At 37.7% G+C, this 288,358-nt stretch overlaps 1 protein-coding gene, 1 long non-coding RNA gene and 2 pseudogenes across 9 annotated transcripts; 3 read left to right on the top strand and 1 right to left on the bottom strand.

Annotated features, from left to right (window-relative positions):
• The first annotated feature begins 7,900 nt into the window (after positions 1–7,900).
• On the top strand, positions 7,901–135,373 carry HACE1 (HECT domain and ankyrin repeat containing E3 ubiquitin protein ligase 1). 8 transcript variants are annotated; one of them, XM_032338946.1, is made up of 24 exons: positions 7,901–7,923; positions 23,593–23,647; positions 24,865–24,954; positions 25,716–25,820; positions 31,183–31,258; positions 43,078–43,209; positions 53,670–53,752; positions 62,994–63,090; positions 64,081–64,182; positions 65,247–65,353; positions 70,473–70,623; positions 78,726–79,060; positions 79,789–79,857; positions 80,097–80,184; positions 102,324–102,435; positions 102,528–102,625; positions 102,806–102,893; positions 106,648–106,797; positions 107,317–107,513; positions 116,279–116,410; positions 124,364–124,462; positions 124,741–124,811; positions 133,570–133,683; positions 134,232–135,373. In XM_032338946.1, the coding sequence occupies exons 2-24, from the start codon at positions 23,619–23,621 to the stop codon at positions 134,332–134,334; spliced, it is 2,628 nt and encodes an 875-aa protein (XP_032194837.1). In that variant the 5' UTR covers positions 7,901–7,923; positions 23,593–23,618; the 3' UTR covers positions 134,335–135,373. The 8 variants fall into 8 exon arrangements, with proteins under 8 accessions (XP_032194837.1, XP_032194841.1, XP_032194840.1 ...); XM_032338950.1 differs by lacking the exons at positions 7,901–7,923; positions 134,232–135,373 and adding exons at positions 17,110–17,383; positions 126,044–126,107 and having other exon boundaries at positions 133,570–133,655; XM_032338945.1 differs by lacking the exon at positions 7,901–7,923 and adding an exon at positions 17,111–17,383.
• On the top strand, positions 86,837–100,729 carry LOC116588182. The gene is made up of 3 exons (XR_004284829.1): positions 86,837–87,696; positions 99,335–99,337; positions 100,718–100,729. It is a non-coding gene; the product is annotated as an uncharacterized LOC116588182 (long non-coding RNA).
• A 479-nt stretch (positions 135,374–135,852) lies between the features above and the next one.
• On the top strand, positions 135,853–138,589 carry LOC116588180 (annotated as a pseudogene).
• A 14,045-nt stretch (positions 138,590–152,634) lies between these two features.
• On the bottom strand, positions 152,635–155,529 carry LOC116589306 (annotated as a pseudogene).
• Positions 155,530–288,358: the final 132,829 nt, after the last annotated feature.

The raw sequence follows: 288,358 nt of genomic DNA on the forward strand, positions 1-288,358 counted from the left end.
TAGAAGAGTGTTGGGGGTCCCTGGGTGGCTCAGTGGGTTAAGCCTCTGCCTTCACTCAGGTCATGATCTCAGGGTCCTGGGATCAAGCCCCATGTCAGGCTCTCTGCTCAGCAGGGAGCCTGCTTCCCCCTTCTCTCTATGCCTGTCTGTCTGCCTATCTATGATCTCTGTCTGTCAAATAAACAAAAATATTAACAAAAAAAAAAAAAAAAGAAAGAAAGAAAGTAGAAGAGTGTTGCCAGGGGCCAGAGATAAGGGGGATGGGGAATTACTGTTTAATGGGTACTGAGTTTCAGTTTTGTAAGATGAAAAATGTTCTGGAAATGGACGGTGGTGATGGTTGCACAACAAGGTGGATATACTTAATTGCACTGAACCATTCACTTAAACATGGTTAGGGTGGTAAATTTTGTTACATAAATGTTACCATAATCATTAAAAACTACCTTTACATATCTACAGGATTAATTCCAAGTTGAATTGCTAGGTCAAAGACATGTGCATTTAAATTTGGCTAGCTATTGCCACACTGTCCTTTAAATGACTTATATGAACACCATCTTCAGCAATATATAGGACAGATGTTCTAGTTTTCATTAAACCCATTCCAGTCAGGTTTCCCACTAGTCACTCCAGGGAAACTACACTTACCGAGAACACAAACAACTTCTCTGCTGCCTCATTCAGTGGTCAATTTTCAGACGTTTTTCTCTCTGAGGTTGACTTGAAATACTTTCTTCATTTTGACTTCTAGTCTACCAACTCTCACTGCTGCTTCTTAGACTGCTTTGTTAGATCTATCTATACCTTCCTATCTGTACATGTTGTGTAGTTTATTACCTTAAATTTCTCTATCTACAGTCATTTCCTTTAGGGTCTCATTCAGTTCTGTGGTTTTGATACTACAATGCTGATGAGATAGGTAATATAAATATGGTAAAAAAAATGGAATGTATCTAGTATTGACCTCTTTCCTCAAGGTCAGACTCATTTTCTTTCTTTCCTTCTTTTTAATTTATTTGACAGAGAGAGATCACAGGTAGGCAGAAAGGCAGGCATAGAGAGAGAAGGAAGCAGGCTCCCTGCTGAGAAGAGAGCCTGATGCAGGGCTTGATCCCAGGACCCTGAGATTATGACCTGAGCCGAAGGCAGAGGCTTTAACCCACTAAGCCACCCACATGCCCCATGTCAGACTCATCTATTTAGCCTTCTACCTGACATTTCCTCTTAGATGTCTAATAACCATCTCAAACATAAAGGACTCTTGATTCTTCTCCACCACAACTAGCTCCTTCTCTAGTGTCCTCCATATCAATAAATAGCAGTTTCAGTCACCCAGTAACTTGGGCCAAAGTCCTTGGACTCAAATATTAGACTCTGAACTTCATTCTTTGTCTTAAACCTCTCATTCTATGCACCAGCAAAATCTCAAAAAAACATATATCTCACCACTTTCACCAAAATACTCTTGGTTCAAGCCACCACTGTTCCTCTGCTGAGTTGTTACAACAGTCTCCTAACTGACCTCCTAGCCTGTGGTCTTGCATTTCTACACTTTGCTCTCTATTCAGTAGCTAGGCAAATATTTTAAAAATATACATGAGATTTTACCACTTCATTTGTTCAAACCATTTGGTTCATCAGACTATGTCTACCTACCCCAATACCTCTTTGACCTTATTTCCTGCACTTTCTCCTAAACCCACTATATTCTAGTTAAACTGGGCTTTGTGCTATTCCTCAAACATCCCAAGCTCTTTTCCACTTAATGACTTTTTTACTTCTTCCTTCTGCCTTTTTCCCACAGAACTTTTATAGAGCAAATATCATACTATTTATATTTATTTTCATATTTTAAGTTTCTTCTACTATAGTACTATAGTGTAAACCCAAAAGGATAGGATTATTATCTGTCTTGTTTATTGCTATATCCCCACTACCTTGAGCAGCACCTGAAATGGAACTGATACACAATAAAAATGTGTTCAGTGAATTAAAATGTGTATATCTTAATCTGTTTTCTGCCATGTATCTGACTTCTCTCCTATATCCACCACCAGTTCTCACTTGTTATTCTTTTTTATAGATTAGGACAACACTTGTATTTATCATGATTTCTTTTAGTGTGAAACACAAGGCTCTGTACGCTGTTCATCTGTTGAACACATGATGAAATAGGGATTTGGAGAAATAAGGAGGTGTCAAAAGGATGAAAGGCTATATCTTTTAGCCTTACAGTCTGATGATATCTTCCAAAAATGTTTGAAGTTATAATCAACCCAATTATAAAAAGCTATTCAGAATAGACTAGCTACAGCATGGAGATTCCTCAAAATGTTGAAAATAGAACTGCCCTATGACCCAGCAATTGCACTACTGGGTATTTACCCTAAAGATACAAACGTAGTGATCCGAAGGGGCACGTGCACCCGAATGTTTATAGCAGCAATGTCCACAATAGCCAAACTATGGAAAGAACCTAGATGTCCATCAACAGATGAATGGATCAAGAAGATGTGGTATATATACACAATGGAATACTATGCAGCCATCAAAAGAAATGAAATCTTGCCATTTGCGATGACATGGATGGAACTAGAGGGTATTATGTTTAGCGAAATAAGTCAAGCGGAGAAAGACAACTATCATATGATCTCCCTGATATGAGGAAGTGGTGATGCAACATGGGGGCTTAAGTGGGTAAGAGAAGAATAAATGAAACAAGATGGGATTGGGAGGGAGACAAACCATAAGTGACTCTTAATCTCACAAAACAAACTGAGGGTTGCTGGGGGGAGGGGGTTTGGGAGAAGCGGGTGGGATTATGGACACTGGGGAGGGTATGTGCTTTGGTGAGTGCTGTGAAGTGTGTAAACCTGGCGATTCACAGACCTGTACCCCTGGGGATAAAAATATATGTTTATAAAAAATAAAAAATTATTAAAAAAATAAAAGAATAGACTAGCTACTATACTATTGCTACTATACTAACTATAGTATTATAGTATATAGTAGCTATAGTATTATATATTATAGTAGCTATTTTAACAGCTATAACAGAATAGTGCCTGCCCAGTGGCACTTATCTGAGTATCACTGTAAGTAGCACATGGCCATGTAGGTCCCTCAGTGAGAATCAGACCTAGTTCCACCTTCAATGATCTTGGGACAACTCCTTCCCAGAATGAGGGAGTCGGGACCATGTAATCCTCTAACAGGAAGCTCTTCCAAGTATCACTGCGTCTGACCATAGGAATACAGATGATCTCCCGCTCCCCCCTCCCCGCCACTATTTCTCAGGTACCTGGTCTAGAGTACCCACTTCCCCCCTTTACCTGCCTTCTGCCCCCATCCTACCAAACCTTCCTCTGTAATGACCCAGGAACTATAACTGGATCTAGTGTATTGAAATTCTGAAAGACTAAAGATTCTTCATAGATTTCTTTAGGAAGATGAAAAAAAATCATCCCTCTCCAACTGATATAGTGATCAGCTAAGAAAGTACCATTAAGCATCAAAGATTTGCTACATTCTATTTCTACAGGTATCCACATTTTAGGCAATTATGAAGAAAAGATAGATCCAATTATCTTCATTGTTTTTCTGCCAGGATTTCCATATGAAGCCATGCCCTGCCTTTGTGAATGCTATAGGCATACTAAGTTATAGATATAATTTGAAGAACCAGTGCCTAAAATGTTGAAATGTAGGGGTTAAGGGACGCCTGGATGGCTCAGTCGTTAAGTGTCTACCTTCAGCTTAGATCATGATCCCAGGGTCCTGGGATTGAGCCCTGCGTCATGCTCCCTGTTTGGCAGGAAGCCTGCTTCTCCTGCTCCCACTCCCCTTGCTTGTGTTCCCTCTCTTGCTGTCTCTCTCTCTCTGTCAAATGAATAAAAATCTAAAAAAAAAAAAAAAGAAGAAGAAGAAGAAATGTAGGGGTTAAACTGTAATTATGAGATTAGGTAGGAAGCAGGTTGGGACACAGAAGTCAGTGGTTAATTAGGTAGAGCTGAGGTTAGATAAGGACTTTGGAGCTGTGATATGTGTCCAGGTAAAGTAAAGCTATAAATTCAAGTTTGTTCTTCCCTTAATAACATGAAATCTATCACCTCCAGGGCTCAGAGTGGAAAGGCGGATCGAGTATTCTTGACCCTGTCCCAAATGGCCAGTTGGTCAAGAGAATGATGACAGGGCACAGTCTTCCACAGTGGCTATTGTGAAGAAGAGATCTGTTAGATCAGTTTAGTGTATCTGTTTTCCTAAAGGCAACAAGTGCTAAGATACTAAATGAATCGAGAATTCCTGGGGGCATGGTAATGCCAAAAATGAAGAAGCATTCAAGAGATAAATGCAAGGCTAGAAGTACCAAAAAAAAAAAAAAAAGCAAAACATTTACAGAATAGATGGAGAATAGATGTCAAGGATGTGCCAAAAAATGTCCTTAGACACTGACTTTTAGAGTTGAATAAATAAATCCACATCCTCTGTCTTGGCCAAATTGTCTTGCATCTCTCTACTCCTATTTTGGGGGGAACTATATCTTCCATGCATATGGTTCCTAAGAGAGTAGCCTATTAAAATAGCTTGACCCTGCACTCTGGTCTGAGAATGGGCCATCAAGGAAAGCTTTAAGATGTAAAACTATGTTTCCTACTATGAAATACAGAATGAAGTGAGTGAAATAAGACAGATACTGTAATAATTCCCATCTTGCAAATCATGAAAACGAAGTCTTCCCGGGGTTAGAGATGTTTTTTCCAAGACACACAGTTAGTAGGGATTGGCCCATGAATTCTTATCCCAGCTCGTTTCCCCTCTAGGACAAATCCTGGTTGCAATAAGTGCTCAATAAATGCAGACAAATACTAAAAGAAGACTGAAAAGGTGGTTTGAAAATAGATTGTGTCAGGTTTGCATAGCATGTTTAGGAGTTTAGACTTTAAATTATGGAGAATGGGGGAAACTGCATAGATTCTGAGGCAGAAAGCGAAATGTTTCAAGTTGTTCTCTAGAAAGATAAACCTGACAGAGACCAGAGAGAGTTCTAATGGTACTTTCTCCCTTAAGCCATCCTATTGTATTTATAAATTCCTTATTTAACATAAACTGTCTGAAGTCATATTTCTGTCACTTGCAATTGAACAAGTCCTGATTAAGAAATCTCAGCTTGCAGATGAAGAAACTGGAACCCGGACAGTTTGAAGGAATCACCATGTTCTGGTGTCCGTGTCAGCACTAGAATGCCCACATCTCCCACCCCAGTCCTAAACCACTGTACTCTGGCAAATTCGACCACTTACTTTTTCATGCCACGATGTGGCTTGAAGAAAAAGGGAACAAATCCAATTCTTATTCATGGTGATTTAAGATGATTTTATGTAAATTAAACACAACTGACATGTGGATGTGGAAAACCAGTACTCAGATCACAGATGCACTTATTAAATGTGTTTTTAGAGCATCCTGTACTCAGACTCAGCCTTGAAAAGGCTCTTCAGAGTCTGCAATCTAATGATTTAGAGCTAGAGATACAGCATGTGCACATGAATAGTAAGAAACATGGTAACATGTGTTTGTCAATAAGTCCACTGCACCAAGTGGAATGGAGCCAGAACTGAACATACCTAATACTAACTTAGAATGCCAGAGAGCTAGCTTTATGAGAAATGGATGACTGGAATTTAAAATAATTGTCACCTTTCATGAAAATCGGTTTAAAAGTTTTTAACAACTTTTTTTAAAAAAAAGATTTTATTTTTAAGTAATCTCTACACCCAATGTGGAGCTTAAATTTACAACCTGGAGATCAAGAGTTGCACCCATTACCGTCTGAGCCCTACAGGTGCCCTAGTTTTAACTTTTGAACAAGCTTTGCTCCCTCAGAAAGACTTACTCCTGATTCCCACTCACTTTGAAGTCATCTTTAACTCTTCCCCATCTAGTCTGCTGCCCCTCTACATTCTAGATTCTGCCTCCTGTCAAGCCTCTGTATCCACATCCATCTTTTTTCCTTACCTAATAGTGTTTTATTTCCACTCACCTGTGTAATTAGGGGCTGTTAACTCAGTCACTTGTTGCCACTCTCTTCAAATACTAATTACGTTGCTCCTCACTTGCCGAACTGGCCTCAAGCTCATACACACAGCATCAAGGCTAACTAAACTCTAACACAGGTTAACCTTCATTCTCCAACTGCCTGTAAGCTTCAGCTAAATCAGCTATTAATGCTCAACAATTATCAGCTGTTATTATTTGTTAATCAGATTGTCCGGCTTGTTTTTATTCCCCATATGTTAATGTGACCTCCTTTGGGGCATGAAATTTTCCTTGATTCCATTCCCTCCCTGCTGTGAAGTGATCATTGCCTCCTCACATCTCCAGGGTTTTTGGCACAACTTGAAGGACTCTCCACAGTTTGTCATGTATTACCAATGTATTTGTACATGTCAGAACTTTGTTGAAGTTGAACTCCTTGCATAAAATAAAAAAGGTTTATTCTTTATTGCATGTCCACCTTCATCTTGCATATAAATTTTTGTTTGCATCGAATTTGTGACTAAGTTGCTGATGATGACACGAACTCACCAACATCTTTTATCTAACCCAAACTGCATGTTTAAAAAAGGCAGAATTTTACTGAAATGGGAAAAAGCAATACGTATAAAATTATATAAATATACTCAAATTCAATGATACTAGTTTTCTCGACACTATTATTTTTTGGTAGGAAACATGATCTTTCACACTCAAGTGATCATTAATGTCATTAAACTTACTACAAAATTCATAAAATTCTTTCATAGGACTAATTACTGATTTCATTTATTTATGAAATTCAGAGACTTCTAAAAATGCTTTGAAATTTTAAAATTCTCAGAATGAGTCTCATTTTGGAGGTTGCTTAATCTCTATTTACATTCTAATGCCCCACTTTGGAAGACATAAGACTGCTTTTAATATTAGCATAAACCACGACATTTTTGCTTTTAATATTAGCATAAACCATGAAATTTTACAACAGTTATATGAAGCTTTTAAACATCAAAATTATTTTTGCCATAGCCAAGAGCTTCTACTTTACACAGCCACAATTTATTTTGGGGCTTTGTGGAAATCCCATGATTTACATCTCTCCCAAGAGTGAATACATTTCTTTAGGGGCGCTTGGGTGGCTCAGTGGGTTAAAGCCTCTGCCTTTGGCTCAGGTCAAGCCCCACATCAGGCTCTCTGCTCTGGAGGAAGCCTGCTTCCTCCTCCCTCTTCCTACCTCTCTGCCTACTTGTGATCTCCGTCTGTCAAATAAATAAAATCTTAAAAAAAAAAAATGAATACATTTTTTAATCTTAAATTTCATGTAGGCTTCTAATAATCTACTCCTGAGAAAGTACTAGTGTTTTGCAATTTGTATCCAGGAGGAATTGCTATTGTTGGCATGTACTTAACATGTTTGATATGTGGAGAAGAGAATTGGTATCTATAGTGCTTTGAATTAATAGAATTAGGTATAGATTTTTAATATATATGTCCTCAATATTTGTAGTGTGTTATCTTAGAACTAAAAAAAATTTTTTTACTACATAGATTTTTACTAATTCTTTCCCACATATTAAGCACGAATATTGTCTGGAAAGGAGAACATCTTCTACCCTATTCCTGTATTATTTCATTTTAGTCTTAGAGAAGAAGCCTCCTACTTTATTAGAATGAATACTAACTTTGTATGTCATAAAAGTATTTTTTTTTAAAGATTTTATTTATTTGACAGAGAGAGATCACAAGTAGGCAGAGAGGCAGGCAGAGAGAGAGAGAGGAGGAAACAGGCTCCCTGCTGAGCAGAGAGCCCAATGCGGGACTCGATCCCAGGACCCCGAGATCACGACCTGCGCCGAAAGCAGCGGCTTAACCCACTGAGCCACCCAGGCGCCCATGTCATAAAAGTATTAAACTGTCTTTCTATCTCAGGGGTGACATATTTTCTGGAAATTCTATAGCCCAAATATCTCCAATTTATTAGGTCATTTTTATTTCTTGATTAAAAAAAAAAAACATTTCTTTTAAGCAAACTCTATGCCCAAAATAGGGCTTGAACTCACCATCTGAGATCAGAAATCTTATGTTCTACTGCCTGAGCCAGGCAGGCATCCCTATTGGGTTGTCTTTTAAATGGTAGAAGTTTTTCAAATAGAAAAAAAATTTTTAATGCTTTTATTTATTTATTTGTGAGAGAGAGAAAGAGCATGGACGGCGTGGAGGGGCAGAGGGAGAGGAAGAAGCAGACTCCCTGCTGAGCTAGGAGCCCGACATGGGGCTTGATCCAGGACCTGGATATCATGATCTGAGCTGAGGCAGACATTTAACCATCTGAGCCACCCCAAGGGCCATGAAAAATATTATTTAAGATATATGGTACAATGCTTGGATCATGGGACGTACTCAATACATACCTCTGAATGAATAAATGAATATATTTATTTTTAATTTAAAAAAAATTTTCAAAAGACTATTTATTTGAGAGAGAGACAGAGAGAAAGCAGGAGCAGAAGGAGGGACAGAGGCAGAGGGAGAGAGACAAGCAGACTCCCTGTTGCATGCAGAGCCCAGGGCTCAGTTCAAGGACCCTGAGAGATCAGGACCTGAGCTAAAGGCAGACACTTAACTGACTGAGCCACCCAGACACCCCTGAATATATTTACTTTTACATCTTTGTCTTTACTTCAGGTAATTTCTTGAGCTATATTCCCAGAGGTGAAATGAATAGATTAAAATGTGCACAACCTTTTTTTTTTTTTTTTAATTGACTTAAAACAACATTTATTATCTCAGTTTCTCTAGGCTGGGAGTCAGGGTGCAACTTAAATGAGTCCTCTGCTTCAGTGTCTTTCACAAACCTGCAAAGTATCAACCAGGGCAGTGGTCAACGGAAAGCTTGACTGGAGAAGCATCTGCTCTTGAGCTCACTCAAGGGGTTGTTGGCAGGATTTTCCGTTCCTTGCTGGCCTGAAGCTGGCCTCAGTTCCTTACCACACTGACCTCTTCATAGGGCTAAAACTATGCACAACCATTTTTACGTGGTTTTTAATAGATGGACAATCAGATGTATTCATAAATGATGAAACCTTCTCCCCAAAAGAGCCCATTAATGAATCACAGAGAATCTAGGAGAAGTTTTAAGTGGCAATTCTAAGTACGTTTTTCTTCAACCGCCTCGTGTTTTTGCACTTCTTTTAACTTAAATCTCTGTAGAGGCAAGTTCGTCAAATCTGCACAGGATATACATCACGGAAGGATATTAAACACCTGTGTAGTAGATGCAGGATCCAAAAAGATCTTTGCAGGTATAATATGGCTTCAGTATTCCAAGATGAAATCCAATAAGGCAAGTGCAGGATCTTAAAGTTTTTTTTCTGTTTGTTTGTTTGTTTTAAGATTTTTCATTTATTCATTGAGAGAGAGAGAAAGACAGAGTGAGAGCACAAGCAATGGGAAGGCCAGAGGGAGAGGGAGAAGCGGACTCCCGGCTAAGCAGGGAGCCTGACTCAGGGCTTGACCCCAGGACCCTGAGATCATGACCTGAGCCGAAGGCAGACACTTCACTGATGAGCCACCCAGATGCCCCAGATCCCAAAATTTAAAAATTCTGGGGGTGCCTGGGTGGCTCAGATGGTTAGCCAGATTGTAAGTCAATCTTAAAAATAATAATATAAATAATAATAAGATAAAATAAAAATTCTGTGCCTCTAGGGGGTGACTCTTTTCCCTCTCTCAGATAGATAGAATCTTTAAAAAAATAAATAAAAATAAAAATGTGCTGCTTGTACACTGAATGAGAGAGTGGTTTAATGAGACCTGTAGCTGCGTCTTTCGGTTAAGCTCCAGTTAGTTCTTCTGGTTCCTATGTCCCCTGCCCTCTTTGACTTGCAGCCTTCTTTGTTTTCCTTTGATAGCTGCCTCTGTCCACTCCATTCCTTGGGGTTACCATCCTACCCTAGCCTCGCTTCTCTCATGGTCTCCTTAGTTGCCCGAGTCATACTGCTTGGAAGACGAGTACTACTGCCCTTTGTGCTTTTGTAGATGTAACAGGTACTGTAAAAGAATGTGTACTCCTTCTCTGTTAGGGGAGTGAGTGTTTCACACATGCCCTTGATGAGGCTTGTATTTCAATTTTCTAAATCTTTATTCTCCTTACCTTTTTCTTCTAGCTCTATCAGTTTCAGAGTGAAGGGTATTAAAAATCTACTGTTTGGGGAGTCTGCTTGGGATTCTCTCTCCCTCTCCCCCCATTAAAATAAAGAAATAAATCTTTAAAAAATCGTTTGTGGTGGGGAGGTGACTGGGTGGCTCAGTTGAGTGTCTGACTCTTGATTTCAGCTCCAGTCATGATCTCAGGGTCATGGGATGGAGCCTTGTGTTGGGCTCTGAGCTTGGCAGGGAGTCTGCTTGGGATTCTCTCTCTCCCTTTCCCTCTGCCCTTCCTTCCTCTCAAATAAATAAATAAGTCTTTTTTTTTTTTTAGACTTTTTATTTATTTATTTGAGAGAGAGAGAGAGAGAAAAGCACATGAGCAGGGCAGAGGGAGAATCAGCTTTCCTGCTGAGCAGGGAGCCCAATTCGGGGCTTAAGTCCCAGGACCTCAGGATCATGACCTGAGCTGAAACCAGACGCTTAGCCAACTGAGCCACCCAGGTGCCCCAATAAATAAATCTTTAAAAAAATCTACTCTTGGTGGTAGAACTTATTTTTGTGATTCTGTCAAGTGTAGATATATTTTTAGTCTGTGTTTTCAGGTATAGATTCAGGGCTATTACAAACTTCTTGGTGACTCTCTTTGACTCTAATAATGTTTTTTGCTCTAAAGTTTATTTTGCCAATATTAATAGTGTTTGTAATGGTTCACTTTATGTGTCCATTTGGAGGATCTTTTTGGATGAGATTAACATTTAAATCAGTGAACTCTGAGTAAAGCAGGCTACCCTTCATAATTTTTTTTGTATTTTAATATGTATTTTTAATTTTTTATAAACGTATAATATATTTTTAACACCCAGGGTACAGGTATGTGAATTGCCAGGTTTACACACTTCACAGCACTCACCATAGCACATACCCTTCCCAAAGTCCATAACCCCACCCCCCTTCTCCCACTCCCCCTCCCCCCAGCAACCCTCAGTTTGTTTTGTGAGATTAAGAGTCACTTATGGTTTGTCTCCCTCCCAATCCCATCTTGTTTCATTTATTCTTCTCTTACCCACTTAAGCCCCCATGTTGCATCACCACTTCCTCATATCAGGGAGATCATATGATAGTTGTCTTTCTCCGCTTGACTTATTTTGCTAAACATAATACCCTCTAGTTCCATCCATGTCATCGCAAATGGCAAGATTTCATTTCTTTTGATGGCTGCATAGTATTCCATTGTGTAGATATACCACATCTTCTTGATCCATTCATCTGTTGATGGACATCTAGGTTCTTTCCATAGTTTGGCTATTGTGGACATTGCTGCTATAAACATTCAGGTGCACATGCCCCTTCGGATCACTACGTTTTTGTATCTTTAGGGTAAATACCCAGTAGTGCAATTGCTGGGTCATAGGGTAGTTCTATTTTCAACATTTTGAGGAACCTCCATGCTGTTTTCCAGAGTGGTTGCACCAGCTTGCATTCCCATCAACAGTGTAGGAGGGTTCCCCTTTCTCTGCATCCTCGCCAGCATCTGTCATTTCCTGACTTGTTAATTTTAGCCATTCTGACTGGTGTGAGGTGGTATCTCATTGTGGTTTTGATTTGTATTTCCCTGATGCCAAGTGATATGAGCACTTTTTCATGTGTCTGTTGGCCATCTGGATGTCTTCTTTGCAGAAATGTCTGTTCATGTCCTCTGCCCATTTCTTGATCGGATTATTTGTTCGTTGGGTGTTGAGTTTGCTAAGTTCTTTATAGATTTTGGACACTAGCCCTTTATCTGATATGTCGTTTGCAAATATCTTCTCCCATTCTGTCAGTTGTCTTTTGGTTTTGTTAACTGTTTCCTTTGCTATGCAAAAGCTTTTGATCTTGATAAAATCCCAATAGTTCATTTTTGCCCTTGCTTCCCTTGCCTTTGGCGATGTTCCTAGGAAGATGTTGCTGCGGCTGAGGTCGAAGAGGTTGCTGCCTGTGTTCTCCTCAAGGATTTTGATGGATTCCTTTCTCACATTGAGGTCCTTCATCCATTTTGAGTCTATTTTTGGGTGTGGTGTAAGGAAATGGTCCAATTTCATTTTTCTGCATGTGGCTGTCCAATTTTCCCAATACCATTTATTGAAGAGGCTGTCTTTTTTCCATTGGACATTCTTTCCTGCTTTGTCGAAGATGAGTTGACCATAGAGTTGAGGGTCTATTTCTGGGCTCTTATTCTGTTCCATTGATCTATGTGTCTGTTTTTGTGCCAGTACCATGCTGTCTTGATGATGACAGCTTTGTAATAGAGCTTGAAGTCTGGAATTGTGATGCCACCAATTTTGGCTTTCTTTTTCGATATTCCTTTGGCTGTTTGTTGGCGTAAAGTTGCTCATAGTATGTTCTTATAATGGTCCTTATTTCTTTGGTGTTAGTTGTGATCTCTCCTTTTTCATTCATGATTTTATTTATTTGGGTCCATTCTCTTTTCTTTTTGATAAGTCTGGCCAGGGGTTTAGCAATCTTATTAATTCTTTCAAAGAACCAGCTCCTAGTTTCGTTGATTTGTTCTATTTACCCTTCATAATTTGAGTGGACTTCATCCAGTCTCTTGAAAGCCTGAATAGAATGAAAAGACTGGCAAGAGGGAATTCTTTGGCAGACTCCCTTTAGATTTGATTTGTACCATCTGGTCTGTTGGGTCTCCAGCCTCCCTGCCCACACTGCAGATTTTCAGTTGGACAGCTTCCATGATCACATGTGCCAATACATTATAATAGATCTCTTTCTATATATGTGTACACATCCTATGGGTTCTGTTTCTCTGGAGAACCTGGACTAATACATAACAATACCAGTTCTTTAAAACTTATTAGGTATATCTTTTTTCCCATTTACTCTTGGAAATGGTGGTCTCCTACAAATGGTGGGCTTTTGTTTTTTATTTTTATTTTTTAAAGATTTTATTTATTTGAGAGAGAAAGAGAGATTGAGAGCATGAGCGGGGTGGAGAGGGGGAGGGTAGAAGGAGAGGGAGATGTAGACTTCCTTCTGAGCAGGGAGACCAATGTGAGGCTCAGAGGCTCAATCTCAGGACCCTGAGATCATGACCTGAGCCAAAGGCAGATGCTTAACTGACTGAGCTACCTGGGCACCCCAAATGGCCGTCTTTTAGAAATAGCAAATGTGTATTTTGTGTTACATTTTCATGCTATCCAAGACTTCTGTCTTTTAACCATTAAATTTCCTCTGTTTATAGTTTCTGTGACTATGGCCATGGATATATTTCGACGGATTTCTACCGTCTTATTTTTGTGTTTTGTTTTTATAATGATGTTCCTTGTTCTTTTTTTTTTTTTTTTTTCCCGTTCCCCCTGCTCTCTGCTTTTTGTCAAATTGATTGTTTTCTTATTTCAAATGGAGAAACTTAAGCTTCGGTATCTCCAATAAAGCCAATTTCCAAGGAGAAAAAAATATTCAGAAATAGAAAAAAGAAAGTTAAAATGGGGCCATAGAATATTCTGGCATTTTTTTTTCTTTTTTCTTTTTAAGAGAGAGTGTGGGGAGAAGAGAGGGGCAGAGGGAGAGGAAAAGAGAGAATCTTAAGCAGGCTCCGGATCCTTTGCGAAGCCTGATGCAGGATTCGATCCCACATGCCTGAGATCATGACCTGAGCCAAAATCTGATACCATGCTGACCAACTGAACCACCCAGTACCCCCCAAAATCTGGATTCTTTTTTAATTTTTTATTTTTTTTGCCTCAAAAAAAAAAAACTGGACTCTTATAAGTGGAAAAACTCTATGCTTTAATAATAGAACTTTTGATAAAAATTACCTTTTAAACTTTTTCATTTATTATTCTTGGTATTGACTTCCACAGGACAAGTAAGAAAATTTTCAGTTCTTCAGCTAATTTGATTTTTCTGTTGTTGTTATCCTTCTTGGTCCTGGTGTGATAGCTGCCCTATTCAATATGGTAGCCACAAGGCAGATGTGGCTATTTAATTTCAATTAATTTAATTAATTACATTTAAATACATTTTTAAACAATTTTATTTATTTATTTGAGAGAGAGAGAGAGAGAGAGAGAGAACATGCACAAGAGCAGGTAGAGGTAAGGGGCAGAGGGGTAGGAAGAAGTAGACTCCCTGCTGAGCAGGGAGTCCCATGCAGGGCTCAACCCCAGGACTCCGGGATCATGACCTGAGCTGAAAGCAAATGCTTTTACCAGCTGGGTCACCCAGGTGCCCCTTAAATATGTATTTAAAATTCACTTGCACTAGCCGTATTGCATGCATTCAGTACCTCCACTTGGTTAGTGGCTACTATTTGACCCTGCCAGGAATGGCCAGCAATCCCTGTACTGATGGATGAAAGATTAGTCCAAACTTTGCTGTGAAAGACAGAAGGCAAGGGGGTCATTGCTCAGTGATGAAGACCCTTTGCTCCTCTTTGCTTCTGCTTTTATCGGTCCTTCAGGATAATCACAGAACCTGATCGCCGTTTCCCAAGCATGCTATGTGTGACAAGGGGTCTTTCTGGAACTAGGAGAATCTGTTTAATGGGGAAAAAGACGATATGCTAATCTCCATCATCTATGAGTTCAGCTAAACACAGCCTGAGGAACAATGCACAGGTCTCAGATCACAGGGTGGCTGTTTGGGCTAAGAAAGCTTTAGGGAAGGCAATTTCCCGAGGCATTCCAACTGCAGAGTGGTCAAGCAGGCCTCAGCATTCCAAAGGCCTATGTCCTCTGAAACCTTCCGTCGCCCCCAGTGGCCTCTGTGTTACATTTTTGAACAAGCCAGGGATTGTGGCTGATTTCATGCTCTACATTAACTCCAACATTAGACAATGCAGATTATAGAACATTTCAATCTTTGCTTTTTAAATTTATTTTTTTGGGGGAGGGGCAAAGGGATGGAGGAGAGAGAGAATCTTAAGCAGGATTCACACCCAGCGTGGAATAACAACCCTGAGATCATGACCTGAGCCCAAGTCAAGAGTCAAATGCATAACTGACTGAGCCCCCCAAGCACCCTGAACATTTCTATCTCTGTAGAATGTTCTGTTGGATAGGAGGTGATAAGCCTGTGATAGTACTATAGCTTCGTACCCCTTGGAGCTATTTAGGAGACTGCATCACATTGCAGAATTTAGACCTGACAATCTATAGCAGCATTCTTCCAGCATCTTCTGCTCCTATGTAGAGCAGTGACCGACATGGGGAGCAATGCTCCCTATGGAGACTACTGAGTAATCCTGCCCCTGTACTCAGACTTTCAGGCTTGATGCCCACAGGACACTGGAAATAATTTATATGGAGTAACAGCTTAGGGAGTGGTACTGATAACAGGGGCTGAGCTATTAACTTCTGTACAGTAGTGGTCTTGATCTAAATGGTAATGGGAAGGCCAAGAAAGGCTGAAGCATTTCTAGTTGAAACCAATTTGCAAAGGGTGGGGCATGACCCAGACTGGGCTGTAGCATTTGGGTTTCCTTTGAAGCTTTGACTTCCCAATCCTGTTAGACTGGTTTAGGTCTCATCTGAACCAACTAGTTAGGAGGTCTGCCTTGAGCCTATTGCATCATTGACAAAAGTGATCAAGAGTTGCAGGTTTTTTTTGTTTTATTTATTTAGATTTTATTTATTTACTTGAGAGAGAACAAGAGAGCGAGAGACAGAGAGAGAGAGCACGAGAGGGGAGAGGGTAGAGGGAGAAGCAGACTCCCTGCTGAGAAGGGAGCCCGATGTGAGACTCCATCCTGGATCATGACCTGAGCTGAAGGCAGTCACTTAACCAACTGAGCCACCCGGGTGCCCCCAACAGTTGCAGTTTGAAACTGATTTAGGCTGGCATTGGTAGGGAACACCACGCCTGCTACCATCTACCCCTGCATATCCTGGATGGGCAGGTGAGACTCTGTTGGTCAGCCAACATACATCATCAACACACATGTGCCCCATTCATTGCAGGAACAGCTTTGCTGCCTTTTTTGGGGGAACAGCTTTGCTTCTTTGAAGGAGAAGTTGAGAAAGTCCAAGCTCTTTACTTCTTTATTACTTTAGCATCCAAGAAAATTCCTCCCATAACTTTTCATTGTCAGTTGTGTAGCCAGGTTTGTATTTACCTGGATTGGATTCTTTCAAGTTTCAGTGCTCAAATTCCTGTTTTTACCTTGGCTTGCGCTCAGCTTCTGGGCAGAGCTGACAAGTATGATTTTTCCCTGCTGGTTTCCTCATAATTCATTTCTTCCACACTTTGTTCGTATTGTCAAATTTTTTTGCAACTCACAAAATCAAAGTCTGGATTCCCCACTGGGATTTGCCATCACCTTGACGCTTCAGCACTGTACCAAAGAAACGAAAATTTTCTTTCAGAATGTCATCATCGAGATTTTCCTTAAAGTTCCTTCTTTCTGTCAGGTGGTAAGTATGGGAGTATAAGACACAAGATAGAGTGGTGTTTCGCCCTCATGAAGTCGCCCAAAAGGGGAGACAAATAATTAAGCTATCTGCAGTGATAGAAAACGTGTATTCTGTTTTGCATTTGAGTTTATTCTAAGTTTGACACATAAAAATATACTATTTCAGCAGTTCATGCATCTGCAAAACAAACGTACCAAAACTAAAATGAGGAGGAGGATGGACTTAAGAACTGTGCAAAACTCCAATCTGCCATATAGGAGAGTGACAGAAATGAAAGAAGCCGCTGCTCTCCCGTACAACTTTGGCCGGCCGGAGAGGGCGTGGGGCCACAGAGCAAGTCTCTCCAGGAACTTCGGGGTGCGCCCAGGGCCGGCCTCGCCTCCCGCACTCACCCCTCTACCATGGCGTCTGCGTAGTCTGGGCGTGGAGTCACCCGCGCACCCAGCGTGGCTCCGCCTCAGGCGCGCGAGGCGGTCGGCTCGGAACTACTGTTCCCAGAAGGCTGTGCGAAACCGGGAGGGAAGCGGCGGCCGTGGCAGGAAGGGCGCGAGCGGCAGCCTCGGGTGTCCCGTCAGTGGCGGGTCCGGCAGTCCACGGGCCCCCGGCGGAGGAGGCGGCCTCTAGCGGCCCTGCAAACGGGCACCGGGGCGGGATGTAGGGCGCTGGGTGCGGAGGCCGCCGGCGCGGCGGGGTGGGCGCGGAGGGCGCGCCGAGGATGGAGAGAGCGATGGAGCAGCTCAACCGCCTGACGCGCTCGCTGCGCCGCGCGCGCACCGTCGAGCTACCCGACGGTGAGCGGGGCAGGGGGTTCGGGGTGTCTAGGGCAGCCGTGTGGTGGCGGGGGCGGGGCTCGGGCTGAGGCGAGGTCGGGTGGATAAACTAACCCAAAGCGGAGAAAACGCCCACATTTACTTTCCTTAGCTGGGAGGGGCCGGGCTGGAACCCCCGACTCCCCCTCGACCGCTGCTCCCACCCAGGCAGGGGGGAGTTTGGGGGAGGGTCTGGGCTCTGTGGGCACTGGTGCTGGAAGAAGCAAGACAGAAGTCTCCCGGCCGTCGATTTGGGGTTTTGGCAAAGGGGCAAAAATATCAGTCGGATGGCGGAGACCCGGATTCAGAAAACATTACAGTTGTGGGTCATTTTAGTGTCGTTGCTAGCTGGGGGTAGAGAGATGCACCAAAATAGTTTTTGTTTTGTTTTGTTGTTTTTTGTTTTTTTATTTTACTTTAAGCTGCAGAGCGGGAATTAAGTAGCCTTTCTTTTCTTTTCGGAAATGGAGAGTACTGTATTTTGATCTTTTGGCAGACAAAAGCGTGTTAAATATCAAATATGTACCCGTAAAGTACTGTGCGTGTGTGTGTACACACTTTGAAACGATGCCTGCCTGTCTTCATTCTTCATTTATTCATCAGATGTTAAGTGTGTGTTGGGGACCTTTTACAAAGAGGAATAAGGCACGATCCTCGTAGTTGAGGAATTTTAGTTCATCGTGCCAGGGTTTCTTTAGGTAAAGAAAGCACTAGCAATAAGGAACGTGAGGAATGAGTTGTTGTGTTTGCAGCCTCACGAATTCCTACGTTTCAGTGGCAGAGGGAGGTGGCAGTGCTGCCTCTGTGGCCCAGGGAGAGACGGGTTAGGAGGCAGGGGCTGGTGATTTTTTTTTTTTTTTAATGTATTAGTGTATCTTTCATTTTTCAAAACTTTCTTTGAATTGCTGCTGGAGAGGTGGATTTGTAGGTTATAGGAGACATCGGGAGGGAGTCATGTAATAATAAATGTGGGACTGGGAACTTTGGGAATAATTTTCATGAAAAAAATCCCCCCCTGGGCTCTGTTTAAGATTAAGAATAGGGTTGATTTGTTTGACTTTCTGAAAAATAATTTTCTGCTTGGTGCTTTGCTAGTATGAAGTATTTGACTGAAAATAATTATGATTTTAGTAACTGGACTTCCAGCTTGAGCTCCTACTTTCCATGTTTTCTTTCCAACTTTTACCTTTGAATCCATTTCTTAAGTGCTGTCCTCATTCATTTCCCACAAATTACTGGTATAGGTTAGTGAAAAACATAGCATGCACAGTTTCACTGACTTGGCAATTCTGTTGCTTAGTTTATATCCAACTATATTTTACACAAATATGATTTAGAAGACTTTGATAATGTTTCCTGGTCTTAAAACTAAGTAATATATTTCCGTTGTAGAACATCTCAAGAAAGAAAAATTCAAAAATTTGTTGTTCTGCCATTCAGTAATTAACAGTATTTTCTTTATTTCCTTCTATTATTTTTTCTGTCATTCTCTACCAAATTAAGATCATACTGTATATAGTCTTTTATTTTGCTTTTAGAAAACATCACTTTTTAAAATATCTTTAAATATGCCTAGTGACCTTGCAGCTTTTCATAGGATACATGTAACAAATACTGAATTTAATTTTTGTTTTGATAATAGCATTTATGAGGAGTAGCTTTGTAGTTTTTAAGTCTTAGTCTTCTTTTAAGTCTTTCCTTATGATTAGAAGTAGAAGAAGATTTATAGATCTAATTAAATCAACATTTTTAAAGCTCTGAGTATCAGCCTCTGAGCTTACTTTTTAGAATGTTCCACCAACAGTCTTGAGAGCCCCTGGAAACTAGAGTAGTAGTAAAAATGAAACATTTTCCCGTGTTGCTAGGCAAAAGTGAAGTCTTGGCTTTCATTTTTTTTTTCATTATGATGAATGGTGCTCATCTTGTTCCTTTAATTTGTCTTTGTCCTTAAGTTCTGATGGATCTTTCTTTTTGAATTCTCTGAGATTGGCTCTTTCAAGTACGTATGTATATGTGTTATAAAAATCTAGTTATAAAAATCCAGATTGTTGTGTTCACATTGTAAAGACTGGACAGAAGTTCTGAGATCGCTCTGAATTTGGAAAATATTCAGATACTTATTTTGCCTTGTTAGAATTCAATGATTAATAAGCACCTAATTGGAACACATTATTAAGGTTAGAAAGTTTTTAATCAACTTTTATTCTGAAATTAACTTTGTTGCATAGGATTAAACTGCAGATTTGATTTACTGAACTGGATTCTGGTAGAGCACTTTTATTGTTTCTTTGGGATGATGAAAACCTGAGTATTACCTCTAAGTATTATCACTAAATAATGGAGTGCAGGTTGTTGAGTCATCCTGGACAGGGCTAACATAAGAATATTCTTGCGAGAGGGGAAATGAAGAATAAGCTATTACTCTAGGGATATAAATTCTCGGTGGACTTTAAAAAATTGGGATATAGTGTTTGATTCTGTGGAAAAAATAGTCTTTACTGAATTTACAGTGAATATAGCTTGTTTCGTAAAATAATGGAACATGAGCCCATATTAGCATATATTTGAATGATGATTAGGGTGATAATCAATATTTTATAGAATTTTATTATTTTTTTTTAAAGATTTTATTTATTTATTTAAAAGACAGAGATCACAAGTAGGCAGAAAGGCAGGCAGAGAGAGAGGAAGGGAAGCAGGTTCCCTTCTGAGCAGAGAGCCCGATGCGGGGCTTGATCCCAGGACCCTGGGATCATGACCTGAGCTGAAGGCAGAGGCTTTAACCCACTGAGCCACCCAGGCGCCCCCAATATTTTAAAAAAACCCATTTGGGCTGCCTGGGTAGCTCAGTCCTTAAACGTCTGCCTTTGGCTCAGGTTATGGTCCTGGGGTCCTGGGATGGAGCCCCGCAGCCGGCTCCCTGCTCAGCGGGGAGCCTGCTTCTCCCTCTCCCCCTCCCCCTTCTTGTGTTTCCTCTCTCACTGTCTCTCTCTCTGTCAAATAAATAAATGAAATCTAATAAATAAATAAATAAATAAATAAAAATTACTCCGATTTGATAGTTTAAAGAGAAATAGTGTATAATGAATCTGAGCTCCCCGTTCATTAAGGTTTTCCTTTTGGTTGTGGAGTTCTGGAACTGTATCAGCTAATCAGAATGGCCAACATATCTGAAAAAGTGAGAGATTTTTTTTTTTAATCAATCTGAAAACTTTAATTATATACCTAGTTCTTAAGGTGTCTTCCTGAGTGTGGAGAAAGAAGCACGTGAGAACAAATTTTATTGTTCTTCCATAGTGTAGTATTTCCCGGGTAGGCTCCTTCTAGCATCATAGTTGTGGTTATATTTATTTCCTCATACCATTTAGTGTATGTGAGCTGTACTTTTATAAGGTTATATGTGAATTAAAAAGTGAGATCTATATATAAATTTTGTCTAAACAAACACCCTATTAAATAAAATCCATGTGAACCTTATGAAGCTTATGCTTACTTAAAATTAGGTATGAACTTGATTTATAAGTTTAAACACGAGGGTACTTCCTGTTTATGACTGTGCTTATTATGGAGAGACTTAATGAAATTGTCATGGTTTGGAAGTTCAGATGTTTATTGGGGTGTGTCACATATGAGAGTTAAAGAATGTTGTCACGCCCAGGGAGGCTTAATGCAGTATTTTTCAGCTGCTGGTGGTGACTCACTAGTAGTTAATGAGAACAGTGTATTGCAGTCAGCATTTTAAAAAATGAAATAGAAGAGAATAAAACAAATTAGAATGTATTGCACATAAACAACTAAGTATTGTATGGTAGACCTTTTGGTTACTGTATGTATACGGTGTAAGAGAATGGTCGAGTTTCATTCTTCTACATATAGCTGCCCAGTTTTCCCAGCACCATTTATTGAAGAGACTGTATACTGGGTGTACTGTAAGCTTTTTATTGTGTGGCCTCTGCAATCAGGCAGGTTTGAATTCAAGCTTAATAACCTAATGTCATCATCACATAGCTTATTACTTAATTTGGTGCTTAGTTTTTTTGTTTGTAAAATGGGGATAGTAATAGTACCTACTTCATAAAAGTGGTTGTGAGGATAAGAGAGATGATGTATGTAAAGTGTTTAGAACAGTGCCTTTAAGATAATGGTTTAAAACATGTGGGCTGTTAGGACTAGGATTTTTGGTATTATTATTTTTTTGTAGTGAAAGAATTGTTGCATTTTCATGCTGAGCTTGTGAATAGTCCTGACTAGGACCAAATTGCTTTTCATGGATATACTTAAAATTAGTGAAATAATGAACGAAGATGTGAAGAAATGGTGATAATTTTTTTCCTTCTCTGTGGTATACATTTCTTCAGTATATATTTCTAAATATGTAAACAGCTTTATTTAAACATAATCACAATACTGTTGATAGAGCCAACACAAATGACAATAATTTTTCTTACCATCAAGTCCCTATTAAGTTTTTTTCTCTCAGAAACATCCTCTTAGGGGCGCCTGGGTGGCTCAGTGGGTTAAAGCCTCTGCCTTCGGCTCAGGTCGTGATCCCAGAGTCCTGGGATCGAGCCCTGCATCGGGCTCTCTGTTCAGCGGGGAGCCTGCTTCCTTTCCTCTCTCTCTGCCTGCTTCTCTGCCTATTTGTAATCTCTGTCTGTCAAATAAATAAGTAAAATCTTTAAAAAAAAAAAAAGAGCATCCTCTTAACAGTTGGTTTTTTGAATCAATATCCAGAGTCCACATATTATATTTGGTTGATCATCTCTTAAGACTTTCAATGATAACAATTCTACTTTTTCCTTCTTTTGTTAAAACTTTTTAAGTAATTTAAGACTTACAGAAAAGTTGCATAAATAGTACAGGTTCCCCTTCTCCCAATTTCCCATAATGTTCACATCTTGTTACAACCATAGTACACTTATCAAAACTAAGGAATTAACATTGGCATAATACGGTTAACGGCATTACAGACTTTATTAGAATTTCGTGAGTTTTATCAATATCAATGTCTTTTTTCTCACTTAGCATCCAATCAAAGATACTACCTTGCATTAGGTTGTCCATGTTTCCTTAGCCTTCCCAAACTGTAATAGCCTTCAAACTTCTCTTGTATTTAATGGCCTTGAGACTTTTTAAGAGGACTGCTTGGGTATTTTGTGGAATTCCCCTTAATTTGGGCTTGTCTGATCTTTATTTATACTGTGTTGTTTTTAGTGGATCATCATATCAGAGGCTACATATCAATATTTATTATATCTGGTGATACTACCCTTTATCAGTTGATCAAGGTGGTGTCTGCTGGGCTCTCCAATGTAAATTTTCCTTCATAATTAGTCAGTATTTTGGGGAGATACTCTGATACTTTGCAAAAACCCCTTTTCCTTCTGAAAATTTAACTCTTTAATTTTAGTATTGGCATTAATGTTTTAAGAGTTGTCAGGATTACTTCTCTGTAAATAACTTAGAAAAAACCATAAACCTCCAAAATGCATTGAATTGAGATGACCATTGGTAATATATAAAAATAAATCCAAACAAGGCTGAAATTTACATGAGTATAGTCTAATATCATAAATATTGTTGACTTTTAACCTTTTCTTTTGGATCTTATCTCTTTGAACTTATTCTATAAAAGATATAAATGAAAATGTGAAAAATAAGATTTTTAATGCTGTTTTGTAAAAGCTTCTAAAATAATTTCCTTTGTTATAATATTGACAAGAAGCAAGTACTATGTATATTTAATGTTTAAAAATTATTTTAGCATTTATATCTATAATGCCCATGTATCTATAATACCCATATATGCTTAAAATTCCCCCAACCTACATGTAAGTTTGATAAAACATGAAGTTGGTAAACACTTCTTTGGAAGTAAAAGAAATTTGTGTTGTTAAAGCTACAGAAAATATTAGGTCTTATTTTCCCCCTCAAATCCAGAAGCTAACACTTTGGTGGTGATGTAAAGAGGCGTAACATTAAGATAAGAAATTTTGCATTGTTGCAAATTTTGAAATGCCTCTGGTATTCTACACTATCTTTAATCTTCTTTCCTGTCTTCTCACTTTTTATATAGAATTAGGAAAACTCTGAGGCAGTTTTAAGGATCACCCTTTGGAAAAAAATAGGACAAAAATTAATTCTTTCTCTGTTTTTTGTTTAGTTTTTGTTTTGTTTTGTTTTTTACTCAGATAATGAAACTGCTGTTTATACATTAATGCCAATGGTTATGGCTGATCAGCACAGGTGAGTGCCTATTTCAAATTTAATCTTTTTTGTATAAATATGCAAAAGAAGGGTGCCTGGGTGGCTCAGTTGATTAAGTGTCTGACTTTGATCTCAGCTCAGAACTTGGTCTCAGGATCCTGAGTTCAAGACCTGTATTGGACTCCACACTGCACGTGGAGCCTACTTTAAAAAAGAAAGAAAGAAACAAAACCCTCCCAAAATTAAAAAATATAAATTCATCTGTGTTGTATACACATACATGCATGCACACACAGTTTGGACATAGATGTTGTCTTGGGACGTGTTACTTAACCTCTGTTATAGGTTATTGTCTGTGAAATAAAAACCAAGATTTTCCAAGGTGCATCCCCGCTATAAAATTGTATATAAGAGATGTTCTGAATGAATTATCAAATATTAAGTCAGTTATTTATTTGGCTGGTCACTGACAATTAGAAAAACATTGTGATGGTTTCAGCTAGAGATCACTTCTGATCTTCATTGCAAAAGGTTAGGGTTGATGGACAACTTAACTTTCTAATGTTCTCCTTTCATGTTCTTTTTATTGATGTGTTGTGGACACTTTTTACAGGAGGCAGATGAGATCTAGTTATCTGCCGGGGTGATAAGATGTTTATATTTGTAGCAGGCAGCTCTGCTGTGCTTAGCCATATGGTAGTTGATGTATAAAGGTGACAAGGAAACTATTTTGAAACAAACTTAAAATATAAATAATTTTTTGCTTTAAACTTCTTTTGTGCTACAACTAAAACATACTTAAATCCGATTTTCTTATTTGGCCAAAATTAATATAGATAGGCTGTACCTTTTTTAGATGAGCAGATGAGGAAACCTTCAACACTAGTTTTTAGGTCAGTGCAGTTGCTTTTTTTTTTTTTTTTTTTAAGATTTTATTTATTTAAGAGACACAAGCTGGGGGAGAGGGAGAAGTAAACCCTCCACTGAGCAGGGATTTTTTTCCCAGTGTGGGGGCTCCATTCCAGGATTCTGGGATCATGACCTGAGCCACCCAGGTGCCCCAGTGCAGTTGTGTTTTGGATGAAACTGCTGGCTACCATGTTATGCTTAGAGGATGGTGCTTTGTATTTTGGTTGATGTGGGACAGAACTTCTTGGATAATTGGTTAGAGTAACTAAAGGACTATTAACTTGCATTACTATGTTTTTAAACACTTTTATTTTCAGCATCGACTCCTTTATTTTCTTTTGGCTTAGGTCTGTTTCTGAGCTACTATCAAATTCAAAGTTTGATGTCAATTACGCATTTGGACGTGTGAAAAGAAGCTTGCTTCACATTGCGGCAAAGTAAGAAGGATATTTTGGATTAAAGTCTGTTCTAGCACAGTGATCAGTAAGCTTTGGATCAGTGTTGTCCCACAGTAGTTATGGGAAGAGATGAGAACAGACTGCTGAATGGTTCCTTATTGTGTTGAAAGCATCGTGTGCTGTGTTTTTCATTCTTTTTCTTGATAAGTTAACCTTGAGATCAGACTCAAGTCTCCCATATACTGTCTTAGCTTGTTCTAGATCAGATAAGTAGGTTGTCTTTCCTGGATATACTTGAGAGGGTATATTCACTGAAATTTTTCTCTCATCCTACCAGTATGAAATTTTATTTGTTAACTGCACATGAAGCCATTGGCTTTATGTTTTTTTACTGAGGTGTGCAAATGATTTTTATCCATAATTTTCAAGTATGTAATCAATCAGTTATCAGTTAGTTGATATCTAACTTCCTTTCAGTACTTAGATATGTTAAAATTAGTTTTTCATAATAAATTTGGCTTCTAGAAGGTCAAAGCATTGAGAGTACTATGTGGTTTCTTTTATGTATTAATACTTTATTTTGCTTTATTTGAGTATCTCAAATACTTCATAGCTTTCATAGTAGAATGTACTTTCTTGAAAGTAATGGATATTTACCATTTGTGATGGAAGTTAAATTGTAGGTTATTAATGGACCTCAAAAATAATGTGTTTAATAGGGCTGTTTGTTTTTTTAATTGAGGTATGTCAGCTGTGACTGTTTGTTGAATGTATCTGAACTGTTTTTAATATTGTTTTAGTTGTGGATCGGTGGAATGCTTGGTCCTGCTATTAAAGAAAGGAGCAAATCCTAACTATCAAGATATTTCAGGCTGTACACCCCTTCATTTGGCAGCTAGAAATGGGTAAATATTTTGTCTCCTTGAGTAGCTTAAGCTGTACTATCTGTTAGGACTGACAGTATTCAGGGCACTCTTTGGTGATTTTTTTTGTTCAGTATTTGCCTTGGGAAGAGGATCGTGGGTCATTATATTCAGTATTTAAATAACTGTCATATTTAACAATTTATTAAATTGTTTACTATTATTTTTTCTTGAGAATATACTTGAAGTTTATTTTTATTTGTATTATAATGATATTTTATTTTATTTTTTAAAAAGATTATTTATTTATTTATTTGACAGAGAGAGAGGTCACAAGTAGGCAGAGAGGCAGGCAGAGAAAGAGGAGGAAGCGGGCTCTCCGCACAGAGAGCCCGATGCAGGTCTTGATCCCAGGACCCTAAGATCACAACCTCAGCCAAAGGCAGAGGCTTAACCCACTGAGCCACCCAGGGGCCCCTGATACTTTATTTTTTAAAAGGCATCATTGTCACCTTTTTGTTTTGGTGTCCTTTTTCCTCCTGATTCTTTTCCACATCTATTTCCATACCTTATTGTCCAAATCGCTTGTTCAGTTAATTTTATTAATGGTTTTAAAGACAGAGTAAATAAACCCAGCTTATTTATATCTTTTTGAGAATGGGCTATACTGTAGTAAGCTTTCTAAATTAGGGTAGCTTACTCCTCTCAGTGCCAAAACTTACTTTTCCTTTCCAAATGAATAATGTCTTTACTACCCTTCCTTTTGAAATTTTTTATTAAATAATTTTTCCCCTTATAAAAAGAGTATTTCCAAAATGTAAATTTATTTTTTCCTTTTCTTAATAACTCTGGTCTTCATTATGAACATGTTTATGTTATTGTGTGCTGTTTTATTCTTTTAAAGATTTATTTGAGAGAGAGAGAAAGAGAGGTGCTTGAGAGGTAGAGTGGGGGCAGGGGCAGAGAGAGAGAATATCAAGCAGACTCCCTGTTGAGCATGGGGCCCTACAACATGGGGCTCCATCTCAGGACTCTGAGATCATGACCTGAGTCAGAACCAAGAATCAGACACTTAACCAGCTGAGCCTCCCAGGTGCCCCCATTGTGTGCTATTTTAAACCCTACTATACTTTTTATGGCTTTCTTTCTCCCTTTTCTGTGGAGAATTTCAGATGTCATATATCTGTATCTGCCTCTGCTTACCACTGTTTTTTATGTCTTAAAATTTGTTGGACTGAGGGGTGCCTGGGTACCCAGGCTTAGTTGGTTAAGCATCTGATTCTTGATTTTGGCTCAGATCATGATCTCAGAGTCCTGTGATTGAGCCTCACATTGGGTTCCACACTCATCAGGGAGCCTGCTTGAGATTATCTCTCTGTCTCCCCTCACCCCCTGTTAGCCCTCTCCTCCCCTGGACCCCCGCTCTTGTGCAGGAATGTGTATGTGCATGCACACTGTCCCTAAAATAAGTAGATCTTTTAAAAAAATTCTGTTGGACTGAGAAGCCATACCAAATGGCTGGAATTATGTTTTTTTTTTTTTTAAGATTTTATTTATTTATTTGACAGAGAGAAATTACAAGTACACTGAGAGGCAGGCAGAGAGAGAGAGAGAAGGAAGCAGGCTCCCTGCTGAGCAGAGAGCCCGATGCGGGACTCGATCCCAGGACCCTGAGATCATGACCTGAGCCGAAGGCAGCGGCTTAACCCACTGAGCCACCCAGGCGCCCTGGAATTATGTTTAAAATTTAAAAAAAAAGCAGTTTTGACTCAGGGCATGAAGAACTATGTTTATAAACATGCTCCAAATGATATAAAATTTCTGTATAAAAGTATATTCTTGGGGCACTGGAGTGGCTCAGTCGGTTACGCTTCAAACTCTTGATCTCAGCTCAGGTCATAGTCTCAGGGTCATGAGATCCGGCTCTGTGTTGCGCTCTGTGCTGGACATGGAACCTGCTTAAGATTCGCTCTCTCCATCTCCCTTTGCCTCTACCCCTGTCTTTCCTCCTCACCCCCCAAAAGAATAAAAGGTATATTCCTATGCGTCCTTTTTTTGTTCTTTTTTTTTTTAAGATTTTATTTGTTTGTTTACTTGTTTGAGAGAGAGAGAGTGAGCATGAGTGGCAGGGAAAGAGGGGCTGAGGGAGAGGGAGAAGCAGACTCTCTGCTGAGCAGGGAGCCTGATGGGACTCAATCCCCGGACCCCAGGATCATGGCCTGACCTGAAGGAAGATGCTTAACTGAATGAGCCACCCAGACGTCCCTCTTTTTTTGATTACTCTTAAAATTATTTTTGTTTCCTGTTTTGACCTGGGATTCTAGGTAGTTGCGGCAGACGCCTAGCTGAGATACAGGGCTAAAATTGTGTACTGCATCATTCTGAGACCAAATTTTTGTATACAGGGATTAAAGTGGAACCAAAAATGTAAGAATTATAGTGATATCTAGGTTGGACAATGGAAAGGCATACTCCTTTGACCCTGTTTGGTCTGATCCAGTTCTTGATTTAGCATGTGAACCAGTTGTCCACTGTTGCGATACGTAAAAAGGTAAAAATGTTCTGATTACCAACCATTTTTATAGTAATTAGTAACACTGGTTATATTTGTAGTTTGTCACACCTAAGTTCATACATCTTGCTGAATTCACTCCTTGCTGAATTGTTCTCAGGTTAGGTACATTATCGGATAGTGACAAAGCTCTTTAAAAAAATTACACATAGGGACGCCTGGGTGGCTCAGTTGGTTGGACGACTACCTTCGGCTCAGGTCATGATCCTGGAGTCCCAGGATCGAGTCCCACATCGGGCTCCCAGCTCCACGGGGAGTCTGCTTCTCTCTCTCTGACCTTCTCCTCACTCATGCTCTCTCTCACTGTCTCTCTCTCAAATAAATAAATAAAATCTTTAAAAAAAAAATTACACATAGAAAAATATCTCAGTACTCTAGATCAACAACTGTAAGTGAAAGGAGAGATTGGCGCACAGTGGGGTTAAAATGTCTATTGCCCTTATAATCAGAGACTTAAGTCATTTAGGAGATCATTACCTTTTTTTTTCCCCCTAGCTTTGTTGAAGGTATAACCAACAAAATTGTAAGATTTTTAAAGTGTACATCATTATGATTTGATAGACATATACACTGTGAAAGAATTCCTTTCATTTAGCTAGTAAACACATCCATCACTATCACCTTACATGTTTATCTTTTTTGGTTGGGGGTGTGAGAACATTTAAGTTGGAGACTGTTACATTTAAAGGTGATGAAATATGACAGAACCCACTTGATTCACATGGCAAGTCAGTGAAGAGAGAAGGAGTAAGAATAGTTTATAACCCTACCATAACATCTATTTTGGATACCCTTTCTGTTTCTATAAAGATTAATTTTGATATCTGAAACTAGTTTTTGTTACTTAATGGCTTGTACAACTTAAAGTTGCTCCATAACTATTTGCTGAGTGGTTTGAGTGCATGTTATTTTTGATGTTTTCAGAAATAGCTTTTTAGGGACACCTGAGTGGCTCTGCCTGCTGCTTTCCCTGCTTGTGCATGTACTCTCTCTCTCTGACAAATAAAAAAAGAAAGAAAGAAAGAAAGAAATAGCTTTTTATTATAATATCTTTATGAGTTTATATTTGTCTAGACTGAAGCAGAAGTCAGGGGGACTTCTGCCCCTTTTCCTTGTCCATCAGTTTTTGGGAGTTTATTTTTTGTTTTGTTCCCATAGTTATTGTTAGATGAGTATTATAATTCTTCTGGACTGCTCTACATTTCTCTCATTAACCGTTAGTGCTGGGTACGTTGGTACTGAATTGCCCTCCTTTCCAGTAGAAGGCCTGTTAAGCTACCACAGAGCAGCACTAGGATGATTTGCCCTTGTGTCATTTAGGTTACCATAAGCTTCCCATAATTGTTGCAATATCTGAGCAGGAAAATAGTTACTTCCTGTACAGGAGGATCCAGTGTTCTTCATGATTATATGAGATTTAAAAAAAAAAAAAAAAAGACTTCAAAATTGTTGTGTGTTCTTAGGTTGCTTGTTGGTCACATTTGAAACATGATTTTTTTTCTTAATTTTTTTGGGCGAAGTTTTGACTTTGTAAAGGGAACAGCCCATATGTTAATTAATATTTTAGTTCTAATTCCTGGCAAAATAAGTGCTCATTTAGTGGATTGTTTTGACCTACTGAGATTCTATAAAGTATTAATAATGCTTTTTAAATGAGAGAAAAAGGATACATTTCTCTAATATTGCTGTCTTTTACAATTCATTATTTGTTTGGGGAGCATTATGGATTTCTACTTTTTTTTTTAAGATTTTATTTATTTATGACAGAGAGATTACAAGTAGGCAGAGAGGCAGGCGTAGAGGGCGGAGATGGGGTTGGGGCAGGGTGGGGGGTAAGCAGGCACCCCACTGAGCAGAGAGCCCGATGTGGGGCCCGATCCCAGGACCCTGAGATCATGACCCGAGCTGAAGGCAGAGGTTTAATCCACTGAGCCACCCAGGTGCCCCAATTTCTGCTTTTCTTCAGCCACTCCCTAAACACCTCCTTAGGACTATTTTCCTGGCCCATTCCACCTAAGTGTTTATTTTGGCAATAGGCCAGTGGTCTAAAACAGGCTTTTGAAGATCTTTTCAAAATCCAGCAATATGGGTATAGGCACACATACACATGTTTTAAACAATGTATTCATTTTTTAATAGGGCTGTCTGTTCTATTGTCTCAGGATTATTGAAGATTTATTTCCTATGGTTTTCAGAACAGTGTATTAGATGAGCTTTGTAAATGTTGAACTTACAAGTTTACTCATAACTTTTTCTTTCTTTTCTTTGATTATAATGCCAATTTTAAGTATTAAATTTCATTTCAGGTACAAAAACCAAAGGTAGAAAAGTAATTTGTTTCCTTTTAAAAAGATTTTTTCAGTTAATAAAAATTTTAGCTGTAAGTTAGAAGATTGAATAATTAATAATCAGTCAATAAAGTTTTATTGAGTTTCCCTGAGAGTACCTAACTATGCTTAATACTAAGTTTATTAAAGAAATATACAGTTCATGGCATGAAGAAATTTAGGATCTGATTGAGTAAATGGTAACATGTACACATGTATACTATTTTTATTCTGTAGATTGCATATATAGTACTATATATGTATATCCATGTTAATACTGTATATGTTACATGGTACATAATATGGTATTATATATACACTGTTACATATTTTTATATGTCACAATTTTTCGATTTATTTCAAATGTTATAATGTTTGTTTAAAAAAACCTATAGATTGATATTTGCCATCAGCTAATGTTGAGTGTAGTCAATATTTCAGTAAAATAATTGTCATTTGCCTATTTTTCTCATACCAGTTATCTGTGTCTCTTTTTTCTCTTCAGGCAGAAGAAATGCATGAGTAAATTATTAGAATATAGTGCTGATGTCAACATTTGTAATAATGAAGGCCTTACAGCAGTAAGTGCTAAGAATTCTATGTGAGTTTTAAAATACTTTTTTGAAAATCATATTGAAGGTGATAGTAATGCAAAGTGCAGTGCAAGTGTTTCTGCAGGTTACTTCTTTGTGTAGTTAAGAAGATGCAGAAAGATCTAGTTCTAGTTTTGTACTGTATTTACTAAGAGAAGTTATGGGTTCACTTATGTTTCTCCTTTCTGCTTTTTGTTTGTGACCTTTCATTTATTTTGAAGGCTTATTCCTCTAGCTTTGTCATTGAATTTCAGGGGATGTTTTAGGAGCATGTCTGCTGTATTATGAGTTCATTATAGGAGAGCTATTTTTTTTATTATGTTCTTTAAAACTATTTTAATACGTACATTTCAGAAAAATTGAATGGCTAGGCGGAAAGGAAAAAAGTAATGGAATGATCACTCACTGTATCCTCTGCACTCAGAGATAATCACTGTTAATATTTTGGTCTGTATCCTTCAGACTTGTTATATCTTACCTAAACTAGTATTTTTATCCATTTTGCTATGTCAGTTTCTTTCAAAAATAAGTTAATATATTTTTGATCCATATTGATGTTATTTGTAGGTAGTGTGGGATATTTCTGAAAAGATTGTTGAAGTCCAAAGATTTTTTAAAATTTATTTTTAATTCTAATAAAGTTAATATACAGTGTTACATTAGTTTCAGATGTACAATATATGATTCAACAGTTCTGTACATGAAATCTAAAAATTTTAATCGTTGTCACTATTTAATGGAACATTATTCACCTTAGAAGTAGAGATAAAATAGAATTATGTGATTATGGAGAAATTATTTAGAAGTTGGGACAGAAGATGTTAAATTTTATATATTAAATTTTATCTTCCCATATGTGAAATTATGCATGTATGAATTAAGTGGATGGTGAGGATCCTTTCAGATGTCTGTCAAATCAATATTGTATACTTTAAATATCCTACAGTTTTATTTGTCAATTATACCTCAATAAAGCTGAAAAAATTTATTAAAATTTTTAATCCTAATTCCAGTATAGTTAACATACAGTGTTTTATTAGTTTCAAGTGTATACTATAGTGATTCAATGATTCTATAAATTGTTCAGTATTCATCATGATAAGTATACTCTTAATCCCCTACACCTATTTCACCCATCCCCCAACCGCCTTCCCTCTTATAACTGTTAGTTTGTCCTCTCTAGTTAAGATTCTTTTTCTAGGTCTGAAAAAATTTTTTTTTTTTTTACCTTTCTTGGTAGTATTTGTAGATTCTGAATCTTTTAACTTGTGGATAAAGAATATTATTTACTTACCATGCCAGTTTTCAAGACTTTCTGAATAAAAAATTTTTTGAAGGTGGGGGTGCTGAGCATTAAAAAACAGCTTACCTAAGATTTGCTTTATTCTGTGTGAATGACTTATTAAAGATAAAGAATAAGCTCCATCATGATTATTATATGGAACCTACAACTCCTGTGATAATCTAGATTTTGTTTATATATATGTATATTACATAGGCACACATAATATATTTTTTTGAAGATTTTATTTATTTATTTGAGACGCTGAGAGAGAGCAAGAGCCAGGGTGCAGAGAGAGGGAGAAGCAGACTCCCTGCTGAGCAGGGAGCCGGGAGTCTCACTCGGGGCTCAATCCCAACACCTTAGGATCATGATTTGAGCTGAAAGCAGACGCTTAACCAACTAAGCCACCCAGGCTTCCCAATTTTCTCCTATATGTATATATTTTAAAAGACTTTACTTATTTGACACAGAGAAATAGCACAAGCAGGGGGAGCAGCAAGTAAAGGGAGAAGGAGAGGCAGGCTTCCTGCCAAGCAGGGAGCGAGATGTGGGGCTCAATCCCAGGACCCTGAGATCATGACCTGAGCCCACGGCAGATGTTTAACTGACTGAGCCACCCAGGCGCCCGATTTTGTCCTGTATTAACAGCATACTGCTATCTACTCTATAAAGAAAAACTGTGGAATGAATATCTGCAAGATGCCCAATTATGCTCTACTACTGATGATTATAAAACTGTGCAACCCTATCTTTTGAACACTATCTAGTGTAGGCAAGATAAGATGTTCAGTATTAACATAAATTTTTACTGCTGATTATTCCCGTTCACTTCTGAACTTTAGGGGAAGTAGAGAAAAGTTTTAAAAATAAAATTTGTACTTAAAATGTTATTAATGCATCTATTTAAAGAGTCAGATGATTCTACAAAACTTATTATAGAAAAACAGTCTATGCACTCTTTATGCTTGACCAACCTTGGTGTTTTTCTCCTTTGGCCTGAATGGTATAATGTGCCTCCTCCTCTTAGAAACTATTCTGGCAACCAACATGATTCTTCCTAGTCCCAGACCACCATGAAGGAATTAATTCAACAGCTGGGCCATTGACCCCATCAGCTGAAGGAAGCTGGGATTGTGAAAATGTGTTGCTGCAGAACTGAATAGTTGTCACCAAACATGTGGGACAGTAAAGCCAATGGCTCCTGAGTTGGAAGAAGCCTTCATTGAGGAGCCAAGAGTCCCAGGATTTTTCTTACAAAAAGAGAGAACTGTTGACTGCATGCTTTCTAGGCTGGTTATTCTCCCAAAGGACTCCTCGTATTTCTTCCTTCATTTGTTTCAACAGGAATTTCTTGTATACTTACTATGTGCTAGGCACTTTGCTGTTGTGGGATAGAGCCATGAATATGGTCCTTGTTGTGCCCAAACATAAAAGGAAGACAGGAAAGTTTTTTTTTTCTTCCAAGTCTTTATTAAAGTTCAAGTTAGTTAACTTTTAGTGCATTATTGGTTTCAGGAGTAGAATTTAGTGATTCATCACTTACATAAAACATCCAGTGTTCATCACAAGTGCTCTCCTTAAAGCCCATCACCCATTTAGCATCTCCTCCCCACTCGCCCCCCTAGTTTGTTCTCTGTAGTTAAGAGTCTTTTCGATTTGCCTCCCTCCATGTTTTTATCTTACTTTTCCTTACAGGAAGACTGGGGTGGTTAATAGGCAGTAGTAACATGGTGTAATGAATGTCAGTATAGGAGGAGAGTCTGTGAAAGTCTAGCAGGGGACCCGTCCTCACCTAGGGCATTAGAAGAAGTATCCCAGGGACATAGCACATGGGCTGAGGCCAGAAGGACAAATGGAAGTTAGACTGGTGGGGCGCCTGGGTGGCTCAGTGGGTTAAAGCCTCTGCTTTTGGCTTAGGTCGTGATCCCAGGGTCCTTGGGATTACGCCCCACATCTGGCTCTCTGCTCAGCGAGGAGCCTGCTTCCCTTCCTCTCTCTGCCTGCCTCTCTGCCTGCTTGTGATCCCTGTCTATCAAATAAATTAAAAAAAAAAAAAAAGGGAAGTTTGACCTGTGAAAGTGGTGGTTGTATGGTTGGGAGAGGGGTGGGGAACAGTTTTGGTTTTACGGAATAGATTTGTGAAGGCATAGAGGGGAAAGAGAGCATTTAACTGCTGTTCAGGTATCTCGGGGGTTCATGGAGACTTCCCAAAAGTCTTTGGCATGGATAGTTATGGGGATCACTTTCCAGATCTTTAGCTTCTGGATGTGCATTTTTTCTTCAAAATGATTCATGTGGTAGAGAGCCTGCCCTTCACACTTTCACCTTCAAAATCACTCTCCTCCCACTTTTTTTTCCTTAAAGATTTTTTTAATTTGATGAGAGAGTGAGAAAGCACAAGCAGGGGGAGCAGCAGAAGGAGAGGGAGAAGCAGGCTCTCATTTGGGCAGGGAGTCTGACGTGGTGCTCCATCCCAGGACCCTGGGATTACAACCTGAGCCAAAGGCAGACGCTTAACCAACTGAACCACCCAGGTGCCTTCTCCTACTACTTTTTGAATGAAGTACATTTTATGCTCACCCATCCTGAGTATTACTAAGTAAAGGATGGCCTGGAGATAGTGACAAGCAGAAGAACAATTCAAAGTATTGGTGTCTGCAAAGGCTGTCATTTAGCATCATAAACCACAAAATCATGGTAGGATTTCATAGACTTTTCCCTGCCTTATACATACTGCTATCAAGGGTGAGATAATTAAACTTAAATTGGTTTGTTCTAAACTGAGCAAAATTATAAAAGTGAAGCAATAGGAGCGATGGAATATTTGTTTGATGATGCTGCCTATATCATTCCCCAACGACTGTTCGGAGAATTCATTGCCTCTAACAGAGATCTGTGAGAACAAAGAAAAAGAACATCAGTAATAAATACTGAAGGCAATGTTGACTTACATTATGCAGGTGTAAAATTAGGGTGAGACATGTGTCTTACCTATCCATCTCAGGACAAGGGAGAAAATAGGCAGTGACTGCTAATGGTACTGGGTTTCTTTTTGGGGAAATGAAAATGTTTTAAAATTGATTGTGGTGATGATTGCACAACTGTAACTATACCAAAAGCCCTAAGGTGTCTACTTCAAATAGATGGATAGTAGCATGCTACTATTGCTCTTTTTTTGATTTTTTAGTTTTAGGCATCATCAATTGACTTTATGGAAGATATGGCTGTTTGCTCTCTTTTTCAGCCCCACCTCCAGGTACAAGCACATTTCTCTCACACCTTTTCTTTTTCTTTCTTTCTTTCTTTCTTTTTTTTTTTTTTAACATTTTATTTATTTATTTGACAGACAGAGATCACAAGTAGGCAGAGCAGCAGGCGGCGGGGGTGGGGTGGAGGGAGGTGAAGCAGGCTCCCTGCTGAGCACAGAGCCCAGTGTGGGGCTCTATCCCAGGACCCTGAGATATTACCTGAGCCGAAGGCAGAGGCTTTAACCCACTGAGCCACCCAGGCACCCCACACCTTTTCAATATAGTTTTGATTTTAATTAGATCATTTTTTTCAGTATTTTGATTTTTAAAAATTATATACATACTATTCATATTTAGACCAAATAGTTTGCTGTAGTTATTTTTATTACATACCATTTTGATTTTCATAGAGTTATAATCACATTCTAAAAGAATTGCGATAATTGTACATTCATATATACTTGTAAGAAATAATACAGAAGAATGCTCTCTATATATTGCCCAGTTTCCTTCAGTGGTAACATTTTACAAAATGGTAGTATAATATCATCACTAGGATGTTTATACTGATAAAATTTTTCTTGTTGCTATTGCCCCAGTTTTACTTGTTTATTTGTACTCAGTTTTATCAGTGTGCGTGTGTATTTATAGTAAGTTCTATACATTTTTATTACCTGTGTAGGTCCATTTGTTCATTACTAAAGTTAATATTCTGAACATTTCCAAGTCTACAAAGATGTTTTATGTTGCTCTTTTGTAACTACACCTTTCCTCCCCTTCATCCCATGCCTGACCCTTGGCAACCACTAATCTGTTCTCCATTTCTAAAATTAGGTCTTTCTGAGAATGTTACATAATTGGAATCATATTGTATTGAACCTTTTACGATTGGCTTTTGTAAGTTCATCATATTCTGTGGAGATTGACCTAGGTTGTTGTATTTATCAGTAGTTTGTTCTTTTATGTTGCTGACTGATTTTCCTTGGTGTAGATGTACCATTGTTTGTTCAACCATATGCCTGTTGAAGGACATCTGGATCATTTCCTATTTGAGGCTATCTTGAATAAAGCTGCTATAAACATAAACATTAATGTACAAAAGTTTTGTGTGGACATAAAACTTTTCATTTCTCTAGAATAAATGTCCAAGAATGCAATTGCTGGGTTGTATGGTAGTTTCATGTTTAGTTTTTTTTTCTTTCTTTAAGATACTTTATTCATTTATTTGATAGAAATCACAAGTAGGCAGAGAGGTAGGCAGAGAGAGAGAGGGGGAAGCAGGCTCCCTGCTGAGCAGAGAGCCCAATGTGGGGCTCGATCCCAGGACCCTGGGATCATGACCTGAGCCGAAGGCAGAGGCTTTAACCCACTGAGCCACCCAGGCACCCCTCATGTTTAGTTTTTTTTTTTTTTTAAGATTTTATTTATTTATTTGATAGAGAGAGATCACAAGTAGGCAGAGAGGCAGTCAGAGAGAGAGAGGAGGAAGCAGGCTCCCCGCTGAGCAGAGAGCCCGATGCGGGACTCGATCCTAGGACCCTGAGATCACGACCTGAGCTGAAGGCAGCGGCTTAACCCACTGAGCCACCCAAGTGCCCCCCTCATGTTTAGTTTTAAAATGCACTGCCTAACTTTTCCAGAGTGCCTGGAACATTTTGTACCCTCAGCTGCAATATATGAGTCATCTAGTTTTTCAGCATCCTCACCAGCATTTGATGTTGTCACTCTTTTTAATTTTAGCTATAATAATACATGTATAGTTGCTAACTCATTGTGGTTTTAATTTGCGTTTGCCTAAGTGACATCTTTTCATGTGTTTTTTTGCTATCTGTATATATTTTTTTCTTTTTTAAAGTTTTTATTTAAATTTCAGTTAGTTAATCTACAGTTTTATATTAGTTTCAGGTGTACAATGTAGTGATTCATTGCTCATTGCAACAAGTGCACTCCTTAATCCCCATCACCTGTTTAACTCATTCCCTTAGCCACCTCCCCTCTGGTTAACTTTCAGTTTGTTTCTGAGTCTGTTTCTTGGTTTGCCTCTCCCCTCTCCCTCCTCACCTTCCCCCCTTTATTTTTGTTTCTTAAATTCCACATATAAGTGAAATCATAAATATTTGTCTTTCTCTGAATGATTTATTTCACTTAGCATTGTACTTTCTAGTTCCATCTATGTCATTGCATATGGCAAGATTTCATTCTTTCTGGCTGAATAATATTCTCTCGTGTATATATATCACATCTTCATCCATTCATCAGTCGATGGACACTTAGGCTGTTTCCATAGTTTGGCTGTTGTAGATAAGGCTGCTATAAATATTGTGGAGCATGTATCCCTTTGAATTAATATTTTTGTATTCTTCGAGTAATTTTGCTGTCTCTATATCTTTCTATGTGAAATGTTGTCGATTCATGTCATTTGCCCATTTTTAAATTGGATTACTTTTAAACCTTGAGCTGTGAGAGTGCTTTATAAACGAAGATACTGGTCCTTTACCAGGTATGTGATGTGTAAATATTTTCTCCTAATCTCTAGTTTGCCGTTTTAATTCTTAAAAAAAAAAAAAAAAAGATTTTATTTATTTGAGATAGAGAGAGAGTGAGCGAGTGCAGAAGCATGGGGAGCAGCAGGCAGAGGGAGAAGCAGACTCCCTGCTGAGCAGGGAGCCCAGTGTGTTGCTCAATCCCAGTACTCTGGGATCATGACCTGAGCTGAAGGCAGACACTCAACCGACTGAGCCATTCAGGCGCCCTTACTGTTTTAATTCTTAACAGATCTTTTATATACAAGTTTGCAGTTTTGATGAAGGCCACTCTCAGTTTTTCCTTTTATGGGTTATGCTTTTGTTACCAAGTTTAAGAACTCTCCCTAACTCCAGATCTTCAAGACTTCTTAGATCTTTTTTCTAAATTTTTATTATTTTATATTTTACATCTAAATCGGTGATATATTTTGAGCTAATATTTGTGTAAGATGTAATGCTTAAGTTGGGGTTCATTTTTTTTTAAAGATTTTATTTATTTTTTTGTCAGAGTGAAATGGAGAGAGCACAAACAGTGGGAGTGGCAGGCAGTGGCAGGCACAGACTCCTCAGCAAGGAGCCTGGTACAGCACTCAATCCCAGGACCATGGGATCATGACCTGAGCCAGAGGCAGACGCTTAACCAGCTGAGTCACCCAAGCATCCTTTTTTTTTGCTCAAGTCCAATTACTTGAGCACTGTTTGTTGAAAAACTATTCTTCCTGCGTGAATTTCATTTTGCATCTTTCTCAAAATCTATGGGACATAATTATATGGACTTTTTTCTGGGTTTCATGGATCTATGTGGTTGTCCCTTTGCCAATACCACACTGTCTTGATTACTGTAGATACATACTAAATAGTAAGCCTTAATATCTGGTTGAGTAATGCCTCCCATTTTATTTTTCTATGTTAGGATTGTCTTAGTTATTCTGGTCTCTTTGCCAGAAATTTATAGATAGAATAAATGTATTTATATAATAAGCTTGACTATGACAAAAAAACCTTGCTGGGATATTTAATGAGATTATATTAAATGTATAGATCTGTTTGAGAATTGTTACCTTTATTGTAAACATGGTATGTTTCCTCATTTATTTAGGTCTTTGATTTCTTTTTGTAAATGAAATTTTACCTCTTGTACTGTTTACCATACAGATCTCGTGCATGTTTTAAGTATATATGTGTAGCTAAGTTTCATTTTCTTTCAAGCAATACTAAATGGTATTGTTTTTAATATCAGTTTCTGCATGTTCACTGATAGTATGTAGAAATACAATTCCTTTTTTGTGTGTTGATATTGTATTCTTGTGACCTTGTTGAACTCACTTATTAGTTCTAGGAGTTTTTGGTAGATTCCTTGGGGTTGTCTATGTAGATGGTCATGTCATCTGCAAGTAGAGACAATTTTATCTTTTCCTTTCCAATCTCTCTGTCTTTGTTTTTTGTCTTATTGCAGCTTAAGATTAAAACACACGCGCACACACACACACACACACTTTTCTGAGTACTTATTAATTTGTTGTGAAGCTTTTCCTCAGTTTTGTAAATATCCTCATGATAAGTATTCAGTGTCTTTCATCTTCTTGATTAACTTTAAAGGAGTCTTTTATGGAGACTTCTGTCCTCTCTAAGCTGGTTTGGAAGATTTCTAGGCTTCCTTCACAGTTGTTTGGAATGTCTCTTCACCATCATTCTGGAGATTCCTTTTGCCTTTCTCTTGTTTCAGATTCTTTTTTATATGGATTCTCTGTCTTTGCAGATAACTATTCTGTCACTTTGCTGAAACACATTTTCTAGTAGTTAACTGAGAAATAGTTAATGGAAAATAAATTTGTTGATACTTTGCATTACTTTAATTTTGAGTCTGATTAATATTAATCATTAATAATTAGTAATTGAGCTGGCATTAAAATTCTGGGCTGGACATTGTTTTCCCTTAGAATTTTGAAAGCACTGCTTCATTGTCTTTTAGCTTTCAGTTTTGAAGTTTGATGCTGTTTGCTGTTTAGATTCTCTCTCTTTTTTTTTTTTTAAGATTTATGAGAGAAAGAGTTTGCATGGGATGGGAGAAGGGCAGAGGAGTAGGGAGAGAGAGCCTTTTTTTTTTTTTTTTTTTTAAGATTTTATTTATTTGACAGGGAGAGAGCATTAGCGGGACTGGGGAAGCAGGCAGAGGGAGAGGGGGAAGCAGGATCCTAGATGAGCAGGGAGCCCAATGCCCAATGCAGGGCTCCATCTGAGGACCCTTGGGGTTATGACCTGGGCCACACAGGCGCCTGAAGGAGAGAGACTCTTATACGGACTCCTCACTGAGCACAGAGAGTGATGTGGGGCTGGATCTCTCAACTCTGAGATCAGGACCCAAGCCAAAACCAAGAGTCAGACGTTTAACCAACTGTACCACCCAGGCACCCCACCATTTAAATTCTTGACTCTAGAAACTTAGTGAACCACTTTGTCTTTAGAGTTTTAGAATTTCAGGATTATAGGTCTGGGTTTGGTTTAATTATATCCGTTTGGCTGGGTCATACTGAGGCATTATCATCCTGGAAACTCATGTAATGGGAACTCAGGAAAATTTTCATAAAATACTTTGATAATTTCACTCCTCTATTTTCCCTGTTCTCTCCTTTTTGGGTTCCTGTTATTTGAATATTGGACCTCTTGGGCTAATCTTTTAATTTTCTTATCTTTCTTGTTTTTCTACTTTTGTCTTTTTGTGCTTCTTGGGAGGCTTCCTCTATGTTATCTTCTAAGTCTGTTGAGTTTGCATGTTTCTATCACAATATTAATTTCCAGAAGTTTGTTTTTCATTGTCCTTTAAAAAAATATCCTGTTCTTGTTTGAAGGATGCAGTCAGTATGTTTTCTTTCTGAGAATATTAAATACAGCTACTTTTTTTTTTTTTTTTTTTTTTTAGATTTTATTTATTTATTTGACAGAGACAAAGCAAGAGGGGAGGTAGCAGGAAGGGAGAAACAGGTTTCCCGCCGAGGAGGGAGCCCAATGTGGAGCTCTATGTGGGGCTTGATCCAAGGACCCTGGGATCATGACTGGAGCCTAAGGCAGATGCTTAATGACTAAGTCACCCAGGCGCCCTAGCTTTTTTTTTTTTGGAAGGTTTTTTTGTTTGTTTTGTTTTGTTTTTTAAAATATTAATGGTTCTTTGTCTGCTCTTTGTATGGTTTTGTTTTGTTTTGTTTTTTTGTATTTTTGTCTTTCAAACCCCCATTTGAATGAATGAGGTTTATTCACCATGGACTTAAGCATAGGGTAATCTCTTGGGCATTTGCCTTTAGGATCCTTCCTGATAGCAATTTCTTTTTTTTTTTTTTTTTTTTAAGATTTTATTTATTTATTTGACAGAGATCACAAGTAGGCAGAGAGGTAGGCAGAGAGAAGGGGGAAGTGGGGAGCAGGCTCCATGCTCTATGACCTGAGCGGAAGGCAGAGGCTTTAACCCACTGAACCACCCAGGCGCCCCATGATAGCAATTTCTTTAGGCATTTATTCTCAAACTGGTTAGATTCTTCAGGGTAAACTCTAACAATTGCCCGGAGGGAGTTAGCATTCTGGATCTTAGGTAGAGGAGAATTCTTTGGGATTTCAGTATTTGGTATATAAAATTGACCTGTCTCCCTTTTTCAATGTGATATTCTTGCTTCATTGTGCTTGGTGTCACCTGTGTAGAGATTGTTTTCAAGTCTCTTGGGTTCTCTTAGATTGGGAAGGGGCAGTTATTGGCCTGGAAGAGTTGGGGAGGGTTGGGGGTATAAGGGTCTAAATCCACCAGTTCATCCCTACTTAAAGAGATGCGAGGTGCTTACCTCCAATTCTTGAGCCTTTTGGGATTTCAGTGATCTGAATCATCTTCCTTGGCTTTTTCTATTACTGGTTTAGGATTCAGCTTTTTGTTCTGACCAATCAGAACTTGGTCAGTTCTTTTACTGACTTTTAACTTGCAAAACTTTTTGCTAGTTTTTTAGCAAAAGCTTTTAACTTGCAAAACTTGTTGCTTTTGCAAGTTAAAGCTTTTAACTTGCAAAACTTGTTGCTATTATAATCTTGTTTTTCTTTATTGTAATGGGTCTGTCTTTGAAGAAAAGGTATTCTTTATTGTCCTTTCGGTGGTGTTTGGAGAAGAAATAGAAGTCGATGCATGTGTTTAAGCTGCCATTTTAAAACAAGTTTCATGACATATTTTTTAACAGAAAACAATCAATTGAAAAATGCATGGGTAGCATAGTCCAAAGTTTTAACATTGATTATCTTTGAGTGGTAGAGTTTTAAGTATTTTATCCTCCCTATGTATTATTATTTATGTATGATAATGAGTTACTTGGAAAATGCAAGAAGAAGAGAATATGATGTCTATTGTGTTAATTACCTCTTTACTAATACTTGCTTCTGGGGAAGGAAAGGTATCCAGTACCTTTTCTTTAGAGACAAGCTGTGCTTAGAGTCCAGGATCATCTAGGAAGCAGGGTATTTGGTGATCCTAAGTATAGGATATTTAACTGTTGTGATCCATGAAATGCTTGCTTTTGAAGTACATGGTGGTGTAACCTACATGTTGATGCATGTTTTTCCCCATATAAAAAATAGGAAAAATATAGGAAAATATATGGGCTTTTATTTTAATCTTTAGTTTGTGTATCATGCTCACATTTGAGAAATAATGACATTATTTATCTGCTGTTTTTATGAAAAACTCCATGCATAAATGTTAAGTAACTAAATGCTGTACAGATACACTGGCTGGCTGTGAATGGACGAACAGAACTACTCCATGACCTTGTACAACACGTCAGTGACGTCGATGTTGAGGATGCGATGGGACAGACAGCACTGCATGTGGCCTGCCAGAATGGTCACAAGACGGTAAATTCAGCCATGAGGACTTTCAATTGCATGTATTTGTTTTTGAAAATTTTGAATTCGTGAAAAGATTTTCACTGTGCGTAATTGGGAACATGAAGCATCGCAGCAAAATCTTAAAACATTTTCTGTATCATATGGACTTATTAAATATATATTCTTTGTGGATAAAAGGAATAGAAAATAGTGCTTTTAAATCTGTTTAAAGTATTTGGATTTCCAATTTATTTGTAATTCATAGATTTTGATAGCTGAATATACTAAAATTTTTTTTTTTTTTTTAAGATTTTATTTATTTATTTGAGAGGGAGAAGCAGACTCCCCGTGGAGCTGGGAGCCTGATGCGGGACCTGATCCCGGGACTCCGGGATCATGACCCGAGCCGAAAGCAGTTGTCCAACCAACTGAGCCACCCAGGCGTCCCTGAATATACTAAAATTTTAAATGTATGTTCACATGTAATTCTAACTAGCAATGTTCTTTTTTTTTTTTTTTTTTAAAGATTTTATTTATTTATTTGACAGACAGAGATCACAAGCAGGTAGAGAGGCAGGCAGAGAGAGAGAGGAGGAAGCAGGCTCCCTGCCGAGCAGAGAGCCTGATGTGGGACTCCATCTCAGGACCCTGAGATCATGACCTGAGCCGAAGGCAGAGGCTTAACCCTCTGAGCCACCCAGGCGCCCCTAAGTAGCAGTGTTCTTATTCTCAATCTTATTGTCACATAACTTTTTTGTATTTTATTTTTTACCATTAAGCCTCAATTACTGGGATTAGATAGTAAGAAAGTGAGCACTGACATTGCTTAAATATTTCAGCTTGGATTATCATATTTTTCTTTTGTCTTAGAATATGATGCAAGACTAGAGTGATGGGTTTTTTCTTCCTTACTTAGATATCTAAAATCATGCATTTGTTTTATGTTAGTACTTTCCTGTTACTTCCATGTACAAACATTTAACTTTAAAAGTTGCTAATAGTTTTTCTTTTATTAGGAGACTGCTGTCTTATATAAAAATTGTTAGATTAAAATTTAAAATCTGCTTTGTTATAGTTTCCTATCCTGGTTACTTTTGAATTTTTTTTTCACATTTAACATTGTTGATAAGAGAAATTTATTTACTTGTTAACCATAACGGTAACAACAAAAAACAGCCAAAAACAAAAAATCATCACCAATAACTGCAAAGATAAAAAAATTTGTATTTAATATGTTTTTTTTTTTTAAAGATTTTATTTATTTGACAGAGAGAGGGAGAGCACAAGCAGTTGGAGCAGCAGGCAAAGGGAGAGGGAAAACAGGCTCTCCACTGAGCAGGGAGCACCAGGCAATGTCAAGGCTCAATGTAGGCCTTGAGCCTAGGACCTTGGGATCATGACCTGAACCAAAGGCAGAGCTTAACCTACTGAGCCATCCAGGCACTCAATATGTATTATTTGGACACACTCTCTCTGAGTCTTATCTTCCTGTTGTGAGAATTCCTACTGCAGTCTTGATTTTCATTTCTGCAAATACTTTTTTCCTAATCTGGGTTTAGGATGTAAGATGCTAGATGTTTAGTTGGCTTTATGTATGGCTATAATTCACAGAGTATTGCACTTCTTTAGGATAGTGAGGCCAAGAGTAACATTGTCTTATGTTTAATGTGTTGGATAAGAGGAGGGATATAGATTTTTTTTCCTTTCCTGGAATTTCTTCTGAATACTAGTTCATTTTTATTTTTATTTTTATTTTTGTCTTTCATCATCTGAAAAGTAACCCAGTGTTTTGAAGGAGTATTTCCTTCTCACTAGTTTTTACTTTCTGAGAGTCAGCACTATTAATTTAAAAAGTATTCTGTGTGAAAAAAAATTTATCTGAAATGTCTTAATCTTGAATGGCCCAGGCTTTAAACAATGGTTTCGTATTAGCAATACTAATAACAATACTGCTTGTAGTTGTTATAGGACAGAAAAGCACACACTTCAGTATAGAAGAGTAGAGTGTCCTATACTAAGATTATAAACCCTACTTGTTGCTAAAGAGCTATTGTACAAAAAGCTGGGATACAGATCAGAAGTGATCTACAAAAGCTATTTTTAGCTGCCTTGAGCCAATGAAGAAACAAGAATTACTAAGAAAACCCTGTTTCAAAACATGTGCATTACAGGCTGCATTAAAAATTTAGAATTGCCTTCTGAAGTTATTGAAGAATAGTTAGTATGAGTATAATATAGTCCATATGGTTTACAACCCAAAGCAGGTGTGGTGAAGTAAGGGAGAATTCCTCATACTCAAATGCCTTTGAAGAATTATATTCTCAGAAGATTTATAAGGGGGCCTGACTTCACTGTGATGATGAGTTTCACAGAGATTTTGCAGATATAGTAGAGGAGGAAGGGTACTAAAAGCCATGTTGACTTGTGGTTGATTGTATTGGTGAGTGGGATTCCATTCTATTATAGTTGGTCAATTTTAGTTATCTGCAAGGATCATGAACAGATAAAGAGTATGTTTAGTGTTTTATGAATCATTTTATGCATCTTTAATTCTTCCTCAAGGCAAGAAGGAATCTTGAAAAATTAGTCTTTTAGCTTCCAGGCTGAATTATACCCCTAAAAATCTTTGTTCGTAGTTGTGTTAATATCACCCATGTCTTACAATTACTTCTGTATTTCTGGGACATGTTCAAAACTCAGTGGATGAGCATATGATATAAATTATTACAGGGTAGGGATTATTGATTTTTGTTAACTCTTTGTATATCTTTCCATAAGTTGAACACTGAGTTCAAAATGCTTTGTCAGTTATCCTGCTGACTTAACTTTAGCAGCAAGTAAAAACGGCCTTTTCATAGTCTCAAAGTAGTCAGTTCATGTATAAATTCATTAAAAGGTGTTTAAAACTTGGCTCCATGTAGATATATAGCAGTGCATATAGGCTTCAAGGTTTATTTTTAAGCTTAAATCTTGCATATTGATTATATATTTTTTACAAAATAAAATAGGAAACTTTCAGGGGAGAAAAAAACTCCATTTAAAAAATATTTTTAAATGAGGAGCGTGTGGGTGGCAGTCGGTTAAGCATCTGACTTTAGCTCAGGTCATGATCTCACCGTCCTGGGATTAAGCCCAGTGTATTTGGGCTCCCTGAACAGGAGGGAGTCTGCTTGTCCCTCTCCTCCCTCTGCTCCTGCCCTGCCCTTGTTCTTTCTGTCTCTCTGAAATAAATAAAAAATCTTAAAATATTTTTAAAAGGTATTAGTAGCACTTTTCAAATTAAAGAAATACGATAAATCCTCTGAAATTTACTTTCTAATCTCACTTCATAGTAAATCTAAGGACTGCATGAAAAGATTTTTGATCAACTGGCTAAGACCCCTAAAGCTTTGTAGAATTTGTAATTGAATTTTTGCTTTGATAGCAAGAGTGCTGTTCAGATTTACATTATTTTTTTAAAAGGCAAAGATTTAGAAGACAAATTCCATTTTGTTGTAACTAAGAAATTGAATAATCTTTGCTGATTTCATATAGATGTTCTCATATAGATTTCATATAGATGCATTGGTTTTATTAGAGGTAAACCAAGATAAAGGCCTTATTTAAAGGAATTGGTTTGGGTTGTTGAGAATGAATTTTGACCATTTCTTGTCCTTGCAATATAATAGTACTAGGGGTTTTTTGGCTTTTGTTGGGAGTGGGGAGAGAGTTGGGAGGGGCAGAGGGAGAAGAGAGAGAATCTTGAGCAGCCTGCATGCCTAGTACAGAGCCCAACACTGGCTGGATCTAACAACCCTGAGATCATGACCTGAACCAAAGTTAAGAGTTGGACCCTTAACCAACTGGGCCATCCAGGTGCCCCAGTAGATTTTAAACTACTCTGTTCCTATTTAAAAATGATCAGATGAAAGAAATGAGCTTAAGAACTTCTCAGTAATTTAATTTTTTGTAATTTTCCTTAGGTCAGCTCTTATTAGCTTTCAATAGCAAAATAATGGTTTGTCTTGGGATATTGATTTTAAAAATCATTTCAGAGTTTGGTTATTCAGCTGGGCTATTATACAGTCTTTGGCAAATTTTTTTCCCTCTGCCCTTACCTCCCCCCTTTGGTATATTCTGTTCACTGTTTATGTAATTAAAGTGTTGTGAACACTCTGGAAGATACTTAAGAGCAATAATCATATTGGTACCCTTCCTTCCTTCCTTCCTTCTATCATTATTAAGGTGTATGATGTAATTCTGCAAGGAAAGTACAGAGAGCACTATCCTGGACCCTTAATTTGTTTAGCCTGTGCAGTGAACTAGGACCAGTGTGTTACTTGATTTTTTTTTTTTAATAAAAATTTGATTTATTAGCATATTTGCAATTTTTGTGTTACTTGATTTTTGATCTCATTTTTAGAAAGTATGGTAAAACCTAATATTATTCTACTTGGATATAATTGACTCCAGTTTTTTTGAGTTACTTTTTGGTGACTTTTTAATTTTTTATTCGTTCTTTAAGATTTGTTATTGTGTTAAATTGCCACAGACAGTTGATTATTGTTTTTGTAGAATAACTTGGATTAAAAACCCTAGTGACTGTCAAATGGTTTTGTCACAATTTATATTTATGAGAGTACACAGCGGAATTAGTTTATGAACTAATTTCACTTCACTTAAAAAATAAATTTTATTTTTATCAGAATAAACTTTATGTTGCTGAATTTATATAGCTAACTATGAAGCTTCACAAACAATATAAAATGACAGTTGAATCCTGGTTAGAATAGATTTAAGCTTCTGAAACTTAAAAGCGTTGTTTGACACTGGTATTATATAGACTGTCTTTGATAGAACTGACTGCATGTTTTACTGAAGTTGTAGGCTTGGTAAGGAATAGTGCTTACCTACGTTCCGTCAGCTCTCCCTGGTACCTTTTAGCTAGCTTTCAAGCTTTTCATTCAGAGAATTACGGGAGAACCATGCAAACTTAATTGAAAGCTTTTGCAAAAACATTCATTGGATTCAGCCTTGAGGCACAAAGGTAGATAGACTAACATTTTGGATTGTATTTTTAGGTTCAGAGTAATATTATTTATTCTAATGTTGGAATTCTTCTTTAATCACTTCTGGGAAATGTGACCTAAAATAGTTCTGTTACTACAATTTTCAAACACAATTGGATAATCATTTTTACTACATGTTACATAATCAAAGTTTTGAAAGGTTTAGGTGGACAGGTTTCTATTGAAAAATCTATATAAACCTGTCATTGGTTAGTGAGTTGGCCATTTTTCTTAGTGGATAAGTAATTTGTGCATTGCTGTCAAGTTGTATCATCAGAATTATTCTTACTAAGAGGTAAAGATGCTGTTTTGGTTGTTTTGTCTTTTAGGAAATAGAAATATCACAGCTCAGATTTTTACTTACAATTTTAATATTGAACATCTTATTCCTTTTTACTTTGATCAGTATTATTTAGAGTTGACATTGATAAAGTAGAGCTGCCTTGGATTTCTTGCTTTGTAATTTTTCAGTGTATTGGGCACAGGTGGTCTTGGTTAGTCACTGCCTTCAATTAAATGACTTTTGAGATTGACCCGAACATTAGCTTTGTGCATTAGTTTTCCACTCAGAATATTGTTTTATCACTTGAAAGGTCATGAAGTCTGTTGAAAGTGTGTTGTTTCTTCTCAAGGATTTCTTGAAGCCTTATGAAAATCTCCGTTCAATGCTTTTCTTTCAGGAATCTTTACTAGCAGTTTCTTATACTGTAAGAAGGAAGGAGCCTCCCCCCACTTGTAGATTATCTAGGAATAAGAGAATAGTTTATTTTTGTTGTTTTTGTTTTTTGCTGGGGGAGTATTGGACAGTTTCCTACTTTAAAAGTAGAATATCAGTTGCCTCCCAGGATTTATTAAATTTACTAGCATAGTGTCCAGGTACATGTTAAGGTTACTCATATTATTATATCATTATGTATTTTAAACAACTATATAATATTTGTAAATGCATAGTATGTTTTGTTAATAATTTATTTCTGCTTCTGGGACAACTGGCTGGCTCGATCAGTGAAGTATGCTACTCTTTTTTTTTTTAATTTTTATTTTTTAAATAAGATTTTTATATATTTCACAGAGAGAGAAACACAGCAAGAGAGGGAACACAAGCAGGGAGAGTGGGAGAGAGAGAAGCAGGCTTCCAGTTGAGCAGGGAGCCCGATGCGGGGCTCAATCCCAGGACCCTAGGATCATGACTGAATGGAAGTCAGACACTTAACGACTGAGCCACCCAGGCACCCCAGTATGCAACTCTTGATCTAGCTGTTGTGAGTTCAAGGCCCATGTTGTGTGTAGAGATTACTTAAAAAAACTAAAGTCTTTAAGATAATAATAGCAACAATAATAATAATTTATTTTGCTTCTTTGTGAATTGCTTGGTTTTAGTTGCATATTAATATATATTTTCAATATATATATTGCTTTCATCTCTCCTGAGCCTTTTGAATTGTGGCTTTTTGTCTAATTTCTACAATAACTAATGAACGTTATTGCTGCTGTCCATCTCATTCTTGTTTTGGGCCATATAGACACAGCTTTTTTTTTTTTTTTAAAGATTTTATTTATTTATTTGACAGAGACAGTGAGAGAGGGAACAAGGAGTAGGAGAATTAGGAGAGGGAGAAGCAGGCTTCCCACTGAGCAGGGACCTGATGTGGGGTTTGATCCTGAACTGAAGGCAGATGCTTAACAACTGAGCCACCCAGGCAACTGTAAACACAGCTTCTAGGTCAAAACTCGGAAAGAAGATGAAAGAAAGAAAGAAGCCATGATCAAAAGGCTTAAGTAGGCCTTGTCTTATAAAATAATGACCTAAATGCTTATTTTTCTTATATTTGAAAGATGTGCTTGACCACTTGTTCCTCAGTTTAAAGGAGTTCTATAGCTGATAAAATTTTATGTAAATGTTTCTATTCCTCTTGGATTAGAAGTGAATTCCAATAGTAATGCATAAATACTCTATCTTAAAATATTTTACTTTTATCAGAATCTTTGCAATAAACATGGTAGCCCCTTAAACGACCTTTTTTTGTCCAGTCATGAACACCGGGCAACAATTTTCAGCTCTTAGTTTTCCTTCTGGTATCTATTTCCAAATAATATGCTTTTGTTGCTCTTCCTCAACTTTCAGATGACACTGAATCATTTCTTGTCCTGCTGAGTGAGGACTTAACTCATTTAAATCCTCTTCCCATGCCTTCTTCCCCATTTCTAAAATTAAATTGTAAATTTTGACAGAAAAGATTAGGTGTATATATAGTTAGGTAATTATTGTTTAATTATTGTTTACTGAGTCAAGTAATGAATTATAATAACATTTTCTGTCTAGGGTGACTATTTTTCTTAAAGTTAATAATTGGCTGTGTTCCATTTTCTTTTTATGAATTAGTAATTCTTCCTATATGCTCCTACAGAATCAGAATATCACGGGACTATTTTCTACAAAGACAAATTGATTAGATAGTATCAGGTCCAATTTTTTTTAACTTAGGAATTTCTTAGTTTCTCCTGTGTTCAATGCCCAATAATCTGGGTTCCATATCGTCTATATGTTGATGTATTCCTTTGTTTAGTAGCTTCTTGAGAAAAGCTACACTGGATGTAATTTTTTTTTTTTTAGATTATTTATTTATTTATTTGACAGAGATCACAAGCAGTCAGAGAGGCAGGCAGAGAGAGGAAGGGAAGCAGGCTCCCCGCTGAGCAGAAAGCCCAATGCAGGGATCGATCCCAGGACCCCGGGTTCATGACCTGAGCAGAGGCTTCAATCCACTGAGCCACACAGGCGCCCCTAATTTTTTTTTTAATATTACATAGCTAAGCATGTTTTTAATTTAAAACCATGTATTTGAATGATAGTGTGGTTGGCTATAGTTTTACATTGGAAATCATTTACCTTACAATTTTGAAGGCATTTAATATTTTAAATTTCACTGTGGTGTTGAGAAGTTTTGTGCTAATCCCATATATGTTTATCTGGAATCTTCTATTCCCAGTATTATGAAATTTCACTTCGATGTGCCTTGTTCAAAGCCTTTTAATTTATTATACCAGACAGTTTTTGAGCCTTTTCAGTCTGGCACTGCATGTCTTTCAGTTACAGAAATTTTTTGGTATTATTTCTTGATTACTTCCCTTTGGTCTACCACCCCCTTCATTTTCTTTGTTCTTGATTTCTACAGTGTCTCCCTGGATTGATCTACTAACTTCCTGTTCTTCCTGTTTTCTTTGTCTCTTTGTTTTAGTTTCTTTCTTGTGGAGTTTTCAACATTGTCTTTCTAAACTTCTGTTGAATTTGTGGAGTGCCTGCCTGGCTCAGAAAGATACATGTGACTCTTTTTCTTGGGGTTGTGAGTTGAAGCCTCATGTTGGTTGTGGAGATTATTTAAATAAATAAATAAAAATAAACTTAAAAATATTTTTAAACTCCTATTGAATTTTTGCTTCTTCTATCACATTTTTGATTTCTTATTCTTTGAATATTTTTCTCCCAGCATCTTATTCTTGTCCTATGGATATAATATCTTCTGTTTCAGGGTAATGTCTTTTCTAAATTTTGTTGTTTTTTCTTTGGTTCCCTTTATTATCTTTATTTTTCTGACTTCCATTTTCTTCTTGTTCTGGCTTTTGTTTTTCAGGTTAGAGACCTGCTTTTAGTCAAGTTAGTTGTCTCTTAAATATTGTCTGTCCATTTGTAATATAGTGATGAGGCACTAAAATGTTGGCTGAAAGTATCATGTACATGGGCTGGGTTTGTCTGACATCACAGAATGCTATGGTTTCTCAGTCTTGCCACTATTGATGTTTTGGAACTGAAAATTCTTTCTTATGGGGGCTCTCTGTAGATTGTAGGATGTTTAGACCTATCCCTGACCTCTGCCCATTAGCTGCCAGTTGCACATGCTTCCCCAGTCATGGAAAAGAAAATCTCCCAGCATTGCCAGGTGTCCCCTAGGGGTGACTGGGCTATTTCATGGCCACTCTGTAATGCCAGTATTTGTAGGTATCTTCTCTGGTGCCAGTCTGCAGAGGAGGCTTTCAGTCTAGCCTGACTACTGGATTTCTGGGAGTCTAGTGGAATGTAGGGGCTGGAAGTTTTTACTTAATTGTGTTCTTCATGGCTCCTGTTCTCTGCTCTATGTATCTTGCCTGTCAGTCTTGAGCCTCCCTATTCACTTTGTCCAGACAATAAATCTCTCTATTTTGAGACCGTGTAGGGAGAGATAGTGGCTAACTGTATGTATGGGGAGGAAGGGTCCTGTGGTAAGGCCCAGGTGTTTCTTTTGTAGGATTTTGCTACAATTCCTGTTTAGAACTCTGTGTAACTGTACCTATCTTCCAAGGTACTTGGTACTCCCAACTCCTGTGTTTTGTATGTGTGTTCGACAGGGAGAATTTGGTGGTTTGTTGGAATCCACGTTTGCAGGTGCTTAGACTTAAGCTGCCTTTGATCTGCTAAGTCGGCTTCTATTCCTCCACTTGCTTGCCACTTTCCCGAAACTTACTGACTTGTGTAGCATGCTGTTGTGTTCTTCCCTATTCTTCCTTGGGAGTTTATAGTCTTACTATTTTACTGACCTTGTACTAGGTCTTAGAGCATTAATAATGAACGTGTGTGTTCAGTCTAAAGGTAATATTAAATAAACAGTGTAATTCCAAAAACTTTTAGGTTTTTACATGTTTTCTTCCTTTTGGCAGGAGAAACCAAAATGAAGATCAAAAGAATAAAACCAGAAGAGTTTCTTTTTTTTTTTCTTTTTAAGTTTTCAGGCGATCCACATTCTATATCTAGTTACCGAATTATGTGTTTTTAAGATTTTACATTAACTTGCTCTTTCTTAGTATGACTCAGATGATTGCAGAAGTAGAGCTTAACAGAGTATGTATGAATGAGACTGGCAGAGAAAGAGTATTGGTTACTGTTAATAGCAAAAGGACTTCTTAGCTTTTTAACATTTTGAACTTTAATAATTATGTTTAGTAATTATGTTTGAGTTTAAGAAAGTGATAATTCTGGTACCTACTTTTTGTTTTTAGAGGCAAAAATTCTGGTTTCTAAAACAAATATCTAGAGTAGCACTGTCAATTTCACTAACCATATGTGGCTATTTAAACTTAATTATTATAAAAAAAATAAAAAATTCAGTTCCTCAGTTATTCTAGCCATTTTTCAAGTCTTTGGTAGCTACATGTGTCAGCAATGTTCTAGAGCCTTTCTGGGTTAACATAGGTTATATTGCATTGGTAATTCCACATATATTGTTTCAAAAGGACTAACCAAAAAGTTGAGGTAGTTAAGCTATCATAATTATCATGTTCCGACTTATTCTACTTTAAAATTTCAGGTAGTGGCAAGAGCATTTCTTATATCTGTTTAAATTGTGATAATTGTGTCTTTGTTTGACTTCTCTGGCTTTACTTTTTAATTGTTTCTTTTCCCTCCAGACAGTGCAGTGCTTGCTAGACAGTGGTGCTGATATTAACAGACCAAATGTATCTGGAGCTACTCCATTGTATTTTGCTTGCAGGTAGGATATTTTATATTTGCCGATGCTCTCATTAATGTACTTACTACATTTCCAAAGACAAGCATTACTGTATATTTTCTGAAGTTCTCGTTTTCCCACAAATGCTGTGCTTACTGAACTGCACAAGTAAAAGCGTCTTCTATTATATTGCCAGTGTTTTTATGTGGTGTAGGTGGGAGCTTTTGATTTACTTGATTATTTAAATTTTAGACTAATTACTTAATAAATAATGAAAAAAGATTCCTCTATAATTCAGTAATTTCCATAGTTTCTTTGTTAAGTACTAGATCTATTCCAGAGGGATGAGCTATTAAAGTATGTGTTGGATCAGAGAGCCATGTCTTTGCTTTCTTTGGAGTTGTAACTTAAAAAAAAAAAATCTTTGGGGCGCCTGGGTGGCTCAGTGGGTTAAGCCGCTGCCTTCGGCTCAGGTCATGATCTCAGGGTCCTGGGATCGAGTCCCGCATCGGGCTCTCTGCTCAGCAGAGAGCCTGCTTCCTTCTCTCTCTCTCTCTCTGCCTGCCTCTCAGTGTACTTGTAATTTCTCTCTGTCAAATAAATAAATAAAATCTTTAAAAAAAAAAAAAATCTTTGAATTTGTCTTGTTAGATATTAAATTGTGCATTAAGTTATTTTTGTACTTCTATTTTGGTTCATTTTCTTGAAGCGTACATTTTGTTCATTTGTTCATTCATGTAATAAGCAAATGTTTAGTTAGCGCTCATTGTGTGCCATATATTAGAGTATTAGTGATATAGTAATAAATCTAAGTCCTTAAGGAGCTAACAACATAACAATTACACACATATTCCACCCTGTACCTACATACCCACATACATACATACTATGTTATAAAAATGTAGTTTCTTTTTTTTTTTTTTTTAAGATTTTATTATTATTTGTTTGACAGAGAGAGACACAGGGAGAGAAGGAACACAAGCAGGGGGAGTGAGAGAGGGAGAACCAGGCCTCCTGCCGACCAGGGAGCCTGATGCGGGGCTTGATCCCAGGACCATGGGATCATGACCTGAGCCAAAGGCAGATGCTTAACGACTGAGCCACTCAGGCCCCCTAAATGTAGTTTCCAATTAGAACCAGTTTACAGGAAACCAGTGTTTCTGGTCTTTGGTTTATTTAGATTATATGAAGTACAGTATTTATTTAGGCTCTTAAATGCAGATATGGAGTTATCCAGAAAGTTCCTCTTTTCTTATCCTTTTTTCTGTTACATGTCATTTTACTGGATGTTTGTTTTATTTAATAATTATTTATTTATTTAAGTATTTATTTAATAATTTTTAAAATTATTATTATTATTTTTTTAAAGATTTTATTTATTTATTTGACAGACAGAGTTTACATGTAGACAGAGAGAGAGAGAGAGTGGGAAGCAGGCTCACTGCTGAGCAGAGAGCCCGATGCGGGACTTGATCCCAGGACCCTGAGCCGTAGGCAGAGGCTTTAACCCACTGAGCCACCCAGGGCGCCCCTGGATGTTTGTTTTAGACTGAAAGACCTACTTTTGTTCTTGTTTAGCTTTTCTTTAGAGTCTCTGATGTTGCTTTTATCAGACTGAATCAAATCATCATTGATGACCTTGAGTTAGAATATAAGGACTTTCAAATCTCTGGACTTCTATATGCTATCTGAATCCAGCCATTTTCTTAAAGTATATTTATGTTTTGGTTGCTTGGCTAGAAAACCAGTTCTTTCCATGGCATCCTGAATTTATGAACAATGTCATTGTTTGATTCCCTGAAATTATATCCTATCTTGAGGCGTTACCTCTAATCAGTCCTTTCTTTGAAGCTTCAGATTTGATGGCCACCTGCCTGATTTACATCATCACTCGCAAGTCATACAAAATCTCAGATGTCAACATGTCCAAAACAAAGCTTCTGATTTTCCTTCTCAAATCTTTCGTTTGCCTTTTCTCATCTCAGTCATTGGAACTGTTGTCCTTTTCAGTTGTTTAAACAGAAACTAGATCATTATTTTTTATTACTCTCTCTCTCTCTCTCTCTGTCTTTGACCCTGAACTTGGAATTTATTAGTTAGTTCTATAAATTCTACCTTCAGAATATATTCTGAATCTCTTCTCCAGCTCACTGAAATGACTTTAGTTAATGTTGTTAGCGCTTGCCTAGACTGCTGTAGTCGTCTCTTAACTGGTCTGTCTGATTTCTCTGTTGTTTCCTTCCCATCTGTTTTTTCCTCAGCAGCCAGAGGGATCTATTAAAAAAAAAAAAAAAAAAAAAAGGAATCGGCTTGGGGTGCTTGAGTGACTCAGCCAGTTGATTTGACTCTTGATTTCGGCTCAGGTCATGGTCCCATGGTTGTGGGAAGGAGTCCTGAGCCAGGCTCTGTGCTCAGCAGGGAGTCTGCATAGGATTCTTTCTTTCTCTCCATTTGCCTCCCCACCCTTTTCAAGATAAATCTTTAAAAAAAAGATCAGCTTTTGTCACTGTGTTTAAACTTTGTCTTTAAAACTTCTCAGTGTCGGGGCGCCTGGGTGGCTCAGTGGGTTAAAGCCTCTGCCTTCAGCTCAGGTCATGATCCCAGGGTCCTGGGATCGAACCCCGCATCGGGCTCTCTGTTCAAGCAGGGAGACCCCGCATCCGGCTCTCTGCTCAAGCAGGGAGCCTGCTTTCCTCCTCTCTCTCTGCCTGCCTCTCTGCCTACTTGTGATCTCTGTCTGTCAAATAAATAAATAAAATCTTTAAAAAAAAAAAAAAAAACTTCTCAGTGTCTGTGCATCATTTCAAATAAACTACAGGCTCTTCCTTTGCCTATGAGACCTGCATGGTCTGACCCCAGCTTAGGTCACTGTGCTTCTGTCACATTGGCTCTCTCTGAGTTCACCAACTGCAAGGGACTCTTTCCAGCCGGCTTTCTGCATACTGTTTTCCCTGAAATGCTCTTAACTTGGCTTTTTATGTGGCTGACTCTTTATGTTGCTGCTTAACTGTTACTTTTTAGGAAGGTAGTTCTTAACCAGTCTGAGTAGGCCTCCCCCCAAATTTTCTTTCACAGAAGCATCACTGTCTTTTTTTTTTTTGAAGTAGTCTCACACCCATCCTGGAGCCAGCACAGGGTTTGACCTTACGACCCTGAAATCAAGACCTGAGCTTAAGATAAAGAGTCCCACATTTAAGCTTAATGGACTGAGCCACCCAGGTGCACAAGCACTTGTATTTTGTAATTGTTATTTACTTGTTTATAGTGTATCTCTCCTACTAGACTGAAAGCTCAATAAAAGCAAGAATTTTATTCACCACTTTGTATTCAATGTGTGGTTACAGTGCTTTGCATTTAGATGCTTAGTAAATGTTTTTGAATGAATTAATTGCTATAATTACATGTTTGAGAAAAACCTTCTATAACAATGGCATGTTAAATATAGGTATATTAGTGTTATGCAGAACGTGGATAGTCTTATAGTTATGGCATAGAGGTATGATAAAGAGTCTTTTAGAAGTACTTTCTGTTAGTATATGCCCATCATTAACTTTTTTTCTTTAATTTTTAAAAAAATTTATTTATTTGATAGAGATCATAAGTAGGCAGAGATGTAGAGAGAGAGGGAGAAGCAGGCTCCCTACTGGGGAGAGCCTGATGTGGGGCTTGGTCCCAGGACCTTGAGATCATGACCTGAGCTGAAGGCAGAGTAACCCCCTGAGCCACCCAGGTGCCCATCTTTAATTTTTTTTAAGATTCTATTTTTAAGTGCTCTCTACACCCAACAGGGGACTCAAATTCACAGCCTCAAGATCAAGTTGCTTGCTCTACCCACTTAGCCAGCCAAGTGCTCCTCCCATCATTAACTTTTATTCTAGCAAGTACTAGACCATCTAGCCCATCTCCTACCCACCTCCCTCTGTGCACCCTGTTTGTTCTCCATCTTTACGTCTCTTATGGTTTGTTTTCCTCTCTCACTTCCCTCCACCATATGTTCATCTATATTGTTTCTTAAATTCCACGTATGAGTGAAATCATAAGGTGCTTGTAGGCATACTTTTAAATTTTTTTTTTTGCGATATCTAGATATAGGTATACATTAAACATATAAATTATTCCAGTGTATCCTCTGATAAATGAAAAGGGAAAGGAATGTGGGAAACAGAACAAGTGGACCCTTTAGACAAACTAAGTTAAAAAAAAATTAATGCAAGTTTTTATTGGTTGAGAGGTATTACTAGGTATATCATCATATGCTTTTTAAAATTTTGAATTACATTTGAGAAGTATTGAGATATACAGGAGAAGGATCCGTGGAAGCAGGGTTCAAATCTTAGCCTCAAAACTGTGCAACTTCAGTCAGGTTTCTTGACCTCTGAAGCTTTTTGTCTCTTTGTTTAGGAAATGGAAATGTTCTATCTGGCTTGTGGGACTATAGTGAGAATTAAATGAGATGGCATATAGAAAGTGTTTGCCAGTGTATTTTGTACTTAGTAGTTAGTAAGTGCCTACTAAACTAGCACACTTCTCCACTCCTCAGCACAAAGTAGGGTTGTCCTCAATCGGTTTTATTGCTGTATAAGATTTTCATTCTGAGAAATAGGATTCTTCTTTCACCATAAAGACCTTTTCTTTTTTTTTTTTTTTTCTTTGTTATAATTAGGTTCTCATTCTGACCCATATTTAATTATGTAGTGCTTCTGTGAGTGAGTCATTTTCAGACTGATTTTGACCAAAATTATGACAGGCACTATTTCCCAGCCATTTTTTTCCTCTAGTTATTTGCACAAGACATAATTCATTACCTTTCTTTCATGTGTACTGTAGGCACACAATGATTCCTCCCCCATTCCACCCACAGTTTTAGATAACTTTGTTTTTAGGACTTTTTTTTAAGGGGGGCAGAGGGAGAGGGGGAGACAGTCTTTTTTTTTTTTTTAAGATTTTTAATTATTTGACAGTGAGAGAGAGCATGAGCAGAGAGAGGGAGAAGGAGAAACAGACTCCCCACTGAGGAGAGAGCCTGAAGCTAGGCTTGATCCTAGGATGCTGGGATCATGACCAGACCCTAAGGCAGAAGCTTAATGCTTAACCGACTGAGCCACCCAGGTGCCCTGAGGAAGAAAGAGTCTTAATTAAGCAGACCCCGCACTCAGTGCAGAGCTGGATTCAGTACTTGATCCCTCAACCCTGAGATCAGGACCTGAGCCAAACCAAGAGTTGGTTGTGCAACCAGCTGTACCACCCAGCCATCCCTAGTACTTACATGTAGTACTTACAAGTGCCTCAAGTCCTTCAATTGCTAGATTGGTTTTATTTTCAGTTGTATGCTTCCCATTCCCTTAACTGAGTTCTTTAAATAAAGCTTTGGATGTGTATTTTCTGTATCTGGGATAACTTTTTTCTATTAGGAAAAGTGAGGCTTAGCTGGGGTTGTATAGATAAATTAGTGAGATGTTTATGTAATTATAGATGTGTGCAATAGAGAAATAGAAAAAGGTGTGATTCTGAACATGGATTTGTAGCTACTACCAAGCGACTCTTTTTACTTCACAATCACAGCCATATAAAATAGGCCAAAGACTCAAAATTGTAAACTTTAGAAAGACCTTTAGAAACTATGGTCTCTTTGTTTTATAAGTTATTCCAAAAAATACTGGAATATATGTACTATATGCACTTTAGCCAAGTTTTCAGATCAATTGCTTGAAAGCCTAAAATCAGGAGACTGAAAGTGCTTGAAAAAATCAATTCTAAGTATGTTAGAAGTACTGTAGCTTGTTTTCTTTTTCTTTCTTTCTCTTTTTTTTTTTGAAGATTTTATTTATTACAGAGAGACCGAGAGAGAGGGAACACAAGCAGTGGGGAGTGTGAGAGGGAGAAACGGGCTTCTTGCTGAGAGGGAGCCCATGGAGGGCTCGCTCCCAGGACCCTGGGATCATGACTTGAGCTGAAGGCAGGTGCTTAATGACTCAGCCACCAAGGAGCCCCAGTACTAGCACTTCCTTATTAAACCTTTGCCAACTTAGTTTCCAGAAAATGCATTGGCATTTCCTTGAAGGGGCTATTATCTCAATCAATATTTAAAAAAAAATAGTTGAATTGTAAAGAATACTTGTTCATTGAGCACATTTTTGCAGTTATTTGAACTGAAAAATCTTTTATGCAACACTCTGAGGAGTTTGTTATAGGTTAGTCTTAATGTCGTACAATATTGTAGGTGAGGTACTTGAAGCCCTAATCGGGTAAGGCAGATTTTGTATATTATTAGCTCTTGTTTTTTTCTTTTTTCTTTTTTTTTTTTTTTTTTAAGATTTTATTTATTCATTTGACACAGAGAGATCACAAGTAGGCAGAGAGGCAGGCAGAGAGAGAGAGAGGAGGAAGCAGGCTCCCTGCGGAGCAGAGAACCCGATGCGGGACTCGATCCCAGGACCCTGAGATCATGACCTGAGCCGAAGGCAGCGGCTTAACCCACTGAGCCACCCAGGCGCCCTAGCTCTTGTTTCTTGCTTTCATTTTTGAAATGAAATGTTACGTGATTGTTGATGAGATTTTAATGTAGTTTTAGAAATTACTCCAGTTTTCTAAAAATGCCAAAATGGTATTTTTTTCTCCATGCTAATTATCCTTTTTGCTATATATGATGAATAAAATTATTTGGAGACTTTCAAAACCACATATATTCAACAGTGTTGCATTTGTACATGCTGATCTTGTCTGTCCATCGTGTGAGATCCCCATTGTATTTTTCTCATAGCATATATCCCCTTGCACCTTGTACCATACTCCCTTGAGTACTAAATTGTTTACTCTTAAAACTTACTCTTAAAACTCTTTAAACTTTGTTTATTCATCTTGGTGGAATAAAATATAGATGGAAGATTTTGGAATCAGACTGATCTAGATTCAGATTCTCTATGATGTAATTGTGATCTTGAGTAACTCCAGGGTTTTCTCAAGTCATGGTTTTTTTCAATTGAAAAATGGAATGAATTCTCTTTTTATGTTAGTGTCAGGATTAAGTCAGACTTTGTAAAAAGACCTGAGCATTATGCTTGTCACTTAGTAGAACCTAAATAAACTGTGATTTGGTTCTTTTTTTTGTTACTTTCTATAGTACACTACCTTATATAATACTTATTTGTCAAATGAGTGGTACCTGAAGTTAAAAACTATAATACAATTCAAGGGGCGCCTGGGTGGCTCAGTGGGTTAAGGCCTCTGCCTTCAGCTCAGGTCATGATCCCAGGGTCCTGGGATCGAGCCCCACTTTGGGCTCTCTGCTTGGTGGGGAGCCTGCTTCTCCCTCTCTCTCTTTGCCTGGCTCTCTGCCTGTCGAATAAATAAATAAAATCCTTAAAAAAAAACTATAACACAATTCAGCGTATGTATTGATACATATTATGTAAGCTAACTACCATGCTTGGTGCTCTGGAACAAATATATTGTGAAGAAGTTTATAGTTTAATTGGAGTGATTGGACACATGAATATTAAATAATTATAGAAGAAATGTCATTAAAGTTGAACTTACTAGCATTGCAAAATTAGGTTTTTCAGAACCAAGGGTAGTAGCAAAGATACCACTATCTCTCTAAATAAATTAATGTTGAGTTAGTTTCTTTTCACTTAGCTTTCATTTTTAGGTATTACAAAGAACAGAACAGTGTCAATTGTAACCTCTTTGCTATTAGCTGTAATATATAATGTGTTGGCTAGTATACCCAGCTAAATGACAAATGATGCTTGATGAAGACTTTTCTTGATGTACAATAGTAAAACACGTATTGTTGCTTTTGGAGAGATTGCTGATTTACCTGGTTTCTTGGTTTTCTGGAATAAATTAGATATTGTTTTTTTTTTTTTCCCTAGATTTTATTTATTTGACAGACAGAGATCACAGGTAGGCAGAGAGACAGGCAGAGAGAGGCGGGGCTCAGTCCCAGGACCCTGGGATCATGACCTGAGCCAGAGGCAGAGGCTTTAATCCATTGAGCCACTCAGGCGCCCCTAGATATTCAGTCATTTTTGACCTCCTGATACTTTTCTTAAGCTAAGTAATCAGTATTACAATAAAGTATTGAGAGAGTGATATATCTGTAGTATCTGCCATCAAATTCATAGTAGGGTTTATTAAATTTTAAAAATTTTAAATTTTTTAATGCCATTTGATTATAAAGTATACTTATGTGGTGTCATTTTGTGGAAAAGAATGAGTAGGGGTTTTTTGTTGTTATTGTTGTTTGTTTTTTGTTTTTTGTTTTTTTAACTTTCTGAGAAGTCTGTGTGTCTTTCTCTTTGGGAAATGACATACTGGTTTGGGTGTGATGGTATCATAGAAAGAGTCTTGTTTTGGAAGACAGGGTTCTGAGTTCTAGTGTCACCTATGCTTGAGTTAGTAGCTTTTGTCGTCTACAAAATAGAAATTTTTGATCAGATACTCTTCCAAACCAGATGACTTCCTTGGGCATTTTATAAAATTATCTTTAAACTTTAATGTCTGTGAATTATAAATTTATTTTTTATTATCTTGAGTATCTTGGATCAGATTAGCTCACTAAATAATGAGACTTGGAGTCTAGTGGTTGCTGTCCCCAAATTAGCTTCTTCCTAGCTGAAAGAATGGTGGTTGCTAATTTTACTCCTACTGGAAAAGAGAACAAATAGAATAGGCATGTGGATAAGAGTGTTGTTCATTTTAGATCATATTAAAGAGGTGTCAGCAGAAGCCAAACTGAGTGGGTTGATAAAATGAAGGTTGAAAGCTAGATAGTATTTTGGGGTAGTTAAATCCTGCCCTTCTCCCATTCTCTTATTTTGATATTTGTATTTTCGTCTTCCTTTCTTTTTATTTATTTATTTTTTTACCAAATATAAAGTGCCATAAAATGTAATCTTGTTTTGAATATTGAGGTTTTTTGACTTAAGAAGTCTCTAGACTTGGATGGGTGAGGTAGGAAGAGGGTTGGAAATGACTGAAAGAAAAAAATGGAGCATAAGCCTGAGTAGTAGCTGCTTACACCAAAATATTATTATTTATTGTAGGTAATGTTTCCTAATTTAATTCTAAGATTTAATAGGTCAGTTTCTTATCTATGTGGTAAAGGTATGATTTAATACTGAGAAATGTTTTCCTGGATGTTGAGGATGTAATTCAGATCTTCCTCTTAGTTTTTAAAAATTGTTAGTCTTTTGTTGTTTCATATTGACTGTCCATAACTCATAGAGAAAGACTTTAAATTAAAAAGATTATTTTTTAACATGATTTTACTTCTGTACAGTCATGGTCAGAGAGACACAGCACAGATTCTTCTGTTACGAGGAGCTAAGTATCTGTCAGATAAAAATGGAGTAACACCTCTGGATTTATGTGTACAGGTATGTTGTTAATATATATTCCTAGCCCTTTACTTTATAATAGAAATTGAGACTGGTAAAATCACCTTTTTTTCCTCAAACGAGAGGCTGAATGCAAAAATTTTATTCTTTAAAGGATATGATTTTTTTTTTTAAAGAATATGCTCATTAGAAGGAATTGTGGTATTGTAAGAAATGTATATTGGTCTTCATCTCAGTTCCTGACACAAGAGCTTCTCAGGCACTTGGAATCTCCAGAGTGATAAGAATGTCTTTTTGTACATTAATGAGATGGCTGGTGGCTTAAAGCCTCTGATAGCTTCTGGATGGGTGCTGATTGCCTGGAAAACTGAACATGTGACTCCTGGGGACGTGAGAGGGACTGGAGACTGAGTTCTGTCATCAATGACCAATAATTTAATCAATCATGCCTATGTAATGGAACTTCCATAAAAACCCTGTAAACAGTGGGGTTCTCAGGGAGCTTCTGGGTTGGTGAACACATCAAAGTTGTGAGACGGTAGCATGCCCAGAGAGGGCATGCAAGCTCTGTGTCCCTTCCCACATACCTTACCCTGTGCATCTCTTCCATTTGGCTGTTCCTGAGTTGTATCCTTTATAATAAAAGTTTTCCTGAATTCTGTGAGCTGTTATCAAACAGCAAATAGCAGATTATCAAATCTGAAGGGGGGTTTATGGGAACTCCTGACTTATAGCTGGATAGTTGGAAGTATGGGTGGCCTGGACTTGTGAATGGTTTCTAAAGTGGGGGCACTTTCATGAGGCTGAGCTTCTAACCTGTGTAGTCTGTGTTAACTCTGGGTAGTTAGTGTCGGAATTGAATTAAATTGTATTACACTTAAGTTGGTGTCCACAGAGAGCTGGAGAATTGCTTGTGTGGAAAATCCACACATTTAGTGTCAGACTGGTATGTAGAGGAAATAAGTTTTTCATTAGGAACATATTTTTAAACCTAGATAATTTTAGTTTTTTTCCTATTTTTTTTTAAAGGGTGGCTATGGAGAGACTTGTGAAGTATTAATTCAGTATCACCCTAGGCTTTTCCAGACAATTATTCAAATGACACAGAATGAAGATCTCCGAGAAAACATGGTAATGTAGTTGTGCTAGTCGCTTGTAAATGAACAAGATTTGTTCATGTTTAGCATATGTGGCATTTTAAAATGTGCTTAGTGATTTTAGTATTACAGATATTTTAATGATTCAAATTTGCTTATTTGCATTATAGGAAAGTATGAATTATATATATAAACTTTGTGCTAATATTTAACCCTATGAGTCTTCTGCCCTCTGGGTCTTTGTTTTATTTTGTTTTTGAAGATTTTATTTATTTGGGGCACCTGGGTGACTCAGGCATTAAGCATCTGCCTTCAGGTCAGGTCATGATCCCAGGGTTCTGGGATCAAGCCCCGAGCTGGGCTTCCCGCTCTACAAGAAGCCTGCTTCTTCCTCTCTCACTGCCCCTGCTTGTGTTCCCTCTCTTGCTGTGTCTCTCTCTGTCAAATAAATAAATAAAATCTTAAAAAAAAAAAAAAGATTGTTATTTATTTATGTATTTGAGAGTATACATATGCATGGTGGGGGCAGGGGGGGAGGGTAAGGGAAAGAATCTCAAGCAGAGTCCACACTGAGCCCAGAGCCAACCTGGGGCTTAATCCCACAACCCTGAGATCATGATCTGAGCCGAAACCAAGGGTCAGATGCTTAACCAACTGAACCACTCAGGTGGCCCTGGGTCTTTGGTTTTTGCTTAAAATAATTTGAATTTTTCACATAGGTAGGGGAAAATAATCTAAGGAGGAGTATCCTATCATTGGTAATCACTGGTTTATTGAGCTCTATTTTGTAATAGCTTTACTCTGAAAAATTACGGAGTTTAAACTTCTCATATTTTATAAATTTGGAATTAAGTTTTTGTAAATGAACTTGGTGATTTCTATTTGCATTTTTTTATTGCTTTTTTACTGCGTGATTTTGAAAAGATTTTATGTCATCTCTATAGTAGCTTTTGAATTTATGCAAGGCAAAATAACTGTAAAGGACTTGATTTCAGCTCATTGGCTTTGGGATACTTTTTAAACTAATAGGTATGTAATTTCTTGATAAAGTTTAATGGATTATTGTATAATCACATTTTTTATTTGTAATAAATTTAGTTACGGCAAGTTCTGGAACATTTGTCTCAGCAAAGTGAAAGCCAGTACCTAAAGATTCTAACAAGCCTTGCTGAAGTTGCCACAACAAATGGGCATAAACTGCTTAGGTAGGTGTTTCAAAGTATAAGTGAATCAATAGGTAACAGTATCTGTCAGCTTTGTCCTCTTTCAGGCTTTTCTGGGAATAGTTTATTCTGTTGGATGTTTTTGTCAGTGCTAAGATGTCCTAAAAATTTGCTGACTTACTATTGTTTCATTTTAAAGGACCAGGGCAATCAGCTATTACTGGGAGATTTTAGTCTCTCTAGAGAGACTGAAAATAGAGACTTACTTAAGTGGATTTGGACAGGTGTCTAAAATTTTATAAAATGATAGCTTAGATTAGTCATCGAAGTAATACGTACATGAAGAATAATCAAGAAAGTTTAGGAGGGGTTTTTTTTTGTTTTGTTTTTATCCTTCCCCCAAGAAAATAGTTTAGGAGTGTTGATTACTAATTTATAGAACTCTGTATATGGGCTGCTGTTCAGCCTCATGTCCCTTATAAAATTTTTGCCCTAAACTGTCCCCTTCCATTCAGTTCTTTATTCTTTCCAGAAGATGCTATGGTTTTAATGGTTCATTGCTATATCCATGGAGATCATGCCTTTATATTACTTGCGTTTATATGTATTGTATTTTCCTGCAACTATACTTCACTGTATATGGTTAGCTACCCCAATTAGGAATAAATAGTCCGAATTAGGAATAAACAGCCATTTAAGGGCACCTGGGTGGCTCAGTTGGTTAAGCATCTGACTTTTGATTTCAGCTCAGGTTGTGATATCAGCATTGTGAGATTGAGCCCTGTGTCAGTCCCCATGCTCTGTGTGTAGTCCACTTCAGATTCCCACTCTTCCTCTCCGTCTGCTTTTCACCCCCACTTGTGTGCACACACACATATTCTCTCTCTAATAAATCTTTAAAAAGGAGTAAAAATAAACAAAATCTAAAAAAAAATCATTTAGAAATAGTAAATGTATTTTTTCTTAGCTTATAAATTTGGCCCACTTCTATTCGGATGCTTTCCCCTTAGCAGTTTTCTTTTCACTTCTCTTAATACACTGACAATCTTAGAATAGGTTTTGGTCTTCTCTCATCTCTGTGGTTGCAACTGGAGTTTCTTCCTTCCAACTCCATGCTCTTTCTAGAAATTGGCTACATTGTTGACTCCATTATGATAGCTGTTTGTTTCTGTCTTCCTTTGGGCTTCAGACCTACTTCAGACCAGAATCACACTCTGTACTGTTTATTTAGAAGGATCTTTGCTAGGCCCCTTACCCTTCATGATACCAAGGTCACCCCCTTGTGTTCTTTTATCCATTAAGTCTTTCTTCAGCATTTCTAGTACTGTACAATTTACTAATTTTTTAAATTCAGTTTCTACCTCTGAGACTGCTTAGGTTCTGTTTATGGAATTCATTGAATTTCAGCTTTACATAATGTTCTTATTTAGTCAGTTCTATTAATCCATTTATTTGATGAGGACTTTCTACAGTTCAGACATACTAAATAAAGACTTGGCTTGGGATTTAAGGTTGGTTTAGGTTTAAATCCAGATATCACTATTTACTGTGTGATCTCAGCAAGTAACAGTTTTGAGTTTCCCTTTTTCATCTACCCATATATCTAATACATGTTTCTGAGTGCCTACTATTCACCAGACCATCTGGTAGGTGATTGTAAATAAAACAGATAAGATCTCTCCCTAAATTTAATTTACAATCAGTCAGGATTTTGTTTCCTTGTTGGAAAATGGTATTAAATATCTTCTTAATGAATTGTTGTAAAAATACAATGTTAAGGTACTATAAAGTGCCAGGCATATTGTCTGGTATATAATAGAAATGATGATGATGATTATATAAATGGAAAATTGCCAGAGATAATAATTATGGTTATTATAAATACTCTACATTTCTTTCTTTTTTTCCCCCCCTAAGATTTTATTTATTTATTTGAGAGACACAGAGAGAACACAAGTGGGGGAAAGGGACAGAGGGAGAAGACAGCTCCCCACTGAGCAGGGAGCCTGACGCAGTGCTCGATCCCAGGACCTAAAGGCAGATGCTTAAACAACTGAGTCTCCCAGGCGCCCCCAGTATTCTACATTTCTTACATTAGAAAACTTAACCTGTTTTTTTCTTTTTAAATCTTTGTCCTACTTTTTGCTTTTCTACAGTAATGAGAAAGCCCATATTTTTCTGTATTTATGTTTTTAAGTTTACCTTTAACACTTATTAACCAGGTAGTAAGCTAAGGAACATTCAAATATATTATTTCATTTAAACCTCACAGTAAGTTATTTCCATTTGACATAGAAGAAAGCTTAAGTTTAACCATTTACCAAGCTAATACATAGAAGAGCCAGGATTCCTGGTCTCACTAATAGAGGGTAGATTATTGGTTACAATCTAGCTCTTAAAAGTAACAGGGAGATTAGTGGAATGGAAGTAGAGTGAAAAAGGGAGCCATGATCATAACAGGTTTTAAAACTGTTTTGCCAACCTGTACTGCCTCACCACTTACAGTGCTACTTTTCATATGCTTTATGAAATCTGTTAATTACGGCCATTTTGGGGGCTCTGAGTATCTTTTTCTTGAGGTTGATAGTGAGTATTGTTTATTAGTATTTTATTAGAATTTATTGTATTATTTACTATTTTGGGAAATCCTGTGTTTCTCCTTCACTCTCAGACTTCTACCCTGCTGACCAGATATGTGGGTTTTTTTATTCCCCACACCAAGAAATTTTTTTAGACATCAGCTACTGTACAGTTTAACTCAGCTTTGACAATTGTCCATCCAGAGATACATTAGATCTCACAGGTTAAGAGTTCATTCCTACAAGACTGTTCCCACTTTCAGATGCCAGTTGCAAGTAGTAGGTCTTCAGGTTACCCACACCTGTCTGACTTCACTTCGTTTCAGAGGTTCTCATGACCTCCTTCCTCTTAGATTCGGAAGCTCCCTGAACCCCAGTTTTTTTGGCTTTTTGTGGAGGCTTTATCTTGTAGGCATGTTGGTCATTAACTGCGTTTTCAGGCCCTCTCCCCTTTTTGGAGAATGTGGGGTGATGCTGGAAATTCCAAGCTTCTAATCATGGCTTCATCTTTCTCATGACCAGCCTTCATTCAGGAGCCCGCTAAGAGTCACCTCAGTAGAACAAAAGACACTGCTGTCACCCAGGAAATTATAAGGGATTTAGGAACTCTATGTCAGGAAATGGGTCGAAGACCAAATATTAGAACAAAAGATGCTCCTAGTGCTCTTATCACTTAGGAAATTATGCGGGTTTTAGGAACTCTGCCAGCAACCAGGAACAGAGACCAATATATATATTTTCTATTATCTCACAACTGCCAGTATAGAGTCTTAAGAGGATCTCAAATACGAATTACTCCCCTCTGCCAGGTTATGTTTCATGGCACTTTTGCAGAATTGTCTCCCTTTTGTTTACTCATTTGTGAGTCATTTTATGTTTCTTAACCCACAATGTGATATAATTTTGGCTACGTACTTTAATAGAAATTTTAATTAAGGAAACTGATTCAAATATGTATTTAGTGACAACTGAGATGTTATTTAGCTTACTTTTGAGAAAATTGATAGCCTTTTGTCTAAATGATTCTAGGAATATTTACTAAAGATAAATACTGAAGGCCCTTTTGCATATAATGTGTTTCACTAATTAAGTGAGTTATCTTGCGTTCAGTGTACTTATGATTAAAGATAAAGATAGTTATCAGTGTGCAAATGAAGAGAGAAATTATAGCTCTTTGCTTAGTGAAACACTGAATGAAAGTATACTCATATAAACCAAAGGTATTGATAGGGCTTTGCATTAGGAAACTAATGTTAAAACTTTTATATTAAGATACCACATGGCTTGGGAAGAAATTATCATTTTATGATCAAATGGAGAAGGATATGATGAAGTTTGGATTTTATGATCTTTTTATTTAATACTAAAGAGATATTTCACGGTTGTAGAGTGAAAAATAACATTTTTTAGATCCGGTGAATCAGCTTGGAAAGAAGTTTAAACTGGGTACAGTAGATAAAATTATTAGACTATTAATAGTATACTCAGATTCCACTGTGTAAGAAAATACTTCTTTTTTTTTTTTTTAAGATTTTATTTATTTATTTGACAGAGAGAGATCACAGGTAGGCAGAGAGGCAGGCAGAGAGATGGGGAAAGCAGGCTCCCCGCTGAGCCGAGAGCCCAGGGTGGGGCTCTGTCACAGGACCCTGAGATCATGACCTGAGCTGAAGGCAGAGGCTTAACCCACTAAGCCACCCAGGAGCCCCAAGAAAATACTTCTTAAGATAACTCATGATGTATTTCCTAGATCGGATACTTAAATCTTTATATATATGATAATTTTGCAGAGGAAAGTCAGATTCACCTCTTTCTCATGGAAGAATTTGAGAGTCATCATAGTTAACTTTTCCGAAGTCACGACACAAAGAAGGAGATAGTTTCAGCCAAACTACATTTCTATTTTGTCAGTCTCAACAGTCTTAGGATATAAAATTAGAACACTTCAATATTGTGTTAATTGGTTTTGAGGTTTTTTTTCAGGGATGTATATCCTGTATTTATGTAGAGTCCTAACACTACCCATTATGTAGAGAACCATGCTTGCTGATAATAACTTTAAGATTATTCAATTTGTAAATTTTCTACTGTATGTGAACAATTGGTTACTATTCTGGGGAGAGATGTGAAAATCCTGTTATGGATAGAAGAGTAGAAGGTTCAGCTTCTGCAGCTGATTTATGGGTTGACTTAAGAGTATAACATTTCTATCATTGTTTCTCTGTGAAATGTTCTCAGAGTTCTAAGACTCAGTGTAATTTACATATATATTTTGAAAGTGAGAGTTTGAGATTGCCTTAAGTTGGTGCCCCAAGAAATTGTTTTACAGTGGTGCTTTTTTTCATATTTTTATGCTTTGATAATTAGTTATATTCTTGTTGCTTAAACATTAATAATTCATTCATATGCAATTCAAATAATGTGTAGCAACTTCCTATTAAAACATTCCAACCCTATCATGATAGGAATTTTGCTAGTTGTATTAGGAAACCATGGTCAATGTGATAAAAAGGTCTTAAGTAATTTAAAATGTAATTTTTATTGTCCACCTAACCTGTTCATATTTTAATTTTTATTTTCAGCCTATCTAGTAATTATGATGCTCAAATGAAGAGCCTTTTAAGGATTGTGAGGATATTTTGTCATGTCTTTCGAATTGGTCCATCCTCTCCCAGTAATGGAATCGATTTGGGCTACAATGGGAATAAAACTCCAAGAAGCCAGGTGTTCAAGGTCAGAAAAGTACATGATATTGTTAGGAGATAATTGAAAAAGAGATGAATTTGATAAAGCTTGCAGTCATTAGTCGGAAATATCACAAACTAAGTTTATTTATTTTTTACCACTTTCTAAGTTAGGCACACCTTTCTCCTTTAATTTCTGTCTAATCAACAGCAATCTTAAGTGGTGAGTTTCTGTATTTTTCTTACAAATAACATTTTAATTCCATTAGTGTTGTATTCTAAAGGGTAAAGATATTTATTATTTAAATCTACATTTTTATTGGATTACAGGTTTTTTTTTTTTAATATTTTATTTACTTATTTATTTGACAGACAGAGATCACAAGTAGGCAGAGAGGCAGGCAGAGAGAGAGAGGAGGAGGAAGGCTCCCTGCTGAGCAGAGAGCCCAACGTGGGGCTCGATCCCAGAACCCTGAGATCATGACCTGAGCTGAAGGCAGAGGCTTTAACCCACTGAGCCACCCAGGCGCCCCATGGATTACAGGTTTTAAATGTGACAATATGCAACCATCATGCTTTTTTTAAAAAAAATTCTTACTCAGAAGGAAAGAAAATATCTAGTTTTCTTTTTTTCTTGTGTCCTTTTTTTTTTTTTTAAGTTTTTATTTATTTTATTTATTTATTCCAGTTAGTTAACATATAGCGTTAGTGTTAGTTTCAGGTATGCAGTATAGTGATTCAGCAATTCCATACATTACCCGGTGCTCCTCATGACAAGTGCACTCCTTAATTACCATCACCTGTTTAACCCATCCCCTCACCCACCTCCCCTCTGAAAGTATCTAGTTTCTGTTTAGAGGTTATTATCATGTGTATGTCTGTGTATGTGTTTTTGAAGTAAGATTACTTTCATTTCCTGCGTTTACTGCCAATTCTTGAGATCATGTCAAGGAAAAATCATTGAGATATTTTCTCTCTTCCTTTCTCTTTCTCTCTCTCTCTCTCTCCCTCTCTCTCTCTCTCTTTTTCTTTCTTTAGATTTTATTAATTTGAGAGGCAGCTGGGTGGTTCAGTGGGTTAAAGCCTCTGCCTTCTGCTCAGGTCATGATCCCAGGGTCCTGGGATAGAGCCCCGCATTGGGCTCTCTTCTCAGCAGGAAGCCTGCTTCCCCCCCTTCTCTCTGTCTGCCTCTCTGCCTACCTGTGATCTCTGTCTGTCAAATAAATAAATAAAATCTTTAAAAAAAAAAGATTTTATTAATTTGAGAGAGAAAGAGAGCATAGGTGGCGGGTGGTAGTGGTGAGAGGACAAAGGGAGAGGGGGAAGCAGGCTTCCCATTGAGCAGAGAGCCCGATGCGGGACTCCATCCCAGGACCCTGAGATCATGACCAGAGCCAAAGGCAGTTGCTTAACCGAGACACCCAGGCATCCCATATTTTCTTAAAATATTTTGTATTGCTTCAGCTGCTTCCTGTAAGACCCAAGACCATGTTGCTACCCAAATTAAATTACAATTTTATGAATTAAGCAAAATGAACATGGCTGTAATTCTCTTGGTGGGGCTTTTTTGTGGCATTATATTTTTAAATAACTCAGATGTTGGACAAATGTGTAACTTTATAACTGTTTTCATGTTATTTTTTTAAAGGCAATTTTCTTAAGAGATTTTCATAGTATAAAATTTGCTTTTTGGTTCACCAAGGCTTATATTTCTTTAGTCTTTTGAGTACAAATATAGGTTATCAATCTAAAAAGTGATATAAATATTTTAAAGTGTCAGTTCCTCAAAAACTAGTTATGATTGACAGCTTTACTGTCTGTAAAATCTGAAGTAAAACTAATGACTTATGCTAAATGATTTTTTTCTTACATAGAAATTTTTTTTACAGACATTTAATAACTGCTTTGTTAGCATTGTGACACTAGTAGGCTCTTTAATAACCTAAAATGGGTATGATAGGCTGCTTCACTGTTTTTTAAAGAATTAATGTTGGAAAGAATTTTTAGCTGTGTGTGTGTTCATGTATGTGAGAGAGAGAGTATTTCTTATTTTCCCCTTTTTTTTTTTTTCCCTATTGTGCCACCTCCTGGAAGGAGTCAGTTATACATCTTCTTGTAGTTCAGATTTTGGCTTTTCACATACTACTTCTTCAACAGTAGTTTGGAGTGATAACTTACTGTTTTTGCAAAATTTGAATCTAATCATTGAGCCACTGTTTTGTCATTGTTGTTTTAAGTGAGCTTTATTGCTTAAACATTCTCATTATATGCAGTTGTTCTTAATGTATTCTGGTATGGCCAGTGCTGTTAGTTCCTGAATCTAGGCTTGATTTGATTTTCTGTTTATTATTTCTGCTTACCTATAATGATGAATAGAAAATCAATTGAGGTGTAGATAGTCACTATTATCCAAATCGCATGTGGATTATATTCACTATTGTCTGATTTTTTTGTTGTTGTTAAATTTTAAGTGAGCCATGTGTTTGCTAATGATATCAGAAAATAAGTAGTGTGTTAATTCATAGCCTCTGTATAGGAATTAAATGCTTGATTTAAAATAGATAGTTTATAGATAGATAGTTTTCTATCTATCCCATCAGTACAGGTATAACAGAGTAGAAAAGGGTGTCACTGGTTTTCTTTGAACTTTTCTTTAATGAAATCTAAACTCTGTTTTGATTGTCATATACCAGTGAAGTATATAATAAAAAAGTTCTTTTTTTCTATTTTATTTCTCTTGTTAGTGTCTTCTTTTTTCTTAAGTTACTGTTTTCTGCATCATTGATAACTGCTTTGCCTCTGACCACTTTTTCTCTTAAATTTTGACCTTTCACTTTGTAAAATGTTTTTATTACAAAACTCACCTATTTTTTTAAACATTAGGTGTTACTATTAAAAACTTATAGTCTCTTTCATATAATTTTATGAATTAAATGTAGACTGAAGGATGAGAAAATGATGTCTTCCAACTTACAAGGATAAAAAATAGAAACTATATTGTCATCTATTTATATAAAGTCTTCTGTTCATTGTGGGGTGATTTACAGTTGTAAAGATCATAACCATTTCCTGAGTTCCTGCAGTGCTAGACTGGATATACCATTTTAATTTTTACCACATTTTTGTCTAAGGTAGCAATTGATCTTTACTTTCCATTTCATTAACTAGGTATCCTAACATGTCACTTTATTGTTAGGATTAACTAATGGGTTTTCCATTAAGAATGAGTGGGTTTATAGGCCATTTGGTTTTAGGAGGTGAAATTGTTTAACATCCTGTTATTAGTTTTCTGATTTATCTTAGAAATCCTTTAAGTTAATCTTAACACTTAGCTATTTTTTTTTCAGTGTGAAGAGATTTTTATCTAGTGCCTTGGAAACTTTGGGGTATCTGAATGAGAAGGTAGTTATGAATATTGAAGCAGTGTGAGCATGGAGTAGACAATTTAGGCTTCCTGAATCTTAATATGCGGGGTGATGTGTGTGTGTGTGTGTGTGTAGTAAGATGTGACTATTAATGCTTTGTAGAGTTATAATTGGTAAAATTTGGAAGCCAGGAAAGATTGAGAAACTTCTAAATTTAAAATCTTAATCTTTTGAGTTATAACATTTGACATTATCAAATTGAGACTAGTTAGACTAACAGAAAACTTCAAGATACTATTAAAGAACGTAAGTTACTAATACTTTCCTGTCAAAATTTGTGTCTCACTTTGGCAGATGGATATTAAATTTTTAAAAATTGTCCAACAAGTCTGAGATTATATGTTATGGTTTTGAAATAGATCTTAAAATGTTTTGAGAACTATGTGTGGTTATCATAACATTGTTACTATGTGTATAATATATTTCTGTAGTGAAGACCATTCAGTAATGTGAAATGAAGCACTATATCACAATGCCAAGATGCCTACTAATGGCTTCTATAGTCATTGACTCGTTTCTTTCTTTTTTTTTTTTTCTTAAGATTTTATTTATTTATTTGACAGAGAGAGATCACAAGTAGACGGAGAGGCAGGCAGAGAGAGAGAGGGAAGCAGGCTCCCTGCTGAGCAGAGAGCCCGATGCGGGACTTGATCCTAGGGACCTGAGATCAAGACCTGAGCCGAAGGCAGTGGCTTAACCAACTGAGCCACCCAGGCGCCCAATTGACTCATTTTCTATAGTCATTGTTTTCCGTAGTCATTGACTTATGTTTCAGAAATAGGTGATATATATGTAGCTTTGTATCTTATCTACAGTTTTCTATCATTATTATTTATGGATATAGAAAGCATCATAGATAAGCTTTGCAGTGGTTTATTTTTAATTTTAAAAATTTACTTTAACCCCTTTTTTAATTTGTGGCTGCTACCACAGTTAGAAATTAAAATTATTTTCACAGTATTTTGGTTATTGAGGCATGAACTTTCTGAACAAACCTTCAAAGGGACACCTCTTTAGGTAAAAATACCGTGAGGTTGAAATTTAGTTTTAATGCATGTGTGAATGAAGAAAGAAAAGAGGAAAAAGCCCAAGATGACCGACTAGTTCTTTTTTTCCCCTCATTCTCTTTTTAATTTTTGCTGTGTTCCTTTACTGACAAGTCTTTCTCGAACTATCATTTTTACACAGATCTGGGTTTAAAAAGTTATTTCTGGATTACTCAAAATTTGCCTTTAATTTTTACACATTGTCAGTATTTAAAGATAGGATTGCTGTTGGTTCAGGCTCAGTGCTCTCATCTGTGTGAGCAGCAGGTTATCATTTCTTGCCTTAGGCTTCATCTCTATTCAGTGTGCTGATTTTCTAGGCTTTAGCCCTTCTCATTTGGAGGCCAATTATTCCTTTTGTCTTTTGTTTCAAGAAGTTTTAAATTACCACCCATTCTTTCTATTTTGGAAGTTCATTTTGTGATGTTAAACTGAAAGTTTCACTGACATAAGAAGTGCTTTTTCATCTTTTACAGCGTGTTTAATGTTTTGCTCATGAGAAGAATTAAGACATTTTTGGTGCACCTCAGTGTTTATGGCAGCTGGCGCTTCTTGCCCTTCCTTTAAGCAGCTCAGGGATCCTGAATCTTCCAACTGCTGTGCCTAACCATGGAAAAGCCCTCTTTGTAGGGGGCAGGAATGCTTATTTCAACCTCAGAGAGAGTATAATTAGTTTCTCACTCTGCTTACCTGTTACCTAGTCTGTACTAATTAAATATTTGTTGAATGAAGGAAGTGGGTTTTTGTTGGTGATAGCATGACTTTTTGCTTTTTCTGCTTTTTGGTTTAATATTACAATGAAGACTTAGGGTTAATTTAACTATTTTCAAGTTCAGTAAGTCAAATATTTCCAAAAAGTGGATGTTCTGGAAACTTGAAGAAAGACTGAACATATAGCAGAGGAATTTGTTAGAAAATAATTATAAAGAATTTCCTGGAAGAATAGGTTATTTAAATATTTCCTAAACTTTCAAATGTAGTTGATGAATCTGTTTCCACTAAGTAAGATTTTAGTATTTTAATTATTATTATTTTTTTGGTTGAAATATTGTAGGCATGGCTCTTTCTGAAGCACATGGTCTAATTTGTAGCATTCTGTGATCCTAAAAGAAACAAAAAGTAAGAGTAACTTTTACATTCATTTGTAGGAAGGCAATTTATATTCTCAATAGGAATATTTCATACCTTGTGGCTCAGCTGGTGAAGCTTCTGCCTTTGGCTCAGGTTATGATCCTGGTGTTAATAGGAATATTTAAAATAGTGTAGAAATGAAGGAGCGTTTAACTGCTATCCTTGGCTGTCCTCCCGCCCTCTACTGATAACTGTTAATTTTTATTTGGGATTAAAAATGTTCTAGCAGGTCTCTCCCCCCCGCCCAGTTTTATTGAGATATAACTGACCTGTAACATTGCATAAGCTTAAGGTGTACAGTGTGATAATTTGATACATGTGTGTTTTGCAAAATGTTTGTCACAATAAGGTCAGTTAGCATATCCTTCACTGACATTATTTCCATTTTCCTTTGTTACGGTGAGGACATCAAAGCTTTACTCACATAGCATCTTTCAAGTAAACAGTATAGGATTGATAATTGGTCATGGTATTGTATATTGGAGCCCTGGTAACATGTCTTTTATGGTATTTCTCCTTGTTAAAAATTACTAATTATTAGGGATGATACATATATTTCTTCTTCTTTAGTACTTAGTCATTTTGTAGCTTTTGTGATTACATAATATTTTGAAAGGGAAACTTTCATTTGCTGTTAATTTACAGAAGACATTTCATTATTCTTAAGAGGCATATTTTAAATAGTATAGAAATAAGAAGTAGTTTACTCTCTCCCTCCCTTTTTCTTTTGCTAGTCAGGGGCACCTGGGTGGCTCAATCAGTTAAGCATCTGCCTTTGGCTCAGGTCATGATCCCAGCGTTCCCGTCCGGCTCCCTGCTCCTTGGGGAGCCTGCTTCTCTTCCTCCTAGTCCTCTGCCTCTGCTTGTGTGCTCTCTCTCTTGTCACTCTCTCTCTCTCTCTTGCTCTTGCTCTTGCTCTGCTCTCTTAAAAAAAGAAAACTTGGGACGCCTGGGTGGCTCAGTTGGTTAAGCAGCTGCCTTCGGCTCAGGTCGTGATCCCAGCGTCCTGGGATCGAGTCCTACATCGGGCTCCTTGCTCGGCAGGGAGCCTGCTTCTCCCTCTGCCTCTGCCTGCCATTCTGTCTGCCTGTGCTCGCTCGCTCTCCCTTTCTCTCTCTGACAAATAAATAAAATCTTTAAAAAAAAAAAAAAGATTAAAAAAAAAAGAAAACTTAAAAAAATATTTGCTAGTTGGTATTTGATAGTTACTAGTTATTAGAGATGGATTTTGTGTTTTATGTGCGTGAAAACTTATGCATGTTTTATGTGTGTGTGTGTATATATATATATGCATTTCTTACCATAAATTTTCAAAATCTGTGAATTGCATGTAAAGAAAAGAGCACAGTAAACTTTTTCAAAAGTTTATTTTTTTTAATAATCTCTTCATCTGGGTGCCTGGGTGGCTCAGTGGATTAAAGTCTCTGCCTTCGGCTCAGGTCATGATCCCAGGGTCCTGCATTTGAGGCCCTTGTCATTGGGCTCTCTGCTCAGAGGGGAGCCTCCTTCCCCCTCTCTCTCTCTGCCTGGCTTTCTGCCTACTTGTGATCTCTGCCTGTCAAATAAATGAAGAAAATCTTAAAAAAAAAAAAAAAAATCTCTACACCTAGTGTTGGACTCCAAACTCACAGCCCTGAGATCAAATTGCATGTACCACTGACTGAGCCAGGCAGGCACCCCAAAACTATGCTGTTTATTATGCTTTTTAGGAATTCTCTCTTTCTTTTTAAAAAGATTTATTTATTTGACAGACAGAGATTACAAGTAGGCAGATAGACAGGCAGAGAGAGAGGAGGAAGCAGACTCTCCGCTGAGCAGAGAGCCCAATGCGGGGCCCCATCCCAGGACCCTGGAATCACAACCCGAGCTAAAGACTGAGGCTTTAACTCACTGGGCCACCAGGGTCCCCTAGGAATTCTCATTTTTTAAATTGTGAAAAGATTTATAATTGAAAATTGTTAACACATGAATATAGTAAATGTTGGGGAATTGCATATGTAAAAGTAGTATATGTTTGTTTTGTTTTATTTTTTAAAGGTCATTTATTTATTTATTTGACAGAAAGAGATCACAAGTAGGCAGAGGCAGGCAGAGGGAGAGGGGGAAGCAGACTCCCTGCTGAGCAGAGACCCCGATGCAGGGCTTGATCCCAGGACCCTGAGACCATGACCTGAGCTGAAGGCAGAGGCTTAACTCACTATGCCACCCAACTGCCCCATAAAAGTAGTATGTTTTTAAATCTAAATATTTGAAAAATTTTAAAAGATGAAAGATTGCTTATAAATTTTTTGTTAGACTTTAGTTTTACCTTTTTTTATTCCAAGGAATAAATACATGCAAATTAAACTTTGCTATAAACAAAGAAATTGTTATTTATGTGGCATTCTTATGATTTTGTTATTACCTTTAGGCATTGCTATCACATTAATTTAGGAAAATAGAAGTATTTAGAATAAATTTTCTCTTTTATGTTATTTGTTTGTCTGTGTGAGTTTTTTTCCCCAGAATTTAAGAATAATGTTTAAAAAACACTTCTGTTTTTCTCCTAGCCTCTTGAATTGCTTTGGCACTCCTTAGATGAATGGCTAGTTTTAATAGCTACAGAATTGATGAAAAACAAAAAGGACTCAACGGATATTGCTTCTATTTTACTGAAACAAAAAGGCCAAGATCAAGATGGTACTTCCATTCCTCCATTTGAACCTCCAGGACCTGGGAGCTATGAAAATCTATCCACTGGCACAGGGGAATCTAAACCAGATGCTTTTGGAGGAAAACAGGAAGCCAGTGCAGACTGTCAGGATGTTATTTCTATGACAGCTAACCGGCTAAGTGCTGTCATTCAAGCTTTTTACATGTGCTGTTCTTGTCAGATGCCTCCAGGGTAAGAAGGTTTCTGCTTATTACTTCCTTTTCTGATAGATGAAGAAAAACTATGATTTTTTTGTAATTTCAGTAACAACAAATAATAATTTGTTAATTTTAGGTTCTGTTTTAATTTTGCTTTAGGATACTTACTGTACTAATCTTAAAATACTTGAGTTTTAAGCAATATATAAGTTATTAACATGTAGAATGGTGAATGTCACTTTGTATAAGATTATTTAATTATGTATTATTTAAAATGTGTAGAGCAGAGACATTTAAAATTTCAAGGTTTTAAAAAATTCTCTGAGCATATCCTCAGTTAATGAAAAGCCATATATATACACACACACACACACACACACACACACACACACACATATATATTTTAAATTTAAAATTTCAAGGTTTTAAAAAATTCTCTGGGCATATCCTCAGTTAATGAAAAGCTATATATATATATATATATATATATATATATATATGCACACACACACACACATATTCTAATCTCATGTATTGACTGGGCATGCCTCAGTTTCTCAGTTTTTCAAGATTTTAAAACTTCTCTGGGCATATCCTCTGTTAATGAAAAGTTATATATATATGTATTCTAATCTTATGTATTGACTGGGCATGCTTCAGTTTCTCAAATTTAGTGCAAACCCAAATCTTGTTTTTTTTTTAATAGTTATTACTGTATCACCAATTTCTATGTGTTCTCATTGTTTTTTTTAATCCCCACAGAATGACTTCACCTCGTTTCATTGAATTTGTCTGCAAACATGATGAAGTTTTAAAATGCTTTGTTAATAGGTAAAGTTTTCTCAGATTCATATATTGTCCTCATAGACTTTTCTTTCTTACGGTTTTTATCTCAACAAAAATAATGTTATTTTCGTTACTATTCAAAAAATGCTACATGACAAGTAAAAGTATAGTAGGTGTGGATTAATATTTTTCTTTTGTTTCAGTATCTGTATATCTGAATTTGCTTTTCACTTAGTACAACTCATTCTTCCTGTCCATTTAAACAAATTATATTTTTCTTTCAGAAATCCCAAAATTATATTTGACCACTTTCACTTTCTCCTTGAATGTCCTGAGTTGATGTCAAGATTCATGCATATCATAAAAGCACAGGTAGAGATTTCTTTTAACCTTGTTTTTATTCTGTCTAATGAAAATTAAGTCTTTTAGTTTGAATACAATTTAGTGAAGTAATTATTATACTTGAGAGCTCCTGCTGTAAGAGGAGTGAAGTTACTTTATTCTTTACTTTAGTTTGTGGAATTACATTAGTATGTGACTTTAATATGAAGAGCATTTTTTTTTTTTTTTGGAAGAGCATTTTTTTTAAATTTTAAAGGAAGTATGTATCAAGTGCCCACTGTGTGCAAAGACAACAGAATACATTGACACATTTTCTGAAATGAGTTTACTGGAGCGTTGGTGCTATAAGGCTGATGGTCCTTGAGAAAAGCATTTTATCCCCAAATGCATTTAGAAAATATAATATCCCTGTTGGAGATTTATAATGCATATCAACAGCTTGTTAAAAGGCATTGAGAAACCCTCTGCTAAAAATAGTGATTTAACTTTGTTAATCCTTCAAATTTATTTGACCTGAGAGCCTTTTCCCCAGTAAGGTTCATTCTTCATATCTCATGTTTCATGAAATGTGCTAGGGGAAAGCTTGTTTTGCTACGTACAATCTATGTAATTTGGGGCACATTTCCAACATCCTTAAGCCTTGGTTTCTTCATCTATAAAATAGGGATAATGACACCAATCTCACAAAACTACTGTGAAGAATAAATTTTAATTGTAACTGATGTATATGTTCAATAGATGGTAGTTATTTGAAGATAGAAAGCATATGTCTTCTCTCTGAAAAGATGTTGATTCATTCTAGCAGGGGAGATCATAAGTGTACCTATAAAATAGTAGTTACATTATTACGTGATTGTTTAGGAGTTTAAGGGAGGAAGACCTTGCTCCTGCCTGCTGTAGTCAAGAAGATTTTGAAGGGGAAGTAGAGTTTATGCTGGACATTGAAAAGCATTGCAACATTTTGCTGGAAGTGAATGGGGAAGATGAACATTCTAGCCAAGATACGGGCCAGGGCTTATAAATGGAAAAGTGTGTAAAATTACAGTGGTTGAAGCAGAAATTTTGTGTAGGTGAGGAATGAGATATAATTCTGGAAAGGTAGGTTGGGGTCACACTGTGTTAAGCCTTGATTGCCAGATTGAAGAATCTTCTTTGTTTTTTTGACTATCAGCAACCCCTGGTAACTTGGGACAATGATAGGACCTTGGCAAAAATTTTAGGGAATAATTTGTCAAAAGTGCAGGATAGACTGGAGGTTCTGGTTTGGTTAGTAGTCATAAGATAGATACTATAGGTGTTTTTAAAATGTCTTTAGGGACACTGACCCTTTTGGAAGTTAAAGAAGCTAAGAACTAATTTTTATAAAATTCTGCACACATACATTATATGTATGTTAAAAAATAATGTAAAAGAGAAGATAATAATAGTAACTTACATTTATTGAATGCTAACTTTAGGTCAGTTACCATATAGATGCTTGGATTATTTCCACAACAATCTTGTGAGATAGGTACTCTTTAACTGAGGAGATTAAGCAACTTGTCATTTAGGTACTAAGTGGGAGAACCAGAATTTAAGATCTTATTTATTTATTTGACACACAGAGAGAGAGAGATCACAAGTGGGCAGAGAAGCAGGCAGAGAGAGAGGGGGAAGCAGGTCCCCCCGCCGAGCAGAGAGCCCGATGCGGGGCTCGATCCCAGAACCCCAGGATCATGACCCGAGCCGAAGGCAGAGACTTTAACCCTCTGAGCCACCCAGGTGCCCCGAGTGTGTCTGTTTTTTAAATTCATTTTCTTAATCTAAACTATTTGACTCCATTCTAGGGCAAATAAGATTATATGTGAAAGAAGCTCTTAGATTTTGAAAGAGTTTGTTATTCTTAATATTATCTCTGCTTTTCACTTGTTTTCCTCTTCCATTCCTGAACAGTTAGTCAAAAGCAATTGCATTAAGCTACCCACCCTTTTTTACCCACAGAGGAGGTTTTGTTGCCTGACCCAGGTGAGGAAGTGTTCACATGTGTAGTGGTGGCATAATGGGGAGTTTGGAGCTTCGGTATGGTAAGGGGTTGCCCTTCGAGGGGGGCCCAGCATAGAGTATGTGAGTTGGAGCAGCATATGGAGGATGTCCAGTATAGAGGATGGTGACAGTTGCTCAGAGTCGACAGCCCAAGTAGGATAGAGGGCATCCATGCAGTAATGTGTCCATGTCAGTGACAGGAGATTGGTTATATACAATGTAGGGTAGTTCATCAAATAATTAAATGTACTTATTATGGGAGCCTATTTTCTCACTATTGGAGGAAGGAGTTACTAAATGGAAGAGAATAGATTGACACATGTGCTGTTGGATTGGAATTGGAGATAGCAGTGTGAACTTAAATTTTCAGGGTAGATCAATAGATAAAGCAAACCTGGCACCCAGTTCTCAGCCCCTACACACTGTTCTCAATTAACCGGGGCTCTTTGGAGAAATGGCTAATTTCAGGGCTCTGTCAGGGAAAGTACAAATGAGCCTAGAACTTCTTATATGCAAGAAAGTTGTTCAAAGAGTGACAGGATTATGTCAGAATGACACAGAATCAGTTTGAATGAACTCTGCTGGCCAACGCTGAATAATTTGAACATTCAAATAAATTATGATGGCAGAATACTATAAATAAAATTGGAACTCATAAGCCTATACTGAAAAAATTAATAAATGTGAAGTTTGATGAAGGGTGGGGTGTGTTTATAGTCTTAAAGTATCTACTCACAGAATACTTAAGAATTACAAAGATTAAAAACTACAGTGGAAAACTTGGCAGTGATCAAAACAGATGTATCAGCATACTAGCTGATAGGACGTACTGAGGAGAATGTGGGCATCACTTCTAAGATATTCCTGCTAAAGATGTACACCCTGAATTTAATCATGAGAAAAACATCAGACTAACTTCAGTGGAGGGACATTCTCCACAATAACTGACATACAGGTTTTAAAAGTATCAATCAAGGTCATGAAAATTAAGAACTCACTGAAGAACTGTACCAGAGTGAGAGAGACAGGACAGCTAAGTGCCATTCTCACACTGTGAAGGATAATATTAGGACATGGGCAGAGCTTGACATGAGGGTCTAAGAATTAGCTGTAGTAATGTATCAAGGTTAGTTTCTTGATTTTGATGGTTGTTATCTAGTTATGTAGAATTCTCTTGATTATAAGAAATATACACTGAAGTATTTAAGGGTGACTAGACATCACGTTGGCAGCTTACTCTCATATCAAGGAAAATATACTTAATTCTCTATTATACTTAGAAATTTTCTGTAACTTGGAAGCATTTTGCAAAAAATCAAGTAGAAGGTGTAAAAGAACAAAAACAATTACCTGTGGTAAGGGATTGACTTCTTCTATTGGTGGCTTTCAGAAGTGGCCTGTAGTTAAAGGGAGAGTCATTTTGCATTGCTGTGCAAATGCTATTAAGAGGAGCCTCTGATCAGTCTTGTTTTGTGAATTATTTAATGGAAATGCGGTACTCAGAAAGTTTACATACAAAAACATGCCCTTTGGCTTTTTAGGTGTATGTAAATATGTGTGGATGTTTTGATCTTACACATCTCTTACTGGCTTCTGAAGGTAACATTGTATATAGTTTAATGTTCCACTTGAATTACTTTAAAAATGCCATTTGCTTTTATTTATTGGTTCACATTTTATAGATAAAGGATATAGTTTAATATCTTAAAATGGTGAATAAGTTTTCTATCACTTTCTGTCATGTCAAACAATTTTAACTTTGTTCTGAGTGACAATAAGAAAACTTACTTATTGAGCATTCTGGGTATTGCTATTTCTGCATGTTACTTAACCTCTTGGTACTGTTCTTCTCTTCTGTGAAGTAGGGATGATACGAGGCCCTTTTTCTCATAGTGTTTTGAGGATTACATGTGAAAATGCATGTAAAGTGCTGAAAAGAGCACCTGGCATATTTAGGTGCTTTAATAATTGTTAGCTAATTAATTATTATAATTATGATTATTATGTTCTGGATTTGCATTATTTTATTTAATTCTCACAGTTAGCCCTTGAAATATTTCCCCTGTTTTACAGGTAGGAAAACTGAAGTTCTGCAAGGTTAAGTAATTTCCCCAAAATCACAAACCTAGTAGTGACAGAGCCAGGATTCCAAACCATGTTGATCGAACTTCAAAGCCCCTACTTAAATGTATTACTTCTTTTTTTTTTTTTTAAGATTTTATTTATTTATTTGATAGAGATGGCAAGAGAGGGAATACAAGTAGGGGGGAATGGCAGAGGGAGAAGCAGGCTTCCCGTTGAGCAGGGTGCCCAGTGCAGAGCTTAATTCCAGGACCCTGGGATCATGCATGACCTGAGCCGAAGGCAGATGCTTAACAACTGAGCCACCCAGGCACCCCAAAGGCATTACTTCTGCGTAATGTTTTTTTTTTTTCCCTCCTGTACCAAAGTTTTAGAAATAATCAGCGTTAAAACTGTAAGCACTTTATATTCTAGTTCACTTATTAGAGTTTATATGCCCAGTAGTTATAACAGAAGTGCTTTACTCAGAACGCAAAAGACTATTAGAAGTATGGATAAAATTAGACACTTTTATTTTATTTTTAATTTTTTTTTAAAGTTTATTCAGGTCATCTCTACACCCAACTGGGGCTCTAACTCATTGCCTCAAGATCAAGAATTACATGCCTCTCTGACTGAGCCAGCCAGACACTCCAATACATTGAACTTTTAAAAAAGAGAACATTTACTCTTTTCTTAACTGAAAGAGAAGATACTAAAAGACATAATTTAATCTCTCACAAGTTACTTTCAATAATAATAGTATTTTTATTAAGAACTAATAAAAAGTGATGTTTAAGCCGTTTGAAGCAAAACTAATATTTAACTCAGATGAATAAATTTACTGGTGTCCTACAAGCTGTCTGAAAGATAACCTCTTTGTGGTCTTGGATATTGATCCTATTTATTTCTTGAAATTCCTGGCTTTGTGGAATTACACCATCCTGGTCCTTTGACTTTTATAGCTATGTGTATCATTTGCTAAGCAGATTCTCAGTCCTGACCTGTGATCATAAACTCTGTTCTACGTGTTGTTCCCTGTATCTTTAATCTCTTGATCTTACCTTGTGTCCAACTTCAGCTTTGTTCATGACTATATTTCCAGTGCTTCACCTGTGGCACTTTCTAATATTTATTTCCAAGTTCTTAGTAGTTGCATGCCAGGTAAGCTGAAATTCAGAATATATAAAACCTCATTCAGTATCTTTGGACCTCTGCCTTCTAGGACTCTGGGGGTAGGTTTTGAGGGGAGGTTTTCTCCCTCTAAGCTGTTTCATTAAATTCTATCCCTAGAGATCTTCTCTTACTTTTCATCTTTGTCAATCTGTCTTTCAGATTTCCTTCTTTTTCCTCTTCATCCTGTGACCAACTCCTTATCATCCAGTACTTAATATTTTAACTGGTGCTTACATCGTCTCGCTTTATACTGGTCCTACTCTCATTTTAATTACCCCGTTTATTATGTTATCCCTCTGACCAAACACCCACAATGGTCCCTGTATCCCTCACTTGATTCTCAGGATCCATAATTATGTTCTCAGTATACTTATACAAACTTATTCCTTTGTTCTATGTAGGGATGGACTCTGATTATGGTGGTTACCTTCCCTGCATCTTCCACGGAGACACAGTATTACCTCCTCTGCCTTTTTCCTTGACTCCCTTACTGTAGTATGCTCTCTTCTCTACATGCTTGAGCAGGTCTTACCCAGCTTAATGTGACCGCCCTGAAAGCTTTGTACTCTCCTCATCTGCACAGTCTCTAAATTCTTAATGTGCTATACTTGCAGCCCAGTCTGAGCCATCAGAGTGAATGGTGAGGACCTTAGCTGCCTGGGTAGCTGATCTGATAAAGTCCGTTGCAGGGCATGTTGTAACCCATTTACATCTAAATGGAATTATAATAGCAAAACTTAATAATTATTTAGGGAGTAGTATGAAATCTGGTCTGTAGCCATTGTCCCAAACTTGAAAGATCCAGCCATGAAAATAGGTCAGTTAAACAGTTATGTCTCATTTCAGGAGACGGTCTTGCAAGTAGATTTCCAAAGTTAGGACTGTATTTGCGAGAAATGAGGTATTTAATAAGAAGTATTTCTGTGGTAACAAAGGAAAAATAAAGGCTAATGGTCAGAATAAATTATAAATCAAATCTGAATCCTGAGGGCAGGATTTCTAGGTGATAGGCTCAAAGCAGCTTTGTAGCTTGAATTTTTCTAATGATGCTATCAGGTGTTAGGTGAACTTGCTATTGCCCATTCAGCAATAGGCACAAAGATGATCTGTATGTGAGATGTTGTAATGATTTTTCTGAAGCTGGTTATACCAAGTTGTTCTGTCCTACATCTCATGGCTTTAGGAAAATGGCACTTTTAAGTTCTCAGTGATTCCAAGTCAGAAGGGTGAGAGAAAAAATGGAAGTGTTGGGCGCCTGGGTGGCTCAGTGGGTTAAGCCGCTGCCTTCGGCTCAGGTTGTGATCTCAGGGTCCTGGGATCGAGTCCCACATCGGGCTCTCTGCTCAGCGGGGAGCCTGCTTCCTCCTCTCTCTCTCTGCCTGCCTCTCTGTCTACTTGTAATCTCTCTCTGTCAAATAAATAAAATCTTTAAAAAAAAAAAAGAAGTGTTAGTTAGGGGAGTTGTAACCAGATACTGGAAGAAACTAATAGAATTCATGATATGGTTCAGTTTATAGGTAAAAAACAAAACCTCAACAACAATTAAAAGCGCTAAAATCTGATACCCACAAAGGTGTATTACTGAAACATAATTTGTTCTCTATACAGTCATCCTCATTTCTATCAGAGATAAGGAAAATAAGGCTGAAGTGTTTGTAAAGTCCACTGTCTTTAAATTTGGCCTGCAGCATGAATAGTGATTGATCATGTAGAATCTTATAAGTCAGCTTTGCTGGAATTTTTCTTAAGGAGTTTCAGATTGAACTTTTGAAAGCTGCTCAAGGCTAGGAAGCCAAGCCAAAGACTTGATGTCAGACTTCATCTATAATACCTATACATATGGGTGAATTCCTCATTTTTTGAGGTTCTTGATATATTCTGATATTCCTGGGCCTGTCAGGCAGTGACCTTCCTTACTCATCTTGTAAGACTACTGGGAATCCTATAAGGTACCAGACTGATTTTACTCAAGGGGCTTAATTGGTTACATAAAGTCAGCCTTGTTTTTTTTAAAATTGTCTTGGCATATCTGAATCTATGCATATCTCTCCCAAATATTAATGATATTCCACTCAAAGCCTTGGTAATGTAACCAGTGTTTCCAGTTGTGTCCTGGTACAAGGAGAACAGATTCACAATTGAAATTACATAAATAACTATACTGCTGCAAAAATATAAGAATACTCACTGAGAGTTCCCAAATTCTGGAGGGATCAGATGGGGGAAATAAGTCATTGTGTTTCATCTTCATTCAGAAAGATATGCTTAACCAAAATGCTGTAAGTCATAGCTATCTTAACAGAAAAAAGTTTCCTTAAATCTGAAAAACAAAAAATTAAAGAACCAGCAATGTTTCAAACAAAACTCATAAAAAATTAAAATCATTCTCATCAGTTCATCCAGTCCTTGTGATACTTGATCTTGATCTTCTGTTAGTTTTGTGAATCTAGTTTTTCCTGAGAGTTCTGTCATTTCTTACTCAGTTCAGTATTTGATCTGAAAGTTATCAGAAACCTAGGCTTGTCAGAGTCCTTCCCAGGAATCTCCTTGAAGATGAAGCATTTGTGCAAAAGTGTAAGAGTGAAACACTGTCTCTAAATGATGAAAAACTTTTTGCCCATGTTTTAAATTATAACACAACTCAGAAGGAAATTTGACTATTTCTGTGACACACTTTTTTAAAAATTTAATTTTTTTTTCAGTGTTCCAAGATTCATTGTTTATGCATCACACTCAGTGCTCCATGTTTGACACACTTTTTTTTTTTTAAGATTTTATTTATTTATTTGACAGACAGATCACAAGTAGGTGGAGAGGCAGGCAGAGAGAGAGGAGGAAGCAGCCTCCCCGCTGAGCAGAGAGCCCGATAAGGGGCTCCATCCTAGGACCCTGGGATCATGACCTAAGCCAAAGGCAGAGGCTTTAACCCACTGAGCCACCCAGGTGCCCCTGATGTACATTTTAAGATGATAACTGGAATGATGATTGGTAATATTCTGTATCAGATTTAGGAATTTGATAGAATTTCTAGAATGCTTATATTAATAGCATATATCCATACAAGGATATTCATAAGGAAGGTTTAGCATTATTTCTTATTTGACAGTACTTCTCATAAAACTTTACCTATCAAATAAGCCTTATTAATTCAATGTTTCTCTTTTTATAAGGAGAGTGAGCACATCTTTTGAGATGTTCCAGGGTTCTCTAGAAAATCCTAAAATTATTTACAGGTCAAAAAGACTTTATTTAGAATTTGATTTGGGGAACTTAGTCAAAAACATCAAAAGGTTTTGGACACTTGACTAAGTAGGATCACAGATAATTATGAAACAATACTTAATTATCTACTTAGCTAGAATGACAAAAGATTTTAAAGGCATATACAGAAAATTACATAGTTCTGAGCAAAATTCAGCTCCTTTAATATTGAGAAGACTCAGTTTGCTTAAGTAATCAAAGACCTGATTAAAACCATATGAAACACAGGTTATTTTGATAAAACAGAGAATCTTTTCCTTCTAGCTAGATTACTTAAAAGGTAAAGCAAAACCTTCCATAATCTAGTATCAAGAATTGACCAATACGCCCAAGAAAACTTTGTCCTTTTAGCAGATAAAAGAAAATTATATAAGCATAGTATTGATATTAAACTTTATAAACAAACAGACAACAAATCCTTATAAGTTTTAGCCAACTCAGCCACACAAGGTAAAATTCTTTCTCTTTCTTCTCAACTTTGTATACCATTTTGTTCTTTATTTTCCTCTTTCCCATTCTGAAATGGCCAGTTTTACTTTAGGACAAATTTACTTTCTTTTCTATTAACAAAAATACATCTTCATTCCTTATACCTTCTCTTAGCTAAAGACACACCTACTTTCCTTGCATGCAGAAATGTTTCCTATGTTATTTGTAGTAGTTATAATTACATATATTATTTAGAATTCTTAGCCCTTAGAAACCTTTTCTAACAAAAAGCAAGAAGTAAAACTTTGAAATGTTAAACCAACATTCTTCACACTGGCAAATTTATGAGTGTATTTCATAATTTCTATCAATATACATTTCCTCATAGTACAGTTTTTCACAAGACATGATTACTACAGACCCAAATATCTTTAGTTCCTTTGTAACAAGAGGTCAAAAGTAAGGTAAACTTCAACTTGTTTTGCAATTACTGTTTCAGTATTTTATCTTATTTGGAAATGGTTTAGACATTTGGTGAATTTCCTTCATTTAACTTAGCAAAATTCTAGGGCTGGAAATTAACAAAAATTTTAGAAACTAGTTTTAACTAGATACATCATAACATATTTATTGCTGAAAAGTTCACCTAGAAACTCTTATCCCATTTAACATTTATCTAAATCTCTTGATCACAGCAATTATGTTTGGATGACCCATGAAAAACTTTATTAGGTAGCATCATCCCAAGTTATTTTTCTTACTGACAGATTTTATAATAGAGGTAACATGAACTTGTTTGACTAATAAATGCTGGTAGAATATGTTTTTTAATCTGCATTTTATTTAACATAATTAGTTATATTAATATGATCTGTTATATTTAGTATATAATATGTATTATATGTGTATAATATAATTATGTTAGTTATAGGTTATTACATATATATTAATTACATATAATCTGATATATATCTATATCTATATTTCTGAAGACATACTTTTTAAAATTATACCAGATTTAAACAAGCTTTTACTTCCTAAAGATTATCCCAGATCATGTGAATTTGTAAATATTTGGGTTAGTTTTGGGGGCCCCTGGGGGTACCTAGATGGCCCAGTTGGTTAAACATTTGCCTTTGGCTCAGGTCATGATCCCAGGCCCTGCATCGGGCTTCCTGCTCAGTGGGGAGTCAGCCTCTCCTTCTGTCTACTGCTCCCCCTGCTTGTGCTTTCTCTATCAAATAAATAAATAAAATCTTTAAAAAAAATTTAGGTTAGTTTCAATATTTTTGAGTTTTAGGAATACTTAATTCATAAGTGCTTATTATTAAGCCAATTAAATAGAGTTCTTTTACAAATTTTGGCAGTACCATCTGGAGTTTGAGAGAAGAAAATCACATATATTAACATATCCATAGACATACATAAACATGCAGACAGACACAAAGGCCTATAGCTTCAATTCCAGCATCCTCGTCATGAATCAGGTAAAATATAAAACTTACTAGTGTATAAATATCAGCTGAATCCATATTGGCAGACAGAATAAGCTAAGGTTGCCTGCTCCAGTGGCTAAAAGCTTTTTACTAGTATCTGTGGAGAAGACTTTTAAGATTTGTATTTATCCTTAACAAATAATTCTTAAGGAGGCTGTGGACTAGAGTTTGGGCAAAAGAGCTGTTATATCATTTTTTGTATTTTAAATGGCCTCTTTACCCCTCTTTTTTTTCCCCTTTAGTCTCAGGCAATCATGGGTAGAGTTTTAGTTACCTCTTGGGGTGTTTATCTTTCAAAGACATTGAGGATTAACATCTTCAGGGGGCAGAGAAAGGATGTAAGTTTTCTCCTAGGAGTTCTGGTGCTTTTTTCATGGTTTCCGAGGTCATAATAAAATGTAGTAGTGCCATTCTGTAATTATGGGGAGTGCCTTGTAAAAGTAATTCACTAGACTCAAGACCAAATGAGACCTCTTCAGGTTGGAAACGAAGAAGGGTTTATTTGGATTACTGTAGTCATGGAAATGATGAATCCAATGGACTGTGGGAATTTTGAGCAGGAGGATATAGGCTTACTCTGTGAGCCTTAGCAGTGATCACTGTTGGAAGGATGGGTACAGTGCTAGGCAGCATATATGCAAGTGAGGAAGGGGAGGGACTCCCCATGAGTATCAGTGGCTCTGGGGGCCTTTGTCTTCACAATTCCCTCTTCCTCCTCAGGAGAGGCCTGAATAACCCCCTCAGCTTTTCCCTTGGCAGTAGGAACACCTTGTGAGGTGTGCTTGTAGTTATGCCCCCATTCAGCAGAAAGCTTAGGGGGCTCAGAAAATGTGCTATCTCAGAAGGAATGAGCATTATGGTCCAGATGGATCTTTAAGAAAGTTATGGATTTGGCTGGAGAGAGGCAAGATGGCAGTAGAGTAGCAGACTGGTGTGATGGTTCCCAGGAGTTCAGCTAGATAATTATCAAACCATTCCAAACACCTACAGACTCAACAGAAGATAGAAGAGAAGAGCAGGAATTCTAGGAACAGAAAATTGACCACTTTCTGAAAGTTAGGACGTGCAGTGAAGTGAATCTGAAGGGACGGGAAGATAACCTGCTGGGGCAGGGGCCAGCTCCCAGCAAGTGGTGAAGCAGTGTAACACAAAATCACAACTTTTAGAAGTCTGCTCCACTGAGGGACATTGCTCCAGAGGCTAAGCAGGGGTGGAACCCTCATGCAGACAGTGCGGTCTCAGGTACTGTGGGGTCACAGAGAGATTGGGGGTGTCTGAGTGTGGCAGAACTCCCAGGTATCGGAGCAGGGAAGCCGATTACAGAGACAGAGCTGAGGAGTGAGCTTTCAGATCGGGGTTACTTAAACTGTGATCCAAGGCACAGTCGGACCACTGCTGTTCAAGCAGGGACCCCACAAGTAACAGATCCAGGGAGACTCACCTTCCTCCTCTGGGAGGAGCAGTACGGCAGGAATCTCCTGGGTTTGGAGACTCCAAATGGGGCTGTGCACCAGAGATAAAAACACTTGGTCACAGACTGGGTGAGTACAAAGCATGGCCGGAGACCAGGGAGACAGAAGTGATCGACTGCTTATCTCTGAGGGCACACTGATGAGAGGGGCCCTGAGCTCTCGGCTCCTCTGGGCTGGAGATTGGGAGGCTGCCATTTTCATTCCCATCCTGTAGGGCTCTATGGAAAACGTTCAGTGAACAAAAGCTCCTGAGAGCGAACTGGAGCAGATTTCTTAGCCTGACCCCTGGCAAGAGCGGTGCAGTTCTGCCTTGGGCAAAGACATTTGAGACTCACTGCAATAGGCCTCTCCCCAAGAAGATCCGTGAGAACATCCAGCCAAGACCAAACTCACCAATCAAGGAGAACATTGGAACTCCAGAGACAGGGAAAAGCAATGCAAAGAACTCATGGCTTTTTCCCTAGGATCCTTTAGTCTTGCAAAGTTAAATTTTTTAAAATTTTATTATTTTTCTTATTCTGTTTTTTTAACTTTTCCTCTTTCCTGTCTTAACGTTTTTAAACTAGTTTATCTTAACAGTACATTTCTAAAAAAAAAAAATATTTTTCAAGCTTCATTTTTATAGTCATATTTTATCCTTCATTGTATTTAACCTTACTTTTTGTATACATATAGGTATTTTTTTTTTCTAAAAAATTTTGGGATACAGTTTCTTCTAATAGATCAAAATATACCCTAAATCTAGTGCATGGCTTTGTTCTAGTCTCCAGCCTGAGTACATTCTCTCCTTTTTTTTTTCCTTTTTCCAACCAACTTATCAATTCCTTTTTTAGAATTAAAAAAAATTTTTTATCTTTACAGTCATATTCCATCCCTTCATTGTGTTTACCCTTATTTTTTGTGTATGTGTGTGTGTGTGTGTGTGTGTGTGTGTGTGTGTTTGTGTGTATATATATGTTTTTCTTTAAAATTTTGGGAGGTAGTTTCTTCTAAGAGACCAAAATATACCCAAAATCAAGTGGGTGGCTTTGTTCTGTTCACCAGTCTAATATATATACACATTTCTTTTTTCTTTTTATTTCCCCCCCACCCCCAGTTTTGGGTCTCTTCTGATTTAGTTAGTGTACATTTTTTCTGAGGTCTTTGCCACCCTTTTAGTATTTTATTCTTTTGTTCATATATTCTTATCTGGATAAAAATGACAAGGTGGAAAAACTCACCACAAAAAAACAAAAACAAGAGACAATAATGACGGCTAGGGACCTAATCAATATGGACATTGGTAAGATGTCAGAACTAGAGTTCAGAATGATGATTATCAGGATGCTAGCTAGGCTCAAAAAAGGCATGGAAGATAATAGAGAAACCTTTCTGGAGAAATAAAATCCCTTTCTGGAGAAATAAAAGAACTAAAATCTAACCAAGTTGAAATCAAAAAAGGTATTAATGAAGTGCAATAAAAAATGGAGGCTCTTACTGCCAGGATAAATGAGGCAGAAGAGAGAATTAGTGTATAGAAGACCAAATGATGGAGAATAAAGAAGTTGAGCAAAAGAGAGACAAACAACTACTAGACTATGAGAGGAGAATTAGATAAGTGATACCATAAGATGAAACAATATTAGAATAATTGGGATTCCAGAAGAAGAAGAAAGAGAGGGGCAGAAGGTATATTGAAGCGAAATTTAGTGGAGAATTTCCCTAATATGGCAAAGGGAAGAAGCATCAAAATCTAGGAGGTACAGAGAAACCCCTCTCAAAATCAATAAAAATAGGTCCACACCCCGTCATCTAATAGTAAAATTTACAATCTTAGGGACAAAGAGAAAATTCTGAAAGCAACTCGGGACAAAAGATCTGTAACATACAATGGTAGAAATATTAGATTGGCAGAAGACTTATCCACAGAGACCTGGCAGGCCAGAAAAGACTGGCATGATATATTCAGAGCACTAAATGATAAAAATATGCAGCCAAGAATACTTATCCAGCTAGACTATTATTGAAAATAGAAGGAGAGATAAAAAGTGTCCAGGAAAAACAAAAATTGAAATAATTTGCAAACACCCAACTAGCCCTATAGGAAATATTAAAAGGGGTCCTCTAAGCAAAGAGAGCCTAGAAATGGTACACCAGAAAGGAACAGAGACAATATACAGTAACAGTCACCTTACAGGCAATACAATGGTACTAAATTCATATCTTTCAATACTTACCCTGGGGGCACCTGGGTGGCTCAGTGGGTTAAGCCGCTGCCTTCGGCTCAGGTCATGATCTCAGGGTCCTGGGATCGAGTCCCGCATCGGGCTCTCTGCTCGGCAGGGAGCCTGCTTCCCTCTCTCTCTCTCTCTGCCTGCCTCTGCATCTACTTGTGATTTCTCTCTGTCAAATAAATAAATAAAATCTTAAAAAAAAAAATACTTACCCTGAATATAAATGGGCTAAATGCCCTAATCAAAAGACACAGGGTATCAGAATGGATAAAAACCAAAACCCATCAATATGCTGTCTACAAGAAACTCATTTTAGACCCAAAGACACCTCCAGATTTAAAGTGAGGGGTGGAAAACAATTTACCATGCTAATGGGCATCAAAAGAAAGCTGGGATGCCAATCCTCCTATCATATAAATTAGATTTTAAGCCAAAGACTCTAATAAGAGATGAGGAAGTGCCATCTTCTGACGGCACATGGGAGAAGAATGAGGCACAAACAAGTCAGCTACAAGAGAATGGGAGTAGGGGGCGAGAATAGAAAAGACTGTTGCTCCGAACAACTCCTCAGTCATATTTATTAGAAAGTGCGTAACAACCAATGAAGAAGCCGGAGTAGATTACACAGTTATCATGAGTTTTGTAGATACATAAGAAGAAAGGCAAAGTATGTCTGGTCACATAGTACACGACCCATAGTGAGCAAGCCCAAACGAAAGGATTGTCTGACTAACTGCTTATGCTCTCCAGGAAAGGGGAGATAATGGAAAAATGAAGTAGGTGGCATTCTGCCCTAAGCAAGCCAGGCATCCCCAGCTGCTCGACTTCAAGGATGTATGTCGTCCTTGCCCCAAAAGGCCTGTTGCCAGTACATGTTTTTCTTAAAGCTATATCTAAGCATGCTTGGTAAATAATATAATTTCTCAAAGTTTATATTTTAAGCAGTACATTGTTCTGAGGGACAGTTATAAGGAAGGAACTATCATACTTAAAGGGTCGGTCCAACAAGAAGATCTAACAATTTAAATACCTATACCTTTAACATGGGGGCAGCCAACTATATAAACCAATTAACAAAATCAAAGAAACACATTGACAATAATACAATAATAGTAGGGAACTTTAACACCCCCCTCATTGAAATAGATCATCCAAGCAAAAGATCAACAAGGAAATAAAGGCCTTAAATGACACACTGGACCAGATGGACATCACAGATATATTATTACGCAGTACATTCCATCCCCAGCAGAATACACATTCTTCTCTAGTGCACATGGAACATTCTCCAGAATAATCACAGTCTGGGTCACAAATCAGGTCTCAACCGGTACCAAAGATTGGGATCATTCCTTGCATATTTTCAGACCACAATGTTCTGAAGCTAAAACTCAATTACAAGAGGAAAGTTGGAAAGAACTTAAATACATGGAGGCTAAAGAGCATCCTACTAAAGAATGAATGGGTCAACCAGGAAATTAAAGAAGAATTGAAAAAATTCATGGGAACAAATGAAAATGAAAACACAACTATTCAAAATCTGTGGGACACAGCAAAGTTGGTCCTGAGAGGAAAGTATATAGTCATCCAACCTTTCTTAAGAAACAAGAAAGGTCTCAAATACACAACCTAACCTTATACCTAAAGGAGCTGGAGAAAGAACAGCAAAGAAAGCCTAAACCCAACAGATGAGAAATCATAAAGATCAGAGCAGAAATCAATGAAATAGAAAGCAAAAGAATGGTAGAACAAGTCAATGAAACTAGGAACTGTTGGTTCTTTGAAAGAATTAGTAAGATTGATAAACCCCTGGCCAGACTTATCAAAAAGAAAAGAGAAAGGACTGAAATTAATAAAATCATGAATGAAAGAGGGGAGATCACAACCAATACCAAAGAAATACAAACACCAGGTTCATATATAATAAGAATATATTATGAGCAACCATACACCAGCAAATTTGACAATCTGGAAGAAATGGATGCATTCCTAGAGACATATAAACTGCCAAAATTGAACCAGGAAGAAAGAGAAAACCTGAACAGACCCATAACCAGTAAGGAAATTGAAGTAGTCATCAAAAATCTCCCAACAAACAAGAGCCCAGGGCCAGATGGCTCCCCAGGGGAATTCTACCAAACATTTAAAGAAGAATTAATAGCTATACTCCTAAAACTGTTCCAAAAAATACAAATGGAAGGAAGACTTCCAAAATCATTTTATGAGGCCAACATTACCTTGGTTCCAAAATCAGACAAAGATCCCACCAAATAGGAGATTTACAGGCCAATATCCTTGATGACCACAGATGCAAAAATTCTCACCCAAATAGTAGCCATTAGGCTCCAACAGTACATTAAAAGGATTATTTACCACGACCAAGTGGGATTTATTCCTGTGCTACCAGGTTGGTTCAGCATCCACAAATCAATCAATGTGATACAATACATTAATAAAAGGAAGAACAAGAATCATGATACTCTAAATAGATGTTGAAAAAGCATTTGACAAAGTACAGCATCCTTTCTTGATGAAAACTCTTCAAAGTGTAAGGGTAGAGGGTACATACCTCAATGTCATCAAAGCCATCTATGAAAAACCCACAGTGACTATCATTCTCAATGGGGAAAAACTGAGAGCTTTTCCCTTAAGGTCAGAAACACAGTTAGGATGTCCACTATCACCACTGCTATTAAACATAGTACTAGAAGTCCTAGCCTCGGCAATCAGACAACAAAAAGAAATAAAAGGCATCTGAATTGGCAAAGAAGTCAAACTCTCACTCTTTGCAGGTGATACAGTACTTTATATTGAAAACCCAAAAGACTCCACTCCAAAACTGCTAGAACTTATACAGGAATTCAGTAACATGTCAGGATATAAAATCAATGCAGGGAAATCAGTTGCATTTCTATACAGCAACAGCAAAACAGAAAAAAGAGAAATTAAGGAGTCAGTCCCATTTACAGTTGCATCCAAAACCATAAGATACCTAGGAATAAATCTAACCAAAGAGGCATAGAATTTGTGCTCAGAAAACTATAAAGTACTCATGAAAGAAATTGAGGAAAACACAAAGAAGTGGAAAAACGTTCCATGCTAATGGATTAGAAGAATAAATATTGTGAACATGTCTATACTACCTAAAGCAGTCTACACATTTAATGCAATCCCTATCAAAATACCATCAATTTTTTTTTCAAAGCATAGAACAAATAATCCTGAAATTTATATGGAACCAGAAAAGACCCTGAATAGCCAGAGGAATGTTGAAAAAGAAAGCCAGAGTTGGTTGCATGACAATTCCAGACTTAAAGGTCTTTTACAAAGCTGTAACCATCAAGACAATATGGTACTGGCACAAAAACAGACACAGATCAATGAAACAGAATAGAGAGACCAGAAATAGATCATCAACTCTATGGTGAACTAAACTTTGACAAAGCAGGAAAGAATGTCCAATGGAAAACAGACAGTCTTTTCAACAATGGTGTTGGGAAAATTGGACAGCCACATGCAGAAGAATGAAACTGGACCATGTCCTTACACCACACATGAACATAGACTCAAATGGAAGAAAGACCTCATTGTGAGATAAGAATCCATCAAAATCCTTGAGGAGAACACAGGCAGCAACCTCTTCAACCTCAGCCACAGCAACTTCTTCCTAGAAACATCGCCAAAGGCAAGGGAAGCAAGGGCAAAAGTGAACTATTGGGACTTCATCAAGATCAAAAGCTTTTACACAGCAAAGGAAATGGTCAATAAAACCAAAAGACAATTGACAGAATGGGAGAAGATATTTGCAAATGAATTATCAGATAAAGGACTAATATCTAAAATCTATAAAGAACTTAACACCCAAAGAACAAATAATCTAATTGATAAATGGGCAAATGATATCAACAGACATTTTTGCAAAGAAGGCATCCAGATGGCCAACAACACATGAAAAAGTGCTCAACATCACTCGGCATCAGGGAAATACAAATCATAACCACAGTGAGATACCACCTCACACCAATCAGAATGGCTAAAATTAACAAGACGGGAAGCGACAGATGTTGGAGAGGATGCGGAGAAAGGGGAACCGTCCTGCGCTGTTGGTGGGAATGTAAGCTGGGGCAGCCACCCTGGAAAATAGCATGGAGGTTCCTCAGAAAGTTGAAAATAGAGCTAACCTACCACCCAGCAATCACACTACTGGGTATTTACCCTAAAGATACAAATATAGTGATCCGAAGGGGCATGTGCACCTGAATGTTTATAGTAGCAATGTCCACAATAGCCAAACTGGATAGAACCTAGATATCCATAAACAGATGAATAGATAAAGAAGATTTGGTATATATATACAATGGAGTAGAATGCAGCCATGAAAAGAAATGAAATCTTGCCATTTGCAATGACATGGATGGAACTAGAGGGTATTATGCTGAGCAAAATAAGTCAATCAGAGAAAGACAATTATCATATGATCTCCCTGAGATGAGGAATTTTAGAGACAGAGTAGGGGGTTTGCAGTATAGGGAAGGAAAAAATGAAACAAGTTGGGATCAGGAGGGAGACAAACCATAAGAGACCCTTAATCTCATGAAACAAACTGAGGGTTGCTGAGGTGTGGGGGAGTTAGGGATAGGGTGACTGAGTTATGAACATTGGGGAGGGTATGAGATATGGTGAGTGCTGTGCAGTGTGTAAGTCTGACGATTCATAGACCTGTACCCCTGGGGCAAACAATACATTATATGTTAAAAAAAAATTTAAGGACACCTGGGTGGCTCAGTGGGTAAAGCCGCTGCCTTCTGCTCAGGTCATGATCTCAGGGTCCTGGGATCGAGTCCCGCATCGGGCTCTCTGCTCAGCAGGGAGCCTGCTTCCTTCTCTCTCTCTCTCTCTCTGCCTGCCTCTATGCCTACTTGTGATCTCTCTCTGTCACATAAATAAATAAAATCTTAAAAAAAAACCACTTTAAAAAAATTTAAAAAAATAAGTAATAAATAAATAACACAGCTATTTAAAAAGAAAAAAAGGAAGTTATGGATTGCAGGGTGTTTAGAGGTAGCAGCCAGTATAGCCACTATGAGTAATAGTTAAGAGCCAGTTCCAAACAAGAAAACCTGCAATAACCAATTAGTCCCCCTCTCTCCTTCTTGCTGCATAAAATACTTAAGAAACATTTGAATTTTAGGTAAGGAATGATTTTTAACCTCAATTTCTACTTCTTGTTTTTATCCTGTTACCTTAATCTTACTGGAAAATTGTTGTTACCAACCCTCTTTGTAGGCTGCTTTCCTTTTCAGGGTGTCACAGGAAACCTCTCCTGTATTGGAGTCTGCCTTCAGACTGATATGCACAGGGTCTTTGGGAAAGAAAAGTCCCTAGGCCTCTGGAGCATAAACCAAAGCCTTGGCATTTTGGTATGCATAATTGAGTAACACCTAGGAAGCACCCATGGGGTTTTACCAAGGAGCTGGTGTGCTTTGTCAGGTCCTTGTTCAGGACATTTATATTGGTCCATTAATTTTTTAAGCAATACTACACCAGGGATTGGACCCATAGTATCCTGTTGGGTCCGGGGACAAGTAGCAATGGTAGTAAGTAAAGTGGCAACACAGAGACTATAGGCCTTTGTGTGGGTTCCCTCTGTGTGGGTTCCCTCTTGCTATTGGCTTCCAGTTACAGGGCTTTGTTTTTCTTCTCGGTTAGGATATGTAATTTGGGCACAAGCCACTTGACTCAGTGGTTACAAGTGGAAATTTCCTATCCTCCTCACCTAACGGAATCATTTCCATCTACCTTTGGCCCAGAATCCTCCTTGGCAGTGACAGTAGCCTTGCAGTCCAATCCACCCTCCCTTGCTTTCCTTGGCTATAGAGGTCCCTTATACACATTAATAATCAATTAAGACCTTTATAATTAGTAGTCTCATCATTTCATTGGAGCATATGGCCTTGCTTATGCTGTTCTGGGGAGATTCTTGAATTATTATGGCAGGCATGACATTTTAGGTTAGATACTGCAGGCAACACATGACAGAGGCAATGTGTAAAAGCACATAGCAGCATGACAGACCCCTAGCTAAAGGTGCTCCTTTCTCAGATGGTGAGTTTGGCAGTTAGTGGGCAAGTTGCAGGTAAAGTCATTCCCCTTGGTTAATTGCAAGGTCCTGCCTGTCCTGCTAATTATGCCAGTTGTCCTGTGTTGGTCTTAGACCTTTCAATACCCAGTCTTGTGCCTAGACCAGCCCTTGTGGTTTTTTTTTTTTTAAAGATTTTATTTATTTATCAGAGAGAGAGAGGGGGAGAGAGCGAGCACAGGCAGACAGAATGGCAGGCAGAGGCAGAGGGAGAAGCAGGCTCCCCGCCGAGCAAGGAGCCCGATGTGGGACTCGATCCCAGGACGCTGGGATCATGACCTGAGCCGAAGGCAGCTGCTTAACCAACTGAGCCACCCAGGCGTCCCTTGTGGTTTTTATTATGATTGCAAGATGCCCTTCAGCAATAACCATTAGGAGACTGAAAAAAATAAAGATTTATTACTTCCAGGACCTGGGTATTACACAGCATACATGGTAGACATGGGGGAGTGCGAAAGTGCATGATAATGCACATGGGCCTGAAGTTCTGCTTTTATTGGGGCTGAGGTGGGAGCCAAGGGTTTCATAGGCTCACTGTTGGTGAATTTAAAACATAAGAGCAGGAATTTAAAGCATGGGAAGAGGAAAAACTGGGGGCCAAATGGTCAGTTGTAGAAATCAACCAAGATTTCTAAAACAGTGGAGCCTTCTTTGGGAAAGTGGTGTGGCTCCTTATCAAGTTATGTGCTGGCTTTCTGTTTATTTGAGATAGCCATCTTTGAAGTAGATGCCTCTTTGAAGTGGTTGCCTTGGCAATGAAAGCTTAAGTCAGGCACTCACATTAAAATAAGAAAAAATACCCTAATTGTCAAGGTTTACACTATGTATTCAAAGGATAGAAATAAGAATAAAGGTAGATAGTGGTGCCTGGGTGGCTCAATTCATTAAGTGTCCGACTCTTCTCTTTTTTTTTTTTTTTAAGATTTATTTATTTATTTATTTATTTGACAGAGAGAGATCACAAGTAGACAGAGAGGCAGGCAGAGAGAGAGAGAGGGAAGCTCTCTGCTGAGCAGAGAGCCCGATGCGGGACTCAATCCCACAGTCTGAGATCATGACCTGAGCCTAAGGCAGCAGCTTCACCCAGTGAGCCACCCAGGTGCCCCTAAGTGTCTGACTCTTGATTTCAGGTCAGGTTGTCATGATCTCAGCCCTGTGTCAGACTCTGGGCTCAGTGCAGAGCTGGCTTGAGATTCCCTCTCCTCCCTCTGCCCCTTCCCAAGCTCTCGTACATGCTTTCTCTCTCTCACACAAAATAAATAAATAAATAAAAATAAAGTTAGATCTAGAATATTATTTTCATGGAAAATTGAATATAACATGCAGTGTAATTTTTCTGGTTTGGAAATTCATTCTTACAAGCATTGTTATGGTTAAGAGAAATTAGGAGAATGGTGTGCCTGGTGGCTCAGTTGGTTAGGCAGCTGCCTTTGGCTCAGCTCATGATCCCAGCACCCTGGAATCAGGCCCACAGCAGGTTCCCTGCTCAGTGGGAAGCCTGCTTCTCTTTCTCCCTCTACCGCTCCCTCTGCTTGTATGCTTCTGCTCTCTCTCTGTCAAATAAATAAATAAAATTGTAAAAAGAAAGAAAGAAAGAAATTAGGAGTAAATCTCATCAAATATATATTTGATATTAAGTTTAGGTATAACCTAATTTATCAAGTCTTTTCTGTTAAAAATGGGAATTTAAAAAATATACTCTTTGTAATCAAAGTATTTCAGCTGAGATCTGCCTTTTTGTGAATAGTTTTTGAAATGTCAGAACATTATCTAGAACTGTTTATTATAAATAAAGTTCAAGAATGATTATTTGTGGAAAGGACATTAGCAGGCTCATTAAGTAATCTGATAGGTAGCTGAAATACTGCTGACATATTTTACCGTTTTTTTGTTGGGTTAGCCTTTTAAAGATCGCTGTGAATGGTTCTATGAGCATTTGCATTCAGGACAACCAGATTCAGACATGGTGCACAGACCAGTGAATGAAAATGATATCCTGCTGGTTCACAGAGGTATGTTTAAAAAGAAACTGATGTGGTTGAGTCACAAAATACCAGTTACTGTAAATTTTAATACATAAAATTAACCAATGCTACATATTTAGATTCTATTTTTAGGAGTAGCTGTGAAGTTGTGTCAAAAGCAAATTGTGCAAAGCTAAAGCAAGGAATCGCTGTACGGTTCCATGGAGAAGAAGGCATGGTGGGTATAAAAATAAGTGCTATTAATGTCACTAGATATAAAAGATTGAAATGCACTTGAATAAAGTTTAGTATATAATTGATAATGGAAGAAATTTGAAATGATTCTAATTTGTTATTATTCAGAAAAAATTTCCACATATAATTCTGTTGATATTTAATTTTATTTTCTTGAACTCAGGGTCAAGGTGTTGTGCGTGAGTGGTTTGATATTCTGTCTAATGAGATAGTCAATCCTGATTATGCATTGTTTACCCAGTCAGCTGATGGTAAGTTGTACAGTCTACATTATTTTTTCCGTTACTTCTCATATTTCAAACTATATCAGTGCATTTTATCCTTTGATTCCCATAGTAATTCTGTGAGCTAAGAGTGGGATAGTCCCATTTCCTAGAAGAGAAAGTTGAATCCAGAGATTTTGTTAACTCGATTAATGAGTTGTAGGATCATGAGTGGAACATGGTTCAGTCTAACATTCTTTCCTCTACATAGATGGTTCTCAAGGGCCAGTGCTGGCTGTAAGGAAGTTTTCATCAATCTTTTGTAAAGTAAAACTAAATCTCTGCAATTTAAGGATTGTCCTTAGACTGCTTTTCTGAGCTAAAATTTCCTTTTGTGAAATAGTGCCTTAGAAAAGATGGACTTAGAAAAATATATACTTGGAAAAATTAAAATTTGTTAACCCTATTTGAGTTTCCAAGTCTTAAAATTTATCAGTCATAAAAAACAGTCTAGATTTCATGGTGTTAAATCTTAACTTATAATCTATTTATGTATAGTAACTTAGTTTTCGGTCCTTTTAAAAGATTAAACCTAAACAGCTCTTATTATCTTATAATTAAAATAGGTTATTTGTTGAAATGGTACTTTCGACCTGCACAATTCTAATTCGATATAGTAGGCTGAATGGAAATGGTTACTGCCTCATCTATGAGAAGAATACTTGGCAGTTCTCTGACTTAAGAAAGACATACACAAGTGAAGAGGGGATTTCAGTTTTTAAATGCTTTACGCAGTTGTTTTTATTTCCTGAAGATCTTTTCCTTCCCAATGTTTAATTTATTTTTTGTAAGGAGAGAGTGCATTATTTATTTTTTTTTTAAGATTTTATTTATTTGTCAGAGAGAGGGAGAGAGAACGAGCACAGGCAGACAGAATAGCAGGCAGAGGCAGAGGGAGAAGCAGGCTCCCTGCCGAACAAGGAGCCTGATGTGGGACTCGATCCCAGGACGCTGGGATCATGACCTGAGCCGAAGGCAGCTGCTTAACCAACTGAGCCACCCAGGTGTCCCGAGAGAGTGCATTATTAATTGTACTTCCTAATTGTCTCCAACTGAACCAGTAGGTAAACCTCCACTGAATAAGGATGACGACAAGGCAAGAGGGGGACGGTGGTGGGCTGCAGGGATACTAGGGAACTGCAGGTATTCACTTCTGTGATGGGCTCCTCAGACACACGTGTTGTATTTGAAGTTGTTTAGGAATATGTGACTGCTTTAATTGTATAACTTCTGATTATTTGCTCTCAGGTGAATTTGGTGCTTTTGTTGTTGTTATGACAAATTTGATGAGTTGGTGGGTTTAGTTAGGCCTGATCTTTGAAGCAAGATTTAGCATTAGAGCATTGTATTTTAGCTTTATTTCATTTCTTTTTTTTTTTTTTTAAAGATTTTATTTATTTATTTGACAGAGAGAGATTACAAGTAGGCAGAGAAGCAGGCAGAGAGAGAGCAAGGGAAGCAGGCTCCCTGCTGAGCAGAGAGCCCAACGTGGGACTCGATCCCAGGACCCTGAGATCATGACCCGAGCCGAAGGCAGTGGCTTAACACACTGAGCCACCCAGGCGCCCCTATTTCATTTCTTTATAGTCCCCTATTCTGAGGCTGTCTGTTTAGTTTCATACCTGAAGAACAGATTTGGTGTGGAATTATGAGTCGAGGTAATTCCTCATACTATGAATATATTAGCAGAGCATATGCTAAAGCACAGAGATCATAAAGATTGTGATTTGTACTTTTTGTAAGCTGTAGAAGTCTTCTCTTTGGGATCATAGTATTTATAAATTAGAATCTCAGTGAAATATTTCTTTGTTCTTAGGTTTAGTTGACATGAAGAGAATTACATTAAAATTTTGAATTAAAAATTCCTAAATGTGGGAAATGTTTGGGTAGGCTTCATGTCTATAATAATTTCTTTAAAACTTGCTTTCTAATTGAATTAAGATATTTACCGTAGAGTTTGGCCTTTGATGTTACACTGGATGTGAATACAGGTTCTGCTCCTCTTGTTATCATCTTAGGCCAATAAATGTAACCTTTTGGGACCTCAATTTCTCCATTTGAAAATGGTGATAATATGTGTTTTGTGATGTGGTCAAAGAGAAATCAATTAGCTATTACATAAAAAATGTTTAGCCTAGTGCCTAAGACAGAAAGCACATAGAAAGCAGAAATAATTATTAGAAGCTATTTTTATGTGGGAAACGACATTTTCTTGTTCACTAGGATTTTTCTGAGGTGATGAAAATAGCTGTGTCACAGTTTCATTTTATTTATTTATTTATTTTTAAAAAGATTTTATTTATTTATTTGATAGGCAGAGATCACAAGTAGGCAGAGAGGCAGGCAGAGAGAGGGGGAAGCAGGCTCCCCGCTGAGCAGAGAGCCCGATGTGGGGCTTGATCCCAGGTCCCTGAGATTATGACCCAAGCCAAAGACAGAGGCCAGCCCACTAAGCCACCCAGGCACCCCAGTTCCATGTATTTATTTATTTATTTTTAAAAAGATTTTGTTTATTTATTTGACAGACAGTGATCACAAGTAGGCAGAGCAGTAGGCAGAGAGAGAGGACGAAGCAGGCTCCTTGCTAAGCAGAGAGCCCGATGTGGGGCTTGAACCCAGGACCCTGGGATTGTGACGTGAGCCGAAGGCAGAGGCTTTAACCCATTGAGTCACCCAGGTGCCCCTGCACTAGATTTTTTTTTAGATTTTTGTTTTCATTGTGATCAAATATATAACATAGTATTTACTCTTTTAACCACGTTAAAGTGTACAATTCACTGGCATTAAGTACATTGACAGTGTTGTGTAACCATCACCACCGTTTCCAGACGTTTTGTCATGTAAGTGGAATCATACTAGGTTTTGACAGTAATTGGTAACTACTGCCTTTGCCATTTTTACTTATATACCTCTGTGGTACTTATTTAAAGTTGATTATTTGTGAGGTGCCTAGGTGACCGGTTGGTTAAGTGTCCAGACTCTCAAGTTTCAGCTCAGCTCATGATCTCAGGTTGTGAGATTTAGCCCTGAGTCGGCCTCTGTGTTCAGTGGGGAGTTTGCTAGAGATTCTGTCTCTCTCCCTCTACCCCTCCCCCTGCTTGGGTGTGCTCAGTTGCTCTCTCAAATAAAATCTTAAAAAAATTAAGTTGATTATTATGAGGAATAATTGGTTGACTTGTGGATTTTGGTGATTTTTCTGATAATTGGTAAAAGGCATCAAGTTCATTACTTAAGAACAGTTGTACATTTAAAATTTTAGTTACTCTTCCTGTGCTCTATTCCAATTTTAGTATATGTGTTGCCGAAGTGAGCACTGTAGTGCTCTATTCCATAGGAACAAAAAGTAGTGAAGATCTGCACTGGGCATGTATAGATGAATAAAACAATGCCTGTCCTAATTTATAACCTAGTATTTATCCATTGCTGAGGAAAACGTGTATTATCTTTTAATGTATTATTTTCAGGATCTCTTTGACACATCTTCCAACCACTTTCAGTTAAAAGTATTTCTAAAATTTTCTCTTTGCAAAGACTTACCTGATAAGTATGTGTGAATTAATGATTATCTTCTGACAATTCCGTTGTCTGTTACATATTCCATAAAGAAGATTCTGGTGGAAGTTTATATGTAATGTAACCTTGGTTTTGCTGAATTCTATATGAACTGATTTATTTGCATTGAAGTGATTTTTTTTTGCATCTAGATTGTTAGAAGTAAATTATTTTGTATTTATTTTGATAGGAACAACTTTTCAGCCTAATAGTAACTCCTACGTAAATCCTGATCACTTAAACTATTTCCGGTTTGCTGGACAGATCTTGGGATTAGCTTTGAACCACAGGCAGCTGGTCAACATTTACTTCACAAGATCATTCTATAAGCACATTCTTGGTATGGCTCTATTGTTATTTCCAGAGGCATTTATTTGAAGTGTTTTTCTTAGAATCTTTAGGGAAAAACTAAGTAGGTAAGTGATCGCATTTTGATTGAGGTAGTTTTTATTTCAATTAGAAACTGTCTGTGTATGTAAGGCATTTGGGAGCCTGAGGGAGAGAAAAAAATCTATTTTTTTGCTAAAAAAATTGTTTTTCATTTTAGTGTGCATATGTTTATGCTAAGAATGCATTTTAATATGAATATGCTTAAGTGAATGGCACTTTTTGAAGTAATAATAATTTTTCTGTATAGCTATTTCAAAGAAAGATTACATTATAAAAATGTGGGAAAAAACACAAGTTTAAATTAACAGACTCCCAAATCTAGGAATTAGCCTCCACTTAAATCATGCTGTGAATTGGATTATATTTTGCAGTTTTATGGAATATCTGTAGAGGGCAGTATTTTACCATTAAACAAACAAGGAAAGGCAGAAACATTTATAATATAACTGCTGTATGTTTGCATTTTTAGGTATTCCTGTAAATTACCAAGATGTGGCATCCATTGATCCAGAATATGCCAAAAATTTGCAGTGGATTTTAGATAATGATATTAGTGATCTGGGTCTAGAGCTAACCTTTTCTGTTGAAACTGATGTGTTTGGAGCAATGGAAGAGGTGCCTTTGAAACCTGGGGGTGGAAGTATTCTTGTCACACAAAATAATAAAGTGAGTATTTGAATACTTATCGTAGCCATTGTTTGTAACTTGGCCCTGATACTTTGCTGATTACTCTAGCCTCCTGACACTAGTTAGAAAAACTTTTACTGTTTCAGTTTCATAACATTTTATAACAGAAAAAATATTTAAATTAACTAAACCTTCAAATACCAAATTTTTAGTTAGGAAGGATCATTTCACTAGTGTGTTAGATAGCTGAGGCAGTTCCTGAGGCAGCCTAGAGCACAATTCAGTTGATTCTATAAATTGGGCATCTCTTTATTAAAAACTTCGATTAGCAATAGAAGTTTACACCAAAATCAAATTAGGATTTAGTCACTGTTTCATCTTTTGAAGTACGATGTTAAGAGTTCCAGTAGAGAAAAGAAGAATTTCCCATGTTAAACTTTGTACATGCTTTTGGTATCCAGTAAGTCTGTTAGATCTCTCAACTTGATTGTTTTTTTAAGCTTTATAACTTGATTATTTTTATTTATTGTTCTGTCTTTTATTTGTGGATATTTTTTCCAGTTTTATTTGAAAAATAATTGACAGCTGCACATAGTTTTAAATTTTGTCATATGTTTTAAATTTCACTGTTGAAAAATATGATTCAGTTTTATGTTATATTTTGATTTGTAGGAAATTGGGAGCCAGAAAATCTGGTTTGGGAACTCTACTTCTGTCATTTACTAGTAGCAACTTCTGGTTAAACAAGACTCAGTTCTTTTTCCTTTCCATTAGTTGTATTGTAATTCCAAGACAGCTTCAGAAGCAACTAACTTTAAAAAATTATGCCCATTGATTTAGTAAAATACGGATTCTTTTTTCTTTGAAAGACCAAAAGACTTGGCTACATTTTAACCTCTTTGAGCCTCAGTTTTCTATTTTGTAGACTTGAGATAATGATACCTCCCATACAGAATCGTTACTAGCATTTTGCAAGCTGAAAACCACAATACAAAATAGTGCTCTATAAAAAGAGGATAGTGCTCTATAAAAAGAGGTTTTTAGTTTGAGATATGTATAGGGTATTGGAAAGTTATATCATGGTATGCAGTTTTGACTTTTTGCAACTTAGATACTATATGTAGAAAATAACCCATGAAGTTTAATTTTTGAAAATAAGATCAGAAGCTGAGTTTTTACACACATATGCTTAGATGTTTTTTAGTTTGCTCTCATTTGACACATAAGGACACTGAAACCCAAAGAGTTAATGGTAAAGCTGGGGACAAAACCCAGATTTCCTACTTTCAAGTCTGATGTTCTTCCTTTTGCAAAATTAATCATGTTAAGGAAGATCTTACTTGATTTTTAATATAATGAGTCATGTTAAGCTATAGATAATGAAAAGACTAAAATGCTTCTTTTTTTTTTATTTTAAAGATTTTATTTATTTGACAGAGACAGCAAGAGAGGGGAACATAAGCAGGGGGAGTGGGAGAAGGAGAAGCAGGCTTCCCACCAAGGAGGGAGCCTGATGCAGGGCTCTATTCTAGGGCCCTGGGATCATGACCTGAGCCGAAGGCAGATGCTTAATGACAGAGCCACCCATGAGCCCCAAAATGCTTCATTTTCAAAATATGTATAAGCTTGCCAGTGATTGAAAATACTTTTAAAAATCTTATTATTAGATTGTCCACCCTGTAGTGCATTTATTATTTTATTTTACACTGGAGACCTATTCTCAATTAAGGGTAATGAAATTATACTATCTTTATTATAAGCAGGTGATTGTTTTTCACCAGAGAAACTCAAACATGATTCTTATCTGTGAATACTATGGTGAGTGGACTTGTCACCCTCTCGGATATATTTTATATGACAAAGTGGAAAGACTCATTAACAATTGCATGATGCATAGGTATATTTATACTTGTATCTCCTAACAGTACCCCTCCCATTATGACATGATTTTTGTTTAGATTTTTAAAAAGACATTTTATTAATTCTTTGGCACTCGCGTCTTTTATGAATTCTAGAAAGAAGGAAGATATTGAGTAAGTAACAACAAGAGTATACACACATTGAGGGTGTACCTTTCATTGTGAGTCTTGTTAGACTGGAATATTTATTATTGTAATATTATGAGACCGATGCCTTACCACTTGGCAACTGCCTTACTATTGTAATATTAAAAAGGCTGAAACTTTTGCTTCTAAGTTAAATGCATTTTTATTTAACTATATTAACTAATTTTTGGTTGATTATAGGTGACTTTTTTTTATTATTAGCTTTTGGTAATAAAGCAGGATCTCAATCACTAATATGTTCATTCTTCTCAGCTTTTATTTTTGTGATGTAAACATTTTCCAGAGTTTTCTAATGTTACCAGAAAGAGCCAAGTATAATTGGTTTTTTTTTGAGTCAAGCATAATTCTGTATCAAATTGTTAATGCTTAAACATTTAATGCTTACTCAGTAAGCAACCCCATTTTTTAAAATTAAAAATCTTTAGAAACATACCTGCATTTTAAATTGATTACTTGCTTTAAGATTGTTACTCAGTTTACAAATAACATTTTCAATTTTTAGAAATTTTGTTATTTTTTTAACATATATTTCTTTTAAGAACTTTTTTGTTACTCTAAGGTTAGACTTTTACTTACTTATCTCTATAGGTGTAAAGTTGTAAGAGTCACCTTTGGAGTTCAGCTTCAAAATCTGTAAGCATGTTGCAGTTTAAATGAGTTTCCAAGCTTGTTAGTATGAGAAAATCTGTGTAAGCTGATCTCCACATGGGGGAGTCATTTAGTCCTAAGTTTTATGGAAAGGCTTTGATAATTGTGGAATGAAGTCAAATAAAGGAAAATACCTTTGTTTAAAAAGGAGTACATTAAATAAATACAAATGATATAGGCAGAAGAATACATATCCATTCCACATTTTATTTTTTTTAATTTTTTAAATTTTTTTATTCCATATTTTAAATATAATGGTCTTTTAAATTTAATTTTGTATCTATCAATTTGTTAAAAATCTTAAAAAAATAATGAAACTAAACTCTGGTTTCACTTTTGAAAATGGATGAATTACCAGGAGCTGAGCATTTATTTATTTATTTGATTGTTTGTTTATTTTTAAGATTTTTATTTATTTGGCAGAGACAAGTATTTGACAAGTAGGCAGAGAGGCAGACAGAGACCGAGGAAGGAAAGCAGGCGCCCTGTTGAGCAGAGAGCCCCATGCGGGGCTTGATATCCGGAGCCTAGGATTGTGACCTGAACTGAAGGCCGAGGCTTTAACCCACTGAGCCACCTAGGTGCATTTAAATAGTATTTCATCTTCTTTTTAAAATTTTTGCTTTTATTTTTCACTTTCTCTCTCTCTCTCTCTTTTTTTTTTTTTTTTAAGGTTTTATTTATTTATTTGTCAGAGAGAGAGAAAACATAAGCAGGGGGAGTGGCAGGCTGAGTGAGAGAGAAACAGGCCCCCTACTGAGTAGGGAGCCTGGATGTGGGACTCAATTCTAGGTATCTGGTATCTGAAGGTAGACACTTAACTGACTGAGCCACCCAGGCATCCCCTCTTTTTTTTTTTTTTTTAAATTTATTTTATTATTTTTTTTATTTTTGAGCAGAAGCTAGAATCATGGAACCATAAAATTTGAGTTAGAAGTGACAGGTTTTCTTATATCTTCAGTCTGTCTCCTAGAACTGAAGAGTAAGCTACATGAGTTTTAAATGCTAACACTTTTACAGTGTTAATCATGAAGTTCATTCAGGCTGGGAGGGAGAGAAATAGGGATGGGATAAGACAGGATATCAAGGAATAGAGGAGGCGGCGTGGAAGTTGAATTACAGAAGCATTAAATGGTCAGATGGGGGTGGAAATGGTAAAATGTTCTGGGCTTATAGGAAGTTAAGGGTGACAGAGCACGATGTATTCAAGGAACCACAGGTAGATCAGTGAGTTGTAGATCTTAGCTTAGATTGCAAAGCAAATGAGTGGTAAAAGATGAGCGGGGTAGACGGGCCAAATTCTGAAAGACTCTGCACCCACAATTAAGAATTTGAAAATTGTTCTAAAGACTGTAGGGATGATTGTAGATGTTATAGAAGGCAAGTTTCATCAGTGGATTCTGTCTCTTAAAAACACAAAAACAGACTTAGCTTGGAATGTGAAGAATGAATTGAAATGGGGCAATATTGGAGTCAGGGCAACTGATAGGTGGTCGTGGTATTGGTCTGGGGAGCATGCATGAGGATTTTGTAAGACAATGGCAGTGAGGATGGAGATAATGAAGTAGTTTCTTGCCTTTTTGGCATATCTGCTTATGCCTACAAAAGAAACCTGGTTATCCTTTTGCAGTTTTCAGTAGAGAAATTTCCAGTGAGAACTCTTATATACCAGGGCAGTAGTAAGTGGATAAACTCAGGAAAGAAGCTTTTATACACCAAAGGATATATATTGAAACCGTAAATTGAATTATTCCAACAATAATGCCATTTAAACTGTTAAATATGGAAAAAATAACTATTCCAAACTATTTTACAAATGGGCCCAGTTTATTCCTCTGCTTAGAGGAGGGGGAAGAAAGAACATCTTGTTTTCACTAGTAAAAGTTAATTATTATTTAAGTAAATATGGTTCATTTAGATATTTTTTGAGAAATAATGAAAAACAATTTTCAAGAGGAAAAATAGCTTAAATTTTGCTTTTTTTTTTTTTTTTTTTTTTCAAAATCACCACCATTTCTCATAAGAAGACATAATTTAGGTTGAAAGCCTGAAGAGAAGTTAAAATTTTAAGGAAGATGTCTGAGAGAAGAATATTATTTATTCCACATATTCAGAAGACTAGGAGATTATTAAAACAAAAGGTTTCTATAAGTATAATTTAACTGGAACATATTATCTGAAAGTTCAGTCTTCTTAATCTTAGTGTTTTTACATTTTTCACTTCAGTTTGTTTTTTGCTTACTGATTTTATATCACTTACCAGGATCAGAGGCTGAGCCAGAAAAAAGTTGCTATGGCTCTTTTTTGTTGCTGTTGTTGTTTCTATGCTATGCTGAAGTTTTTCGAGTAGAAAGCTTTCTATGTATTTATGTAATTATTTCACCAGTACAAGTACTAAGATTCCTTAATATGATTAATTCTTCAATTTAATTCTTTGGCATCAGTATTATTTTATGCCTTCAAAGAATAGACAACAAAACTCAGGTGGGAGCAAACATGACTCCTACGATATGCAGTTAGGGATGACAAAAGATCCTCTGCCCCCAAGTTTTATCAACTCTTATAATAGCTTAAAAGAAAATGATAGTTTATGCTTGGTTTATAATTAATGTTTAATTATGCAACTCTTTATGCCAGTGTTTTGTGGACTGATTGTCATCTACATATTCAGTGTTTCCTTATTAAAGCATTTAAGATATTTGATGTTGTTCAGGGCATAAACTGTGGGGAGGTGAGTCACTTGGATGCCTGTATAGATAATGGGAATGCAGTCAGTATATTTCTGCTCAGTATGAATAGTCAGAATGTTACTGTGTAATGGTAGTGGATGTTCATAGTAATAATTGTATCATCAAGAAAACATTAATTTGTGTTATTCTGTTTGAGGATGTACAGTGTTTAAGGAAGCAGGGAAACATTTTAGCTCAGTTGGATTTATATTTTCTTCTGTTAAACAGTGGTATTTCAGCTATGTGGAAAACTTTATTTTACTAAACATCTTAGCAGGATTTGTGATGGCTATGATTTTATTAGTCTTCTTTCTTTTTTTAAAAAAAGATTGTATTTTATTTATTTGACAGAGAGGGAGAGAGAAAGAGAGCACAAGTAGGGGGAGCAGAAGAGGGAGAAGCAAGCTCCCTGCTGAGCAGGGAGCCTGATGTGGGGCATGATCCCAGAACCCTGGGATCATGACCTGAGCCGAAGGCAGTCGCTTAACCGAGACACCCAGGTGCCCAATTTTATTATTTTTCTGAGTAATAATTTAGACCAAAATTCATCCACATTTAAATTAACTTAATATGGAAACTGGTATTAGAAGGAGCTGATTTCCACAAATTGATACACAATGACTATGGGTCCAAGTTATAGAAATAAATGTGGAAAATATTTAAAATATTGGAATAATATTCCATATTAGAAGAATAGAAGGAAACAAGTAAGGAAAGAATAGTATACTTGTGAGAATTAATTTTTAAAAAGAGAATGTGTGAGGAAATAATAGGAATTAAGTAATTGAAAACAGAATTTGTACTACTCTGATGAATATGGAGTGCAGTAATGGCCAGTTAAAATTGGTGAAGTGTACTTTGAACAGTTCACAAATATTTTCCTTTTTTTTTAGCGTGAGAGAACACGTGTGCACATCTGAATGGGGGGAGGAGGAATGAGGGGCGGAGGCAAAGGGAGAGAGAGAACCTTAAGCAGGCTCCATGTCCAGTATGGAGCCCAAAATGGGGCTAGATCTCAGGACCCTGATATTATGAGCTGAGCTGAAATCAAGGGTTGAATGCTTAACTGATTGAGCTCCACAGGAGCCCCACAAATCTTTTATGCTTCATAATTTAAGGTCTTGAACAATGATCATTAAATAGTACCATAAGATTCTAAGAGCAAAACATTTTGGGGAAAAGCTGGTCTTGATAAGGGAAGATAGGGTCTCATAAAGCACCTTAAACATTAATGAATGAGTGGAGCAGAAAAATTGTAGTAGTTGAGTAAGTTTATGTAGAGCATACGTAAACTAAAAGATAATCATGTGCTAATATTGAAATCATTGCTGGTTATCACTTGGAAGTGTGCTATATATATTATTTCTTGGATTGGACATAAAAATCTAGTTTATATTTCTGTTTGATTGTTTGGCACTCATTTTTGTCTCCTCCTCTCTGGTAACTACCTCAATGTAGTAACTGATTAAATCCTGTACAGTGGAAAAAAACTTATGGGTGGTAGGGAGTGTGATTTGGGGGCTATTCAGTAGGCTGAATAGCAGAAATGACAGCTTTTCCTGCGCTAGATTACACCAAGAGCTATGTGGGTTTGGGGAGAACTATGGAGAATCCACCATGACACTTCTATAGCTTTGACATGTATGGAGAATTCATAGGCAGTGGTTATATATAACTTGCTAGCTCAGTCCTTGTGGGTTTTTCCCCCCGCTGGGGTAGAGTTAGGAAGTGGGATGGGGCATAGCATTGGATTAGTGCCCCCCGCAAATAAAGAAGGAACCCAAAATAGGCTTTCTCTACTCTCTTTAGAACATTCATACCTGGCAGGTAAGAACTATGTATAGCATATTGCTTTTTAGTCACAAAGTTTCACTTAGAGGTAATTTAAAATACACAAATGATAACAATTGATAGAGTTGATTGATAAATATGTAATAGTTGATTCTTGTCTGAGCCAAAATATATTATTACCAGTTAAATTTTAAGTAACACTGTTTTCTGTAATGATGTATTTTAAAATGAAATGTGTTAAAGTAGCTTACCTTAATTTAGAATCAAGTCAACTATGCTTATATGACCATTTTATCAAGTTCTTAGTATGTATTAAATGCACTTGTTGAATGTATGCATTCTTTCAATATTTGTTGAATATTTACAAAGTGGCAACCACTTTTTAGGAGCTGGGAATATATACTAGAAAACAAACAAAGCCCCTGCCTGCAGAGAGATTACATTCTAATGAGATACTTCAGTCAGAGACATGAGGAAGTATAGACACTAAGGCCTGAACAAGCTTATATTTGGGGAATAGAGAGAATGAACAAGGGAGAGAGTAGAAAGAAATGAGATGAGAGGACACAACAGAGACTGGATCATTTAGGGTCTTAAAGGCTAGGAAAGTAATTTATATTTTACAAAGTTGTTTTGTTTTTAAGGTGGGTGAGAGGTGCTTGACTGAGCCACCTAGGCACCCATCACTGTAAGGCTTTGAGCAGGAGTGATGTGATCTAAATTATGTATGAAATTATATAGATAATATTTATTTATATATTTAAAAGATTAGTTGGTGGTATGGGAGAAGCAGTACAGAGGCAAAAATGGAAACTGGGACCCCACATATTACAGTAACCCAGATGAAGGTGATGATGATGGCTTGGACCAGGGTGCTGGATGTGGAGAGGGTGAGACAGGGTTGGTTTGAGAATGTTGTTTGGAGGTAGTTCTGATAGAACTTACTGATACAGCATGTGAGAGAAATCATGGGTGATTGATTCCTAGGATTTTGGCCAAAGTAGCTCAGTGATTGGTAGATTATGGGTTTACTGAGAGACTTGAATAATGGTGTCTCTAAACCTTTTCCTTTTTTTTTTTTTTTTTTAAAGATTTTATTTATTTATTTGACAGAGAGAGAGATCACACATAGGCAGAGATGCAGGCAGAGAGAGAGAGAGAAGTCTCCCTCCTAAGCAGAGAGCCTGACATGGGGCTCGATCCCAGGACCCTGAGATCATGACCTGAGCCGAAGGCAGAGGCTTCACCCACTAAGCCACCCAGGCACCCCTTCTTTTTTTTTTCTTTCTTTCTTTCTTTTTTAATTTATTTATTTGACAGAGAGAGAAAGAGTAAGCACAAGCAGAGGGAATGGCAGGCAGGGGAGAAGCAGACTTAGCAAGAAGCCCAATGTGGGACTCTCTCCCAGGACCCCAGGATCACAACACAAGCTGAAGGCAGCGGCTTAACTGACTGAGCCTCTCAGGTGCCCCCAACCTCTTACCTCTTAAGTGAAGAATGATTATATCAACATTATATTAAGTATGTGAAATTGAAAAAAAAAAAAATCACTTTTTTTTTTTTTTTATAGGCGGAGTATGTTCAGCTTGTTACTGAACTTCGAATGACAAGAGCCATTCAGCCTCAGATCAATGCTTTTTTGCAGGGCTTTCATATGTTCATTCCACCTTCTCTCATACAGCTTTTTGATGAATATGAATTGGTAAGGAAAAACATCAGTTCATTTTGGTTACGAAACAACACAAAACTCCAGTCTCTATAATTCAGAAATAATTTTGGAGTACTATGGTATAAAATAATGTATAATATGACATTATGGTTTGATGTTCTTGTTAAGAGATTTCTTACAAGATTTGTGATTGTGCTTCTCTTAAGCTTAATAGCCGGAGTAACAATTCCTTAGTGTGAAATGAAAACAAAAATGGAGTACATTTTCAAAGTATTTTACATGGGAGATGTTGAAGGCCAGTCTTCTCAAAAGCAATATTCATATTATAGTTAACCCTTAAGCCTTGAACAATGCGTTTGAACTGTTGTGAGTTCAAACTTAAAAGTGGATGTTTTCCAGTATAACACTAAATTTTCCTATTTTTTTTTTTTAAGATTGATTTATTTGAGAGCAAGAGAGAGTGTGTGTGAGTTGGGAAAGGAGCAGAGGGGGAGGGAGAAAAGAGGACAAAAAGTCTTAAGCAGATTTCACACTAAGCATGGAGCCCAATGTGGGATTCAGTCTCAAAATCCTCAGATCATTAATCCCAATGTGGGATTCAGTCTCAAAATCCTCAGATCATGACCTAAGCCCAAACCAAGAGCCAGACACTCAGCCAACTGAGCCACCCTAGACGCCTCTTCTTTCTGATTTTCTTAATAATATTTTTTCTCCTGGTTTGCCTTGATCTAAGAATAGGATATGTGTAATTCATGTAACATACAAAATATGCTTACTGTTTATGTTTTCTATAAGGCCTCTGGCCAGCAGTAGGCTATTAGTAGTTAAGTTTTGGGGGAATTCAAATGTTACATGTGGATTTTGACTGCATGGGGTCAGAGTCCATAACACCTGCATCGTTCAAGCAAGAATCAACTGTACTTCTAAATTTTTGGTTTGACCATATGAGGTACAAGATAATGATACTAACTTCTTGTCCTTCCGAAAAGAAGAATTAGAAGGTTTTTCTTACTGTATTTGTTTAATTTTCTCTAACTTCTTATTTTACCATATATAATTCTAAATTTTCCATTTTAAATCTGTGTGGAGTCCTTACTTTGTTGGCTTCTAGTTTCTAATGTTTGTTTTGCTTTTTTAGTTTCCTTGCCTTTTACTATGACCTAACAGGATTTCTAATTTTATATGCTTTATGTTTGCATTTGCCCTCATATCCTTTTTCTCTCTTATGATTGGTAATAAATTATTTTCAAACTCTTGGGGAGTTGTCTAACTCCGTAATTAAACATAGTATTTTTTTTTTTTTTTTTTAGATTTTATTTGAGAAAGAGTGAGTGAGAGAACACATGAGCAGAGGCAGAGGGAGAGGGAGAAGCTGACTCCCCACTGAGCCGGGAGCCCAATGCAGGGCTTGATCCCAGAACCCTGGGATCATGACCTGAGCCAAAGGAGATGCTTAACTGACTGAGCCACCCAGGCGCTCCTATAGTGTTTTGAATAGAGTATAGAGTATAGCTAATTTTTCATTTAAAAAAATGTAATTTGGAATAGTAAATTTTAGATCAATGGAAAAGTATCCTTTGGTTTTTATTCTTTCCCATAAAATTAGTTTTACCCTGTGCTTTTCACTTTACTTTATGAGTAAGTACACTGATTTATACCTTTTAATTTTACATATATGCCAGTATTTTTTATACCTTTTAATTTTACATATATGCCAGTATTTTTTGTTTTATAATTCATTATATCTTAGTATAATAGTGAATAAAATTTATGAGTTAATTTTGAAGTCCATTGTGACTTAGTTTCATTAAATGTTTTGAGGTTTTTTTTTTTTTTTTTGCTTGCATTTTTAGGTTTAAGATTAATGGTTTTGTTTAGTATGGACTCATTACTTTTTACATGGCAGTAAGTTATTTTTAGCATTTAAAAATGGAGGAGTACTTATGAACTATTATTAAACATGATTGAAATCTGACTATTTTCCTGTACCGTACATACATTAAATTGGCTTTGTGAGTTCAAAACAGAGACTTCCACATTATCTTTTGGACCTCTGTGTAAAAAAGAACAAATAGCAACAATGTAAATAATTGACAAAAACTTTGCCTCCTGATTTACAGATATTGCTCAGTTTTATGAGATTTATTGATTTATAGTGTATGTAGAGAAAAGTATATGCATCGTAATGTACAGTTTGATGAATTTTTATAAACTGAATACACCCATAAAACCAGCACCTGTATCAAGAAACAGAGAAATCCTGGCACCCCTCATGTCCACTCCTGTTCTATTCCAGTCACTGTCTCTTCATGGGGAACTACTCTTCTGACCTTTTTTTTCCATTAACATTATTATTATTCTTGTTTTTACATTTATTTAAATTCAGTAAATTAACATATCATATATTACTAGTTTCAGAGGTAGAGTTCAGTGATTCACCAGTCTTATATTTTTTCTTTAAGATTTTATTTATTTATTTTTTTAGAGAGAACCTGAGAATGGGGAGGGGCAGAGGCAGAGGGTGAGAGAGAATCTCCAGCAGACTCCCTGCTGAGCATGGAGCCCAATGTGGGGCTCCATCTTATGACCCAGAGATCTTGACCTGATCCAAAATCAACAGTCCGGTGGTTAATGGACTGAGCCACCCTGTCTTCCTCTTCTGACTTCTAAAAATACCATAGATTAGGTTTCTCATTTTTGAACTTAATATAAATGGAGAAGTCACCTAAATATATCTGCTTTCTTTAGCTCAACTTTTTATGAGAATTATACATATTGTTGCAGGAAGTTGTAATTTGTTCCTTTTTATTGCATTATAGCATTTCATTGTATCAGTGTGTGTGTGTGTGTGTGTGTGTGTGTGTGTGTGTGTGTGTGTGTGTGTTTAGAGAGAGGTTTATGCTTGATGAACATTTGGTAGGTACTTTTCAGTTTTGGGTTATTTGAAGTAGTGCTGTTACAAACATTCTAATACATGTCTTTAGGAGGGTGTATGTGTGCATCTTAAAATGTAATTGCTGGGACATAGGGTGTACATTTATTCTATTGTAGTAGATAACTTGCAGATAGTGCAAGTGGTGTGTCAGTTTGTATTCCCACCAATAGGTATGAGAGTTCTGGGTATTCCATGTCTTCACTAGCACTTGATGTTTTCTTTTTCATTTTTACCATTTTTGTGGATCAGTAGTGGTGTTTCATTTACCTAATGACTTATGAGATTGAGTGTGTTTATATGTTCATTGGCCACTTACACTCTGGCGCCAGGTGGCTCAGTGGGTTAAGCATCTGCCTTCAGCTCAGGTTGTGATCTCAGGGTCCTGGGATCAAGCCCTGCATTGGGCTCCCTGCTCAGTGGGAAATCTGATTTTCCCTTTCCCTCTGTCTGCTGTTCCCCTTGCTTGTGCTTTCTCTCTCTCTCTCTGTCAAATAAATAAATAAAATCTTTTAAAAAAATAGTGTTTACTCAAGTAATTTGTCCATTTTTCTATTGTGTTTTCTGTTTTGTTTTTTTTGTTTTTTGTTTTTTTGTTACTGATTTATAGGATTCTTTATAGGAGTGTTTGTTATCTATATTGTGAATATCTTCTGTTTTGGTATCTTTAAGTGAATAAAAGTATTTAGTTTTAAAACAGTTCAGTTTATCCTGTTTTTCCCTTTTTTTAATAAATGGATCTCTTTTGTCTCCTTTTAAGAACCTGTTTCTTATTCCCAGGTCATGAAAGTGTTTCCCCATGTTTTCTTCTAAAAGCTTTCTTTATTCCTTTATTTTTCATATTTTGGTCTGTTGCTGTTAAATTTTCAGTTGTGGTTTGTATTAGAAGTTAAGTCAGGATTCCTCATCGGTCTTAGACTCTAGCTTTACTATGTTGAGCTGATTGAGACGGAGGGATTATTTGGAAAGAGCAGTGTTGTCAGCATGATCCTGATATATTCAGTGATGAAAATTATTATTAAAAATGTGGTATTTTCCAGGCACTTTATATTTATTACCTTTTTTTTTTTTAAAGATTTTATTTATTTATTTGACAGACAGAGATCCAAGTAGGCAGAGAGGCAGGCAGAGAGAGAGAGGAGGAAGCAGGCTCCCCACTGAGCAGAGAACCCGATGCAGGGCTCGATCTCAGGACCCCGAGATCATGACCTGAGCTGAAGGCAGAGGCATTAACCCACTGAGCCACCCAGCGCCCCTATATTTATTAAATTTAAAAATTTTTACAATAGACCTCCCATTTTACAGAGAAGGAAAACTAAAACTAAAGAAGGTACAGAATTTCCTCCTGTTCATAAAGTATGTATTCCAGACTGGGAACCCATGTTCTGTGCTCTAGACCTGGTCTGTCTTCATCAGTATTGCCAGACTGTCTCTCAGAGGCATAAGTTATAAATGGGACTTGGTTTTAGAATGACTTTGTCTTTCATAGGAAAAGGAGTATGCTACATTTGGATAGGAAACTTTTTTTTTTAAAAAGTTGGCAAAGAAATCTAAGCTAGATGTGCATCTGGAATTAACACATTGAACCATATGAATACTAGATAAGCTAATGGCTATGAATATTTTCATGGCTCAATTGCTGGCCATTCATATGGGATATATATGTTATACCCATTTCCAGTAGACTAAATTCATTTATTTTGTCATGTTTTTAAAAAACAATAAATTATTGATTGGGACTTAAAATCTTCCTGCTGTATATTCTTTTTATTGTGGTATTCCCATTTCATCTACTTGTTTTTACTCAGTGTAATTTTTTTTTTTTTTTTGCCTAGGTGTTACATGGGATAATAAAGATCTTCCTCTTCACAAAAGCTGTAATAATATATTCATGAAATGCTTTAAATTTCTTGAGAATATAGTCTCAATCATTTTTACTTATAATTATTAATAATGGAAGCATACTTAATATTATTAAAAGCTTATCTTTAGAAGGGAAGAGGATTAAACTCTCATGGCTTGTAAGAAATATATAAAATTCGTCCCTACTCACTTTTGGCAGATCTGTATCAGTGTCTTGCCAATTTCCCCAGATGGCTCAGATAGAAACTTTAACGAAGGAGCTATTACAGAGGTGGGCAGTGGTAAGAATAACAAAAAACGATATCTTGCCATTTGCAAGGAGGTGGATGGACCTAGAGGGTATTATGCTCGGTGAAATAAGTCAATCAGAGAAAGACAATTATCATATGATCTCACTGATATGAGCAATTTGAAAAGACAGGATCATAGGGGAAGGGAGGGAAAAATGAAATGAGGGAGACAAACCATAAGAGACTCTTAATCTCAGGAAATAAACTGAGGGTTGCTGGAGGGGGAGGGTAGGTGGAGGGACGGGGTGGCTGGCGATGGACATTGGGGAGGGGATGTACTATGGTGAGTGCTGGGAATCGTGTAAGACTGATGAATCAGACCTGTAACCCCTGAAACAAATAATACATTATATGTTTAAAAAATTAAAAAAGAAAAGAATAACAAGAGTATGGTGAGGCATCCAGAAACTAGCAACAGTGGAAAGCTTTATCATTTCTAGAATTGAAGAAACAGGTGGAGGAATTACAGTAGTCCCCCCTTATGAAGAGGGAATCTGTTCCAACACCCGCAGTAGATGCCTGAAACCATGGATAGTACTGAATCTTGTATATTTATGTTTTCTTTTAAATATACATACCTAGGGTAAAGTTTAATTTAAAATTTAGATACAGTAAGAGATTAACAACTACTAATAATTAATATTTATAACAATAATAATTATAACAGTATACTGTAATAAAAGTTATATGAAGTGGTCTCTGAAAATATCTTACTGTGTGGTAATCGCCCTTGTTCTTTTGATGATGTCAGATAAAATGTGATGAGATGAAGTGAGGGGAATGACGTAGACATCGTGACTTAGCAGTAGGCTGCTATTGACTTTCTGAAAGTATGTCAGAAAGCAGATTACGGGCTTCTGGACCATAGTTACTGCGGTAGCTGAGACCACAGAAAGGGAGATTGTGGGTGAGAGTGGGGGGCTATTACGAGGACCCTGGGAGAGCCTGAAGTACCAGTGAGAGGCAGCCTGATAGTAGCTATAGTTGAGGAAACATGGCTCCTGCAAAGTTGTGCTGAAGCAAAGTGGGAGTAGAAAATATCCTCACCTCCAGAATCCTGCCTGTTTCCCAGTGATGGAGCTCAGCCTAAAGCTAATAGGCAAGAGAGCCAGTCTGCATGAATTGGTCTGATGGGGCTCAGAAGAGTGCAAAGAATGGTGGGGAATATATCTGGATTGTTAAAATGGAGACTAATCAGAATACCCATCTAGTAAAAGTATTTTATAATACTGTGGAAAGGAAGACTAAAATACACCCTAGACCAACAGTTCTCAAAGTTTTTGGTTTTAGGACACCCTTACAACAAAAGTTTTTGTTTATGTGGGTTTTATTAATTGATGTTTACTGTATTTGAAATTAAAAGATATAAAATATTTTCTTAATGTAGAAATAACAATCCATTACATATTAATATAAATAACATTTAAAAATTGAAAATTGCATTTTTTAGAATTAAGCTAAAAATAGCTTAAAGTGAGAAGAGTGGCATGTTTTACATTTTTGTAGGTTTTTTAAATATCTAGCTAATAGAAGACAATTAGGTTCTTATATCTGCTTCTGCATATAATCAGTTGTAATACGTTGTTTGCTTGAACTAGATGAAGAAAATCCAGCCTCAGATAGGTTGGAAAGGGGAGAAACTTTTAGACTCTGAGTAGATCTTAGAAACCCCAAGAGTTGTCAGATCCCACCTCTTATTAGTCTTCATTAATTTTCTTCTGAGCACACTTTGGTACTAGTCAGGTGTTGTATGGGTAGTTGTTATAGGAGACATGATTTTGAACCACACTGTATCTATGTCTGTGACAACAAACTCTGCTGATCTGGCTTGTCAGTATTTGGTTAAGTGTAGTATAGTCATTGCCTTTTCTGACTGTATAAACACATCCAGTTGTGACATACAGGCTCATTGAGCCATATGGACAAGCTCTTTCCATGTTCAGTTTTCTCTTGGAAGACATAATGGTATTTTTTACATTCTTAATTTCACATTTGATTACTATTTTGTTTGATGATCTTCACATTAAAAAGGTGACTACCAAAAATCATTAGGAAATTGTATTTTTTTCTCATACTGAGAAATGTTGGCTTTAGAGGATCCAAAACATTCCAAAATAGAGTTCTTCCAAGGCCTGAATCTGTACTGTTTTTTATTTTTTATTTATTTATTTATTTATTTTTTAAAATTTTTTTTTTAAGATTTTATTTATTTATTTGACAGAGAGAGATCACAGTAGGAGAGAGGAAGGGAAGAGATCACAGAGAGAGAGGAAGGGAAGCAGGCCCCCTGCTGAGCAGAGAGCCCGATGTGGGACTCGATCCCAGGACCCTGAGATCATGACCTGAGCTGAAGGCAGCGGCTTAACCCACTGAGCCACCCAGGCGCCCCTCTGTACTGTTTTTTAAAAAATAATGACTATTTTTATTATATTACCTTTTTTTATTATATTACTCCTTTTTCCTAGTGACTAGAGTTTCTTGATGATCTTTTCTTTTGTTTAACCCAGGACTTATTCAGGTCTTTGTTGTCACATTCATGTTGAGCATATAATTTAGAATTTAACAAGTTCATACATTACCATAAACGTAAACCCCAAATAATAACATTCAAAAAAGTGTTGCAGATGTAAACTTGTGTATGTGTTTATGTATTTGTCTCCTATGTTTAATGAAGTTGTATGAATGTGGAGATATTTCCACATCTCAGCAATATTTGAGATTATCAGTATGAAGCGTTCTCTCTCATATAGTAATTGTTATTGATGACATGCAGAAACTGTCAAAAAAATAAATCAGTTTTACATGGGATTAATTTCTAATTAAGGCAAATTTACTATTTAAATGTAATAACTTTTTTTTTCCCAATGAAGATTAATGAAATACTTCTCTTCTTCCCCAAAGGAGCTACTGCTTTCTGGCATGCCAGAAATTGATGTGAGTGATTGGATAAGAAATACAGAATACACAAGTGGCTATGAAAGAGAGGATCCAGTTATTCAGGTAAAATCTCTCTAGAGCTCAGAATGAAGTTAAGTTTGCCATTTAATTTTATAAGCTTTTCAGCACTATTGGATGAAAACCTGCATTAATTAACAAAGTAAAAATTTTCCCTAAACTCTTCTCCTGGGAATATTGCATATGAAAGCTTTGTATGAAAGCATTTTTGATAAATGAGTTTTATAGAATAAAATATGCTTTATGAATATTACATATTTCTCAGGTATTAAGAAGTCTGCAATTACTCTGAAATGTGAGTTAAGTTTTTTTATTGTTGTTAGTGGTTCTGGGAAGTTGTGGAAGACATTACTCCAGAGGAGAGAGTTCTTCTCTTGCAGTTTGTTACTGGCAGGTAAGAAGTGTTTTTATGCTAATGTGGAAAGATTTTTAATGTGTTGCAGTTTTGGTGGCCTAACCAGCCAAAATGCATTATTCCTTTGAATTGTCAGTTTCTATTTCCCTTTCCATTTTTTTAGGTATTAAACAAAGATTTATTTAGCTGTTAAGGATAAAATATGGTAGTGCTCAATAAATGTTTATTTAATGTATACTAGTGTATAAACTGTTCCAGTCAGGACAATCAGCATATATACTGTATTTTATAATTTGGTAATCTTTTCATTCTGTCGGTAAGTCAGTGGTAGTGCCAAATTCTTAATATTTGTCTGTTGTTGGAAAACATACACATACATACACATGACACACATAATATCCATACTCAACAGTTTTTCTCCAGTTCTTGCCAAATTTTTTGAAGATTTTATTCCACAAGCTGGGGAGGAGCAGAGGGAGAGGAAAAGAATCCCAAGCATACTCTGTGCTGAGTGCAGAGCCTGACATGGGACTTGCTCCTACAACCCTGACTGAGATCATGACCTGAGCAGAAACAGAGTCAGAAGCTTAACAACTAAGCCACGCAAGCATCCCTCAACAGATTTTAGTCTCAAGATTCATGGCCTAAAAAATAATTTGTGATAGCACAAATATATTTGAAAAGTCTACTTTTGGACTGATTAAATATAGATACTGGAAAACTAGATGCTTTTAACCTCCTTTAAGTTACATTAATGAAAGATATTTTAAAAAATCCAATTTTAATTCTTGGCATCTTAGAATTTTATTTGTGCCCTCCACTTTATGGAAATATAGTTCATTTGTTCCATCATCAATGTACATGGTTCTTCTAGGAAAGTTGGAGCACACATAAAATTAGAACAAATAATGAACACCATTCTCTGCCAGCAATAACTATTGTAAATAATTTGGTGTATTTACTTCTCTATTTTTTCTGTCTATCTTAAAAACATAATTATGGGTGTATATCTCTATAAAATATATATGTTATTTGAAGTCTAGTATTTCCTTATTTCTTGTAATCTATAACCATTATAGTGGCACCTGGGTGGCTCAGTGGGTTAAAGCGTCTGCCTTGAGCTCAGGTCATGATCCCAGTGTCCTGGGATTGAGCCCCGCATCGGTCTCTCTGTTCAGCAGGGAGCCTGCTTCCTCCTCTCTCTCTCTGCCTGCTTCTCTACCTACTTGTGATCTCTGTCTGTCAAATAAATAAATAAAATCTTTTTTTAGATTTTTAGAAAAAGAAAATTTGGAAAATGAAGAATATAGATAGAAGACAATGAAAATCCATTAGGTAATTCCACTATGCAGAGATAATACTTTAATATTTTGCTTTATTTTTGAAGTCCTTTAGAAAAATAGTTGGGGATTTACACTGTAATCTAATTTTAAACAATAAATAAAACAGGAATATTCATTCAGGGTACCTGACTAGCTCAGTTGGGAAAGCATGAGACTCTTGATCTTAGGGTTTTAAGTTTGAGCCCCATGTTGGGTATAGAGATTACTTAAAAATAAAATCTTAAAAAAAAAAAAGAACATGAATATTCACAGATTATAGACTAAAGATATGAAAGAAAACCTTGTTTTAGTGTTCTGTTGTAGTTTTTTGGCTTCTTAATGCCAAGAAGTACCCAGAGATTTGAGTAATTTAATGAAAAGAATTAAAAATTATATATTCTAGGTGGGAGGATTAGACAGTTTCAATAAAAAGAATTACTTCTAATCTTAGTGTCTGAGATTCCAGAAATTTTCCCACATACATAAAGTTTTACTTTTCTTTTTTTTTGTTAAGTTTTATTTAAGTAATCTCTACAACCAACCTGGGGATCAAACTTACAACCCCAATAAGAGTCTCTTGCTTCTCCCAACTAAGCCAGCCAGATGTCCCATAAATTTTTACTTTTTAAAAACATCGTTCTTCTTTAATAACTTCTGAATTTAGCAATATATTATTAAAATTTTTTCCATTTATAGATCTAATTTGTTCATGGCTACCTATTTTTCAGTTTATGGACCTTAATTGGTATTGTCCTTCATTGCTAAATTTTCCTGTTTATAGTAATGCTGAACAAATAAGGAATTCTTACATTTATACACTTGTGGGCCAGTTTGATTATTTATATAGAAAAAATTCTTAGAAGTTTTTGTACATGAAAGTATATAAATTTTTATAACCTGATACGTATGTATCAGGTTTTTTTACCCTTCAGAAAATTACCAGTATTCATATCAACAGGGAATGAGAGGACCTATTCCTTTTGTTCTATCAGTACAGAATGTAATTTTTTTTTTTAAGGTCTTATTTATTTGAGAGAGCATGAGAAAGAATGAGACCATAAGCAGGGGGGAGGGGCAGAGGGAGAAGCAGACTCCCTGCTCAGCAGGGAGCCAGATGTAGACTTAGTCCCAGTACCCTAGGATCATGAGCTGAGCCAAAGGCAGATGCTAAACCGACTGAGCCACCCAGGCATCCTCATTTCTATTTTTATATAATTTTTTATTTATATAATTCTTATGTGAATTGACTGTCTTAATTATTATGCATTCTGTTATCATTTATTTTTTATTTTTATATTTATTTATTTATTTATTTGAGAGAAAGAGAGCTTGGTGGGGATTATTGGGGGGTGGAGAGGGAAAGGGAGAAGGAGAGAATCCCAAGCCGACTCCCCGCTGAGCACAGAGTCAGACACAGGGTTTGATCTCATCACTTTGAGATCATGACCTGAGCTGAAATCAAGAGTCAGATGCTTAACCGACTGAGCCACACAGTTGCCCTGTCATTTTAAAAAATTCAGTTCTAAGTGTTCTTTATGTGGGACGTTAACCTTACAAATAACTTTTCCCAGGTTATCATTTGCCTTTTAACTTCATTAAATTAAATACAGATTCCCATGTAATTTAAATTATAAATTTACTTTACAAAATTTATAAAATAGAAGTATTAATTTTGTAAGTTGATCATTGTACTTTTCTTGTTGTTTTTATAACTCCTTCCCCACTCCCAAGATTATATATATATATGTTTATCTGCATTTTTTTCTATAACTTTTTATAGTTCCTATTTTTACTTTACAATTTTTAAGCCATCTGGATTTTAGTTTATGTATTGACGTAGAGCTTTTACTGTTTTCTAAATGATTTATATCTAAACACCATTTAATGGATTATTATGTCCGCACCACCATGATTTGGTTGGTACAAGTCTTTAAAGTGCAGATAACAATTACAATTACTCAAGGTCTCTGGGACTAAAAATGTCAAGTTGCTGCTCTTGTAGAATAAAAAACTCTTGTATTAATAATACAGAATGCCTCTCCCAGGTCAGACGTATAGTCATGGTTAGCAGTACTGAAAAGAATTGCACTTTTTATTATTTACCTGGTCATGAAGTGTAGCTTATGAATCCATTTAAACTGAGGTGAGGGATTTGAGTAAAAAATAGAAGCCAAGGAAGCTGATGGGAACAACACAGCTAAGCTTCACCATCATGCTGAAGAAGTCATTTTTCAACATTTAGTCTACAGAGTCCTTGTTTTGAATTCAGACTGAGTAATTTTTCAACTTTTTTAAACCTTAACTTTTATTTAATTAGACTTAAGTGTAGGTATAGAGCATTTACCATTCTAAACTTAGCATGTTTTTTTTTATTCAGTAGCACTTTCTAGAAAATTCTGATTATCTGTTTATATTAGATATTAAAGTATCTTTCTCTGTGTCCATAGTTAGTTTAGTGCAACCTTCCTGAAAAGTCAAATGTGTTCTAATTATTAGAACCAAGAACCAATGCAAAAATTAATTTTTGAATATTATTATGGTGTAACATTATTTTGGTGGTCTATAAGACTGTCTTAGGGGCGCCTGGGTGGCTCAGTGGGTTAAAGCCTCTGCTTTTGGCTTGGGTCATGATCCCAGGGTCCTGGGATCGAGCCCCGCATCGGGCTCTCTGCTCAGCGGGGAGCCTGCTTCCCTTCCTCTCTCTCTGCCTGTCTCTCTGCCTACTTGTGATCTCTGTCTGTCAAATAAATAAATAAAATCTTAAAAAAAAAAAAAAAGACTGTCTTAATTAAATGACTTACTCAAGAATAATGGGATTCAGACTTGATGATTTCTTTGTGTATAAAATAGAAGTGTGTCATTTTTATTGACTGTAATTTTACATTGTATGATCCAAGTGTCATAATATTCAGCCAAGACCATTTCATTTATTTTTCTCATACATGCTTAAGCTTGATGAGCCATGATCTTAGGGTAGTATTCACTGATTATTCAATTATGGGGCCCAGTCATATTTGTTTGTAGTTTAGAAGAAGAGGAATAAAATTTCAGAAATTGTGAATAGCAGTTTATAATATAATTTTAGTTTTAGATCTTTAAATTGGAAAATCTTCTGATTTTTAAACATGTTTTTCAAAATTTAGTTACATGAAAAACATTAGATTGATCATTCTGATGTTGAAATACTGTATATTAATTTGTCAAGTCTCATTTTCTTATCTTATTCTGATAAAGTGGTGTACTTTAAAATTCTACCTCTACAGGAAATTGAGAACAGCTTGGCTTTTCACCCCTTTTCATTTTTGGTTATCCTTTTAATAGGTGTAGACTAATGTAGAATTTTATTTCCGTTTACACACTTGTCCAGGTCTTCTTTAGCTATTCTTCTGCTATTCTTTTAGTGTTTATTAACAAGACTTTCAATATTCATTTGGTTTTCTAAGGTAAGGTCAGACATTTCATGAGTAAAGCATTTAATAGCAACCAAACAAGTTCCCAGCTATAAAAGAAAACTGCTCTTTTTTAGAGTTTTATTTATATTGGATTGTGGATTGGATTTTTTTTCCCCGATGGATGTATACATACCATTTATGATTTTAAACAAAATTCTGGTGCATTTTTCCACAGTTTTTGTAGTGTATAGGCAGAAAGTACAATAACATTTAACACTTTAACCATTTTTAAGTACAGTTCTGTGACATTAAGCACATGCACATTGTTGTGCAACCATCACCACCATCCAGCTCCCGAAGTCTTTTATCTTCTGCAGCTGAAACTGTACCAGTTAAACACTAACTCTTCATACTCCCTCCCTCTAGCCCTTTGGAACCACCATTCTGTTATCTCTCTCTCTGAATTTCACTACTCTGGGTACTTCATATATGTGGAACCGCGTATCATTTGTCATTCTGTGGTTAGCTTATTTTACTCAGCATAGTGTCCTCAATGTTCATCCACATTGTAGCATATGTCAGAATTTCCTTCCTTTTTAAGGCTAAATAATTATCCACTATAGGTATATACCACCTTTTGCTTATTCTTTCATCCATGGATGATCACTTGAGTTGCTTCTACCTTTTTTGGCTTTTATAAGTAACACTGCTATGAACATGGATGTACAGATAATCTCTTTCAGTCTCTGTTTTCAATTCTTTGGGCTATATACTGTAATTCTATGTTTGTTTTTTGAGAAACAGCCATACTGTTTTCCATAGCTGATATAAATTTTACATTCCCACCAGCAATGCAGAAGTGTTCCAATTTCTGCATATCCTTTCCAATACTTATTATTTTCTTTTTTTAAAAAATTTTGTGTTTTTTCTTTAAAATGGTCATCCTGGGAGTCCCTCGGTGGCTCAGTCTATTCGGTTAAGCATCCAGCTCTTGATTTGGGCTCAGGTCATGATCATAGAGTTGTGAGATCGATCCCCATGTCAGACTCCATGCTTAGCAGGGAGTCTGCTTGAGATTCTCTCTCCCTCTCCTTTTGTCTCTCCCTGCACACACACTCTCTCTAAAATAAATTAATTAATTAATCTTTACAGAAATTAAAAAAAAAATAAAAAAGTCATCCAGGTCATCGTGATGTGTATGAAGTGATATCTGATTGTGGTTTTGATTTATAGTTCCCCAATACTAGTGACGTTGATTGAACATCTTTCCTTTTTTTTTTTTTTTTTAAAGATTTTATTTATTTATTTGAGAGAGAGAGCATGAGAGGGGAGAAGGTCAGAGGGAGAAGCAGACTGGGAGCCCAGCTTGGGACTTGATCCCGGAACTCCGGGATCATGACTTGAGCCGAAGGCAGTGGCTTAACCAACTGAGTCACCCAGGCGCCTGATTGAGCATCTTTTCATATGTGAATCTTCTTTGGAGAGATGTCTATTTGGGTCCTTTCCCTATTTTTAAATTGGGTTTTTATTATTGTTGTTGGGTTGTAGGAGTTCTGTTTATTTTCTGGATATCAATTCCTATCAGATTTATGACTTGAAAATAATTTTCTCCCATTCCATGGACTGCCTTTTCACTTTGTTGATGGTGTCCTGTGGCGGACAAGTTTTTAATTTCGATAAAGTTCAATTTATGTATTTTTCTTTTGTTGCCTCTACTTTTGGTGTCATATCTAAGAAATCATTGCCAAATTCAGTGTCATGAAGCTCTTCCCCTCTATTTTCTTCTAAGAATTTTGTGGTTATAGTTCATGCTTTGATCTTTGATTTATTTTGAGTTAATTTTTGTTTATGGTTTCAGGTGAGAATTCAGTTCCATTTTTTGGTAGTGTGGATATCCAGCAACACAATTGTTAAAAAGATTGTCCTTTCCCCATTGAGTGTTAGGATTCTGGTTGAAAATGATTTAACCATATATGCAAGAGTTTATTTGGGATAATCTATTCTACTTCTATATGTCTGTCTTTATGCTTCATGTTATTGCTACATTTTTCTGATAACCATAGATTTGTAATTTAAGTTTTGAAATCAGAAACTGTGAAACCTCCAACTTTATTCTTCTTTTTCAAGATGGTTTTGGCTGGGTGCCTGGGTGGCTCAGTGGGTTAAGCCGCTGCCTTCGGCTCGGGTCATGATCTCAGGGTCCTGGGATCGAGTCCCGCATCGGGCTCTCTGCTCAGCAGGGAGCCTGCTTCCTCCTCTCTCTCTCTCTGCCTGCCTCTCTGCCTACTTGTGATCTCTCTCTGTCAAATAAATAAATAAAATCTTTAAAAAAAAAAAAAAGATGGTTTTGGCTAAAGTTTAACTTTTTTTTTTAAATGAACTAAATTATGCTTTATACTAAGAATCTCATGTTAGAAAACATTTCTAATACTGGTCAGACTTCTGCGTTTGAGTATACTTTTAGTACCTATACATTAATTTTGTTTTGTTTTGTTTTGTTATCATTCTTACTTATCTAGAAGGTATAATAGAATCTCAATATAAAACAAAATGTTGGGATGCCTGGGTGGTTTATTCGGTTAAGCGGCTGTCTTCGGCTCAGGTCATGATCTCAGGGTCTTGGGATGGAGTCCCTCATTGGGCTCCTTGCTTGGCGGGGAGACTGCATCTCCCTGTGCTTACTGTGCCTGCTGCTCCCCCTGCTTGTGCTCTCTCTCTCTGACAAATAAACAAATGAAATCTTAAAAAAAAAATAAAATAAAAACAAAATGTTCTACAGGATTACTTTGTTTAATCATGATACATACAAAAGCTAATTTGAAATAATGTCTTTCAAATGTGAACAATAGAATTTAGGAAGTTGTGATTGTATTCTCTGTAGCCCTGTACCCAAGATTAAATTTTCTAATACTGTATGCATTTTGTTAGGGTTTTCAAATTTGAATGAGGTCTTTTTATGTTTATGTTAGGTGACATTAAAAAAGAAATACATCTGATATTGTGACTCTTTGGAACAGAAATGTAAAGAATATTCTAGTTTTCCCACAGTGAAAAACAAAACAAAAATCCTTTGACCTGTTGGGGAGGAAAGATTTTTCTTTACCTTTTAAAGTTATTCGGCTTGGTCTAAGAAGTAAATTGACATGGACAGATTAATAGGAAGAAAACAAATTTAATTCATATGTTTTAGAGCTCATAGAAATACGAATCTCAGAGAAGTGACCAAAGTAAGCAAGCAGGACTTTCTTTTAGACAAAGAAACAATATATTTTTGAGGGATTGAAAAGACAAAGCAGTTAGTGCTTGGAGTAGTAAATTGGTGAAGAAGTAATGAGATTTGTTTCTGTAGCCTTCCCAGCCCTGAATTGCCTATCTCTGGTCATAGGATGTTTCTTTACCCTCTGGTATAGGGAGAGTACCTCTCCTATGGGAGATGTATTTCCTGCTTTCAGCCAGACAGAGGAAGGTTTAAGTGTCCTTTTTGCACTGGTTGTTTTTAAGTAACTTTAATTTGAAATAATCAGTATGCCTAAGTGGCATATTCGGGGATGGCCTACCCTGAACCCCATCAGATCCTAGATATTGTTCACATATAGGGAAATTGTTTGGATTACATCTAAGAGCCTCTCTGTTGCTTGAATTAATCAAGCAAACATCCATGTATTTGGCAAGTATCTAATGAATATCTGTTAGATGCCAGTCATTTTGCTAACCCCAAAGGTATAAATACAAATGTGACACATTTAGGTCCTCAAGTTAGTCTCAGTTGAGTAGGGGGAGACACATATGAGAAAATAATTGTACATGCATTATGCTATGTGCAATAATAGAGGTATGTGCAATGGCCAATTGAAAGCATGGTATGGCTTACAGAAATGTGGACAGAGGTTCTCCATGGAAGCTTGCTAACTGGCCACAAAGCATCTTTTAATAATGAGCTGGAGTTTTGCAGAACCAAAAAATGTTACCTTGTCAGTGCCCTAGAGTTGAATATATTCTAACTCTATAACTTATAATTTGAAATGTATCTATCACAAAGATTTTTGTTTCCTGATTACAACTTACTAAGCTCTGAACTTTTAGTTCCAGGGTCCCACATGGTGGATTTGCTAATATCATGGGTGGAAGTGGATTGCAAAACTTTACAATTGCTGCTGTGCCATATACTCCAAATCTCCTACCAACTTCAAGCACATGGTATGTTAAAATGTTTATTTAAATGCTTTGTGAATTGTCTTGATTAATTTTGAATAATTAAAGGTCTGACTACTGTACTGCTTCATTGAGAGGAAAACCTCAACAGTAATCTGTTTTCAGCATTTTGGAATCACTGATAAATAAGTACCAGCATAATCCCTTGCCTTTCTCTTTTTTTGGTAGGGAAAATATTTGAGGAAACTACCTACGTATAATTTAATTAAATGTAGTTCAAGTATCACTGAAGTTACACTGTCACAAGTAACACTGAATTACACCATCACTTCAAACTAAATTTCCTTATTGCTTATTTATTTTAGGCTGAAAGGAACTTATTTTCTTCCACTACATTTGCATACTAAAGGAAACTGCAATGCAGCAGTTTTTTTTTTTTTTCTTTTTAAATACTACTTCAGGGTTTTCCAATTTGAATGTAAATTTGAGAGGGTGATTTTATGTTAATTTTGAGTAGTGTTTTCACTGCTAGACAAAACAATCAGAAATTTCATAGATTTCCTATTTAATGATGGTATATTTTTCTTTTTTAGCATCAACATGCTTAAGTTACCTGAATACCCAAGTAAAGAAATACTCAAGGACAGACTTCTTGTGGCATTACATTGTGGCAGCTATGGTTACACAATGGCGTAAAGAAGTCTGGAAAATTCATCTGATTACTGATGCGCAATTCAGAGTGGCAGAAATAATTTAGGAAACTGTCAACAGAAAAGGAGCCTAAATGCAGCCCACAGGCAGGGCTGATGTTTAAAATTCATAAAGGATCACGCTTTCTACCCTCCCTTCCCGCTTCCCTTTTATGTTTGCTGTTTGTGATACAATTAGAAAATATAAAATCACAGTAGTCTTCAATTTAAAAAATGCTAATTGAAATAGTAGAAATTATCCTTTTTCATATTTCCTTACTCTAATTGAAGATTGTGTTAAGGCGAAACCTTATTCTACATTCCACCTCTACCATTTAACTGTCTTGTTGAAAGGGTGTTTTCTCTTTATTTTCCTATGAAATTGTATTGGGACACCCAACCTGGTATGTTCTGTTGCATGTAAAGTGCTGTTTATATTTTGGAAAACTGTTGTATAGAGTGAATTAATTTAGGTTGTGTATAAAGCCACAAATATGTATTTTCCCATATTGAATCTATATTGCAATGATGTTTTTTAGCTTTTTAATATTTTAATATATAGTGTAAAATTTAGAGTGATGTGACTAACAGCTGATGAAATGACATTTAATTTATATATTAAAGCTTATATTGTATGAATTATTTGCATCTTTCAGTGGTCAGTTTCCCATATATATATTGTGGTCTCAAAGTCTTATGTCCTATTTTAATTTATATTTTAGGTAAAATTAAATATAATATTTTAACACATTCTTTTTATTGCTTTTGTTTTATCTGTGAGTTCTGATAACATATTTGAAGAAGTAGTTCAATGTGCACAGTACAATTTAAATATGTAAGTTTTTATTCTTGTTTATTTTTCATGATTAAAATGTTGAGATAAATGACGTGCCTAACACAGAGCTTTGGCTTTTTAAATTTTAGAGTGATTTAATCTAGTTTTCTTTTGAAAGGATCCACCTCAGTTGTTACAGCATACCTTTTAAGGGGAAGTAGGAACACTCACATATTCCTTTTTTTTTTTTTTTTAAAGATTTTATTTATTTGACAGACAGAGATCACAAGTAGGCAGAGAGGCAGGCAGAGAGAGAGAGGAGGAAGCAAGCTCACCACTGAGCAGAGAGCCTGACACGGGGCTTGATCCCAGGACCCTGGGATCATGACCTGAGCCGAAGGCAGAGGCTTTAACCCAGTGAGCCACCCAGATGCCCCGGAACACTCACATAGTTAGAAGTGCTAGCAGAGGAACTTGTAATGTCTAGGACTTTGCCTTTGGAAACTAAAAGTATACTATCCAGTGGCATCAATGATTCATAATCATAAAATGATTCATGCATATTTTTTTCCTATGAGTAGATGGTCATATTTTCAATATATATTGAAAACTTTATTACATTATGAAGCTTCTTTAGTATATGTCTTTTGATCTTCTTTTGTTTTTGCAGGTATATATATATACATTTATATATTATATATTTACATATATAGAATATGTATATTTATTATTTATATTATATATTACATATAAAAAGAATTTCTGAGCAAATTAATATTAAAACTAGGAATTCTTTAAAAACGACAGCTTTAAAATTAAGACTAAATGCATATTTACAATAAATGAAGCTAAAAATTTTTAAAATTTGATTTTCAAAATTCATTTGTATAAGAGGTTGTTGCCTTCTGAGTTTTCAAAAAGGCAACTGACTTCTTTAATATTACATTGCTTATGATTTTAATGTTTAACAAACATTTGTTTCTTTATATAATCATTCAGTGCATTGGGCTTTGTCAGATTAGTCCTTTTGCAAGTATTTATGTAGGAGATAACAAAATATTTAAAATTTCATGGTATTTTACCCCTGAATTTGAGTATTTTTTGTACAGACTTAACAACTTCAGGGTTTTGTTTTGTTTTTATGTTGTCTTTATCTCTTAACCTTAAGAATGTAGTTAATATAAAGTATTTTATATGGATTAAAAATACTATTTAAGTGAGAGGCAGCAAGTCTTTTTAACATACCTTATTCCCACAGTTTCTTCCGTAAGTACATGGATATGTTGAATGCAAAGTAGCATAGAAAAATGACTAGAGATTTTTATCCCCTTTGGGTAAAAGATTACTCTCATAGGAAAATGACTCTGACCTTAAAACATGTAGTGATTCCATGTAACGGAGAAAAGAGAGGAACCAGCACTCTAAAGGAATAAAAATATAGGGCAAAGGACCATAGTATAGGAAACGGATTAATAAAAGCATTTCAGCAAGAGTAGATTAAATTGTTCACATAGTTTGAGGGAATAGTTATGACATAGTTCATAAAATCTTCTAGTCTGTCCAGAAATTAAATGTAAGGAAATCTCAGCTTTAAAACAGTATGCTAAATGCTGCCTAGAGGTATGACAGTCTTTGTGGGTTGGATATGGGGCCAGAAATGAAAGCTTTAAAGTGAAGGTCACAATTTGGAGGCCCAGTAGATGATTTCTACTCACAGTTTGTCATGCCAATTCTAAAATTCAAAATGAGTTGTCAACATTTAAAAAATCTGAAGGTTTCATGCAGAAGTCTAGATTTTAGGCTTTTGAGAGTGCAGGACACTAACAATATTGGGCATTGATTCCTCGAAGGCATAGTTGGCCGCAATTAAGGAGAACCCACTTCTTCCATTGACTGAATATTCACGCTCTTCAGTCTACCATCTTTTTACCCCATCCTGCCTCCCTCATTTGTGTAACCTTCTTGGCCATTGACAGCATTGGAATTTGCTTTAAAGAATCTATGTTGATAGAAATGTTCCCCTGGAGTATAAATTGGTACAAATTCTTTGGAAGGCAATTTGGCAATGTCAGATTTTTTAAAAATGTACACATACTCCTTGGCTCAACAATTCAAAGAATTTATCTCATGGATAATCTTGTTCATGTCATAAAGATATTTGTACAAGAATGTTCCCTGAAGCCTCGTTATAGAGAGAAACAATTTAAATGCCTATCAGTAAGGGGTTACTAATAAATTACAGCCATCAGTAGAATATTAAATAGTATTTGCAAAGAATAAAATGGGTTTATACATATTGATACATAAATGTCTCTAAAGTATGTTAAGTGAAATAAGGTATATGGAAGAGTGATTAGTGTATAAATAAATATAACATATGTGGGGCAGTTTCACACAAGAATGATTTCTGGGCCATGGATTACTACTGTATGTGGGAAAGCATTGTAAGATGGGATAAAAACTTTCTCATTAAAATAACCTTTTTTTCCTAGTTGTCTAAAACACAAGCCTGAGTTATTTTCTATGTGATATTTGTAAAAAGAAACACTGGTCTCTTTACTTCCCTTGAGACCAGAAACACTGGTCTCAAGGGAAGTAAGCATTAATAATGGGTTTTTATTTGATCTATAAAAATGCCATAACAGTAACAATAAGCAATATCTTCATAACCACAAAACTTACTCTTTTATAATGTGGTTAACTTAAAGTAAGTCTCTTTGAGTCGGATCCCAGCAGCAGCGGCAGTGGCCATCCTCTCTCCTGACTCTCCTTGTTATCTCCCTTTTGCTTACGGAAAATGGCCTCTGATACGACAGTCTCTGATGGCATCATCGAGGTGTTCAGTGACTTGAGGGTATGTGCATTAATCCTCAACACCAGAGGAGGTGAGAAGTGCAAGAAGGTGGTACTCCTCTGCCTAAGCCAGGGCAAGAACATCTTAATACCTGGAGGAGGGCAAGGAGATCTTGGAAGGGCATGTGGGCCAGACTATAGACCACCCCTCTGCCACCGTTGTCAAGATGCTACCAGACAAGGACTGCTGGTATGCCTCTATGACACAACCTGTGAGAACAAAGAGAGCAAGAAGGAGGACCTAATGTTTATTTTCTGGGCACCTCTAAGAGCAAAATGATCTATGCCAGCTCGAAGGACGCCATCATGAAGAAGCTGGTGGAGACCAAGCATGAATTATAAGCAAACTGCTGTGAGGATGTCATGGACTGATGTACCCTGGCAGAGAAGTTGGGGGGCAATGCCATTATTTCCCTGGAACGCAAGCCTTTGTGAACCCCATTCAGCCCCCTGCCTGGAGCATTTGGGAGCCTAGGACCTGCCCATGAGGGTTGCAGGCTAACCTCTTCCTGCCAAACCCGAAGGGCTGGAGGGATACCAGCAAGGGGAGGGCAGTCCCTTCACCCTAGTTGCCAAACAGCCTCCTTGCCCCCTGGACCTTCCTCCTTCATCCATCCCTGACGGTTCTAGCCTTCCCAAGCCACTTTTTTTTTTTTTTTTTAAAGATTTTATTTATTTATTTGACAGAGAGAGATCACAGGTAGGTAGAGAGACTGGCAGAGAGAGAGAGAGAGAGGGAAGCAGGCTCCCTGCTGAGCAGAGAGCCCGATGTGGGACTCGATCCCAGGACCCTGAGATCATGACCCGAGCCGAAGGCAGCGGCTTAACCCACTGAGCCACCCAGGCGCCCCCCCCAAGCCACTTTTGATCTGATTCCTCTTGGGTTGAAGCAGACCAAGTACTCCTATCCAGGCACCCCAGTTTGGTGGGTGGTACTATATTTTTTATGACACCCCAATTCCCCACCTGTTCTTTTTCCCATGCTGGTAACTTCTAACCTCCATAACGACTCTGTGCTTGTCTGTTTAGTTCTGTGTATAAATGGAATGTTGTGGAGATAACCCCTTCCTGCCCACTTGGTTCCCCTCCCCTTTATCTGGGTGCAGCCACTCATGGAAGCAGGACCACTAAGGGACCTTCAATTTAAAAAAAATCACACACACACACACTAAGTCTAATTAAAGTCTTTTGCGAACATAATTAAACACTTTTTTTCCCACGAAGCTCTATTTCCACATTGCCTGATAATTGGCACTATTTATAGCTCTTTAAAATTCTACCGGTTATATATTTATTTGAATTTACACTTTTTTCTCTGATTTTCCTTTAAAAAAAATTTTTTTAAAGATTGTGTTTATTTGAGAACATGAGAGAAAGAGAGGGGCGTGAAAGGCGAAGGGAGAAGGATACTCCCTGCTGAGCAAGGAGCCTGACATGGGACTCATGACCTCAGCCGAAGGCAGACGCGTAACCAACTGAGACATCCTTGTGTCCTTTTTTTTGTTTGTTTTTTAAATAGCGCTTATTTGATAGGGGAAAATCTGGAAAGCATGGATTCATGTGTTAACTGGAAAAAAGCCGTAAATTACAAGTCTACTACCCAAAAGTTTTATTAGCTTCTGGTCTTAATGCATGTTTTCCATAATTGAGTTCATAAAGAACATAGCATTTAGTATCTTTTTAATTTATTCAGCATTATATTTTGTTTATTTCCCATGTCATTACAACTAACTTTTAAACATTTTTTTAAACTTTGGCATAATATTCTTCTGTATGAATGTATCATAATCTACTTGACACTGTCTCTAAAGTTTTTAACATAGATTTCTAATATTTTTGCTTTTATAAATACCAGATGGTCTCTTTCAACACTAGTTACAGTTTAAAGGTGGTAACATTTTCCGGGTTATTTGTTGAAATGTCCATCAATTGCTTCACAGTTGTGGAATTACTATTTGAAGGTTCAAGGAAGGGCTGTTGAAATTTATGGTAGGTAGGACTAGATAGCATTTTTCCAGCAGCACAATTAGAGCTGTGTGACCTATCTGTGCATAAAAAAGATTAGAAAGAGAGATAGAAAGGTGTGACAAAGGTAAATCAATTTTAATCATTCTTTACTTGGGGACACCTGGGTGGCTCAGTGGGTTAAAGTCTCTGCCTTCAGTTCCGGTCATGATCCCAGGATCCTGGGATTGAGCCCCACATTGGGCTCTCTGCTTAGCAGGGAGCCTGCTTCCTCCTCTCTCTCTCTCTGCCTGCCTCTCTGCCTACTTATGATCTCTGTCTGTCAAATAAATAATCTTTTAAAAAATAATTGTTTACTTGAGTCTTCTTTCTAAGAGCAGGGGAGGAAACTCACCTGCATGACACAACCCCCATTCTCAGGACCCAGAACTTGAGAATGTAATATTATGTTATATAGTACAGCCATGTCAACATTTATACTCCCATGGGTTAAACTACAAGCCTAGCTTCCATTTACAAAGTTTTAAAAAAATGGACTTAGAAGCTTTTGGAATGCAATCCTTTCATCAGTTGCAAAATGTATATATAACAGCTGCCTCTATGAGTGGGTTTTTAACTAAAAGTAAAATTTTGGCTATTTTCAGCACAATTTAGGTCTATTAACATGTATCAGTAGTCACTATTTTTCTAATATGAAACATGCTCCTCTGTTTCTGTGCACATCCATAGTGGTTAGTTAACAAAATTTACATTCCATGTTAACTAGTGACAAATCTCAACTTTACACTTCAGCTTAAGCTATTTTAATGTAGAAAGATTTCTGTTAGAATGTCCTTTGTGAAATTCTTTGGTCCTAGGTTATGGTTACCTGCCTACTGATCTGGTATAAATGGCACAAATGCAATTATTTAATATATAATAAGTCCTCTCATTTTACAGATGAGAAAATTGTGGCAATCAGAGAGGTGGTGACTTGCTTAAGGCTTCGGGGCTACTTTAGTACTAGAATTTAAAACCTAGGTTTTCTAATTCTTAGCCCACCAGTTTTTCTTTTACTCCATGCTGTCTCTTTATGACATAACTGCATTATAAAAAGACTCTTTTAGAAAAACACCTGCAGCCTATTAACAGTCATGTAAGACAAGCCTGTTGGGAAACTATAACTTAATAAGCTGATAGTTAAGAGTGATTAATAGGACTATATTTCTTCTCTCCCACTGTGCCACAATAAGCTAGGGTGGGTATTTTACCATTTGAAGATGAAAAAGAACAGATGTATCGTCAGATCATAGATCATGGGTAGTCATTAAGTTTTATTATCTTTAAAAAAATGTTCAATTTCAAGCATACTTGGTGTTTGGAAATATGTTGTGAATCTAATGTTGCAATACCATTAAAACCATAAACTGAGAATATGATGACTATTACTGTATACTTGTGCGACTGAATTGAATTGAGTGAAATGGAGGGTGAGTCATCCCAGGTGAGCGCTGGATATACAGTTAGTGGAAACAACTTTCCAGATGAATTTAACAATTTCCCCTTAAATGTATTCAGCACTGGTTTAGGGACTGGGTCACAGTCTTTGCCCTCAAAGGAAATAAAATTAGGTTGGGCAGATGGAAGGCGTATTTGAAACATTTTGAAACTGTGCAGTATAGCAGATGATTTAAATGTAAAAACCAGCACAGAAATGCATTAGTGTAGGGGAAGAAGGGTTTAACATAAACTGAATAGCTAAGGAACTTCAAATATTTGGCCTAACTGAATTATTAAATTGTTCTGTAGATTTGGAGACAAATAAATTGATTACCCTGTTGATTGAACAAATGACTGAAAATCAGGTTAAAAATTGTAAACTTTCGGGCGCCTGGGTGGTTCAGTGGGTTTAAGCCTCTGCCTTCGGCCCAGGTCATGGGATCACGTGACCTGGGCCGAAGGCAGAGGCTTAAACCCACTGAACCACCCAGGCGCCCCCAAAATTATAAACTTTCAAGGCTAATGTGTAGCAGTCACAGTGTTCTCAGATTTTTAGAGAATTATTTACTTGCTCAGTTCTAAATTCTGGTCATTCCTTGAGAATGCTGACCTAGTAGTTTTCATAACTTAGAGACTATTGTGTTCATATACCAACAATATTTGAAAATGGCTCAGTATTTTTCATGGGAAGAGTGGCAATATCTGATTCTTTTTGAGAGCTTACTGGAGGAGCAGGGAGGAGGCGTGCTTAGCTTAAGGTGGTGTCTTTACAGTATCCTCTTATACAATATTTCTCTTTTCCTAATATCTAGGAATCGAGGGGAAAAAAAGTAAGCTTGATATTCAAATTCCAAAATTCCATATGAGTGGCCTACCTGACACCTTCACTTAGATATTAAAAATCTGAAACCTTAAATATATCCAAAGAGATCTCTTGTTTCTCCACTGTCTCCCTGTCACCTGTCACCCCATCCCAATCTTTCCTATCTCAGCAAATGGCACCACCACCTACTTTATCGTTCTAAGCTGAAGACCAAAAAGTTTTCCCTTTTCTTATTTTCTACATTCTACCCAACACCAAGTCTTGTTGAGTTTACCCATTCCGTATACTTTAGTCAAACTCTAGTGCCCTGTCCAAGTCACCATGATCAGTTCCGTAGACAAGAGTGGCCAACACAAAGGGAGGCAGCAGAGCATTATGGTTAGGAATAGAGGTTCAGAGCTGGATGTCCTGGATTTGAATTCGAGCTTTCCTACTATTATCTGTTGTTAGGAGTTCAGCTGAGCTGGGGAAGTGAGCTGAGGTTCAGATGTTAAGAGTAGCTGATTAATGCAACAAGCCAAAAATGAAAGAGTTAAGCCTTTATGTGCTGGAATGGTTATACGCAAGAGTCTAAAATGAGAAGGCACTGACTCCCCCTGTTACATTTCCGTCATGAAAAAGCATGCTAATCCAGGGTCGGGTGTGTCAACACAGACATGGGAGATGTCTCAACTGCTGTAGGAGCCTCAACCTAAAGGCTCCAGTAACTTTAAGGACTCTGTGGTTGAGGGGAGGGTGAAGGAGGTAGATTAGGAGTGGAAAAGTCAGTGGAACAGTGTTTTCAAGGTGTCTCCCACTGCCCCTTAAAGGGAGGACTCAGCAGAAGCATCTGAAGGTTTATGCCTCTGGCCTCAGATGAAGAGACCCAGAAGTGAAGGCATGACTGGGCAGGGGAATCTGAGTTGTTTACTGCAACTGCCTTCAGAGACTGCAATGCATTGGGCTCTGTGCCAAGTGTAGGTTGAGGGGCAGCAGCCTTTTTCCCAAGAGGCCTGCCAGTAAAATCTTTGTAATTGCTCATAGACACATTTGAAAAATCACACACAGGTTTTTAACCAGGAGCCAGACTCTTCAGCTGTGTGAACTTGGGCAAGTTTCTTAACTGTTCTCTGCTACAGTTTATAAAGGAGATGTAGAATTATGAGAATCACATATTGTAGGTTAGTTTTCTATTGCTGCTGTAACAAATTACCACAAATTTAGTAACTTAAAACCACAAACATTTATTATCTTAACAGTTCTTGAGGCCAGAGCATTATTGGAATAAGGGCAAAAAAATCATATGATTACATCAATAAATGTAGAGATAGGGTCCGTTATCAAAGGAACGAGACTGAGACAAAGTGAAAGTTATGCAAAGCCTTATTCTATGCCAAGCATTAGAAGTCCCACTGACCCGCCAGGGCCGCCTCCAAAGAAAGCGGCCCCCCTTGGTCTTACAGGCTAATTTTTATAGGGTACAACCGCAGATTTCTACGTATGTGGCTTTGGCTGATTGGATGTCTTTTACCTGTCTGGTCTTATTTTAGGTGTGTATTTCAGTAACAGTTACCTGGAACCGATATCAGTAACTGCTGAGGCATTTATTAAACAACAAAATGGCTACCTAGGTAATATGGAGTCACTCTGGCTAAGCAGGCCCAGGCAGGCCCTAGAGGATTAACAGGTTTTAACGTGGAATTGGCCCCAACAGTAGAAACGAGCACTTGATAAAGTTCAAGCCCCCCCGCACCTTTAAAGATTTTATGTATTTAGAGAGAGAGAGAGTGAGAGCATGTGAGTGGAAGGAGGGGCAGAGGGAGAGGTAGAGAGAGAAACTGGAACAGACTCTATGCTGAGTGTGGAGCCCAATGTGGGGCTCAATCTCAGGACCCTAAGATCATGACCCAAACTGAAATCAAGAGATGGACACCCAATTGACTGAGATATCCAAGCACCACAAAGTTCAACCCCTTTTGACAAACACTGTCAAAATTCAAAATTTAGAAGAATTTACTTGATTTGAGAAAGACATATTGTATACCAAACATTCTACAGCAAATATCATGTTAATGGGGAGACTTTATTCTTATCAAGATCTGTTCTAAGACAGGAATACTCAATATTACTATTAATGTTTGACATAATACTGAAGGTTTAGCTAATGCTATGATGTAAAGAAAAGAATTAAAAGTTATCAGGATGGGAAAGATATAAAATTATTTGTAGCTATGATTGTGGACAAAAGAAATAAGTGTATTAAACAGAGTGACTATTAGATCTAATAGGAGATAAGAATGATAGTATTTGTCTTTATCAGCAACAATCAGGAAATTTAAGTGGAAATTATACACTACCTACAATAGCCACTAAAACTATAAGGTAAGATATAATCTCTCAAAAATGCAAAAAAAAAAAATTACAGGTAAAACGTTAAGACTGTTTAAAGACTATGACCTGAGGGTGTGGAAAAACTTTTAAGACCCAAACAACTCAAATAAAGAATTGCTTGCTACAAAATTAAGAGGTTTTTTTCATTTGGGGGACATCATAGAGAAAAACAGATGAGAGATTGGGAAAAGATATCCATATCTTGTCTAAGTCCAACAAGAAGGTCACATACAGAATATTCAAACAAATGCTGCTTATCAACAAGAAAAAAAAAAAAAGAAAGGAAAAAAAAGAAAGAAAGAGGAAACCTAGTGGGCAAAGGGGCAAAGGATATGGTTAGGCAATTCACAGATGGAGAAGCCCAACTGGCTAACCAGTATATGAACAGATGCAAATCAAAACAGGCAAATTTCAAGTAAAAATTAGTTCCACATCAGAATAGCAAATATTAGAATATACCAGATTTTAGTGGCTATGTGAGAAGTCACTAAAGCCTTGGAAATTAAAGTGTTAACTGGTAGGGCCATTCTGGAAAAAATTCTTGAAGAATTTGGTTACACTAAATACGAGTGTGCCTGTGGCCCAGTTGTCTTGTGCTTCATATTTCCTAGAAGAATTTCACACTTGTCCATGGGGGACATTATTATTTGCTTATTGTGGCCTTGTTCAGGGTTGACATTCATACTGTTTCCAGTTTTTGTTTTAAAACAATACTGTTATGAATAGTCTTGAATGTCTATATGTGTGCCAGAGTTTTTCTGGTAGCATCACTAGATCACAGGGAATGCACATCTCCAAATTTAAGAGACGATCCTACTGGTTTTCCAAAGTGGTGATATCATTTCATATTTTCTTCAGCAGTATATAAGAGATGTGACTGCTCCTAGATTCTTGTCAATGCTTCGGATGTCAGATTTTAAAAATCCTGCCAATACCATCAGTGTGAAATATATCTTAGTGTGATTCTAATTTTCGTTTTCCTTTTCTTCCATTTCTTCATTTCTAATTTTTTAAAAAAAGATTTTATTTATCTATCTGACAGATCACAAGTAGGCAGAGAGGCAGGCAGAGAGAGAGGAGGAAGCAGGCTCCCTGCTGAGCAGAGAGCCCGATGCGGGCCTTAATTCCAGGACCCTGAGATCATGACCTGTGCCGGAGGCAGAGGCTTCAACCCACTGAGCCACCCAGGTGCCCCTTCATTTCTAATTTTCATTTCCATTTGCTAAACTAAAAGTTAAGCAGCATTTTTATAATTTATTGGCCATTTGTGCTTGAGTCTTCTATGAAGCACATTGTGGCAAAGAAGATAATTTATAAGATATCAATCATTTAAAATTAGTTGAGTCTTAAAACAATGGCCCAGAATGCTTTCGGTTCTTGTAAACTACTGTTTACTGTCTCCACTTTTTGGGTAAAATGTTCCATATATATTCATCAGGTAAAGCTTGTTAACTGTATTGTTCAAATCTTCCATATCCTTACTGATATTTTTTTCTTGATTTTGTGACCTATCAATCACCAAGTTCTGAGGTATGTTAAAATCCTCAGCTCTACTGCTGTGCTTCTATATTTATTCATAATTTTTTAAAGTTTTGCTTTATATAGTTTCAAGCTATAATGTATAGAGTTCAGTTTGGAATTTTTGTATCTGATGGTGAATTAACCTTTTCTCATTATGTAGTTTGTCTCAATGCCTTTTTTTTTTTTTAAGATTTTATTTATTTATTTGTCAGAGAGAGAGTGAGCGAGAGCGAGCACAGGCAGACAGAGTGGAAGGCAGAGTCAGAGGGAGAAGCAGGCTCCCTGCGGAGCAAGGAGCCTGATGCGGGACTCGATCCCAGGACGCTGGGATCATGACCTGAGCTGAAGGCAGAGGCTTTACCAGTTAGCCACCCAGGTGCCCCAATAATCTTTACTTTTAAACACATTTATTTGTGCATTTAAATTTACATAATAATTCATCTTTTGTATTTATATCCATGTGCTATCCCCTTCAGGATTTCCAATTTGATTTTTGTAGATGTACATATTTCCAAAACTTGTATATCTTCTATATGCTATGTCTCTGTTCTGCATTATGCAAAATATTCTGATTCATCTTCCAGCTTATTCTTTCTTATGCGGTATCTATTCTTTTGTTTAACCATCTTTTAAATTTTAAGTTAAAATTATTTTTTATTTCTAAAAGTTCTAGGTGGTTCTTTTTCTGTGTCTTCCTTTTCATGTTTTAGTCTTGTGTTCCTTATTTGTATTTAAAATTCTCAGGCAAGTAGGCAAGTAGTTTATTGGGGAAGCGAATGCAGGGAACAGGAGTGTGAGATTAGGGAAAGGGAAACAAGGAGGGAATGCCAATATAGGGGTGCCCTATGGATTGATCTTCACTGTAGGCAACTGGGACTCTGTTCCATCAGGACTTTTTGAAGAGCTGGTATCTCAAAATTGTCCACTAAAAGAGTGAAAGATGAGAGCATTTATCCATTAGCTTTCATAGTCCCTTGGTCAAAAGTTGCGCCAGGGAGGGCAGTCTTCCATACTTCCAGATGTGCATGCATGTGCCTAGTCGATTTCTGAATAAACTGACACCAGAGAAGCCCAGGGACAAGGAGCAAGAGATAAATGGTACAGTTGAAGCAAAACACTACCAGATCACAGCTGTCATTTGCTATTGCATAATTGCACTATCTGGTGTCTTCTGGGGTCTAATTCTTATGATTATAGTTTCCAATGGCCCTATACTCATGGTCCTTCATGTGTTTTGTGAAACTCTGCTCTGAGATTTTACTCTTTGGTAGTTTATCTGTGGGAATTCTTTGGGAATCGACTTGACAGTTCGTTCCTTTTGAGTGGGGCTGCTTTTGATTCTGTCAGGCATCTGAGTGCATTACCAACCCAGTACAATTTTAAACTATATTCTTAACCTGAAGTTTCTTTGGCACCACTCTAGTGGTGTAAATTTGGACTAGAAACCCAAATAAAGGTCTGTTTGTGGTTATGAATTCTTAGGAGAGATTTTTTTCTCCTTCCTTCCTTCCACCTTCCCTCCCTAGATTTTATTTATTTGAGAGAGAGAGAGAGAGAGAGAGGGAGAGAGATTGAGGATGAGCAGGGGTTGGGGGGTACGGACAGAGCAGACTCCCTGCTGAGTGAAGAGCCAGACTTGAGGCTTGATCCAAGAACACAAAGATCATGATCTGAGCCAAAGGCAGACACTTAACAGACTGAGCCATCCAGGTGCCCCAAGAAATTAGTTTTTCTCATTATCTCTAATGTAGGAAGTAGAACTGTCATTGAAGTCTCCTATTAGACTCCCTGCCTCAGTCAGGCCTCTTGTGTCTCCATGCCCCGAGACCCTATGAGAAATCAAAGATCAAGGTCTACAGGATTACTGAATATTATCAGAGTGAAAACTGGGTCCACATTTTCATGTGACTTTAGGCACCTAAGTATTCCTCACTTTCTTGCCAGCTTATTAGCATGTTTTAAAAAGATTTTCCTTTTTATATTATGCATCGATTTGGGGTGTTTTCAAATGGAAGGGTCAGACTCTTGAGGGTGAAATACTGCCTGGGATGGAAATATGCATTATTGTCCTTAGGTCAGGAAAGTAAGTGAAATTTCTCATAACTCACGAAGTCTTTTCAAATTTATCATGACGACCACACAATAATTAGAGCACAAGTCGGAGAATCTGTTTCCCTAAGTTACTACCTGTGTGGTCACAGATAAGTCAGTCAACCTCCTATTGACTCAATTTTTCATCAGAGTAACAGTACCTACTTCACAGGGTTCTGATGAGGATTTCAAAATTAATACACAGCACTTACAATAATGGAAAAGAGTAAGTACTCAATATACATTAGCAATTATATTACTACTATTATTCTTACTATTCTTACTATTACTATATATTATTCTTCCAAGCTTATCTCCTCGCCAATCTCTTCTTTCATTGCCCTCTGATTTGAGTGTGTGCCATTACTTCTCTTAAAATTCTCTTCCAACTCTAAGAGGAGGTCATTCTCAAAGAACACCTGTGCCATCACTGAGGGAGAATTTTCAGCACAGCCCTCCAAGAGATGCCGCTCACTATTGCCGCCTCCCCCATCTATTCTGTTTCCTTATTTTAAGTCTGGTAGGGTTCTCTGTGGGGAGCAGAGGGAACCTGACAGGCTGCCCTATTTGGGGACAAGACTCTCAACAATGCTATCCTGTCTTATCCCACCTATCCTAGTAATCCTAACACTAGAACAAAAGCTCCAAAGACAAGATTTACAGTTTCAGGAAGACCTCAAAACATCAAGCTATCAGATTCAGGTTTGAGTCTCAGTTCTGTGACTTACTAATGACATAAATGATGTTACCATCTCTATTGACCTCTCAAATATTGTTGCAATATTTAAACAAGAAAAAGTACTTAAAAATCTTGGTAACAGGAAAGCCCTAAATTGGTAGGAGCATTTTTAAGAGGTTAGGAACCCTTGTTTAAAAGATAGGAAGTGATTTTTAAAAAATCACAACAACAAATCTTTATTTCCGGCTAGAGAAATTAAGCATACTGTTGATAAATGCTTGTGGACATTATGCAACATGAAGTCTAGGGGTGTAACATCATCATTAAACATGAACTGAGGGGCACCTGTGTAGCTCAGTCAGGTAAGTGTCTGCCTTTGGCTCAGGTCATGGTCCGAGGGTCCTGGGATCGAGCCCCACGTGGGGCTCCTTGCTTAGGCAATAGCTGCTTCTCCCTCTCCCGCTCCCTCTGCTTGTGTTCTTTTACTCTCTCTAAAATAAATAAATAAAATCTTTTAAAAAAAAGAAACATGAACCGACATCACCACACACATTACTCCTCCCCGGACTAAATGCAGTGATCATTAACTTATGCACAGAGGCTAGAGTTTGTGTGTCAACATAGAGTTCAGCTGTATGTACTAATTCCTCTAAGTACTTGTGACATTATGTCAAGAGTTCAGCAGCTGAGCTTCACATAGGGCAGTGTGATTCATCGGGATTATTAGGCTCCTCCTGGAATAACTTCCCTGAGTTGATTGCCTTTGACAGATCAGTTTGCTTAGATTAAAAAGCAATTGCTGCTGTCTGGTCGGATTTAAACACTTTGGCTAGAAGAAGCTGAACTCTAACTCTGTCCAGTCTGTGGAAACACCTTGATGTGAAAAATACACTGAATATAGCGATACAAAGAAAAAAACCGAGTTGGCAATACCCTGGGGTACAGTGTTGTGATCATGTGAAGGAGCATACATGCCAAACAAAAGTGACCACAAGTATATGGGAGGGAGGGAAGAGTATCTTGCTTTCAACAGCAACTATATCTGTACCCAAAGTACTGCTAAGCCAGTAACAATATTTGAGATACCACTCTGCTCCACATTCATTCAACGTTCACTACTAACAGACTTGGGGTAAAATGGATCCATCTTCTGGGCTGAACAATGGAAAGTATCTGGGGATATAGACATCTCTCCCTCCCCCCTTTCTGAATGGACTTAGTAATTTAATAGAAGAAACAATAGTATCAAGAGTACTAAATTAGCTGTATGCTAAAGTTTAAACTATCTTAAAAAAAAAATGAACGGAATATTTGATTTAAGTGAAATTTAAGGTTAATGCCTGACATTGCTTTCCCAGACTGCATGAGTTGTAGATAAAATGGAGGCTGAGAAGACATTAAGCTGATTACTGCCCCACCCCACCCTGCCCCCCCATCTCTGGTGGATCAGCAAACAGAGTACTGAAACTAGTGTCAGAGGAAAGTCTCATCTACACCATTCTTTTCATCACAGCTTCCTTTTGTGTTTGGGCTTCTTGATATCTTGAGGAGGATGGAGGCTGACTGGGATGTTTTTAAAACAAAAGAGATGAGAACCCTGGCTCGATGGCTTTTCTCTTCTTAGGAATTTAAGTCCCCTGAGAATATAATCCTCACATGGCCCCGGGCTAGAGAAAACATCGGTTATACAGAGTTTTAATTTTAGTGAGTTTGTAGTGAATTTTTTATCAACAAAGAACACCATTGCCATGTCATCTATTAGTATATTTTTAGAGTTGTGCAACCATCATGATGATCTAAGTTTAGACAATTTCTTATCACCCAAAAGAAACCCAGGAGTCCATTAGCAGTCTGTGAAGCAGAACACTGTGTACCAGTAATCGGTGCCATGGCAGGGCTCCAACAACATGGAGGAGAGGAAAAATCATCACGGTGCCAGCCACCCAGCAGAGAGCCCAAACACTTGTGTCCACTGCATCTTGGTATCAGAGTCACCAAGGAAAACACAACATAACCAAGCACTGGATAGAATAATGCTTTTTACCCACAGAGAAGAGTCTGCTTAGAACTTCCAGAGGGACCTAGCCAAATGTAGCACCATGGAGTACACCATGGACCCGTTCCGGACTGTGCAATGACAGCTGGACAGCTTGCTGGAGGGTATGTCAGACAGGTCAGTAGTAATCATCCCCAATCTCCTCCCCAAGTATATTTCTGTACCCAACAGGTCTGAAGCCAACCCTGTGAAGCAGCTGCAGGCCAAAGAGGAGGCTGGCTACCACGATATGTACATCTAGCTTTGGAGGGAGGGAGTGTGTAGGCTCAGGGTTTGCTGGCTTCCTTGAGTAGTGGGTCATTGAGCTGCAAGACCAGCTGCCATCTGCTGTGGATATACACTCAGGGCCGGGGACAGACAGAAGCAGCCCTGCAGGTGGAACCCTGCTGTCCTCACTGTCTCCTGGGGTAACTTCACCTCTTCCCTCTCACCAAGCAGCTGTCTCCCCGTGCTCCTGCAGGACCTCTGGGTTTTGGGCCCTCCCAAAGAGGGCCATGGGCTTCACCAGGTCAAACTGAAATAGCCATCAGTCTTCTTCAGGCCCAGGATGCATGAAGAGAAGTCGAGCTTGTTCTCATAGTGCTGCATCACTGCGGGACTGTTTCAGGGAAGTCAAACTGGAACAGGTACTTGTGTGACACTATAAGGACAATGGCCTTCATCCAGAAGCACCTTCTGGATGGACAGCATGGCCCATGGCATGGCAGGCATGGCCTATAGGATGGGCAGCACCACGAGGTGGTGACCACGTGGTCAGGGACGGCGAGGGCGTAGCAGGGTAGTTCCGAGTGGGGCAGCTGCACACTGGCACCCAGCCTGCAGCAGCCACAGGGCCCGGCCCTGCCGCTTTGGCCTCCTCCAGCTTTAGGAAGCACAGGGGCTTGGTGAAGAGCAGCTCACTATCCGTGCACGACCCGATACCCGTATTGACTGGAAGCTACCACAGCTACACAGGGAAGCCCTGGGCTTGGCAGGCACGTCGTCCTCGCTGCCGCTCTGGGGGTTGTGGCCGTTGCTGAGGGCGCTGCTGGTGCTGTTGGCTGTAGGCTCGGCGGCTTCCCTGAGGACGTGCTTGCTCAGGGCGGGCCTGCGAGGGGCCCTGCAACATGGCCTGGACTTCGCTCTCCTACGGCTGGCCCAGTACGCGCCAGTGACTGTCCTCCGAAGGAGCTCGGGGCCCCAGGGCGTGGGGAACGTGGCACCCGCGGCCCAGCACGTGGCTCGCGGCGCTCCTGCAGGCGCGCAGCCCGTGTGTCAGCCCTTTCCGCCAGCGCAGAGCCCCTCCCCCACAGGAACCTCGGGATCCGCGCTCGCTGCGTCACGTGGCTGCGTCACGCGGCTGCGCCACGCCTTCCGCGGGCTCCGCTTCCGGACGCGGGCAGTCCTTGTGGGCAGCTGCTCTGCCGGCTCCTGCCACCGCCGCCTCAGCACTGCCAGGACTCTGGTCACCTATCCTATCCCTGCTCTGCCATCTGGAAGGCGTTCTGTGCTCACTACCTGGGCTCTTTGGGCCAGGCCGCCTTCTTCTCCCCGTCGGACTCGAACAGTGGTCCCAGGCGGGAGGGAATGGCTGTGACGTGGTCTAGTCACAGCCAGCACCATTGTCACTGCAGCAGGGAGAAGCCCTCTGGACTGCCCGGCCCTGGCTTCTGGTTTCTGGGGGGGCCACTGCCCGTCGGGTCCTGCTTGTGCCTCTCAGGCTTGGCACAGCTGCGCCGGGGACTTCTCTGCTTTGTGGTGCAGGTCGATGCTTTTGAGGTCAGCGGCTTTGAAGAGGGCAAAACTCCTGGAGGCCTGCAGGGTGGTGGGCAGCAGGAAGATCTGGAGCTCGGCCTTGATGTGCAGGGAGTGGTGGCTGAGGAAGATGCAGTGCTGCAGCAGCGGGAACAGGGAGCAGAGACTGTCAGGTAGGATCTGGCCTCCTCCACCTGCAGCAGGCAGTCCTGGCATCTCCCTGGGGTTATGGTCACCCCTGATGCAGCACATGAGGCAGAGTAAAAGTTGGATGGCCCAGCAGAAGTTGCTCTGCATTTGCTCCACATACACACAGGACAGGAACAAGCGGATGTCCTTGGAGATGACAGTGAGCTTGCAGAGAATGAGGCAGCCCCTTGGCAGGAGGCAGGCTCATGTGTTCTTCTGCAGCTTGGTGCTGAAGAGCAGCAGGTAGAAGTGGGTCAGTGGGTAGCCCAGCTTGAAGATGCTGATGTGGGGAGCTGTCTTGACTAACACCAACCAGGAGAGGAAGCAAAAGGTGGCCATCTCCAGCATGCTAAGGTAGGATCCACAGGGGATAAAGTTGGGCATGGCGTGGGGCTCCCCCTGACAGGTTCCAGGTGGTCAGTATTGATGCCAGCTGCTCCTTGTACTTGGAAGAGAACACCTACCACAGCAGAGCAACAGGAGGAAATCACTTATGAGGTTGGTGGAGTTGGAGGCCCTGAATAACTTGGGTAGGTACAGCCACTTAAGTGTGGAATTCACAAAGATGGTCTTGCTTCAGTGACACAGGTAGTTTATGCACAGGAATGCCAAGGTGTATCCGGTATTGGGAAAACAGTAAGAGTATCAGGAAGAGGCCAGCAATAGCCTAGAGTGCTGGTGGTTGAGGATAGCCACTGCAGCATGACCATGAAGTTCCTGCACAGCCCAAACATGTTCATGGCCACCAGGAAGATCTCTAGTCCAAGTCTGTAGAAGAATTTGAGGTAGTGGAGTAGTCCCCATTTCAGCCACTAGAGAGTATTGTCCCTTATAGACAGCTTGGGCAGCTGGTGGGTCCAGCAGGTGCTATGGGTGTTGATGTTCCTGGCACTGGTACATGGTGGCCTCAAATGCCTGTAGGTGGCATTTGGGGGGCAGCAGCAGGGCCTGTAGGTGGTTCTGGATATAGCCCAGGTTCAGGAAGACCTTCCACACCCCCAAACCAGTTAGCAAGACTCGTGGGCCGCCGGTGCAGCAAGAATTGATTGATCTCTGTCTTCTGCAAGTTGGTGCTATTGAGGAAGGGCTCGGTAGTTTTTGGAATACTCAAGGGGGCTGATGATCTTGATAGACCATCTTGCACATAATGATAATACATATCCAGAAGGTGGACTGGCCTGAGGCCAGAAGTGGAAGTAGGGCAGGGTGAAGCCCCACAGCACAACCAGCAGAAGGTTCATCACTAACACCTCCATGAGGGTCATGCAGACAGTGTGCAGGACCGCCTGCTTGAAGACAGGCAGCTCCAGCAGACATCAGAAGAACACCATCCAAGCCAGAAGCCAGTGACCAAGTCCAGTGGCTGCATGGTCACCAGGACCCACCTGTTGGCTGTGGCTTCTGGGACTTACATGGCTTGATGGGAGCCAGCTGCGCTCAACCCCTTGTCCCTGGAAACCTACTCTTCCTCTTCCTGCTACTCCAGCAGTGGGGTCCCACACACCACACACTTCCTGTGAACCCGACATGGGAGGTGGTGCCAGGTCAGAGGACATGCTTGATGAGCTGCATAAAGTGCTGGGTGCAGGGCAGGCAGGGTGCAGGGAAGCAGGAGAAGCCAGGGATGAGGATGCTAGAGAAGAACTTGGGCATGTGGAACCGCTCCAGGCTTGTGTCCTCCAGCTGCTCATTGGTGAAGCCCATCAGGTCGTTCCAGTGTATGGCAAGACTGTTCAACTGGAAATTATAGGCAGCAATGAGCCCCAATACAGTGTAAACCATGGCCAGCCGCCAGAACATTTCAAACAGCTTCTGCCAAAGGCTGTTGTAGATGTGGAAGAGGGTGAGGCAGAGCAAGAAGAGGAACATGTAGATGATCTTGTAGATGGTGAGGCAGCTGGCAAAGCTGACCATGATGTATGTTTCAGCAGACGTATATATCTAGTAGTTGGCGTAGACACCTGTGACTGGCTCCCCCAGACTCTGAAGCAGCATCGCGTGCGCTCTGTGTCTGCCATGGTGACCTCTGTTCGTGCAGGGGGGCCTTCACCTTCAGCAGCTTCTCCTTGACACACTGGTGTAGCAGCAGCTAGAAGGTTGGAGTGTTCAGCACCATGTCATTGAGGTTCAGGCAGAGGTAGTGGATGTTCTGTAGTCCCATATGGCCAGGCTGACAGAGCCCAGGGTAATGGGGAGCTCAGGACATGTGTGTCATGCTCTGTGGTCCGCATGTGGTGCAGGCTGCACAGTGCCAGTCTATAGAGCAGGATGGAGGGTCCTCCACCTGTGGTCAGCTGGTGGCAGCTGCATATGGTCCAGCTGGGTCAAGCCCAGAGCAGCAGCATGAAGACGTGAAAGTCAGCCAGCTGTAGTAGGGGATGTGCCATATAATCATGGTGATAGGGGCACAGCTGTACTGAGTGCTGGTCCATGATGAGGTGAGCCCACATCTCTCTAGGCTCAGCCAGCCTGGGGCTCAAATGGATGCTGCTGGGTGGGGCTGTGGCCAGTCAGGTTGTGCCTGATGTAGATTTCCACCTCTGTGTCAGGGCCTGTGAGCATCATGTGATGGGCAGCCTCCTCTTTCATGGCAGCAACAGCCCTGGCCTGCCTTGGGCCATAGCCCACCTTGGTCACCTCCACCTCTTGCTCTTCCTTGCCCCTCATGCTTCCTTGGACCCTTGGTCCAACTGGGTGGTATGTGCAGAGCTTCAAGAGTGACATTCAGAAGCTTGACTGTAAGACCTCTGAGGTCCTAAAAGAGGTCTTTACGAGGCCGCAGTTTAAGGTTGGGGGTCTGGAGAGATGAACTGGGTCAAAGATGGCTTTCTTCGCCTTCTTCACCATGGCTGAATACTCGGAGTGGGCCTCCCTTCTCAAATCTTTAACAAGCACATTGGCAGTGGGGGCTGGCAGGCTGCCACAAAGGCCTGGGGTGGTACATCTGTCGAACAGCAGAGCAGGTGTCCCAACATGAGCTCAGGAAGGTGAGTTCCCATGGAGCAGAAGGACAAACACTCACTCGGTCTTGATTTCAGCATGAATGCACATTATGAAAGCAGGCCCTCATCATCCTTCTGATCTTTTGGGTTTTAAGCAGGAGGTATCAGAAAAGTTACCACAAGGATAGCTGGCTTGTGGTGGCCAAGCGTTCATAACAATGTTGCTCTATGGTCCTTTGATGTTGTCTCTTCCTATCATGGTGAAGCGGAATTCACCAGGCATTGGATTGTTCATTCACTAATAGGGAAGGTGAGCTGGGATTAGACCATCATAGGGTGGGTTAGTTTTACCTTACTGATAATGTGTTGTCGCCATGGTAATCCTGTTTAGTTCAAGAGGAACCTCCCTGTCATTTTTAGTAATCATAATTCTGAAATTCACTTTTACTTCAAAAAGTGTTCCGAGCTTCACAGCTATGAATTCTTTTTTGTTAATGTATTTTTTAAAAAAATTATTTATTTATTTGACAGAGATCACAAGTAGGCAAAAAGGCAGGCAGAGAGAGAGGAAGCAGGCTCCCTGCTGAGCAGAGACCTCCCTCTCCCCCCCCCCCCCCCCCCCCCCCCCCCCCCCGCCCCACTGCGGGGCTTGATCCAAGGACCCTGAGATCAGGACCTGAGCCGAATGCAGAGGCTTTAACCCACTGAGCCACCCAGGTGCCTCTGTTAATGCTATTTGAATGAAAAGTTTAACAACAAACTAAGTACAGTCTTATTTAGACACTCAGAATTTTGTTCCTGGAAGGATTTTGGAGATTATCTTGTTCATGGATTAAGCAGTAGCTACTCATTGCCAATCAGTTATTGCCAGACTGACATGAGGGCCCAGTGATGCTGGATCCTACAATTAAAAGAAAAAAAAAAAAGCCACAAATTTGGATATTTATGCGAAATATCCAAATTTTAAAATGGCACAGTGAATTTAAAATTCTGTTAAGGTGAGAGGCTCTGATATTTTAGTTTCTTTGTATCCTGCTTTGCCCTGCCTTGTGCTGTGGATTGGTGGTAGATATTGCTGAAGAATTTGGTTGAAGGAATTCTGGGAGATTGTAGATCTTGCTAGATCTCAGGACTAATACAGACAGGAAAAAAGTTATTAGCTTAGCCTTTTAATATAGATGTTGGCTGTTTGGAACCAGATAGGTATTAAGAAGCCATGTCAATGAACTTTCTTCCCTTCTTAAGCTTTCACTTTTGATTAACCAGTTGGTTATAAGGTTGGATCTCCAAAGATAACCCTAGGAGGTGTCCCTTCTGTTCAGCTAGAATTTGACAAAATGCTTTACAATCAAGCATCTATTCTGTTCAGCTCAAGGTTTAAGGATTGTTTTTTCTGGAAGTAAGGCTTTCCTAAGGAAGATTCCTGGGCAATTTGACATTTGAGGAGAATGGCCTGGGAAACACACCATGGAGAATCCAGCACAATTATTCAAAGCAGAGCCCTTAATATATTTAAAACTATACTTGGGAGGGTTGCCTGGGTGACTCAGTGGGTTAAGCCTCTGCCTTCAGCTCAGGTCATGATCTCAGGGTCCTGGGATTGAGCCCCATGTCGCCGAGCTCTCTGCTCAGCAGGGAGCCTGCTTCCTCTCACTCTCTGTCTTTATCTTTGCCTACTTGTGATCTCTCTCTCTCTCTGTCAAATAAATAAATAAAAATCTTAAAAAAAACTATACTTGGGAAAATAAATAAAGCTATACTTGGAACCAACTAAAGATATGTTTAAAAAATTTAGAGTGGGGGGCACCTGGGTGGCTCAGTGGGTTAGGCTTCTGCCTTCGGCTCAGGTCATGATCTCAGGGTCCTGGGATCAAGCCCTGCATCAGGATCTCTGCTCAGCAGGGAGCCTGCTTTCCCCTCTCTCTCTTTCTGCCTGCCTCTCTGTCTGCTTGTGATCTCTGTCTCTCAAATAAAAATCTTTAAAAAAAAAAATTGAGAGTACCATTTTTTTTTTTTTTGAGACGATAGAATATCTCTTGTGATGTTTTTCTCTTTGGCTGAATTTGGGATTTGATTTCTTTGTTTAAAAAAAGAACTTGGGGTGCCTTGGTGGCTCAGTGAGTTAAGCCTTTGCCTTTGGCTCAGGTTATGCTCTCGGGGTCCTGGGATCAAGCCCTGCATTGGGCTCTCTGCTCAGTGGGGAGCCTGGTTACCCCTCTAGCTCTGCCTGCCCCTCAGCCTACTTGTGATCTCTCTCTGTCAAATAAATAAAATCTTAAAAACATTTTAAAATAGGATAGAAAAAGAATTTGTGGGGCACCTGGGTGGCTCAGTTGTTTAAGTGACTGCCTTTGGCTCAGGTCATGATCCTGGAGTCTCAGGATTGAGTCCCGCATCCGGCTCCCAGCTCCACAGAGAGTCTGCTTCTCTCTCTGACCTTCTCCCCTCTCATGCTCTCTTGCTCTCTCTCTCTCTCAAATAAATAAATAAAATCTTTAAAAAAAAAAGACCTTGGGGCGCCTGGGTGGCACAGTTAAGTGTCCAACTCGGTTTCAGCTCACTCAGGTTGTGAACTCAGGGTCATGAGATTGAGCCCCAAGTTGAGGTCTAAGCTTGTGTGGGGTCTGCTTAAGACTCTTGTCTCCCTTAACCTCTGCCCCTCCCCCTGCTCTGTCTCTAAAATAAAAAATAAAATAGTAAAAGAACTTGGTTGAACATTTTGCTCTAGGAAGTATTTTTTTTTTTAATTTATTTGACAGACAAAGATCACAAGTGGGCAGAGAGGCAGGCAGAGAGAGAGGAAGGAAAGCAGGCTCCTCTGTGGAGCAGGGAGCCCGATGCGGGGCTCGATCCCAGGACCCTGGGATCATGACCTGAGCAGAAAGCAGAGGCTTTAACCCACTAAGCCACCCAGGCGCCCCATCTTGGAAGTATTTTGAACTCTCTATAGATGACTGTCATAGTCCTTAGTTTCCTGATGACTTTCTTAAAATTTCCTTCCTGAGGAAACTTTGTTTCACAGCTGAAGAACAAAGCCTCTCTGGACACATCCTGATGTTCTGGTGTGTGGTTGATCAGTCTTTTTCAAATCTTAGGAAAAGCCAAGGTGATCCTAAAACTTCTCTCTTCTATCTATAAGTGTTTAGAACTAGAAGCCTTTGAACCAGCACAACTGGGTATCTAAATATGTTTTGTCAAGTAAAGTGATCCTTTTAAAATGGGACCATTTAATGGCGAAAATGAAAATCGTGAACATTCAGCATGGAGAATGTGTGTTGCTGGAAAACTCCAAGAAATGCAGTACAAGAATTTCTATACTGCAAAATTGAAGTGCTTTTACACCCTTGCTTGTGGTTTCTGTTTTGCGCTTTGTTTAAGTAATATAGATTATTTTCCTCTTTAACGAGTCACGGTTGAACTATATATTTTATGTATCAGTAGGTGACTTAGGGACACTTCTGAAAATTAGTGACTAGCAAGTGCGTTTCATGTGTCAAGCAACATTTTGGCAGATGGATTTAGCCTGAAATTGAGACTGCCTGAATTGGCTTTCAGGACCACAAATTAATTCCGTGTGGAACCCCACCAAACCTTTTGGAATTAAACAGAGCATGGTAGAAATACTTGAATTGTGCATCACACTTGATGAGATGGGCTTTCTGATAAAGGGAGTCCAGAGGCTAGACATCTGGTGGTGTGGTTTATACAAAATACATTGTTGAATTGCAGCATATAGAAAAACAATGATTGTCATGCCCTTTTGCTGCCATTCTTCCCAGGAGCATATTATAATCTGCACTCTGGTCAAAATTATATTATTATTATTATTATTAGTAATAATAATAAATAAGCTTCAGAGTTTTTCAAACTTACCATTGCTACTGGTTATTCTTAAGGAATGTGACTTATGCACTCTTGTTTTTTCTTTCTCAGAGATGTAGGTAAGATCTGCTCAGACGGTAAATGAGGAGGATGTATGTTTTTCAAATGCTGACTTTTCTTTTTACTACCTGCTTTTATTTATGAAAAGAACATGTTGTATTTCTTTTTCTGAAAGTAATTTATTTTTATAGTTTGCTGTCTAGTTCTGGTTAATACTTATTTATTATTTTGAAGGTATTCTTTATAATTTTCATCAGATTCTTAGTTTTACTTTCATAAACTCTAAGTTCTATGTTACATTGTTATTCCTTTATTCCTTATGAATAACATTTACTGTTTATTCTAATGGAACTTCAAAAGTTGATGAAGATAGTATGTGTAACAGTGGATTAAGCCACCATGGTAATTCTGCTTGAAGTATTCTAAATGTGAAGTTAGAGAAGTTATAGTGATTTGATCCATGTATCTTATCTATTCAGGTTAAGATCTGTAGGTGATGGTGGGAAAGAAGTGCTAGTATCCATTCATCTCTCTTCTGTCTGGAAAAGTGCCCCCCCATTCCTTTGTACATTTGTCAGATTCTATTTACTTTTCAAGCATCTTGGTATAGGTAGATTAATTACCACTTACAAGGATACACAATGAAAGGCTTCTTTCATGGAGTGTTTCTTTAAACATGGGAAGTTTTAATGGACCACCTTGGGGCCATGTTTTCAATAACAAGTTGAAGAGACTTTCCCCAAATTGTTACTGTCAAAGAGAATCTAGACCTGTATTAAGTGAGGCGGTACACGACAATTTATATCAATGGAAAAAACGAAACCTTATTGAAATCACTATTGTTCACCGACAAAAAGAGAGACTATAATTTTGAAATCCTTTTCCAGTGACTGAACTGCCATTTGGCTGAATTGTCCTGGCCTCCTATGAGTAGATTTCTAACCATAAAATGAAATATCTTTGTTACTTGTGGTTATAAGCTTCTGTTCTTTAATAATAAATCTAGCTCAGAGACATTTCTTTACTGTAAATTTGTCGCCACTGAAGTGCTCATAAACAGTATCTGCTTCCATTACCAGTGGTAGAACCAGGTTTGAGCATCTTGTAGAGTAAGCATATGCACTAAGAATCAATATGTGTTTTATTAGCACCAGGAGACTCATTGAATTGATTTTTTTCTTTTTACCTTTATGGTCAATTGCTATAAAAAGGTAAATTAAAAAGTTAACCATCTGCTACCTCACTTTTCATTTAAAATCTTTTATTTGATTACTCTTTCCAGGTAATCAATGCTTTCTATTTTGCTATTATGCTTTCTGGTGAATGAAGGTGGGTTTAATTTATAGTTTTTATTTATCTAACAGTATTGTCAGAGTCACAATCTTTATGCATCCTATTAGTAGTCTGGAAAATATTTCTTACTACATCGAAACAGAACAAAATTCAATTTAGAAATATAATTTCCTGCCATGGAGACACTTGATAACAGGGGGGAGATTAATGGAGCCCAGTGACAGAAACTTGATTTAAAGCAGGAGATTAATACTGCTTTATCAGCCTACACGGCAAGTGAATTGGCTCTGAAAGAAAAAAAAATCTGTTTGAAGTTGCTGAGTTGTCGGCTTGTTGGTTGGAAAAAGGTCTCTGGACATTTATTTTGTTATTGCTGAGTATTTGCTGCGTGCTTGTCTATTTGACAACATAGGAACAAACCTGCGGCACAACACCAGACTTGCTTATTTTACAGTAGTAACATGTTTCTTATTATTCCTTTTGATCCCACAGGAAGCTTGAATGCTGTGGAGGTCAGCTTCTGACTTAAGGGGATTATACTCAGTAAATCATGTCAAAATTAACGAATAGAATTGCGCTGACACTCCAGTTTGGTTGGATTTAAGTAAAATGTTTAAATGGTATTTTTAATTGCAAAACTCCTGCCCCTTAAATCCCATTATAAATACTTTTTCTTATCCTTTACAGAAGTCATTAATTTTTTCCCCCAACTATAAAAGTATGAATCTTCCAGAAAAATTTAAAGCAAATCTGAAGATTACCTCAAAGGGTTGAAATGCCCACTAGAGCTGTTCTGAAACAAAATATGGAGCTGGGTAAACTGTTAGAATGCATGCTAAAGGGAGTAGATCTAGATTTTGATTTTTAAAAATTTTATTCCCAGGAAATTAAGGTATTCATAGTGCTGGAATTAAAGTTTTTGAACTTGTGCTTGAGGTATATGAATTTTTAAACTTGGTATTTGTTTAATAAATCCCTCCAGGGAAATAAAAAATAGAATGAATTCCTTACCCAGCCGCATCACAAAAATGGCTCTGTGTTTTTTAAAAGCTTGAATTTTTGCATAATAAGTTACAAATTACTTAGTTATCTTATTTCTGAAGGAAAGGTACTTAACTTCCATTTGTTTTTATTAACTTTGAAATTTTGTGAAAGTGAAGTAAAAAATTCCTTGCATTTATTTTTATTAAGTTATGTAGTAGAAAAAGGATTTTGCTGGACATCATACTAGCTGGATTGTAGTTTAAGGTCATTTAACAACTTTCTGTTTTCTTATGGACTTTTTAAAATCACCTTCTGTTTCTAAGACAGCTGAATAGTATAATATCTGTGTTACGACATCACAGGGTTATTGAGAATATTGAATGGGACAAGTTTTGCAAAATATTTAAATATGTAAAGGGCTATAGGAACATGTGCAGTTTTACTTAATATTAGTATGCATAGACAATGCATAGAAAACCTTAAACATATTACGTGTAGGACTTTATTGGAGGGAGATTTATCGTTTCAAAGACATACACATTAATTTTATGTTGCTATAACTAAAACTGTCAATATTTTTTGGAATTGATCCACTGTAGGTTGTTTAGATGTTTTTGAATATATGGAGAGTAATGACCTGTAGCACACTTTTCTTTGGAACTAGTCGCATGGGATAAATTAAGTAAAAGAAGTTTAGGGCCAATTTGATTTGCTCAGTGTGGGCTCTAAGTGCATTGAAAAAAATGAAAGATAACGGATCAAGGATAGTAAAGACGGCCATGAGTTCTTAGTGCCCTGAACCAGGTCTTTGGGGGTGGTGCTCTGTCTGATATGACTTACATGGCCTCTTTAGGCTTCATTAGCTTGTGGACTCTGGTGCTTGAAAAAATACGTATGCCTGAAGGAAGTATTAGACCCTCTTAAAACTCTTTTCCTGGCTTGAAGGCACTGACCAAACTCCCAGGTAAAGCACATTAAAGTAGCTAAACATTGATTTAGAGGAGAAGGAGTTGCTTTCAGGAATTTAAAATCATTTCAGGTCATAAGAATTTAGCAGAGAAGACAACCTAAAAGGGTTTTTAATTTCAGTAAGCATGCATATGCTTTTATTCCCTCTTGTTTCACAGATCCAGAGGGACCTTCTTGAATATGCCTCTTTGACCTTTGCCTAGTCATCAAATTACCCTTATCCTGCTTTTTCTCTTCTGCACTTCCTTTCCTAAATGGCCTTTCCTTGGTGATGGAGTTTAAATTGTGCAGTGCCTACTCCAGACATTGGCACTGGATTAATTTTAATCCTCTGCATTCTCATTTTGCTGGGATGTGACCATCAAGTGTGCTGACCTTTTGGGAGCCAGTCTGGGTTTTGCCTCGGGTTCATGGCATCCCCAAATATTTGCAAGCATTTTATTTTCCATCTTGGGGAACACAGTATTGGAGATTTTTCTTCTCTTTTGTTTTTGTTTTTTAACTCCCCGGTTTTATGTGCTGAAAGTGACATTTGGGAGCAGGAGAGCCAGGTGTGAAGATTACTGAGTGAGACAGCTAGGTTGCCTTTATGAATCTGAGTTGGCAAATCAGACTCAGGAGACACAGACAGGCTTTAATCAATACTACTCTTACTGAACTTTCTGGAAGGAAGCAAGCAGGAGACCAGCAAGGAGACACAGTATCATCAGCTCATTGGGAGGCCTAGCAGGTACCCTAGTAGCAGTTTTTCTTTGCTCCCTCCCCCACACAGGGACAAGGTGTGAGAGTCAGGGTATGTGGGTCACCTTGTCACAGAGTGGCCACTTCCCCCACCAATCTTGTATATGGTTTTCATCAAGCTTGAGGTCTGCATGCAGCTTGCAGATCCCCAAGCTCAGGTTTTTGTTTCACACAATGTGGAGGGAGAGACAACTGTTCCCCATTTATCTTAACTCTACTGTTTCCAAGGAAACAGGACCGTGGGGGACTGGAGGTCATTCTCAGGCTGGCCTGCCTCAGCCAGGCATGATATTAACCCTTTATTCACACTCATATGTGCTGTTGTAGAAATGATAGTATCATGGGGGACCTGGCTGGCTCAGATAGTGAAGCATGTGATTCTTGATCTTGGGGTTGTGAGTTCTAGTCTAACTTTGGGTGAAGAGATAAAAAAAATGGTAGCATCACCATGTGCAATGCTAATGCTAAGCTTTATTGTGCTAGTAGAGTGTCTTTAATATCAATATTTACCACTGTATGTTTCCTGGGGCAATAAATAGAAAAGGAAAGCATTAGATATTTATGCCTTTATCCAACCCTTGAGTGTACACTACATGCCTCACCTGATTTTAGGTACTGAGACTGCAAAAAAGGACAGGAGACTGACCTGGCTACTGAATACTTCAGGATCTGGAGGGCTGTTCTCTCAGCATTTGGATTACTACAACCCAGAACTCCCATGTTCCATGTAGAACTGAATGCTTTCTATGGGAGCTCTAAGAAGAGAACTCACTCTTTTGCTACTATTTTGTATATTATAGACCTTATTCAGCCTTTCCTTATAAGGATGACCATATAGAAAATAACTGACATTCACTGTGATTACTCTGGAATGTTTAGGATCATAAAATGCCCTCTGAATCACCAAAAAAGGACTTTGAAATTGTCCATAATTTATTATATTTTAGACTACAAATACTATGTTCGTCTTTGTACATCTCCCAGCACATTAGCCCAGTATTGTATGTCTGGGAAGTGAGTGATCAAGGTTTCTTGAATTAAGTCTAAATAATATCTCTTTGGATATTATACAATATTCAAGACATTAAGTTATAGAAAAATAAACAAGATTACTTCAAATTCAAACTTAAAAAGCTTATGCTTTCCAAGAGTTTATAACATTCTGAAAAAAGAGTTACTCGAAGCACGTTGGATAAGTCCATTAACTGTATGTCTGTAATACGCTCTGGGAGAGTAGGGTGTTGAGACGTGTTACATCTCCACCCCTGAAACAGATGTCTAGGGGCATAGTTGCTGCCTTATACAACATGGTTCTGGATGGCATCATCAGATATAATTCTAAGCAGTGAAAGCCATGGATCTGACCCATTCATTCATTTTTTTAAAAAAGATTTTATTTATTTATGTGACAGAGAGGTAGCACAAGTAGGGAGAGCACAGGCAGAGAGAGAAGCAGGTTCTCCACCAAACAGGGTTTGATCCCAGGACCCTGGAATGATGACCTGAGCTGAAGGCAGCCATCTAACTGACTGAGCCACCCTGACACATTTGTTCTGATTTCATTACCTAGAATATTTGTTTACAGATGGTATTTTTTTGTTTTGTTTTGTTTTCTTATTATTGGACTAGAGAATTAATTCATGAGTCTTTTGCCCATTTGGGGAAGAATGCAAGTTAATGTACCTGAGAATGTGTTCAATATTTGGATTTAGTTTCAACAATTTTTGAGTACCTACTATGTGCCAGGTAACTTTCACATGAATCAACTAATTTTATTCTTGCTATAAGCCTTTTTAATTTTTCACTTTTCAACTGTCCTCAGTTTTGAGAAGTTGAAAAACTTGGCTGAGTCACATAGCTGGAAAGTGGCAGAACTAGAATTTGAAATCCTGTCTTTTGAGTCAAAAGGTAATGTCATTGTATCACCAATAACTATAAATTGAGAAGGAAAAACAAGAAAAAAATTTTGTGGTACAGTTTAAAAGTCAGAAGGTTGGAAGTTGTAAAGGTAGGAAGCCAGAAGATCATAGTAACATACTTTTAGTTCCTGAAACAAAGCGAGTTTAGCACAGTGCTTTGCTTGGTGGCTTCTAGGTCTTTTTCAAATCTCACCTCAAGTTTTACCACATCAAAGAGGCCTTCTCTTGCCTCCTTATTTTCTAACCCAGTGTACTGTTTTATTTATTGCATGTTTCTTATTTTTTTATTACATGGTTATCTCTTAAAAATGCATTTATTGTTTGTTTATTTCTTTGGGCTATGAGGTTGATAAAGCCATTGTCTCTCCAGAGTCTGTCACAATGACTGCCATGTAAACACATTTAACAGATACTTGCAGATTGAATGTATGAGTAAGTGAAAGATAACCAATGAAAGAACGTAAAGTAGATGCCCATCATGTTTAATCCTGATTAAAAATTAGAATCGGTGAAACCAGAATTGTTTCAGAATGGGCAGATGGAGAACACTTACGTAACCACTCCCTCCCGAATCCCAATAATTAAGTGTAAAAGTTCTATTTAACAAGGAATACATCTTCAAGGAAATGGAGATCAGGGAAAGACAACAGCCATGGAATTCGGGAAAGTAGAGAACAGGTGGGTTATTTGCAAATGCCAGAGCAGATTGGAGAAACCTGAACCCGGGCCTACAGTTGGGAAAGTTAAAAAAGCAATCCTGTTAACATTATAAAACCCCAAGAAAGCTCTTGAATTGGCATCTTAGGTTTCTTCTAGAAGGGGAAGTGGAGGTGAGGTTAAAAACAGAAGGACTGATTGAAAATTTGTTTGAGAAGCTACGTCAGAGAAGGCTCCTGTCCCCAAATCCAATCTCCTTTTCTTTCTTTTGGAACCCCCTTGTCACCAAGTTTAGCTAAGCATGTGCTGCCCAGTTATCAATGACTTTTCTCAGTCTTTCTTGCAGGGAGAGATGGCTACACGAATAAATTCTAGCTAAATAGGATATGGTGCATCAGGCTCTTAGAAATAAGTTAATTACCCTTCAATTTCTCTCTCCTCCCTTCCTGTGAGCTGGGATATAGGTATCATGTGTTGAGTTAACTTGGACTATGGGAAGAGGACCTCCTAGAAGAAGGTGGAACAACAAATAGAACATGCCTGGATTTCCCCCCCCCTACTCAAGGAGCAGAGTCCACCCATCTAGGACCCGCTGCCTAGTTTTGGGGAAAAGTAAACTATCTTCAAAATTGACATAGAAACAGATCTTAAGACCTTCTCCCCCCCCCCACCCCCCCGCCACTTTGCACAGCAGGGGACAGCCTCTCACCTACCCTGGCAGGAAGTTAATGTTATTTTTGCAGGACCCTAGCAAAAACAGGGAGATTAAGTGAATGCTCACCTACTGACAATTTCAACTCCATTCCCCTTCTGTTTCTTCTGCTGGTTCCCGGAATACAAAGCCAGGCTACCTATATATGTAGGTGATTGGAAGAGTCTTGTCTGAAAGATGTGACCAGCCCAAGGAAAAGGCCTTCATTTCCTGGTAGTGAGTGTTAGCCAGTGAGATACCTAGGCAGAGGACTGTACCAAAAAAAGTTGCCAAGCCAGACCATGAACACAAAGCTTTATAAATTTGTCAGTGCAGTACTTTTATTTTATGTGTGTGTGTTTTTTTTTTAAGATTTTATTTATTTATTTGACAGAGATCACAAGCAAGCAGAGACGCAGGTGGGGGGGGGGAAGCAGGCGCCCTGGTGAGCAGAGATTTCCCCCCCTCCCAATTCAGGGCTCGATCCCAGGACCCCGAGATCATGACCCCGAGATCATGACCCTAGCCGAAGGCAGAGGTTTTAACCCACTGAGCCTCCCAGGCTCCCCAGTGCAGTACTTTTAAAGATAGACAACCAGGAATTGTCAGACCTTTTAGGAAAGCATCCAGTAAGGCTGACAGAGACAGAAACAGCCTAAAAAAAGAATCTTGGAGGGAGTAGGCACTAGTAAGACAATAGGAAGAGGAAAGTATGACCAAAGGAAATTATTAACCAGGGGGTGAAAGAAGATACGGCAGTCATAGATAAAACATAGATAAAAAAGTAACATTCAGAAAACTATAAGAGATCCTAAAAATGAAAGCTATGAAAGAAGAAATAAAAATTCAGCAGAAGGGGCACCTGGGTGGCTCAGGGCCTGGGATTGAGCCCCATATCCCCTCGGGCTCCCTGCTCACTGGGAAGCCTGCTTGTCCCTCTCTCTCTCTGCCCCCTGCTTGAGCTCTCTTGTTCTCTCTTTCTCTGTCAAGTAAATAAAGTCTTTTTTAAAAAATGCAGCAGAGGGGTGAGAAGAAAAGTTGAATAAGCCACAATATAGACCAAAAAAAAAAAAAAAAAAAAAAGACTTTTGAAATACCTCAGTAGGGAAGGGTAGGAGTTTCCGGAATCAAAGAACCCATGGTCTTGTTGGAATGTAAATGGATCTAACCAATTTAGAAAACAGTTTGACATTGAATTCCGAGTAGACAATAGGCATAATGTAAGGAGTAGTGTTTTTATGACAAGACTGATAGCCCTATTTGACCATGTAAAGTATGTGCCTGTGTAAGTTTGTTAAAAATAAAACTAACATTGAAAATAAAGCTATTATCCTAGTTTCTTTTCATAGCAATAATGGCTACTGTTTCCTGAGGACCTTCTATCTGTTAAGCATGAAAACAAGTTTTTTTCAGACATTATTTCTAATTTTTACATGAACCTTGCAAGTGAGCTATTACTACCATTTACAGAAAATAAAACTACTCCCAAAGGAGGTTAAATGACTTTTCCAACACCACATCTATCTGGCTCCAAAGTCCACTCTCCATCCCCTGGATCTGCCTTTACTTCTCTGAGGATCGAGCTCAGGGCATGATATTCCTGACTTTATGGAGGTCCTGGAAAGAGGTTCACATAGCTTTGCTGTGTAACATACAGTCATGATGGTGACAGCAATAACAGGAAGGACGGAGTTTGAACACAGATCTAAATTTCTGATCTGAATTTGACAACTTTCTTCTCTTCTCACAGCTGGAGGCATTTAGAAAGCTTTCTGGTGACCACAGAAGGAGAGAGAGCCCTCTGATGCCAGGTGCCTTTCCAGAAAAAACATGTTGAGTAGAACTGAGAGGGTGCATGAAATATGGCTGTTGATTCTCTGTCTTTTGTGAACTAGTTTAAGACTGTTAGGTTCTATAGAAGCAACTTCTAAGTAAACTAGAAGTGACAGATAATAAACATATAGCTAGGTCTGTAGCAACAGAAATCGATGCATTTCAAGTTCCACATAGAGGAAAACAGTCAAGATATTTCAGGTCCTTTTAGAGTGATAAATGCAATTTACACAATAAGCAAGAAGCAGTGATTGGGAATAGATAGTGTAAGATCCCATCTAGGAGATAGAAAAAAGGTGTTTGATGGGGGTGATGTTGCTAACCTTAGGAACTGCCAACAAAATTGGCTCTGAAGGTTATAAAAAAACTTGTGAATATAAGCCAAAAAGACAGGAAAAGTTTAGGTTCCCTGTTGCTTCACATCGCTTGCATAATGGTGATAGGGCCCCGTCAGGATAGCACAGCTGCCTTCCTTGTCCTAGGGAAGTGAAGCCAAACAACACTCAGGTCTACAGACACACAAAGACAATTCATGCAATTAGAGGCAAGATGAACTCTTGTGTTTGTAGAGCGCTTTCCCCAGGCCACTGCCCAATTTTATGTTATACTGTTGGCTTCTGTGAATTTGAATGGCACACTCCACTGGCAGAAGTCCTTGTGGAGCATAAAATGAACTTACTGAAGTTTTATAATGATATCTGTTATAAAATAAGTCTCACGCATCTCCCAACCTGTAAAGCCCATACATTTCAGTAGTCTCAACATGGCCATGAGAGTTGAGGGAAATGTACCCTTTCCCCCTCTGAAGACTGTAGTCGATGTTGAGGACACTGCCTGTCCTTCCCTGTTGTAAAGAGGAAACTTTACAAAGAGGCAACAAGCTGCCCTGTGGGCCAAGTGTGGCCTTTGGAGTTGGCAGAGAAGGGAGGGTGTGAGCAGGATTTTGAACCAGTGAAACCCCGCTTTCTTAAGGCCACTCTGTGTGGTCAAGTTAGTTAACCTCTCTGAAAAATATCATTTGTGGTAAAACAACGATGAAGTTATTCCTTTCTTTTTTCTTTTTTTTTTTTTTTTTAAAGATTTTATTTATTTTATTTGACAGACAGAGATTACAAGTAGGCAAAGAGGCAGGCAGAGAGAGAGAGGAGGAGGCAGGCTCCCTGCTGAGCAGAGAGCCCGATGCAGGGCTCGATCCCAGGACCCTGGGATCATGACCTGAGCCAAAGGCAGAGGCTTTAACCCACTGAGCCACCCATGTTATACTGAGCACCCCATGTTATTCCTTTCTTTAGGGTGTAGCTGTGAGCATTTAGTGGGATAGTGCATATGGAACATACAGCAGAATCTGCACATGATTAATGCTCAGTAGACATCACCTTTCTAAAGTTATTTTATTACTCTAAGCTTCCTTTCCTAACTCCTAGAATGGGGGACAATGAAACCCTCTCCATGGTGTTGTTTGTGGAATGAGAGCCAGGGTAGGTGGAGAGTCTGGCTCATGATGAGTCCTTGATGAATGGTTGTCACTATTCCTTAGCCCTACAAACCCTGTGGGAGGCTGGAGTTTCAGAAGAACTTAGCAGTGTGAGGGTTGAGCCCACCCAGAAGACACACAAGCTGAGTGGGAATTACTTAGGTTAATAAGATATGGTCTCTTTTCACTCTTTTTATCTCATTCAGTTAAGGCTCTTGGAGTTGATGAACCCCTGGCTTACCAGGATCCAGGACGAGGCTCCAACCCAGACACTGAGTGGTCAGAACTTGCTTTGTTTCTTGGGTTCCAGACTCAGTCACTCTCCAGAGCTGTCTCCTTTTCTTGTTTAATGGCTAATAGGTAGAGAAAGGGCTAAAGAAAATGTCTCTATTCTTCTTTTTTTTTTTTTTTTTTAAAGATTTTTTATTTATTTTGTCAGAGAGAGAGAGAGCGAGAGTGAGCATAGGCAGACAGAGTGGCAGGCAGAGTCAGAGGGAGAAGCAGGCTCCCCACGGAGCAAGGAGCCCGATGTGGGACTCGATCCTAGGACGCCGGGATCATGACCTGAGCCGAAGGCAGCTGCTTAACCAACTGAGCCACCCAGGCGTCCCATGTCTCTATTATTCTTAATGCCTTTTTCTCCTTTATTCATAAAAAAGATTAAGAATTTATAGCTTAGGGGCACCTGGGTGGCTCAGTGGGTTAAAGCCTCTGCCTTTGGCTCAGGTCATGATCTCAGGGTCCTGGGATTGAGCCCCACATTGGGCTCTCTGCTCAGTGGGGAGCCTGCTTCCTCCTCTCTCTCTGCCTACTGTGATCTCTGTCAAATTAATAGATAAAATCTTAAAAAAAAAAAAGAATTTATAGCTTAAGGAATAAAATCTAGTCTGGCATAATCCAATGTTCCTGTTAACTTTTGTTTTATAAAAATAAAAAAAATAAAAATAACTAAAATGTAAACTCCTAGGCTATTGACAACTATTATTTGATCTTTGACAGTTTCTGATTGGGAATTTGGAGGGCTTGGCTGGGCACTTCTGGCTCTGGGTCTCTCCAGTGATTTACAGTCTATGCTGTCTGGAACTGGAACATCAGTGGCCTAGGACACCTCATTCTTCATGTAGACTCAGCACTTATGGTCTCCTTGGGTGCGATAGTTTGGTTTCATCATAGCATGGTAGCCTCATGCTAATTCAGAGTGATCATGTGGTGGCCTAGGCCTCCAGCACAGGTGTTCCAGAGAACCAAGTGCAAGCTGCATTGCCTTTTATGACCCAGATTCAGAAGGAGGACTGGCTATATAATCTGGGGGGCCCAGTGCAAAAGGAAAATGTGGGTTCTTTGTTGCTAAGAATCTCAGGATTGCAGTAGCATACCATTAAACCAAGTAAGGAGCCCTTTTGAGCCTGGGGCCCTTTATGGCTTCTTAGGTCCCATGACTAGGAAAGTCACCCTTACCATACTGTAGGTGAACTGGTCAAGAAGGTCAATGCAGATTCAGGGGCGAGAACATAGGGAAACCTAACTTCTGAGGACAGGAAGTGTCAAAGAATTTGCAGATATGTATTAAATCCTCATATCTAGATTCATCTGATTCCTCCTTTTTTTCACTTTTCTGTGTTCTGTTGTTCATTCTTACTTTATGTATATTATCCTTTCCTTATCTTAGTTTCTTTAGTTTTATTTGCAAGAGTTTTTTTTTTTCTTTCCAGTTTTTATTTGAGGTTAGTCAAATTTAGATTTTAAATTACATATTTTTAACAATTGTTTGGAAATTTGACTTTCAAATTTACTTGGCCAAATGCTTCTGGTCCACCTGGAAATGGCTTGTCAGAGTTTTCTGCCTTTCCTTGAGCTCTGTGCTCTGTAGCCAGCTGCCTCTTGCTTGTGTCACTTTGTGTTCAGCATCTGCCAGGGCAGGAGGAGGGGCCGAATTCATTAAAATCCTTGAGGAGGAAGACATACTTCTTGATTAGGGTTCAAGCTGAAAGGAAAAAAATACATACGTTCCCCCACAACATGCACACCCCCCCAACACATACACCCCCCCCCCCCCTCTTTGGACAAATGTGTGGCAGTGTCCTCTACTTGGGCACATGGAACATCTTTGCCTGCTGCAGCTGAGGGTTTTTAAATTTAATCCTCATTATCATATGACCTTCATCAAGACTTTCCAGGTTATTGTCTTCTATTCAGGCCACTGAGTTTCTTAATCCTTAAAAATTAATTACATACTAACTAGCTTGTTTATGTCACTTTCAGTTTATATGGCACTAAATTCTCAGATAGGAATTAGATATTATCTAGCATGTTTTTGTCACATTGGGCTGACATGGCACTTTAAGTTTTATCATTACCCAGTTGGAACCTCACAGGAAAACCCTAAACATTTGTTCCTACTGATAGTTGAGAAAACCAAGCTTCAAAATGTAAGCTCCTTTTTCTAGATTTATGCAGGTTTTAAGATGCGGAGCTGAAGACTGAACCCTGGTCTTCCAGCTCCAGATGATTAGTGCATTTGTACTGCCTCACGCAGTGAGTTTCAGACTTCACTGAGTTCAGTGTCCACTGAAAAGCAAGAGATTATTTACATTCAGTTTTTCCTTACATGTATCAACAGCAAGGCTCAGTGGTGCTGGCAATGGTAAATCACACATGATTGCCCAAATATTCAGGGCCTGGCTTGAACATGGGTTTCCTTAATTTTTTGAATAGATATTATAGGAACATGATCAAAAGTTTGATCCTTGACTCCACAATGAACACTTGTAACTGTATGTGTGTATATACATACCCCTAAAACACTCACAAATGTTAGCATATTGTTTGTTCTGTTCTGCACCTTCATTCGTTTCATATAGCAATGTTACTTGGAGCTCATTCACTTAGAGTCATCTCATTACCATTACTGACTGCAGTGTATTTCATTGTGTGTATGTGCAATCACTTACTTAGCCAGTCCTTCAACCAAAGGGCGTTGGTTTTTAACTGATTGTTTTCTGTTACCAAAAAAAAAAAAAAGAAAAGTTACACTTTAATTCCCTTTTACATACTTGTTTGTATATATGTCAGAGTATTTTTATAAGATATATTAGAGTTAGAGTATGCATTTTTTAAAAAAGATTTTATTTATTTATTTGTCAGAGAGAGAGGAGCTAGAGCGAGCACAGGCAGACAGAGTGGCAGGCAGAGGCAGAGGGAGAAGCAGACTCCCTGCCAAGCAAGGAGCCCGATGTGGGACTCAATCCCAGGACCCCGGGATCATGACCTGAGCTGAAAGCAGCTGCTTAACCAACTGAGCCACCCAGGCATCCTTTTCATAGATACTTTTCATAGATAACTTAATTTTTTTAAGATTTTATTTATTTATTTGAGAAAGAGTGAGAACAAGAGAGAGAGAGCGTACATACAGAGAGAAAGGGAGAGAGAGGAGCCGACTCCCACAGAGCAGGGAACCCGAGGCGGGGCTCGAGATCATGACTCGAGCCAGAGGCAGATGCTTAACTGACTGAGCTACCCGGGTATCTCATAGATATTCAATTTTTATATGACTAGAATTTATGTGTCAGGATTTGTACATTTACATTTTAGTAGACACTCCCAGATTTCTCTGTAAAGATGTTGTTGGAGGAGATCATGGAGAGGATGTGACCACTAGTTGACCTGTAAGTTGGACCTGGGCAATTGGCTTCTTCCCCCCCACCTTGTCTTTAGAATATATGTTCTACCCACTGTGCCACAGCTGGAGCCATTTTCAAGGACACAGCCTTGAGAGAGTAATGTGTTCTTCAGACCATCTGGATGGTATGCTTGACTGGACCCCCTTAAGGCCTATATGCCTATATATAAAATTCTATAATTCTGATGGGTGGGTGTAGAGATCTGCTTGTCTTGTAGCCACTTAGGCCAAGCCTTTATGTAAGTTCCCTTACTTATTAAACCTCCCCCCACCAGTCTGAAGTGAGTGGTCTGCCCCTTTTTGGGTCTCTCCTTGCCCTTCATTTACTGGAGCTCATTTCAGATTTCACTTGGGCATTCCCGAGGTTGTAAACCAACGATTGTTCTAATTACCTTCCTACCAACATTATTTTAAGCGTATTTGCTTCCCCTCTCCAATATAATATGCAATCAAATTTTGTTTTTCTCCATTCTGACTGTTAAAAAATGGAATCATAGTGTTCAGTTTCACTTAATTTGAATAAGGTCAACTAATTTCTAATATCATTTTTTGTGATGTGCTGTTTTTGCACACTTTTTCCTTGTTGATATTTTCTGACTGGTATGTTGGAATCCTTAAATGTATTGCAGATAGGTTGCCCTGTTTGTTATTTGCAAACTGGAGAAAGAACACTTTCAGGAGGACGGAATAGCAAGTGAAAATACCCTGAGGCAAGCAAGAATAGAAACAACAGTGGGGCTAATTTTCTCCACTTTGTGATTTCTTTTCTTTCTCTCTCTGTTTTTAAGATTTTTCTTTTCTTTCCTTTTCTTTCTTTCTTTCTTTTAAGATTTTGTTTATTTATTTGACCAAGAGAAACACATGGAGCTCTATCCCAGGACCCTCCGATCATAACCCGAGCTGAAGGCAGACACTTAAAGACTGAGCCACCCAGGCGTCCCTTGTGATTTCTTTTCAAGCAGAAATAAAAAATTGTTATGGAGTCAAATTCATTATTTTTTATGTTATAGTTGTAATGTAAATTCAAAACCATCCTAATCTGAAATTATAAAAATGTCTCCCATACTTTTTTTTAGCAATTAAAATGCTTCTATTTTGTATGTTGAAATCATATATCCATCCATAATTTATTTTGCTTTCCCTATTCAGCTGTGCTATGCCTTTGGATCTCTTCCCTGCCCCTTTAGAAATGTATTTTCCCCTAGATGGTTACTCAATTGTTCTGACAACATTTACTGGACGATTCATTTTTTGCCCACTGATCTGTAAGGATACTTTTATCATATCTTAAATGCCTGAATGTATTCGAGTCCATTTCAGGACTCTGTTCTGTCCTATTGTTCTGTCCTTTTCAGGCATAATATCATACTGCTTTAATTAGTGTAGCTTTATTATATCTTCTCTGGTTGAGCTTATCTTCTAATTACTTTCCTTTCTCAGAATATTCTTGCAAGATTATTATTATTTTTTTAAAAGATTATTTATTTATTTATTTATCTGACAGAGATCACAAGTAGGCAGAGAGGCAGGCAGAGAGAGAGGAGGAAGCACACTCCCTGCTGAGCAGAGAGCCCGATGCAGAGCTTGATCCCAGGACCCTGGGATCATGACCTGAGCCGAAGGCAGAGGCTTTAACCCACTGAGCCACCCAGGCACCCCGCAAGATTATTTTTTAATATTTAACTTTAGAATTAGCTTGTTTCATTCCAGGTATTGCTGGTGGTGTCTTTATTGGGGTAGCATTAAATAGATATCTTTATTTTAATACTGAGTTTTCTAGCTACTTATCTGAATTTTAAGGTGAGTTTCCTTGGAGTCAACAAATGTATGAAGACAAGTGTTGATAACTCATTTTATTGGGAAGGAGAGATCTTTTTAGAGGTTCCAAACATCCTTATTGTTCAATGTCACAAAAATGACAAATCTTGAAAGAGGCCTAAGACCAGATTTTCTCCCTTTATACTCTTGATCTTTCTGTGGTTATATGGTCTGCATATCCAGTCAGTCTCATCTATCCTTTAATGATGGGGAGAAGCAGGTTCTTGAGACCAAGGGTGCACCTGTCATGACACACAACACTAAGAACCATGATGTAGTAAAAGTAGCTTTAGAGTGGGCAAAATTCCAGTTCCTCCCTGATTTTGCCATTTCTACCTGTGAGATCCTGGGAAAATTTTTCAATTTTTGTAGAAACTTAGCTGCTTCTTCAGCAAATGGTGGATAGTACTTAATTTGTAGAGGATTAGTGAGAATGGACCCTACCCTATTTGGATTTTGGAGGCATTCAATAAATGGTGCCTATTTCCCCCCTTCGGAATTATGAAATACCTTCCCATATGACATTGTGATTTTGTGATCATTTTGTAGTGTGAAGTTTACCAGACCAGTTATTCCCCCCGCCCCCACACCACAGCTAAAGCTTCCGTCTGTACTAAGGGGAATACTTTTGGCCTAGATAAGGAAATGGGCTCTTTTTAAGGTTACAGTATGTGGCCTTGGTCTCTACAGCTTTCCCTATTCAGCTGTGCTATGCCTTCGGATCTCTTCCCTGCCCCTTTAGAGTACATTTTTGTCTTCATTGGTGGGTTCTCCCAATTCTTTCTTTTTTTCTAAGGTTAATTTTCACTAGAAAATAGCTATTTAAAATGAATCCACTTAGAACAGGGACCAAAACTTTATAGTAAAAAATGGAAAAGGTCTAAATTGGTCTCTTGCCTTGAACTAAAACTCTTGCCTTGAATTTAAAACTAAAAAATTAACAATAATAACTATAATTATGAACTTAGAGGCAGTAAGGAATTTATCAAGATTGATTTGCTTTTAGCTGGTGCATCCATTTGGAAAACAGTATGGAGTTTCCTCAAAAAGTTGGAAATAGAACTACTCAAGACCCAGCAACCACATTACTGTTATTTACACATTACTGGGTATTTACAAATGTAGTGATCTGAAGGGGCATGTGTACACAAATGTTTATAGCAGCAATGTCCACAATATCCAAACTATGGAAAGAACCTAGATGTCCATCAACAGATGAATGGATAAAGAAGATGTGGTATATATTTACAGTGGAATACTATGCAGCCACCAAAAGAAACAAAATCGTGCCATTTGAACAATGTGGATGGAACTAGAGTGTATTATGCTGAGCAAAGTAAGTCAGTCAGGGAAAGACAATTATCATATGATCTTTCTGATATGAGGAATTTGAGAGACAGGGTGGGGGGTTTTGGGGTGTAGGGAAGAAAAAAATGAAACAAGATGGGATCGGGATGGATGGGGTCAGGAGGGAGACAAACCGTAAGAGACTCTTAATCTCACGAAACAAACTGAGGGTTGCTGGGGGTGTGGGGGAGTAGGGATAGGGTGGCTGGGTTATGGACATTGGGAGGGTATGTGCTATGGTGAGTGCTGTGAGATGTGTAAGACTGATGATTCACAGACCTGTACCCCTGGAGCAAATAATACATTATATGTTAATAAAAAAAGATTGATTTGCTTTCAGTAAAAAATTTCTGAGACAAGTGTATGATTATATATGATATCATTTCACATTTTGCATCATAAGCCAAAAATGTGAGGACTTCATCAGTTTTCCAAGATTCTCTCTTAATCAGGTGGTATTTATATAATTTTTTCTTTGCTGTACCTAGCTGTTACTCTTCCTGATGGTTTTCTATTTTTTTTTTCAATTGTAAGAGATTCTATCTCTGCTGAATCATCATTTGTCAATGGCTTTGCTCATAATTCCAGCAGTTCTCAACCATAACTTTTGTTGACTATGAATTCATTCATCTTTTGCAAGTCTGGCAATTTCTCTTGTGATTTTCTTGGTTTCATTTGTACTAGTTTTTTTAAAATAAGGTTTGTGACATCTGCTAGTGTGGTAGACTGAAGGATGGCTTCCCCAATCATGTCCATATCCTAATCTACTGAATTTGTGAATGTTACCTTATATGAAAGGGACTTTGTGGATATAATTAGGTTAGGGCTCTTAAGACCGTAAGGATCTTATCCTGAATGGTTCAGGTAGGTCTAGGTCTGATGTAATCACAAAGGTCATTATAAGAGGAAGAAAGGAGATCAGGGTGAGAAGTGGATTGAGGCTGGAAACGAGATTATACTGATGCATCCACTGGCCACTGAAAGCCTGCTGCCTCTAGAAGTTAGAAGAGGCCAGAAACACATTCTGCCTTGGAACCTCCAGATAGAGCAACCCTGCCAGTGCTGTGGTATTAATCCCTCAAGACTCATTTCAGACTTCTGACTTCTAGAACTATAGAAGGATAAATTTGTGCTGTTTTAAGTCACTTATTTTGTAGTACTATAAAATTAATATAGCCAGATGCTAGCCAAAATGCTGACCTCAGAGAGTATAGGAGCGGATAGATGCTGTTTTGAAGAATGTGAGGTAAACAGAGTTAGTTCATTAGTGAATATTTGACTTTAGCTTCTCCATATAGTCCATCACTGTGCTATTTGAGTGTCTCTCTCTCTCTCTCTGTGTGTGTACCTGTGCGTGTTTGTGCAAGTATGCAAAGAAAAGAATCATCAGGGGCGCCTGGGTGGCTCAGTGGGTTAAGCCGCTGCCTTTGGCTCAGGTCATGATCTCGGGGTCCTGGGATCGAGTCCCACATCGGGCTCTCTGCTCAGCAGGGAGCCTGCTTCTCTCTCTCTCTCTCTCTCTCTCTCTGCCTGCCTCTCTGCCTACTTGTGATCTTTCTCTGTCAAATAAATAAATAAAATCTTAAAAAGAAAAGAATAATCAAAGAACAATTTATACATTTATCCTTTTCCTTCTGTATTACTGGTAATGCGGGATTCTTCCTTACAAAGCTACTGGATCTAGTTGGAAAATGGTCAGAGATAAAAACTGAAGACCCGGGTGCCTGGGTGGCTCAGTGGGTTAAGCCACTGCCTTCGGCTCAGGTCATGATCTCGGGGTCCTGGGATCGAGTCCCGCATCGGGCTCTCTGCTCAGCAGGGAGCCTGCTTCCCTCTCTCTCTCTCTCTCTGCCTGCCTCTCCATCTACTTGTGATTTCTCTCTGTCAATAAATAAATAAAAAAAAAAAATCTTTAAAAAAAAAAAAAAAACAACTGAAGACCCTGTAGGACAGTGATGACTGAACAAAAGAAAGAGCCTGTAACTATCTGAGGAATAAAGGAAAATTGCTGACAGGCTAGTGAGAAGTAGAGCCTAGTGATTCTGGAACATTTTAAGAAACACAGAATGAGAATCAGGACAACTGTGCCAAGAAGTAGGACTTTCAGGAGCAGAGATGAGGAAGGAGGATTTTTAGAAAGTATTAGTGTGTATTGTATATTATAATTTATACCTCTTTTGCTTCCCAGCCAGCTCTCCTTAAAAGAAAATCTCTGGTCCTGATCTAGAGTTAGGGTTTTGTTTTCTGTTTTTAAATACATTGTAGTGAGGCTGGTCCCAGATCAGGAGCCAGCACAGCTTTATTTGAATTGCACGTTATCAGATAAACTATTAGTATTTCTTATCAGAGGCTTCTAAGCCAACTCTTTCTGACCTGTAATGTTCTAGGCTGGAACCAAGATGTCTGCGGCTTTCTGATCTTCAGCCTTTTGGGTAAAGCTTCTTGTTGACTGTCTTCTTAGAGGTGCCTTAATGGCAGTCTGAGAAGTTGTTGTTGGGTGAGGCCTTCAAGAGAGAAACCTTTCAAACCTCAGCTCCATGCTTCTGTTTCTCATTTTCTTTGCTTTTTTGAACTTATAACAGTCAAACATCTGTCATGTTGGAATTCCTTTCTCTGGCTGCACTGTCCTTGGCCTATCTTTAAACGGACTGTTTTGGATAGATATTCCTCTCTGGGGCAGCTCCTCTGTTCTTTCGATGAGCGCGGTGTAGGAGTTGGAGAGTAAAGTCAATGAGCTGTGTACATTTGCACATGAGAGCGCACATCCTGATACCACTTCATATACCATCAGCCGAAGTCCGGGTCTGATCACTAACAGCCATGATTATAACCAGATCCCTAGGATGTAGCACAAAGGAAATGCAGACTGTCCACCTAATTTTCACATTGTGGTTGGTAACTTTCAGCCTGAAGCACTTGGAGGATTCTGAGCAGTTTCAATTAGATGTCTCCTTTACTGTATCCTCTGTCCTAGCCCCTGGGAGAATCAAAGGCAGTTTTCAACTTTGAAATACCCCTCCAAGTTACTGGGCTTGTGGGTGCTGCATGCAATGATCCTACCATGTGCTATGATAGGTGAATGTTTTAGTTTTAGTGTTGTTACTTTTCCCTGAATTTAAGGTTAGCTGAATGATCAGCTTTTGGTCAGTGAGGTCATTCTGGGGGCACAGACCCAAGCTGATAAATTCAGAGAGAATCTAATAGGCTGTATTTTCCTTTAGGCTCTGAAAGTCCTGCATTGCTGTGCCCATATGGACTATCTTGTTCTGCCAGTGCTTCATGAAACATGGCTGAGTCCATGGAGCCAGGGCCTTCAACTGGCTTGTGCAACTGACGGGCAGGCATGTGATTGTGACTAGGAGATGCGTCTTTTCCCGCTTTGAAGGTATAATTAAGTCCTGAGTGATTACTGAAGAGAACTAATAGCATTGGAAGTGCAAAATAAGGAAAGGAGTCCTTAGCCCAAGTGAGAAGCAAGAACTAGTGTCAGCAAATTTTTGATGAAAGTGAAACAAATGGACGGGCCTGGATTATCCATTTTTTTTTTTCCCCTTCCTATCTGGATTTGGTGAGCAGAAGGAATCTGTTATAGACAGAATCATTTACTAAACAAAGATGAAAATTCTTAGATAAAAATCTATGTTTTGCTTGGTGGCTGGCATGCTAGGATTATTTTGACAGAAAGTAAATAGCAAGGCCATATGTGAGATGCGAGAGAGAAAAATTTGGATCAACCCCTGTGTTATTTTGTGAAAAGATCCAATCAATTTTACTCCCATTGCCAGAGGAAGAAGTCATGTAGCCATGTTGGGTAAGGTTCGCAAATTGCTCTCCAATCAAGAAGTAAATAATATCTAAACCCTGCAAATTGAATTTTTATTAAGAAATTCATCTCTGGTTACCCCAGGGTTTATGAAATCTTTTGGAGCTTGTGGAGGAAGGCAGTATATCTCAATGTACAAAACCAGATTGATTGGGGTTAGGAGTTTTAATTTTTAGGGTCAGGAATATACCTCACCTTTTAAAACAGGCTTAATGAGAAAGGAGCAGACAAATGTTGCTTTAAAAGCCATTCTAATTCTTCTTGTGTTGTCCTTTATCTATATTACCACTCGTATTGCTAGTTTCATGTACTTTACAAATTGGGATTAATGGCTTTTTTGCATAAGACTTTCAAGGTCACAAATTCATAAATTAGGTAAATAAATAAATCCCTCTCCAGATCAACTTGCTATGTACTTAACATCTATATATTCATTATTTTCTGCATTCATAAGATGCCAGTACTACTATTAGTAAAATTTGTATTTCTTATACAGAGCTTGTTTAGAAAATGTCAGTGTCAGTGCTTAACGTAACGTTTTTTAAGGATGGACACTTGGAAATGTTTATTTTGCTCTGGCAAGTCCATTTTCAGATACTCTTCTTTAAGAACAAGTGATAATAATAGCAGTTATTCTTAAACTATATTGAAATTTTACTGTGTGAAAGGTACTTTACACATAGGTTCTTATTTAGGAAAGATATTATTGTCCTCATTTTTGTGGTGGAGGGAACTGAGGCTCAGAACTTGTATGAAAGAACTCGCCTATGTCATCAAGGGTAGGTAGGTATCAGAATCAGGTTTTAAACCAGGCCTGTCTCAGATTTTTTTTTTTTTTTTTTTTAATTTGACAGATAGAGATCCCAAGTAGGCAGACAGGCAGGCAGAGAGAGAGGAGGAAGCAGGATCCCCGCTGAGCAGAGAGCCCGATACGGGGCTCGATCCCAGAACCCTGAGATCATGACCTGAGCCGAAGGCAGAGGCTTAACCCACTGAGCCACCCAGGTGCCCCACCTGTCTCAGTTTTGAAAGGCTCGCTCTTTCTTTGGTTCCTACCTCTCTTGCCTTGCGCAGTGACAACGCCCCTGACCTCTGCTTGCTACAAAGCCCGTGTCCTGGTGCATTATTACGGTATGATTTTCTGATAGGGCACCAGTCAGGATATGCTGGATTATGCTGTGGTATATGAAGAACCCCTAAATCTCAGTGGCTTAAAGCAGCAAATATTTATTGCCCATTGGTTGTGGGTACCACAGTTTGTCTCCAAGGAGCCTCTGATTCATGATTTTCTCACTCAGAGCACAGGGTACATACAGAGTTGGACATGGTGGCTGGGCAAGGGAATAGTCCAGTCAGGCATTGGCTCTTACGATGTTCTGCTGGAAGGGATGTGTGCACTTACTCTCTCATTTCATTGGGTGAAACAATTCACTTAGCCCTGCCTAATTACATGAGGGCAGGGAAGTGTTAATACTACCAGGGAGCAGGAAGGCAGGTGACAGGCAGTGTCAGTGAGTAATGTAAATACCATGTGTTTTCAAAAGAAACCTATGCTGGTCCTAAATATATTTTAGCTTAAAAAATTCTAATACATATTTACTTTAATTTTAAAACATCCTTAGATCTATTAGAAGGTTCAGAAAAGACATCATTATTCAGAGATTGTTCTGATTTTCAGTTACCTATGTTAATAACTTCCTTGTAGAAGAATTCAGTGGTGGTATCCTTCATTTCCCTAAAAAGGCACTGTTAATAATGATTTGTTAGCTGGATTTTAAAGAACAGGCTGAAGTAGATTTAAAAGGGACTAGCTTGGGGGCTCCTGAGTGGCTCAGTCAGTTAAACTGCATTCTGCTGGGGTTGTGATTTCAGGGTCCTGGGAGAGGTCCCTGCTCAGTGGGGAGCTGGCTTCTCCTTCTCCCTCTGTGATCTCTCTGGCTTTCTCTCTGCCTCTCCCCACTGCCTCCATGCTCTTCCTCTTTCTCAAGTAAATAAATAAAATCTTAAAAAAAAAAAAAGTAACCAGCTTGGGTATGTTGAGAAAATAATTTAAAGGATAGAAAAATGTTCCTTATTCATCTGAGTGTCCTCCTCAAGGGTTCCCATTTACATAATATGTAGTAGAGACTGAAAATCAAAATTTAGCCTTCTAATTCAAATGGGAGAGATCATTTGGTACCTTCTTCTGGGATTGTTTTTATAAAATAGGAAGGTGTAAATTAACTCTCAAGTGTCAATTTGATCAAACCTGTGAGGCAGAGGACAGGAAAATTGGTTAGAGAAATTTCTCCAGCAGAGGGGACTGTGTTGGTTGGGACCTGAAGGCAAGAGAAATCTTAGCTGTCCTAAAATAAAAATTCTGTGCAGTGATTGCAATTAATAGCCTGTCACATAAAAATAGAATGAAATCATCTGGAACTCTGTCTTATAGTTTAGTCCAGAATTTGTGATTTTAACTTTGGCATTTGAATTTTGTGCTTCTTTTGACATTAACTAAGCATAGCAACCCCGCAAAGGAATAATATAACTACTAGAGCTCTTAGCGTCTAGCTCACAGTGCCCGGCAGTGCTCTTGTGTGCTCTGTGAAAGGTGCAATCACACAATCAAAATAATATTTTCCCTGAGGTGTCCTGGAGCGGGCTGGTTCCACAATTTTCCAGTAATTGTTTGGAAGAGACAGCCCTAGATTTGATCTTTCCCTTAATCTCCCCCAGCTCAATTCTCTGCCGTGTGTCTCCTGGTTTCTCTTTTGCCATAGTCACTTAAGTACCTGTGATTGCAGTGGATTGGTCTCTGCCATTAATTACTGAGTGGGATTTTGTGCCTCCGTGAATGAACTTGCAGGCCAGTGCCCAAAATAGCCTTGCACAGTAGCAGGAAGGTTAAAGAATTCGTGAGCATTGGAACCTGTGAAGAGCTGAGGTGGCCTTTGAGTTCAACACACTTCTTTTGTCTTGAGTTCACAGCCCAGATAGTTTCTGAGAGATAACTAAACTTTGTGCATATAGACTTTCTTTCCTTTTATTCATTAGCCTCAAGAGCAAAGCTGTGATGCTGAGGCACATGAGATTGCTATTTGGTTCTATTATTTTTTCCCTCCATTTCACTGGGGAAAAAAAAATGGAGGCTCTGGGTTGTTGACCATGTCAAATAGCTAGAAAATGCTGGAATCCAGCTTTTTAGACTTCAAGTCTTGGGCTCTTTTTCTATACATTGCTGACATTTCCCTGTTAGTATTCTAACCATGAGAAGTAACAACACAAAAGCAACAGTAATAGTCCAGCGTACTCCCTTCAGCAAGACCGTAATTACCAGCCACTGCACACCTGGACTCCTGTGAATTGCTGCTTGTGGATGGGGTCCTGCTTGTAATGTGGTCTGCCGCCCTCTGCTGGCGAAGTGGCTCACTTTTCTTGTTGCTTGGTTTCCTCTGGCCTTAATCTTGATCTTCCCAGAGCAACCTCTTTTCTCAGTGTATGCCACTCTTGTTTGAAGGTGAGAAAACATTCTGGTTGGCACTTCACGTAAGGAAAATATCAGAGAACATCCAAGAAAGCAGGACTTGATATTTCTTCAACAATACACTCCTATGTGTGAAAGCTCCCTTTTCTCCTGCCATCTACTGAATTACCAAGTATGGGTCTTGCCTCACCTCAGCTTTGGCATGCTTCTAACTCCCTTTAGAAGAGAGTAAGCATTCTCCTCCAAATCATGTCGGTGGGAGGCAGCCGAGAGGACTGATGCCAGAGATTTGTCACATACCTGTGAGTTCTGCGAACCCTGGAAGGAGCGAGGTTCATGGTGGGAAGAGGCATGTAGGTCTTCATGTAGTGGGCCCCTGTCCAACAGACTCGCTAAGACTGCAGGCAGGCAAGTGGAAATTGAGTGAAAGTGCTTCCAGGGTGGGGAAGCTGAGAGACTTGGCTACTTAAGATTTGGTTAACAATAAAAGACTGGAGTTCTCATGTGCTAACTTGAGAGTTTTGTTGGAAAACAGCAACAAAAAAATTACTATATTGGGTGTTCTGACCACTCCACTATCAAAAGGAGTTGTCAGTTTGCATCATTTCTTTTTTTCTTTTTTTAAGATTTTTATTTTTAAGTAATCTCCATACCCAACATGAGGCTCATACTTAAAACCCTGAGATCAAGAGTCACTACCAACTGAGTCAGCCAGGCACCCCTAATTTGCATCATTCTAATATACCATTTAGGGATTGTTAATTAGGATGCTCATTCTGATGAGTCTTAGAACAAATTACATAAATTACAACACTGGTCACTTTACTGGAACATATACCAGAGAAAAAGTGGCAAATTATCTTGTATTAGTGGTTCTCAGAGTGTGGCCCCTAAACTAGCAGCATCAGCATTACTTGTTAGAAATGTAAGTTCTCAGGGCACCTGGGTGGCTCTTTGGGTTAAGCCGCTGCCTTCGGCTCAGGTCATGATCTCAGGGTCCTGGGATCGAGGCCCGCATCAGGCTCTCTGCTCAGCAGGGAGCCTGCTTCCCTCTCTCTCTCTCTGCCTGCCTCTCTGTCTACTTGTGATCTCTCTCTGTCAAATAAATAAATAAAATCTTAAAAAAAAAAAAAAAAGAAATGTAAGTTCTCAGACCCCATCCTAAACCTACTGAATCAGAAACTGTGGGGGTGGGGCCCAGCAATCGGGCTTTTGACAAGCCTTCCAGATGATCATGGCACACACTCCAATTTGAGCAGCACTGCCTTAGATGATAAATGTAAATGAGTACCATCAGATCATTTCTACTGAGGACGGATTGTAAATGATATGTTAAAGCAGCAGGAAGGGATGCAGAAAGGTGAGGCAAAGATTTGAAAGACCCGTATTTCTGCTGTGTTACGAATGGCAAAGATTTCTTGAGGTTTGACCACTGGATCAATCTGGGTCATAATACAATCTAGCTTAAAGGTGGATTGCTAAAATCACAAAAGGGCAAGGTGGAGAGTCTGAAAGAAATGATGACAGCTAGGATTGATCTGGCTCACTCTATCATTGTTCTGGGGCTTTGCTGTGAAGCATTGCCCTGTGTTCTGACTCTGTGACCTTCTTTGATATAGACACAGTAAAATTATATCTTCCTGAAAAGGTCAAGACCAGAATTATTTCATAGAAATTAATTTTCTCGGGGAAAAAAAGGAATTGACAATGCCATTGGAAAATATTATTAAAAATATTTATTCAATTTAGGGAATAATAAATGATAAAGCATCAGCTTTTTCTTTAATCCTTTATTAAAACTATGATTCATAAGGCTTCAATTAAAAACATACAAGAGAACCATAAGCATCAGTCTAGTCTTCACCTTCTAGTTCTTTCTTTCTTGAAAAACCAGCATTTTAAAAAACAAGGTGTTATATGACAAAGTGCTTCTGGAGAATTTAGTCCTTATGGCTAGAATTCCTGAAATTGCAAAATAAGTCACTGATTGTCGTCTTGTGCCAGAGAGATGAAGGGAAACCTGTTCTCAATTACTGGGCAGCTGGTATGTTTTAATTGTTTGCTTTTTATAAGCAATAAAATAAAAGGAGTATTCCTTAAGTATCCTTATACACTATTAATGCAGTGCTTCCCACACTTACCGTGCATCACAATCCCCAGGGAACTTGTTAAAAATGCAGATTGCCCACCCCTTGAGGCTCTGATTTAGTAGGGATATGATTTTTAACAAGCATCCAAATGATTTTGGTGCAGGTGTTTTGAAGACCACACTTTTCCAAACTCTGCCCAGGGCCTACTCATAATTTATGTGCTCATTATTTTAGCATATCTAAAAGTGATTGACAATTCATAAAAATCCAGTTTAGTGTAGATAAAGACTTAACTATGAGCAGCACATGCTTATTCCAACAGAGCTTTGTTATTTGGTATGTGGGAAAAATGAGTATTGCATAAAAAATAAAAAAAATAGTAAATTTTATTCTTTTTCTTTTCTTTACTTTTTTTTTTTTTTAAAGATTTTACTTATTTATTTGATAGAGAGAGTGCAAGTAGGCAGAGAGAGAGGGAAGCAGGCTCCCTGCTGAGCAGAAAGCCCGACGTGGGGCTGGATCCCAGGACCCTGAGATCATGACCTGAGCCGAAGGCAGAGGCTTTAACCAACTGAGCCACCCAGGCGCCCCTAAACTTGATTTTTTAAAGCAATTTAGGTTTACAAAAAATTAGGCAGTGTATCCCATATACTCCCTCTCTCCTCTAATCAGTTTCCCTTCTTATTAACATCTTGTATTAATGTGGTATACAGTCTCATTAACTAAAATCTGTAGTTGATACATTATTATTAACTAAAATCCATAATTTATATTAGGGTTCACTCTTTGTGTTGTACGGTTGGATGGGTTTTGATAAGTGTATCACGTTCTGATCTATCATTGTCGTATCCTACAGAACAGTTTTACTGGTCCAAGAAATCCCCTGTGCTCTGACTATTCATCCCTCTCCTCCTCCCCTCCCTGAACTCTTGGCAACCACTGATGTTTTTATTGTCACTACAGTTTCGGCTCTTCCAGAATGTCATATAGTTGTAATCATGTATATAGCCTTTTCAGATTGGTTCCTTTCATTAAGCAATATGCATTTAAGATTTCTTTATGTCTTTTAGTGGCTTGGTAGCTCATTTCTTCCTGAATAATATTCTATTGTATGGATGTCCCACAGTTTGTTTATCCATTCGCTTTTTGAAAGACATCGTGGTTGCTTCTGGTTTGGGAAAACTATTAAAAAAAAAATAAAAGGCTGCTATAAACATTTGTGGGCAAGTTTTGGTGCAGATGTAAGTTTTCAGTTCATTTAGGTAAATACCTAGGAGTGTGATGACTGGATTATATGGTAAAACTGTTTAGTTTTGTAAGTAACTGCTAAGCTGTCTTCCGAAGTAGCTGAATCATTTTGAATTCCCACCAGGACTGAATCAAAGTTCTTGTTCCACATCCACGCCAGCATTTGATATTGATGATTTTTTTGAATTTTGCCATTCAGATGGGAATATAGTGATATCTTATTGATGTTTTAATTTACAATTCTCTGAAATATGATGTTGAACATCTTTATACGTGTTTGTTTACCATCTGTGTATCTTCTTTAGTGAGGTATCTGATTGACTCTTTTGCCCATTTTGTAAATGCGTTGCTTGTTTTCTTATTGTTGAGTTTTAAGGGTTCTTTATGTATTTTGGATACAAGTCTTTCATTAGATGTTTTGCATATATTTTCTCCCAGTCTATGCCTTTTTTTCTAATTCTCTGAACATTCTCTTTTTGCAGAGCTGAAATTTTTGAGTTTCATGAAGTCCAAGTTGTGGATTTTCCTTCATGAGTTGTGCTTTAGGTTGTCTATTTAAAAAACTCATCTCCAAACTCAAGGTCATCTGGATTTTCTTCTTTGTTCTAGAAGTCTTATAGTTTTGCTTTTTACATTTAGGTCTATGACCCAACTTAGTTTTGAGTTAATTTTTGGAAAGGTGTAAGGCCAGTGTCGATATTTTTTTCTTTCATTCCTCCTTCCCTTCCTTCCTCATACCCATCTTCCCTCCTTTCCTTTCTTCCTTCTTTCTCTTTCTTTCTTTCCCTTTTCCTTTTCTTTCTTTCTTTCTTTTTTTTTGTAGGTGGATGTCCGGTTGCTAGTTTAACAAACTACCATTTGTTAAAAACACTACATTTTCTCCATTGAATTGACTTTGTTTCTTTGTCAAAGATTCGTTGACTATATTTATGTGGGTCTATTTTTTGGCTCTTAATTCTGTCCCCTTAATCTATTTGTCTACTCTTTCATCAATACAACACTAATTATTTTAGCTTTACAGTTATATAAGTATATAGTATAAGTATATATGTATATATACACACACACACACACACACACGCACACACACATATATGTATAAGTATATATATAAGTCAGGTAGTATCAGTCCTCAGACTTTGTTCTTTAATATTGTATTGGTTTTTCTGGGTCTTTTGTCTTTTCATATAAAGTTTAGTTTGTGTATTTGTTGATACAAAAAGTAACTTGAGAATTTTGATTGGGATTGCACTGAATCAATAGATCAAGTTGGGGAGAATTGACATCTTAAGAATATTGAGATTTCCTGCTGTAGAAAGCCACTCCTACATTTTGCTACTTCAAAATATGTCACTTTGGCATTAAGGTTATTGTAGACAGATTATTTTTTAAGACACAGAAGTCTTTTTTTTTTCTAAAGATTTTATTTATTTATTTGACAGAGAGATCAAAAGCAGGCAGAGAGGCAGGCAGAGAGAAAGGGGGAAGCAGGCTCCCTGCTGAGCAGAGAGCCCGACTCGGGGCTCACTCGATCCCAGCACCCTGAGACCATGACCTGAGCCAAAGGCAGAGGCTTTAAACCAATGAGCCACCCTGGCGCCCCAAGACACAGAAGTCTTAAGAAGTCATTCTTTTTACCTCTCCCTTAATTCCTTAAAATAATTTAGATAGATAAGGAGTATGTACCAGGAAAAGAGTTACCACCAAAGATAGCTTTGTTTTACGTAAGAAAGACTTCTCCACATAGCATGGCAAATATTTGATTACCAAAAATTTGTTCTTTTTGTCTCCCTGTGAATCACCTTCTTCTCTTTTGAAATCCCAAACCTCTGTCCCCTTCATCTGAGCTCAGGGGAACATATAGGCCTCATTTGCTTGACTACATGTGGGTCTTATATTTTTATGGGGCCCTGATAACGTACTTAAGTTTGTTTTTCTCCTGTTAATCTGTTTTATGTTAATTTGATTATTAGACCAACCAAAGAACCTAGATAGTAAAAGGAACATTTTTCCTATCCAACACTATCCAGGGAAATAAATTTTAGTAAGTAAAAAACATTTCTCTGGAAACTTTAAGTCTTTAGTTTATTAAAATATTTTTACAATAATATTTATAAAATAGAATGCTAATTACTCTAACTTTCTAAATGTATATGAAATGAAATTTGAACTTTTACTTCCTACTATGGGTCATCATTGTAAATTTCATTTCTCACTGGTTATCAGTATAGTTGTATCTACTATTTAATATTCTTTCTCTGTATTAGATATCTTAGTTATCATTGTGGTTCTTTGTTTGCATGTCTGTGTTGCCAGCTGGATCATGGGCTCCTTCAGGACCAGGATCAAATTTGGCCATTGCTGTTTCATAAGTCTGTAGATATTTTATAAATGTTTACCAGATGGATCATGACTGCTTGTAACATCCATTTCTCTCCTTTTAATCTTTGGCTTGTAATCTATTGTACTCAAGAAAACCCACTTTTTAAAGAATCTGCTTGCTCTAAACAAAGTTGTTAGTACTATCTTTGTGAGAGCTATTGTGTTTTTTCATGAAGTACAGTGCTATTCTGTATTTTCAACATACAGAAAATTTGAATGCCTATGTGCTCTCCATATAAAAAATAATTCTTAATATTTTTTCATAATTTCTTTATCTTGCTCTCTCAATATGATAACACATGCACACATGTATTGACATACACAGATGCATATGCTATACCATTTGAAAATAACAATGAGTTCCAAAGTTGTAAGTACATCAAGCATCATCTAAGAATAAGGATAATGCAAATATACTTATTTTTTATAAGTTATCATAATATAACTAAATATATTATTATATCTGTTTATTATATAAGTATATATTAAATATAAGTATAGTATATAATAGATACTTATTTATATAACTTATATAATCATGTATTATTATCTTGAATAACATTATTATAAGTTATACTTAAGAAAATTAACAATAATTGTATAACACTATTTGGTAGTGATTCCATATTTAAATTTCCCCACAATTGGGGAAATTTAAATATGGAATCACTACCAAATAGTGTTATACAATTGGGTGGCTCAGTGGGTTGGGCTGCTGCCTTCTGCTCGGGTCATGATCTCAGGGTCCTGGGATCGAGGCCCACATCGGGCTCTCTGCTCGGCAGGGAGCCTGCTTCCTCCTCTCTCTCTGCCTGCCTGCCTCTCTGCCTGCTTGTGATCTCTCTCTCTGTCAAATAAATAAATAAAAAATCTTAAAAAAAAAAATAAATTTCCCCAATTGTTACAAGAATGTCTTTTATATGATCCAATGTATGTTCCCACATTGAAGTTAACTGATGTGTTATGTTGTGTGATGTGATGTATTAAGTTGTAGTGTGTGGCCTCAGGTAAGTCCCTTCACATCTCTGGTCCGTTTAGGATAATCTGTAATATTGCTCTGAGCTCTGAGAGTGTATAAACTATAATTATAGGTCATTTTAGGTTTATAATTTTATGATTTATTTTTAAGCAACATAAAGGTAGAAATGTTATGAAGTAATTTGAAAGGATCTGATAAACTACCAAATAAAAGAACAATATATTTAAGTCAGATTTCAAATACTATCCAAACTCAGGCTTATAATGTTCATGGAGTTTTTAATATTTCTTCTATGTAGAACTCTTCTCTATGAAAATAAAAATCTGTCTATTTATGGGAATTGATGTCTTTAAATACCACCAAGAACTAAGATAAGAATTGAGGCCATGGAATACAGATTGAAATTTTCCCAACACAATAACGTTCTAATCTAGTTTGAACCTGGTCAGAAAATAAAACCTTTTAGACAATTGAATTAATTTATGCCAAAATAGTAATAATTTTTAAGCATTTTAAAACATTTTTACATTTTCCAATTTGTAAAAGCTTTAGATTTTTATTTTTTTATTTTTTAAGATTTTATTTATTTATTTGACAGACAGATATCACAAGTAGGCAGAGAGGCAGGCAGAAGAGAGGAGGAAGCAGGCTCCCTGTGGAGCAGAGAGCCTGATGCATGGCTTGATCCCAGGACCCTGAGACCATGGCTTGAGCCGAAGGCAGAGGCTTTAACCCGCTGAACCACCCAGGTGCCCCTAGATTTTTAAAAAATCATAAAAACACGATCTCTATATACCCTCTGCCAGATCCCTTAGTTGTTTATATGTTTATTCTTAAAATTACTTTGAATTTCCCTTAAGGAAAAGAGGTTTTTTTTTTTTTTTTTTTTAACTTGTAGAATATCTCCATTTAGTTTCATATTAGACTTTCTAGTATTCTTGGACTTTAGAAATCCCATGTCCACTTTCCAGACTGGGTAAGCTTGTTCTCACATCCTTATAGTTACGTAAAAGTTCTAATTCCATCTCCAATGTTTTTCCTTATGAGGAGCTAGAGAACTGCTAAAAATGTTGTCGGGTGGATTCTGAGTACTTTGTGATTTTAAACTTAAGACTTTGTTCTGGGAAACTCTTCTTAGAACAGAACACAGGAGTGAAAAAATATTAGTTAAACACTTGTATGGCAAAATTGGCTGCGAACTCCAGAAATAAATGTTGGCATCTTTGCTTCATCCAGGTTAGAATTTTTAAAAAACTGTAATTGTTCAGAAGTGCTTCAGAGATTATGGCCTTTACATTTCCTTTTAAGAGCTAAAAAGCCCTGAGAATAATTTATATTCACACTGCTTATTTTTGTTACTTTTGAGATGAATATGTAATGTTTAAATAGTGCTGGGTAGGTGCTTCCTCCCCTATCCTACAGCTGTAGTAAACTCTTGTATCTTTCATACATAGCATTTTATTTTTAAAAAATACATTCTAGACTAAATAAGCTTAACATCCTCAAGCAAAACATTTAAAATCTAAGTGTAATTAACGTTGACTTGTGTTATGATTTGTAATTAACGTAGGTCTTTCAATTGCTCTGGTTGATTTTATGAATTCTGACACTTGTCTTGATAAAGCTCACATAGAGGGACATTCGGAAATAGTGTTGGTGAAAAGATAGCTTAAACCCAGAAATTTGGGCAGGAAGTTATATAAATTCAGTGTGGATTCATATTTTATTTTTATGTTTACAATTTAATCATTTCAAAATTTAATAGAATATTTCTTATATGAAGTCACCATTATGTTCATCTTCCTCAGGGGATTAGTGAGATTAAGGGAATAATATTAACTCAAAGCTGAGAAACTAAACTGTGAAAGCCAAATAGTCAGGCTTCAAGGAGTTGCTGTAATGAAAGTCTATCCAAAAAAAGTTTGGTATAAGAATTAGCTTCTGTGTATAGCTAAATTTTTTCTTTTCTTTCTTTTATTTTTTTAATAGGGGAAAGGACCTTTGTTCAAAATGGGTATGTTCGGCTATCAAAAAGCATTGTAGTCTCCTTCTGCTATTTGCATGACCTTAAGAATAAAATCAGTACCCCATGGGTATGGTAACCAGATACATTTGATAAGATTCAGTTTCTTAAAGTAGATTGCCAAGGTAAAGTATAAAACATGAGGATAAATTTAAGTTTGTCGCTAAAGAAAGCCAAAATCTACCTACATGAAAATGTTAATACCAATTAAATTATGTTAAGAATGTTTAAAATGTTGGCTCAATGGAGGAAGAGAGGGATAACAGAGGGAACTAATTCATATGCGCCAATCTGGATGGATTTATCTGCTAAGTAACAGAAAACTGACTAAAAATGTCTTGAACAATGAGAAACATTTATTATCTCACATAACAGAAATGTGAATATGGAACAGCTCCAGATTGATTGATTCATTTGCTGTACAAGAATGAAAACCTAAGTTCTTTGCATCTTTCTATTCTGCCCTCCTGCATTTGTTGACTTAGATCCCCACCTGATTGTCAGATGACTGCCACAGCTCCAGAACCCTGGTAGACACACTGACCTCCAGCAGCAGGGGATGTTTATCCCCCAATTTTTTTTTTTAGTGTTAATAAGGAGAGCCTTTCCCAGATTTCCTACACATCACAGTATTCAGAATTATACTACATGCCCTTGTTCAAACTAATCCTTGGCCATGGGAACAGGAAATCCGGGGATGTGGAGAGGGCCTCTTTTCCTCTCCTTAGTAGACACCCCAAAAACATGGCATCCTTTTAGCAAGGGGGAAGAGAGGACTGGATTTCGGTCACTTCTACTATGGGTAGCATCATTTCCCCCATCTTTAATCAATCTTCACTAGGTAGTATGAAGGGATTGGGAGATACATTCAGCTGAATTTATGGCAAACCAATGTGCTAAATGAACTCAGCTTAAAGACACAGGGAAAGAAGGAAAGGGGAACTAACATTGTCAGTGACTGAAATTTCAGCCATGCTCTAAGGGCTGAAGCGCTTCAGTGCTGTGACCCACAAAAGAGCAGTTAAATATTTCCATCTTAAATTTTCTCTAGCTATCCCTAGAAGAGAATTTCTGCTTTAAGCTGAAGAGCCTTTTGCAAAATACCTGACCATGGAGCCTATGAAAAAGATTCAGAGAAAATAATGCATTTCATGTTATCTTAATAATATGTACTATCCTGGGGCGCCTAGGTGGCTCAGTGGGTGAGCCTCTGCCTTTGGCTGGGATTGAGCCCTGCATCGGGCTTTCTGCTTGGTCGGGAGCCTGCATCCCCCCACTCACCCCTGCCTGCCTCTCTACCTGCTTGTGATCTCTCTGTCAAATAAATAAATAAAATCTTAAAAAAAAATAATATGTACTATCCTGAGGCTTGTTTGAAGTTGGTAAATAGAAGCATGTACTTCCTGGGACACTTGGGTGGCTCAGTCGGTTAAGTGCCTTTGGCTTGGGCCATGATCCTGGGGGTCCTGGGATCGAGTCCCGTGTCAGGCTCCCTGCTTAGCAAGAAGCCTGCTTTCTTCTCCCTCTGCCTGATTCTGCCTCTGCTTGTGCTCTCTCTCTCTGACAAATAAATAAATAAAATCTTAAAAAATAAATTAAAAAAAAAAAAAAAAAGAAACATGTACTTCCCAAAGAGATTTTAGTATATATGAGAAGTGTGACGATTTTAAGTACTTTTGAAATGTGAAAATATAATTCATATCTTAATCGAAGTATATTGAAGACAAGAAATATGATTGATTTTTTTTTTTTAAGATTTTATTTATTGTACAGAGAGAAAGAGAGAGAATACAGCAGGGGGAACCAGAGAGGGAGAGGTAGATTCCCCGCTGAGCACAAGCGCCCGAATGTGGGACTCCATCCCAAGACCATGGGATCATGATTTGAGCTGAAGGTAAATGCTTAACTGACTGAGCCACCCAGAGGTCCCAAATATCTCTGGGGATATTAAGTGACCCTCTTCCAGATTAGGTCAGTTGTTTTCTTTGCTCATGTTGGTCCTTCTCTTCTGGATTGTTGCTGTCCTTAGATACTGTTAATGCTGAATTGTCTGCTCAGATTTATGAAGAAAGAACAAGGTTAATTAATATACTTAGCTGAGGTAAGTTTTCTTTGTCTCATTGTGTTGAGACACTGATTTTTTAAAAACTGTTTTTTTTGGGGGCACCAGTGTGGCTCAGTTGTTAAACAGCTGCCTTCAGCTCAGGTCATGATGCTAGGGTCCTGGGATCGAGCCCTACATCAGGCTCCCTGCTCTGTGGGAAGCCTGTTTCTCTCTCCCACTCCCCTTGCTTCTGTTCCCTCCCTTGCCATGTCTCTCTCTGTCAAATAAATAAAATATTTAAAAAAATCCATTTTAATTGAAAAATTAATGTACACCAAGTCTAAAAATTAAAAGCAAAGAGGGATCTACCTCAAACCATCAGTCTCTCAGAAACCCCCTTAACTGCTAACCACTGTTTGTAGTTTCCCTAGTCTCCTTCTATAAAGTCTCTAAGTATATACAGGAATATTTATATCTCTGTGTTTTTATAGTCTCTATTTTTTACAAAAAATGGTAATAAGCTATACATGTTCTTCACTTTGCTGTTTTTTTTGGAAAAAATCCTTTTTTCAGAGTATTTTGCATATGGTTATATTCTTCTTCTTCATCACTGTAGAGTGTGCACTGAATTCATGTGCTGGAATTTACCAAACCGTTCTCTTGTTGATGCAAGTTAGTTTCCATCTGATCATTTGTATAATAAATACTACTGCACCAAACATCCTTGTACAGATTTCTTGGTGCTTATTTGTAAACATTTTTAAAAGAGGCATTTTTGGCTTACAGCTTAGGTGTATTTGAGGCATGAATTAAGAATAATCCTGTTAAATTAATTAATTTCATGTATATATAATAGGTATTCACTTGACTAAAGTGCAAGGGTACCAAAGGACACAGTAAAAATTAAATCTTTTTTCAGCTGTCCTTGTTTTTCAGCTCTGCTACTCTCATAGTCAACTACTGTTATCACGTATGTGTGAGTGACTCTGTGTGTGTGTATGTGTGTGTATGTGTGTATATGTATCTGTGTATTTCTTCTTAGGTAGATTCCTAGAAGTAAGATAGCTAAGTCAAAGATTTGGAAAGTATTTATTTTTACAAGTGAATAAAATTTGTTTCTGTGAAAAATATTCATGTTAGACTACTTAAAAATTGAGCCATTTGAGCCTTCCAAGCGGGGTGCCATGAGACAGGGCTCGAAAATTCATCCCATACCTTCTTTACTCACTTCAGCTGTTCCCAGAACCTCCATCCCACTTGGATACCAAGGGTTTTTCAAGGGACACATAGTTATCTTCACCAGTATTAAAACAGAGTAGATTCTTATAGTTCTGTTTAATCTCTGCTCCTTCCTTCTAGCATTGGAATCCGTGGCAAATGACAGAAATAAAGAAATGGTGCTTGGCTCTTTTGTTCTCTCTATAGCACTGTGGGAGGTAAATGGTGCAATTAGATTTTTGCATGACAACATAAAGAGGCCAATATTTGAAGATGGACAGCTTTCTTTGCGGAACAGTGTAATCACTGAAATGCTGTTTGTCTACTTACCTTTTCATTACTGTCTTTTTTGTTCAATTTCAGTGCCTTTTATAAGCTTTCAGTTCTCCATCTGTGGACAATCTTAGTTGAGTATATGATGTTTCTAATGATGCAGATCTACAGAGAGGCATATTCTCCTTATTACGGCTTTGAAGGAGTCAGAACGGTATCAAGAAAGCATTGAAATTCTCAAAGATAGGTAGTTTATCTTATTAATTTTCATTGTAAGTTTTGGTGAACAGTGGAGATTTATATCAGTAAATAAAGCAAGACTGGGTAGTAGAATGTTAATAGGATTTTAAAATCAGGACAAATGAGTTTGGGAACCATCTGTGCCACCTATAAACTGTGTGACCTTGGGAAAATAAAAATAATATCTCTGTGTGTCCATTTTCTCATCTGCAGGTGTTCGAAGGATTGTTGTGTGTATTAGAGAACATATGCAGAGTACTTTGTCAAGTGTTTATCAAGGGTTATCTAAAACTATACTCATAATGTTGAAGTAAGAAATGGACAGAACTTCTTAAAATCAACAAGAATAATTTTGTGATGATCTCCAACATTTCTCATTATCCTGGAGTTTGTCTTCAGAAATGTGTTTTTATAGTTCAATAAACGGAAAGTTTGAAAGGCTATACCCTTCTTAGGATGGGACATCTGAGTGATTCAGATTCTTACTGGCCTTAATGCGTGTTGCAAACAGCCTACTGGGATCAGAGCAGAGGGTGGGAATAAAGGTGTAGTGGGAGATAAGGCCAGAAGGACTAGTGAAGCAGATTGGGAAGGACCTAGAATGACAGCTCCCAGGAGAATGGATCTTAATTGTTGAGTATTGGAGATCTGTGCAGCTGTCTTTTTGGGAGGATGATGTGAAATACAGAAAGATGCCAAGAGATGCAACAAGAGAATGAAAGTTCTTCAGTGTGAAAGGATCCAGAAACATACCCATCTGGAATTAACTACATAAAACAGGAAGTGTTCGGCATGTTCTCAGGTGGAGGCATGGGTCCCCCAAAGTTCCTATAGAGGTCACTGCTGCTGTTGAATCCATTTCTGTGGGCGAAGATTTGGCCAGGGGTGAGAGGCTCAACTTTGCATTCCTGGGAGATTTTATAGCCACCTGCCTGACTATGCAATAGTTGGGCCTGCCTGTTCACCAGGTACAAGAAACTATTCCAAAAGAGGCGTAGAACACTTCTGAGTCTTTAGTCAAGGGAGTGGGTGGAATAACATAGTTCCGCAGACCCAGGCTGTAGGCCTAAGTCTGTTCCTTCTGGGTGCAACAAGGTTTGTACGAAGTGAGAAACATAATCATGGAGTGCGATGGACAGTTTGAGGAATAGGCCGGGGGCAGTGAGAGTACTAAGGTCCATTGTCATATGTCAGACATGAAGTGTTACTCTCTCAAGTTGGAAGGTGTAGTGGGAATGGGGAGACACAGCCAAATGACAGTGTGAGAGAAGAAACAGCATTAGCTGTGAAGGAAGAACTAGAAAGAGGAGTCAAGGATTGTGTCAAGATTTTACAGTCTAGTGGGCTGGAGAATGGAAAAATTGTAATGGAGAATTGGAAGGAGGAGAAGATTTGGGTGGGGGAGAAGAAATGTAGTAACGTCCACCAAGTAGTTGGAAAAGCAGAAGTCAAGTCAATAAAGGTATTCAGAGTTGGAGAGAGAAAAAAGATTTGTAAGATTTCCATTTATAAGCCTAGGGAAAGGCCTTGTAATAAGAGACTTTTTTTTTTTTTTTTTTTTTTTTTTACAAATTATATTCCAGTGGAACAAATAGTTTACTTTCACAAAAAAGTTTACTCAGATTATATAGGATCTGTTCTGAGCGAGGATGTTCAGCAACCGGTGCTGGCTCTACCAGTTCCTTTGCCTTCCTTGAGGCCCCTGGTGCAGGCACCCCTTAGCACCAAGTATACCAGTGGTGTTCTATTTTGCTGTACTTTAGAATCACCTGGGGAGCTTCTTAAAAATCCCAAGGCCAGATTACAACCCAGGCCAATGAAATCAGGGTGATTTTAGTGTACATCCAAGGGTCAGAAACACTGCCAAATATCCCCTTTGTGTGAGAAGCACAACTGATGCTTAGCCTGTGATACTGTCCTCTCAAAACCTGCCCTGTGGAGTTTGTTGTGTAGGCATTCTCTCCATATGAACCTCCCCATACCACCCTGCAAGTCCAGAAGGGTGTGGGAGGTGAAGAGAAGGAAGAGCGACTAGAGAAATCAGAGAGGGAAGAAGAGAACCAGGAAAACATGGTGTCATGGATGCCAAGAGAGTGGACTTCCAGGAATGTGAGTTGGTCATCAAAATCAGTGACTGACGTCAATGCTATGGCCATTTAGGGATGAAAAGAACTGAGAAGAAGCCAGAGAGTGTCGTACTGAGTTTCAGTATAGAGATGTGGTTGGAAGCCAGACTGCAAAACAGGTAAGGAGTAGGACACTGGGGCCATGGAGGTAGCAGGTGTAGACAGAGACAACAGATCCACTGCACAGGTGTTTCACAATGTGGTTTAACTGATTGCTGTGCTCCATGGTGTTCAAAGAAAAAAAAAATTAGTTTCCAACACTTAAAAATTGGGAGGTTTCATATAAAATGTAAGTTTATATTTCTCTTGAAAAAACCGGAAGATCTGACAACAATGGCCTTTGCTTCCTCTTGGCAATAATTTGTTGTCTGCTTCAGAAATAATGCGCTCTCTTGTGTCACCACACAGTCCCCATTCCTGATGGTTGTCCTTTCGACCTGCCCATTCCTTTCACTTGCATGACCTCTCTGGCCTCTGTTGGCAGGTGAGTTGGGGATTTGGATTTGATCCTGATCTGTCAGGTGGTTTGTCAGAGAGCCCTGTGCACTATTGGGGGAGGGCAGGGAAGACTGTGTTGAGGCTGTTATGGGGAAGCAGGAAGCTGGAACGTTCAGAGGTCAAGTGGAATAAAGGAGAGCTTCTCCGGGTTAGTCTGGAATAGGAAGAACACAAAAGTAAAGGGAAAGGAGGATGGCTGGCAGTAGAGATTTGGGGGAAGAGAAGAGAGAAGATGAGAGCGTGTTTGTTAGTCTCAGTCTCACAGGCTCTTCACTGCAAGTCTGGTGGAGGACACAGCATCAGGTGTGGGCAATGTGGAGACTGGGAGCGGTTGTAATAGGAACTAAAGAAAAGACATGTCAACTTGGGGTGGGAGGTGGGAAACTGGCTCTGAAAACTACTGAGTACATAAAGATTTCTGGACTTATTTTTTTTTTTTTATAAGTTTTTATTTATTTGAGAGAGAGAGTGAAAAAGAGTACAAGCAAGTGTAGAGGCAGAGGGAGAGGGAGAAGCAGACACCCCACTGAGCAGAGAACCCGATGTGAGGCTTGATCCCAGGAACTTTGACATCATGACTTGAGTCCAAGGCAGCCACTTAACTGACTGAGCCACCCAGGTGCCCCTGGACTTAGTTAGAAACAGCTTTTCCCTATTTATTGGGAGACACCAGTTTTAAAATAGAAAATTGTACTTTGTAGCATTTGAAGTCATCTTATGTTATTTTTTTTTTTTAAGATTTTATTTATTTATTTGACAGACAGAGATCACAAGTAGGCAGAGAGGCAGGCAGAGAGAGAGGAGGAAGCAGGCTCCCTGCCAAGCAGAGAGCCCTATGCGGGGCTCGATCACATGACCCTGGGATCATGACCTGAGCCAAAGGCAGAGGCTTTAACCCACGGAGCCACCCAGGTGCTCCCATCTTATGTTATTTTAAAATGCATCTTTTAAAAAATGTGGTTTCAGTGTGTGTGGTGGCTCAGTGAGTTGGGCCTCTGCCTCCGGCTTGGGTTGTAGTCTCAGGGTCCTGGGATCAAGCCCCTCATCCTGGCTCTTGCTTGCAGAGAACCTGCTTCCTGCCCACCCCCAACTGCCTCTCTGCCTACTTGTGATCTCTCTCTGTCAAATAAATAAATAAAATCTTAAAAAAATGTATGGTTTCAAGGGCATTAAAGAATAAGTCCCACCTAAGCCATTAACAGCATAATAAAGCTTAACTGTTTTTATAATGTTCACATTTTATGGTAACTTTATTGTATGTTGCAGAGTTTTCTGTTCCGTTATTTTCCAATGGTACTGCCATTTTTATTAAATTATGTAAAGGAATGGTTTAAAAACACCTCTGCCAAAATATTCAAATGTTGTGGTTCAATGCCAATATTTCTGTTTGACTAAACCCTTTCAGATAACATAAAAGCAATTTGTTCTTATTGAATGGAACAAATGTTTGTTTGTTTCTTAGGGATTTTTTTTTTTTTTTTTTTTGTTATTCAGGTCTGCTTATTTTTAGAGATGGAAGGCATTGTATAAACTGAAATGGTGTTGCATCAAAATTATCCTTCATCAATTTGTTATACACCACTTATTTTTAATTGATGCTGGCAGCTCCTAGGTTGCTCATGGGTAAATTTGTTTTGCTGATTTAAGTATTTGGAGATTGTTGCATGGAGTCTGGAGAGCGTTACAAATCCTGAGTCTGTATTTGAGGAGGCTATGGCTTATAGAAAAACAGGAGGGTAAAAAAATCACATTGTTTTATTGAAGACTTTATGAGCTAGGGATAAGATTAATTTTCATAGTTAGAGTTTACATCTCTATCCTTTTTTTTTTTAACTCCTCAGAACTATGTTATGTATTCATTTGTACTTGTATTTGTATTCATAAATAGTTAACTAAATTATATAAGTTGAGGGATGTTGTATGTTGGGGTTTCAAGGGACCAATCAGTTCTTCCCATCTTCCCTCTGAGTTCTAAACCAATTGAGAAATAGATACAGGAAATGGACAATGAGAAATAAACATGGGAATTTTATATGCATAAAACTGGAGAATGTGGCTTAGATGTGGTGCTAAATGGGCTTCCTGCTCCCTCTCCAATAAGTTTAGGACATGAATGGGAGATGGAGTTGGGTCTGCAGAGTGATAGTTCCTCTGCCATCTTCTTGAAGGTCTATGGACCAACTCATACCCACTGGGCCCAGAGAACCCGAGTAAGAGGCCACTCATGTATAGCAGCCGTGAATCCATTGATCCACCCAGCAGTGCAAAGTGGACTAGTGGGTATCAGACTTTCATCACGAAACAGAAAAAAATGTTCCTCTACTAGTATTCAGGTAGCTACAGTGTTTACAGCTAGAGCAGAAGTTCTCATTATGTGAGCCAGCAAGAATGTGAAGATGTAAAAGGAAGGTTTCACTTATACTGGGAAGCTTTGTTCCTATGGATCTCTAACTCAGTACTATACTGCACCACGTTTTACAATTAGGGATTATTTCCTTGGGCTAACTATGCCTTCTTTTATTCCTGTGATTCATTAAAATGAATTTGATAGAAGGAGAAGGACAATTCTATGTAAAGTCATGAGAAATACCATAACGTGTGTCAGGTTGCTTTTTTATGTGTTGGGAGAGGATAACATAGCATGAAACACAGAATTGCTTGTTCTTTCCTTTCCTTCCTTCCTCATGTTCTTCTTTTCTACTTCCCTTCCTGGCATCACTGGTGAGTCGGGTAGCAAATCCACTACCCTCAGTGCCCTCACCTCAAACCCAAAGCTCATTTCTGTGCTTGAATAACTGGGTCATGGTATATTAAGTTGTTGGTGTTTCATCTCGCTCTGATTAAATAGTTGCCCATGGCTAAAAAAAAAAAAAGCAGTATGCTTTTTCTCCTTTTAAAATACATAATTTTATAAATTAATCTGTTGCCTGAATTTTATTTGATGAAACATGATCTGGTGGTTACATAAAGCACTCACAAATGAAGATCAGGTGAGCTTAGACTTATGCTTTCTCCTGCCTGGACTAATGTACAGACTAGCCTCCTCCAGTTCTTCTCCATTTCTCCGGAAAAAATACCCAAATTATATGGAAAAGCAAGAAAAGGCTATTTGCAAAGTTCACAGTGGTTACCTTTGAGGTGGGTGGGTGAAAATGGTCAGGGGAGTAATTGAGGAAAATCTTATGGGCCATCAAAGGCACTGGTAGATACTTTTAAATTGTGTAGTAAGTACATGCATATTTATATTGGTATATTCAACCTTTCACAAATATTATTTATATCTTTTATAAATATTTTCTCATTCAAAATTATAAAACTGATTTTAAGAAGAACCCGAATCACCTGTCTTCTTGCCTCTCTAAAGCTTCTATTAAGCTTCTAGGAGTATGAATTTGAGAACTCCATATATGCTTAGCATACAAGGCTATGTTAGTCAATATTCTGGATGCAAGTGAAAGAAATCCAGTTCATATTATTTAAGTACTCACCTACTCCCCCACCAAAAGAAAAAGAATTTGTTGGCTTATATGACAAAGAAGGATAGATGTCCCCTTAACTTTGGTCTCTCCATGCCCACAAGTTAAACTGACAGTATGGGTTCTTTCTTTTTGTCTTTCTCATCTATGTTATGCTTGCCTTTGGGCTTCTGTTTCTCTTACTGTAGCTCACTTCACACACTTGGCTATGGATGAGAGTCACGTGAAAGTCCAGCTTACACTGCCCTTCTAACTTGGGATCCTAGGGAAAAATAAACGTCTTTCCTAATAGGTAGGGCTAGCTATGTAATTTGTGGGGTCTCTTGTTCAAATACCAAGAACAAGTGTCATTAAAGGCACTAAAATATAAAGTGCTTTTAAAAAAATATTCTGTATGCTATCTTTCAACTTGTCATTGTGTTTTTTGTGTTTTTTAAAAATCTCTTATGTAATGTTGTTCCAAGTAAAGAAAAACTAAAATTTTAAGAATGAGTATGGCTCTCACCATTTGTCATTATATTGTGCAACACCAGTTTTTCAACACAAATATAAAAGCATTTAACTCATATATGGAAGCACTGAAATTACACAATTTATAATACATATAATTAATATATATTTTTTCTTACTAAACCAATGGAAATGTGCAAAATGAACTCAACTGTTTTTATTTCACTTCTTGATACTCCCACATTCTGCCATTTCTTCCTTCAGCTTAACAATGAGTAAGGAATAACTGAAAAGAAAAGAACTATGGGTTGCCCTATCTCTCCTTTCCTTGAGTGTCATCATTTTTAGTGAGTTTGTCTAATAAAGGGAAGTGACACAAGTAAGAAAAGATATGATGAAGTTATTTGGTCTTGTTTCTTAAAATGCCATTGCATTCTTTCTGCTTTCTTCATTGGAAGAAAGTTCTGATTCAAATGGAAAGTACGGTCTCAGCAACCCCATTTATTCAGTTTTAAATGTAACGTACTTACCTTGTCCTTTGAGTCTTACAGAACTGCTCCACTTTGTGGGTCCACTGGAAGGCTGTGCTTACGGGCATCATAAATGCTATCCTGCAAACAGAGTATGTAGTTTCTTTGCTCGTGTATGCCCATTGTTCAGTGGGACTTCACTTACAAAACACAAGTTCAAGGTAAAATTATTGAGAATTTCAAAGCAGCAACAGCAGAGCATTAAACCAAGTGCAGGACACTCTTGAACTTACTAAAGAGGCCTTTGTCACTGAGCAGGTCATAGACCCCAAGCTGGATCTGCTGGTAGTCTTGACAAGGATTATGATTGGCCAAGTTTGGGTTATACATCTGTTCTTTTTTTTTTTTTTTGAGGAGTAGGGAGAGGGGTTATGTATCTATTCTTGAACCTATCCCTTGTCCAGTGTATGGAGCTCTCCAATGGTTCAGGGTTGGCTTACTTGTCCACAGCTAGGGCCAAAACCAAGGTGTTGTCAGCTTCCTCAGCTAGAAGGAGTAGGGGAGTGCTTCGTCAAAAGACCCAATAATAGGCAGACAATGTATGTTTACTTTAAGGGGCTTTATATCCGTCTGCCTCACTTTCATCTCCTACCTGGGCTTTAATCCTCAACACCCCTTTTTTAAATCATTCCTAGGATATACCAGCTTCTTGCGTGAGTGCTTTTGCACATGGTCTTCCTTCTTGGAACACATTTCCTCTTCTGGAAAACTTTTACTCATTCTTTAACAGTTCCAATTCTCTTCCTCTCGGGTTGGCTCTGACATCCTCGGCAGATTAGTTGCTCAGACCTTAAACACTTACAGTTCCTTATTTTTTTCTGAGTCACAGCACTATTGCTTTTATTCCGAAGTATTTATTTTCTTGTCTACTTATCTCACTAGATTTTGGGCTCCTTGAGAGCAGGAATAGTCATTCTTTTTTCTTTCTTTCTTTCTTTCTTTCTTTCAATGCTCAGTGTAATGCAAAAGCCTGTTATGTAACTGGTCCTAGTTAAGTGTCTGTTGAATGAAACACAGTAAAAAGCTGGTGTTATAAAATAGTGTTTTCAAACTGTCTTCTCTGATATTAACCTTGTACCCCAAAAGGATGCTTCCATAAATTATTCTTACATTTTAGATATCTTTGGGAGGCATCTGAGACTTTTCAGATTCTTTTTTTCTGAAGCACTGGGCTGTTTTTTGAGTAAAGTAAAAAACATCTCTTGGTTAAAACTCTCAGCGGGAACCAACTGAATGCAAAACTCAGAGAAGTATTGTTTTGAATTCAGATAAATTTCCAGATAAATTCAGTCTATTTCCTAAGATCAAGCACACTGTCTAGGGGTTGGTCCTGGGGTACTATTTGTGGGCAGGTGATGGGCACTGTTTCCCACCTTGCCCACTGAGCTGATCAGCCTGGACTCCAGAAACTCAGGAGTTCCACATATCATGGATGTGAAACTGGTCATATATCACCATTGTCATGGTATTTGTTCTCACATAATTATGCTCTTCTGTAGTGGCGCTGTCCTGGGGGTACTGGAAAACAAATGAGATGATCCTTTGCTTACCTTGAGATCCCCTTTCCAGTTCTGCATATTTAGAAGCTCTATTTTAGCACATGTCAAGAGGAGAGGATCCCTGCTCAGAACTCTACCTTTGAGAAATTTGCTCCAGAGAAGGAGCACCCATTAGAACAATGTTAGAAACAGGATTAAGCTGAGAGTCCTGAAGGTCCTCTGAAACTGAATGTGTGTAGTGACTGGGTTCCAACAAGAAGGACAAAAATGAAGGACAAGATGAAAGTGGCAACAAACAAAATCACATAGAAGTAAATTTAAAAAATTAATCAGTTATCCATAAAATGATGGTGTGAATGTGTGAATTCATCTAAAGAGTAAAAAATAACAAATATTATAATCATTCAAAATTGTCAGAGGAAACCTTTATTGTTACAAGCTCTCAGTTCTGCTTAGCAAAATCTTGATTTCTTTTGACCATACTTTAGATATAATTTTAAAATCTTGATTGTTCTCCAAAGAAATAAAACATACACAGACAGTTTTATATAGTTCTACGTAAAATATTGTTTCCTCTGGATAGTTCATATAGCTGACTGTTATTTGCAGTTTGACATTGAATAAAGTGCAGAAACAGCTCCACGTTTTGAACTTGTTTTTCCATTACCCCATAATGATAAAAACAAGCTAATGAAAGAAACCCTTAAATATAAGCCAAAATGAGTTTATAATTAAGAGACTGCTGGAATTTTGAAAACAGATACAAATTGAGCAGGTCGTGTGTCTGCTCCCGTATTTCCAGTGCAAATAGCTTTTTGCATCTATTGATTCAAAAAACCTTTGCTATCCATCATGCCTCTAAGAAAACTATAAACTATGATCAATACACCTTGTAAACATTATATTTGATAGGTCACGATGCTGTATCATCATAGAAAAATTTATCACTTAAATCAATATTGAATTGAGATATATGATTAGGATATTTAAAAGCCCTCTGTCTCTAATCGTTATTTGGTCATTTTTCTAATCCTGAAAGAAGATGAATGTTGTATCAGCTCATGACATCTGATTCAGGGCATCTTGTAACTGACAGCCCCCAAGGAGGGAAAGTCCACTACTAGAGGTTGTTATAAAGGGTAAAGGAAAAATGTGACAAAAAAAAAAAAAAAATTAGAAGTGCTAGAAAAAAGAGGCTGTAAATTGGTAGTAATGAATGTGAAGTTTTCTTCTTACATGGCAACAATAATCTGTCACCTCCCACACTCTTTTCAGATGAAAAAACCTAATTGGCCTCAGAGATAACATCTGCTAAATGTAGTGTTGAATAACAGGTGGTTAAAAATGTGTTAAATAGCACATTAATTAAATCGGTACCCATGCATTTTTAGACTTTAAAACTTCTTATTAAATGATGGCATATATTTGAAGAAATGTGTAGCTGTTTTTTTGTAAAGTAGATACTGTAAATCCAGATAAAATAAAAAAAAAAACTGTCATTGACTTAAATTGAAAATAAAAAAAAAGTAAGCTCATTTTTTTTTTAACCTTTTGATACTTCATAACCAGAAGAAGAAAGAGAATTCTTGAGGGGTGGGGACGGTTGAGGCAACCGTAAATATGCATGGACTTCGTATGAACTCACCTGCACATGGATATACAATCAATGAAATGTTCAATATTGTTCCACTATTATTAAATTTTATACAGACATGAACCCCAGTGATACAAGAGGGTGTCTACATTCAATATTGGTCGCCAGTTAGCCTTGCCTTTATATTTTGGAATTCTGTAATTCAAGTCATTTGTTTATATATAAATCAAGTGTTATTTAGGTGTAGGACTTTTCGACTCTTCTATTTCAGAAAATATGTTTAAGAGGAAGTCTGAATTCCTTAATTCCATTTGGTTCTAAATGCAGAATGCTGGCCCACATATGCATTCATACTAATAGGTGCTCTGTGGAAAAAAGGGTTCTCTGCCTTACTGATTTTGCAGAAATACCTGGTAAAACAAAGTCAAACATGTTTCATCACCACAGGACTCTTTAGAAGCTATGCTATGACTACCGTGCATTGTGACTCTCTGAGAGGTGGGCATAGTACTTAGCTTTGACCTTAGTGTTGTGACCATGAAACCCCAGACAGTAGATTCCATCGTAGGATGGAGGAATGTATTGCTTGAAGTCAGTTTCCCTATTAGTGAAGGTCATCATCTACCTCTGATGAGGGTTAGAATCTGAGATGTGAGTGCAGAAGGGACCTGCTCAGTAGGCCGGGTCATGGGACCTCCACCCAGGAGTCTAAAGTGTCTTCCCTGCCACACAGGATGGACCTTAGAAGCAATGGATGACCTGGACAGGCATCCAGAACACCACAAAATCAGGAACGGAAGAGGCTGGGTGACGTGCGTGAGGACTCTCCCTTCATCATCACACTTTGAGTTGTTGTTTCAGCTTCATAGAATTTATTATGTAGTATTTATATTCACTGTCTATTTCTTTCTCTTTTTTTACATTAACCTATCAATTAATAATACATCAGTGAATGGAGGTGAGGGCAAACCAGGCCTGATCCTAATGGAGGAACTGAGGCTAATTCCTTTGGTCTGGGGAGGTTGAACAACCTAGAATAGTCTTTCATTTGGTCTGTGGAGCTTTCCCATGCCATGTACTCAGAGCTTTTTCGTCCAACATATCACCTAGACACACTTTAAACTGCTTTTCACTCATTGCTGCTTATGTTTATACTCTTCACTAAGATCCTAAATGTTTCCCAGTGTTTCTCTGATATTAGTTCTACCCCTGGTGACAATATTTGTGGCAGTGATTTGTGTCCTTGGGTTATCTCTAAGCACAGCTCCCACTAGGCCCACTGCAGGAGCCTACTAAGGGCAGTTAGGGGGTGCATTATCTGTAGAGAATTTAAAAAGAGTAATAGAGCCAGGTTGCTCTGCTTTCTATCATTATCATGCTTCAGTGATTTTAAACAATGCCAGTAATAAAAATACTCCTCCTACCTGCAGGAGCAAATGCCACTGCATCTCTAACCCCCACCCCACTGCCATGCTCTCTTAAAAAGCCCTATTGGAGAAACTAAGCAAACTTTATTTATATATTTTATGCTTTTCCCTCCTAATTTGTCTCAAGGACAATTTAATTTCACTTATTTGGTTAAATGGAATTATTTAAAATCTGGAATCTTACCCACATAAATTTAAAACTGGTTTCTCACTGAGTTGCTTCTTGATTGCTGAAGGAAAAATGCCTATGTAATAAAAAGCACTAGACTTAAAATACATGAACTCCTAGGCTTTTCTTTGTTTTAAGAGAAGCAGCATCTCACCTGTAGAATTTACTCTTAAATGCAGAGACCTTGTTGTAGTGGTAGCTCTGATAAACCTTAGGCATGGCATCAACTCTCTGGGCCTTGGTTTCCCTCTTTTAAAGTCTGGCTGATGTTATCAGAGGTCATTAATGAAGAAACTAGACAGATTACTTCACAGCGTGGTCATTTTAGCTAAGTGTGCCAAATTAAAATGATTTTTTAAAAAAATCTGAATTAAAGGAATAACAGTTGATTGTATAGCAATCACAGTTTTGTTCAATTTCAGAAAAAAAAATGAAAACAAAAACATGTAAGATCTACTAACTCCTAAATACTAAACCCTGAATTTCTAGAACTCTCAAATATTAAACTCAGATTTCTGGAATTCAAATGGGAAGAGGAAGAATTCCTTCATGAACCAGAAGTTCTCCTGCAGACCTGAGGGAGTAAAAACCCCCATGACACATCCGGAAAGTTATGATGTTTGTAGATGGCAGATGCTTTATAATCAGGCTGAAATCGACTGTGGCGATGTTGCTACTCTTACTGCCTCTGTACCTCAACATTGTTTTTAAAAAGGGTTTTCCCAGTTCTCTTCCCAATGTTAGAACCCACAGAGTATACCAAAGTACTCATTGTCTATGGTGGACTGAATTCTCCTGGTTTTCACCTGCGAATGGGTATTTTAGACATGATTCCAAAGATTTGTGAATGGCTGCTGCTTTTTCTAGCAGTTGAAAAGACTTGTTTTTCTTTATTCACTTAAGAATTCATAAAAAAAAAGATTGCTTGTCAAGTCTGTGTTACTGCCATTGTTAGGGCTAGGATAGAACAGGAAGTAAATTCTCTGACTTGAGGAGCTTTCCTTCCTCTCCTCATGGGATGGCAGTAGGAGAAAACAGATGGAGTCAAGATGTGTAGATGTAGTTTTTTGATTCATTTGGAGTCCTTGCATACTAAACCTTTTATTCTAAACATTGAGCCCAGCAGTGTGAGAGTAATGTACTTTTGGGGGTCAAAGTTCCTACGAATATTACCAGATGCCAATTAAACCTTGGAGTTTTGACTTAAGACTGAGTGGTCTTTCTGTCTTTCAAGTCAGGCCAGTCCACACTCCCTAGGCCTGGTCCAGCACAGTCATTTCAGCTTCTACGGCAATGCTTTCCATGCAGGTTGTGCCTCAGAATCACATAAGAAATCATTTAAAGTTCTAGTTAAAAAAAACTATATATATTTTTTATTACACATATAATAAAAAAGTTATATTCATTCTCTTAGATATACTCTAAGTCACTAGGAATGTGGGACTTGGGGTCTGTGGGATTCATAAAGTGCTCCAGGTGATTCTAATTAGGCCAGCTGGCCCCATTTTTCAAATCAGATCTTAGGCGCTACAACCAGTTTAGTCTCTCTAATGCAAGAATTTCTTCAAGGTTCTCTTCTGAATGCTGAGGACTCTATAGTATAAGGTATAAGATATTTGAGGAGTCTTCCCACCTTTCCAACCCTGTTGCTTCATTCTGGTACCCTCTGCATCAGTCCAACCAGCCTACTGACTTCTCCTTGGATGCCATCAACACTCCTGGGTCCATGTCTTCTCTGTGCCTTTCCTCAGGTCCTCAGAGTCCTCTTCACTTTTCTCCAGGTCTTCATTTTTCCAAAGCTCAGCTCTAGTCCTATGTTGGACATGAAATCTCCATTTTTGGACTCACCTAGACTTTATCATTTGGGTCACTCATTTGTCTCTTGTAGTCATTTGTGACTGCAAAGTCTAGTTCAATTCTTGGGAAGGTTTCTAAGTGACTGATAACACATGACAGGCCATATATAGCATTTCATTAATGATGAACAAATAAAAAACATTTACCAATATTCTTTAGATACTGTGCTTCTGTGTTAGTATTTCATAAGACATTGTGTAAATACAGTGAAAGACATGCATTGTACCTGTGTTAATCACTAAAATCATGCTCAGTTGCTGGCATATAAATTATTTGTTGAACAAAGTTAGGAAAAAGCATGTATTATTGTCTCAAAATCTTTGGTGTTGCTTTTTGTTGTTTGGTGCCTTCTTTAATGAGGGTTTGAAGCTTTGCTTTTCACTCTTGTGTTCTCATTATTTCTTTTTTAACACACAGTGGGAGTTTAAGCTACCCACTTGACACCTTGCCTAGTTCCTGTTCCAGAATGAAACTTTATCACGACTTCAGAAGGCAAGTAGAGTAACCTGAATTACCCTGTTATTAAAGTAATGTATAAACCTAGAGGCCACTCCACAGTGAACATTCCAACAGCTCAAAAAAACTCACTGTACTCCATAAAACTGATCCTGTTGGTTATGTGGGTTTGTTTATTATTAGAGAGTTTAGAGCAACTTTGAGGACCTGACCCTGGTTCACTAAAGAAATTTCTGTTTTATATTCTTTCCAAGCATACTAACTTAAATTCTTCTGATTTGAATTTTGTTCATACCTTATAATATACTCTCTTTTCACTGGATATCATCTTTCTGATAACTATCAGAAATAGCCCTTGTTATATCTCAAAGCAGACATTTCATTGATTCTCATAGTAAATCTTCCAGGAAAAAGGTACCTGATAAATCAGTAGCCTATACGTATCTGAATTTAGAAAACATCTTTTGCTGTCAACTCTGTGGTTATAAATATTCTTTGGTAACACAAATGCCTGAGTGAATGACAGCCAGACTTTGCTTATTTTGGTGTAGATATTTACTAGAAGCTGAAAAATGGTTCCTTGACATATTTTACTAAACTACACAATGAATATAGTGTGATTCTAAATGGACTGTTGAGATTCAGGCTGTTTTGCTGAGATGAAAGCATAACCCTGGATATTTTTACTGGCAACAAGTATTGGTTTTGTATGTTCATTTATTCAATAATTACTCATTGAACATCTTTTCTAGGTCAGATACCACAGGAGGATGGGGTAAAATGCAGGTACATCTTTGTCCCATGGAAGTCATAGTTTACTCAGACAGATAGATATTAAGCAGAATATTATATTAGTAATGACTTTATTGTTGTGATAACGGTATAAAGTAAAAATCTAGTGTGTAATGAGAGAATGTAATTAAAGCCTCCGATCTAATCTGAGGTGGTAAGTTGGGTGAAAAGGTAGGAGTGGGAAGTATTCAGAAAAGTCTTTCAAGAATTTGTCTTATTTAATATGAGATCTGAAAAAAATAAGTGGGAATTAGCAAGACAGAGAGAGGAGTTGCCAACTCCACAAATACAAGAATATTGAACAATATTGAATATTGAATATTGAATAATAGAAATGACATACTTATGATAAAACCTCAATTATGCTCATCTAATCCTATTTTATATTTGTTCTGTCACTGATACTAAGTAAAAAGGACTGTATGATCTATAAAACCTGGTTAAAATAACTATATTATAAAGGACTAGAATGCTTTTAAGGAAACTTTGAAGGTCAGTAGATGAGACAGAGACTGAATGTTCACAAGGAGAAAATGCCCAACTAGAAACATCACAGGAGGATTCTAACCCATTTTAATAATCATTTACACTAAACAAAAGAAAATCTTTCTTTGATGTACTTCTTGGTATATGAGGGTTATAATATATTTTAGCATTATACAGATCAAATTGTACCTGATAAATTATCCAGCTGTAAGAATATAGTTAGCATTTTGGGTGTTTAATAAAACTGTTGCATTGTCTTTATGTCCAAAATAACATAAGAAAGAAACAGAGACACTGGGAAGACAAATCAGACTGACAGAAAGAAAAGAAACAAGATGTGTTAAATTTAACACAAGGTATGTTGTGAAAAGTATATTTAGAAATCAAGTAACCCTATTTTTCATTTTTGTTGCAGAAAGTTAAATGGTCATTAAGAACTGAAATTATTCCACTTCGACCAGAACAATAAACAGTGCTGACTGGAAAATACTACCGAATTTTCTCTATCCCCTAGTCTGTAGCCACTGGTATTTTAGATGAATCTAAAATATTGATTGGGATTCAGTTGTGTTTCCTCCCAGTTAGGGACACGGTGATGGGATCCAGTGCTTAGCGTGAGGTAAAGGAACTAGCACTGCAGTTGCCATCAGGTGTTGGGTGGCGCCGCAGTTGCCCGAGCTGGCCACTTGACTTATGCTACTGAATTTAATTCTGATAGCAGCTTTTTTTTTTTTTTTTTTTTTTAAACATGTGGGAAAACGTAGGCTCAGGGAGCTTAACTAATTTGCTGAAGTATTTGAACCATGATTCAGATGTAGTACAAAGCCCATTTTATTTCTTCTCAATTAGAGAAGAAATGTTTTTTCCCCTTTACAGAAAGAATGCCTGATTTCCCTTATTATTCTGGATTAGTGGTTGTCTATAAAATGCTGAAAGGTCTCATAAAGGTAAACTTACATCTGGTGTGTGGTTCAAAGAGAATTTTCTTAAGTAGATGATAAAATGTTCCTTAAAAGAGCTGAGTGTAGAAACAGAACTTGGATTGCTAATGACTTTCTTGTTCACATTTAAAGTTTTACTTTTTTTATTACAACTGTAAAGATGTTTAGAAAAACAGAAAAAGAGCATAAAGAAAAAAAATCACAACATGCCATCACCTAAAGACAACCATTTTATTAATATTAACAATTTCTCCTAGCCTATTTTTTATGAATATGTATGCCCAGTGATGTAGTCATACTAAATATAAAATCTTGTCATTTTCACTTGACACTCTAGGATAAGGCTTTTTATTCCTTGCTAAAAACTACTCACAGAACTAATTTTTAATAGATCCTTATTATTCCATGGTGTAATGTAGAATCAAGCCAGTGAAATATTCACTTTGTATATATACAGCAATTATGACTCGTGTTCAGAACTATTAAGGTAAATATAAAGTTCAATAAAATTTAAATTTTTTCTTTCAACAAAAACTCTTCTAATAATGAACTTCTTTAGATTAAGACATTTGCCAAATGGGATAAATTCATAGTCAACCTTGTAGGTCAAGCTGTGTATCTTTTAGATACACAGACTTTTAGAGAAAATTTTAATTCAGTTCATTAAACTTAAGTAGAATCTAGGAAGAGGCATTGCTCATTTTTCCTGCATCCGAAGATATATTTGGTAGGAAGCCTTTTTATTCTTTTGCATTTTGATGATAAAACAAAGAATTCAGCAATTATAGAAAATAACGAACATATCCTTTTTCTTGACGTTTAATCAGTAAATATTTTATCTCAGAAAACCTGAAACATTAAGACTCACTTCATATATAGTTCTACCTGTAGTCTGACATTTTTCTACCTGGCTACTAAGTCAAGAGCATATATTCCAGAATCAGAGAGTCTGAGGTCAAATTCTGATTTTCTACTTAAGCTCTGTATGAATTTGAGCAAATGACTCAAAGTCTGACTTCATTTTTCCTCACTTCTAATGTGGGCATAATAAACATTACCTACCCCAGAGCATTCCTGTGAGGATTAAATGAATCAGTCCATGTAAAGCATTAAGAATGGTGCTGGTACACTGCAAGTTCTCAATAAATATCAGCTATTTTTTTTTTATTTTTATGCCTTTATCTTTCATTTGGTAGCAAAGATTTTGTTAACCCGAGTTTTGGTTAACTTGCCATTTTCGGATTAGAGCCTGATCTGTTCCGTAATGCCTTTAGGGGCACAGAAACTAGATCCCTCAGGAGGGCTACCTGTTCTTTTAATTTATTACCTAGGTCAGGAGTCTATTTCTAGATGTTTATTTCTGAGGTTACTCGTTGGTTCAGTTACTAATTTGATTACTGATAATATAATTTGGGATGTTCAAATTCACTGCAGGTTGTGTTATGGAACTCATTCTGTAGCTACCTATAGCATAGCTGTGCTTGCCCCAATCTCTACTTGGAGGGAAAGAGGAAAGCATGAACTAAGGACAGTGATTATGCTAGTCTGGAACAAAGGACTTTTGTAGGGAAGGTGAGATACGAGTTGGCGAACATAGGTTGACATTAGATTGTAGAGGGCCTTAAGTGCATGGGTAAAGCTTTGGATTCTGTTCTTTGGGTTATAAAGAATGATAGGATGGAAGAAGTTCTTTTATCAAGAGAATCTAGAGTAGGAGTCACCTGTCTTTTACCACATGTCCCCCAATTCTTGTGTTCTTTTTTTTTTTTTTTAAGATTTTATCCATTTATTGAGAGAGAGAGAGAGACAGAAGGAGAGCGAGCATACATGCACATGAGCACAAGCGGAGAGAGGGGAATAGGCAGGGAGAGAGAGAATCTCAAGCAGACTCTACCTTGAGCTTGAAGCCCAATGCTGGACTTAATCCCGCGATCCTGAGATCATGACATGAGCTGAAATCAAGAGTTGGATGCTTAACAGACTGAACCACTCAGGTGCCCGTAATTCTTGTGTTCTGAGATTCATTTCTTTCTCAGAGAATGTAAGATGGCATTGTTTTTACATCTCTACCAATGATCAAGTAGTCTAGTCTTTGAGGAACATATTTTGGGTCAGGTAGGTTTTCCACAGTCCTTAAGTCTCTAGCAGATAACTGCCTCTTCTTTTCCTATAGTATTGGCCCTGGGACCCAGAGATTTTTTTTTTTTTTTAAGATTTTATTTATTTATTTGACAGACACAACAAGAGAGGGAACACAGTAGGGAGAGTGGGAGAGGGAGAAGCAGGCTTCCCAAAGAGGAGGGAGCCCCATGCAGGGCTCAATCCCAGGACCTTGGGATCATGACCTGAGCTGAAGGCAGATGCTTAATGACTGAGCCACTTTAGTGACATTTCTATTCTTTGGAGGCTAAAAAAATTAAGATTTGACAGTCTTAGAAGCATGATTTGCTAAAAAAAAATTTAAGATTTGACTGATTTAGAAGCATGATTTGAAGATTATCATTCTTTAATCTCCTAGCTATAATTAATTTTACTCTTATGAGTAGTTATTTGCTAGGGTATACTACATACACATGCAAAACAGATGCTATGTATTTTCCAAGTAATCAGAATCCTTTTGAGTTGTGCCCAGCAGCAAGTGGTGCCTCAGTCTAAAAGGTTAATTCTTTTATCAGCTAAAGAAGTTCTCAAGCATCTTCCAGAACATAATTGTCTATGTAACAAAGTTGCTGGATAATGAGGGGAAACATTTCCATTAATAATATAGTGCAGGAACTATAAGGCAATTGCAGTGAGGTTAAAGGGTAAGAACAAAATGCCAGAAGGAAGTTGTTAATCGAAAGGCTATCTAATGTTTATTGTGTTTTGCAACAAATTCTGTGGAGATTTTATGTACCGCCCCAGACAGAAATTAATTATATCCAGCACTGGATTTCTGTAATTTATTCATGCCCTCATTTTTGCACTTCCATATCATGTAATTAGTCAGTTTATACTGTCTTCCCTACTAGACTGCTGATACTTGACACTGGGAATGGGGCACTCATCTTCTGGTGTCCTGCACCTGACATAAGCATGCCACATAGTATATGTTCAATAAATATTAGATTCTTATTGAGTGAGAATCTGTTTATAGAAGTCAGTGTAAAGCAATAGATGATTGCCACAATCAGTGGCAGCTTAAAAGAAAACCAATTTTGTCACAGAGAGTCAGACTTAGTAACAGTATTCCAGAGGGACATGTCAGTGATGACAGGGGCTGAAACTGACGCTTGACCTGTTGTCTGTGACCAAGACAGAGACCTACCAGATAATGTCCACAAGTTGTATTTTGTAGTGTTTTGGCAAAAAGTGGGCATAAATAACAAAGAAGATTGATGAATACTGTTTGGATTGATCACGGACATAGACCTAGGAGTGGATCTTAGCTGTTTTCTTTGCCAGGTGGCAAGAAGCAGCAGTGGGAACAGAAAGCAGCTTCAGCCTCGCCCGATGTCGAGCTTTACTCTAGTCCCCAGAACTCCTGGGTGGTAGTGTGGCCTTTGCTCTGGCTGGACTGAGATTAGTCTGGGGAGCCCAGGTGAAAGCTCGCCCTCAGGAGAGCTTGCTTCAGCTCACTCTGTCCTGATCCAGATCATCAGTAGGTCAAGTCCCACTACATGGTGAAAATACATGCCTATCTCTAGTTGTGCCCTCAGCATAGGCTTAGAAAACCTTAGAAAACCACCACCATAGCCTTCTAACTGGTCTCCCAGGCATATAGTTGTGTCTGTATCCAAAACATACGAGCCAGAAAATCGCAGGATGCAAATCTGATTGTTACCACCAACATTCCTTGCCTCCCAGTGCTTATATTTGCATAAAGTTTCCTATTGTCCTAGGATAAAATCTCTAATCCTCACTCTGGTCTCCAAACCCTGCATGGTGTGACACTTGCATACCTTGCCAGCTTCTGCTCCTATTATGCTCACCCTTTCTCTGGTCTCCAGTCACTTCCTCTGACGCAACATGCTCTCTCTCACCACAAGGCCTTTGCATATACAGCTCCTTTCCCCCCTGTCCTTATTACTGACTTAACTTCTCATTCTTCAGCTGTCAGTTCAAATGCCTCTTCCCCAAAGACTCACCTGTTTAATTATGTTTTCATAAAACTGTTCCCTTTTTTCAATGCATATATCTCAGTTTATAAGTATACATTTATCTTTTTGGTTGTTAGATTAATGTTTATCTTCCCATCAGACTCTAAATTTTATGTTTGCGGGGATTATACTGTTTTTGTGTCCTCAGTGACTAGCACAGTGATGGATTATATAGTAGTTGCTCAATAAATACCTTATTACTAAATAAAAAAATGGCAATTATCATCATAACTGACACTTGCTGCCTTCTAGACACTCTTCTGGAAGTAATTTATAACTTATTCAGTCCTCACAATGCCGTATTAGGCCTATTCACCATTGTTATGCCCATTTTACAGATAAGGAAACTGAGGCACAGATAAAGAACTCAAGGTTGCACAGTAATTGGCAGCATGAGTATTTGTGCCCACACAATTTGTGCCAATTGCTGTGCAACCTTGAGTTCTTTCTGTATGCCTCATTTCCTCATTCTGTCACTGTGTGCTATCCTGCCTTTTAGAGTGAGGAGCTTTATTATTTAATCCAGACACCAAACCTATGAACTAAGTATTACCATGTCCATTGCACGGATAGGTTACCTGAAGTTAAGTGAGTTAAAGTAAATTACCCAAGGTCATGTTAAGCAGCAAAGCCAAAATATGAGTACAGGCCCCCTAAAAATCATGCAGTTTCCTTTGTAGCAGTTCTTCCCTGGGTGTTATTACATACTGAGTGAGAAATTCTGGTCTAGAGAAAATAGCTAGAAAATCACTAATTATAATAATACCAAATATGACTCATGATTTAATGCATACTTGCTGTGCGTGAGGTGCTGTGTGATGTTCTTCCTAGGGATTGCTGCACTGAATCCTGACCGAGACCCTGTGAAGGAGAAGCACCCCAATATTTTCAGGGGCTTGGTAAAATTGGACTGCATGAGCCAGGGAGCAAATATTCCCCCAAAGAATAAGAAGATAAAAAGCTAGAACGGCTTGCAATTTATGTGGCTGGATGCTGATGGCTGGATTCATTTTTGAAGCTCACCTGAGGTTACAGAGAATGAAATACTAGTAAGGGATGTTTAAGCGGGAGAAAAAGCTTATGATTTATGTGTTGTCCTCTTTGCATTTAAACAGTGCAGACACTGATCAGGATAGAAACCACACAGGGAAACCCTGGTCTGCGATGTCATTTCACTCTAGTCTCTTCCGTGGTATGCAGTGTGGTTGCGAGATATGCTGAAATGGAAATTTCCGGCAGCTGTATTCTGAAATGTGTTTACACTGTGTTTTTGTAGTCTGTGCATGTACCTTCTGTTTATTACTAAATAAGCTCTATATTCATCGTTGTTGGTTCAATCGAAGACTGACATACTGACATTGAAAAGATGAAGCAAGATTATATCTCAGAGTAAAACATGCAGCCTAGAAAATGAAAGCTCAGAAGTAAATACGGATATCTGAATAAAGAAGCAATTTTCAGAGTTTACTTTACATGGTTCTTAAGGAGCCTATCACATTTATATCTGTGTATGTTATTTCTCACGACAAAACCAGTGAATGCTTGTTTAATACTTTCGGATAAGGGTGAGGTTTTGCTGAGGATTTGATTCTTCCAGAAAAGCCAAAAATCATGAAAATAATACAAAACAAAGGTAACAAATTATTGCCTGCATTGATTACAATACCTTTTTCCCCCAAAAGAAGGTTCTGGTTGTTGTAATCCTAGTAGCAAAGAAGTGATTTGTGTAGAGCTGTCATTTACATTACTTGCCTCTAAATTGTGGGCTAACGATATATCAGGACATGAATGGAAATCTCTCTTTTTGTGAAATGCACATTCATGTTCCATATATGATATGAAACATGCCTATTATCCCACAGGTTCTTTTTCTCCATTAACCTCTTCTCTTTGCTTCAGAATTACCTGTAAAGAAATGAAATGGAACTGCATTTTCTTTCTTTTTTTTTTTTTCCCTTTTACAGAATCAAAAGATTTTTTTCCCCCCCCAGACAGAAAGATTTGCTGCTACCTGTATCTTTGGGCTTTACCTAGCTGATAAACAGCCCATGGATTATACAAACATAACAGCATTTCCGTTATCTGTCTCAGACAAATTACAGCCTGCCAATAGAACTGCCATAGCAGAGAGCAGGCATTTGGTTTTAAACTGTCTTCTTTTGCTGAAATCCTTAAAACAAGGCCATGATTCTTCATATTTAGTTGAAATAGAAAATGCTCAGGCTCAATGCACACCAGGAAATTGCAACCTCCCTCTCTCCCTCCCCCTGTCCCATCTCCTTACATTTATGGAGACCCTTTACTGCATTGCAGTCCTGCAAAGCTCTCAGGGAGCTGGAACTCTGGTGGGGGGTGGGACTACATGCCAAGCACCATGGCCGCTTTTATAGCCAAACCACAGAGCTTCACTTGAGGTCATCTTTACATTGTATTTCTATTGTATAGACCTGCTTTTAACATAAAGAAGACAGGTTGCTGAGATGTGTGCAGCATGACAGTTTTATAAGAAGAAAAGAAAAACCCAATGCTTATTCAGTTGCCTACCAATCTTATCCAGTGCTGCAGTTTTGGAAGAATTGGTGGAGAAAGAAAAGTTCTCACTTTAGTACGTGATGGTAGATACAGGATGCTCCTTTGGCCTGGTTAATTTTGTTATTTTTCCTTGAAAAATATTAAAAGGGAGAGAATGTACTCACCATCCTGTTTTTTTCTAAATTTTTTGTGTTATTATGAAATAAATATCATATTTTGAAATGATTTTACTTGGTCTCTTTTGATAAAGTACATTTGTAAGAGGTTCTTCTGTTTTGCTGGGTCTCTACGACTGTGACGTGGGATATTTTCTTTTTTGGGTCCCAGGAGAAAGATGCCTACTCTCACACTTACTGAAGGTTATTTAAGGAGGAAAATCCTGGGCTTAGGGTGTTTCTTAGGAATGGCCTCTGCTCTACACCTGTTGCCCAGCAAGGCAGCAAACTCCTCTCATTGTGAGGTTAAGATGCATGGTCTCTGCTGCGTTCACCCCAGTGAAGACTGGCCGCAGAGGGTTCATAGCCTGGGTGGTGGCACTTTAGGTCAGTGCCCTTACTCTCTGAGGCTTCAGTTTCCTGGTCAGAATATTCAGGACAATAAAACCTGCACTCTCCCTCCCCCACAGGGCTGTGAAAATTCAGTAGGATAATGCATGGGAAACTGGCCGCAGAGAACGCTCTCTCTGTGTTAGAAGCTGTTTCTGGTTTCGTCGTCATTGCTGCTTTTATTTAAGGACATGGATGTTCCTCTCCTTACTTGCCCCATCTCCCTAAATGTATTCGAACTTTCTATCTAGTTTGGAGAACTTCTTTCTCAAATTCTTCCTTCCCACATTCTTTCTAGCCATTATCACACGGGTGACTCAAATACTTGGTTTGTTGTCTGCCTCTTCTACTCGGTGACAAGTCCAGGAGGAAGGTGCCGCATCTTTTGGTTCATCAGTGTTTGTAGCCTGGTGCTAGGCATACGTGCAGTCAGCAAGTATCGCTGAAGAACCATGAAGAATGCTCAAAAGTTCACGAGTCCACTGTCTGGACCTCTTTTGTTCTTCCACTTGCCTCCTCCGGTAGAGGCTGCCCTCCTCAGGGAAGGTGAAGATGTGGAGATATTTTGGGCAAGTTCGAGCTTTAGTCTGGAATAGTCTAATGAATTCACATCGTATTAAAATATCCCCCATTTCCATTATAGTTTGATTTTTCTTGGCACCTATAATCCTTTCAGGAAAGCAGGCCAAATGCCTTTACTAAATCATTTGATTAAAAAAATGCTTCAAGGCATTAAATAGTAAGTGTTTTTATACTTGTTCATTGAAACCAGACCTCTAGCTAAAAACATTTGCTTATTTCATTGCTGACCTCTCATTTGAAGCTAGTTCAAGTGAAGTCTAGATTGTTTTTAGAAGCTTACAATTAACCTGAAGTTGTTGTGAAAGTGAGGAGAAAATGACATGAACGTTTATTTTATTTCAGTGCATACTCAAAACTTCTGGAGACCTGTGTAATGGACTATAGTCCATAAATGTAATACATTTATTATTTAATGGATTTAAAAAATAAGTATCTTTACTAATATTAAATTATTTATGTTGAAATCTTAATAAGGTGTACAACTTTTATGAACTGTGGAATTAGTCATGTTTTGAAAGTTGTTCCTTGTTCTGTCTCCTCACTGATTCAGTGTGTGATACTGCAGAGGGTTTGTGACTTCTGCATTGAGTATTTAAAACTAAGATAATATACAGTACTTTTAGCTGCCTCTTTGGAGGATTGCAGGGTAAAAATGAAATATTTCCTGAAAAAGTTTTGGAAGAGCAAATATAAAGGCTAACATATACGCTTTGTATCGTATAAATGTTTATGTACACATACATATGTATGGAAATGTCATTTTAGAACTTTCAGCAGTCTTTTCTCTTTTGAATTATGAAATATTTATATAAAATAACATCTGTAACATTTTCAGTGTTACTGAAGTAATAACAAACAAGCAGTTCTTAACATGGATACATGTCAAATATTCTTTTTATTTTTTATTTTATTTTAAAGATTTTATTTACTTATTTGAGAGATAGAACACAAGCAGAGGGAGCAGCAGGCAGAAGGAGAGAGAGAGAGAAGCAAGGAGCTCAATGTGGGACTTGATCCCAGGACCCTGGGATCATGATCTCAGCTGAAGGCAGATGCTTAACTGGTGGAACCACCCAGGTGTTCCTCAGATTTTTTTTTTAAATAAACGCTTCTTTATGCTCCTTTGAGCCTGCTGACAATTGCTACTTTTATTTTATTTTAATTAATTAAATTTTTAGAGGGATGGGGAGGGACAGAGAGAGAGGGAGATAGAGGATCCCGAGCAGGCATCACGCCCAGCATGGAGCCTGATGTGGGGCGTGATCCCAAAACCCGGAAATCATGACCTGAGCTGAAATCAAGATCTGGTGCTTAACTGACTGAGACACCCAGGCACCTCCGCTACTTCATTTTAAATGTGAAACATAGTCAAATGATGATGTTTTAGTTTGGAGCACCCAGAAACAAGGTTTCATAGAGTAGCATTCTGCATTGGAGGGTGAATGGTGGGTCAGCCTATAACCCCCTGCCCTCCTGGGCCCCTTTAGGCACAGAATGAATGCCATTGTCAGTGTGGTCATTTGATCTGGTGACCAGGAAGAATTATGAAGACCTGAAAAGTTTCTTTAAATCAAGTTTAAGACAATAAATGTATCGGGAATGAATGAATGCATGTTGTGGGGTGTGAGTTGCGCTTTATTATTACTATATATATTATTTTATATTATCATACTATTGTTTTAAGTGCAATTGTATTAAACAGAAATATCAAATGGTATGCCAAAGAACTAAGCTCTTCATTTCTGGCCTCTCCTGACGAGGCATTGATGACCTGTAATTTTGTATCTCTGCTCACCATGGAAACTATTTCTGTTCTGGTCTGGTTCCCATTTCTCCTGTTAGTTGTTCAGGCTTTCCATGTCCTCTTTTTTCCATGCTGTTCTGTCTTGTCCCATTCATTTGTGCTGGAGTCAGAACTCTCCTGGTAAAAGGATGCTTTTTATTACTTCCATGGGTTGCTTTCTCTGGTACCCTGCAAGATATTTGTGTCCACTACTATTTCAATATAACTTTTTTTATTTTCTCAGCTATGAATTTTTTAAAAGATTTTATTTATTTATTTGAGAGAGAGAGAGAAAGAGGGAGAGGGAGGTTGTGGAGCATGAGCAGGGGAGGGGCAGAGGGAGAAGAAGACTCTTCCCCTAAGCTAGGAGCCTGACGTGGGGCTTGGTCCTAGGTCTCTGCTCAAGGCAGATACTTCACTGAAGGAGCCAAGGAAGGCACCGCTGTCAGCTTTGCATTTTCACCATTTCCATCTGAGTAATTTTCTTGTTTAGCTCTGTGGTAAAGTGAAGAGGTTTATGGGTTCCTTTGGCTTTTTGCCAGGAAGAATAATTTCAGTGCTGGGTTTGAGCTGACAGTGGGATTCTTCATTGGACAGATGTATAGACACGATCACTCTTTGGTGTTAGTGAGATTTCACTATTTATTAATGGATTAAATAATGTGCCTGCTAAACATAAAGACTTCAACATTCTCATGAGTCAAGGTAGATATTAGTTCTACATGGAATATTTCCATGTAAATAATGAACATATACAGATAAGCTCAATATTGTGCTTTGTTCTATGAATAGAATTTTTCATAATACCTGCTTTTACAAATGCTTTCCTCATTAGGAGAATTTTAATCTAGAAATAACTGCTTCCTCTATTTTCTATGACTGAAAATAGATGTTGATTTATAGAGACTTTGAAAGGCTGTGGTCTGAGTGAGAATACAAATATATTGTGCTCATGTTGGTCATAACCCTGTTGCCTTAGTGTGGTCTCTAGATCTATAAAATAGTCTTAATGTCAGAAGTCAATTGAGAACACATGTTGTCTGTTAATTGCATGTTTATGAATAGGTTCCATATAAAATGTTAGGAGTTTTTCTTCTCCAAATGCCTATCATACTGAAATTCCAAATAAGATTTTTCTTTAAAAATACTTTTATTTTTAAATAATCTAAAATTTACAGAGGACTTGCAAAGACATTAAAGAGAGGTTCTGTGTATCGTTTACCCTGCTTCCCCTAATACTATAATCTTACATAACCATGGTACATTTATCAAAGTAAGAAATTCACATTGCTAAATTACTATTAAACTACAGACTTTATTTGGATTTCACAAGTTTTTTTTTTCCTGTAAAGATAGACTTTTAAATCATTTTATTTATAGAGTGCAGAATTACTTTACTAAAAAAGCTTAATTCAATTCTACCTTGAAGGGATTGGGAAGTCTAAGGTAGATATAGTTTTGGGAACTTCTCAGGAAAGTTAATGAAGGATATTAAATAATTTTATAAGATGAAAACATGAAAACATTTGACATTTTAATTTTGATGCACAGAATTATTCTGACCAATATGCTTATTATTCTATATAATGAATATAGTATTTTTTATATGAATGCTTCTTTCAAATGAATGTAGTTTTGCTTTTCTTAAAGGTCAGGAGTGTGAATATAAGGAAATTTCTACAACAGTCTCTTTTTTTGTCCTATAGTCTTTAAAGTTAGTGACTCTCTCACAGTTTTTCTCCTGTAAACATGATGAATTTTGTATGTTTTGGAAAATACTGCCAGTTTAGATGAAAGTTAGCATGATTTTTATTTTTAAAAGAATGCGTAAAAAAGCACCACAAACAATCTGGTGAATAAAGAGGTAAATTCAATGGTATATAGGGAAATAATATAAGTAATTTTGTTTTCTTCATAGAAAGATGTTACATTAACCCTTCTTTTTTTTTCAATTTCATCTAATAGCTTAGCAAATTAATACATTTTATTTCATTTTTTTTGGTCTTTGAATTAAATTTCTTTTTTTTATACTTTTAACCTTTTTCTTTTTTTAAAATTTTTTATTTTTTATAAACATATATTTTATTTTTTAAATTAATACATTAAAAATTTTTTTTTCTTTGTCCCACTTTGCTCTTTTGTGCTCCTTGTACTTGGTGTAGGTATGATACTTTTAATCTCTGGCTTTTCAAACATTTGTTTTCATAAATGCCTGAGAACTAGTGTAAATGTACATAAATACCTGAGAACTAGTGTAAATGTAAGGGAAATAGATTTTTTTAAAAAAAGATTTTATTTGGGGCGCCTGGGTGGCTCAGTGGGTTAAGCCGCTGCCTTTGGCTCAAGTCATGATCCCAGGGTCCTGGGATCGAGCCCCACATGGGGCTCTCTACTGGGTGGGGAGCTTCCTCCTGCCTCTCTGCCTACTTGTGATCTCTGTCTGTCAAATAAATAAAAAAAAAATCTAAAAAAAAAAAAAGATTTTATTTGAGAGAGAGTGCACTCAGAGGGGAGGGGCAGAGGGAGAGGGAAAGAGAATCTCAAACACATTCTGTGCTGGGAGCCTGACCCAGGACCCTATCTTGGGACCCCGAAATCATGACTTGAGTGGAAATCAAGAGTCAGATGCTTAACCAACAGCTACCCAGGCACCCTGTGTAAGGGACATAGATTAAAAAATGTATGCTTGGGTAGTGGTGGGGGTGGTGGTGTCACAGACAGTTCCTGACTTTGCTTCCCTCACAAGAAAAACAACTAACAAGTATTAAAGAACAAGATACCACTGAGAGCATCCTAAAATATATAGGTGAAGTTGAAGCATCTCCTATACCAAAGAGACCAAGAGACCTTGCATCAGAAGGGTAAGAGAAGTGGCTACAACTAACTGCAGTGCTCCTTACCCAGGCCAGTGCAGGACCACACGAACAGAGCTTTGCTGAGCCTCCAGTCCTTCCATGGGAAAAGAGAACATTGTGGGGACAACCAGGTCTTCCCCAGCATTGTGGGTTGTTTTGTGGGATCCTTACTCAGATCTCACACCTCCAGGGATTGCAAGGGATCTGTGGTGCTCAACATGGGAATATGACTGTGATGGGGAAATGGGGAAGGGCTTGCAACAAACAGGACATGGATCTGGGCAGGCTGAGTTCATACCTGTGGTGCCCAAGGAGTAATCTCAACCAGAGGTTTTGCTCTCTGATTAGGGAATCAAATTGGTTGCCCTCTGACTAGGGAACTCAGCAGGGTGCAAGTATGTTTGATCTAGGTCCTCAAATGAGTTTTTAGGTCCCTATAGCCCTGTTTACTCACACACAGGTGATGAACTAAATCATAGCCCCAACTGCTGTGGAGTGTCTTCCAACCCTATCTGACCAGAACGGCTAGAGAAGACTCCTAAAAGATGAATGGTCCAGCAGCACTTGAGCCAAGAGGTGGGTAGGTAGAGCCAATAGTCTGCAGAGAAAAGCCAGTGACTCTGCTTAGGTTAGGAACCCTGGGGTGCAGGTCAGCATAAGTTAAGTCAACAAAGAGCTTTACCAGCATTAGAGCTGCTTCTCCCACTGTGCTCAGGTAGGGAGCATAATGGGTAGTCCTGTCCATTGCTGAATATAGCCTTTAGGCTGTCTCACCCAGGAAACTACCAGAGCACATGGGAAGCTATGTAGCTCACCAATAGTCCTATGCACAGCAGCACTTGAATAGAGAGCACAGCCACGCCTTACTCAGTCTGAAGAGCAAGACTGTTGGCCTCCCCTGACTAGCAAATTTAGTGTACACTTTGGCCTGATTCAGGTTCACAAACAATGAGCTGTATAGGCCCTGGGTTCCATTCTGCTGCCCTACAAGGGCAAGGAAGCTAATTCATAGTACTGTCTACTACTGAATCTAATACCCAGTCCTAACTATCTAGTGAGCGTGACCAGAAAATCCAGGCAACCATGGAGTCCATCCTATAGCCTCTCAGGTAGGGAACCAAGCCAGAAGTCTTATCCAGTTGTTATAAGCTGGTGGTACAACCCCCATCCTTGTTCTCAGAGCTCGAATAGTTACCTTGCCCTTAAATAGACCATGATAGCAGGCTCCACTTGCCCAAAGATATAACCCAGAAACCCAAACTGAGTGGAGTGGTGAACTGCCACTGCCAGAGCAAACCGGTAAAGTCTGGAAGAGGAGCCAGATTACTCAAATATGTAGATACCAACAAAAGGAATCAAGGATCATGAAAAATCAGGTAAATGACACCACCAAGGAAACTAGTAAAGCTCCAATAACTAACTCTAAATAAATGGAGATCTATGAACTGTCAAAGAATTCAGAATGATCTTCATAAGGAAGTTTAGTGAACTACAAGAAAACACAGACAACTGAATGAAATTAGGAAAGCAATGCATGAACAAAATGAGAAATTTCAGAAGGAAATGGTAACCATAAAAAACCTCAGATAGCCTATGGTTGAAAAACACAGTAACTGAACTGAAGAATTTAGTGGAGTCTCAAAAGTAGACTAGATCATATAGAAGAAAGAATCAGTTAGCTGGAGGATAGAACATTTGGAATCACCCAGTCAGGAGCAAAAGAGAAAAAAAGAATGAAAAAGAGTGAAGAAAGCTTATGGAGATTATGGAGTACAATGAAAAGAAATGGTAGTCACATTATAGGTATTCCAGAAAGAGAAGAAAAAGAGAAAGGGACAGAAACTATATTCCAAGCAACATTGGCTGAAAATATTTTAAACTAGGGGATAAAAATGAACATCCCGATCCCTGTGGTATAAAAGACCTCAGATAGGTTGAACCCAAATAAAGCTACACTGAGACACATTATAATTAAATTGCCAAAGACAAAGAAAGAATTTTAAGAGCAGCAAGAGAGGGATGCCTGGGTGGCTCAGTGGGTTAAGCCGCTGCCTTTGGCTCAGGTCATGATCCCAGGGTCCTGGAATCAAGTTCTGAATCAGGCTCCTTGCTCAGCAGGGAGCCTGCTTCTCTCTCCGCCTCTGCCTGCCTCTCTGCATGCTTGTGTGTGTGTATCTCTCTCTCTTCCTCTCTGACAAATAAATAAATAAATAAAATCTTAAAAAAAAAAAAAAAAAACAAACCAAAACAGCAAGAGAAAAGAGAGAAGTTACATAGAAGGGAGCCCTCGTAAGATTATAGACAGATTTCTCAACAGAAACTTTTCAGGCCAGGGGAAAATGAGATGATGTATTCAAAATATTGATGGAAAATAACTGTCAGTCAAAAATTCTGTACCTGGCGAAGTCTTCCTTCAGTAGAGAAGGAAGGATAAAGACTTTTCTGCACAAACAAAAGCTGAGTGAGTTCATTATGCCAAACCTGCCTTATAAGAGATGCTAAAGGGCATTCCACTTACTAAAGTTAGTGGAAGTAAAAGAATGTTAGTTAATATAAGAACATACAAAGGTAGTGTAAATCTCACTGGTAATGGTAAATATATAGTCATAATTACATTCTGTAATATGGTAATAGTGATGTATAATTCATTTATAATGCTAGTTTTAAAGTTTAAAAAAATGAATGTATTAAAAATAACTACAGTAACCTGTTATTAGTTACATAATATAAAAATGTAGATTATAACAACAGTAATCTAAAATGTGAGAAAGAAAAAACTATATGGTTTATAAATGCTGTTGAAGTTAAGTTGCTATTATGCTTAAGTTGCTTATGTTGCTTAAGCTTAAGTTGCTTAAGTTGCTTCAATGCTGTTGAAGTTAAGTTGCTATTAGTTTAAAATAAGGTGTTGTAAGTTTAGGATATTTTATGTAAGCTTTATGGTAACCAGAAAGAAAAATTTTATAGTAATTACAGAAAAGAACATGATAATGAAGTCAAACAAACTGATATTAAAAGAAAGCAAAACACAAAAAAAGACAATAGGATAAGAAGAATAAGAAACAAGGATCTAGAAAACAAATAACAAATGACAATAGTAAGTCCTTACCTATCAACAATTACTTTAAGTGTACTGGATAAGACAAGATAGGTGGATGGATACCCCCCCCCCCCCCCCGAGATCCAAATATGCTGCTACAAGGGGGCTCCCTTTAGCCATACAGACATACAATGACTGAGAGTGAAGGGATGGAAAAAGATATTTCAGGCAGATGTTCACCAAAACAAGCAGGGTAGCTCTCCTCATATCATACAAAATAAAGTTTAAACTAAAAATCATAAAAAGAGACAAAGAAGGTAATTATATAATGATAAAGGGGTCAGTACTTCAAGAAGATATGACAGTTGTAAATATTTGTGTACCCAACATTAGAGCACCTAAACATAGACCAAAATATAGCAGAGCTGAAAGGAGAAATAGATAGTAATACAACAATAGTTGGAAACTTTATTACCCCACTCTTAACAATAGGTAGATCATGCAGGCAGAGAATCAGTGGATTTGAACAGTGCTATAGGCCAAATGGATCTTACAGACATCTATAGAACATTCTATTCAACAACAACAGAATACACTTTTTTCCTCAAGTGCAAATGGAATGTTTTCTAGGAAAGACCATATGTTGGGACACAAGTCTTAGAGAATTCAAGAAGACTTAATACATACTGAATATATCCTCAGACCACAATGGCATGAAACCAGAGATTAATAACAAGAGGAAGACTGCAAAATTCCTGAACACATGGAGATTAGACAATATTTTCCTCAAAGACCAATGGCCAAAAAAGAAAGGGGAAATCAGAAATTCCTTGAGGTAAACAAAAATGGAAACACAGCATACCAGAACTTGTAGGTTGCAGGAAAAGCAGTTCTAAGAGTGACATTTATAGCAGTAAATGCCTACATTAAGAAGCAAGAAAGATTCCAATTAAGCAGCCTAACTTCATACCTTAAAGAACTACAAAAAGAAGAACAGAGTCCAGAGTCAGCAGAAGAAAGGAAATAATGAAAATTAGAAACAAAAACAATAGAAAAGATTAACCAAAATAAGAGTTGTTTTTCTGAAATGATAAAATTAATGCAACCTTAGCTAGACTAACCAAGGAAAAAAGACAGGATCGAGTCAACAAGATTATAAATGGAAAAGGAGGCAAAACAACTGATAGAAGAACCTGATGTTACAACCTACAAGAAATGGGGAAATTCTTAGAGATATACAACTTAAACCATGACCGAATCAGAAAGAAATAAAAAATCTGAATAGACCAATTACCACTAAGTAGATTGAGTCAGTAATCAAAAATCTCCCAGTGAAGAAAATCTTAGAACCAGATGGCTTCATTGGTGAATTTTACCAAACATTCAAAGAAAAATTAACGCCAATCTTTTTCACACTTTTTCAAAATAATGAAGAGGAGGGACCACTCCCAAACTCATTTTACAAATTCAGCATTATCATGATGCCAAATCCAGAAAAAGGCACTACTAGAAAAGAACATTATAGACCAATATCCCTGATGAATATAGATGCCAAAATTTTCAATAAAATATAAACTGAATGTTGCAGCACATTTAAAGAATCGTACAGCATGATCAAGTGTGATTTATGCCTGGGAAGCAAGGATAGTTGAACATAAATCAGTCAATGTGATAGATCACATTAATAGAATGAAAGAATATCATTTGAGCATCTCAATAGATGTAGAAAAAGCATCCTGATATAATTCAACATATATTCATGATAACAACCCAACATATTAGGCATAGAAAAAACATACCTCAACATAATAAAGGACACATATGGAAAGCCTATGGCTAACATCATACTCAATGGTGAATGGTGAGATATTGAAGATTTTGTCTAAGATCAGGAATAAAATAAGGGTGCTCACTCTCATCATTTTTATTCAAAATAGTACTAGAAGTCCCAGCTAGAGCAATCAGGCAAGAAAAAGAACTGAAAGATATTAAAGTTGAAAATGAAGTAAAATTGGCCCTATTTGCAAATGATATGGTGTTATATATAGGAAATCCTAAAGGCTCAACCGAAAAACTCTTAGATCTAATCAATGAATTCAATAAAGTTGCAGGATACAAAGTTGACATACAAAAACCAGTGACATGTTTAAACATAAACAGTGAAATTCCTGAAAAGGAAATAAATAAATCCCTTATAATAGCATCTAAAACAATAAAATACTTAGGAATGAATTTAACTAAGGAGGTGAAAGATCTCCACTCTGAAAACTGTAAGACAGTGATGAAAAAAGAAAAGACACAAATAAATGGAAAGTTATCCTGTGTTCATGGATTAGCAGAAATAATATTAGAAAAATGCCAGTACTATCAAAAGCCATCTATAAACTTAATGCAATCTTTATCCAGAGTCCAATGTCATTTTTTACAGAAGTAGAAAAAAACAATCCTAAAATTTATATAGAGTCATGAAAGACTTTGAATAGGCATCGCACTTCCTGATTTTAGCTTTATTATAAAGCTGTAGTCATCAAAACAGTATAATATTGGCATAAAAACAGACAAATGGACCAGTGGAGCAGAATTGAGAGCCCAGAAATAAATCCAACCATATACAGTCAACTAATATTGACAAGGGAGCCGAGAATACTCAATAATAGTGTTTAGGAGAAAAGATAGTGGTTTCAATAAAAAGAGCTTGGATAATTGGACGTTTACAAGTAAAAGAATAAAGTTGTATCAATATCTTACCCCACTCAGAAAAATTAACTCAAAGTGGACTAAATACTTAAATGTAAGACTTCAAACCATGAATGTTCTAGAAGAAAACATATGAACAAGACTCCTTGACATGGGTCTTGGTAACAAACTTTTGGACGTGATGCCTGAAGTACAAGCATCAAAATAAAATAAAAAAATAAACGAGCCTGCCTATATCAAATTAAGAAGCTTTTACACAGCAAAAAAAGCCATCAACAAAGTGAAAAGACAGTCTACGGAATGGGAAAAAATATGTGCAAACCATCTATCTGATAAGGGGTTAGTATCCAAAATATATAAAGAGCTCATATAACTCAGTTATATGAAAAATCTAAATAACCCAATAAAAGCATGGGCAAAGGATCTGAATAGACATTTATCCCAAACTATGTGAAAGGCCAATAGGTACATGAAAAGATGCTCAACATCACTAGTCATTAGGGAAATGGAAATTAAAACCATAATGAGATAGCCCTTCATGCCTGTCATTATAAAGATAAGAGATAACAAGTGGTTCTGTGGATGTAGAGAAAAGGGAATCCTGTGTCCTATTAGTGGCATTGTAAATTGTTACAGCCATTATGGAATACAATATGGAGGATCCTTAAAATAGTAAAAATAGAACTACTATATGATCTAACAGTTCTACTTCTGGCAATATATCCAAAGGAAATGAAGACACTAACTAGAAAAGGTATCTGCACCCCCATGTTCATAGCAGAATTATTTACAATAGACTAGACACCAAAATAACCTAAGTGTCCATTGATGGATGAATGGGTAAAGAAGTTGTGAGATATATAGATAGATACACAAACCCACACAGAAACACTGGAATATCATTCAGTCATTGAAAACAAATAAACAAGGAAATCTTACCATTTGTGACAACATGGATGGACCTTGAAGGCATTATGCTAGGTGAAATGAGTCTGACAAAGTAAAAAACTATATGATCTCACTTATATGTGGAATCTAAAACAAAGAAGGAAGGAAGGAAGGAAGGAGGGGAAGAAGAAAGGGAGGGAGGGAGGGAGGGAGAAAGAGAACAAGAGCAAGCAAAGAAAGGAAGGAAGGAAGGGAAGAAAGGAGGGAGGGAAAGAAGGAAAGAAGAAAAAAAACCACAACCAAACTCATAGAAAAAGAGATCAGACTTGGGCAGAGTGTGAGGGTAAGGGAGAGTTGGAGGAAGATAGTCAAAAGTTATAAACTTCCATTTTTAAGACAAATAAGTAGTAGGCATGTAGTGTATGGCATGAGGACTATAATTAGTGTGATATATAGAGAAGTTCTTAAGAGAGTAAATCCTGAGTTCTTATCATAAGGAGAAATTTTTTCCTTTTCTTCTTTCTTTTTATCATATCTAAAGATATGAGAAGGTGGATGTTAGCAGAACCTATTGAGGTAATTATTTAACAATATATATTAAAAATATATAAATATATGTATATATAAATCAAGCTGTCTTGCTGCATGCCTTAAACTTACACAGTGATATATGTCAATTATTACTCAATACAAGTAGGGAGAAAAAGATACATTAATAAACAACATGTGTTGGAGAGGATGAGGAGAAAGGGGAACCCTCTTACACTGTTGGTGGGAATACAAGTTGGTGCAGCCACTTTGGAAAACAGCGTGGAGATTCCTCAAGAAATTAAAAATAGACCTTCCCTATGATCCTGCAATTGCACTCCTGGGTGTTTACCCCAAAGATACAGATGTCGTGAAAAGAAGGGCCATCTGTACCCCAATGTTTATAGCAGCAATGGCCACGGTCGCCAAACTGTGGAAAGGACCAAGATGCCCTTCAGCGGACGAATGGATAAGGAAGATGTGGTCCATATACACTATGGAGTATTATGCCTCCATCAGAAAGGACGAATACCCAACTTTTGTACCAACATGGACGGGACTGGAAGAGATTATGCTGAGTGAAATAAGTCAAGCAGAGAGAGTCAGTTATCATATGGTTTCACTTATTTGTGGAGCTTAACAAATAGCATGGAGGACAAGGGGAGAGGAAGAGGAGAAGGGAGTTGAGGGAAATTGGAAGGGGAGGTGAACCATGAGAGACTATGGACTCTGAAAAACAATCTGAGGGTTTTGAAGGGGTGGGGGGTAGGAGACTGGGGGAACCAGGTGGTGGGTATTAGAGAGGACACGGATTGCATGGAGCACTGGGTGTGGTGCAAAAATAATGAATACTGTTATGCTGAAAGGAAATAAAAAATTAAAAAAAGAAAGTGTAGGCTTGAAATTTTATTGAATCTGGCAAAGAAAACCTTAAAATCGAAATTGGGTTTCTTTGTATATGAACTATATCAGGAGTGGTTTACAGGAAAAGCATGTTTTCCCACTGCTTCCCATAAAGCAGATTTTAAATGGCAGTGGGGAGGATCAGTGTTGTTATGGCCAAATTCTATTTTAGGTATTCCTATTTGGCATTTAGTGGTGCCACAGCGGAGAGTTTGGCCTTAAATCTGTGGCTATTCCCGGAATGGAAGCCTATTTAAAAGAACTGCTGATGATAAAATGTTGACAAATGTATTGATTTTTATGTAGGCCAATGCTGTGGAAAGATTAAAACAAAGAGGTGGAAATAGGGAAATTTTCTTAGCTTTTCTTCCTTTGGATTGTCCCGGTTAGACTGGTTCCCCTCAGGGTGAGGTCATGGGGCAAGGGAATAATGCTTTCCAAGGTCTATTAAGTGTATTTTTTGTCTTCATATTTGGAAGATCTCTGCAGTCCAGAACTGCCTCTTTGAATTTGGAAAACCTAGTATCACTGTAGTTGCTGTGCTCAAGAAGACCTACTGTGTAGTGTCTTATAGCTAATAGCCAGTGGCAGTACTCTAAGGGGCTGTCTGTTTTGATTAGTATTATATTTATTTTGGGATGATAGGAGCAACCTTACAGTGTTCTGGAGAAATTCCTTAGCTTTTCAAAGATAAGCAAGGAGAGCATTATTCATTTAGACATAATAAAAGCTCCTCTTTGGTTCAGCTAAATAAATGAGTTTATATTAGAGAAATGATAGTATTTAATCCAAAAGTAATTCAATTTGAATTATAAACTCTTAATGATCTTAATTAATTTAATTTTCTTTGCTGGTATTAGTTGTGAGTTTATCACATTTTATTTGGTTCTCTGAGTGGTTAAGTCAAGCTGAGAACTTCAGGGGGCTAGCCGAGAAGAGTGGGTCAAGTTGAGACTGGCTCTGATACTTCCAGTTGGTGGGGGCCTAGGGATGTGCTTCTCTTCTTCAGGTAGAAAGGGTATGGTATCCCTTGGTTACCTGAGTTTAAGGATGCTCCAGACTAACCCCAGGAAAGAAAATCATCAAGTTCTGATGGCTTGAGCAAACTATTAAAATTATAGGCAACAGACACTTTAGTAGGGTTTGTTACTATCCCATGTCATATTTTTATGGATTTATATTCAGAATGAAAAGGAATTTAATGGCTGTTATTATTGTCCTTTAACTTGCCACCTTTGTAGGTAGCCTCATTGCATGCCCAACTTTCAGCTTCTCTTTTGCTCAAGAAGGCATCAAGAGATAGAATTTTACTATATAAGCAGTTTTGGGTAAAATACAAGATCTTCAAAGGGAGGTGGGACACAATTTTAAAGTGCTTTCTTGGTGTATAAGTTAGTTATCTATTGCTTTGTAACACCTAACTCCCAAAACTTAGCAGTCTAAAACAACAAACATCTATTACGTCAAAGTTTCGGTGGGTCAGAATCCAGACGTGGCTTGGCTAGAAACTTCTGCCTCAGTTTCTCTCACAAGGCTGCAATTACAGTGCTGCCTGGAAATGCAGTATTTTTTGAAGGCTCATCTGGGAGATGGTCATTTATGTCTTTCATGTGCTTGTTGGCAGGATTCAGTCCTTCAGCTTCTTCTTGCCCCATGGGCTCCTCCATGGCAGCTCACAGCATAACCTTTCACTTGTCTCAGAGTGAGTGAATGAGTAAGAAGGAAGCCATGGTCTCTTTGCAACTTCATCTCAGAAGTGACATTTTATCACTTTTCCTGAATTCTGTTTATAGAAGTGAAAGTCAAGGTCCAACCCACACTCAGGAGGGAAGACTATATAGGGCATGAATACCAGGTGGCAGGGAACATGGAAGATCACGGAGAGGCTCCCCCCAAGCATCCTACAGCTTTTCCTATTTCAAAAGAAAATTGAACTACTATTTGTTTATATAAGATATGTCTGTAGAAGTCACCGATTAGGTGAAAAAACTGCCTTCTCTGTAGTAAGGATATTATTGGGGAAAATGTGGCTAAATCTGGTGGAGTGTGCTCTAATAGTTGTGTTTCAAATCCTATCCCTTCAGTTTCTTGTCACTGTCAGGAAGTGTTTTCCCTTGCTTCCTTCTTTACCAAGGTCTAGGACCTGCTCATTAGTCCAGATCCTGTGTTCCTAACTCATTGTATCCTTCCTTCATATGAAGCAGAATTTATTCTCTGTTCTTCTTCTTCTTTTTTTTACATAGTTCTATGAATTGATTGGATTAAAAATCTGAGAAATCAATTCAGAACGAGATCTGAGTAAATGATTATCCTTTTAATACCTTAACCTGTCCAGGGCATAATTCTAATTCCCTATGGACTCCTCATTAAGTCCTTAAATGTCACCTTCTCAGAATTGTCTTTCTTGATCATTTTCCTTAGGTAGTCTCTGCACCCCTTGCTGGTTTTCCTCCATCTCATCCAGTTAATTATTTTTCTGATGCTTTCCATTACCTGAGACTGTCTGCCTCGTTTCTGTGTTTATTGGTTTATTGTCTCTCTCCCCTTCCTAAAGCTTAGGCTCAGTGAAGGTAGGGATATTATCTCTTTGGTTTACTGTTATATCACCAGTACTTAGAACAATACCTAGTCCAAAGTAGGGACTCAAGAAATACTTGTTGAATGAATGAATATAGGATTTCAGGAACCAAAACTAGAAAAGGAAGAACTATTTTTGGCCAGGGAACCCTTTGGGTATGCCTTCCACCATCCCAGTCTCCTTCTTAGCTGTGTGCTAAGTTTGACTTGGGTCTAGAGTAGACCGTAATGTGGTCAGTTGATATTATCCTAAATAGATTGTGTACTTCATGAGGGCAAGCAGCCCTTGTCTTGTTCACTGTTGTGTTCCTTAGTGCACCCTCTACCATTGTAGAGAGTCTCAATGGTTCAGACTTTTGAGTCTGAGAAATTCAGCTGTAACATTGTGTTAGTAATAGTTAGTAGGTACTTAGAATGTCTTCTAGCTTTAAAAGCTATGAATCTGTTTCTTTTTTCTTTTCTTTTTTCTTTCTTTCTTTTTTTTTTTTTTTTTTTTTTTTTTTTTTTTTACCAATGAAGGAAATATAAGGCTTTGGCAGAAGAAGCACTCAACCTTTGTAATCCAAGTGTCTTCTAATTTTTATAGTGATAGATGCTGCTATCAGGTATGATGGCTGTTTTCTGGGGACCCTTAAATAACTGTGGGATGGCATAGAAAATGGCAGAGAATACAAGCAAATCATAAGAAGCCACATTCCAATACATCTGGAGAAGACAGTTACTTAAGGTCAAGATTTTAAAAAAAAAAATCATTAAGGATGGTTTGGCCTGAATAGAATGACAGTTTAAATTTAAAAAAAAAAAATCTTACTCTTTCCTTGCTGTGGTTTCATTTTCACCCAATGTGGAGCGTGACTTGATAGTTGTGTATTGTGGTTTAATACAGCTCATCGTCGTGTTTCTTTTCCATTGCAGCAAACTGGGTTGAAAGCTTGAGGGATTTCTTCTGCAATAATTCCCCAGATCTCATTCCTGGTCAGCACCGTGCAGCTCATTTCCATTAAGCAGATAGTCCTTCTTTTTCTTCTTTGCTTCCAGACTCATAATTCTGTGCTTATCTGCACTGAACTTCATTTGCATTTATTAGCTGGGTAGGTACTTGAAATATCTAAAACCCTTTTATCTGCCTCCTTTGTTTCTCATTATTTGCTGTCTCTTCCAATTTAATATTAACTGCAAACTTGAAATGTTTCCTCTGAAACTGTTGTACAAATTCTTTGCATACCAATGTAGGGCCTGGAACTGATGTTTACTGGGATCCTAGTCAATAATGTGGTTCTGCCTTAAAAAGTTGTTCTTCTCACATTTTACTTTTCTTTCTTGATTCACTGAGGTATTGACTGTTTAGATGGATTAATTCATTCAGTTTTTTATTGAACATTTTGAACCATGGAGACTTTAAAAATGTAGAGGGTGCACTAAGGAACACAACAGTGAACAAGACAAGGGCTGCTTGCCCTCATGAAGTGCACAACCTATTTTAGGAAGGGAAATATATATGTAAATTTCACATCATTTTGCCTTCTACCAAATCCCTCCAATTTTCCTGAACTGCTCTTTTTGAGGCTTTGGGCCTTTATTGAGTAATACTATACAGGTGATATTATGAAACTCAGAATTATTTTAAAGACATTGTTTATTCTCTTTCACATTTTTGTTCTTCATAAAGACCTCTGGGAGAAATTCCTTTCAGATCAGCATCAGGAATGTTTCTCCTGAACCACTGGTTTGTTTTTATCTTCCACTCTGATTCAAGAATATATTCTACCTACTTTGCTGTGTTGGCTGCTGAGTAACTTGCAGGCAAATTTGTAATCTACTTTCAGAAAATGGACCAGCTCTTACAGCAGGGCTTTAAATTTTAATCTCACTTGGGATTTTAGCCTACCTCTCTTCGGCTTTCATAGTCCTGTCCACTTCACAGCTGCCGTTTTCCAGCACTGTACGACTTTTTCATTAGCCGTAAGAAAACTGAAGTCTTATGTTCTTTTAAGTATTCCTCCACAATGTCCAAGACCTTTTCTGTAACATGACAGATTATAAGTAAATACATTATTTATGTGAGTTTGGAGAGTGATTATGTTCCAGTTTGAGACACAGATTCAGATCATTTAACCTCTTCTAAACTGGTGTTCTAGGATAAGTCTAGACAAGAATAAGTTCTCATATGTAAGTTAAAACAATTGGATTAGACTTGCAAAGTTGTTGTCAGTGCTACAATTTTATATTTGCACAAACAGATTTGTAATTGTACTGTCAACATGACTGCTTTTTAAGTTAGAACTTAGTTGGCTTTCTAGTATAGTTTTCCTTGTCAGGTGCCTCTTGGACACCATCTGGATCTGGTTATAGAACTGATAAACTCAACTCAGGAATCTCAGAGTCTAGTAAATAAGACTGAGGAGCAACCAGCAGCAAGGGCTGTCTGTGAACCAGCTAAGGGCAGGCTGTGAGTGCTACCCAGGAGGGGCCTAACAGACTTTAGGAGCTGTCAAAGATGTGGAAAGAGGAGGGCATGAGCAGCATTTAGAAGGGCAGGAAGGGTTAGCGAGGAGGGTAATTTTGACTCCTGGAAACTGTGTTAGCCGGCATACAACAGAAACAAATGACTAGTTTCTGTTCGGGGCAGCAGTAGTAAATTTGTGCCTTTGGAGAATGGAAAGGTAGATGGTCAGACTGGAGAGTCAGCAAAGACTGATGTTGAAGGGCTGTGCCTGCTCTGTTTAACCACCTGGATTGCATTCTAAAGATCTTGGTGATCTACTGAGGGAGTTTAAATGAGGTGAGCAGGTATGAACAGATTTGGAATTTTGAAAGAGATCCCTCTTATGCAAGTACAGATGATATATTCTGGACGTTAGCTAAAAATTCCATCCTCTAGGGAAGTACATGTCTTAGGGGTAGGGATTAACCTAGATTTCTGATTTGAATGAATTGGTGAAGAGTGGCAGTGCCATTCACCATAAAAGAAAACAGAGGAGGAGCAGGCTTACAAGAGGAAATGAAGCCTTTGTTGTAGACAAAGGTTGAGTTTGAAGGGCTACTGGGATCCAAATCCCACTTTTAACTACAACCATTTTCTGCCATGAGCTCAGGGGAGAGTTCTGAAATAGCCATGTAGAACTGTTGTTACTATATTTGTCAGAGACATAGGTGAAGATGGAAGTCTGGGAACATACTGAGGTCCAGCAAAAGAAGAGGGGCCTGTGAAAGAGGCTAAGTAGAGGAAACAGAAGAAGAGCACCGAGAGAGATGGTACCACCACATGCTAACAGGGTCATTGATGGCAATCTACATATTGTCTCTGAGCTTCATTTGTTTTTCTCTGTAAAATGGGGATAATATTACTTTCCAAGCTTCTCTCATATATTAATCAAGATAACATTTACCAAGCACTTAATCTGCTGTGTAGCACATAGCAAGGGCTCAGGAAATGTTGGCTGCTGTTATTACTTCAAAGCAGAAAGCCACAAAAGGGTTTTAAGAGAGAGTAGCCACCACTTTTAAATGCTACAGTGAATTAAATTAGTAAGGGGGACAACGTAGCATCTGGGATATAAACAGAGTAGAGTCCAAGAGTTTTGAAAGCCATAAAAACAGCAGGAAAAAATTTTCCTCAGTCATGCATCTGCTATTAATTTTACATTACAGAGAATAAGTACTTTGGTATCAGTTTTCTTCAAAATCAATCACAGTGAATTCTGTAAATTATGAATGCCAACAAAAATGAAATGAAATGTCAATCATTTATAATTACTTGAAAATAAAATTGCATTCAAAATGTTTAAAGGTAGCCTTATATAGAGTATTAAAACCTGCTATACATCAAGATAATTGAGAGGATTTGGCTAACAACAAAGACAAATATAGTTCGAGATGTAAATTTTCCTTTGTTATAGCACTTTCCCCCAACCCCGCTTCATGGTATCATTTTACAGAAGCAGGGAGGTTCAGGAACCCCAAAACCAAAAGAGGTATTCATAGTTCATTAACCATTTTCCTCTTGATGGAGTCGTTGACATTGGACAGTTTCCCTTGCCTCTTCATCCTCAATTTTCTCATCTGTGAAATTTGAAGGTTGCATTTTGGATTTGTGTATAACATTTCCCAGTTTTAAAAATCACGGCAACTAGTTAATAAAAATTCGTTGTGGCCCAAACAAGTCATGTTTATGGGCAATATTTGGTTTCCAGCCCACTAATTTGCAACTTCTGGTTCACACAGATTTTCAATATAATTCTGAGATTTTAGTTAGAAAAGGTTTAGAGAGCTCTCACTGTGTGCATAGCCCACAAAACTGTGCCAGGCATCCTAAGGATAAGAGTGGGATGGAGGCATGCTAAAGTTAGTTTCAGGCAAAGCTTTTGGCCTTAAGGAGGTTATAATCTTATATCTTGGAAAGACAGTATTTACCAGTATAAAACAGAGTACAGAGTTCTAAAAGAATGCAGTTATAACAGGACTGAGAGATTAGTTAATCCAACTTTCTCTCTTTTATAGGGGAGAAATCTGAATCCCAGAAAGACCCAAATTTATAGGACTAGTGACTAGCAGAGTCCTGGGTCAAGGTCCCTTTCTAGTCTTCCTGTATATATCTTCCTGAGTATATCTCAGTATCTGAATATATCTTCCTAAGTATATCTTCCTGTGATAACCATACTGTTGGAGTTCAGAGGGAGAGAAGGGTTGGGGTAGAAGCCTTCATCAAGGATACATGACTAGAGTCAAGTCCTGGAGGATGAGAGAGGGGTGACCATTCATTTGACTTGAGGGGGAAACATGGAATGAAATCTAAACCAAAACCAAATCAAGAGTTAAGAGTAAGGTTGCTACATTAGGCTGTATCAGTTGGGGTCCAGTCAGATAGCAGAATCCATACCACTTATTTAGCAGGGGAATTTCCTATAAAGAATTACTGACCAGGAGTTGGAGAACTGAAAAGGCAAAAGGGGATGAAGAGGTATCATGAGAGGCAGTGACTGCAGGAAACCACAGTCATCTTTAGGGTTGGTGGGACAAAGAGAAGAAGCTGATATTATTAGAATGTAGACATTTGGAGGAGTGATCCCAAGAAGGTAGGACTCAAACCACAGAAGAGGGACCAGTGCTGATATCTGTGAAGGGGCATGCTAAAGTTGGTGCTGGAATTCTGGGGGAAAAAAGGCTAACTAAAACTGCCACTGCAACTAGAACCAAACTAACTGCCCCTTTTGGGTCAAAGAACGCTTCCTTATGCTGACCCAAGCAGGGAGCAAATAGGAAAGAAAAAAAAAAATCCCTTCCCATTCTCAGTCCTTTCTCCATATGCCCCTTATTGCCAGAGCCTACCTGGCAAAAAACAGAGATATGATTTGCAGAGCCCAGTGCCAGCACCACAAAGCCAAGTTGAGAAGTCTGAGTATGAAGCTGAGAGACAAAAGCTACCTTGGAAGGAGCACAGTGGGCACATTGGGCCAGCAGTGAGGACGTTGACTGGAGTGGAATGCTCATGTTGGGTGTGGTAGGAGGTAAGGCTCTAGGGGTTGGCTGGGACAGGTGACAGACAACTTTGAATGTTGGCAAGAGCTGTGTAGATTTGAATTTAATAAGGGACTTACACACTAGAAGGAAAGATGGGGTTCTGAGTCGCAATTGTGTCTGTCATTCAATTTTGTTCTCTTAACAAAACCATTTTTCTATTTAGGTGAAAGGATGGATTATATAGATGTTTGTTTTAAGGCAATGGATCTTTCTCAGGAGCCAATAAAAGAAAATCATAACAAGTTAGGTCTTAAGGCATAGGAGGAAGGCTTTGGTCAGAAGGCCTTAGCAGAGAGGTGAGGCCATAACTCATGAAGTATACTTTAATGAAGTATACTTTAATATACTTTAAAGTATACTTTAAAGCTCTTGTCATTCTATATGTTGACATGTATGATTTTCCTCTCTAGTCTGTTGGCTTCTAAATGGAGAAACTGTGTCACATTCATCTTTGTACATGCTGAGCTCATATTGTCTGAAACACAGTGAGTCCTAAATAAATTTTATATAGCTCCACTTACATTACGTTTTGTAAAACACACAATCCACCATAGAGGCCATGCTGTGCACTATCTAGTTAAAAATGAGATTCATACAGCTAATGTACATTTATCATTGGTAGCATAAATGGATTGGATATGATGCATTACACAATTAACCCTTGAACAACACAGGTTTGAACTGCATGGGTCCACTTATGCAGATTTTTTTCAGTGAATGTGATACTGTAAATTTATTTTCTCTTATGATTTTCTTAACATTTTCTTTTCTCTAGCTTACTTTATTGTAAGAATACAATATCCATTACATATGACATACAAATTATGTATTGACTGACTGTTTATGTTGTCAACATAAACAGTCTAATAATAGCCTAACCATAATAGTCAATAGGAGGCTATTAGTAGGTAACTTTTTGGGGAGTCAAAAATTATAGATGGATTTTTGACTGTGCAGGGGTTACTCCTAACTCATGTATTGTTCAAGGATCAGCTGTACTATCAAATGTGGCAGGCTTCACCAAAGTATTTGTATTATTTAACTTTTGCTAGTGATTTTTCTATGTAATAACCCTCAAATCGCAATAGTTTGTGAAATAAATAAGGATTTATTTTTCTTCATGTTCTTTGTTAGTGGTGGCGGGTTTATGTTGGTGGCTTTTCTTATTTTTCAGCTCTGATCCAGACTGGTGGTTAGATTTTGATCTGCTTTATAAATTGTCTTAATTCCAGGGTCTAAAATAAAAGAAAGTCCTTTTGTGGAACAAACCCATTTTCATGACACTAGGAAATAGTCAGAATGAGCTATTCAAGCCATAAAATCAAAAATTTGTCTCAGGATGAGCTCCTATTCCATTTGCCAAAGCAAGTAATTCAATTCATAGAGCAGGGAATTTATATTCCTCTCACTGGGGATAGGAAGGAATGAATACAAATCTATCAGAGTCCTTGTGATGGTTAATTTGATGTGTCAACTTGGATAGACTGTGTTATCTAATGTTATTGTGAAGGTATTTTTGTAGATGTGATTTATAATCAGATAATTCTTTTTTTAAAAAATACTTTATTTATTTATTTGACAGAGAGAGAGAGAGATCACAAGTAGGCAGAGAGGCAGGCAGAGAGGGAGGAAGCAGGCTCCCTGCTGAGCAGAGAGCCCCATGCAGGGCTTGATATCAGGAGCCTGAGATCATGACCTGAGCCGAAGGCAGAGGGTTAACCCACTGAGCCACCCAGGCACCCCTATAATTAGTTGATTCTAAGTGAAAGAGTTACCCTCCATAATATGAGTGGGATGCATTCAATCAGTGGAAAACTTAAAGATTAAAAAATGAGGTTTTTTGGGAGGAGACGGAATTATATTTCAAGATCGTAACGTAAAAATCCTGTTTGATTTTCCTGCTTGCTGATTTGCCCTTTGAATTTTGAACTTGCTAGCCCCCACAATTGAAAGGCCAAGTGACCTTTTAAAATGATTAAAAATTAATTAAAATAATAAATAATTAAAATAAATGAGCTCTTTTTTTAAATCTCTCTCTTGTTCTCTTTCTTTCTTTTTAAAAAAGGTTTTATTTATTTATTTGACAGAGAGAGATCACACGTAGGCAGAGAGGCAGGCAGAGAGAGAGGGGGAAGCAGTCTCCTTGCTGAGCAGAAAGCCAGATGTGGGACTCAATCCCAGGACCCTGGGATCACGACCTGAGCCGAAGGCAGAGGCTTTAACCCCTTTAACTGAGCCACACAGGCTCCCCTCTCTTTCAACAGATAAATATGGATAGGTACATAGATATTTTGGTTCTGTTTGTGTGGAGGTCTCTGACTGGTACAATCCTATTACTCTTGTCATGCTGTTTTCTTGTTTGTTATCTCACCCAGCATAAAGGAGAGGTATAGTATACAAGAATATTTCTTTTGCACATTTAGGACTTATCTTTAGAGAGTGCAATTTTAGTTATTAATAGAACCAAGGACAGAGAAATGAGGCCAGATGATGAACCAGGATCTATCTCAATTAACAGATGAGTGAGTTGGGTGAAAATATTATAGGTTCTGAGTTGCAATCTGCTGGCAGGAACATTTTATAAAGCCTAAAAAACACCAAATGTTTGAACTTGTGAATAATATTCTGATTATAACAGTTGGCATCTATAAAACCAAACTTAGATTTAATGAACTAATTTTGGGTTCTACCTTGTTCCTCTGTTCTTGGTAACTGACACAATGTCTGTGAGTGGGGCTTTTTATTTATATATCCATCAATTTATAATAAATTAATCTTATTTGAACATTATTGTGTTCAAGACACTGTCCCAAGGCTGGAGACTATTAAGGTATAAAAGATTCACAGTCCCTTTCCTCATGGAGATTACATTCTAGGAGAGTTAAATGTGAGACAACATATAGATACCATTAATTATTTAGTGACGATTGTGCCAAGGGACTAATTAAAGAAGGAGAGAGTGCCGTGAGATCCTCATAGGAGAGCCTGACCTAGCTTGTGGAAGTTGCTGAGCTCTGAAGCACGAATGGGGCTTCTGGGGCAGGAGAGGTGTTTCAGGCAGAGAGAATATATGTGAAACACCTGAGACAAGAACAAGACTTATTTTGAGGCTCAAGACAGGTACGGCTGGAGCTTGGAGAGCCAGAATGGAGTTATGAGGTTGCAGGGCTGGACGGGAGCTCTGTCACACTCTACAGGCCCTGTAGGGACTGTTGTCTGTTTCCTGTGGTAACCAGGAGGTTATCGCAGGGTGTTAGGCAGAGATGTGAAGTGTTTGTTGAAGGAACAAAGGGCCTGTGAAGTTTAGATTTGGTAATTGTACTGAACAATACAGATAGACTGGAATTTTTGATGATTTCATATGATTGTCTTAATTCTAGAGAATATTTTCTTTCCTGGTAGAATTGTTTGAGTGTGTGTGTATGATATAATTCGTTGCTGTTTTGGCCCATTTGTTATAAGCAGAAACTCTTATATGAACAAAAACAGAGGTCAAATTTATGATTTATAAAAAATGAAAACAGTAGCACTAAACACAAATAAGGACCATTTATTAAAGAAATGCAATTTAAAATTCTTAGGAAAGTATGGCAAACAAAAGAAGATTTTTTTTCCAAAGTAACAATACTTATTTAATTATTGAAAGTTACTAAGGATTCTTAAAAAATTTCTTCAAGCCTGCCATTTTATTCTAAATATTATAAGCCATCATAATATCTGCACACTATTCATAAGGGATGGTTGAATCATATATAGTTATAGCTAATCAGAAACCATTACAAATGTATTTACTCTCTTTAAACACTTTCATATTTCATTATAAATGGCCGATTGAACACTTTCACATCCATTACCGTATTATATTTCCATTCAATTTACTATTAAGATTTCTTGAACAGCTACAGTGTAATAGTAGCTATTGTGAATTATAAATATTTCATCACCTCTCTATAGTAATCCATTTCTCATTTGCTTGCCAAAACTTATGAAGTGCTTATTAAACATTGATATATAATATTACAGCACATGATGTGAAATATTGTTGTCTTGCAAATCAGCTTATTGGTAAACCTTGAAGTTGGCAATACTTTAATCTACATTATCCAGTCTTTATACCTCATTATAAGCAATGAATATTGCTTTGTCATTGGATTGGGGGAAAATGGATCATTTCCAGGGAAATCTTTACCAACTTAAACAATTTTCTTGTTTTACGGAGTTATTTACGTGTTCGTCTCTTAGTCTCTGAGGGAGGGCAAGTTGGAGTTAACAGTGCTCTTTTCCATCCAGAAACTTCTCAGACTCATAGGGAAGCCTCAGACCCACCGTCCCCAACTTTCCTTTTATATTTCTTTATTTTGAATCCCTCTTTTGCCAAATTGGTCATCATGTAGTTCAATAATTCCAAAGATAGTAACTTGATCTTTCTGCTATGATTTGAGATGAACATTTATTTGTGGCAAGTAAAAATACTGGACAAGAAAAAAAAATTCTTCTAGGTTATGGTTTAATAGAATCAAAGAATGTTAGAATTTGAAAGAAAACTTTAAGAATCCTTTAATCTGGTGATAGTAGATTTGTGCTCATATGTCCCACCTTTTCCTCCCATGGCAGACATTACTAATTGAACACAACATTCTTCCTGTTGAGCCTGGATTCAGTCTGGTCCTCCAGGCTGCTCTGGCTAGATTATAATTTATGGGACTTCAGATTATATCTACTTGCTGTCCCTGATCATGTGTAACAATTTCATTTTATAGACAAAGAAATAAAAGCTTTTAGAAGTGAAATGATTTGGCGAAAGTCACTCTTCTGATTCGGGTCTTCAAGCCCAGGTCTTTTGAATCCAAAACTAACATTTATCTTATCATCCCCAATATAACTTTTCTTTGCCTATACTTTTACTTTCCAAAGACCCTTCCAAATGATGATTTTGATTTTCTCATGCAATTTCAGTGATGGAAATTATTCTTAGTTTTCTGACTTAGTTATTTGAATTGTGTTGTCATTTTTAAAATTCTTCTTAGCTTTGATGTTTTCCAGAGGAAGCTATAGATGAAACATGGATATTTAGCAACACATATGGTAGAAAACATTTTTATGTATTACCATATATTTAAAATTATATAAAATGTCAATTTTATGTTACTGATTTTCACAGTAGATTTTCACACTGATTTTCACTTACTTTGATTCCTAATTCAAATTAATTTTCTAATGAGCAATGGAATAAGGGTTTTTAATTAGTAAAAACAATATTCAGGAAAGACAAGCATGAATGTCTTGTTTATTTATAAGAAAAGAGATGGCAGGGCTTATATAATTCCCTGAGAAAAACCTGAGACCATAGGGAGGAGGATGTTAGTTTTCTTTAGAGGAGGATGATAATGGAATCACTGATTATATTTAAATAGATGCCCAGTATGGTACCAACTTTATGGGTCCTGAGAATTGTAATGGATCTCCTATTAAAAATCACATTAACCCTCCATTGACTCTAATGACTGCTGTCTTTTGGGAGTTGAATTTCTTTCTTTATTCCATATGGGACTTATTATCCTGAGGGAAAGTTAATAAGATTTCTTCCAGACCTGCTTTGCCATGAAGCCTTGTTAAATTCCAAGACTAATAGGAAATGGATTGAACTAATAAAATGTACCTTAACAGTTAAAAAGTCTTGAGGAAAAAATTGAAAAGACAATTGGTAATAGCATTAAGGGACAACCTTAAACATTAACTACAGAACTCACAATGATCTTTCTTTCTTTTTTTTTTTTTAATAATTTGCTTGTCCTGATGATGCATGCATACTTCTACCTTATCTGTATTAGTTTCATGATTAACTATTTGGGATAGCAGTCATGGAGCTAAGAAGTTGCTTGTCAGTTAGCACAAAGTGCTGGTAATTAACTTCCTGAGGCACCTCCACCGTTGGGCAAAAATAGGCTCGATAAATTTATACCATGTCATACTCTATGACAGAAGCTCATCCATCCTCTGATTTCAAACAAGGTATTAGAAACAGGTTGAGTATCTTGACAAATATAACCCATGATTGACATTTATATAAGACCAGTTCATTTTATAACAGTGATAACTCACTTTGAGAAGGATGTATAGTAACAAACTTAGCAGGTATTTTGAGCTGACTAGGAGTGCAAATTCTTATAATTTGACATTATTTCCAGGGACTCTTGAAAAAGTGAAGTCTAAGTCCCAGGAAGCCTAGAGACTTTCAGTTGCTGCTTGTGAATGCCTGGGGAGTTGAGCTCAGGGAGGGATGTCATTTCAACAATTTGTAATGGGTTGGTTGGCACAAATAACATGATAGGAATCTGAGGAAAATGAGAAAACAGTGTTTCCCATCTTTTGAGCTAAAAAGAAAAAAAAAGCATGATGCTGCAATTTTTTAAAAAAGAAAAGTAAACAAAAAAACACAACAAAATTCCACCCATATCTCTTCTCAGAGTGATATATTCTTTAAAAGCAAACAAGTCAAAGTTGATGTTCTTCTTTAAAAAGTAGCCTTCACTAGTCCATTTCTATGGATATTTAGACCAAATCACATTTTCCTCTGAATAGAGATGGCAGGGGTTTTAAGTTGTGAAGTGTTCTGCACCATTGTGAGGTGTAAACATTCGATTTGGAGTCAGACGACCTTGATTCAAGCCTCAAATCTGCCACTTACCACTTATATAGTTTTGGGCATGTCACATAACCTTCCCTATCCTTGGTTTTTCTCATCCTTAAAAGGGACTCAATAATACCTGCCTTGGCTGCTGTGTCACATGAGTTGAGATCTATCAAAGGAATTGGTGACCCTTAAAGAATTAGACAATCTTAAATGGAAAGGGAATTTTGGCTGAACCTTATTTTTATTTGAGGAAGTGTGGTGAATTCCTCTCTCCATTTCTTTTCTTCTTATCTGTATTTGTGAGACCCCTTAGACTTCTTAAAATATTGCCTTGAAGAGGGACTTAACGACTGTGAGATCTGAGAAGCTAAGTGAGCCCACTGTCTACTCCAGATGTGATTTCATACATTCCTCCTTGGTTCACTGGTATTTCTTTGTTATTTATGACTCATTATAAACCATGTTTTAGATGGACCCACAAGCATAAAAGAATCAGTGTTTCAGTACCTTAGGTGAAGTGGATGCTTTGATAACATCTGTAACAATGAAAGCGTTATGCAGAAGGTATATTCCAGTTTTAAGGTCAGTTATATATTGCAAGCTTGCAATCATTACAAATAACATAAGTCAGGAGAAAAAGAGAACTCCATCTCCAAAGCCCATTTCAAATGCAGTACTTGTGACACTGGAGTTATTTTGGTAGAGGTAAGGGACCTGCCCTGGCAGATTTTTTACACCCTTTCATTTACTTTTATTGAGTACACATTGATGACAGTGGCAGTAACAGTGAGCAGTCCCTGCAGCAATGTCACATGCCCCTCGCTGAGGATATTCTAGATACCAGATCCAGCGCTAGGTGTTTATACGCATTTCATACTTGCTTCTCATAACAACCTCGTCAGACATTCCTTATAGATTCCCTACCTTACAGACAAGGGAATGAAGCTTGAGGAGGTTAAATAACTCACCGAAACACACATTGCTGGCACGTAGAGATGGCAGGAGATGAAGCCAGGTTGGTCTGATTCCAAAGTCAAAGCAATTCAAAGCTCTACACTCCAGTGTCACTCCCTAAATACTGTGAGTGCTTTTATTTATATTCTGAGATGCTAACTTTTATGCAGCTCAGTGGAGTCTAAAACATCTATGTTTCATATTTATTTCCTTTTATTTTCTTGATAGGAATAACAGAAAGGGAAGAAGGAAGGAAGATAAAGAAAGGAAAGAGGGAAGAAAGAAAGATAAGCTCACTTAGGTTAAATCCATTTTTGAGGGTTTTAGTTCTTATTTCTTGACAGGATGATATACTTCTGTTTTTAAAAATTATCTGTTCTCCTTCTGTAACCAATTTGTTAATCATGTTTTGGTGACTGACTTTTGGGCATATTTCCCAGAAACTTTAAGGCAACCGTTAATAAACACTAATAAGTCTGCATGCAGAAGAAGCCTATTATTATTCATGGACAGTATTACATAGAATTAAACTTTTGGAAACTGCACCAAACACATTCAGCTAGACATGAAAGTAAGCTGAATTTCCATTTGGTTTGCTTCTTGCTGAGCCTTCAAATTATAAAGTGAAGCAAAGCCAAAAGATTAATACAATGAAAACAAAGATTGGGAAATTAAATGACACGATGCAATTTTCTGCCTCATCGGGCTGGCACCAATAATATGCAAAGGAAAGTGTGCTTAGTGTTGGTTAGCTGCTGTATAAATGCAGGACAATCAGTCTCCTTCTCGAGGGAGACTATTTTCTTGAATCATATGGCCATTGACTCTTCCAATTACCAGAGCCCCCACACACAGTTATGCTCTATCTATTTTTTTAACTTTCTGCTCTGCTCTGCCATGGTAATATTATTATTAGCATTTACACAGGTACATGCTTTTATATTATCTGAAATATTTTAGTGATAGCTTCAGTGTATACATAAAAACTTGGAGCCTACTGCCACATTCATAATTAAATAATAATAATATTTTATAAAATGGATCTTTGTGGGTAGTTGAAGGGCATAATTCTCTCTCTTTATATCATGCCTATCAGAGAAACATTAGCTCATTGTTGATGTCTCACATTTGGGCTTCTGTGGGCATGCCACCCATAATGTATCATTGCTGATCATTGTCAAGATTCATTTTACAGTGATTTGGGTGATAAGAAATGGCTCTAAGGTACTCTCAGTGTTACTTGAAATTACTTATATCACAGCTGTATTCAAAAGCTGTCATGTCTATACTACCAAAATTCTCCAGATGATGCAGACATCCTCTAGAGAATTAAATTGTTCATTAACTTTCAAATTTCCGTCTAACTCTGCCAGACAGTATCAACCAGTCAACAGTAATCAATCTCCTGTAAAGTGCAGAGCATCATACTTGATTGGAAGAAGGTAAAATAAAGAATAGACTGCTGCAGGCCTCCTGCACCTTGGAGAGGGATAGATCCTTCAGTATCACTTCTGGATCATCTTAAGACACTGGACAGAAGCCAAGTCAGGGCCACCCACCTACTTCCCTCATGATCCAAGACCTTCAGTAGGATCCTTGGTCTTTTCTGCCAAAGGAAAATCCTTTGAAAAGGAAAGAATGTGCGTGTGAGTGCATACACACATGCATGTGCATTTGTTTCATTCTTTGGAGTAATAATAGAGGGCAAAATGTTAGAAGAAATCTATACTTACTATAGAGGATGATCATATCTCTACTTGTTTGGTGGGCTTGATTTAGTTATTCCACTCTGGAATTTCTTATAAATACTTGTTTTTAGAAATCAATTTTAAGTTTCATCCCCCTTCGGATTTCTCAAGAGTTTCTGGAGCTATTGATTTCAAATTTTCCATTTAAACAATCAGAATGTTTAGAAGATGTGTAAAGTCCTTTCAAATCATGGCAAATGGAAATCAAAACTGCTGGATGGTCAAGCATCCAGAAATGGGAGGGGAAATCATAAAGAGTACAGCAGAGGGAGCAAGAGGATCCATATTCCTGCCAAATTTTATTTTGTTTCCTTTTCTGGTGTCATTTAAAGGTAGACATTTGAATTTTAAAACCATTAGATTGGGGTTTACTTAGTTTTTGCAGAAGAACATGACTTGTTTTGATTTTCTGTTTGCTAGACTTCTAATCTGTATGTTGCTTACCCCCCAATATGATTGGGATGGAGATAGTTAAAACCTGCTTTGGGGCCATCTGCTTTGAGACTCTGATGTGGGGATTTTGAAACAGGAAACTAAACCCTAAAAATAATGAAGCTCTAAGAGTGAACATCTCAGCCTGGCTCTTCTCATTATGATGTTTTTTCTTAACAGAAAGTAACCACCTTTGCCCTAGAAAAAGAATACTTTGTATTTTATATGAAATTTTGAAATAAATTGAGGATCCACATTATTTCACTTGAGAGAAATTCACTGAGATGTGTAATCTTACCTTTTGGGACCTTAATAAGAATACACAGAAACTCAATGACTTTTTTTTGGGGGGGGTTCATTATTAAAATGAAAACTTCGAGTTGTCCTTTCTACTTTTCTGAAGATAATATGATGTGAATTAAGTGCATAGGCTCTGGAGAATGGCTGTCTTGATTTGAATCTGGTCTCCACCACTGATAGCTACTGACCTTGGATAAATTATTTTGCCTCTCTCTGCCTTGGTTTCTTCAGTTTTAAGATGGGAATAATAATAGGATCTTTATTATAACATTGTTCTGAGTGCAAATTGAGTTAATACACATAAAGTGCTTAGAATAGTTTCTCTCTATCATCCCAGATATTTTTTCCTGATCTAAAACATCTTAAAAGGTAAAGTACTTAAAGAAAAATTAAAATTAGTAACAAACTCTTAATGATTACTAACAGTTTCCTGGGCTGTGAATGCTCCTTTTGATTTTCTTTGTCCAATATTTCAGAGGCTCTTGATACTTTCATTACCTTGGTGGGAAAAAAAGAAGATATGAAATGCAAAAGCACAATGGGCAGATTTTTAATACGAAGGAACATTACAAGTGCTATAGTCTTCGTTATAATATATGGCTGCTGAACTTAATAATAAATACATTTTGGCTTCATCCACTTTTTTGGTTTAAAGAGAAACATTATCTTTGGTGCATTGTCAGGAAAGAAAAAAGCTTTATAAGACTTCAAGGCACCTAAACAATTCCTACAGTGGTATGAATTTGTTCTCCTGAAAAATGGCTGTATACTGTAAAGAGAAATAAAATAAGGAAGGATTTTGGGAGGCTTCTTAACTTCTTAGATTCTATCTAACTATATATTTTTGACTATTACTAAAAAGCTTCTATATGGGACTGATGGTAGAAATTGCTGTGATTTCCTTGACTTCAGCTGAATTTTTGCTAAAATCATTTATCTCCAGTGGTCTAAAATGGAAGTGGATGTCCCTGTTCTCAGCCCTGCATGGTTCACTCCTATTGAAACATCATCCTGTAATGCACTGATTTTTCTGTTTCTATGACAATGATGGGGTTAGCAGCATTTTTTTTTTCTCTTGAAAATATAGAGCCGTTGGGCAGAGCCTAAAGCCTATAGGATTCTTTTTATTTTGTTTAAATTAAAATATATTTTGATAATGACTCTGTAAATGCTACTAGTAAAATCAACGCTGGCTTTTGGCATATGGACACATACTTTGACCTATAGTTTCAAGATGCCAGTCGTGGTTCAAAACAGAGAATGCCTCCTTTCCACTTAATTCATACTCCACTGAATTACAGAAACAGGCGTTAACTCTGCCAGAGTAGTAATTTTCAAGTAAGTGACCTCAGGAACCACAAGGTCAGGCTACCCTAAGGTTATTTAGTATAGTTTATAAAGTTTAAACTTTTACTTCAATCAGTCCATCAGTCCCTGAAGGGTTAAAGATGAGCTTGGGAAAAGGACAAGGGGACTTTGGAGGTGATTTCCTCAAGCTTTCAGCATTTGTGGCAGGTTGAGTCACACCAGTCTTTATTAAATGATGCATAATTCAGTGATAAATTGGTTTAGCTCTGCCTGTTACAAGTCGGGCCTGAGGTTTTACAGGGGTCAGTCTAGAGGCACTGTGGCTGTTTCATGTCATTAGTTTTCATTCAGTTGCAATGTGTAGCCACTCTAGCACATGTCTTTCATTAGTGGGTACAATGCATGCTTTGTGTGTGAACATCCTTAGATGGTAAAAGCCAATTTAGAGCTTTCTCACCTTCCTTTTATGTCCTTGGATTCCATCAGACCCACATGTGTATGGAGCTAAAGTTTTTCGTGATGGGGTCAGGCTCATTTCCCATTTGCATTGCATCCTGCCCATCTGATCCAGGCTAGAAGCTTTCTCTGAAGTTAATGGGTGTTGAGCACTGAGTAAGACCAGAGTGTCAACTTGCCAAACTTCCTCCTCTCTGGAGTTTAGAAAGCTCATGTAATCCTACTTCCTTTATAAAGCTTTCTTTTGCTAAGTGGGAGAAAGAGAGTTATTTTTTTCCATTAACTCAGATATAAAGCCCAGACTTGTTTTCTATCAACACTTGCATCCCTTGCCCGCCCCCTACTGTTCCAAACACTACTAACAATGTAATTAGCTTTGGAAAAGGTTTTGGTGTGTGCAAGAAATTATCTGCATGTTAATTAATCTTTCGTAGACATATGTAACAGCAATTACTACAAAGCTAGGAATTTTAAATATTTTGTGGGACATCTCTAGTAACCGTGAACACATGGACATTTTAGGGGCACCTGGGTGGCTCAGTTGGTTGGGCAGCTGCCTTTGGCTAGGGTCATGATCCAGGGTCCTGGGATCCAGCCCTGCATTGAGCTTCCTGCTTAATAGGGAGCCGGCTTCTCCCTCTCCCTCTACTGCTCCCCCTGCTTGTGCTTTTTTTCTCTCTCTCTCAAATAAAGAAAATCTTAAAAAACCAAAAAACCCCCAAAAAACACATGCACATTTTATAAAATGAAATTGTTTTTTAGAATTGTCTTTTCGGTTAAGATTACATTTGTTTGGGAAGAGAGTAATGTAACTGTAGTGGGACAGATACTCTCTGAGTGAGTCAGATAGTCATCCTTATACATCCTTATGTACTCAAATTGTGTACCTGAATACCTAGTATAGTGGAAAGAATGCGGCTTCGTGTTTAGACCAACAGATGTTCACATCTGGCCTTTATCACTTCTGTATGTGGTATTCTGGTGTGATTATCGGAGACTGTTTTCTCATTTGAAACATGGATATCATAATACTTCTCTCTCAAGTTTGTTGAAGGTATGAAATGAGATAATATATGCAAATAAGCCTAGAAAGGTGTCTGGTACACAATTGGCCCTCATTCATTCATTCAACAAGTATTCTGAGGACTTACCATATGCCAGGCACTGTTTGAAGCATAGAAGAACAACAGTGAAAGAAAGGGACACACACACAAAAGGCTTCATAGTGAGATAAGCAAGATAATACATATAGCAAACCATGTATTACAGCATATGTTTGGGTGAGTGCTATGGAAAAAAGCAAAGTAGGGTATGAAGTATGGGAGCGCAGGGCAATTCCAGTATCATGATTAAGAAAGTCTTCTTGAGCAAAGTGTCATTTCAGTAAAGACTTGAAAGAAGTGAGTAAACAGTATGGATATGTGGAGGAAGAGCATTCCAGAAAAGGGAACAGCCAGTGGAAGGGGTATGCTTGCCTGTGGTTGGGTAGTGTGGTAGGGACAAGAGTGGTAGGAGATGAGGCAACTGGGCCATATCACTTAAGATGTTTAGGCCATTATAAGGACAGTGGGTTTTATATGAAAAGGAAAGTAATTGGAAGTTTTTGACTAGAAAAGGGATGTGACCTTGATTGTTTTAAGTCCAGTTCTCCTGGAAATAGGCTCTGAATAGGCTCTTGGTTGTGTGTGGTAGGTTTATTTTGGAAATATTCTCAGAAGCAACCCCTCTGAGTGAGTTGGAGAGCAGAACTGGCAGGGGAAGGAGCTGAAACGGATGCAGTTGCACAGAGGCCTCTGCTGACCCTCCGCAGGGAGCCCTGCAGCTGAGGTGGCTCCCACTGAGAAAAAAGGCTGGAGCTTTTGTATCTCCACACGGATCAGTCATTGTTTATGCCTTACGGGAAAGGCAACACTTCAGTGAGGCAGCTCCCATTAGATGAGGGCAATTCTAAGAGGAGACTCGGATATAAGCCATTGACAGCCAGTGCTCCAGTCTGTTGGCATAGCAAGTAGTTCAGTTCTGAAGAGGCCATATTGGTGGTACCCCATAACATACACCACACTCAGGTTACGTTGAGCATATGCCATGGGAGAAAGAGTAAAAGGAAGGTGACCAGTTAATAGGTTATTGAAAGAACACAGGAGAGGGATGGTTATGGTTTGGGTCAGGGTGTGGAGATGAGAAGGTACAGGATTCTGGATATGTTTTGAATGAAATACTGACAGAGGTTGCTGATGGATTGGATGTAGGCTGTGAAAATAATAAAGGAGTCAAGGATAATTTTAAGTTTTTTGCTTGAACAAGGGGAAGGAGAAATTTGCTCTTACTGGAGGTAGGGAAGACTGTAAGAGAAGCAGGTTTGGGAGAGGGGGAGTAAGTTTTAGATGTACAAGTCAGGGGTACCTATTAGACATTCAAGTGGGTGTATTGAGTAAGTAGTTGGTTATAGAATCTGATTGGGAGAGGTAATTTTGGAATCCTTGGCATGTAAATGGTATTTAAGACAAACTGGATGGGATTACCAAGTGCAGTAAATATATAAGAGAAGTTCTGGGGATGACCCCTTAGGGCTAAACTTCCTTTGGCCACCTTTATGATTAGTAGTAAATTAGTTCCTTAGGTAAAAAAGATCCTAGCTCCCCTCCTTCCTCCAGTGAGCTGTGATAGTTGTCTAACAGAGAATTTGTGGTAGACAGAATCACAGCTCCCTAGAGATATCCCATGTCCCAATCCTCAGACTTTGTAAATATGTTACCTTATATGGCAAAGGAGCTTTGTAGATGGGTTAAGGATCTTGAGATGGGAAGAGTAGCCCAGATTACCCAGGTAGACCCAATGTAATCATGTGGATTCTTATTAGAAGAAGGCAGGAGGGTCAGAGTTAGAAAAGGAGATGTGATGTTGGAAGCAGATGTTGAAGTAATGTTCACTGAATATGGAGGAAAGAGCCATAATGTAGGGTTGCAGGTAGTCTCCATAAGCAGGGAAAGGCAAGGAAGTGGACTGTCTCCCAGAATGCAATTCTGCCACCAGCTAGCTCATAAAACCCATTTTGGACCTTTGATCTCTAGAACTGTAAGATAATACATTTGCTTTGTTCTTATGTGGTAATTTGTTACAGCAGCTATAGGAAACTTTTTTTTTTTAATTAATTTTTTATTTTTTATAAACATACGTTTTTATCCCCAGGGGTACAGGTCTGTGAATCACCAGGTTTACACACTTCACAGCACTCACCAAAGCACATACCCTCCCCAGTGTCCATAATCCCACCCCCTTCTCCCAAACCCCCTCCCCCCAGCAACCCTCAGTTTGTTTTGTGAGATTAAGAGTCGCTTATGGTTTGTCTCCCTCCCAATCCCATCTTGTTTCATAGGAAACTTTTAAGCTAAATATTGTCTTCTTTGTCCCGTAGGGGCTAAATTGTGTTTCGGAAATTAGGAATAGATAAACTTTAAGGGTCTAAAACACTGATGTTTGCTTATAAATGAAGATTCCTTTCAGTTGTTCTGTCTGCCTGTCTATCTGTCCATCCATCCATCCATCCATCCATCCATCCATCCATCCATCTTCTCTTTCTGGTAAATAAAGGAAGTTACAAAATTGTTACAAATTGCTTACTTCTCTAGGGTGATTTTACCATTTTGTGAACATGAGACTTATTCTGTGTTGGCTGAAGGTCTCTGTTCTCTTTTATTTTTTAAAAAGATTTTATTTATTCACCTGACAGATCATAAGTAGGCAGAGAGGCAGGCAGAGAGAGAGGGAAGCAGGCTCCCTGTGGAGCAGAGAGCCCAATGTGGGGCTCGATCCCAGCACCCTGGGATCATGAACCGAGCTGAAGGCAGAGGCTTAACCCACTGAGTGAGCCAGGCTCATCTCTATTTTCTTTTAAATAAATTATTTTTTTCACTATTAAGGGTACAGATAGATAAATATAATATTTACAAAAATATAATAATTTATTTTGTGTTTCTGTTAGATGTGCTTTGGGTTGTTTTACATTGTCTATGAAATGCTTTGAAAGATATCTGATCATCTCATGCTTGCCAACATTAATGGTGCTAAAAGTATAATATGAAATTCACAAAAATTATTTTATGTTGCATTTTAGCTTAAGTTAGTGAAGTTTGTTCTATGAATAGGTTTCTTTTCTCTTTTGGGTGATTTTAAAAAATGGAATTAAGTGCCTCCTGTTGTTTCTTAATAGTTTTTTTTTAAGATTTATTTATTTATTTGAGAGAGAGCATGAATGGGGAGGGGGCAGAGGGAGAGGATGGGGGAGAGAATATCAAGGAGACAGAGAGAGAGAGAGAGACAGAGAGAGAGAGAGAGAGAATCTTAAGCATATTCCCCCTGAGTACAAAGCCTGACATGAGTTTGAATTTCATGACCCTGAGATCATGACCTGAGCTGAAATCAAGAGTCAGATGTCTAACCAGCTGAGCCATCTAGGCACTCTAATTGTTTTTTTTTTTAAACATCTCTATTGATAATTACAAATCCTTGCCTCCTAAGAAAACTGTAATTTTATATTCCAAGATATTCTGAATATCAGACTCAGTAGAGCAAAGTGGTTAGGAGTATGGGTTTTATCTATTAAATAATATCTTCTTCACAGGAGTATTCCTCATAGATTAAGTAAGAGGATGTATGTGTATTAGGGTTTTGTAGAAATACAGAACCAGTAGGATATATCTAGGAAAAGATTTATTATAAGGAATTGGCTCATACAATTACAGAGGCTTAGAAGTCCCATGATCTGCCATCTGTAAGCTAGAGAACTAGGAAAGCCAGGGGTAGAATTTAGCCCAATTCTGAAGGCTGGAGAGACAGGAACATTGAAGCCAGGAGAAGATCCATGTTCCAACTCAAACAACCAGACAGGAAGGGCCAAATTCTTCTTCTACTTTCTTCATCTGTTTTTTTAAACAGGTTTTTAATTCCAATTCACATATATTTCACATTCAGTATTATATTAGATTAAGGTGTACAATATAGTGAATCAGTAATTCTGTACATTACTCAGTAGTGCTCATCATAAGTGTACTCTTTAATCCCCATCACCTCTTTCATCTGTCCTCCCACCCCCAACCAACTCTCCTCTGGTCACGATCAGTTTGTTTTCTATAGTTAAGAGTCTGTTTCTTGGCTTCTCTCTCTCTTTCTCTTTTCCTTTCTTCATTTGTGAGTAAAACCATAAGGAATTTGCTTTCTCTGACTGACTTATTTAACAGCATTATACTCTCTAGCTCTATTCATGTCATTGTAAATGACAAGATTTCATTCTTTTTTATGGCCGAGTAATATTCCATTGTAAATACTTGAATATATGTATACACACACACACACACATACATCACATATTCTACCTATTTATCAATACATGGACCCTTGAACTGCTTCCATATCTTGGCTATTGTAAATAATGCTGCTATAAACCTAGGGCTGCATGTATCTCTTTGAATTAGGGTTTTTATATTCTTGGGTAAATACCCAGTAATGTAATTGCTAGGTCATAGGGTAGTTCTATTTTTAGCTTCATGAGGAAACTCCATGCTGTTGTCCACAGTGGCTGCACCAGTTTTTATTCTCATTAACAGTACGCGTGTATTCCTTTTTCTCCACATCCTCACTAACACCTGTTATTTCTTGTGTTTTTTATTTTAGCCATCTGACAGGTGTGAGGTAATACATCTCATTGTAGTTTTATTTATTTATTTATTTATTTATATTAACATATAATCTATTATTAGCCCAGGGATACAGGTCTGTGAATCGCCAGGTTTACACAATTCACAGCACTCACCATAGCAAATACCCTCCCCAATGTCCATAACCCAACCACTCTCTCCCTACCCACCTCCCCCTGGCAACCCTGTTTGTTTTGTGAGATTAAGAGTCTCTTATGGTGTCTCCCTCCTGATCCATCTTGTTTCATTTATTCTTTTCCTACCCCCCCCCAAACCCTCATGTTGCTTCTCGACTTCCTCATATCAGGGAGATTGTATGATAGTTGTCTTTCTCCGATTGACTTATTTTGCTAAGCATAATACCCTCTAGTTTCATCCACATTGTCGCAAATGGCAAGATTTCATTTCTTTTGATGGCTGCATAGTATTCCATTGTGTATATATACCACTGCTTCTTTATCCATTCATCTGTTGATGGACATCTAGGTTCTTTTCTCATTGTAGTTTTGATTTTCATTTCCTTTATGATCAGTGATGTTGAGCATCTTTTCATGTGTCTGTTGGCCATCCATATGTCTTCTTTGGAGAAATGTCCATTCATATCTTCTGCCCATTTTTAAATTGGGTTATCTGTTTTTTTGGGTGTTGTACCTTCTTGATCTGTTGGGGCCTTCAGTGGATTGGATGATGCCGACACATATTGGGGAGGGCCATCTGCTTTAGTGAGTCCACTGATTTAATGCTAATTTCTTCTGGAGCACCCTTAATGAAGTAATGCTTAACCAAATATTGGGGGTCTCATGATCCAGTCAAGTTGATGCATAAAATTAATAATCATAGTATGTAAATCCAGTACTTGGAACATGACAAGTACTCAAGAAATGGTGACTCTAATGATAGTTATTCTTATCCTTCCATAACAGCTGAGTTAGGAATTAGAAACCTCAACACCTTTCTGAGAATTTTCCTTGTTATGCCCTTGTGCTCCTTCATTTTAATAATCCGTGTATCAAGCCATCAGTATTCTGCTGCCAAAAGAATTTATAAGCCAATTAACCCTGGTGGCTGGACACTTCCAGCAGCATAACATTGTCCTGCATGTCACAGTCAGTGCAGGGGAAGAAGAGTGCATGGTCTCCAGAGGCACATTATTCATCAGCCCCTTTGCCGTAAAATGTGCTATATTTGTGAAGCATTCCTTGGTTATATTTTTATTTTACAGCATCCTGCATTGACCATTTTGTAAAATAATGATGCTCTCTCCTTATCAGCTCATCTGTTGCCAGTCAGTAATTTATCTGAATGGATTCTTTCAGCATCAATATACAATACAAGTCCAGGTGAGGCATTGGCTGTAATAACAGTGGACCATGGTGCAGCAGACAGGATTTAAAGTGCCCATTGCTTACACTGGCAAAATGGATGCTAAGTAGTGTTTGTTGTTTTCTGGAAGGGAAAACATCTGGACCTATGTACAAATTGTTCCCAGAAGAAAATGCACCTCTGAATGTGTGTAAAAATCTGAATGCTGGTGTTCATTCGGAAGTCTGGCTTTTATGTGTATTTAATATTATGCTTTCTGCTTGTTTTATGTCTGAGGAATAAAGCTTCATAGCGAGGGAGACTGGTATAATATAATCAGGTGTGTTTAGTAACTTTTGGGGAAAATACCCAATCCTAGACTATAGTTCTCTTCTATCTCCATCTTTTTATTTTCATTCTGAGAGCAGTAATTACTTCCAAAATTTCTTCAAGGAAAGTTTGAGTTTCTGTCTGTTGACCCTAGTTCCCTTTCCAATTTGGAATGATTTTTGAAGTCATTTAGAAAGATGCTGAGTAAGTGCAAAGCAAGTGCAATGAAGTGCTTGCTTCATTAGAAAGCTGTACTGTCCACTACTGTTCTTGGGGTGGGAGGGCCATGGAAGCTGTAGGGAGAGAAGGAATGCACTTCCTTATAGGGGTGCAGCTTGTCATTTCCCCCAATTCCTCCATCTTCCCTCCTCAAAGGATAATTTTGCTGTAGATGTTGAATTGAACTTTATTTCTTGCCTCTACTTCCCCCCACTCCCCATAACTTTTATGTCAGCTAACTGCTAACATGAAAAATTGAGTGGGATTTTTCCTTATAAGCTTGAAATATTTGACTGCCTGTTGTCAACTTTGATTTTGTGTGAGGCCATGCTTGCCATGTCATAGCTGATGGAAGGCATTTGGCTTCCAAATAGTTCCACGTAGGAACTTTTAGTGTGGTTTATATTCATAAATTTAAATTATCCTTAAGCCAATCCAGTGGTTGATTTTCCCCAAGTTTAATAGAGCAATGGATTCATGAATTACCCCTGTGAAATTTTAAGAATGGTCTTGTACTGTCAAAGCAAAGGGTAGTGACTCAAAGCATTTGCCATTGTTTGGTTATGAATTACACAATGATACCCATGCACTTGGAAGCTTCAGTGCAGCTGCAGTGAACAATGATGCTGGGTTTCTTGAGGAACAAGGTATCATGGCTGTATTTACCATCTGACTGGAGACTGTGACTTTGTTCTGAAGTCCTATCTGTATGATTCCTATGGTGAAAAGAAATTTTCCAGAAATGGGAGTCTAGGGAAATAAGAATTATCTCTTTTATGCTGCCAAGACTTGAGTGTCTGTTCAGCAGTCCTGTTTAAATTCATAACTTGTGAGGAGTTTTAGGGCAGCTTTTGTTCAGTTGTGAATATAATTATGTATTCAGCTAGCAATGGAGGTATAAATAATTCACTTTTGAACATTTTGTAATTAGCTGAGACATAAATACTGGATCAAGGGTTTTACTGACAGAATTTCCATTGGAGTTCATGACTTTTATTAATTATTTTCCTCTGATACACTTAAAATACTCCTAAATATACTTGAGCATATGTGCATATGTAAACACAAATGCTCACATAGGTAGGAGTATCATATGCTATGTCCAACCTCAAAAAAGGCTAAAAAATTTAATGAATAGGGCAGCCCTGTCATGAATCCTAACTGTTTCCTGATGAGATAAACAATGACTCTTAATTAGAAGCTAAAATTTTTAATTAAGATGATTCTGCAGTAATTATCTCAGTTGTCTGCTTCACTGGATTTTAATGAAAAAGATTGATTAGGTATAAAACTAGTAGCATAATTAAACATTCAGAGTTGCACTGGCCACTGAGGTGAAAGTAATGTGATTAAACCCTAAAGTACATTAAAAAAAAAACACCACCCAACCCCTATAGTATATTCCTTAACAAAGTTATTTTAGACAGTCAGATCTAGTGCTATGTCAGTAAGCTTCATTTTTATGAATAGCTTCAACATCTTAGGGTAAAGACAGGTTCAGCCACAGTTGGCTTATTTACACAAAAATATTGAGCACTTACTATGTGCCATAGTGATGCGGTAGCATAAAGCATGCTCCTTAGAATTAGATATACTAGTTCAAAGTCAAGTTCTTTTACTTAGCAGACTTGGGATATTGAGAAAGCCATATAACCTCTTAGAGCATTTGTTATCCCATATATAAAGGGGGACAAATAATGCTTCTTTTTGTGGTTTTTGAGTTCATAAATGAGTCAACAAATATTTAGCCTTTATTAAAGTGCCTGGTACAGAGTAGATTCTCTATAAATAAGGAGTTATTATAAGTATAGCTTTTATTTGAAAAATGTTCTAGAATTTCTTTTGAATTAGTATATGTAGTGTGCAGACTCCTACTACTTTACAAAAAACTTAAGCAAAGAGAGAAAATAATGGTGCCAGTGGGTGATACTGATGATTTCATAGGTTGAAGATATTATTAATTTTCTTTGTGACAGTAATGAGCAGTTGTTAGGAGTTAAGAAAATATTTTCAAAAGCTGGAGCAAATTCTCCCTTTTTGCCATAGTAACACTTTCTTCCTGGATATGCAGAGTTAATAAGCTTCTAGAATTGCTTCATTTTCATATTTGCCTTAAAATGTGGGGTTCAATGAACAAGTTTCTGGATCTGCCAGGATCCCTTCACATTATCTTAACTAACCTCTGTCAGCCTTGGATATTTTGTTTGCTAGTAGGTTGGTATAAGTTAAGAAGATGTGCATAGTGCTGGATGAATTAATCCAAGCTAACTTCATAGACACATCCTAATCTTATAATTCTTCTCTCCTTAGCACTGTGCTATAATCATCTGAGCTAGCCACTTAAGACAGAACCAGCATAGGGCTGAAGAAGAAATTCAGAATAATTCAGGTAGGTTGAGGTTAATAACCAGATACTTTATAGAGCACAGGACAAGTTTTAGGCAGTTTGACTTAGGAAGTGGTTAAATTTCTCTGCTGAGGAGCTGCTAAGGCATCCTTGAATACTGCCATTATAAACATTATATTTGAAGCCAGAGGGACGTGACTTTGAAACTTAGATCCTTGGGAACACCTGGCTGGCTCAGTTGTAGAGCATGCAACTCTTGATCTCAGTGTTGTGAATTTGAGCCCCACATTGGGTGTACAGATTACTTAAAAAAAAAAAAAATCTAAAAAAAAGAAAAGAAAAGAAACAAGATCCTTGATTCACTAGTGGCATAATCTTGTGGTAGATACCCCTTTTGTCTTCTTACTAGCATAACTGAGACTCTGGTAGATTTAATATCCTGGGACTAAAGTGAGAATCAAACAAAACAGCGGATGTGGAAATAACAAATCTATCAAGGTGTGATTTATTTATTCCTATATTCATTTGTCAGTTTTTTTAAACAACTGATATATATATCCAAACACCATGGCAGGCAGCAAAAATTCAAACATGAATGAGATACACTCAAGCCTTCTAGGAGTTTTCAGTCTAAGTGGGGAGATGTATGAGTCAACAGAAAATTAATATTCAGTGTGAAAATTTTTGTGCTAAAACTATGCATGGAGTGTTTTGAAAGCCCAGAGAAGCATCTAATCCAGATGGAAGTCTGGACTTGCTTCCTGGAGAGACTGACACTTGATCTGAATTCTGAAGGATGAAGACGTTTGTTTGAGCAATCAAGGTAGCAGGGGTATCCTAGACAGAGGGAACTGCTTGAATGAAGTCCTGGAGGTGTGCGTGAGAGAGCATGGGAGGTAGGAACTGCTTTGGTAGGTATGGAGTTTAATGAGATTTCCCTCGGGGCAGCACAGGCAAGACAAGTTGTTGGCATGAATACAAGGCAAGTATTTGGCATGTTATCCTGAAGGCTTTTAGGTATCGTAAAGGGATTTTAGCCAGGCACATGGCACGATTTGTATTTCAAGAAGATTATTTTGGTAGCATTGTGGAAGGTACATTAGAGGGAAGAGACTGGTGAGAGGAAGAAAAGCCAAAAGATGCGTTCGTTCTACAAACATTTTTTTTTCTTTGACTATCTAATATATGCCCGGTAGTTTATAATGTGCTGGCAGAAAAGGTCATGTAGGATATGATACCTGCTTACAGGGAATTATAAAATACTGTCTCATAGAAATATAGGTGAATCATCACCCATAGGGCTGTGTGATAAGCACAGCATATCCCCGATGAGAAGTGATGAAGTGCTGAACTAAAGCTGTAGCAGTGGAGGTGGGAAGAGGGGATGGATTTAAGAGAGAGAAAATGAAGAGGTATCATTGTCAGGACTGGTTTACAAATGGGCAAGTAACTCTCTATCTAATTCGTTGTGTGAGTCTAGACCAGAGGATGGATGCACACCCCATTAGAACCTTGTAACTGTCCCAATCAACCTGAACCTGAGATGGCTACCTGGGGATTCAGGGCCTCCTTGAACCATTAGGGAACTACATGGAGATAAGGACTGTGTTGGCCAGTTTATTCAGTCATACCAAGGAGAGTTAGTGCTTCCTGCTTTTTGCAAAAAAGTGAACAAAAAGGAATTGCAACCTTAAGCAACTAGGGAGGGCTCAGTTCCATTGGGTTGGCTTGTCTCAGGAGACCATGGTCCTGTGAGGCACTGGCTGAAGGCAAGAGGAACATAGAACAGATTGTAGAAGAGGAAAGACCTACGTTTAAGCCCCAACCTTGTGTTCATTTGCAGAGATGAAAGGTGGCTTCCTCTACCCATCCTCTTTTTCTTTTTCACTGCCTGGGTATTTGGAAATGAAAAAATTACCAACTCCTCACTCCTACTCATTCCAGCCCTTTCCTTCCTTTTCTTTTTCCCCTTTCCAATACATGTCATAGTGGTCATGTCACAGTTGTATATCCGGTGTGGTGGTAGTGGTTAGATAACCATTCAGTCTATAGGTTACAGAATGACAAAAAATAGGTGTGGATAATTTCACAAGAGGCCTAGGAGAGAAAAGGATGTCACCTAGAGACCAAGAAACGAAGGTTTCTAAGACTGGCAGCCAGCTTCTCAAGTGACCTGAAAAATATATCTTGGATATAGTTGATAAACTTGACATCAGGTTGCTCTCTAGTTGAATTCTAGTAGAATTCTAGTTGAATTCTAGTAGAATATTTGAGATTGGGCAGTGGTGGTTGGATTATATTAGAGGGGAGACTCTCTTAATCTTCAGATGCAAGCTGAAGTTTCCTGTGCCAGGCATATTGTGTGTACAACACAAAGTACATCAAGCCATTTCTAATGAGCTAGAAGTCCATGAGGAAATTTGGCTCTGAGGAGAATACTCTAGTCACTATGAATTACTAAGAGGACAGGGATATCCATGCTGCAAGGAAGTTCTGCTCAGCCTCTCCCTGGCCTGGCAGTTGGCATCTGAACAAACAAGGATGCTGCCGATTCCATTTTTGTGTCCAGTTATTCAGTATAGACTCCTTTTGAGGGAAGACCATGGTACACATCCATTCTTAGGAGAATATTAGCTAATGTTGTCTGCAGAAGAAGATACTTGTAGTCATTAATGTTACCATCTTTGATGAACGTTTTTGGAGTGGGCGGTAGTTCATTATTTAAATATATGAAACATGGGAGACATAATTGAGGAGACCTCCTGGGGATAAGAAAATAGCAGACACAGAAGATTCTCTGTAATTTGTTAGTTTATGAATCCAGTTAATTTCTGTTACGTTAGTATGGAATGAATGAAAGTTCATCACCTGGTTATTTCTTCTAACCAAAATATATATATATATATATATTTTTAAAGATTTTATTTATTTATTTGACAGAGAGAGATCACAAGTAGGCAGAGAGGCAGGCAGAGAGAGAGGAAGGGAAGCAGGCTCCCTGCTGAGCAGAGAGCCCGATGCGGGACTCGATCCCAGGACCCTGAGATCATGACCTGAGCCGAAGGCAGTGGCTTAACCCACTGAGCCACCCAGGCACCCTAACCAAAATATTTTATAAGCATTTCATAATACTTATTTTCCAAAACTGAATATCCATTTTGTGACACCCAGAAGTTGTGTCCTTTTCCTGTGTGCATTAGTAAGTGGGATGGCAGGTGGGAAGTGAGTGGCTGTTTTACATTAGTGCCTGATTGGAATGGAGGTTTTTATTTATTAATATAAAGAGATCACTTGTTTGTAATTATAAATTACAGAAGCACATGTGTCTTTTATTAATGGGAAGAATTGGGAATTTATTAAAAAATGTATCTAACATCAGAATTTGTCTTTATTTTCCATTAGTCTGTGAATTCCTTAAGGCAAAGTATAGCATCTTTTACACTATGCATTAGTTAGCATTCAACAATTTGTGTAGAAATGGATTATTTTATGATACAGTGTTATGTTTATCATCATAGAATCACACATAGGAGGGGCGCCTGCATGGCTTAGTTGGTTAAATGCCTGCTTCTCAGGTCATGATCTCAGGGTCCTGGGATCTAGCCTTGTATTGGGCTCTCAGCTCAGCAGGGGGTCTGCTCCTCCCTCTCCCTCTCTCCTGCTCCTCCTCTCTCTCTAACTCTCAAAAAAAAAAAAGTCTTTTTAGGAAAAAGAGAAAAGAATCACACATAAGAGTCTAAGAATTGACATTCAAATTCTTCACATAGTTTGTAGCTAATCTGTTGTTCCCTAGGTGGTTGGGTAATATTACGAGATATGAATTTATGTTTTTTGTATCTGACTTTTCCTTTTTTATTTCTTCCTGTACTTAAACATTAAATATACTTTAATCAATAATATACTTAATATACTTTGTTTCTGATAGTCTTCAGATGTAAATTTATAACTTTTGAGAATTGTGTTTCATAATCCACAGTTGCAATAAACATTATTCATGTTGTCATTATAATTTTTTGGAGGGGAGAGGGGCAAAGGAAGAAGAGAGAGAGAACCTTAAGCAGGCTCCATGTCCAGTGTGGAGCCTGATACAGGGCTCGATCTCACAACCCTGAGATCATGACCTGAGCTAAAATCAAGAGTTGGATGCTTAACCAATTGAGCCACCCAGATGCCCCTATAATTTTTTAATGTGATTGTACTGAATATGTGAATTTCAGTAAGTACAGCTTCTTAAAGGAGCAGCTTCTGAGAGAAATTAATAGGTGTATCTACCTTCTTTCCCTGGTCATGTTTTCTCCCATCAGTCTAATCTGTAACCTGGTCAACAGACACATGAAAAGATGGTCTTCATTTACCATCAGGGAAATGCAAATCAAGACTATAGAGAGGGGATTAAGGAGCACACTTGTGATAAGCGCCCAGTGTTGAATGGAAGTGTTGAATGACTCAACTGTAAACCTGAAATGAATATTATGCTGTATGTTAACTAGGGGAATTTAAATAAAAACTTAAAGAAAAACTACAATGAGATATCACCTCATACATGTCAGAATGGCTAAAATCAAGAACAAGAAACAAGAAAACAACAGAAAAAACAGGTGTTGGTGAAAATGTGGAGAAAAAAGGAACACTCGTGCATTGTTGGTGGGAATAAAAACTCGTGCAGCCACTGTGGAAAACAATATGGAGCTTCCTTACAAAGTTAAAAATAGAACTACCTTATGATCTAGCAATCACACTACTGGATATTTACCCAAAGAATACAAAACACTAATTCAAAGGGATACAAGCAGCCCTATGTTTATAGTAGCATTATTTAAACTAGCCAAGATATGAAGGCATTTCAAGGGTCCATGTATTGTAACTAGATACAGAGGATGTGGTACACACACACACACATGCACACACGTACACAATGAAATATTACTTGCCCATAAAAAAGAATATTGTAATTTGTAAATTTAAGAAATGATTTCTTATAACATTGCAAACTTTTAACATTGTGTAAATTTTGTACAATTTGATAAATTGGTATACATCTGTATTGTAATATAATCTACATAAAAATGTTAATACATCTACTATCTCATATAGTTGCCACTGTTTTTATGCATGTATCGTAAGGAATTTTAAGATCTACTCTCAGCAACTTTTATGTATATAGTACAGTAGAGATAAACTTCAAAGGTCTTGTGGGTTTTGTTCCAGACCACCTCAATAAAGCGATTATCTCAATAAACTAAAAAAAAAAAAAAAAAAAAAATGAAATCTTGCTATTTGCAATGACATGGATGGAGCTAGAGAGTATAGTGCTAAGTATAAGGTAGTCAGAGAAAGGCAAATTCCATATGATTTCACTCAGAAATGAACAAAGGGAAAGAGAGAGAGAGAGATAGAAACCAAGAAACAAAAATGAAACAAGCTGGGATCGGGAGGGAGACAAACCAAAAGACTCTTAATCTCACAAAACGAACTGAGGGTTCCTGGGGGGTGAGAGGGTAGGGCTAGGGTGGCTGGGTTATGGACACTGGGGAGGTTATGTGCTATGGTGAGTGCTGTGAAACGTGTAAGCTTGATGATTCACAGACCTGTACCCCTGGGGCAAATAATACATTATATGTTATAAAAATAATTAAAAAAAAAAAAAGAAACTAAGAAACAGACTCTTAGCTATAGAGAAAAAACTGGTTACCAGAGGGGAGGGGGGTGAGAGGATGGGTTAAATAGGGCATGGGGATTAAGGAGGGCACTTGCTGTGATGAGCACCAGGTGGTGTGTGTAATTGTTGAATCACTATATACACCAGAAACTAATATAAGACTGTATGCTAACTATACTTGAATTAGAACTTAAAAAACATCTAATCTGTAACCCTGTAAGGACTGTGACTGGCTTTTATAATGAAAGATATACAGCTAGAAAAAATCTTAGAAATTGGAAACATGGAATGAATGAAGATGTATGTTTATATATATTATATATATATAGAATATATATATGTTTATATATAACATACGTGTTTATATATATATAACTTTTGAAGGCTTCAAGTAAATTAAGGTTTGAGAATACAGATTATATACTAAGCTGGTCTAAATGCAATGAAGGATGTACTATAAAGATGGCTGTTATAGTTGGAAGAAACCATGGCTGTGACCATTCTATGCATAAGTATGACAATCTTGAATATTTATCAAAAATATGATAAATTTAGGAAAATATTAAAATGTCTCAGAGAGAAGGAAATATTTTCTCCACTGTATAAAGAAATTGGATGAATGTTTTTTCAGTGCTATTTTAGAAGCATATAGATTTTAGGGTCTATTAGTAGATAGTGCTTCTGTGTCTATTTGAAAGGATTAAAAAGTGTTAAATGATGATTTAAAGAAGCATGTCTGATAAAAATTAGCTTTTTTAAGAAAAAAATCTTAGCATGAATATTAGGATACAGATTACTATTAAACCTTAAAGAAGAAAGCAAACCCCAAACAATTTTCCTATGGGTAAAAAGGAAGCGTGTATGTCATTATAGTAATTATCAGAGGTCTTGGAAACAAAACAATATGCATAAATAAACTTAGAGTACTTTGTAAACATCAAGAGACATTGTCTCGTGTTTTTACAGACTATCTCAGTGTGACCTTCAGTAAGCTCTAGAGTTAAAATGAAATGACGTGGCTCCCCGCAGCCACTTGTGAGAAGGTTGAAATGATTCTAAGATTGTCAGGTAATATTGACAGGAAGTGAGTATGCTGAAGACACTTCCATTTTGACAGCCCAGTAATGACTTGGAGCTAATTTTAGTTGGTTTCTATTCAGAAAGAAATGAAAAGGCTGTGTAGAATGAAATCCCTCATCTTTGGATTTCAAAGAGGGTATTATGATAACCAGGAACCAGTTTAATTAATCTATAATCTTCATAGTAATTCTATCAATGGAACAAAATGCAGAGTAGAGATATTATCCTCTTCTCCTGCCAGGTTTCATAGTTGCTGGCCCATCAGATACATCCAGTATGAAAATAACTCAAAAAGTAGTACTGATCGAATTAGAAGCCAAGTTCTTACTAAATCACTATTCAGAAGTAAACACCTGCGACCTAGAAAATTCATGACCTGTAGCGCTCCAAAATTAACCACATGGATCCTGAGAAAATGGTACAATCGTGATACCATCAGAAACATTACTCAGTGATGCGAACATTTGTTTCTTTCATTCAGAAGCTATTTAATGAGTGTTACTTTGTTTCAGGCATTGTTTGTGGTGCTGGATTATATAACAGTGAACACGTGGCCGAAACCTTGCCCTTATAGAGCATATAGTCTTGCTGACAGCAGAATTCAAGAGTAAATAGCAATTATAGTGTCCAGGTAGAAAAGCATTGGAGTGTCACCTAATCTAGATTTGGATCTCACAAAAGGTGTTCTGAAAAAGTAGTATTAATATCACACAGGGCAATCGCTGTCATCAGAAGAACTAGTTCTGTATCGGCTGGATGGAGACTATTGCAGTTCAATCCATTAGACATGCAGGAATAGGAATGGAAAAAAGAAAGAGAAATAAAATTTAAAAATTGTTACTAGAAATTAGCTTATGAACCGAAATTTCAAAACTTATGAAAAAAAATGTGATGCTAAGAAAGAAACCACAGACATTTCTGCAAAGAAGACATCCAGATGGCCAACAGACACATGAAAAAGTGCTCCATATCACTCAGCATCAGGGAAATACAAATCAAAACCACAATGAGATATCACCTCACACCAGTCAGAATGGCTAAAATAAACAAGTCAGGAAATGACAGATGCTGGCGAGGATGCGGAGAAAGGGGAACTCTCCTACACTGTTGGTGGGAATGCAAGCTGGTGCAGCCACTCTGGAAAACAGCATGGAGGTTCCTCAAAATGTTGAAAATAGAACTGCCCTATGACCCAGCAATTGCACTATTGGGTATTTACCCTAAAGATACAAACGTAGTCATCCAAAGGGGCACGTGCACCCGAATGTTTATAGCAGCAATGTCCACAATAGCCAAACTATGGAAAGAACCTAGATGTCCATCAACAGATGAATGGATCAAGAAGATGTGGTATATATACACAATGGAATACTATGCAGCCATCAAAAGAAATGAAATCTTGCCATTTGCGACAACATGGATGGAACTAGAGCGTATCATGCTTAGCGAAATAAGTCAAGCGGAGAAAGACAACTATCATATGATCTCCCTGATATGAGGAAGTGGTGATGCAACATGGGGGCTTAAGTGGGTAGGAGAAGAATCAATGAAACAAGATGGGATTGGGAGGGAGACAAACCATAAGTGACTCTTAATCTCACAAAACAAACTGAGGGTTGCTGGGGGGAGGGGGTTTGGGAGAAGGGGGTGGGATTATGGACATTGGGGAGGGTATGTGCTTTGGTGAGTGCTGTGAAGTGTGTAAACCTGGTGATTCACAGACCTGTACCCCTGGGGATAAAAACATATGTTTATAAAAAATAAAAAATTAAAAAAAAAAAAAGACAACCACATGGGCAGAAAACAAATGATCAGAACATAAACTTCTGATTAATTTTAGAGAAGCCTGAGAAATAATTTGAAATGGTTATTAAAAGAACAGAAAAGTGTGAGACAAAAGTAGGAATAAAATAATGTATTAGTAGATTGAATCAAATATCTTGGAAATAAAGTAGTCAATGAAATAAAAATATAATATATTGAACAGGCTCTTGAAGGGACATAGTCAAAAAGAGAAAAGTAAGCTTGTAGAACTCAAGTGCTCTTCCTCATGCAGCATAGACAGACAAAATATGGAAGAGTAGTAAAGAAACATGACAGATTAATTGAGGAGCTCTATTATTTATTTAATATAAGTTATAAAATGAGAATAGAAGAAATATTAAAGAATCAATACATGAAAGATGACTGTTAATTAAATTTCTAAGCCTGGTGGCTTAGTCAGTAAAGTGGTGGACTTTAACTCAATTTTGATCCCAGGGTCCTGGGATCAAGCCCTGTATTGGGCTCCCCGCTCAGCAGGGAGTCTGCTTGTCCTACCTCTGCCCCTCCTCCCACTCATGCCATCTCTCTCATAAATAAATAAAATCTAATCAATCAATCATTCAATAAAATTTATAGAATTTACAATTATCCCTCAAATACCCTTAGTATAAAACCATATAAATCATAATGAATTCACTTTAAGAAACATTATGAGATGAGGTCATTAGGAATAAAGGAAAATCTTCAAAGTTATCGGAGAAAGTACAAAAATAATGTGCAGATTAGCAGCATTTAGACAAACAGCAACCTTTTAGTTTGGCAGTTGATGCCAGAGAGAATGGAGTGGTAATTCAGAAGTGCTGAATAAAAAATCTTAAGTAAACTTCGAATTGTATATACAAAAATCATGTAAGAGTAAGGGCAAATAAAGCAAATTTGGGTCACATAAAGTGTAAGAGAATTTCTTATTTGCATCCACTAAAAGAATTTTTCTTTGGTAAGAAAAAATAAATGACCACAGAAGGAAGATGTGGAGCATGAGAAACAAGAATGAACATAGCATTTAATGAAATATGTTGGCAAATTTAATTAAGTATTGATTACAAAAAGTGCTCTATTTAAAAAGAGTAAAAAGTGAAGCTCTATGTAAAAATAATAAGATGTCGAACTTTAAAGGGGTTTCAGTGTACTGTAGTCATTGTTTTAGTTACAAATATAAGTATTACATATTTCAAGTTCTTGTTAGAAAGATTTTAAGTTTGAATCTTAATACGCTACTGACTTGATTATAGCTCAGGTCATGATTCAGGGTCTTGAGATGAACCCTGCATCCCCTCCATGCTCAGTATGGAGTCTGGTTGTCCCTCTCCCGCCTCCTCTGCCCCCTCCCGTGCTTATGCTCTCTCTTAAATAAATAAATAAATAAATAAATAAGTAAAATCTTTAAAAAAAATCTAAATATGCTAAAATGAATCACCAAAATAATAGCAATGCAATCCAGTTTTTAAATGAACAGGAGGAAAAAATACAGGTATACAGGCTTGGGTCATGATCTCAGGGTCCTGGGATCAAGCCCCACATCTGGCTCTCTGCTTAGGGGCAAGCCTGCTTCTCCTTCTCCGTCTGTGATCTCTCTTGCTTTTACCCTTTCTTAAATAAATAAATAAAATCTTAAAAAACAAAAACCCAAACACCTCAGTCAGCTGTACCCTGCATCCAAGTGAAATAACAAAACCAAATGATACTGAAAAATTGAAATTGCAGGGATGCCAAGATCTAATGTGTAAATACAAATGAAAGAAAGCTGAGGTCCTCAAGTGAAATAGCATTTAAACTAAAAGAAATATATGCGTGTGTGTGTGAAATATATAATGAAACTGGGAGTTGAAGAATATTAAACAAGTAGGTTATGTAAGCATTAAAAGTAAAATTTAGGGGTGTCTGGGTGGCTCAGTTGGTGTTAACCCTCCGACTTCTGATGCTAACCCTCCGACTCTTGGGTTGGTGGTGAGATGGAGCCCCACATCGAGCTCCACACGCTGGGTGTGGAGCCTACTTCCAGATCCTCTCTCTCCCTCAACCTTTGCACCAACCCCATGCTTGTGTGCATGCTCTCGTGCATGCACGCTCTCTCTCTCTCTCTCTCAAAAGTAAAATCAATAATCTCTTCGTATATCTTTAACTCTGTATGTACCTCTTTATATCTTCTCCAGTAATGGAGAATATGTATTTTTAGTTCTCTGGCCACAAGTGAGTAAAAAAGCTGGTTGAAAAATTGCTATGCATTTGATAATATTAAATCCTATTTCTAAATAATACGGGTTAAGGAAGGAAACACAATTCAAAAGCTGTACAAAAATAAACTATCAAAACTTATGAGATAGAACTAAAGCAGGATTTACAGGTAACTTCATTAAAAAGAAGGTCTGAAGATAAATGATTCAGATTCCATCCTAGAAACTACAAGGATGAAAATAAGAATAAATGAACATAAAACTATAATAAGAGATAATAAAGATGAGAGAAGTATTACTGAAGTAAAAAAAAAAAAAAACAAATAAAGAAGATCAACAACTAGAAGATCCCCAACTAGTACTTTGAAAGAATTTTTTTCCTAGAGAGAGCGAGCAAGAGAGGAAGCAGGAGAGGGGCAGAGAGAGAGGGAGAGAGAGTCTTACGCAGCCTCCAGCCCAGCATGGAGCTTGTTATGGGGCTCAATCTCATGACCCTGGGATCATGACCTGAACTGAAACAAGAATCTGTTGCTTAATAGACTGATTCACCTAGGCACCCCGAGAATTAATTCTATACAAACTCATGATTAAGAAAAAGGAAAGAGGGCATAAAGAAACATTTTGGATTTTTTGGGGGTAAGAGTATATAAGAGGTATATAGATTATATATGGATATATTTGAAAAAGGATATGAGTATAAAAGTGAAAATTAAAAAAAATCATAAATGAATAGTAGGAGCAAATTTATGCAGGAAAATGGATAGTTTCTGAGAAAAATTGCATTACCAAAATCACAAGAATTAGATAGATAACTACTAGAAAAATGGAATTAATAATCTGCTGGGAATGGCCAGCAATCCCTGTACTGATAGATGAAAGATTACTCTGAATTTTGCTGTGAAATAGAGAAGGCAAGGGGTTCAGACCTTTGCCTTTCTTTGCTCCTACTTTTATTGGTCCTTCAGAATAATCAGAAATCCTTATCACTGTTTCTCAAGCACGTGTGTGACAAGGGGTCTTACTGGAACTAGGAGGATCTGTTTACGGGAAAGATACCAGTGTTCTACGAGTTCTGCTAAACATGGCGCAGAGGAGGATGCAAAATCTCTTAGATCACAGGAAGGCTCTTTGGGCTGAGAATCTTCCAGGAAGGCCATTCCCCAATGGCATTCCTATAGTGGAGTAGGAATTCCTACCACAGGCCTCAGCATTCCAAAGACCTATGGCTACACCCTTCTGTGTATTGGTGGCCTCCGTATTACATTTTATAGAGCCAGGTATTATGGCTGATTTCATGCTCTACATTAACCCCAACAATAATCTTTCTTTCTTTCTTTCCCTTAAAGAGACAAAGTGTAGATTATTCTCTAGGCTAAATCTTATCTTTAAATAACAGAAATTCTTATTTTATATATTCTCACTCAGTAACTAGAAAAAAGAGAAAAACTTAACCTACCTCATTTTTATAAGGCTAGTATATCTTTGACACCAAAACAACAATAATAAAAGCAGTATAATTTATAGTTACAATTATTTTTAACCATAGATGCAAAACACAAACATTAAAAAAAAGGAGGAAATCATAAGCCAGATATGTATAAAAATTGCATCACAACGAAGGAGAATTTATCCAAGGAACATGAAGTTTTTCAACTCTAGAAAATGTATTGATGTTACTATGTACCATTTTGGAAAAATTGTTGGAACACAATTCTCATGTTTCCACACATCTTGCAAATTGAGACATTGATTCTTATTTGCTTAGGACTATCTGATAACTATGCATGTAAAGTGAATGACCTTGGAAAATAGAGATAGTGTTTCCCCCTGAAGCAAAAGGCAGGCATGGTTATTGTCTGCTATAATAAAAATGTCTCCCTCTGTAGCAGAACACTAACATTTTAAGACTTGGTTCTCTAAACTTAGGTTTCATTTCGTGTAATGCAACCTACCGCCTTTTCAGGCTCCATGTGGGTACCTCTGTTTTTCCCATGGGACTTTGGGGCAAGGGGAACCTGACAAAAGTATGCTGACATTTGTGCTTCTTGCTATGCCATGGATAAAAAAGTCTCTTGATTCAGACCCTGGAGTCTCATGTCTTCTGCCAGCCACCATGGATTTGTGACCATCTAACTTAACCTGCAAGTAAGGTAAAAGCTCACATTCTTCAGTTCTTGACTACAGCTATAGAACTACCATTTGGCAAAATCCAAAATTAATTCATGATAAAAATATTTAACAAACTAGGAATCAAAGGGAATGACCTTAACCCTAAAGCATATGTATCAAATGGCCAGCAATCCCTGTACTGACGGATGAAAGATTACTCTGAATTTTACTGGTATCAGTGCATTCTTGCCCAAATCATCCCAGGTGATTCTTTTCATGGAGTGTTGCCTGCTTTGCATTTTCACACCTCTATCTCTCATTCCTTGAATTTCCGGAAATAGTTATATACAGGTTAGGTACACTTAATACAATACTTGGAATAGTCTGTTAGCAAACCTCTCCATCCATACCCTTCCATTTCAGATCTTGAGACTATCTATCACTCAATGCGATGGTTAAAGTTAATGAAAGTTATTCCATTCAGACTTTCTGACCTGTATGGACTGTATCAGTGGGGTCCTCTGCCACTGGCTTTTGGTTAGGTTTGGCCAATGTCCATTCTCCTACCACCCCTACCGCAGCAGGAGATCAAGGTGGTCGGTGCTGTATACACTTGTACTGTCCAGCATAGTAGCTGTTAGCCACATGTGGCTACTGAGCACTTGCCATATGGCAAGCTGAAATTGAGACATGTTGTAACTGTAAAACACACACTGGATTTCAAAGACTTACAAAAAAATAATGTAAGATATCTCATTAACAATTTTTCTATTAATTAAATGTTGAAATGACACATTGGATTAATAAAGATTAATAAAGAGCACTATTAATTTAATTTGTCTAATGTGACCAGTACAAAAAGTAAATTTTATGTATGGGTCTCTTTCTATTTCTGTTGCACAGCGCTGGTCTGTGAAATTTTTCTCCTCCTGGGCATTTATAATCTCATTTTCCCCTTATCCCTTCAAGCCTGGGTGTGGTTATAACTCTCCTACTGCTAATTCTGAGTTTCTGCCTTATCCCTGGTAAATTTCCTCATATCCTACCCATTCTACTAATCTTATAATTAGAATATTTGTAAGTATTCTTTTCTGGAACTTTTCCTAATGCTGACTGTCTCTGATTTATGATTGACTTACGATTTTTTGATTTTAAGATGTTGCAAATGTAGTAATATGTAGTATAGGCTCAGTAGGAGCCTTCATTTGAATTTTGATTTTGGATCCTTTCCCAGGCCAGCTATATGTGGTAGATACTCTTGTGATGCTGGGCAGCAGTGGACTGCATCTCCCGGTCAACCCCACAAACGGAAGGGTTAACAACACATATGCTTAGAAACATTCTGTACCTACACAGCCCTTCTGTTTTTTACTTTCAGTACAATATTCAATAAATTACCTGAGACATTCAATACTTCATTATACAATGGGCTTTGTGTTAGGTGATTTTGCTTAAATGCAGGCTATTGTAAGTGTTCTGAACATGTTTAAGGCAGGCTAGTAAGCTAATGATATTCAGTAGGTAAGGTGTATTAATTATATTTTCAAATTAAAAAATTTCAATTTAGGGTGGGTTTACCAGGATGTAACCCCAAGGAGGCTCAATTTGCGGTTATTAAATAATTGCATGAAAATATTTATAATAACTTTTAACATTTCTTTAGTGCCTCCTAGAAGCAAGACATGTATCTATATTAGCTCATTAAATCCTTACAGCAGTTCTTAGAAGCCGATATTATGACCCCCCATTTTATAGTTGAGAAAGATCTGTAATTTATTTTTTTTTAAGATCTATTTTTTTATTTAGAGAGAGAGAGAAAGTGAGTATGTTAGCAGGGGAAAAGCAGAGGGAGAGGGAAAGAGAGACTGTGAAGTTGACTCCTCACTGAGTGTGGAGCCTTATGTGGGGCTCCATCTCAGGACTCTGAGATCACAACCAGAGCTGAAGCCAAGAGTCGAATGGAGGTTCAACCTACCGAGCCTCCCAGGAACCCAGATCTGTAATTCTTTTTCCTATTCAGACCCTGATTGATACCATGACTATATGACATAGGCTGGTAGATGATCATGTTAACTGTGGCTTATGCCTTTGACCAGAAATTATGGATGACAGAACATGGTTGATCTACTCTCATCTGATTTCAAGATGACTGTAAAAGGTTATAGCATAAAAGCACTTTTGCTATTGTTAACATTATTAATTATATTTATTTCTTTCCACGACCTCCAATTTGGCTAGACTTATACCCTCAATGGAATTAAAGATTTATAGAAAGCCAATAACCCAAATATTTTTTAAACACTTAAAACCTCCTTTGGTATTTATCCAATAATATCCAAAGTACTGATAAGGTCAAAAAAATGGTTTTGGAGGATAATGTAAAGACGTTAAGATTTTATTTATTTATTTGACAGACAAGAGATCACAAGCAGGCAGAGAGGCCAGGAGAGAAGCAGGCTCCCTGCTGAACAGAGAGCCCAATGTGGGACTCGATCCCAGGACCCTGGGATCATGACCTGAGCCGAATGCAGAGGCTTTAACCCACTGAACCACCCAGGCGCCCCCAAAATAGTATTATTATTAACAACAACCATAATAAATGCACTTTTGCATATGTGGCTTTTTTTTTTTCTGCTCATTCTAATTCAGATCAGATTGGTGTGCATTGCAGTAAATAGAAAAATAGGAAGCAAAAATAAGATAGGAGGTTAGGATAAAATGAACCTATTTCTCTCTTCCTCCCTCTGCAACAACAATACCACATATTTTATTTTACCTCTGGTAGAAGTAAGGGTCTTTCGTGACTTAGCTCCCAGTAGGAGATTAGAAATTGTGGTTCCAGTAGTCTCAACACTTTCTTGTTAAAATACTTCTCAATTTTGTTCACAATAAAAATTTCCAGAGATACTTTTTTGTTTGTTTGTTTCTAGGATTACTGAATGTTTTTGTGGAGAAATACTTTTTTTTTTTTTTCCCCCAAGTTGACACTTGGAGGAGAATTTCTGGATATCAAAATACCTTTCATTTGTATAGGCTAGTCATTTTCCGGTGGTGGTCTGAGTCCTGCTGGGGTTCCGTCAATCGGGAGAGGGTAGAGCAGGCAGGAGGGAGGCCACACAGGTTGGGTCCTCGCCTCTCCTTGCGACCGCCTCTTTCAGCTAGAGTAGCTCCAGTCTCACACCGAATACTTACTTGTTTGAAAAAAAAAGTTAACTTTGCTTTAAAAACTTTAAGTTTCACTTCTGTGAGTAAGGGCAGGCCTCCTCCTCCTCCTCTTCTTCCTCCTCCTTTTCACTTCAGGAAAACAACCTCTATAATTCGGTAGGGCAGAAGCAATGTTCTCATTTATAAATGAGGAAACTTAGATTTGGAAAGTTTATGTGAGATTGTCTAAGGTCACAGAAAAAGACAAAGTAACTGTTGTGGGACCTGGCTCCCCGTCTCTGATCTCCTGTTCTGGACAATTTGTTCCACTTTGGACAGTTCGCTGCAGTGCCACTTTTGGGTGGATCCTGATCAGTGTGAAACAGGGCAAGCCAGCGGGAATGGAGTTTATTTAGATACAGATGTTTCCAAATGCTACTAAAGCAGTTGGTCTAACACAAACACAATTAAGCTTATGCTGTAAAGCTTTGGATAGCCTGTTCAAGGTGCCTGCTGTATTAGACTATCCCCTTCTAAAATGTTCTTATGCCTTCCAGAACAAACTCTTTGCCTTGGTAGTAGGCACCAGCCACGGACATAATCACTTCTGATTGCATTAGAGATGCAGTTAAGTCTGGCAGAGAGTTCCAACCACGGGGAGCTCTTCCATCTAGCTGGGGAATGGCTAATTCAATCAGACCTCCTCTCTTAGAGAGTTTGAACAATGAGACAGAGCTGGTGGTGGGAAGGTTCACAGAGATAAAGTAGTAAGAGGAAAGCTGGGAGTGGAGGAGAGAAGTGTGCAAGTTGGTCCACTGAGTAGGGGTGCTGAGAAGCTGAGTCACTTTTTGAGACACAGGGAGTGGTGCCACCAGAAACCTCAGTGGTCCTCTTTTCCCATCTCTGTGTCCAGGGACAGCACATTTGCAGCTTGAAAGGCCCTGAAGGGAATTTTTTTTACCCAAAAGAAACCAGCAAAAGCTTCAAATTAAGGCTCCTCATACAGAGCCTACTGGTAAACATTTCCCAGCACGGCATTGTGAGAGCACTTGAGGAGCCAGGAATGGATGTCCCCCAGGAGGGAGCGACTGCTGAAGTTCCTGTCCAATTGCCAGACCCCTACTGTGTGCTTCCAGGCTGACGAATCTCTGTGAGCTGTGTGGAAAGTGAATTGCTCCCTTAGTGGACATTAGCTCCCTTACCTCTGTATCCTAATTTTCCATTTAAGGTAGTGCAGTAGCTTTCATTTTTTTTTTTTTTTTAATTTGAAAGATTTTATTTATTTATTTGACAGAGATCACAGGTAGGTGGAGAGGCAGGCAAAGAGAGAGAGAGAGGAGGCAACAGGCTCCTTGCTGAGCAGAGAATCCTATGCGGGGCTCGATCCAGGACCCTGGGATCATGACCTGAGCCAAAGGCAGGCACTTAACTGACAGAGCCACCCAGGCGCCCTGCTCTCAATTTTTACAGCGTGCAAGAGCTAACTCGTCTTCGTGGTGCCAAGCAACTGCTTTAGCTCAGAGTCACACCTCTGTCTGTTGTTCTGGTATCTTTTTCACCAGGCCTCCAACACTTTCTAAACTTAGTATGGATATACCTGTGTCCTGATCCTCTTAGGAAACTCGTACACTTGCCTTTGACAAGCATACAAGTCAGCAGGGCTTTGTTTTCGAACGGTCAGAGTTAGCAAGCTTCTTGCTGTGTTTATTTGCACTATATGAAATAGCTTGCAGCATGCCAACGCATTTCTTGGCGTCTCTGCTGATGATCATTATAATAGGAAAGAATTACCGAACCTGCGCTGGGGCATTAGGGATCTCATTTCTCATTATGAAAGCTGCGCCCATTGGGCTCGAGTGCTGGTGTTCTCCACTGCAAGCGTTCCTTCCTTCTCTCCCACTTTTGTTCCTCTCCTGCTCTAGGAGGCCTTCCCAATAAAATGCAGTACTCTCTATTCATGCCTTTTCTCTATCTCTCTGTTGTATCCCTATCACCCTTTTCAGATTTATATTTAGGTGGTTCTTCTTGGTTTCCTGTTTCTGTGAGTTGCTGTTAGTACAGTTAAAGGATAAATTCCTTGGTGATGGAGAAGTTGCTTCTTTCTCTTGTTGCTTCCTACACCTAATACCCAATTTGTAGTTATTAAATAATTACATGAAAATATATTTTAGCATTTCTTTCATGCCTCATGTATGCAAGACATGTAACCTGTATTAGCTCATTAAATCCTTACAGCAGTTCTTAGAAGCTAATATTCAATCCCCATTTTATAGGTGAAGACATTGAAATTAAGGATAGTTAAGTAATTGCTGAGGGTACTCTAATGATACTCTTGGATATGAGTTACCATTCCTCCAGACTCTGGGAGAGGATTTTTAGTTTGTTTTCTCCAGTTCTCTTTAAATAAGGCTATTTCTTCTCCACGCTCTCCCATGTGAGAAAGGGGTAATTGGGATAGGAGTCTGCAGAGTGTTGGGTTCCAAGTGACCTTATTCCCTGATCAAGCCTCTGTTGTTTTTTCCCTTTTCCAGACTGGATGACACTTTGTCAGTAGGCCTTAGACTGGGGCAAGTAGGACTCTGGCTCTAGGACCTATACCTCAGTAGGCCCAACAAGTGAAGGGTGCTTTTTGCTAAGTTTCTAAGTCCCCTTCTGGGGCCACCCCCCTGCCAGGGTCCTCAGTGCCATCTAAGTGGAGCACCCTGGGGGCTATCCTGGAATCCATTTGGGCGCTTGTCGCATTCAGCCTTCCAGGGGCACTTTTTGACCCTCTCTGTCAACGTGGGCTCAGTCAAGGAGCAGTAGGACTCCAGCCTATGAAGTTCTCCCAGGGCCCCATGACCGGCTTGGTCCCAGAAAGGTAGTTTGAGGGGGAAATGGCTCTGACTAGCTGGCATAGTATTTTTTTCATGGAATTGTCCAGGTGGTGCTCACAGGCTGATTTTGGGTGACTTTCATGTGAAACACAGAATGAAGAACATTTACATGCGTTTCCTAGACAGTAAATAAACACCAAAGTACCTCCTCTCTGCCTATTATTATAAGTTTTCAATGTTAAATCACAATATCTCACATGAGGCTAAGAATTTCATTATGTGTGTGTGTATTTTTTTTTTTTTTTTTAAGAGGGAGAGGGAACAGGGGAGGGACAGAGGGAGAGAAAGAATCTTATGCAGATTCCATGCCCAGGACAGAGCCCACCATGGGGCTCAGTCCCACAACCCTAAGATCATGACCTGAGCCAAAATCAAGTTGAAGTGTCCAACACTTAACCTTGACTGAACCACCTAGGTGCCCCTCATAATGTATTTTTATTTTTATTATTATTATTATTATTATTATTATTTTTTAAAGATTTTATTTATTTGACAGAGGGAAATCACAAGTAGTCGGAGAGGCAGGCAAAGAGAGAGAGAGAGGAGGAAGCAGGCTCCCCGCTGAGCAGAGAGCCCGATGTGGGACTCGATCCCAGGACCCTGAGATCATGACCTGAGCCGAAGGCAGCGGCTTAACCCACTGAGCCACCCAGGCGCCCTCATAATGTATTTTTAAATACAACTTTATTATTATTACTATTTTTAAAGATTTTATTTATTTATTTACTTGTCAGAGAGAGAGAGTGAGAGAGTGCACAACAGGCAGAGTGGCAGGGGGAGGCGGAGAGAGAAGCAGGCTCCCTGGGGAGCCCGATGTGGGACTCGATCCTAGGACCCTGGGATCATGACTTGAGCTGAAGGCAGAAGCTTAACTGACTGAGGCACCCAGGTGCCCCTGAATACAATTTTAGATAGGCAAAACACCAGAAAAAATATTTGCCTGGGGCCATACACACTGTAGACACAAACTTGCCCTTTAGGGTAGGTGACATGGTTCTTCCCAATATTCTTGATAGAATCTGCTTTGTTCTTTTGGCCTCAGCTTTTGAATTCCAGAAATTTGGCTCTTAGTAGTAAAAGGCTTTGGCTTTTAAAAATATGGTTTCTTGGGTGCCTGGTGGTTTAGTTGGTTAAACAACTGCCTTTGGCTCAGTTCATGATCCTGGAGTCCTGAGATTGAGTCCCACATCGGGCTCCCTGCTCAGCGGGGAGTCTGTTTCTCTCTCTGACCCTCCCCTCTCATGCTCTCTCTCTCATTCTCTCTCTCTCAAATAAATAAATAAAATCTTAAAAAAAAAAAAAGAAAAAGAATAATGTTCCTTTCTTTAAAAAAATAAAAGAATATGATTTCTGGAGAGGAGGAAGGAGTTAAGAAAAGGAATACTGGGAGGCAAAAATCTCACAGTAAAATGTATCACATTATTGAATTACAAGATTCTTATCAGTCTGCTATGATTACAAAGCCTGTGTTCCTTACCCCTCATGACATGGACACAAACTTTATTCTGGATCTCTGCATAAACACCTTGTTGTTCATCACTCATCACAGTTAAATTGATTCAAATGACCGCATGAGAAGAAATAGAATTACTAGTTAGCTAGGGAATTGCTCAGTTTTTCTGTCACTGAGACCCTGGGGCAGAGAGTTAGTGGGGAAAGAGCAGGGCAGTATTAGCAGTGGGTAGATATACGGGCACAGAAGCCAGATAGTCCAGGCCCACGTCCTCATCTCACAAGTGGCTTGTAACACTTGGGCAAATCATGGAACCTCTTGAAACCTGTTTTCTCACCTGTGGAAGGAGAGTAAACATTGAATTATGCTTCTCTAGTAGGGTTGAGGTGAGGGTTCATTAAGAAAAAGTACTTGTTAAGGTAACTCAACCATTGTTAGATAATTAAATCATTTTTTCTTATATTTCTAAAAGGTTTTTTGTTTTATTTTGTTTATTTTTTATTTTTTATTTTTTTTGGTGCAAATGCAAACATTTTTTTTTAAATTTTTTATTTATTTTTTTTTGTTTTTATTTTTTAAAATTATATTATACATACAGTGTTGTATTAGTTTCGGGTGTACAATATAATGATTCAAAAATTCTATACATTTCTCAGTGCTCTTCAAAATAAGTGTACTCTCAATCCCCTTTATCTGTTTTACCCATGATTCCACCAATTTCCCCTCTGGTAACCAACAGTTTGTTCCCTGTATTTAAGTCTATTTTTTGGTCTCCTTTTTCTTTGTTTTGGTTCTCAAATTTCAGATATGAATGAAAGCATATGGTATTTGTCTTCCTCTCACTTACTTATTTTGCTTGGCATTATACCCCATAGGTCCCTCTATGTTGTTGCAAGTTGCAAGATTTCATTCTTTTTTGTGGCTGAGTAATATTCCATTGCATATATATGCTACATCTTCTTTATCTATTTATTTATGGATGGACACTTGGGTTCCTTCTGTATCTTGGCTATTGTAAACAATGCTGCAATGAACATAAGGTGCATATGTCTCTTTTGAATTAGTGTTTTCATTTTCTTGGAGTAAATACCTAATTACTGATCTTATGGTAATTTTATTCTTAATTTTTTGAGGAACCTCCATACGGTTTTCCATAGTGGCTGCATTAATCTACATTCCTACGAACAATGCATCAGGGTTCCTTTTTCTCCATAGCCTCACCAACACTTATTATTTCTTGTCTTGAGTTTAGCCCTTCTGACAGGTGTTAAGTGAATTTCATTGTGGCTTTAATTTCATTTCCCTAATGATTAGTAATATTGAGCATCTTTTCAGATGTCTGTTGGTCATCTATATGTTTTTCCTTGAAAAAATGTTTTTTAGGTCTTTTGCCAATTTTTTAAAAAAGATTTTATTTATTTATTTGACAGAGAGATCACAAGGAGGCAGAGAGGCAGGCGGTGGGGGGGGGGGAGCAGGCTCCCCACTGAGTGGAGAGCCCAGTGTGGGGCTCAATCCCAGGATGCTGGGATCATGGCCTGAGCCAAAGGCAAAGGCTTTAACCAACTGAGCCACCCGGGCACCCCCTTTTGCCAATTTTTAATCAGATTATTATTGTTAATATTATTATCTTGGTGCTGAGTTGTATGTTTTTTATATATTTGGGATATTAATCCCTTAGTGATATATCACTTGTGATTATAGTCTCCCATTCATTAGGTTTTGTTTTGGTTTTGTTGTTTCCTTTGCTGTGCAAAACCTTTTTATTTTCGCATGGTCCCCATAGTTTAATTTTGGTTTTGTTTCCTTTGCCTGAAGAGACTTATCTAGAACAATTTTAGGATTATTTGTTCTAATTCTGTGAAAAATGTTGTTGGTATTTTGATAGGGTTTGCATTAAATCTTAGATTGCTTTGGGTTAGTATGGGCATTTTAACAATATTCGTTCTTCCAATCTATGAGCATGGAATATCTTTCCTGTTGTTTGTGTCATCTTCAGTGTTTTTCATCAGTGTTTTCTAGTTTTTGAAGTATAGGTCTTTCACCTCCTTGGTTAAGTTTATTTCTAGGTATTTTATTGTTTTGGGTGCAATTGTAAATGGAATTGTTTTCTTATTTTCTCTTTCTCCTGCTTCATTATTATTGTATAGAAATGCAACGATTTCTGTATATTGATTTTGTATCCTGCAACCTTACTGAATTCATTTATTACTTCTAATAGCTTTTTCGTGGAGTCTGAGAGTTTTTATATATAGTATCATGTCATCTGCAAGTTGCGAAAGTTTTGCTTTTTCCTTACAAGTTAGAATGACTTTTATTTCTTTTTGTGGTCTGATTGCTGTGGCTTGGACTTCCACAACTATGTTGAATAAAAGTGGTGAGAGTGGACATTCCTTTTTTTTTTTTTTTTTAAGATTTTATTTGTTTGAAAGAAAGAGAGAGAGAGAGCAACAGCAGGGGGAGGGGCCAAAGGAGAGAGAGAATCCCAAGCTGACTGACTCTCACCTGAGATGAGCTGACCTGATTTGAGACTTGTTCTCACTATCCCAAGATCATGACTTAAGCTGAAATCAAAAGTCAGACGCTCAACCAACTGACCCAGCCAGGTGCCCTGAGAGTGGACATTCTTGTCTGGTTCCTGATCTTAAAGGAAAAGCTCCCAGTTTTTCACCATTGAGTATAGTGTTAGCTGCAGGTTTTTCATGTATGGCCTTTATTATGTTGAGGTATGTTCTGTATGAGCCTATTTTGTTGAGAGTTTTTATTATGAATGAATGTTGTACTTTGTCATATGCTTTTTCTGCATCTATCAAGATAATCAGATATTTTTTCTTTCTCTTGTTAATGTGCTGTATCATGTTGATTGACTTGATTGATTTGTGAATATTGAACCACCCTTGCATCCTTGGAATAAATCTCACTTGATCGTGGTGAATGGTTTTTTAATATTTTGTTGAGAATTTTTGCATCTGTGTTTATCAGTGATACTGGCCAGTAGTTCTCTTTTGTAGGTCTTTATCTGGTTTTGGTATGACAGTAATGCTGGCCTTGTAGAATGAATTTGAAACCTTTCCTTCCTCTTCTATTTTTTTGAATAGTTTGAGAAGAATAAGTATAAGTAAGTAAGTATAAGTATTAACTCTTCTTTAAATGTTTAATAGAATTCACCCTTGAAGTCTTGGACTTTTGTTTGTTGAGAATCTTGATTACTGGTTCAATTTCATTGCTAGTAATCAGTCTATTCAATTTTTTGTTCTTTCTTTCTGATTTAGTTTTGGGAGGCGATATGTTTCTAGGAATTTATCAACTTTTTCTAGGATAATTTGTTAAGTTTATAATTTTTAATAAAATTCTCTTATAATCCTTTGTATTCCTGTGATGTCAGTTTTTATTTCTTCTCCTTCGTTTCTGATTTTATTTGAGTCCCAAAAGGAATGAAGTAAAAGGTAGTTTTCATCAATTGTTTGTGTTCTTTGTAAGCACGATTCTAGCTTATGAGCACCTCCCTTCACTCATCTTACCAACTCCACACTGAGCCGCATGCAGCAGGTACTCAATGTTGCTCCATGATGAATGAGCAAATTCATTGAGAAGGGTGAGTCATTCATTTGAGCAAGTGGGAAAGCGTATGCATAGAGAGAGAATTTCTTAGCAGTAATCACAGATTATATGAAACAACAAGAAAGTCCTATTCATCTACCATTTTGTGGAAGTTCAGGGGAAAGGAAAGCCTGTGAAATAACACTATGGGGAAGTAAGCAGCAAGATCCAAACTACAGAGAACTCTGTAGCTTGTTGAATAAACAAATTTTAAGAAGGAAAATAAAAAGAAGTGGGAACCTTGATTAAGTAACAGAAGAGACCTGTTGACCAATCACCATGTCTAGAATTTACTAGAATCTAAATTAAAACATATTTAAAAAAATAAGTCAGTTGGAGAAATTTGAAGAGTAATCAAATGTTTTAAAATATTAAATAATCACTGTGAATTGTTAAGGTGATAATGGTATTGGGTAAAATATTTTAGAAGTACAATTGCATTATTTATAGATAAAATGATATATCTGAAATTTACTTTAATAATCTGGAGTTTGAAGCACTGAATATGTTAGAGCTAATACCAGGAGTAATTGGTGGGGCAGAGTAGTGTTTACACAGAAGTTTATTATACTATTCTTTTTTTTTTTTTTAAAGATTATATCTATTTATTAGAGAGAGCATGAGCAGGGGGAAGGGGGAGGCAGAAGAGAGGGAGCAGCAGACTCACTGATGAGCGGGGAGCCTGATGTGGGGCTTGATCTCAGGACTCTGGAATCATCCTGAGCTGAAAGCAGATGCTTAACTGACCGAGACACCCAGGTGCCCCAGAAATTTTTTATACTAACTATTCTTCAGTGTATGTTTTGCATAAACTTTCCATAATAAAAAGTAAAGATAAAATAACCAAAAAAAAAAAAAAAGAAAGAAAGAAAGAAAGAGAGAAAGAAAAAGGATGAAATGAAAAATAGGGAGATCTATTCAAACAATTCAATGTTATTTCCATTTAGTGATA

Source organism: Mustela erminea, chromosome 4 (assembly GCF_009829155.1).
Source record: "Mustela erminea isolate mMusErm1 chromosome 4, mMusErm1.Pri, whole genome shotgun sequence".
NCBI lineage: Eukaryota > Metazoa > Chordata > Mammalia > Carnivora > Mustelidae > Mustela > Mustela erminea.

Bases quoted from the DNA above. Each gene is read 5' to 3' on its own strand.
- HACE1 (XM_032338945.1), top strand. From the start codon at position 17,308: ATGGAGAGAGCGATGGAGCAGCTCAACCGCCTGACGCGCTCGCTGCGC. The intron at 23,648-24,864 runs GTGAGTGCCTAT...CTTTTGGCTTAG, and splicing joins GTTATGGCTGATCAGCACAG to GTCTGTTTCTGAGCTACTAT. The intron at 43,210-53,669 runs GTAAATTCAGCC...TTTTCCCTCCAG, and splicing joins GCCAGAATGGTCACAAGACG to ACAGTGCAGTGCTTGCTAGA.